This window comes from Panthera onca, chromosome B2 (assembly GCF_046562875.1).
Source record: "Panthera onca isolate mPanOnc1 chromosome B2, mPanOnc1 haplotype 2, whole genome shotgun sequence".
NCBI lineage: Eukaryota > Metazoa > Chordata > Mammalia > Carnivora > Felidae > Panthera > Panthera onca.
The window spans coordinates 149,313,843-149,573,800 of NC_138343.1; the positions used below are offsets into that span (position 1 = coordinate 149,313,843).

The window sequence follows — 259,958 nt, forward strand, 5'->3', positions numbered from 1 at the left end:
TTAAGTGTATTTATTTTGAGAGAGAGAGAGAGAGGGCTCCCGTGCGCAGGGGAGGGGCAGAGACAGACGGAGAGAGAGAGAATCCCCAGCAGGCTCCTCGCCGTCAGCACAGAGCCTGACGTGGGGCTCGAACTCACGAACCGCGAGCCCACAACCCGAGCTAAAGTCGAGAGTCGGGCGCTTCACTGACTGAGCCACCCCGGGCCTCACATTTTCCTAGTGGCACAAAATCATCGTAGAAGAAAACGCACAAAGAAAAACAAACAATTCCGGGAGCTCCTGAACGTGGAGGCAGCACGTGCTGTCACTGCAGGATTTTCAAGCCCGTTTACTGGGCGTGTGTTTTCCCCTAAAAATCCCAATTACATTGTCCACACCGTGTCAGAGCCCTTCCGTTTCACGTGGCGCATAAATGTCCCACGCGATCGGACGCTATCCTGCAGCCCCAGTTTTGACTGCGGCGTGGAGCCCTTCACGTAAAGGTAGACGGGAGGGGGCCCGGGGCGGCCGCGGGGAGTGCCCCGCAGGGGCCTCGGTGCACCAGGGAGGCGAGAGGTCCGTGTCGCGCTGAGGGAACAGGGTAGGTGGGAGGGCCACGCCACGGTGGCTCAGAGCAGGCGCCGCTTGGACGTGAGGGTGCTGGGTGTGCTGCCTGCCGGGGCCAGGGAAACAGAGGCCGGCCCGCCTCTCCGCAATCCTGCTCTGAGGCCACGTGTGCCGGTGTCACCTTCTTCAGGGAGCGTCCGGTGCAGGGACGGGCGAGGGGCAGGTGGCGGGCCACAGGCCGCAGGGAGGAGAGGAGGTCCCGCTGAGTCCCTCCTGCTGCAGAGCTGGGCCCGCCCTGACCGGCCAGCGGCTCTGTCCCGCTGACCGTGTTTCCGCACGGCCAGGCTTGCTGTCCCGCGGGGAGCCGGGCGGGCCTCTCCCTGTTCGCATTGTGTGTGCGGCCCGGCGCCCCCGCCCAGGACGGGAAGCCGCGCTGCAGACCCGTGAGTGCTCTCTGAATAGAATTCCTGAGCCAGCAGTCCGCACGGAAGGCCCGGTGGCGGCGGGGAGGGTCAGGTCGGGGCTGCGGTCAGCCGCAGGGCCCTGGGAGGACCGCCAGGCCGGCCACCGTTCCCTGTGGTCAGGAAGGACCCCTCCGGCTCCACCAAGGCCTCTCCTGACCCTCTGAGCCTCCCTGTCTCCAGACGGTGCTCTGGTCCACCCCGGGCCGTGTGTGCGTGGAGTCGGGGAGGACAGCGGTCCTGAGCCGCCCCTCTGCCCGGGGAACTCCTGGCCTGGCAGGGGCCTGATTGTACCTCTCTCCACGGCTGACCCGCCCGGGCGTTAGCTCCCCTCCCCTGCAGCTTCTTCGTCAGACTCACACTGGGCCTGGAGAATCCCAGGGAAGCCGGGGCAGGGACGAGGCACAGGCTCCGGAGCCCAGCTCCCCGGCAACCCCTGAGTTTCGCCAGGATCTCACGATCCGGTCAGCTGCATCCACCTTGGGCAGAGAGCTTCCGCCCTTGGAAGCTTCTCGCGAAAGGTCTCAGTAATATTTGCATCACTTGATTGCTGCAAAGAGGCAAAGGCATCATAACGAGCGTCTGGAACATAGTAGGTGCTCAGAAATACCGCTATTTTTCCCCTTTGCCGGGTGCGCAGTGGTTGGGCACGGAGGCCGTGGGTGTCGGGGTACGGTTTTTCCCTCGAGGCTGGCGGGATCCACAGGGTGGCATTTCCTTCTTTTCATGCCCGTGCAAGTTCTATAAGGTTGTTTGCCTAGAAGAGGTATCTTGGAGAGGGCTTTCTTGTCATTGTCATGAACAAGCTCTTGTAGAAATGCTTTCTCTTTTGCTGAGAAGTTTGGGATTCGGGTCTTTCTACAAAACACTTTAAGGAGAGCCGTGAACTAGGAATGTCTCTTAAAATGACAGGATTAGAGTTTCTGCTGAGGGCCGGGAGGACCAGACTTAAGAACAAATATCTGCTCACCCTCAAGCCCTGGCCGTCCCCCCAGCCCTGACCCCGCCGTATGAATGATCAGTGGTGCTCACTGACTGCGTGGCCTGGTCACCAGGCTTCAGGGTCCCCAGAGCCACATCAGGAGCCGCGTCCTTGCAGCCTGGTCCCTCCGTCGCGTGGCTTCATGATAGAGGAAACTTTCAGGCTCAAGGGAAATGTGTTTCCAAAGGTATGAGCAGACAGATACGGATTCAAGGAATGTGTGTGACGAGGAGAGGAAGAGGAGGAGGGTGTCCCCCAGCGGGTGGGATTGGGGGAGCCCGGGGGGCGCCTAGATCGGAGGGCCCCGGACGACAGGGGACGGCTGCGCTGCCTCGGCGAGGGTCCCATCCAGGCTTCCGGCCGTGTGTGTGAGATGATGACACGGAACGTCTGCCGGCTTCCCCAGGACATGTGTCCCGCAGAGGAGGTGCCTGGTGAACTTAGGGGTGTCACCGCCCCGGGGACCGGCCCTCCTGTGCCCTGGGGACGGCATCTCACCCCCTGCACCACCTGAAGCTCGCTCTCAGTCCCAGCTAGACCAGCGCCACCCCCCCCACCCGGGGGAACTTTCTCTTACCCACAGGTGTATGCTGGGTACTTAGCAGAGCCTGGTACACAGTAGGCACTTGCTAAAGTAGGCTCAGAAGCCAGACTTCGGGATTGTTAGCAGGCACACACAGCTGCTGCCCAGGGGAGGGGTCTGGGCCGGGTGCCGGCTCCTGGGAGGCTGTGCACCCCACCCACCCACTCACGGCCTCTCTCGGGAGGAGGGTGGGATTCTCTGCCCGGGGCCCCTGACCTTGCCCCGGGCACGTGCAGGGCTCGCTGTAGCTCAGGCCCCGGGAGGGCTGCCTTCGTCGTCCTCCAGCCACCGCTGAGCGCTGGCCCCCCGGACTGTGGCCAGGGCACGCCCTTGGCATCCACTCGGTTTACTCCCCCCGGGACCCAGTGCGGCAGGGGGGAGGGCAGCCTCACAGTCTCGGGGCTGATGGGAAGCAGTCTCTGAAAAGGCTGTAATTACGCGCAAATTGCCCAGGGGCCTGGGGAGTTCAGGGGCCGGGCACCCAGAGGTCGGGTTTGTTGTGGCTAATGGTCCTGCCCGGCCCGGAACCTCTGCCTCCAGGACGACGGCACATTCTGGCAGGAAGTGTTTGTTGCACAAGGTCCAGCCTGGGTCCAACCACGCGGTCAAGTTCAGAAAGGCGGAAAACGGTAGGCCAAGCGTCGGTCTCCCAGGAATGAATGTAGGCCATTGTTTAAAATAAACTGTTTGTTCAGAAACCCCACACTTGTCCAAACGCCGAGACAGGGGCGGGGGTCCACAGTGGGAATCAGCACGAGGCGGGTCAGAAACTCCAGGCCGGCGGGCCCCTCCAGCGAGCGGGTCAGGCAGGCTGCGCTGGCGTTCCGTATCTCTAAGATCCTATGGGTTCTCTCTTTTCTTTGGTTAGTGTATTTTCTTTATTGCCAATAAAAATGTATCGTTCTTGTTCTCAAGGTGCCAAGATAAGTTTGGGGAAACTTCTCAAACCTAAAGTGCTTGCCATGTTCTTTAAGGAGAACGGCTAACGCACATCTCCACTGGAGTGGATCATCACCGTGCTGTGGCTTACCCTCTAGTGCTGACTGCATCGTCTTCCAAAGAAAAGCAAATCGAGGCACTGCTAAGGGAAGCTGAAGATCACAGTTTCTCTTCCTTTCACCGTGAGATCTAGGGGTCGGGATATTAGCAGCCGCTCCCTTAAAATGCACTTGACTGTAAGGTCTATGAGGGTAGAAATGGTTGTATTTTCTTCACCGAGGCATCCCCCGCACCTGGGGCCAAGCTTGGCACCTGGTTTTATTCAATAAACGCTTGTTGAGCAAATGAATGAGTGTATGGGTGAATGAGTCAGTGAATAAGTGAATGAAATATTAAATGAGTGAGATGCAAATCACCCAGTCGGGACATGGGCACGTAACTGAGTACATGCGAGTCCCTTATGCATGTGCGGCTGGAAGTAGGAAGACAGCGCTCTTCGTATTGAATCCAGAAGGAGGAAAGCAGACGTCCAAAGGACGCTGGTTACTTTTTTTGGTTTTGGAATGCCCACGTATTTATTATTTTTAGTTAATCCCATCTGTTTCTTGCGTCCAAAAGAGAAGTCCCGACGTGTTTATCTTCATCAACAGCAAGAAAGAGGAAGCTGTCCCATTTGACGTCCTCGTGACCCGCTGCAAAATGGTTGCTTCCCACCCCACCGTCCTAGGGTCTACCAGTCTAGAGGTCTTAGTTCCAGAGGGCGAAATGCTCCCACCAGGAGACACAACAATGGTTTCATCGATCGGAGGTTTAAACTGCCTCCCGGCCACTTTGAGCCCCTCATGCGTTGACTGGACAGGCACAGAGGGACTTCCAGGCTGGCTTGGGCGAATGGCCCTGGCCACCAAGGGCACACTGAACCACTGCTCCACGGGGGAGGGCTGGGTCTGGAATACAGGATGTCTCTCTGTGCGACCATGTCCTGAAAATCATACGGTGGAAAAACAGCAACTCCATTCAAGGAGGACGCTCGTAGCGGCCGGGATCCTTCAGGACCGAGCCAGGGAAAGAAGCACGGGCAGCTGAGGTGTTTGCTGAGACCAAAGGGTGTACAGAACAGGTGGGCAGAGAAGGCAGCAACAAACACCAGCCACGACTTAGTGACCAGCTACAGAAAGGCCTGTGATCGTCGTGAGTAGTCATTCCTTCTTTTGTTCTGAAAACATCCCTGTATGTACTATCAAGATATTTTTGTTTCTTCCTTTCTTCTTCTGTCATCATCTGACGTAGCTGAACTGAGAGAGAGTAACTTTATGTCACGGTATAAATACAGAATATCCAGACAAGGGTAACCATCACACAAGGACTTCACCTCCACTTCTGGAGAAGGGGTTTAGTGCATTTTGGGTTGCATCGCGTTAGGCAAAAGTGTGACTTCGTTATTGTCTTTACTTGGAGATCGGCTGCCGGCTAAGGAGACCGGACGGGTCCAAGTTGGCAAAGGATGCACTCGACCAGGCAAGGCTACGGTTGTCAGTGACCCAAGCATTCACGTAAGTGTGGCGGCAAATGTAAATGTGACCGAAGTCCATAAGCTTGTGCGACGTTGTGTACGGGTGTGACCTGAAGTGAGGAAGATCGTCCCGGATAATCTGGGTGGGCCTGACCCAACCCGCTGAAAAGCCGGAAGACAAATGCTGAGGCCTCCCAGAGGAAGAAGAGACCCTCACCCCATAGACGAGGCTTCAGCTGTGCCGCGGCACCGATGGCCCGCCCTAGACTCACACTTGCCTCCGCCCCACAATGTGGCAGGCCATCTCCTCGCACCAAGTCCCATCATATGTGTTGCCTACTGATCTGTTTCTCTGGCTGAACCCTGACTGCCGCAGATTTTCTCCACCAGAAGCGTGGAGAAAAGCACGACTGGTGCAGCTTTTCTCAAATCCTCAAACGAGTCTGTCAAGCCGCTCCCGCCCCCAGAGGAAAAACAAAAAAGTTAAGAACCACTGTTGTTGTTTGTTCTGACGGGGAACATGATTCACACAGTCGCGTCCCCCAGACTTGAAGCTCTCCCGACCGGAATACGGTTACCACTTCAGAACGCCGGAGCTTTCCAGGCACGTTCGGTCGGAACGTCGTGGCCATTGTGCAATCCCGAATTCTGGGCACCCTGACTGTTGTGTTAGAGGGTAGACTTGTTCTGCAAGAAGTCCCCATTTGGGGCAAGACCGTGTTCAACATGGCACCCTTGGGAAGGTGGGGAGTCCACGAGCGCCGCGGCCACGTCATCTCGATGAATCATAATAGACGTGGCTCACGGATAAGAAAATCGAAGGCCACAGAAGTCACATCATCTACATAAGGTCACATGGCAGGCGACGGGTCTGGGATCTGAAAATGGGTCTCTCAGATCCCAGAGACTAGAGAGAGAAGAGTCCAGCCTCCTTGTTTTAGAAATGAGAAAAAGCTGAGGGCCAGAACCGCCTTGCCCAGAGAGACTCACTGATGACCACGGTGGGGCTAACATGACAACCCCCAGGCCAGTGCTTCCCGGATGAGGCCGATGCTCCCCTGCCCCCAGGCTGGTGCTTCCCCACCCAGATCAGTGCTCCTGGCACAGGCCGATGCTCCCCTGCCCCCAACATAGTGCTCCCCCACCCAGGTCAGTGCTCCCCCCACCAGGCTGGTGCTCCCTCACCCAGATCAGTGCTCCTGGCACAGGCTAATGCTCCCCTGCCCCCAACATAGTGCTTCCCCACCCAGGTCGGCGCTCCCCCGGCCAGGCTGGTGCTCCCCCACCCAGGCCACCCCCCACCCCAACCAAGCAAGGCTGAGCCCTGTGTTAAGACAGGCCACCCTGAGTGAATTCCAGGCATTCTGAGGAATTCTACTGACCCTTCTTATCAGCAGGCTCGTTGAGGTTACCTTATCTCTTTGTTAAGTATCAGTGATAGAAGCCTTCCATCAGCCCTGTCCTTATACCATTTGGACAGAATCCCATGAGCGTCTGGCGATGTCTCCAATGAGAGGGTGAAGGGACCAGAATCTCTGGGGGAGGGGTCCTGCCTCTCGCACAGGGCCAGCTGTAACGCAATGTAATACAAAGATATTTATATACATGCAAATACATAACGTATATGTACGTGAATATATATCTTTTCATATATTTAAAAATGTACATTTAAATGCCCTTCATATTTGAGTCTTAAAGGCAATGAGCCTTCAGGGCAGTGCTGTGGCTCAGCCGGGGATCGTCAGTTAGCACCCCTCCCCCCCACCAGGGAACGAGTGTCCCCACATGTAGAGAAAATTCAGGGGTGTCCTGGCCCCAGCCTCACCGCTACACGCCCGCGGGCCCCTCGGGATGGTATCTGTTAAATGACGGCTGAGCTCCCGGGGCAAGCTAGGAATCCTATCCCACAGGCCTACTGGCTCGACCATATTTTAAAATTATGATATTTCATTTTAAAGCTTAAATATCTGGCTTCTCTGAAAGAAAGAAAGAAAGAAAGAAAGGGAGAAAGAAAGGGAGGAAGGAAGGAAGGAAGGAAGGAAGGAAGGAAGGAAGGAAGAAAAACGAGCTTTGGCACACAAGTGTTCCCTTCGTGTTATGTGGCCGGTGACACCCACTCCCCTACCCCCTCCCCAGCCTCACATTCATACTCCCTGGGCTCCCACAGGCAGCACAGGCCCGGGTCCTCGCCCTGGGTCTCCACGTCCCTGGCCAGAGCGGCTATCTGGAGACCCTGATTCTGAGCCGGACTGCCACCCGCCCCACACAACGTCCCTCCTAGGCCAAAGGAAATGCTCCCTCGGCTTTGAGAGTTAAGAGTCTCTCAGACGCAGCTCAGAGGAGCAACTCCACTTTCGGAGAAAATATGTATCCTATCTTTTCCACAAGGAATTCAGTCATGACAACGTCTGGACGTGCTTAAACCATGGGAACGAAACCAGGAATTTCTCGCACGACACAAGCCAGGAGGCCGTCGAGTAGGGGCTTCGCACTCCTCCGCGCCTCTTTGCTGCGAAACGCTCGTCCCGGTGTCTCCTCGCGGGCTTGTGACGGAGGCAAGAATGTCGGGTGTGCCCCTGCTGGACCAGGCCGCTCCGGCGTCCCGGACGGAGGAGAGTCCTTCAGGGAGGGGGTTCCTGCCTTGGCCTGCTCTGTGCCAAGGCCCCCTTCGCGCGCGGGCCCGTCGGACGGGGTCAGAAAGCTGGCAGAGCGGTTTGCCCCGATGTTGGAAGTGACTCCTGGTTGTTTAGAATATTCTAATAAGTGGATTTTACAGGACATGTGCTCAGGGACTTCTTTAGTGAAGAACGATTTTAAGACGACCTTAAAAACGTCTGTATGGAAAGGAAAGAAACAGCTATGTGTCTCCATTTCATTTCCATCTGCTCACGACCCAGTTTGGCTGGTAGACTTTCTCCGATAGCAGAATTCCTGAGAGCACATGATAACAGATTCCCCCAGAAAAGATCTTAATCCCTCTTGAGATTGCTCTGCAAGCCTCAAATCCTCAGAGCGGAGTCTTTGGCGTTTAGCGGTTACCGCAAACGGGGGGACACATGGAGACCCGGGGGGCCACGGACGCTGGGGGAGGGGTGCAGGGAGGTGTTGCATGGGTTCCATCCTGCGCTGACCTGCCCTCACTTCTCCGGGCGGGTTCCGGGAGCATATTGATTGCTCCCTGAGAGTAGTGAAAGTGAGTCTGAGTTGGGTTTGGGTGCTTGGCCGAAAGCGAAATAGCGTTCTCCAGCCGCGTGCATTATTGATGGGCATGTTGTAAATTTTTAAACAAAATAAATAATGTATTTTGAACAGTGTCATTTTGTGACTGTTTACCAACGGGGTGGTTTAAAGGTACCAAAAGAAATGAGAAAACATTTTTTTTGTATGCATTAACACAGCAAAGAGCCCACAAATTTTGACTTTTAAACGCATCTTATTGTGTCGTGTGGCATTGTGTGTCTGGCTAGTGTCCACACTGTGGAAGGAGGAGAGGGGTGGGGGGCAGGGAGGAGCCGTGATCTCGGGTACTGACCTCCTGCGCTCCCACCTGGTGGCGATGTGCGTGCGTGTGCGTGCACGCGCGGGCGTGGGAGGAAGGGGATTGTGGGTGTGAAAGAGACAGCACGTGCTCATGTCCCCCAGGAAAGTACCCCTCTCCATCGGAGGAGGATAGCCCCGCACACGTGCCTGGCTCGGGAAAGACCCAGCCTCAGGGCTGTGGACCCAGCTGTGACCGTCTGCACCCAGGCACCAGAATGGCCCACAGGAGAGCTCTTCCCCCACCTGGAGAGATGGGTCACTTCTGGCTGGGGCAGCAGAGAGGAAGCACTGGGGGAGGCAGGGCTTCGGTCCCGGGGAGGGCGGCCACACGGAAGGCTGAGACAGAGCGGACACGGCCCCACGTTGAGAGAAGGTGACCGTGCGGTCTCGGACAGCTTTCAAGGGGGATTGTCAGCCCCCCGAAATTTTATGCAAAAGTATATGCTTGTGTGTTTGTGTGTGTGTCTCTGGGAAAGAGGTCTGTGGCTTTTCATATTTTCAAAGGGCTTTGCTATCCCACAGTTACAGAGTCTTACATTCTATGCAGCACAGACCATTTTAAAAACGTAGAAGACTTATACTTTTCATTCTGAAACCACTTTAGTGGGCGCTTCTCACACCTGTCGGGAGGAAGAATGAGCCCAGCAGACAGCGTCCGGGAAGCAGAGGGTTATTTTTAAAAACTCGTCCCGTCTTCTAAGACTTGGGAGGAAAGAACTCACGTTGAATTTTCTTAAACAGAAGAATCGGCAGCATTAAGGGCCAGGTGGTTTAATTTTTACCCCCTGGGGATACCAAAATCATTGAAAGTTTCTATTTAGACGCGATCCCGTCTTCTGAATCACGGCAGAGCCCCGGTTTCCAGAATCCCACATATGCTTGTAGATAACTCGTGCGTTTCACTGCATTTCAGTGAAACGGCTGTTTGGTGACCTGTAAAACCTGTCCTAGTACCATTTTTATTAGAGACGCAACGTGACCCGCGATATACGGGTCACACGAGCCTGGGCCCCCTCCCTCAGGCCCTGGATGCGTCTGCTCCTGCCCCGTGCCGTGAGCCAGACACCTGACACAGGGCGCAGGATTGCGGGGTTTTCTCGAGTCTGTTACGTTTGCAGCTGTCCCCCGAGTTTCGAGACGGTCCGAGCCGCCAGACAGCCCAACGCTTCCGTCGTGTGCAGGATGGAGTCGCAGACTCCCGTGTGTGAGTCGCCCCGGACGAAGAACCAGGCCCCCGTGGGCTCCCAGCGTCCCAGCTGGGGAGCCGCTCAGGTCCCGCCCTGCCCCGCCAGGGGGAGTGGCGTCTGGGGTGTCCCAACCGACCAGTTCTTCAGGTCACGCCTCCTTGAGCTCACCTGAAGCCGGGAAGGTCGCCTAACCTGTGTGTCCGCCTCTGGGGTGTGCCGTGGGGAGGCGGTGACGGAGCGAGTTACATAAGCCCAGGCTGGAGGGAGCTCTAGGCCTCTCTAAACCCAGATCCCTGCTGGGACCTTGGCCCCCAGCTTCAGGACGGATTTGTGAGTCTTCACGGGAAGACACGACACAGGCGGTCCTTCCAAAGTGTGTAGACACAGTGCACGCGAGCGAGGTCCTCCCCACGGGGCAGAACGCCCAGCGGTCACCTGCGCCCTCGATGGCTGCGTCCCCTCCACACCCGAGGTCTTCGCGCACCCCGGGCTGACCGCTCCTGTGGCCAGATCCCCCCTCCCCTCCCGGGCTTCTCCACCAAGAGCCCAGAACAGGTTCGCGCCTCGGTGACCTGAGTCAGCTAGATGGTGCCAGGCTCCGTGTCCGTCACGGACCCTCCGATTTCAGATCTGAACCGACCCCGCTCCGCTCCTTGGTCACTGCTCTGGTGAGAACAGCCCTTCCTCCCGGGAAGGCAGTTCGGAGAGTCAGTTAGGAATCGGAAAGACGGGACGTTCAAAATCGTGTGTTATTTTGACAGTTACTACAGAACTTCGCAAACTTTACAGTTGACGCGAAGACATAGCAAACCCAATGAACATGACCATCAAATAACCAGGTCTGGTGGCATCGGTTATTTCTGAAGTAAAAGGTAAAAAAACCAATGTGGATATAAACACCCGACAGGGCCTCCCGTGAACCCAAAGGTCTGGTGTCCCAGGGAGAATCTGACACACGCTCTTGACTGCAAGACGCGGCCCTTCCCTGCCCCCAGCCTGGGGACAGGCGCTGTGGGGTCAGATGGACCACGGGCAACTTGCCTCTGTCCGTCTCAGCCACCCCTTCCTGGAGCCAAAGGGAAGAGAGAAGAGAGAAGACATCCCTTCCTGGTGGGGTTGGTGGCTTCAGCCAGACCGGCGAACCCTCTCCCAACACTGTACCTGAAGAGGTGAAAGAATGTGGGTGAAGATCTGATTTCTTTCCCTGTGAATTGTTGGATTGAGTCTGGAGGCACCGCTGTGGGATGGTGGGATTTAGAGCTTTCCCGGGGTTAGGTAGATCCCCGGCTCTGGCCCAGAGCCGAGAGCCTTCGCGGCAGGATGCTGGGCAGGTCTGTGGGCTTGGAGAGCCGGCGGTCAGCCCAGCGCCACCAAGGGTCTCCGAGGCCTTGCCACTGGCCCCCACCTGGTCTTGGAGTCCCAAAGAGTCTGCAGGATCTTCAGGGGACCCTCCTTCCAAGGGCAGAAGCTCCCAGACCCAGGGAGACCTAGTTGCCCCTTTGGTGGCTGAGAAACTTCCGATGGGTGACGCCGGGTTCCCGTGCCTCACCAGTCAGCGTGGGACCACCCTGCCCGCGTCCTATTCTCTCCCAAACTGGTGGCCACCAGATGACCGGCCCCGCTGGACGTTATGCTGACCTAACATCCCTCCAGCAGGCCGTCAAATGCCGAGCCCCAGGTCCACCCCAGGATTCACAGCAAACACAGCCCGCCCTTGGCCGGGCCCGGGCACGTGGGGGCAGCCCTGGTCTTTATCTCCCCTTCCCCAAACGTCTTGTTGCTGAATTAATAATCGAGCTCTCTGACAGTGATTGAGGAAAAGTACGAATAAGATCCAAACCCATCTCAACAAAAGGAGAAAACCAAGTGACCACGGTCCCTTCTCCGGGTGGGGCGTCGGCCACGGTCAGGGCGGAACCACTATGCCCACAGATTAACCGCCCAGCCTGGATCGACCGGCCCCGGCATGTCAAAGGCAGCAGGAACCATAAAGCTGTAAGGCTCAGGAAGAGACCCCAGAACCAGAGACGGTATCGCAGAGCAGCCCCTCTCAGACATCCCCGGGGCCAGGACCGCCGCGGGGCAGATTCCGAGACCGCGCATTCCCAACCAGCTCCCGGTGATGCCGGCCAGAACAGGAACACCCTGGGGAACAGCGTGGCCTGAGCGTGGGCTGGCGGTTCGCACCCCAGAACGGGAAGGTGTGGGAACTCTGGGAGCTGGGAGCTGTGTCTTCAGACCAGGGGGCCCGGGGACCAGGACGGGCTGTGACGCGTGAGTTGTCACAGACGGACTCCGTCCCGGCACCAGGCACGAACCCTGCCCGCTTTCCGATTCGTGGTCAAAAATGTTGAATTTTTAAAAATGACTTTAAGGGTTTTTATTTATGATGATTTTATTTGCACAACTTGAAAGCAAACCCAGGTATGCGATCAGGAGTGGTTTTTTTCTCCCTTTGGAACACGTTAACCAAAGGCTTCAGATAAATAAAACGTTTCCTTGGGCTCAGCCCGTGAAACGGCGGAAGGGACGTGTGGTATGCGCCACTTACGTGCCGGTGGCCTTGGGCCAAGCGGTGTCCTTGCTGTGGCCCTGCGCTCGCCTGTGAGCCGCGGGTGCACCGGGGCCCTTCTCCTGGAAGAAGGAGTCCGGGAGCCGTAGCCTCTGTCACACGTTAGCAGCACAGGACACGTAGAAAGCCCTCATCGAACATCAGGCGCTAACATTCCCGTCGCTATGTCCTCCTCGTCCACTGGTGCCTGGGCGGGGAGGCATTGGGACACGGACGATACGTGTGTGAGTACAGACGCTGGGCTCTTCCCCGTCCCACAACGGTGGCAAGCTCGAGGCAGACGAGAAGAAACGGAGCTCACGTGACACATAAGTGACAAGGAAAATGCTGACCCGCTCAAGCCAGCCCCCAGGACCCAGCGTGCCTCTCGGCTCAGCAGAGGTCCGGGGGGGCCACCGCGGGCCCCAGGCACGAAGGGCACCACGCTATGACGTACAAAACCCCTTCCTGCTTCGGAAGAGCAGCGTTTCATGAACCACCGGGAGCAAAGCTGCCTTCAGCCTCACCTAGCTCCGGTTTTATGGGGCCACGCCCCACCCCGTAAGGGGCCCCGGGACAGGAAGGTGACGTGTGACCCTTTCCCTCATGCTTGGGATCTCGGGATGAAAAGCACTGTCAGAATGCTGAGTCGCACAGCGGGGGGGGGGGGGGGGTGGCACAGCACCTTCTAGAAACAGCACTCAGCACAAACCACTCCTCAAATTCCTCCATCCACTTCCCGGCAGGCCTGGGCCGCCTCCGAGGAAGGTGGAGGCCACTCAGCGACTGTTGCAGGAAGGCCTCAGTGCTCCCGAGCGCCAGACACATTCATCACGTTGAGTAAGTGCCAGTCGAGTCCGATATGCCATTAATTATTACCATTGGTTGTTTTCATTAGTGGAACATCGCATTTCTTTCATTGGTGAAGTTCTCCGACTGTTTGGCGTGGTGTAGACCCTCGGAGCGGCCCGACAAAGTGGGATGCGGGAGAGGTCTCTGCCCCCACGTTGCACGACGGAACCGCCACCCCGAGGCGGGACTCATCTGGTACTTTCCACGAGGTCGGACAGCGCGCGGCTGGGTCCACGGTCAACCCCGGGCCTGGCCCTCGCTCCCACAGACCCCAGCACCCCATTTCATCTAGGGGGAGCCTCCTCGCCCACCACGTTCCAGAGCCACCTGACGGAGGTGTGAGGCTTCCTGGGGATCCCCTGAATCACCCACTCTGTGCAAAGTGCTCTGATGACTAACACACAGCTCCTCCCCTTGAGAAATACACCACATAGGGGAGACGGGCAGGTCAACCACTGTTACGCAAGGCCGAGCAAAAGAAATGCTTTAATAAACGCGTAGACGGCGCGCTCCGGGGATGCCGGGCGCAGCACCCAGACCTGAGTGGCAGCGTCCGGGCTGAGCTGGCGTCCGAGCGGCTTCAAAGGCACCCCGGGCACAGACGAGCAAGAGCGGCTGACCCAGGTCGGGAGCCACTGGCTGAGCTTCCACTTTCTGTGTGGCTGGGTGACACTACATTGCCCAAATACCCCAGTGATGTTTAAAGATATGCGCATGATGGTGTCTGCCGTCCCTCCCCGGGACCCGACACCCCCTCCCCTCCGTCCGACGCCCCTCACCCCTTAGAACAAGGCTTTGCATCAGGTATGCACCTCACTCTCCTGTGTTCGTGTTAATGAAACAGATGCTTCACTCTTCCCCTCCCCCCTTGATAGACAGTTCAGCTTTTTTCTTAGCATCGTGTTCTTTTTTTTTTTTTTTAATTTTTAAAAAATGTTTATTTGGGGAGGGGGGTGCAGAGAGAGAGAGGGAGACACAGAATCCAAAGCAGGCTCCGAGCTGTCAGCACAGAGCCCGACGCGGGGCTCGAGCCCACAAGTAGTGAGATCGTGGCCTGAGCCGAAGTCGGACGCTTAACCGACTGAGCCACCCGGGTGCCCCTGTCACTGTCATCCTCTGAAGATCTTTCTGTCCGGGACCTGGAGATCTTCCCCACCCTTTTCTGACACCTGCGTGCTTTCCAAGCAGCCCTGGATGGATCTACATCTGGGTCATTTCCAACCTTCCGCTCTCACAGCCTGGGCCACAGTGAGCGACATCATCCGTGAGTCGGCCTGCAGGCGTGTCGACCGGGCCGACGGGGCTGGGTTCTGGCCAAGACCCCTGCATCTGCAGTCCTGGCAGACGGTACGGGTTCCTGCCCGCGGGCGCTGTGCCACTCTGTGTCCACACCAGCAGCGCGTGACGGCCCCTCTTCCACACCTCCGAGGCAAGGGTGCCCTCAGACCTCTGTGCCATCTGCCTACCTAACAGGTGACACACGGAGTCTCGGCTGCCCGCGACACTTCTCTTACTGGGAATGACGGACAGCCACGTAGATGCGCGTTCTTGGAGAGAGATCCTTAGGCCTCTCGCCCCACCTGAGTATCTGACTTCAGCAAGTCGGAGGTGAGACCGCACAGCACACGTCCCACTCTGCGACCGCAGGGCGTCTCCTCCCTGATGCAGATCAAGCGGGAGAGTATCCAAAGACCCACTGAGAGCATGAGGCCGTCTCTATGTACGTGAGATCTGGGACAGGGAGGCCCCGAGAACGTGGCAACCTGCTGCGGCCGGGGGCTCGGAATGACCGTCTCTGGGGGACGCCCAGAGACATGGCACGGGGAAGGGGTGGGAACCGGGGCTCGGGACGGCCCTCCTCTGGGGCTGAGGTCCTCACCGCCCCCAGTCGTGCCTGTGGAGGGACATCCGCCCACCCCATGTGCCGCCACGAAGCCTCAGCCCTCCGTGCTCAGACATGCTGTTACTGCCTCCAGAGGCGTGGTAGTCAGGCCTCCTCCGGGACACCTGCCTCGAGGGAAGGAGGGGCCCAAGGCTGTCTCCAAGGGCGGAAGCCGGGTGCTGGGTCGAAGTACACCGATTATTTTTAATTAGATCAAAATGGGGCAAATGGGGCCAGGCCGTGGCAGAACTCTTGACAGGCTGTGGTGGCTGCTCCGTGGCTGTCTGCTGCCTCCGACGCGGCCGAGAGAGCCCGGTGAGGACCCGAGGTCACGGCTGTGTCTCCTCGCGGGCTGCTGGCCTCCTTGGTCCGAAGACTACAGCCTGCTCGGGGACCGAGCGCCCGCTTGCCCACGGGGACACCCCAGACGGAGCGCATGACACGTTCCACAAAGACTTCAACTGATGACTTAATTACCCACCCAGTGAGTGAGCAGGGGAGGGCCCGAGGAATCCCTCCCTCCTGCTTGCCCTTCCTGCCGTCCCTCCTAGCCCGGGAAGAAATCCTCCCCAGTGTCCCTCCGAGTTGCGGCCCGCGCCCAGAACCCAGCAGCCGACGCAGGGGAGGGGGTCCCCGAGGTGAATCCCCACGGCCTCCGCGCCCACCCATGCACAGACACTGGGCTTGGGACGTGTCACCTTGAAACAGCCCGTGTCCCTGTCTGAACGACCAGAAAGCCGGACTCCCCCCGACCCTGTTCCGGCACAAGTTGCCACTTACTAGCCCCTGACCTGGGCCACAATAGGCCTTCCCAGCCTCTGGCCTCATCTGTAAAGTTGGGAGAAAGCCTATAGGATGTTGCAAAGGATTTTACATACGATCATCGCTACAGCGGCCTCGGATGGTCTGCGAAGTGAGCGGATAAGAATAATGCGTTGGATGCGTGTGTGGGAGGAGGGTGGTCCCGGCTGAGCCCAGGGGAGGCGCTGTGCCTCTGGTGCCCCTTACCTCGGGGGTCCGGGGTCCGCAGGTTTGAGGGAGGGGTTCTCAGCTGGGATCTGGAGAGCCGAGATGTCCATTGGGCATCTAAGCGGAGAGGCCCAGGAGGCAGCCGCCGGTGAGAGCCTGGGGTTCGGCCCAGGGGACCGCACAGAGCTGCCCTGGGAATCACTGGTGACAGCTGAGAGGTTAGTGCAGGGAGGGGCCCGGACTGAGCTCTGGCCCAAGACAGTAAGAGGTCAGGGAAGGAGCCCCAAGGGGAGGCCGAGAGAGAGCCCCCCCGGGAGGTGGCAGGGAAGAAGCAGGAGAGGGCTCCGGATGGAGGGCGATGAGCTGGGCCAGGGGCCGGTGGTTCGAGGACACACAGAGACAGAAGCAGGAGTGGAGGCCCCGACCGAGCACTCAGGGGCAGCGGGCCGGGGCTGAGGGGAGCCAGACGGAGGCGACTCGTCCAGCTTGCCTTGTGAAACGGGGTGGAGGGAAACGGGTCCCCGGGGGGCCAGCTGGGTAATTTGTTCGAGATGGAGACATTTGCAGTTCAGGTACACCCGTGCGTTTCGAAAAGCTCTCCAGAGACGTTGAAGAGCCACCCCCAGCCCGGCCCCGCCCTGTGCCAAGAGCCACAATAGTTGGGACACGAGGGGCTGCCAGGAGAGGCCTGGGCCTTTGGGGTCCTCGGGGGACAGTGTGCAGAAGCAGTTCTAGCACCGGAGCATGGGGCCACCGGGCACCCAGACGGTGGAGAACAGTTGTCACCATTCATTACCAATATGGCTCCGCTCGGGGCCTTCGGTGCAATTTTATAGGTCAGTTTCCATTTTAATGTTCAATTTATCTTTCCTATTCCCAAGCCCACGGGAGTATTTCGCTGTTGCCCCCATGGGCCCCTCCCCGCCTTTACTGCAGCTCCTCTGCTTGGGAGCAGAGGTCACAGTCAGCACAGCCTGAGAAACAGACCCCCAGGTCGAGAAGTCCCCCCGAAGGCCCTCCCGCTGCTCTGTACCCACACAGCAAAGGGGTCCAAACAGGCCGATCCGGTCCACTCCTGTACCCCACGCCCGCTCCGTCACCGGCCCCCACACACCAGTGAAATAGCAGGAGGACCGGGCCCCCCAGCCTCACCCCTGCTCGGTGGGGTCCCCGCAGGATGTCAGGGTTCCCTTCTGGAACTTATCTGTCCCATGTCCCTCCTTATATCCTCCTGAGGAAAGTTTGCCCGGGTCTGGGGTTAAGGTGCCCAAGTGAAGGGAAAGAAACAGACTCAGTGTGAGGAAGAGAGGAGGAGGAGGGGGAGGAGGAGGCAGTAAGACCCACGTTGTAATCCCGGCCCCCGCCCCCCACCCGGTTCTGGCGGGAGAAGCGCCCAGACTCACACCCGCCAGACCCACCTGAGCCCCTGGCAGGTGTCAGAACCACACAGCAGGAAGAACAAGGCTTTATTGGAAAGTGCTGATGCCAGGGTGGGGGGTTGGGGGGACAGGGGAAGGCGCCTGAGCCCAGAACCGCACACTTGCACACAGTAGGCACTTAACAAATCCCTGTGAAGCCTGAACGCACAAACAAGGAGGCACAGCAGCCAAGTGAGCGGGAGCAGGCCCGAGCTGATGTGCTGAGCCGCGGGCGTCCGCGGTGGGCAGGCCACTGGGGCATCTCCCGAGACCCACTCGCGCTCGGCCGGAGAGCAGGGTGCCGCGGCCTTCCCGGCAGTCTTGGAGTGCCGCGGTCAGAGGTGAGGGGTATTTTTTGAAACCGTGAAAGGTTTTGGCCCCGTCCCTGGTCTCCCGGGCCTCTGTCCGGAGGCCACGCGGTTTGTCCCCGAGCGGATCTTGCCCCGTCTGCCTCGGGCCCGGCCCTCGCGGGGAAGCCACGTGGCTGGGAAGGTCCGCCCCAGCTCGTCATGCTGAACACGAGAACCATCAGCACGAAGCAGACCCCGTTCCAAGCACTTGTCACGTATTAACTCACTGAACCCTCACGACGGCCGTGTTCTCATCCGCATCTTACAGTCGAGAAGTCAGCTTCATTTATAGATGGAAACCAGTTGGGTTTTCTGTGATAAGTTACCCGGACCAGAGTGGCAGGAGGCTTGATCGTATTGATCGGTGATACTGGGACCAACCACATCCCGTCTTCCGCGGCCTTGGCAATGCAGCCTGTGACAGGTGATGCTCGCTCCCGGCTCCCGTGTGACCAGAATGATGAACAGCGAGCCGTCTCTCACTTGTGTTGCACGAGCGTAAACTCACGTGCCAGCGCACAAGCCACTGCCAGGAGGCGGCGTGGGCACCAGCACGTGACGGGGCCGTTGTGTCTCCATCTGGAACAAAGAAAGGAAGCTGGCTTTGATCCAGAGATGAGAGGCACGGTTTCCCAATGCCGCCATTAAACACAAACCTTATGCTGGGTTCCAGAAAGCCGCACTCCCCGTTCCCTTCTTTTTATGGGACTCTGCTCTGAGCCTCCGTAGAGTCGCTACGACAGAACCTAGCTGCAGACCAAACACTAGGCTGAAAGGAACGAAGAGGCCTCTCGGTTTCCATGCGGATTTTAAAATTAAGACGCCATTTAGAGCACCCTGCCGGTTATACTGCACAGCAGATCGTCTGCACTCGTCTCGGTGAACGCTGGGTCAGCCGTGCGCCTGGCCGAAGAGCGGCAGCCAACGTTTATTACGTGCTGCGGTAGCGATCCGTGCTCCTCACCGATATCCGTGGTCTTCTCTCCTCTCCCCCCTCTAGCAGCTGCAACACTGGCCTTCCTGACCCCTCGAGGCGGCCACAGGGCAGGATGTGGGCCGTGGGTATGTGTATGGAGCATTGGATGGCCTGTGTGGGGCCCCCGTGACTCGCACCCCGCTCCGCGGGCCGCTGGGTTTGCTGGTTCTCTGGATGAGGACAACACGAACCCAGAGGACCCGCTGTTGATGCCCCGTGGGCGTGCAGACGGGGTGAGAACCGAGATGTCGGGCTGGGATTCTGCAGCACCAGGCACTCCACCCCAATAAAAGTGCCCACTATGTGCCAGGCACTGTTCAAAAACCTTTAGCTGAAGCAATTCATTTTTTTTTAACGTTTATTTGTTTATTTTGAGAGAGACAGTGCGAGCAGGGGAGGGGTGGAGGGAGGGAGACACAGAACCCAAAGCGGGCTCCGGGCTCTGAGCTGCCAGCACGGAGCCCGACGCGGGGCTCGAACTCACAAACCGCGAGATCGTGACCTGAGCTGGAGTCAAGAGTCGGGCGCCCAACCAACCGAGCCACCCCGGTGCCCCTGAAGCGACCAACTCATCGTGTACCCAGAGCCACCCTTCGCTGCTGCTCCCCGCGTGACAGACGCAGAAACGGAAGCACAAGCAGAAGGTAACGCTAAACGGAGCTGAAGTTTTGACGCCCTGCGCCACAACGCTTCTAATGAAATAAGCCGTTTTATACGAATCAGATTCCATTCGTGTGGCCTCGAATATGCTGTTTTGTATTCACAGTCGCGGTAACAACCGCTTCCTGGTAGGGAAGGATGTGGCCGAAACAGGACGCAGACCACGCCGGCTCACCAGGAGGCGTGGCATGCTTGTGTGTACCAGAGTCGTCCAAGAGGCCACTGGGGTCCACGGGTCACTAAATGCCACTGGCTTACAGCCGCGTCGGCCTCACTGGGCCACCTTCGTCAGCCGCATTTCCCCCCCGGCCACCCACAGCCGCCAGCTTGCAGCGGCAGCAGGGGCCAGGCTGGGCTTCTAGAAACCCACCGGGTGCCCCGGGGAACCGCAGAGGAAGGAAGGTGGGCGTGCTCCCAGCCCGCCCCCCAGCCCCCCAGGGCACTCCCGCTTCCTGGACTCATAGACTGGATTTCTGTTTTCTGTCTCATACGAAGAAACACGGGCGTGGCCTTAGTAAGCCTGGAACCCGCTGGCGTGAAATAGGCCTGAGCCTCGGAATCACCCAGAGCAGGGCCGTGTCCCCAGCTCGCCCTCCCGAGCTGTGTGGCCTCGGGCGCGGGGGTGATCTTCCCCGCTACCTTCAGTTCCCCAGGAGCGACGTGAGCCACAGGAGGCTAGCCACGCCTGCCCGGCACGTGGGAGGTCACCCCCTCCGCACGTGGGCTGCGGGGGCCAGATCGGACGCCCGGCCGCCGTAGGATGGGAAACGCGGCGAGTGGCCGACGTGCTGGAAGGTGGTTAGCAGAGAACCCCCGTCACCTCCCCACGTGAAAAGGAGGCAAACAAGATGATGTCTGTGTCACATCACCGAGGCGCTTGTCCTGAGAGGATCTGGCTGCGTCCCCTCTGCTCACTTCTCGCTCGGCGTCCGACGGAGGAGGGAAGAGTGGATCGCTGACAGGTATCCAACGCGACCCGCTTGCAAGCCGGCACAATCCTGGTTGGTTCTGATTTCTGACTCTGCGTTAGTTGCCTCGAAGCCAGGCGTCTTCAAAGAAAGTCCCTGGCCCGGGACCTGTGAGTTAATCACGCGCTCAGTCTCTCGGAGGAAATCCCGTGCCCCGGGCTCTCCCTCCAGGCTCCAACCCGCTGCGGACGCACCCGGGACCCAAAAACGAGATCTGAAAACATGTGTGGGCCTCAATTAAGAGGAACAGTTTGTGCAACGAAACGGAGCCAAAGGGACCGGGGGGTCTCTACTGGTCTTTTCACAGAGGCGGCAACGTCTGCATGGGGTGGGGCCCCAAGAGTCAGTGCTGCGGGGTCAGGTGCAGAGCTCCCTGGCTGCCAGAACTCCGCCCGGGTTTCCATCCCTTGAGGCGGGGCCAGTCAGAGCGGCTCCCTTTCTCACCAAAGCCGAGGGTGAGCGTCGTGCAGCGGGAATCCTAAGACCCACAGCAAGGGTTTTTCAGCGTTGCCCCCGCAGAGGTGGGCGCAGGGCCACACGGAATGGGCTTTTTTTTTTTTTAATAGAAAAATAATTTATCTAAATTCTAGGTAGTTAACATACCGTGTCATCGCCACCCCAGTCCCTCCTGCATCCACCCCGCTGACTGAAACGGCCTGAGAAGGCACTGCGTGCTTTTCCTGGTTCCTTTCCTTGCTTCCTCGGGTTAAGTTGTGACCCTATAACTAGCATTAGGGTGTGTTTGAAATGACCCTAGGGGACTCTGTTGCTCTCCTCTTCTGTAAAATAGTCACGTTATATCTTTCTGCCCTCCACCCTCTCTACGAGATGAAAAACGTTACGCCATCCAATGATATGACTGGCTCAGTCGGGTGAGCGCGTTCAGCTCTTGACTTCAGCTTAGGTCATGATCTCGAGGTTCATGAGATCGAGCCCCCTGTCGGGCCCTGTGCTGACAGCGTGGAGCCTGCTTGGGATTCTCTCTCTCTCTCTCTCTCTCTCTCTCTCTGCCCCTCCCCCACTCACTCTCTCGGTCGAAAAAATAAACTTAAAAAAATACACGTCAAGGTTTTATTTAGTTTTGTATGGGGACCAAGTTTTAGCTGAATAAACAGAATGAGTGACCAAAGGCAGACTAGACAAATACGGAATCGGGCTTATTTTTAACAGCTGGGCTGTGTGTAAGAAAGAAGTCTGCTGTGGTTCCCTGCACAGCATGATTCCCGAATATGCTTGTGACTTTTTTCCCTCCGTTTCAGCGAAACAGCCAGTCTCAAGGTTTTTCTCCCGATAACATCACCAAAGACCCACCCGGAGACGCTCCCCAGGCCTCATGAAAGCGCCTGCGTGACAGAGAAGGAGGAAGACAGACCAGGCTTGGTCGGGAACACAGGCGGGCAGGCCGGCCCCGAACGGGATTCAGGTGCGGGCAGCAGGGAGCACACAAGCAGGTGCTCACCGACATCGCCAGGCGGCCCTGCGACCAAGGAAGGAGCTGCAGGGGCCGGGGTCTCCCCCTCCTGTCCCCGCCCCCTTCCCACCCTCCAGGGAGCGCGAATAGGAAACCAGGGAACCCTCTGGAGGCCCCACCCGCGGGGCCGGTGCTCCCAGTGGGAAGTGGAGTTGTGCGAAGAGGTCTCGGGAGCCGGGGCCCTTCCGTCCCCTTAACGAGAACATGGAACTCCAGGTGCCTTTCCCGAAAGGCGGGGCTCAGCCCCCGAGCATCGCTGTGAGAGACGAGGACAGCAGCGTCAGCCCCTGGCCGCAGGTAACGGACGTGGCCTGGCATGCCGGGCACGTGCCAGCTCCGTGACGTCGCCGCTCCTCCCCCCGTGACGCCAAGTTACCTGCAGACTCCCCCGGCCCTCGTGCCTCCTTTTCTTGTCGCCCCAAACTGCCTGTGACACCAAATCCAAGCCCCCGGCTGGGTGTGCAAAGCCCTCCTTCTCTGCCAACCCAACCTCGCACAGCACATCCCGCCTTCAGACAGCGACCCTCGCCGTCCCGTGGGCCCCGTCCGCGTGCACCTTCTCCATGCTGTGCACACGCGGCCCCAGCCTCCCCAGCACCGCCCAGATGATCGCGACAAGCCTCTGCTCTCCTCCCTCGTTCCTACCAAGCTGACGCCACGCCGGCTCCCGTGTCACTTCACCTCAAGGCTGGGAGTGTCTGAGACCAAAGTCCCTCCTCCCTCCTCATACTGCTGGGGCCATTTGTGGGCTATGCTGTTAATTTGGTGGCCCTCGCTGGCATGAACTGTATACATGAGGATATGGGCATCTTCAAGAAAGAGATAGATAGATGATGAATGACAAAATAGATCCCCCCTTGCTGTCTAAACTACGTAATTATTCCACGGACATGTGTCTTTACATAACCATTTACCAAGATACATTGTTCATCCAATCATTCCAATAATTTCCAAATTATCGACAGACAGATTAAACCCCAAGTGCATTTTTACATAATCTATTAGACAAGCGGGTCACATTTCCTCCTGCAATAGCTACTTCATGTTCCATTTCACTTTTCATATCTTATGTCTTCCCTTGAATATCGTCTTCTGCTTTTCCTTCAAAGATTCGTTTGTTTAGGGGGCGCCTGGGTGGCTCGGTCGGTTGAGCGTCCGACTTCGGCTCAGGTCATGATCTCGCGGTCCGGGACTTCAAGCCCCGCATCGGGCTCTGTGCTGACAGCTCGGAGCCTGGAGCTGCTTCGGATTCTGTGTCTCCCTCTCTCTCGGCCCCTCCCCGGCTCGCACTCTATCTCTCAAAAATAAATAAACATTAAAAAAATCTTTTAAATAAAGCGTTAAAAAAAGATTCGTCTGTTTATTTTATGTATTCATTGACTCAAAACATATTTATGACCATCCACGAGGTGCGAGGTACCGCTCAGGCGCGCGGGATGCATCGATAATGCGGTCAACCACAATAGTGACAGCACCCTCTGCCCCGGAGGGACAGAGAAATAAATGCTGAACAGAGCAAGACAGAAGACGCTGTGTGTGTAAAGGAGGTAAGTGCTGCGGGAGAACTCCCAGAGCAGGGAAGGGGCCTCAGGGTCGGTCTCACCTACGGGAATATATGTGTGGAAGATCCAGATGTCTCCATCTTTGCGTTAGTAACTGAATCGAGTCTTTCCCGGAATGCTGAGGACAGTACGGACCCCTCTGTTGGAAGGTGGTGTTTATGGAAGCCAGTCTTTGAATGTCTAACCACCGTCCCCTGCACACTGTTTATGAGACACTGTACAATCTGGATCCCCACCGAGGGTCACAGATTGTTCTAGTTTTCATCACACGTAGTATTTAGTCCTCCTTGCTATTGCCTTTATGTACAAAACAAATATAAAGCTTTTGGGGAAAAGATAGAAGGTGATCAGTTTACATGTTTCATTGTATCAGCCAGATATAATCAAATGTGGTCACTTTAGACAATCTAAATTAAAACATCTGGAAATTTTTATGAAAATGGGGTAGAGGGGCGCCTGGGTGGCGCAGTCGGTTAAGCGTCCGACTTCAGCCAGGTCACGATCTCGCGGTCCGTGAGTTCGAGCCCCACGTCCGGCTCTGGGCTGATGGCTCGGAGCCTGGAGCCTGTTTCCGATTCTGTGTCTCCCTCTCTCTCTGCCCCTCCCCCGTTCATGCTCTGTCTCTCTCTGTCCCAAAAAAAAAAAATAAATAAAAAACGTTGAAAAAAAAAAAAAAAAAAAAAGAAAGAAAATGGGGTAGATACGACATATTTCCTCTCTACAATTAATTATAATTAAATTGCAATTACAGTATAATTATAATTACATGGACACTGCTTACACGTTCCCCATGTGTTTTATTTAGGAAGATTTCCCACTGAAATCCTCCAAATAATTTTGCTCAAGCCCTAGGAATAATGACCCATGTGCAGCTCCCCCTTCTGAACGCACAAAATCAACCAAACCATTCAACTATCTTCCAAGTCCTGTATTTTGCACTTCAAATACATTGCTCCGATATTCTTAAATGAAGGAGGGGAAGCCGGACCGGTAACCGTGACGGTTGAAATTTTGTTGCCTTGGGTTGTAAGTTTTCCCAAAAGCTGTTTTCACATTTCATTCGTGCCTGTTTTCAATCAGCGACCTCAACATCTAGATCACAAGGATCCGCCTCCGTCAATGTTATTTCTTTCAAGTTCTAGTAAACGTTTCACGTCTAAAATGCCTGATTCCTTTTAGCCACAGAGTAGGTGGCATTAAAGATCGTGTAGTACTTTCTAAATGTTTTTCATTTGCTTTATCAACATCTTTTCATAAAAATTTTCCTGTTTTCAATATTCTAAATGCTTACTATGTGAAACTGATTTATGATATTCTTTAAAATTTTCCTCATTAATTGTTGGAAGTGTTCTTTACGTAAACCAGGAGCTTTTCGCAGAACGTGATTGTCCTTGTGCTAAAATACGTAGATGACTAACACTTTCAATTTTCAATTTTTTTAAGTTTATTTATTTATTTTCAGAGAGAGAGAGAGAGAGAAGGAGCGCACTAGTTGGGAGGGGCAGAGAGAGGAAGTGACAGAGAGAATCCCAAGCAGGCTACATGTTGCCAGCACAGAGCCCAATGCAGGGCTTGAACTCACGACCGTGAGACCATGATCTGAGCCAAAACAAAGAGTCAAAAGCTTAACTGACGAGGCACCCAGGTGCCCCAACATTTTCAGTTTTTAACATTACAAATATTGGCACCACTTGCCTCTGCATCTATATCAATATCAATAAGCCACTCGTATTTTGTTGAAAGAATCAAATTGTTTTTAATTCAGGAATACAGCCTTTTTGATACGTTCCTACATAATATCAATTCCTGCTCCGAGGCGGTCTGGTGTTCACGCAGCATCGGAAGATGATCCAGCAGCAGGTGCTGGTTCCCCCGAAGATTTGGAACACGCACACCCATGAGATTCAAAGGGGCCACTAACGCACTTACCCAGAGTGGCGTTTGCTTATAATATTTTACGATAAATTCCGCAGCTACCGCTTACACAAGAAACATGGCGCCCCACAAACGTAAAACAAAAGGCTTCTCGGAAAACAGTAAGACGGGAAGTCCATTCACGTGTCACAGCCATGGCGGTCTGTGACAGCCAGCGTGACCCGATGAGTCTACGTTAGGGTTTCTGTCAGTGTGAAATATTATGCCATCTTGCTACTGTTTGCTATTTACCGGTGCAGATAGTTGGCCGTCTTTGCCCGCGGTGGTTCCTGACAACACGCTACGGCCAGATGTGTGGCCGCATCTGCGTGTGCAGCTGGATCTCCGCGTCCCTCGCCGCACGCAGAGCTGAACTCAACGGAAGTCAGTTGTCGTCGTCAAGGGCCGCCCCGGCGAACGTGCGGACGGCTTTCACGTCCAACTAAGAGAGCAAGGTGTTGGCTCTCCCCACGTGCTCCCGGCACCACCACCACCACCACCAAATTCCAGCGGAAGCCTTGTTCCGGAGCCAGCGGGCACTGGCCTCAACGTGCCTCCATGGGCCTGATCTCTGTTGCGCGTCTCCAGGCCGGGACCAGACTGCACATGTGGTTCTATGTAGGGATCTGCTGCCATTTCCCCGGGGGGTTCTGGGCTGGGTTAGTCACCCTAGCGTCTTAGGTCAACGTGTTTCGGTGCTGGACCAACAAAAATCCTCATTGCTTTACCCAGTTTCCTTCTTTGAATGTTCTGAGGTGGGGCGCCTGGGCGGCTCAGTCGGTTAAGCGTCCGGCTCTTGGTTTCGGCTCAGGTCATGATCTCGTGGTTGTGAGTTCGAGCCCCACGTTGGCTCTGTGCTGACAGTGTGGAGCCTGCTTGGGATTCTCTCTCCCCCCCCCCTCCTTCTCCCCCATGCTTGCTCACCGTCTCTTGCAAAATAAATAAATAAACAAACAAAATTGAACGTTTTGAGGACAAACGAGAAAATGTATACAAAGTGCCTGGTTCATCTTAAGCACTAAGCAAACGTTAGCTGTTATTATAACTGTGCTTGAACCAGAGCTCCAGATATTATCTGGGTTTTTCCCCAGACACTAGTTGTCAGTGGCGCTCGATCCGCGTGTTGTTTCCATCTGTCCAGACAGGAGAGCCCCTGCTCCTCCCCTGGCCCGTGCGTCAGGTCAGGAAGAAGCTTGGCCTTTTCCCTCCTCTGATTTTCCCTTTAGGCCCGAATTCAGTCCATTTTCTACTAACTGGGAGTCTGATCATCCAATTTAGGTATTTTTTTATGTTTTAGGTATTTTAGGTATTTTGATGTTTATTTATTTTTGACAGAGGGAGAGGAGGGTGGGGGAGGGGGAGAGAGAGAGAGGAAGACACAGAATCCGAAGCAGGTTCCAGGCTCCGAGCCGTCAGCACAGAGCCCGATGTGGGGCTTGAACCCACGCACCACGAGATCACGAGCTGAGCCAAAGCCTGACGTTTAACCAACTGAGCCACCCAGGCGCCCCCCAGTTCAGGTATTTTTTAATCAACATTTCGTTTCTCTCCTTTCTTCTGGGACTTTCACGTGGACAGTTTCCCAACATCCAAGGAGACGAATAAATAGCAAAGCTGTTGCATGTTAATTTTATAATTTGCTGACTAATCTTGCCACAGGATTGATGAACGCTGCAACTCTTACAGATCTGGAATTTCTTGCAGCCTCTCTCGACCGTCTAAATATGAAGACACATGGTATCTAAGCCATACTATGTCTTTCCCCAGCTACCTAGTTCCCGGACTGGCCCGTGAATAGAGAACGAGATAGTTTCGTAGAAGGTGGAATGGGAAAATCTCTTTTGAGAAGTACAGGGAAGACGGTTTTCCAAACTGGGAGCGATTCTTTGGAGAACCGGGAGAGTTGCTCTAACCGTCAAGGCTCATGGAAGGGTTCATCCTCCTGAGGCGTGTCTCTGCACAGACGGCTGGACCTGGCAACACCCCTGCCCCGTGCAGGTGGACGGCCCCTGGGCACACGCCCACGTGCCCACGGTCTCTGGCCCAGTGGGCCCGGGGTCTGGGGCCCCTCCGGGTCTGAATGCTGAGGACCCTGCCTAAGGAGGAGGGACGGAGGGCGGCCACCCCCCAGGCTCGGGGCAAAGGGCGGCCGGGCTCCAGTGCTGGGGGCCGAGGGCCACGGAAGGCATTTCTGGGGAAACAGAAACAGGCAAACTTTGGCTCCAGGTCGAGGATTTGCAAGTATCTACCGGGAATAAATGCAAGTGAACGCGGCCATCAGCTGTGAGGTTCGCCTCCCCCACGGCCCAGCTGTGCATCGACTCTGATCCGGAAGGAACCCGCTCCCAGTGAGCTATCACAGATGGACCGTCCCTGGCCGTCTGGGTCTCCCACAAGGTCTCTGCCGGTGGCCTTCTCTGCGGCCTGCCCCCTGGCCCCGTCGGCACCACCCCGAAGCCTCTAGCTTCCAGTCGTGTCCTCCGGGCTCGGTTTCCGTGCCGGCAACAAAACCCGGACCTGCAGACCCAAAACACGAGCCAGCGAAGCAGGACCAGCGCGTTCGTCTAGAGCAGCCTTCCTCACAATCGACAGCACCCACGAAGCTATGCTGTGCCACGAGGTGACGCCAGCCTCAGATGGAGACAGCGTGGCCACGCAGGAGTACGGGCGCTGTGTCCGACCCTGTTAAAAACAACACCAGCCAAACCCCCTGCTCCTGAACCGGAGGGGACGCTGGTCACGCCCTCAGGACCTGCTCTCTCGCACACGGCCTTTCCTCTTCGGCTCCCCGGGCGCCCGGCAAGCGAGGATTATGTTTCCAGGGCTGCCCAGCCGTCTCACCGCCCACGCGTGGCAGACAGACGGGTCCCCTACAGCATCAGCACCGCCCCGTGAGGCCGTCCTCCTCCGGCCCCCGAGGCCCCGCGCGGCGGCACAGAGGCGTCTCGCCGCTGGACACGTTCCCGTCCTCGCGATCTGCCGCCCGCCAGAGCACCCTGGCTGTCGTCGGCTGACTGCCCCCCACAGGCCTCCTTCTCCCCCGGCTCGGGCCCCGCTCTCGCTGCCCCTAGATGCGTCCAGGCCGCGTCCCGGACTGCCTCCCAGCCCGGCCGGCCACCGTCCCGCCCCAGGGCCTCCTCCTCCCCAGACTCCCCGCAAGACACCCCTGGTCAGGCCTGCAGCTCAGGAACTTAGAGCCCCCTAATCACCCACACCAGGCACCAACTGGTTCGTCTGGCCCGGGAGACAGTGCTCACAGACAAGCACACAGTGCTCGCCTGGCTCCCGTCCCCTCCTCCAGCCTCAGGCCCGGCCACTTCCTTAGCCCCGACACCCCGCCTCCCCCTTCTCCTGCTTCCTGCCCAGGCCTCTCCGGCAAAGTCTGCCGTCCTCTGTGACGGGTGCTGTGTCCGCAACGCCGTCCTGCCTTCGCCTCACCCCTGTCACACTCCCCACACCACGGGCCCGGGGAGAGCAGGAGTCCCCATTTGGCAGCTGGGGACCCACGTGGGCACAGCAGCACCTCCTCGCTGAGCAGGGCCGGAGCGGGAGGCCGGCGGGGGCGGTGGGGGGGTGGGGGCGGCCAGAGTGGGAGGCTCAGCTTCCTCCCCTCCCCCGACCCAGCACCCCTCCTTCCCGGGGCCAGATGGCCGCCGCAGGCCCCAGACGTGCAGGAAGGAACCCGGGAGCATGAGGAGGGTGCCCGGCTGAGTTGTACTGAATCAAATAAGTGGAAAGACATAAAGAGGGGTTGCAAGTACGAAGCAGGAAGAGTTAGTACGAAGCCAGTGGCAAAGGCCGTGCTGCTTGGGGAGGAGGGACACGCGTGTCTGCGGCTGGAAAGGCCTAGAACGGGACGGGAGCCGGGAGGGCGGCAGGCAGGCCTCGGCAGCTGCCCTGCACAGACAGCAGACGGACGGATGGACAGATGGACAGATGGACGGAGGGGCTGCCCCTGGAGGGCTCCTGGCCTGGCTGGGGCGTCCAGCCCCTGACTGTGTCCTCAGATTTAGCCTCAACTCCCCAGCAAGACGCGTGCTGCCTCCAGCACAGAAGCCATGTTCCCACCCCACCCCCATCCCCCACCCCCCGCTCCCCACCCGCCCCCGTGGCAGGCAGGGCTGGCCAAGGGGAGCCCCTGGGTCCCAGGATGAGCGGCACCCGGCCTGCGTTATCGACGGGGACCCTCCGGACTTCGGGTGGCTTCCAGAACCATCCATCAGATGCAACGAGCCCAATGCAGGACACAGACCCAGTCACTGCATAATGATGGAGGCCATCTGCTGCTGGGGGCCAGCACTGTCCTGTCACCGTGCTGTCTGACTGAAGCTGATGCCACCTGCTGTGTCCACCAGACTTCAATTAAAAAAAACTGGTCGCCATCTCGGTCACAAAAGGTCAGCCTCCTTCTGCCCCTACCTCCCGCCCAGGCCTCACACTGCTCCCACCCTTCTGATGGGCAGAATGGGTCTCCACACCCACCCACCTCCAGTCTGTTCCCGTTTCACCCCTCCCCGCCACCCCAGCTCCTCTCCAGAAGCCCTGCCGACGGCCAGGCCACCTGGACAGCCGGGATGCCGTCTCTCCCCAGCAGCGAACTTCTGCCGGCAGGAGGTGCGGCTCTCCAACAATCCTATGGCAGGTGCCTGGCGGGGCTGGGTGCGACCCGGGGCTCAGGGACTCTGTGGGCAAACAGTCCTCGGGGAGCCTACGGTCCCCCTGCAGCAACCCGGCCCTTTGTGCTGCGGCAGAAAGCAAGCCTTACAGAGACACACACACACAACGGGCAACCCACACAAGTGTTGGAGGCTCTGCTCAGTCCGCTAACAGCAGAGACACGAATTCACAATCCAGGTAATCGGTAAATTACAAAATGGGACGAAGAACCAGCTGAGAGATCAGATCACGGAAGGAGACAGCCTGAGGATTCTTCAAGTTTGTCCTGTCCTCACCCACCCCAACTGCTAAAACATCGCCAGGACGCTTCCGGAACCGGGCCCGCGGTGGTTTCCCGCGGTCAAGGACGGAGCGGTGCAGGTGCACACGCGTTTACGTCTTGCGTGTCCAAGGAGGAGCTGGGGGAGAGGCTGGCCATGACCCTTTCAGGCAGATCGTCTTTCCTGTTGGTTTTCAGCGACGAAACGAAAGGCGTCCGGCTGCCGGCACAGCTGAAATACTGCTCCCGAATGGCTGGGGGTGCACGCGGCCTGGCGGGGGGCTGGCCCTCTCCCAGGCTCAGGGTGCACGGCCGTCCGTGACACGGGCTCTCTGCCTCCTCGCCCCGTCCTTCCTCCTGTCTTCAGAGGAAAGCAGAGGGCCTGCGTGGCCGGTCCGGGGTCCCACACCCTCGCGGGGCGAGCTTGCGAACTCTTGAACCGCTCAAAGGGGCTCTGACTCCCTCCTGAGCACCGAGGGGGGGCGACTGGCAGACGCCTGGTGGGGAAGGCGTGAACTCGGAATGCCTGCTCGAGCACTCTGATTGGTGAGAGAATGCCTGCTCCGGCACCGTGATTGGCCGGACCCCGCACCGCTCCCAGGCTCTCAGACCCGGGATGTCCGCAGAGACTGTGCCACTGGGACAAAGGGGAGGATCAGGCAGCTGGAGATGTAGGCCGCCTCTGGAGCTCCCACCTCCTTCCACACCCCAGCGGACCCGCCCAAACACGGCATGCGGCTGTTTGGCCAAATGTATTTAGAAGGTCTGTGAATTGTTCCAGCAAATCACTCTGTACCTGCTCGTAGCGGGCGCTCTTCCAGGGCTCGGTGGGCGAACACAGGGACGGACGACTGAGTCCCGCGGGGCAGAGTCTGGGCGAGCCACAGCTCAGCGGGCCAGACAGGGTCGGTCCGACGATGGAAGGAAGAGCTTCTCACAGGGGCACCACCCCGTCTGAACCTTCCCGGATACTGGCACACCGTGTTTAACTATAATTACATAGAAAATTACCAAAATCTAGGGAGAAGGATTTTAATAGCCTTTCCAGATTGCCACGCGGGTTACGGAAGCAGCCCACCATCCACTCGGTTCTCCACAAGGCGGGTCCTCCCTCCTGTAGGCCGGGACGCCGAGCATCCACGAGGCGAACCATCAGCTGGGCTTGAAGAAGCCGTGACCCCTCAGCCTCAACTTTCGGTGACTACGCTGTGCAGCTGCCTCTCAGACCTGATGAGAAAACCAGCAGCCCACCCGTCCTGGACCACCCGCACCCCTGCCTGCCCCAGGTGGGAGGCCGACAGAGCTAATCCCCGGGCATCACGCGGGGCCTTTATGGGACAAAAATCCTCTGGGACACCCCCCACTCTTTCCCAATTCGGTGAATGATCTCAAATTTTTGGTTTTTTGCTTCAATTTTGTATTAGTCAGGGTTCCCCGGAGAAGCAGAACCAATAGGATATACATCTAGAGAGAGAGAGAGAGAGAGAGAGCAGGATTTGGGGAGCGGATTTCCTCTGAAATCCAAGGAGCAGGTTGGCAGGCGGGAGACTCAGGAAGAGGTGACACCAGCTGAGTCTGAAGGCCGTCTGGAGGCGGAATTCCTTCTACTTGGAAAACCCCAATCTTTGCTCTTAAAGCCTTCAACTGGTTGGACGAGGCCCACCACACGAATGCCCTTTCCTCAGAGTTGACTGGGCCAAGTGTGAACTACCCAACACCCCCACTGGGACATGGCCTGGTAATCACAGCCTGGCCAAGTTGGCTTATAAAATCAACCACCACCAACTTTCACGCTCTTCCTTCCCTCCACCGTGGTGTCTGTTACTCAAGCATCGTGTCTCTCCTTCTGAGGCAGGGCTTGCCCGTAGCCCCTTCTCTCCCACGCCCTCCTCAGCACGCCCCCTGCCCCACCGTACCTGCTTCCAGCTGCCACTACCACAGAAGCCCTTGACCTGTTGTGACACACGTGTTGCTGTCCTACCACATTAACGGGCCTCCCTCAAGAACCTCAAAGCCTTCCTCTTACCTAAAGCGGCAGGTCTCAAACATGTGGGGCCCAGGGCCCACTTACACTGTTAACAATTATAGAGGACCCCAGAGATGTTTTGTTTCTAATGTGGGTATTTCTGCAGTATTGACTATATATGACTATATTTGAAATTAAAACTGTGAAGTATTCAAACGATGTGTTAATTCCTTCAAAAATAAAAATGAACCCACTTCATATGAACATAAATGGCCTTGCTTTGTGAGAACATGTATTTTCCAAAACAAAACAAAACAAAACAAAACAAAACAAAACAAAACAAAAAAACGATGGTGAGAAGCATACCAGAAAAGTGTATATTTGCAAATATCTTTAATGTCTGGCTTAACAGGACAAAGCTAGACTCAGGCCTACTTTTGCATTCCGTCTATCACAGTGTGTTGCTTTTGTTGAATCCAGAAAGGGAGAAGTATTGTAATAGCCTTTTCAGATAATTATAGGTATTGTCCTTTGGTAACACACCAAAACTAGAAAACTGTTTATTTCTTAAAGATTAACTGCAGCATGGAATCCAAAAGCATATCAATGAGCTTTTCATACTCCCGAACATCGAAAGTCACAGGCTTGTCCTGCACTTTGAATGGACCTTTCACTTGTGCAAGATTTTGTAATACCAGGCAGGGGTCACGTGGAAATTTCTGATTCGCTGGGTCTTGTAGATCTTCCAGATGCTGACATGCTTCGTTCAATATGAAAAAGTCACGGACGTTACTATTACCACCACATCTCTTCAAAATAAGCCCTTCAGTGTTGGGAAATTGCCAAGCTCGTGGTGGAGAATACAAGTTTTCCAAAATGCTAGTTTTCACAGAAAACTTCAAATGGTGTCCTTGCCAAGAAATATTGTCCCTTCTTTCCCTCTGAAGAGACAGGCTCGCTTTACTCATTTTCTGGAAAATGTCTGCCAAGGACCCAGATGATTCTGTCATTGGTTCTTTTGAGTAAAAATGGGATCCCATGGAAGTGGCCGGTTCGGCTTTGCGACTCGAGGCTTCTCGCGACATCCACCTACAGGCTTCGCGTGCAGCAGGACATTTGGAAGTTATCTACGGACTCGATAGATGGTCTCCATGGAGGTAATTTTCACTGCTTTGCGTTCATAAGTGACACTGGCCACTTGTCCCCACAGTCCCTTAGTGTGAGGCACCCAGTGATCACCTGCATGGTTGGAGTTCACGGCCTGATTCCTGCGGAGCCATGGGGGTTGTACCCATCACTGCTCGTGTCAACACGGCCACAAAGACTTTTGCAGCTTTATTACAAAGATCGCTTTTCATCCAGCTTTCTATTTACATGCACTATTATTCTGAAAATTGTTTTGATCTTGAAGATCCCTGAAAGGGGTCCTCAGGGAACCCCGGGCCACACTTTGAGAACCACGGGCCTAGTGGGTGTCATGCCATGCTCCTCCTCAGAGCTCGTAACACCCTTCGCGGCCCGGACATCCTATTTGTCACTTTGTTTAAAAACGACAGAAAACAAAAAAACCTTTGAGGTCAGCCAGACCTGAATGACCACACTGGCTGTGTTGCTCACTGTGCAACCTGGTGAGAATTACCAAATCCTCATCAACGTCAGGTTTTCTCATCAGTAAAATAGGGGTGAAAATAATCACCTCACCGGACGGCTGCAAGTAGGGTAAATGTGTGTGAAGCGGCCACCGTCAGTGAACACAAGTCCCCTTGCCCCGTCCTTCTTGTGGCTGAAAAGGACCGTGATTCTCTAAAAGCTCCAACACGTCATAATTCAAGCGTTCATGAGATTCACTCGTCCTTGGAGTGAATTCCCTTGGAGTGAATTCCCACGGTTACACTGGAAACTACATCCTTTCCCAAAGATCAGCTGACTTTGATCTACCCCTTTCAACACTTAGGGCAATGTTTTCTGAAGTATTCGGTAGGTGGGCCCTGTACATAGTCTCTATTTCACAAGTGTATCCTCTGCCTACAACCGAAGTCTAAGCTTCCGGAAGACAAACTGTTTAAAAGATCCTATAGCTCCTTTGTGTTGGCGTTGTGGTGCTGCATAACAGATCATCCCACAATGCAGTGGCTTAAAAGCCACAGTGATCCTTACGATCTCGCCTGTTGCTGTGGGTCAGGAATACAGAGGGGACATGGCCAGATGCCTGTCCCATGATGTCTGGGGCTGGAATCATCTGAAGGCTCTTTCACCCCCGCGTCTGCCAGCTGGGGTCAGCTGGGGTCCAGCTGCCAGAACACATCCACGTGGCCTCTTCACGTGGCCTGGGCTTCCTCACAACATGGCGGCCAGGTTCCCAGGGTGAGGATCCTGACAGAGAGAGCGCTCCAGGCAGGAGTTTTCTCCTTTTGATGGCCTCGCCTCCAAAGTCACAGAGCCTCACTTCCACCAAAATGCACGGCTCAGCACAGTAACAAGATCCCACGAGGACTTGAAGGGAGGAAGCATTGACCCCACCTCCCGGGAGGAATGCCATTCATGATAAGCTCCAGGATGTGTACGTGACAGGGGCTAAGTAAATAGGTGTGGCTGTCTTTGCAAAGTGGCATCCACCACACCCCTCTGCAATTCTCAGCACAGGAATGCCAACACACGTGCGAACGCGTAAATGGATGGAGAGATGGCTCGTGTTGAAGAGAGGGTCTTCTCAACTGTCAAAAGGATCGTGGCATAGCCTAGACAGTCACGCTGAACTACGTCCCCTGTTGTACTCCTCTGATTCTCCCCCACCAAATGGTAAATTCCTTGGATCCTCAGAGATCACCGCACTGCCTGCTAAGCACTAGGTTCTCAACGGGCGTGAGAAGGAAGGAAGGAAGGAAGGAAGGAAGGAAGGAAGGAAGGGAGGAAGGGAGGGAGGGAGGGAGGGAGGGAGGAAGGAAGGGAGGGAGGGAGGGAGGGAGGGAGGAAGGAAGGGAGGGAGGGAGGGAGGGAGGGAGGAAGGAAGGAAGGAAGGAAGGAAGGAGTTAGGGAAGGGAGGGAGAGATGGGAGGGTCTTCAGTCTGCCTTGAACTCTAAAACCTGGTGATGTGGGAGGTGCCAGCTTCAAGATCCCCCCCCACTCTCATCTCAGGGAGAAATAAAATGTGCTCTGGGATGGAAGGGGAAGAAACATGAATGAATTCACGGCATTATTCTCTCTGCCGGGCCAGGAGCCATCTTTGTCTGAAGGGCAAAAAGAGCCAGTCTTTCAGAAATCTCCTCTTTGGACCCATTCTGTAAATTCAGAAGGATGCCCCAGAATGTTCTGTTTTAAATCAAATAAAAGCTACTCTACTAAATAGCAATTTCACCTGTTTTTTTTTTTTTTTCCTTTTCTATACCAGGGAATTTCTTGCTCCTTTAAAAGAAGTAATTCATTTAAATCTCTAAAATACATTTCCTTTGAAAGAATAATGAAGAGAGCCGCTCAGATATTCATGTATTTTTTTTAAAGTTTTTAACAATTATTTATTATTTAGAGACAGAGAGACAGAGCATGAGCAGGGGAGGGACAGGGAGAGGGGGAGACACAGAATGCGAAGCAGGCTCCAGTCTGAACTGTCAGCACAGAGCCTGACGTGGGGCTCAAATTCATGGAGCTTGAGATCATGACCTGAGCTGAAGTCGGATGCTTAATCCAGTGAGCTACCCAGGCACCCCCATATATTCATGTATTTTTTATAGCTAGTATGGGGTCAGAAAGGACAGCTCTCTGATTTTGAAAATTCAAGTTACCTTTTTAAAATAGTTGATGGAAAATAAGAGTTAAATCCAATAAGTCTGGAGGTTTACATAAGATCTGATAATGAAAATCAGCTCCATGGGGCGCCTGGGTGGCTCAGTCGGTTAAGCGGCCGACTTCGGCTCAGGTCATGATCTCGCGGTCCGTGAGTTCGAGCCCCGCGTCGGGCTCTGTGCTGACAGCTCGGAGCCTGGAGCTTGTTTCAGATTCTGTGTCTCCCTCTCTCTGACCCTCCCCCATTCATGCTCTGTCTCTCTCTGTCTCAAAAATAAATAAACGTTAAAAAAAAGAAAATCAGCTCCTGTAAACTACTCAAAGATTATGAAAACGGAGAGCACTTTCAAATCAGTCCTGCGTTGGGAATTCTACCAAATTACCCTCTTGATATTTCCATATGACATCATAATCATTTTGAAATGAATACGCTTTTCTCTCTAATACTCTGTTCTTGCTTTCCATTTTCCAGCAATGTCTGGTGTCTGGTGAAACCGGCATGTTTTTGGTTACCATCCTCCTAACGTCTAGCCCGTGGCATAGAACAGAGTCCGCGTGGACTTTGACCTCTTAGACTTTCCGCCAGCCACTGAGTTTTGAGATTTTGAAATTATGCTAATCGGTGTTTTTTAAGGTTTCACCTCCGAGTGTTTAAAAATATTAATTTCAATTTAATTTCACCGCAGGCAATGCACTCCCACCAGCTAACTTCCCAACTCCCCAACAGGTAACTACGGTTAATAATTAATAGAGGAGACCCCCCACCCCACAGTGTCCCCAGCAAAGCCCACTGGTTATCCTTGAACCCTAAGAGCAAACATGCCAAAAGTTTGGGCTTGCAAAAGAAAGAGGAAAGAAAAGAACCTTTGTCTTCTTTAGAAACAAAGGGTGATTTGGGGTCAATTTTTCAGATAATCACCTGCATGGCCCCGCACCGTGGAGCTTAGCCACAGTGGCGGCCAACGTGAGCTGACGATGTCGGGCCACACAGGGTCTTTGTAGAGACCTCGGCAAGGCCAGATCTTCTCTGGAAGATCAATCCTAAGTGCCGAGACCGTCTAATTACTTCCCACCTTGAAGAGATCCAGTCCAAGTTGCTAAAATTGAAACCTCTAAAAGAAAAATTATGTTTGCAAGATATCTGCATGCACCCAATTTCCATACGCCCGCGCTAAGCACCTTCACATGCATGGTTAATGCGAGTCCTAGACTGTATGCCTGCAAAACCCGGGTTGACTCAGTCACTACTCAAAACACATCAGTTACTCAGAGACCATTTAAGAAAGAACATCGTTTTATTAACAACTATGAATGTATTCTATAATACATCGTTTATTAACAACTATAAATGTATTCTATAATAACTACATACTACATAAGATAACCATGTTACAGATAATAACTATAATATAGAAATATCGTATTTATGTATAATAACTAAAGAAGTCAGATATAAAAAACAAATGTCAGCGGGTATTTCTCTATCTTTTGATAGAGAAAGTCTACCTTCTTAACACAAAAAAACAAAGAATCCACAAGCAAAACAGTAACAGATTGGGGCATCAGTCAGTTGGGTGTCTGACTTTGGCTCGGGTCCTGATCTCACGGTTCGTGGGTTTGAGCCCCGCATCAGGCTCTGTGCTGACAGCTCGCAGCCTGGAGCCTGCTTCGGATTCTGTGTCTCCCTCTCTGTCTGCCCCTCCCCTGCTCACGCTCTGTCTCTCTCTCTCTCTCTCTCAAAAATAAATAAAACATAAAAAAAAAACTTTAAAAAGTAAATAAATGCATATTTTTTAAAGTATATAATAAACATGTCAGATAATATTCAACTTCTCTAGAATTCAAACTGTATATCAAAAAAATGAGAAATCAATTTATCAGTGAAAAAGTTGTATTTATTTGCTTTTTAATTGTGTTTTGATGAGCATCTTCTTTGGATAGGATCTGTTACCCTGGACACTCTCCAACATCAGTAAGAGAATATGAATTTAGACAGCTTTTCCAGAAGGAGTTTTGGCAATACTTACCAGGAGGCTTAACAATTTCAAATGTTATGACCCATTTATTCTGGTTCTGTGACGCTAAGGAAAATGAAATGATCAAAGTTGTGGATATAAGGATATTTGTTGTAGCATTATTAATAACCGTGAAATAGTAGGTCCCAAATGTTCAAGAACAAGAGAGGGGAGAAATTAATCGTAGGTTTTTTTTTTTTTTTTCATCTGATGGAAAACTAGACAGCCATTTAAACATGATTTGAAGAATATTTATGGGCCTTGGAAAATGTTTATGATGATGTTAAGAGAAAACGGCAGGCTCACCACCTGTAAATGACAGTGGCTTCCCCAGCAATGTGTGTCCAATTATCTGCATCTCTACATTTATTAAAAGTTCTCTTGTGGGGGTTCTTTTTAAGCTTATTTCTTTATTTTGAGAGAGAGAGCGAGCAGAGGAGGGGCCCAGAGAGGGAGAGAGGGAGAATCCCAAGCAGGCCCTGCTCTGTCAGCACAGAGCTGCGTGTGGGCCTCAAACTCAGGAACCGGGAGATCATGACCTCAGCTGAAACAAAGAGTCTGACGCTTAACCGACTGAGCCACCCAGGTGCCCCTACTTGTGGGTTTTCATATTCGTCCTCCACCAAGAATCACCAATATGCTATATCGCACCAGTTCTACTGCATAGAGAAAAAGATTGAAACAAAATCCACAGAGGATTGTGGCTTTTCCCCCCTCAAGGGTAGAATTAATGGGCAATTTTATTTTGGCGTAAGATATTGTTTTTCCAAATTCTCCAGAATGTGTATTTATTCCATTTGTAATTTGAAAAGGGAGCTATTTTTTAATGTAAAATAAAGTCTTTAATCTGGGATGAGATACGCTGCTAATATTGGGGCTCTTAAAATTTTAGATTCCATTTCATAAATCAAATTTTCCCTAGATAATTTATCTAATACCCAAGCACAGTGTCATTTTGGTAGCACAGTGAGACCATACAATTGTTTTTATTTTTATTGATGCTTTTCCTCATTTTTCAATTAATAAAAATTTTCCAAGGGAAAATTGGAAGTTAAATTCAGTTTCTACTTTTTTTTTTCACTAATTTCACACGTTTTTGAGATAATAAACACTGACTTATTTTTTTAACTTAAGAAATATATTTTTGTTGGGGCACCTGGGCGGCCCAGTCGGTTAAAGGTCCAGCTCTTGATTTCAGTTCAGGTCATGATCTCACACTTTGTGAGATCACGCAACACGGAGCCTGCTTGGGATTCTCTCTCTCTCTTGCCCCTTACCGCTCATGCTCTCTCTCCCAAGATCTGTGCTTTTGTCGTTGTTGAAAAAACTGTTAAGCAGAAGGCTGTTAACTAATTCATCATTTCTTCTCTTCCTATTTCAAGAAGCTAAAACCCTTTGGTTGTATCATCGCCACTTCACGCTTTGAAAACCTGGACAGAGCTTGCTTCCCAGAATAGTGACGATAATCGCATACACTTGGTAAGAACATAAAGAGCATATTTGTAAAGAGTTACCAATAGCCTACAATCAATCAAGCTATAATTGCTTTTAAATTGTTTGTGTTCTTGTCTCTCTATCGCAATCCAGCGCGTCGTTTAAAGCGTGAAGATTGACGCCACCCTGGTCCGGCGGTGGTAACGTCTTTGTCCTCTGCATTCTGACCGCATACACCTGTCGTCTACATCGATTCCCGCACCACCTGTCTTGCCCTTGATCGAGCTCCCGGTTAAGCTCGCGATCTCAGGGGCAAAGCCATAGGCCCTGATGAAGCACGTCGCGTAGCTGGTGCTCAGAGATCATGCAGTTAAACCCCTGATGGTGACATGTGCTCCGTGGACGATGAGTCTTACAAAGCCCAAATGTCCTCAGCTCCCTGCAGCCCGTGTTCAGTGCCAAAGGGGCACGTGCTCGGCGGTCGCTCTGAGTCAGAACCTGCCAGATGGGGGTGTCTGCCTGGGCTGCGCAGCTCACGCTCTGTGGGCACCGGCAGTGGTGTGAGCGGGGCTGGAACATTCCGGCGCGCTGGCCAGTGATCGCCTGCCTCTGAATCTGCCCCCGGGACTATCCGCACGCTGCCTGGTGGGCTTTCCCCCTCCTCCTGCTCGTTTCAGTCACCGTGTCCCATAAGGTCCGGCCTGGCGTGCCACCCCCCACCCCCCACCCCTGCCATGAAACATTCTGTGATCCCGAGCGCAGCGGCCTTGCCCTGTCCTCCGCTGGGCCTTCAGTAGGAACGTAGTCTTCCGAGTTAAAAGAAACTCACGTCTTCAAAACAAAACCGAGCCAGAATTTGTGACCCGGTACATAATTGATCTGCCCTCTGAACTGTTAGGATGACCGTATTTCTCTACAAACGTGTTCACCTTCCACGATTATTACACCCTGCGTGTGTGCCCTGCTTCTGGACGGACACCCTGGGGCCCGAGCCTGTCCCCATCCATCCGGCGTCCCCGCCAGGGCAGCCGGTGCGCTGTGGCCCAAAAGCGGTCCTGCTCAACATTTAATGAGGCGGTCACTCACGTGGCGTTTGACATGAGTCTACTAATAATGTCTTGCTCTTGACATGGAAATGTAACTTCATCGATTCGTTTCCAAGCCTCCCAAATCGCAAATGTGCTTCGAAGAAGGAAATCAATACACAGTGAGGAGACGCCGCTCCCGCCTTAGGCGCACGTGATGTCCCGAACCTCCCGACCGCCCCACCTGGAAGGAGGCTCGAGGGCAGGTATCAAACCGAGGTCCCGTGACTGCCAGGTCACAGAGGACCCTTGCTCTCCTGCCTTTACGTGCAGCATCACAGGTGCGGCCCCTTAAATACACATAATCCAGCTTTTCTAAATCACTCCCTTACTGATGTCTCGTCACATAGAAAGGCAAGGGGTGGGCGTGCTTTGTGCGAGGCAGGCGTGGAGGCCAACGTGGCATTAGGTGGCCTCACTGTCCTGTAGGACGCCTCACCCCGAGTCACAGAGCATCCCGGCCTGAGGGCAGGCGGGGAATGGCAAGGATTCCGGCCAGGCCACCGGGGACTCAGGATGCTGGCTGCCTCCACGGTTCTGAGAGCTCCCAAGAGCCTCCCGATGGCCAAGCTTCAGCGCGTTCGATGGTGAGATACGCAGAGCCCGGCTTGGCTGTCTTCAGGCTGCGGAGTGGGGCTGACGGAGGCCGTCTGCAGGTGGAGCACAGGGGAGGAAGGCAGGGGTGAGGCAGGCCTTGTGTCAGCACACAGCTCCCCGTCCCCGGATGGCACGCTTACGACTGGGGACTGATGGCCGGGGCACGCTTATGACTGGGGACTGATGGCCGGGGCACGCTTACGACTGGGGACTGATGGCCGGGGCACACTTACGACTGGGGACTGATGGCCGGGGCACGCTTATGATTGGGGACTGATGGCCGGGGCACGCTTACGACTGGGGACTGATGGCCGGGGCACACTTATGATTGGGGACTGATGGCTCTCCCGCACGTCGCTGGCCCATTTACACGCACCCTCCAGATCCACGAAGTTAGAAGACACAGCGAGACAGTTTTCAAGACTAAAACCGGCTTGATTTGGAGACATCCGTTTTCCCCAATTATCTACTTCTACACACAAAGCAAATTATAATCAAACACCATCAATTTAGAATTTACAGGGGCAAGGCCCACGTAATTGATTACAATTCTGATTTACAAACTATTTTAAGAGACGTGCAACTTCGTTATTTGTAAATTCAATAAAGAGTGTGAAGATACAAGTGAATAAAAGTAAAATGAATTCTATAAAAGGACTTGTACGCTTCTGTGCTAGATGGAGAAATCCCAGTTGTAAAACACCTCACAACGAAACACAGCTCTGAACCGGGACGCCGAACACATTCGTGCAGCTCCTGTGTGCTGTCTCATTTCGTGAAGTATTTTTGGCATTTTAGTCTCGTCTCTCCGGCAGGATGTCTCTTAGACCCAGGGAGTGTGTTAAGGGCTCATTGAAGGCTCCCGAAAAGTTCCGAAGTGGTTGCTGTGGCCACATCGTCTGCCCCAGTCACTGGCTTGAGGCCCTAAATGCCCGTGGGACTGAACTTGGGAATGGGGTACATAAGGGGGTAACAGGTTAAAGGAGGTGGTGAGTGTGGGGCCCTCATAGGACAGGACTGGTGTCCTCGTGAGAAGAGACACCAGAGTGCTCTCTCCCTCTGCCCCTCTCCCCTCCTCCTCCCTTCCTCCCTCCCTTCCTCTCCCTCCCTCTCTCTCTTCCCTCCCTCCCTCCTCGCCCTCTTCACCTCTCTTCCCTCCCTCCCTCCTCGCCCTCTTCGCCTCTCTTCCCTCCCTCCCTCCTCCCCCTCTTCGCCTCTCTTCCCTCCCTCCCTCATTCCCTCTCCCCCTCCCTCCCTCCCTCCGCACATCCACAGAGCCCCTGGGAGGGCACAGTGAGACAGCAGCCCCCTGCAAGCCTGGAGAAGAGGCGTCAGAAGGACACCTTCCCACTGGCACCTGGCTCTGGGCACCTGGCCCCCAGACTGTGAGGACACACGTCTGTGTTTCAGCCCCTGTCTGCGGTCCTTTGTCACGGGGCCGAGCAGACCATGCCTCAGCCATTTCAAACGCTGCAGGGCTGTGTCACTGTCCTGTCCTCGTGGATGAACCACGTCACGAAGACTGGCTCCCGTCCAGCTCCAGTCTCAGGAGACACAAGGTCACCCTCTGCCCTGTGTCCCTGTGCCTAGCCAGCCTGCCTCCGTTCCCCTCTGTGCCTCGGACGGCAGCATCTGCCCGCCACCCTCCCGGCCCGGCTCCACGGCCGGTGGCACGGCTTCACCGGAACGAGTAAAGATGTTCTTTGACCGCCCCCCTTAACATGACGAGTGGCCCTTCCCTTGAGTCCTCTGTGGCCCACCCTCAGCCCCCTGCCTGGCGGGGGCCGTGGGCACAGCCCGACCTACGCAGGCCTGCCAGAGCGCGCACGGCGCCTGGTCGCTTTGGAGCTCGGAGGAACCACGAAAGGTTTCTTGAGCGATACTGGGTTTCGATTATTCTATACGCCACCCCACTGCCGTGCCATCACCTGCCAGATCATTCTGAAAATTACTCCTGGTTACTGCCGGGGTGCACTCTCACCTGCTGTGTCTACAACGCGCGTTCCCTCTGGGAGGTGCGTGCGGTGAGCAGTCAGAGCCGGGAGAGGGGAAGGGCGGGAGCCACTGGGGTTGACAGCCCGCCCAGCTGTCCCCAGGAGGGCCCCGTCGGGCCACGGCCGCCTCTGGGGCGATTCTCGCCCCTCCCGTGGCTGGCACTGAGCGCCCCCCGGAACCACGCAGGTGCCTGGAACACAGGTGAGCGGAGGGACGTGGCCTTTGTCCCCAGGGGACTTCTGGAAGGAGGGGGCCCACGTTCTAATCCCACCAGCCCTGGGAGCCAAGCGAGTGTGAGTCCCGCCTGAGGTTGACTGGGACCCGCTGAAATTAAAGTGGGGACAGCCAGGGTCCCTGGGTGGCTCAGTCGGTTGAGCAGCCGACTTCAGCTCAGGTCATGATCTCACAGTCTGTGAGTTCGAGCCCCGCATCGGTGTCTGTGCTGTCAGCTCAGAGCCCGGAGCCTGCTTCGGATTGTGTGCCTCCCTCTCTCTCTGCCCCTCCCCTGCTCATGCTCTCTCTCTCTCACTCTCAAAAATAAACATTAAAAGAAATTTTTAATAAATAAGTAAAATGGGAACAGCTGCTATCCCGCCCTCACACCCCCCCCCCCCGCCCCATCAGCTGCTCCTTGGTTTCCATGGCAACTTCAACCCGGTCCTCCTTGTCTATCCTGGGGTCTCGGGCGTTAGGGCTGAGTCATGACAGTGTGACTCCTCTGGTGTTCCCAGTGGTGACACACACTTACGTGACGACACATTGTGATTTCATCTCCACTCGTGGTCGCTGTTTAATGTTTATTTTGAGAGAGAACATGTGAATGTGCACGGTGGGGAGGGGCAGAGAGAGAGAGAGAGAGAGAGAGAGAGAGAAGGAGAGAGAATCCTAGGCAGGCTCCACCCTCAGTGCGGAGGCTGACTCGGGACTCGATCTCACAACCCCGGGATCGTGACCTGAGCCGATATCGAGAGTCTGCCCCTGTTCACCTCCACTTCTAAGCAAAGGTGAAGCGTTACCCCGTGCGCCTTTTACGGTGAACTTAAAGTATAGAGGGAAATGCAGTTCAAAGGTAACACAAAATCCACTTGCATAAGGTACAAAAACACGCAAACAAAACAACTTTCAGAAGACAGCCCCCTGGCTGGAAAGGGCCCCGGGGAGGCCACGGGGTCCCGTGTGCTCCGGTTTCGATCTGGGCTCTGATCACAAGGGGACGCTCCGTGCGAAAGTTCCCCAAGCTGATGCGCTCAGTACACTTTCCCGTGTGCACGTGACGCCCCGTAAAGAGTGAAAGCTGAAAGCAGCGTTAACGGAAGGAAGGCTGGGTCGTAAGCGGGGAGACTCTGCAGCGTCTGCCCGGGCCGTGTCTCCCGGCCTCCAGACGCTTCCGCCGAGTGCGCAGGGCAGGGGGGTGCCCGACTGTGGGTCCCTGCCGCGTCAGAAAGCCTGCATTTCACAGAACCCAGACCGCAGCGGGTGCCACCTTCTCTCAGGGGCGGGGCTCAGGGCCAGGACAGCCCAGCAAACTGTCCCTTTGAAAGCGGGCGTCTCGGGCAGGACGACCCGCGCAAGGCTCCCAGCCTGGCTGGCTGGAGAACAATGTCTGGCCTCTTGACGTCTCCCACCGCCTTTCCCATTTTCACGCGCATTGCCCTTTAACCCTGGGAAACCTGGCAACACGGCAGGGTTTTCACCAAAAAGGCATCTCGGCGACTCTGCAGGAGCCCTGGAGGGGCCGAGGGGCAGAGCAGGTGTGGCGTCCTGAGGCCGCATGGGGGCAAGGGACGACGCTGTGTGGGGCAAGTGCGTGAGGCCACGGGTGCCCGGGTGGTTTTATGGGAGGGTGCCAAAGCCAGCCGGGCAACGTGATGAACGGATCGTTATTTTCAGTCTCCCCACCTATAAAATGTTAACGCTAAATGCAGCTCGCCCGGTATCCTCTGGTAAGTGACGTTCGCCGTCGTTGGGGCTGATCCGCTACGAGGCTCGGGGGCCGGTCTGCTCGGGCTTGTCGTTCCTCCTGGAACCGGGTCAGGGCCTGTGGCCCGTCTGTGCCAGTTCCTTCGATTCATCTTCTGTCACGGTTTTCAGGGGTGTCTGGGCACAGCGGGGGCGGGAGGGGCGCTCACCGACACTGGCCCGTGGCAGAGGGCTGCCCCATGAAGATTCAGGACCCGTGAATGGAGCAGGTGGGGGGACAGCGCCCAGAGAACGAGCAGGGCCTCGCTACGGGGACGCCGTGTTTTATGGCCTTTCCTTTATGACAATTACCTAACGTCGTTCCTGATAAGAACACAAAATCCAAAGTCCGCCTCACTCTCGACGTCTTAGGATTTCTTGTCTTTTATTGAAATCCGAGTTAGTTAACATACGGTGTAATCCTGGGTCCAGGAGCAGAAGTCACGGTTCATCACCTGCATACGCACCCAGTGCTCATCCCAAAAAGTGCCTCCTCGAAGCCCGCCACCCACCTAGCCCATCCCCTGCCCTCAGCGTCTTAGCGTTTCGAAAGAGCAGCACCCTTGAGATTTGGTGCAAACCCCAAAAGACGGATTAGATGCGGGCGTCGCCGTCACGGTTCTGGGGCCTCCCCCGCACACGGGGAAGAACTCGGGACAAGACCCTCGGCTGCCCTGGCCCCTCTCCCCACATTCGCTGTCTGCCTTTGACAGCTCCCAGGTGTACCTATCCGTCCGGAATCCTCGCTCACACCCGCAGGTGGGCCTTCCCTGCCGTCTCCACCCGGCAGCCTTGCCCCACACGGCGGGACGGGCCGTTTCACATTTACCCTCGACTTTGATCTTCACCTCCCCCGTCAATAGGGATGTGCCCAGGGCAGGAACTGGGGTTTCTCCCCGTCTTTGCTACCGTCACATGCACCGCCTGACCCGGTCCCCGCTCACCAACATCTGCTGGTGAACAAACTGTTCACACAGAAGCGCGGGGAAGGCAAAACCCATCTACACCTTGTGATCGAGGACCCAGAGCCAAATCGCTCTGCTGGGCTCTCGGCCAGCGCATCCCCTGCAGATGTCTGCACCCAGAGCTCGGAAGGTCCAGCAGGTGCAGAGCCCCCTCCCTCCCTGTAACCTGAAGAACACTCTCATGCCTGTGTGGGGCCTGCCCTCATCCCCGGCCACACTGGGAGGCGGCCCGTGAGGACAGGTGTCATGGAGCAGCCCTGTGACAGGGAAGGGGCTGCGAGACACCACAGTCTCACGTGCCTGAGGTCCTGCAGGACGGGCCCCATCTAGCTCAGCAAGTGGTGTCTATGCACGTGTTTGCCCATATTTACTGCATTCACGATAATCGTAGCGGTAGACAGGCAGACTGTGGCTCACGATTGGACACAAGTTTAAGGATTCTCAGAGTTGGGCGCCTGGGTGGCTCAGTCAGTTGAGCACCCCACTCTTAATTTCAGCTCAGCTCATGACCCCAGGGTCATGGGATCAAGCCCCATGTCAAGTGCCTCATCGGGCTCCGAGCGGAGTGTGGAGCCTGCCTAAGATTGTCTCTCTCCCTGCTTCTCTGCCCCTCCCCCGCCTGTGCTATCTCTCTCTCTCTCTCAAATTAAAACAAATTTTTTTTTAAGGACTCCGAGTTAAAGTCAGAGAGACGATGGATGGATGGCACAGACAGAGTGAGACATGGAGAGGTGGGGCCCGGCTCGGAGAGAAATTTATCATCGCCCTGCAGACGAGTCAGAGACTCAGGCAGTGTTTGGTGATGGTGCGTGACTGTCCAGGTGTATGTGTGTTTCCGGGGAAAGAGAGGAAGGAGGGGGAGGGAGGAGACGAGAGAAACAGTGGGACAAAACATCGAGAGCAGCCCCTCGCACGTCCTGCTCTCAACAGGCCGTTACTGGGACAGCCGCCCCCGGACACTTCCACACGTTCCCCAGGCCCAGAGCGAGACAGGCCCAGGCCCAGGAACCCTGGGCTCCGAGACGGAAGCTACTGCAACAACCGACTGGCCCAGCTACTTGTGGCGCTCTCTCTGGTGCCCGAGGCCCTCCTCCCGGCCGGTTCCGGTCACAAGCCGCAGCCCGGGAGACCTTCCTCTGGCGCCCTGCCACAGGGCCGCCGGCCTCTCTCCGCTTTTCTAGGCCAGGGCTGCTCAGAAGCTGGGGGAGCCCCTGCACCAGCACGGTGACAGCCCACAATGAGGGGGCTCAGGGGGGGAGCAGCCGGGTCTGTCCAGTCTCCATCCTCTGGACGCACCCCGTGCGCCCAGCGCCTGTAGCCGTGACCTCAGCTGAGCCTGGGTGGCCTTCCTTGCTCCTGTTTCCCTCGCCCCGTCCCCCACTCCCGCTCCCCTGGCCGCCTCTCCAATCGCCCCCTTCTTTGAGAGGGACCCCGGCGAGCCCCCACGTAGCCCCGGACCTCGGAACCAGCAGGCGACACGTGATGACGCGATGGTACTGCTCATCGAAGGTTTGCGCTCCGATAAGTTGGAGCTGATCACGAATCGCGACGCGCTCCCTTCCTGACAGCATCACGGGCCTGTCTGAGGCCAAAAAGGAGAAATCAGGACGGCGGCGACCCAAGTCTGCCGCTGGCTCTCAGCAGCCTGCGGGAGCCGCGCCCTCAGGCAGGTGGGGACACCTCTCCGCACGCGGGGTCCCCATCCACGGAGGGGCCCACCTGGGGCTCCCCAGGGCAAGGACAGCAGCTGGGCCCCCCCAGCCCAGCTCCCGAGGGCCGCGCACCTCCTGCACACGGCACGGGGGCCGGGCAGGCAGCGTGCCCCAGTTTCTTGCAGATGCGCCCGATGCGGCGGAACGTTCAGAACGAAGCCCAGGGCCACAGCCCCATCGGGACGCCCGGCCGGCCGGTCCGTGGGCGCGCTCCCGCCCGGCAGGCCGGAGCGGGCCCACGCCCGAACCCAGCCGAGCCCTGTCCGGGCCACTGGTGGGCGGAGGTCGGCTGGCTCCCCTCCGCGCACAATGAAAGGATGCGGGCATTTCCAGGCATTGAGGGCCGCGGCGGGGGGCTCCAGCCCACACGTCTGTGCAGCCGTGGTGCAACTCCAGGCTGGGCCGGGAACCGGTCCACACGGCAGGCCGGAGACACGCTCGGCACGTCCACGGTCACCACCCAGGCCCACGTCGGCCCGTCACACCTGCCCCTGCTGAAGTCAGGCTGCCTCGGCCCCTCCATGCCGACCACCCGTGCGGCCGGGAGGTGCCTCCCAGGACCCTGTCCAGCGGCTCCCGAGTGTCAGCGGTCCCTTTTGTAAAACGGGGTGGGGGGCCAACTACACAAACGCTGGGACGGCCCCTGGTCCCTCCCGCCACCCCTCTCGGCCTCTGTCTCCTGGACCCTCCACCTGACCTCTGTCCCTGCGGTGCCTCCCGGCGCTGGGCCCCTGGGGAACGAGTGTCCGCCCCACCTGCCTCCTTTCTTATCACGGGCCTCCTTCCAAAATGCTCTTCTGAGGGATTTTTGAAGAGTAGATCGCGTACTTCTTCAGTTAAGAAAATGACGTCTCAGACCCCCCGGGCGGCTCAGTCGGTTAAACGTCCGACTCTTGACCTCAGCTCAGGTCGTGATCTCACAGTGTGTGGGTTCGAGCCCCGCACCGGGCTGTGTGCCACAGCACGGAGACCGCTTCCGATTCTCTCTCCCTCCCTCTCTCTCTGTCCCTCCCCTGCTCACGATCTCTGTCTCTCCGGCTCTCTCTCAACATCAGAAAAAAAAAAAAAAGAAAAGGCCTCCTGCTTTACCACATCGCCCACCACCTCCAAGACTTGGCGCGATGTCGGAAGGTGCGTGGGGCCAGAAGAGGGGGCAGGAAACAAAGCCTCGGCGGCCGCCAAATGCTGGCATTCTGCTTGATTCTCACACTATCATTAGCCAGCAGGGGCTGACAGCCCCACGTTACGGGGGAGGACACTGTCGGGAGGGTGCAGGACATAACCAGGCGGCCGGCCCGATTGGAGCCACAGAAGCAGTAACAGGAGGGCTGCCCGCCCCTCGGAACTTCCTCCACCGGCAATGAGGCCTTCGGAAAGTCCGCGACGTTTATACAGGACCTCAAGGCAGGGCAGGTGTGGAAGTCACTCCAGCCCGCCCCCATCAGACACGTCTCATCCGTTACGGCCAGACAGCCTATGAAGCCACTCTGCTCAGCTAACAAATATTCTTTACATCATGTTCTATTGTTTAAGCCATAACCATCATAAATATAAACAGGTACGGGGGGAAATTGGTCACAGACTGAACAGGAAGCTCAACTCTTCACCAATAAACCAAAACTCCCATCCAAGCACCCATCTTCCGGGGGTGGGGCTTGCAAGAAAACCTCCAGAAGCACACCAGAAAGTCATTTTTCTTTTTTTTTTTTAATTGTTTTTAATGTTTATTTATTTTTGAGACAGAGAGAGACAGAGCATGAACGGGGGAGGGGCAGAGAGAGAGGGAGACACAGAATCTGAAGCAGGCTCCAGGCTCCGAGCCGTCAGCCCAGAGCCCGACGCGGGGCTCGAATTCACGGAACGCGAGATGGTGACCTGAGCCGAAGTCGGACGCTTAACCGACTGAGCCACCCAGGCACCCCAAAAGTCATTTTTCAAGGAAACTAACATTAAGGAGAATTTGGTGGTTGGGGTGCTTTCCTTAAACAGAAGTTACAAGGAAATGTTCTGACAAAAAGAAGTGCTGTTTCATGTGGCTTAATATTTCGTGATCTCCCCGTGAAATTTTTACAAGAAGGTCTGGTAAGAATTTTTAAACGCCATAAACCCTGGTAGGGGTAGTGATGTTATGGTGTGTGATCAATATCCAATATTGGCAGACATCCAGGAGGTGAGGAAGAAGATATAAAAGGGATCCTGCCCTCTCTTCAAATAGAAACTGGAAACAGAAGAGAATACAACAGTATTACTGAGGCTCGGGGCAGAATTTGTTATTGAAAAATAATGCATCATCATTAATATTGTGTCAGAGTCCCATAGCAGGTCGAACCTCAGAAGCCAATTTTTATCTCCCAGTGAGAGTGATTTTTCATTTTCTTTTCATCAGCTGGTCACAGTTGAGTCTTCTATTTCCTGCAAACTACAATCAGAAAACACGGTGAGAATTGCAAGCACTGGACATTCTTTGGTAGTATCTTTTTTCTTAAAAACATTTGCAATACTGCACCAAGTGTGCTTTCGACGGCTAAAATTTTAAATACGTACGGACGCCAGTTACTGGGACCACCTACACGAAAGTGTAAGTCTTAGTCTATCATCTGGAAATGTCTAAAGAGTTGACTTGAAAAGAGAAAAATGCAAAAAAAAAATGCATTTACTTTTCATCTAGCTGCTTGTCTTGTAAATATCCGCGCCATGGGCTGTTGAGATATAATTACAAGTACCAACTGAAACCTAAAAAGAAAAGTAATGATTGGCTAACAAACATTCATAGTTTTTAGTACGTTGGTGTCAGGAAGGAAGGATACTTTTGAGGGACTAGCATTTGGCAAGGTGACCTAGCACCTCCTCCAATCCTCACGCAAAACGCTGATGGCGGTCCGTGACAAGAAGCGTGTGAGGGCTCCGCCTCCTTGCAAGTAACAGGTCAGCCTGGCGAGGTGCCAGAAGGCGCTGGCAGAAGACACGAGCTTCCTGGCTCAGAGACAAAGGGCTTTGTTGTCCCCAGCAAAGCAGGCAGCATGAGCCTCACCTCCCCCTCTGTCCCCTGCTCTCTATGTGCCATGGGGTGCTGTAGGGTTTGGGGAGATGCTGCACAGGCGGTGGGTCTGTGCCACAGCTGACCAGCTCCAAGCGTAGGAACTCTCACTCTTCTCTAACCTACTCTTTGCCCCACAGGGAGACATTATCTTTATTGCACAGGACGCTGACTAAATCTGCCCCTTGCTGATGAGGGGATGTTTAAAATTTCAATGACAGACTTATTACCATCAACCCTTTTAACCATGCCTGGCATTATCATTCTGCATTTTTCACAGGTAGAACATGAAATACAGAAAGTAAACGAGCAGTAGGGATGCCTGGGTGGCTCAGTCGGTTAAGCGTCCGACTTCAGCTCAGGTCATGATCTCACAGTCTGTGAGTTCGAGCCCCGCATCGGGCTCTGTGCTGATGGCTCGGAGCCTGGAACCCGCTTCGGATTCTGTGTCTCCCTCTCTCTCTGCCCCTCCCCTGCTCATGCTCTGTCTCTCTCTGTCTCAAAAATAAAAATTAAAAAAAAAAGAAAGAAAGTAAATGAGCAGTAGAATCGAAATTATAGCATGTGTCAGGGACATCCTTAAAGTGTTGGGTCACCGCTTTAGAACGCAAGGCCAAGCAGGAACCACTTCTGTCCCCATGATCTCTCACCTCTTCAGACCACTTGACTTTTTTTTTTTTAAATATATATTTTTTTAATGTTAATGCTTATTTATTTTTGAGAGAGAGACAGAGACAGAGAGAGACAGAGCATGAGCAGGGAAGGGGCGGAGACAGAGGGAGACACAGAACCCTAAACGGGCTCCAGGCTGGGCTCCAGTCTCCGAGGTGTCCGCACAGCCCGACGCGGGTCTCGAACTCACAGGCCGTGAGATCATGACCTGGGCCGAAGTCGGGCACTTAACCGACTGAGCCACCCAGGTGCCCCAGACCACTTGACTTTTAATGCTACAGCATGTGACGCCTGAATCAGGCACGCTGTGCGGTTTTCTTGCTTGTAAAGCCAATAATATTATATACAAAAATGTTGATAATTTGGTAATCTAACTGAAAAAATTTGATTTCTGAACAAATTTTATGTCATTGTTATATGTACGTTTCTGCAGGGTTTTGTTTTTGTTTTTTGTTTTTTTTTCTAACCAGGAAACACTTTTTTTTTAAGTTGTATTTAAACTTAGAATTGTAGCTTATTTTTAGACATGGAGAAAGATTTTACCCAAGAGAAATACATGGTTTTATTCCCAGTGTTGATGGCTCTGATTTACTTCCAAAATGTACACCATTTTTTTTTAAAGAAGCAAAATTGCCAAAATTAAATGTCTTAAAAAGGATCAGAAAGAAAAAAGTAACCAGATTTTTCCTCAGCGCAACCACCTCAAGAAGTGAAAACCACAACAGGAAACCACTCTGACCAAGCACACGACATTTGCTGTGTATATAACATGATTTGGGTTGCAGATAAGTAGAATCTTCTTCTCTTGCTTTATTGAGGTATAATTAACATACAGTGAATTACACATATCAATTTGATCCTTTTTCTCCCCTCCCAGATATATGTTTTGTAAATATTTCTCCATCCAGACTTGTGTAGAATCCTGACATCTCAATAAAACTCAAACATAAATGTTTTCAACTCAAAACTTCTTAAATTGGCTATGAAGTTTTACATTTTTAATTTGTATAGAAAAGCAAGGTATGTTCTATTTTTAACTAAAACTTTTCAATTTAATAATTATATCCTAGGGACGCCTGGGTGGCTCAGTCAATTAAGCATCCAACTTCGGCTCAGGTCATGATCTCACGGTTCATGGGTTCCAGCCCCGCCTCGGGCTCTGTGCTGACAGCTCGGAGCCTGGAGCCTGCTTTGGATTCTGTGTCTCCCTCCCTCTGCTCCTTCCCTGCTCACTCTCTCTCTCTCAAAAAAAGTGAATAAACATTAAAAAAAATTTTTTTTAATAAGCAAAAGACTTCAAGAGGCACTTCACAAAATAGGATATCCAAATGGTCCATAAATATGTGAAAAGATGGTAATTCTCATAAAAACGAGAATTAAAATAATAAGATATCATGATACAGACACCAGAATGGCTACAAACAGACAACACCAGCTGTTACCATGCTGATGGGAACGTGCAGTGATTCGGGCACTTTGGAAAACAGGCGGTATCCTCTGAATGTGTGTGCTTGTGTGCACTGTGACCTTAGCAATGACGCCCCAGGCACACACCCAGCCAACACGCCTACTCGTGGTGCGCGTAAAGGCTCCTACAAAACTATTCGGCACTATCCTTTTTTAAATTTTTTTAATTTTTAGTGTTTTAGAGAGAGAGCGAGAGCACATGAGTGGGGGAGAGAGGCAGAGGGAGAGACAGAGACAGAGACAGAGAGAATCTTAAGCAGGCTCCAGGCTCAGTGCAGGGCCTGATGCAGGACTTACTGCCACGATCCTGGGATCACGACCCGAGCTGAAATCAAGAGTCGGATGCTCCGCTGACCGAGCCCCCCAGGCGCCCCCAGAGCAGCACGACTCTCAACTGGCAGAAACTGGTAATCATCCAAATGGTCTCTAACAGTAGAAATGACTGCAGATCCTATGATGGGATTGTGCCCAGCAGTTAATATGAAAAAGCCCCACCCCCACTTTGATTCTCTTTTTATATATTTCTAAAACAAGGCAAATTAATCTGTGATACCAGGAATCAGGATAGTGTTTCACTCTGACAAGGAATGGAGGGGACTCATTGAGAAGAGATGTGAGGGGGGCTTCCGGGGTATTAGGAATACTCGGTCGTTTTGTCTTATTTTATAAACTGGTATGTTCGTGTGGGGTTAACTGAGCTGTGCGCTTATGTGCCTTCAACATAAAGGTTACAAGTACCCCTAGGGTCCTATATTGGGAGAAACATGAGTGTGACAGCAAGCATGATGTGGGAGTTCAGAGGAGAGACTCTTACCAACCACGACAGCGGCCTGGGAAGGGACGAGACGGGAAAGAAGGAGAAGGAGCCAGGATCCCGACGCTGCTGCACCTGCAGGCAGAGACGCAGGTGAGTGTGGTCCAGCCTTGGCCTCCGTGGGGTGAGATTCCTGCTCCGCGCTCCGTGCCCTTCTCCGGGACCCGCTGAGTGTCCTCATTAATTCATCATTGTGCTTTTCCCCAGGATATGCGGAACTGTCTGCTTCACTCTGAGTCAGTGCACGTGTAAGCTAAAGACAGTAATTCAGCTTCTGTCCCTACAGCTGTCCCTCGGGGACCCAGTCTGGGCTTGGTTCTTGACCCTACACCTTGCCTATCAAATTGTCCAAATACGTCAGGGGCTTTCCTGTGGCCAACTTGCTGGACCTTTCAGAAAGAGTCCCAATTACAGATGTTTCCAAATATTGAATTCTTGGTTTGCCAGTAGAAAACTTCGAGAATGTCATTTTGGACTAAAACTCTTTCTTCTGGGCCAACTATCCTTGCCCTCCCAGAAGAGCTGTGAGATCTGAGGCCTTTTTGTTTTTGACAAGTACAGTGAAGTCAAGCCTGATGAGAAGCAGATACTCCCTCTTCGTTTACTTCTGTGACTTTATCCCTATTTGTTAGCTAATACTGTACATATCTAGGCTTTAAATTAGTGTTTCGTCATGTGTCACCTCTCATTTTGATTTTTTTCAACCATTTAAAAACAGCAAGCAGGCTGGATCCCTGGCTTAAAATATTAACCTTTGTTCATATTAATGCAAGGTGTATGTGGCCTCAGAAATAAGGGTCACTTGTGAAAATGCAGACTTGTGGTGTAGAAAGTCGTACGAGACTAAAAGTATTTAGAATGTACTTTTTTTAATATGGAACTCACCTTGCTTTGCCACCCCTTAAATTGTCCTACAACAAGTAAACCACATTATTTGACTAAAAAAAAAATAATAGAAAGGGACATCTCTTCATGAATTTCTATATTTAAACAAATAGTTTTTAGCTAGAACATAATTATTTCACCCGTCATTGGGCATATGTCTGTCAGATACTTTGTTATGTACACTCTTGGCTACAGTCCCCCCCCCCAACCTTTTAAGTTTATTTACTTATTTTTGAGAGAGAGAGAGAGAGAGAGAGAGAGAGAGTGTATGGTCAAGTGGGGGAGGTGCAGGGAGAGAGGAAGAAAGAGAGAATCCCAAGCAAGCTCCACACTGCAGAGCCTGTCTCAGGGATCAAACTCATGAACCGTGAGATCATGACCTAAGCTGAGATCAAGAGTTGGACACTTAACCAACAGAGGCACCCAGGCACCCCAGCTACAGCCCCTTTTAATATTTTATTTTTTCGGGGCACCTGGGTGGCTCAGTCAGGTAAGTGTCCTACTTTGGCTCAGGTCATGATCTCAGGGTTCATAGGTTCGAGCCCCATTTTGGGCTCTGTGCTGACAGCTCGGAGCCGGGAGCCTGCTTCGGATTCTGTCTCCTTCTCTCTCTGCCCCTAACCCACTCACATTCTGTCTCTGTCTCTCTCAAAAATAAACATTTAAAAAAATAAAAAAAAAAAAGATGCTAGTGATGTCTTAAGTTTCTCAAGGAAATTGCAACCTCTATAATGAAGGTATGTTTATTCATTTCATCCTTAATACTTCGGCAAATCTGCATCAAACAAACAAAAACGCTTGAAATAAAAATCTGTCATATATTTCAAAATAGTTAGATATTCAGGTCAAAAGTAACTGGAGACATATTTGAACAACAAACATTTTTTTATTCTATTATTTTTTACTTTTCTGATAATTGTTTTTAAATAGATTTTTCAATTTAGGTAAAAATTCCACCTGAGGTTTGTTTTAGAAAGACATGAATATTAGAATGCAATAATTTAACCAAATTAATTCTACATTTTGCCTCATCAACTATCTGAAAAAGAAATATGTATCTGTGCCCTACTTTAGGAGAGATTAGGGGTGGGGCACCTGGGTGGATCCGTTGGTTGAGTGTCTGGTTTCAGCTCAGGTCACGATCTCACGGTTAGTGGGTTCGAGCCCCACGTCGGGCTCCGTGCTGACGGCTCGGAGCCTGGTGCCTGCTTTGGATTGTGTCTGCCTCTTTCTCTGCCCCTCTCTGCTCGAGTTCTCTCTCTCCCTCTCAAAATTAAATAAACATCCAAAAAATTGTAAATGAATAAATAAATCTCTTTAAAAAAATAGAAGAGATTATACTTTGGGGCACCTGGGTGGCTCAGTTGGTTAACTGTCCAACTCTTGATTTCGGCTCAGCCCACGAGCTCACAGTTCATGGGCTCAAGAACCACACTGCCAGTGTGGAGCCTGCTTGGGACTCTCTCTCTCTCTCTCTCTCTCTCTCTCTCTCTCCCTCTGCCCCTCCCCTGCTCGAGCTCTCACGCTCTCTCTCTCCCCCCAAAACTAAATAGATAAACATTAAAAAAGAGAGAGAGATTACACTTCAGCGAAAACATTGGGCAGAAAATTTGTGTAGTCTTGTAATTGTCCTACAAATAGCAGAAGACCAAATAAATCGTCTTCTCTGAAATTACATCAGGGTTTGTACATTTGCAACGCCAGGAAGAGGGAAGATCTCAACACTGACATTGAAACTGGACGTTGAGGCTGGACATTGCAAGCATGCAGCTCGCTTAACTTTCAGGGTCCTGAGCATCCTGCCAATTGCTCAGATGAGAAAACTGGGCTTCAGAGGGATGCTTGGCCACTCACGGCCAACGGCGGGCAGATGACATTCAACCTCAGGTCTGTGTGAGCCTAAGACCGTGCTCAGCACTTGTGTGGTGGCGCAAGTTGTCCCACGGTAGTAGCCACCCCCCACTTCCAGGGCTCAATACCCACCGTGGGCCCCGGTGGCCCTGCAGGGCTGCTCGTGGCTGAGACTGGGCTGCTCCGTGTCTCGGCTCCCCCGCTCCTGCACGGGCACTGCAGCCAAGGAAGACAGAGCTGGCCGGTCACTCACTGGCTCTTAAACACTTCCACCCGGAAGCAACACCCTGCTTCCGTACCGTCTCGTTACCCGGAACAAGTCATGTGGCCATGCCTGACATCACAGGGGTGGAAGGTGACATTCTGGTGCTCAGTAGAGGAAAATCAAGACCAGCCAACAGCACTGACGTCTAGGGAAATGGTTAGGATTTCACCGAGTGGGTACGAGAGGGGGTCTTCCCAGTGGAGGGAAGATTCGAGCAAAGCTGGGGAGGTGGGGGAGCAGAGGCAAGTTCGTAAGACGGAGAGGGAGCGATTTGTTTGAACTCACCTGTGAAATAGTAGGAAACTGAGCTAACAAAACGAGCTGGGCTGAGCTGACTGACTGTGAGGGTGTCATTAGGGTGAAAATCGCTATGACACGATGGCAGTGGTGCATTAGGAAGATCGGACAGGTTTGACATCGGGGGGAGGGTGCAACAAGACCCCAGGAGGGCACCGTGACAGAGGACTGCCAGCGTCAGGAAACCGGAAGGACATGCAAAGTGAAAAAGGAGGGAGTTGGGGACAACCCTGAGATCCGGGTGACAAGCCTCCGAGTTGGAAAAGGCACGTGATGGGCCGGGGGTGGGGGGGTGCGGGCTGGAGAAAGAGGGGAAGGGGAGGGGATCGGCAATGAGACACTCGTGAGTCTCGGGGACGGAAAGGACTGGAAAGGCGGTTTCATAGTCTGGGGCAGGGGAGAGGAGCACGTGTCTTCTCCCACATATAGAAAACAGTTTAAAAATTCGCAGTAACGTACCAAATTCGTCACAGACATTGCGCTGTCATGAACACAGGGATCACACTTCACAGCCAAAACAACCACCACCCAGTCAGATGCTTACGACAGCATTCTCTCGCCTACATCCGTCCCAGGACCTTGCAGGCTTGCTGCGATGTTCTGAACAAATGGAATTGCTCATGCGGTGTCTTTTAATAATTAAAAATATGCATAAAAAGTTAAAATGTTACCGTGTTTCTTTTTTTCCGCACACATAAGCACGAATACTTCCGTGCTGTTCCACTTATGTTCACGTCTATTAAAAAAAACCTCCCCGCACGTCCCTTGCTGTCACGTACATTTTTAACCCCTACGGTGCCAGCGTTCGAATCAGGATGAAAACATCTCTGTAGCCGTAGACACTGGGCGAGTACATCCACGTACTTTAATTTGGACTGTGTGGGGTCTGCGTGTGGGCGGTCAGGTAATCGCCACCCTGATGTTCATTTCTCACCAGCGGAAACCGGGTCTCAGCTATAATGATCCCCTCACACTGTCCTACGATTAGTGTTAAGGGATAGATGTCAAACTTGGGAATTTGTCTCCCCCTCCCCCATGCTACTTTCTCATCCCAACACCTAGGTAACAGGTGCAGACTGGATTCCCATCCTGGTTCAGTGACATGAGGGAGACAGCCTCACCTAGGTGTGATTGCAGATGTGTGTGTCACAGCCTCAAGGTCAAGAAGGATCTAAAATGTCATCTAAGCCAGCGGTTGTCAGACCGACTGGAATCACTCAGGGAGACGTCAAATGCACAGATTCTGGATCTTGATTCTGTGTCTAGGGCTGAGCGAATGTGTAGGTTTAATAAGTCCCCTGGGGGCGCCAGGGTGGCTCAGTTGGTTGAGTGCCTGACTCTTGATTTTGGCTAAGGTCACAATCCCAGGGACGTGAGATAGAACCCCACGTCAGGCTCTTTGCTGAGCACAGAGCCTGCTTAGGATTCTCTCTCCCTCTCTCTCTCTCTCTCCCTCTGTCCCTCTCCCCACTGTGTGCACACACTTTCTCTCCAAATAAACATTTAAAAAAAATAATAAAAAATAAAAAAATAAAAAGTCCTCTGAAATGTGAACACAGACTTAATAGTCGATGACTGAAAAGCAATTGTTTTCAAATTATGACGGTATTAGGAAAATATGTATTTTTAACAGTCCTTGTCTTCTAAAGATACATTGGAAGCACTAATGGAATGAAATAATGCCTGACTATTGTCAGGGATGAGGAAAGAGGGTAGAGGGTACGTGACGCTGGCTGGGGTGACTGTGGGGACAGTGGTGTTTGGGACGGTCTGGGAGACCGCTATACTATTATGTCCACGGATATGGCCTTGAAAACTTTCTATCATATGAAAGCTACAAAAAAAATTAAAAAGCTCCCTAGGAAACCCTGATGACCACCAACTTTTGGAATCACAGTTGTAATCCAAGCACATCGCTAGCATTACAGAGGTTCCCTATAAGCTGGGCCGTTTGTGCTCAGCTATGGCATAGCGTGGTCTTCCTGCAGAAAACTCGCCGACGTGCCCTTCCGGCCAGTGGCGTCACATCAGGAAATCGTTTTATTGAAACAGGGCACTTAGAACACAGTTGACCCTTGATCAATGCAGGGGTCAGGCACGCCAGTGTCTCAGAGTTAGAAATACATGCATGATTTTTGACTTCCCCCAACCTTCTCCACTGATAGCCTACTGTTGGCCAGAAGCCTTCTGATTACATAACAGCTAACACATACTGCATATTATACGCATGATATAATGTCGTCTCACAATAAGGTGAGAGAAACGTAAATGTGATCGAGAACATCTCAAGGAAGACAGAACACATTTGTAGTACGGGACTGTAAAAAATCCACGTGTAAGCGGACCAGTGCCATTCAAGCCCACGCTGTTAAGGGTCTGGGGGACAGTGAAGTGAGTAGGGGCAAGGGTGTCCAGAAGTACACCTGTCCGAGCCCGAGCTTCCTCTTCTACGGTTTGCCCCTCACACACGAGGGGCGTGGTTTCTAGGTTCTCTGATTCTATCCTTTTTCCCACATCTGTAGTCTGTTCTGAAGTAATTATTAACATTTCCACTTTGACCTTGGCCTGGCGGTCTCACTGCTCTATAGCAGGTGGGGGGGGGGGGTACATTCTTTCATCCTGCCTGATGTTTGAGAGCACTTTCAATGTGAAGACTCATGTGTTTCTGACACTCTGGAAAATTCCCACCTTTTATTGCTTTAATTATGTTTCTCTGCCATTCTCTTCGCTTCTCTGGAATTCTAATTAGAGTAGACTGAGCTCTCCTAGCCCATTGCTCTTGTCCCTCGTTGGACCCCTATCTTCAAAAACCTCTTCCCGTTCTGTTTTCCAGATGCGTCCCTCAGCGTGTTTCTTCTTCCTTTTGTGTTTCCGCCAATCGCTACATTTATCATCTCTAGGATTTCCAGTTGGTTCTTTTTAAAAGTATGCTTGCTTTATTTCTGCCAGTTCTTTATTTCACAATTTCTTACCCCCTTCTATGAGTATTATCTCATCATATAGTTCTTTATGTTTCCTATACATGTATTTAAAGCTCTTTTCGGAATGTTTCATTATTTGTGTTTTATCTGGAGTGAATTCATCTTTCAACTGCTGCTTTGGATGGTCCTTTAGCATTTGGTTTTTGCACACATTTTGGAATTTGGGGCTGGTCAGCTCATCCTAGGTGGTGATTCTCACAGTCTCTCTCTCCCACTCTCGCAGCGCCCATGCCTCCCTCTGGCTAACAAAGGCCTTGACCTGGTCCAAGTGGGGCCCTCACCCTGGAGCAAGACGTGCTGTCCTGGCAGGAGGCATCCAGATACACCACCGCCTGGCTTAGCTCACCTCCTGTCAGAAGGCTGGGTCAGTGTTTCCTCCTCTCCCCGTGGGCACTGTCATTCCCACCACCCTACGGGACCTCAATTCCTTCCGGGATCGGCCTGCTCGGGGCCCCGGGTCCAGCAGGATGGCCCCTCCAGCTCCTTCCCACTGTTGTGCACTTCTGTCCAGATGCGGATCCTCAACGATGTCTGCGTTGTTTCCGGTACTCTCTAATTTTACATTTTCTCTGTCTTCCTCCTCTCATTGGTGTCTATTCAGAACAGGTGCACGTGCATGGCACCGGCGTTTCCACCACAAACACAACGCCATCCTGACCGAAGCCTTAGGCCACGATTTTCACTTTTCACAAAATTTTGCAACATTAGCACTTTTTAAAAACCGTTTTAACGTTTATTTATGAGAGAGAGAGAGAGAGAGAGAGAGAGAGAGAGGGAGAGAGCAGGGGAGGGCCAGAGAGAGAGGGAGACACAGAATCCGAAACAGGCTCCAGGCTCCGAGCTGTCAGCACAGAGCCCGACACGGGGCTCGAACTCATGAACGAACAGTGAGATCATGACCTGAGCTAAAGTCAGACGCTCAACCGACTGAGCCCCCCAGGCACCCCAAGCACTTTTGAAAATGTTGATGTTGTACTGCATTTCCAAAAGCAAACACTTATAATTTGGTACTTTTGACTTCCAGAGATGCTGGTGGATAAAGGAGAGGCCGGGGCGAAGTCCGGAGATATTCCACTTCTGGGTTTTCCATGAACAAACACGTTTCTCAACATTCACTTCTCTTGGTTTCTCCAGTTTTTACTGCTGGTAAAGCATTTACGTCCATGCTTCCTTCATTTGGCCTGTGTTTTTACTTGCTTAAATAAACTTTAATGGGAGTTTGCATTTAAAAATGTTTTCTAGCAGGGTGCCTGGCTGGCTCAGTCGGTTAAGCGTCCGACTTCGGCTCAGGTCACGATCTCGCGGTCCGTGAGTTCGAGCCCCGCGTCGGGCTCTGGGCTGACGGCTCGGAGCCTGGAGCCTGCTTCCGATTCTGTGTCTCCCCCTCTCTCTGCCCCTCTCCTGCTCATGCTCTGTCTCCGTCTCAAAAATAAATAAATAAAAAAACATTTAAAAAATTTAAAAATTTTTTTCTAGCAAAATTATACATATTCTGTATATCAGCATACAATATGTACTGGACAATGATACATAATTTATACATTTATATAAGTAATTGCATGGCACCGTGTGTTTATTTATATATTTCTATATCATACCCACTTTCTAGGAGGAAACGGCATGAGCCGTGGAGAGTCATAGCTGACATATCTGTGCCATTTGCTTTCCTGAGGTCTGTCACATTCCTAATCTTTTCCCTGATACTTTATATTTCCCAGAGCCTATGCACATTGGGGCTGGAATCTGCCTTATTACATTTAGCTCACCTCAGAACCTGCCTTTCATAATGTCTCCCGCATTCTCTTCGCTTCTTTTGAATCAATGGCAGCCAGTGGACGGAGTCACGTTAAAGCCGCTCAGTAGATCAAGACCCAGGGACGAGGCAGACACACGTTCTCCTTCCGGCCCCACTGTCGAGACCCTACCTTTTCTTAGCTAGAGAACAGGCGAAAGGCTGGGTGGAAAATGTGGTTTCCGTGCTGCGGAGTCCAGCCTTGCAAAGATCACTCGCTTGACCGAGGGCTGGTGACTGTGGAGGGTGTGCCACCCCCCACAGCGGCCTCCACTCCAGTCCGCGGTTACTCAGCAAACGCTGGTTGCTGGCAAAGCACCGTGCTGCATTCAGTACTGGGAGTGGGGAACAGAAACAGACTCAGTAAGATGGGTCCTGGGCACTAAGGGGGCCTCAGGTAAACCAAAGTAACAAGAAGCGATTGTCCAACACATTAAGGGCAAGTGACCAGTGTTCACAAGGTATGATTCCCCTCTAACGTCACACACACACACACACCATCTATTTCCTTTGCATCCTGTGTAAATATCTTCTTTCTCTATTTAAGATTTGGTAGGTTTTGCAGCATTATCTTAATTTATAAAATGCTAGCAGACACACTGAACCACAGACGTTAGAGTTGGTAAGATTAAATTCCTATTTTAAGTCCTTTTTGTATCTCTGCTTTCTCTATGAAAACCCGTTTCCTGAAAATTCTGCCGGGTAACCTGAAAGTTAACTATCAACAACCTGGGAATACAACGCAGAAAGAATTTGCAGCTACGTTCCTCTGCTTATCAGTGAAGTAACAGGTACCCTACTTACTTCTGGAGACCATTCCTCTGGAATCTCTCTCTTTTCTTAAACTAACTTAACAACACTGACCTCCTAGCCATGGCTTAGGCAGAGGAAGAGTCTGGTTATCTAGCTTTCCATAGTAACTAACGTTCACCTGGCAGATAGCGTGGCAGGCAGTTCACCCAGCAAGTTTGCTTTTTGTAACTTTATCACATCCCTTCGCTTGAAGTTTTATGGGAAGACCATCCTCTGAGCTAACGGATCGAGCCAAAGTGCTCATAGATGATCTGGATGATTATGGGATTCAAATAGTTCAAAATGTGATTAATTTACTAAAATAGGAAGTTTATTAGTGGCTAGAAAATGAAATGACCTGTAGGTCATGAAACATACTTGATATGTTTGTACCCTTTGTACTTCTGAGATGGATTAAGCTCCTAATCTTTCTCTTGGCATTTTCTATTTTCCAGAGCTTGTGAAAATTGAGGCAGGAATAGGTTTATTACATTTGGTTGGTCTTGGAACCTGGTTTCTGTAATATTAAAAAAAAAATTTTTTTTAGGTTCAGAGCTTAACCAGAATTTTAAAATATCATTATTTATTTGTTCTCATACATTTAGTCCCATTACATTGTACTTTAAAGTTTTAAGCAGATTTAAGTTTTACACAGAGATATTTACTTTTTTTAAAAAATGTGTATTTATTTTTGAGAGAGAGAGAGAGACAGAGCAAGAGAGAGAGGGAGACACAGAATCCGAAGCAGGCTCCAGGCTCCGAGCTGTCAGCCCAGAGCCCGACACGGGGCTTGAACCCACGAACCGTGAGATCGTGACCTGAGCGGAAGCCGGACGCTCCACTGGCTGAGTCCCCCAGGCACCCCAAGACAGAGATATTTGGAAATATTTGTAGATCAATGCAGATTTAGGCAGGAGCTCTTACTTTTTTAATAGTGTAACTGAAAATAAAATAATAGTTTAAAAAAAGAAAACCAAAAGCTAAATACAAAGTGGAAAATATGTCTTAAAACGGACCCATAGATGAAAAAGATCTTTTAAGGACTCGCCCGATATAGCTTGGCTCACCTTCAGCCTAGTGTGTGATGTCACTTCTCTGATTCTCTGTCCATAAGGTGGGGTCAATAATAAATTGTTTCATAAATAAATACATAAAGAATAATAAATAATGAATTCATTTTTATACAACATCTCTTGACTAGCACTTAAATCCGATTTCTTAAATGTACCAGAACTCAGCAGTACACTGAAAATAGAAGATCGTGTCTACTTACTTTTAAAACGTAGCATCAAAAGTAACACAGGTCTCAGTATATTATCTTGAGGTCTTGGACAATGACCGTTAGCGGAAGAATGCCAGCCTGAACACTCTCATGGCCTAAATAGATACCGGCTCGTCACGACTTCCGAACTGTAGGTGTCTATGGATTTCAGGTTGCTTTTAAACCTTTGTCTATAAACTCATGCTGGTTGGGATCTACTATGAATTGTAGTTTGGATGTTATTGTACCGCTCATACAACATACAGAGGGGGACTTTTGATGAGATTCTTGAAAACTGTAATAATTAACACTAAGAGCCTTCGGTGTGTCCCGTGTCACCCTGCGGGCATTTTGTGTGCGCCCTACATTTTGTGCATTTTTTATGACAAGAATAACACCGCAGGGCGCCCGTGCTTATCTTCTTGCGATACTGAGCTTCCTCTAGCAACACTATAGTGCACTTACTTTGGACCCCAGCAACCTACTCGCCAGCTTGGCAAGCTACGTAATTCTTTAAGGGCGAAGTCACTCTTGGGAACAGCACCATCAGGAATAAAGCTCTTACTGTCACCTCCGCTGACATTGTGGCTAATGACCCGCAGGGCACGTGGGGAACCTAGCTAGACAGTTCTGAGCGGCCCTGGCCCCCTGATGGTCCCTACGAACACGAAACCAAACCAAAAGGAAACACAACTTGGGTCAAGAGAGCAGCGCCAGAACTTCAAGGTATGAAGGAACAGAATGCCAGAACATGAAGGTGGCATTCGTACACACAGGCTGTTCTGCAAAATCACCACGCTCTAATTTTGGGAAGGAAGACGACAGAACTGTGGAAGAATTCATTCCCCCATGGCACTGGTTCAACACCTCAGGCTTCTCTGCTGAAAAGCCTCCTTATGTCGCTCTACTGGACGAGTACAGTAGAAAAGAAAGCCGAAGACAAAACCCAGCAGGCATGATCGGATTCTCTTCTCTCCTACAAAAGAAGAAACCCGATGGGTGGAGAGAAAAACTATCTCCACACTGGAAGACGGAGTAATGACAAAAATAAAGAGGCTTTGTCAAATATAACTCACTGTTTTCATTACTTAGCTTTGGCATCTCAGAGACGAAGGCTTTTTGTTACAACACATCGCAGATCATATAAGAAACCAACTTCACCTGTATGCGTGGCACGGAGGACATAGTCTGTTGGAACGTGTTCTGCAGCCAGAAGAACATTTTTGAGGGGCGGGGGAGGGGGGGAGGGCTAGGGGGCAGTTAAAGAGGAAGCAGCTAATGAGACAAACATTCCTAAAATTTAGAAAACTTCCTACTGAAATTAATTTTAGGTGTCCACATCAAGCGGGACACTTAGAGGCTTTACCGTCGGGGGTTAAGGGGTAGCGGAAAAAGGGAAGGTCAAATGACTCTTCCCCTCTCTATCATTTTAAGTTCGCAAACTCCGTGCTCTGCGTCTGTGGAGTTTTGTAGACTCATTTTTCTCATTTGCCTGAGAAAAGATGTGTTATCTGAGTGGATACACACCAGGGGAGCTGGACACCCCAGCTTCACCCTGCCCTGCATGGAAATAGCGGACAACAGCGTGGAGGCCTCAGCAGGAGAGCAGAGGAGAGGCTGGCCTCCCAGAGCACGGCAAGGGTTTCACAAACCTCATCTCTGAAATACACGCACACACCATGATAATTCACCCTCCTCAGAAGAAAGCAGCTCCAAGACGTGCGCTCTGATTTGACCCCAACAAAAAGGGAATCGCCCCGGATGGGGTCCGTTGGTGACCGAGAGACACCCGCGGGAAACCGGGCGGGGTGACAAGGGAGCAGGACACAGGCCCTGCTGCATAGGTCAGTACCTGCCAGACTCCCGCGCCCTCCAGCCCGCCCTCGGGGAGTTTTGCCTGCGTTCTTCTGTCCCTCCACCCTTGACTGCCCACACCCATCCGTCCCGGACCAGCCCCGCCCGTGCGAACCCGGCACCACCCCTCGGAGCCCAGCCCCGCCCGTCGGAACCCAGCACCCTCCCAACCCAGCCCCGCTCGTCGGAACCCAGCACCCTGCAAACCCAAATTGTCGGAGCCCAGCCCCACCCGTTCGAACCTAGCCCCCTCCGAACCCAGCCCCGCCCGTCAGAACCCAGAACCCTGCAAACCCAGCATCCCCGCAGTCCGGCACCCTCCAGCCCAGCACCGTCGGAACCCAGACCCACGCGTTCCAACCCAGCCGCGTCGGAACCCGGCACCCGGCGAACCAGCGCCATCGGAACCCAGCAGCGTCCGAACCCCGCCCCCCCGCCCGCCCCTCGACCCCCGCCCCGGCCCCGGCCCCGGCCCCGCCCCGCCCCGGCGCGCAGGAGGTGAGGCGGCCCGGCGCGCGGCGGCCTGTCGGCGGCCGGCGCAGCAGCACCTAGCGGAGGCCGCCCGAGGTGCGGCGGCGCGGGCGCGCGGGGGCGGGCACGCGGGCGCGGGGGCGCGCACGGCGGGCGGGGCGGGGCGGGGCGCGCGGGCGGCGTGTGCGGGCGCTCGGGCGCACACCGGCCGGCGGGGCTGACGCGGGGCGGGCCGGCTGAGGCGGCCGAGGCGGCCGAGGCGGCCGAGGAGCCCGGGAGCCCGAGGAGGCTGCGGAGCCCGCGGGGCGGCCGGGCGGAGGCGGCCGAGCGCGGGGCGGCGGGGCCCGCGGACCTGTGGGCGCGCGCGGTCCCACCCGGCCCGGCCCCGACCCCCGCGGCGGCGCGGGCCGAGGAGCGCGGCCGGGAGGATGTCGGCGGGCGGCCGCGACGAGGAGCGGCGGAAGCTGGCCGACATCATCCACCACTGGAACGCCAACCGGCTGGACCTGTTCGAGATCAGCCAGCCCACCGAGGTGAGCGTCCTTCCCCTCCCGGGGCCGCCCCTCCCCCTCCGCCGAGCCCCTCAGGCCGCCCCGCTCCCCGAGCCCCGGCGGCGGCGCCCCCCCGCCCCCCCCCCCCGCCGCCGACCCCGCCCCCCCCCGCCGCCGACCCCGCCCCCGGGCCCCACTCTGCGCCCCGGGGCCCGGGTGGTGGCGGGGGGGGGGGGGGGAGATCCCCGCGCGGGGCCGGGCGCGGGTGCGGCGGCGTCACCTGTGCCGCGGGGGGCGGGGGGGGTCGCGTGCCCCGCGGGGAACCGGGGGCGCGGTCGCGGGCCCGGCCGGGGGTTGGGGGCCGGGGGGGGCGGGGCCGGGGGCGGGGTCGGCGGGCAGAACGCGGGGGGCGCGGGCCGGGCTCGGGGGGGGGGGGGGGGGTCGCGGTTGGGCGGGGGGTCGCGGGCCGGGCGCGGGGTCGCGGGCCGGGCGCGGGGGTCGCGGGCCGAGAGGCCCTGCGGCGGGAGGCGGGCGTGACTTTACCGCGTTTCCCCCTGACTGCGGCGCGGGGTCCGCGGCGCTCCGGGCTGTGGGTAGCGCGGACCTTTGTCACTCGGGCGAGCATGTGACCGGCGGTGTTTTGCTCCAGTGGGTTTGCAAACTCGGGGGTTGCCAGCCGCGAGAGTAGAGTAAATATCAGGAAAGTTCTAATCGTGCGCATTTGCTGATAACGCGGCCCGGAATTGAACTCCCTTGGAAAGAAAGGCTTTCTCGCATTCGTCGCCGGCCTCCCAGGTTGAAGCCGGAGCGCCCCTCCCCCCGCCGGGCCGGGCCCCGGGGCGGGCGTCCGCGGTGACCCGGCGGGGCGGGGGCAGGGCCGGGCAGGGTCGCTCGGCGGCTCCCGGGCCTCGCCGGGGGGCGCCCAGCCCTGGGCGTGCTCCCGGGAAGAGGAGGAAGTCACACTCGCTCCTGGCCCAGGACAATGGCAGTTGTTTATGGCCGAGCGGCTGGAAGGCTTTCCAGGGTTTTTGCGGGCTGGGTTCGAGTCCCGCTCAGCCGGGACCGGAGGGGTCGTGCGGGTTAGGGCGCAGGTGAACGCTTGCGGGCGAGTGCGGATCCCGGGCGTAGCCGTGCGGTGCACCTTGCACCGGGCGCCAGCACTCCGGGGGGACTGTTTTCCCAGCACCTAGCCTTGATTGGCTTCCAACAGCCACTTCAGGGTCGGTGTTATTTGCTCCCACACCAGCCTTCAGGCGCCCATCGAGTGGGCACAGGTGAACATTGTCGTGAGCATTCTCTCCTGTCGCCAGACGCCCGTTCGTCCGTTTGAGTAACGTTGACGTTTCCGTGTTCAACCTCTTGGTCTTGTCTGCGGTGGAGGGATTTCTTCCGCCTTGCTGGGCAGAGCCATTCATCTCAGTCCTTGCTTGAATATTAATATGCATTGTGAGCTTCGCTTGCCAGTTTCCACCCTGGTAAGTTAGTCCTGATTCACAGCCCATCCTCCCAAATGATTTTCACTTAGGTCCTGGGAGGCACACTGGTAGCACGTACTCGTGTTCGTTCGTAGACTTACCAGCACGTCTTCTGAAAGGCGACGGACGGGCAAGAATTGACTCTTCGTACGATGTTGTCTTTGAGAACAATGGGTTCATTTTTCTTCTCTCTGGTTAAAAAAATTCGGATGTAAAATATTTTCTTGGAACGTGGTTGTTTTGTTTTTCTGTATGAATGAATCTATTTATAATCGTGTTTTTTAGAGATTTCCCAAGTCTGGTTGAGAAAAGGAAGAGTTTTTCAATTTAGTAATAGATATTTCAGTTTACTGTTTGAGATTTTGAATTCAGTTGGCATGTTAAAAAACCTAAACCAGAATCAGATTGTAGTTAATTGGTTTCAAAAAATTCCATTTTTAAGCACTCACTTGAAACTTTTTCTCTATTCTCTTAGAGATATTAGTAGTTACTAAAACTGGCCTGTCATTTGGAGAGGTACTTTTTATTTTCCATGGTTACTCTGAGGGTGAAAAGTGCCTCTGTGTCTTGAAGCAAAGCAAATTTGAAGGACTATTTTGGATCGTGGTCGTGAATTTCAGTTAGTTTTTCTCCCCACTTATGCTTGATCTCTTTTTAGAAATGATCCTCCAGAATTATATGGGAGAGCTTTTCATAACAAAGAAAATTGGCTTTTAAAAATGTCTTTGTGTTATTTATATTAGTTTTTTCATTCTCTAGAACCTCATTCATGCTTAATATTAAGTTTTTTGGGGAATCTTTGCATACTATTAAATTTATTCTGGCCTTGGAAGTTGACTTTCACATTTAACATGTTGTGTTTTTCATTATGATGCAGGTAAACCTTCATGTTAGTGTTTCTCTAAACCAATGTTTCAAGGCTCACGGGTTCCCATTGCTGTATCTAAACTCATGTCTAGAAGTTTGTACCATCTGATGATGAATTGTTACTCTGTTTGGCCATCACAAATCATTTTCCTTAGTTTTCTACAAGAATGTAAGCACGATCTAGGCCTTTGTTATTTTCAATAAATGTTAGGCAAATTTACTCCAGAATTTGACTTTAACAATGCGCTTTAAGCCTCCTTATCTTTAAATATTTGGATAATCTTTCCATGTACGGATAGGAGAGTATAGTTGTGGTTTATTTTCTGTTGTTTGCTTTTCTGAGGAGGAGGGTACAGTGATCAGTATTTGTTATCAAATTGTATAACTATGTTAATCATCTGTGACTGGTGATTTCGGGCAATCCTGATAATCACTGATAATTCTGTGGCTTCTGTGTTTAGTAAATTGATAAACTTGGTGTTTGGATTACATTACTTTTTAAGAAAATCTGAGTACGTTCTAAAATCGACCTGGTTAATAAGTTTACTTTTTTCTTTCAGATTCACATTTATGTGTAGGAGAGCTTCCACGCAAAAAGCAGGTCATATCTTACCGCGTATTTTTCAACCCCTTCCTCACTTGGCTCCTAGATTCTTTTGGAATTTTAAAACGAGAGTTGATCTAAACTTAACGTTGACATTTTATCACTAGGAGATTGGTGTTAAGTTGAATTAAGGTCTTGATTCCTGTGGAAAACGATGGCTCCTAATAAAATCTTAAAGCTTTTTAGTCCTGTTCTTTTCTTAATATTGAGGCTTGCTTTCTTTTCGTGATTTCTTGCTACTTGTCCTGGTAGAACACTTCTTGCTCATCTTCACTTCTGCCTTCGCGGGAGAGGGCTTCTCTGGTTCCCCAGAGGTCTCCGTCTGGCTTGTGGCGTTCTCTTGTTTAACTCATCCCAGTCTTGTCGTTCGTTGTAGCCCTTGGTTTGTGTTTCTCTTCCTGATTTCATGAGAGCAAGAGCTTAGGAATTTACTCTTGTGGAAAAGCAGCGGTGAATACGGCGTCCTTTCCATACACACCTTTACTCCTGACCAAACGTGGGGCATATGCATCTTAAAAACTGACTGCAATGTATTTGTTAGGCTTTTAAAGATTTATCTTTTCACGTGTTTCTCTTTTGCATAAAGGTTACACCTAAATGCAAAAACTATTCTAGGCGGTGGACCCTTTTACTTCGTGAGGTGGTTCTTAAAGTCAGTTTTTTAAAAATAATTTATTGAGCTCATTGTCTTCTTTTTGCCCCGATGGGAAAAAATAATCTAGAATTTGCACAGACACCCACATGTGCTTTGTTGAAGGTGAATGTGTCATATTTTAATATTCTGGTTAATCTGGGGAAGTAATGCGGTGATTCATGTTACCCAGAGGTGTGCGTAAAAAACAACTTCTGGTTTGTCAGCAGAGGTGGAGTAGGAAGTAGTGATAAGTTGCATAATTTATAGCTCCATCTATGTTCCAGACTAGTACTTAGGTTGTACCTATGCTGCATCATACTCCTGAACTGTATTTGAGACTGTTTTGAAAACAGCAGTTGGGCTGTTGAACATCGATACTTCAGAAGATCCCTTTTGTTGGTGACTAATACATAATGATACAGGCAGTGGCCAATGATGTGTTTGTAGTATTTATAGGCATCTCTGTCTTTTTTTTTTGACTTGGAACTCAGTGGTGGTTGTAACCTTTTTTTTTTTTTTTTTTTTAACCTTTCTTTCCTGTAATAACTGGTTGAGTTTTAGGTCTGTATGGGTGTGAGCCGGTCAGTCTGAGGTGAAACCCTTGTCTCACATCGTCTCACGTCTTAAATTGAAACCGCATCGAGCCCAGCTTCAATTTGCTCTCCTCTTGCCGATGAAAACTAATTTTAATTTCTGCAGTTTATAGACTTAATGGCAGGTAACTGTTGTAACTGGTCTTTTCTAGAACTGTCAAGTTTTGGTTGCGGTTAATAGCACAGCAGTGGAAGTGGCTCTGCCGTATTCTTGAAAGAGTCAGAGTCACAGACGGTCAGGGCATGTACCAAGTTGGTGAGAAGCTGCAGAAGAGAAGGCTTGGTGTTATGTCGTTAAGGATTTAATCGAGCAGTTGTGCGCAAAACGTTATTACCAGGCATTGGTGATTCTGTTTATAAACAGTCTTACCAGACTTGAGCTTAGGCATGAAGTCAGAAAACGCTAAAAAGTAATCCTAGCAATTATCGTGATGTAAATCTGTTTTCCTTTATTGTAAATGAAATGGATACGAATACTACTCATGGTACATAAAGCTAAACTGATCTCTTGAATAACTGAAAATTATTTTCAGGTTAGGTAAATTCTGTTGATTTTTGTTCAAAAGTTTGCTGTTTCTCTTATTTTCCTGGCCGATTGTAGTTAGGATATGCTCATTCACCTTGAAGAAGCCTAGGAGAGAGCTGAAGAATTGACCTACATGTACACTTGAGTTAGATTCTAAGCAGTTCGGCCACATCTCCCAGACCCATCAGCCAGGTCGGGGTGCACCTCCCGCCTGTTAGCTGCCACTGAGGGCTGGCGGACCTAAGAATCCATCGGTGGGCTTCTAGCTAGGATCCCCGTATGTATGAGTTGATGGCAGGTGTGGGCGTGTTGTCAAAGCTGGACCGTCTTTATGCATTACTGTGAATGAGCAGAAGCTTGTCTTAACATTTCCAGTCCTGCCTCGGGGCTAAATCAAGCAGGCCGAGGGCTAGTGAGGGGTTTCGTGAGGGCTTTCCTTTGCCCGTCTCTGTCATCTGGTCGAGGTTTGGTTCTAGCAACAATACAAATGTGAAACTTCACTCGGCATTTTGGCATATGTGATTGACCAAAATTGTGTTATAATTTAACTTAGGAAGTACATGTACTTTTTAAGGTGAAATAGCCCACGTCGAAGATATTTTCCTGATAGTTGACTCCAGAACGTAAGGATAATTTGAAGTTTCATACTTGCAAGTTTACAGGTGTGTGTCATGAATGAAATTATTTAGAGGAACTGAAATTGAGTAGCTTACCGTGACTGGAAAGTAGCCAAGACTTCTGTACTTTTGTTCAAAAAAAAATTTGGTGTCAAAGAAAATTACATTGCGTGGCCTACAGAAAATGACGTGAACTTCTGTTGCACTTGTTTGCAGGGTCATGTTTTTACGTTCATTTACACACAGCACGCTTTACTGTGGCGTGTGTGTGTGTGTGTGTGTGTGTGTGTGTGTGTGAGAGAGAGAGTGAGTGAGTGAGAGTGATGAAAATGCAGTTGCCATACAACATTACTAGTTTCAGGTATACAACATAGTGACCCAGCATTCGTACCCATTTACGGACATTAGGAGGAGATTCCACAATAAATCTGCCTACCACCTGTCACCGTTCAGAGTTGTTACGTGTTATTAACTAAAGTCCCTACGTTGTGCATGATATCTCCAGGTCGTATTTATCTTGTAAATGGAAGTTTGTACCTTTCACTCTCCTTCCCTTCTTTTGTCCCTCCTCCACCCCCTCTCGCCTCTGACAATTATTTTATGTATCTTTGAGTCTATTTCTATTTTTGTTGTCATTGGTGGTGTTTGTTAATGCTTTTCAGACTTCACATAAGTGGAGTCATATGGTATTTGTCTTTCTCTGACTTACTTAGCATAATACTCTCCAGGTCTATCCATGTTGTTGTAAATGGCAAGATTTTATTTTTTTTTAATGGCCAAGTAATAATCCATGGTGTATGTATACCACATCTTTATTCAAATTCATACATTGATGACCACTGAAGTTGCTTCCATATCTGGGCTGTAGTAAATAAGACTACAGTGAACAGAGGGGTGCCTGTATCTTTTTGAATTAGTTTCTTGGTTTTCTTTGGATAAATACCCAGAAGTGGAGTTGCTGGATTGTATGGTGGGTAGTTCTATTTAAAAATTTTTGAGGAACCTCCGTACTGTTTTCCACAGTGGCTGCACCACTTTGCATTCCCACCAACAGTGCACGAGGGGTCCCTCTTCTCCGCATCCTCACCAACAGCTGTTATTTCTTGTCTCTTGGGTAACAGCCACCCTAACAGGTGTGAAGTGTAGCTTCTTGGGGTTTTGGTTTGCGTTTTCCTGATGAGGACTAATGTTGAGCATCTTTTCATGCACGTGTTGGCCTTCTGTATGTCTTCTTTTGAAAAATGTCCATTCACAATTTCTGCCCATTTTTTAAAAATGTTTATTTATTTTGAGAGAGAGAGAGAGAGTGCACGAGTGGGGAGGGGCAGAGAGGAGAGAGAAAATATCTTAATCAGGGTCGGCGCTGGCCGCTGCGCTGGCCACGCAGAGCCCGATATGGGGCTCGAACTCACAGACCCTGATCAGGATCATGACCTGAGCCGAAATCAAGAGTCGGACGCTTAACCGACTGAGCCACCCAGGTGCCCCCAGATAAAAAAAAAAATCTCTGCCTATTTTTTAATTGATTTTTTTCTTTCACTATTGCATTGTGTGAACTCTTTGTTTGGGTATATGTGATATGTGGTTTGCAAGTATTTTCTCCCATTGTGTACATTACCCCCCCCCCCTTTTTTTTTGATGGTTTCCTTTGCTCTGCCGAATCTTTTTAATTTGATGTAGTTTTATTCATTTATTTTTGCTTTTGTTGCCCTTGTCTGAAGAAACAAATCCAAACAGATATTGCTCAGACCAGGATCCAAGAATTTACTGCCTGAGTTTTCTTACAGGAGTTTTATAGTCTCCCATCTTATAGATAAGTTTTTATTTTTCCATTTTGAGTTTATTTTTGTATATGGTAAAAGAAAGTGGTCCGGTTGGTTTCATTTTTTGGTATGTAGTTGTACAGTTTTCCCAACACCATTTATTGAAGAGACTGTTTTTTCTGGGTTGTATAATTCTTTTTCCTTTGGTGAAGATTAATTGGCTGTATAAATGTGGGTTTATTTCTGAATTCTCTGTTCTGTTCCATTGATCTGTGTGTCTGTTTTTGTGCCAGTGCCATACTGTTTTGGCAGCTTCATAGGTAGAGTTTGAAACCAGGGAGCATGATACCTCCAGTCTCGTTCTTCCTTCTCAAGATTGCTTTGACTGTTTGGGGTCTTTGGTGGTTCCATAGAAATTTAAGAATTATTCTAGTTTTGTGAAAAATACCTTGAGTATTTTGATAGGGATTGCATTGAATCTATAGATTGCTTTGGGTAGTATGGACGTTTTAACCATATTCTTCCCTCAGGTTGGGAACCCTTCCATTGGAAGAATATTCTTCCAACCAGTGGGCATGATATATCTTTTCATTTGTGTTGTCTTTCGTTTCTTTCATCAGTGTCTGTAGTTATAAGTGTATAGGTCTTTCTCCTTATCAGCGTCTGTAGCTATAAGTGTATAGGTCTTTCTCCTCCTTGCCTAAATTTATACCTAGGTATTTTATTATTTTTGGTGCAATTGTGCCTGGGATTGTTTTCTTAATCTCTCTTTTGAAGTCCATTAATGGTGCATAGAAATGCAACAGATGTTTGTGTATTTGTGTCCTGCAACTTTACCGAATACATTTATTCCAATAGGATTCAAATAGTATGATGAATAAAAATGGAGAGAGTGCGCGTCCTTGTTTCGTTCCTGATCTTAGAAGAAAAACTTTTGGCTTTTCACAGTTAAGGATATTAGTTGTGGGTATGTTATATGTGGCCTTTATTATATTGAAGTACGTTTCCTCCATGTTGGGAGTTGCTTTTTAAATGTTGTCGTGGCATTATCGTTAAGAGAGAACCGTATGGAACATACGTGAGTAATAATTCTGCCAGGACAAGAGGAGTAAACTGGAATTGTCTGCGTTAACTCTAGGTGTGAACGAGATGAATTTGCTTAAACTTTTTTCAGTTTCTGACGTTTCAAACTTCCTTAAGTTTATTATTGCTGCTAGCGCCCAGTTGACCTAGGCAGAACGGACAAGACCATTTTTATAGAATATCAGATATTTTCTTTGTGTTTTCTAATTTTTTTAAATATTTATTCATTTTTGAGAGACAGAGACAGAGTGTGAGTGGGGGAGGGGCAGAGAGTGAGAGGGAGACACCTAATCCGCAACAGGCTCCAGGCTCTGAGCTGTCGGCACAGAGCCCGACGCAGGACTCGAACTCCCGGACCACGAGATCACGACCTGAGCTGCGGTCGGATGCTCCACGCCTGAGCCACCCAGGCGCCCCTTTCTTTGTGTTTTTGAAGCCATCCTCCATTTTGGGAGCCAGAAGCACACCGCCAGGGGGCAGAGCGCTGCTGAGTGTAGCTTCTCACCATCCGTGCTGACAAGGGCATGACGCGTAGAAGTCTTGTCTTGCTTTCTAAAATTTCATCTGAGAGTCTTACTGTTTACGTAGTAAAAGACGGTTTGACTCCTAAAACGAAGACCCGTGAAAAAATGCTCATTCGTTAGTCTTGTTTGGGTGTTTATTGGTTCGGAGCAGCCCAGCTAGCTTGTTATGTTCAGAATTATAGCTTATTGTTCTCCGTTGCTTGATTCCGTACATGTTTTGCTAATAGAAGATTAGATTTTTGCTTTTTCCAAATGTAAACTGTTGTTCCTTGTAAGAATGTACTTTCTCTTTACTCTTGTTTGCTATGAGTGGTACTTTCCATGGTGACCTACTTACTATTCTTTTCATTTCCTGATTTTTATGAGAGAACCAATAAAATTTGTCTTATAATTTCTTTTTGTGCCCTGTTATCAGTCACGGTTTTGGTGCTGAGACTTCAGATTGTCCATTTTTCCCGTTGCTTTGAATCTGGTTCCATATGTTGAGAAAACGAGGAGGGAGCAAAAATTCAAATACTGTCGGATACAGTCAAATATTTAAAAACCATTGTATTCTTAAACCGTGTGACTTCTGTGTACGTGTTTGGTATAAAGCCTGTGCATGGGGAAGATGTCTTTCAAACATGTTATTTTTATGTATTATCTGATGACTTTCTGAGTGCAGCCGACTTCTAGACCAGTGCTTGTAACCAGTACCGTGATTTTACGTGAGCTTTCTAATGAGTTTTTAGGCTACATTACATTTTCACTTTAATGAATTTTTGTATTGGCAAAAACTTGGGGTGACTTTTGGGGTGATTGTTTTTAAGAGACATGGGTGATAAGAGAATCAGTTATATGAAGGTTTTTGGTTTGAGCCTAAGTATTTCAGTTTCTGCTGCTCATTCTTCTTTTCAAGATCCTTTAAAAATATTTTTTATGTTCTGTTACATTAGAGTTTGTCTGTCTTGTTCTTTGAATGTATCTTTTACCCACGCATGGTTTTGTTGTCGCGCATTGACCGTTTAGGAAATACTGGTTCACTGACTTAGGTGGATTTTCTGAGTGTTGACACGTTTCTTTAAACAGTATCAAAATATCACATTTGTTAATACTACGGTGGATCAGAAAAAAGTCAACTTCCTACCAAAGCTCAGATTTTATAGTTGGCAGCCCTTGGAGGGCCAGGCCTGCTCGTCCACGTGTGAGGAAGTGCTTGCCAGACGCGCAGGCCCCTGTAGATGCGGCTCGTCGGTCACCGTTGCACGTGAAAGCGTGAGCCCGTGGAAAAATGGGCTCGGTCTGCTCACGACTTGGGCAGGTCCCAGGTGCTCTTTCTTGAGAGCTCCATGACACTTGGGGTGTGGCCCACGGAGAGTTTTTCCTGGCGTGGGGCACAGGTTATTGAACCAACGTGTGCTCGGGAGTCAGATGTTCATAAAAGTAGTCATTTTTTTCTGTTTTATCAAAGACACTCGTCAGTGAAACCGCACCCCCATTTTTGAAGTGTGAATTCATAGCCATGATAAATTCATTGACTTAGTACAGTTCGATGCTGCTGCCTTGATTTGTGCTAAGGGGCCATCAGTCTGACCCGTCATTGCTTTGAGCATTAGCGCAGGTGCCGACACAATGACGGCGGCTGATGCTAAATACGGGATTCATGTGAACACGTTTTGACTCTGTGGTTGACTGGAAGGGATCTGAGGGAAGCCCGGGGACTCCTAGACTGTGGTTTGTGAGCTCTGCCCTACAATACTTAGTCTTAGGGATTTTGGTTTGTATTTGAAGGTAGATGTTAAAGCCTTCACGGTAAACATTCATGGTATTTTCCAACTATGGCTCTAAAATTAACATACGTCTCATTTAAAATGTGAATGTCGCTCAGTATGATGGAAGGGTGGATTTCCACATGTATTTTTTTTTTGCAGTTCTTATATATCTGATTGTTTTCTATGTGAGTACCTATTTTAAGTTTTACTTGTCAGTAATAAGATGCCAGAATTTATGTTTTTGTTATTGAAAATACCATCGCATGACTGAGCTACAGGCCACTCCCACCCACAGGTCAGTTCCCGGTTCAGAGAACGGCGCGGGCTAACGTCTTCCAAGTTTTAGGGTGGGCGGATGGGTTGCTCAGTGTGGGCTTATGTCTTCTGGCACTTGTGTGTCCTTTCTTTCTCTCCTTCCCACATTCAAAGTCTGAATCATGCCAACCATTGACTCGGTAAGGATGTTTCTTTACTACTGTTTTCCCTTAGTTTTAGTGTATTTCCTGAGATACAGATAAGCGTACAAGCACAGAGAGATAGTAATCATATTCCAAAACCTGCCACGCACAATACGGAATTTTCAGACTTCAAAGTAATATGTAAGTATATGACTTTTAAAAAATGCGTGTGGTAAAAACAATATTAGAATATTGAATTTATGTTTAAGATTACCAACACTGAAGATTAATTTATTTACTCGGTGGCAACTCGTTTTGCAACAGATATATTGTGTTATTAACATACTGCTAGGTGTAAATTCACTTTGATTTTTTGGTGACCATTTCCTTTTTATAAAAAGCATGACTAAATTATTTTGATTATAATTATTTTTGACCACTTAATGAAATGTATTTATTAGTATACATATTGTTTTAACTTATCAGGGTAATAAAATACAGATAAGAAATCCTATTTGCTGAATAAGTGAATTTGTAAATAATTCCTTTGTCGATCAACTAAGCTTCTGCTTATTCAAGATGTGGAGCTTGCCAGGGGTACCATGGACAGTGTTTTTACAGTTAACGTTTAGGACCTCAACTATTTAAAAATGTGTTTTTAATTCAAGTTTGGCAAAGGTGGCCTTGTTGAGTTCTTGGTATAGTTAATGTGTTTTTGTACTAAATTTGCTGATTTCAGTTTTTAAAAATTATTTTCTTATTACCTTCAGAAAATTGTTATCTTGGGAATATCAAGGACAGTAAAATTAAGACCAGCCAATCTGGGAAAGCGTTAGAAAACATTCGTGATGTTTTTTTGTGGTTTATTTTTGAAGTATATTCTTGAAAACATAGTTTTAGAAGTAGTTTATGCATTTACTTCACTGTAGTAAGATTATGTGTTTAAAAATACTTGTTTTTTTATGAGAGTGGTATGCGTGTTTTAGAATATTTGGAAAATGCTTGAAGTGTGCGTGTATGTTTATCTGTGTTTATTAATTATTTGCATTTTTGGTACTGAATCATATTTCTTAACCAGCCATTTGGCTGTCAGGAATACAGTTTTTGAAAGCTACCTAGGTTATTCTGATAACTGTTAATACTTAACATTTTATAGGGGTGACTGGGGCGCTCGATTGGTTAAGCATCCAACTGTTGCTGTCTGCTCAGGTCATGATCTCACGGTTCGTGGGATCGAGCCCCATGTCAGACTCTGCACTGATGGCAGAGCCTGTTTGGGATTCTCTCTCTCTCTCTCTCTCTCTCTCTCTCTGTCTCTCTCTCCCTTTCCCTCTCTCTCTTTCTCTCTCTCTCAAAATGCTTAGTGGATCTACAGAGGAATTGGTTATAAATTCAATTGTTCAGCAAATAAGACTTCTTGTGTATTTTATTAAAAAAATATGTTTACTAATAAATGCTTTGTATGTATTATCTTCAGTTCTTAGAGCAATCCTGTGAGGTAGGTGCTTTTCCTGTTCTTGTTTTTGGATGAAGAGACCAAGGCACAGGGAGATGAGATCACTTGCTCAAGGGTATGCAGCTAGGGAGCCGAGGAGCAGTGCTTTGAACCCTGGTATTTTGAACCCTCTCCTAAGTACTGTGTTTGTAGAAATCAAAAATTTAACATTACTGCAATGAAAGCAGTGTTTGGGAGTTTTATAGGAAAATAATTTATCAATAGGATAATTGAGGGGCGCCTGGCTGGCTCATTCGGAAGAGCTTGTGGCTCTTGATCTTGGGGTTGTGCGTTTGAGCCCCACATTGAGTGTAGAGATTACCTAAAAATCAAATATTAAAGAAAATAATAAAAATAGGATAAATCAGAGTTTGGCTTTTCGGAAAAAAGCACAAGTGTGGTATAAGGAACCCCTTTCTCTTTTATTTGTTATGCGTTATGTGCATTTATATATGTGTTTTTATATATTGCATACTTGAGTGTATTGACTTTCTACAGCTCTGTCACTTTGTCTTCGAGACGGTAGCCAGCGTGGCGCAAGACGTGTTTGACTGGGAGACGAACCTTGGGTCTTGCCAGGCAGCCAGCAGTCTGAGTGTGAGTGAAGGGTGTGAGGGAGTTTTGATGGCTTCGCTGACGGCTCTCCTAAGCCGGAGAGAAATAAAGGCAAGGCCTCCCCAGGGTTCTGGCACTGCTGTGTTCAGACCCTTTTCTGACCGCAGGGCTGTGGTTTTGAGTTTGCTCTTCGTCCCTTTCTCTCTCGATGCGCTTTCCTCTCGGTGCCGTGTTCCTCGGGTTTGCCTTGGTGTTGCCTCAGCCCTTTCCTGGTCGGGCTTCAGGGTAAAGCCACAAAGGAACCTTGTCTGTGGTCGTCACTGTTGGGGCTCAGTGAATCTAATTTCATAAAGTTTTGTTTACGTATTAACTAGTAGTTTTCCCCCAGGTAATGTTTGAATTTCAGTGGTTTTCTAGGGATCATCCCTTGATGGTTCTAACCGTTCTAACTAACATCTACTGAGCAAGTATTTGCCATTCTCATACCAGAAGGGGGAGTTTCAGGTACAGTAGCAGGTGCAGTAGGGACGATGCAGCAGCCTTCGTACACAGACAGACTCACTTCTCTGGTCACAAGCCTGTGTTTTCTCACGTGGAGGAAGTTCGGGTGGAAAGTGAAGTATGCTTTTATGACTCAAGGATTCTGAATAACTGATTGTAAGTTATATAATTTACGCACATACATTATACATGTATGTGTAATTGACACATGTTAGCATGTAATTTTGTGACAGCAAACTAGGCGTTGTCTCTAGACAAGTGTTGTAGGAGGATTAGACGCTTGCCCCTTCGGGTTTTCCCTGTCTTGTGTTCCAGCATAAAAGTAATTTAACTGAACAAAGTTGTTAGTTTTATAATCAAGTGGCAACGAAACCACCAAATGCCACTTGTTTTGGTTTGCGCGGCTTCTGAACAGGTTTCAAGTGCTTCAGAGATGTTTTCATTTTATTTTATTTTATTTTTTGAAGTTTATTTAGTTGTTTTGAGAGGGGGAGAAAGGGCACCTGTGTGGCATGTGCAGGGGAGGGTCAGAGGGGGCGGGAGAGAGAGAATCCCAAGCAGGCTCTGTGTTGTCAGTGCAGAGCCTGACGGGGGCTTGAATCCACGAACCGTGAGATCATGACCTGCGCCAAAATCAAGAGTTGGACACTTAATTGACTGAGCCACCCAGGCGCCCCAGGAATGTTTACATTTTATTAGTGTAATGACATTGTTAGACATTTTATCTTTAGTACATAATTATAAATGCATGTAATTGCTATCACTAGCTTGATTGCTGAGAACCATTGCACATTTTACATTAAATAGTAACAAAATTGTTTGCTTCTATGAACTTCTGACTGAGCAAAAATTTTGGAAATAGTTATACAGCTATATCACTGGCCAAATGACATGAAAAATTGCTTTTGTGGTGTGTTTTTGGTTTTTGACTTTGCTTTTTTTTTTTTAAGAGGGGCAGAGGAAGGAAGGGAGGGAGGAAGGGAGAGAGAGAGAGAGAGAGGGAGGGAGGGACGGACGGACGGACGGACGGACGGAGGGAGAGAGTCCTAAGCAGAGGAGTCCGGCGCTGGGCTTGATCCCACAACCCTGGGATCATGACCTGAACCAAAATCAAGAGTCTGAGGCCTAACCAACCAGCTGAGCCACCCAGGTGCCCCTGTTTTCATTTGTCTTTTTAGTGTGGCTTAGCCTTGTGATGGACACTTAGACATTTCTTTTGGATTTATCTTAGGCTAATACGGCACTTACTCAGATCAATAGTTATGGAGGGCCTGCTGGGTTTTGGCCTGGGCAGAGACTGGACCTACAGACGTGAGATGATGAAGTGGTCTGAGGTCTAAGGAGTTGTGGTGCCATAGCAGAGCCAACAGTCTGGGCCCGAGATTGAATCCTGGCTTTTCCACTCAGTAAACGTGTTCCTCTCTGCCTCTGTTCCCAAGGTCACTCATGTAGGAGTTACCTTCTGTGGGCCAGTCACCGTAAGTGCCGAGCACGTAGAACTTCGTGGACGCACGGTTCTTTTCTCAGATAGCTCCTGTTCTTGTATGGAAGATGGCTTGAAAAAAACAATGGCAGTAACAGGGTAGGTGCTCTGTTTGGATGGTGGGACCAGGGACATCCTTATAGACCGTCGCGATGAGCCTTTAGATGATAAAGACTTTCCTGGGATTTTCCATGTGGGTAAGGGGGAGAGCATTATTCATTCAGCAAATATGTATCATCTGGTACCTATTGTAAGTGCAAGAGGCTTACTTGTCAGGAGAACCTTTTCTGCAGGGGCGAGGAGAGTGCACAACCAACAGAGAGTAGCGAGCTCTGGTCTGTAAGGCCAGAGTAACTGCTTTCCTAGATTCCTCATCAGCAGAGTTTAACTGAACCCATTTTAGGAAATGCTTATTCTGAATTCGGAAGAATTTGTAGGAACTAGACGGAGAAAAAAGGTAGCACACTTATTTTAAAATAATTCAGTCTGAAAAAACCACTCATTCTGGTTGAATTCGCACGCATGCCTTGCGCGTCTAAGCACGCCTGTGACCTGCAGATCGCCTTGTTCCTCCGCACTCACTGCTCTGTCCTGAAGGAGGCTTCCAGGTCATGCTGGTGTTCTCGGCCTCGGCTTGACCACGCGGCTGGCTTTGGCTAGCGACGCAAGCCACTCTGAGCCCACGCTTTAAGTCCCACGTCCCAGGCTGGGGCTAGTTCTTTGAACTTTGGTACCGGAATGAAGACTACTGCCACAGCCCGGCTACCCACACACTGATACGTTATGCCGGAGAAGTGAAACTTTGTTGCTGTAAGCCACCGAGATGGCGTGTTCGTTTGTTTTCCCGGCATAACGTGGTGACTGGTGACCGGACTATTGTGCGTGTTTGTGTGTGTGTCCTTGTGTGTCTGGAGGCCACTTTCTTAACATGCCTTGTTAGCCAAGTTAGGAAGGTTCCCCATGAAACAGTATGATGAAGTCTGCCGTTCGGTAAGACCTCCCTGGTAGCAGTCTGTGGAGTGTAGGGAGGGCAGGCTTGGAGGCAGGAGACCTGCAGGTTATCTGGCCCTTGTTTTTTGCGAGATAAAGCCCGAACTAAGGCTGCACAGCTCACATGGAAGGAGGGAATGAGAGTGCAGGGAGAAGTGCCGGGATTTGGAGGGTGATGAGGAGATTGAGCGAAAAGAAAGTCCAGACTAATCCCAGGTCCGAACTTGGCTACCTACACGGATGGCGGTACCCTTAACCAGAATTAAAAAAAAAAAAAAAAAAAAAATTACATGTGGTAGATTAGATCTGGGCGGGAGAGAAGAAGTTGTCTTTGAGAGCGTTTGAATTTGAGGTACTTGTGAGTTTCCAGGTAGAAGTTTCCTGCCTGGACCCCTAAAGAGCTGCGGCCGCAGGGGATGAGGGCACCGGTGGTGGTGGGTGGGATGGAGGGAGCCCCGGCAACAGATGATACTGTTGAAGATGGTCGTGTTAAATGGAGAGCGGCGGTGGCGGAGGGAGGTGGTGAAGCGCAGGGAAGAGTGTTCCCGGAAGGCTGCTACCCCAGAGAAGTGTGGCCCCCGGAGGGGGAGAAGGGCCCCAGAGAGAGCACTAGCTGCTGAGCCTTCTCCTCTGCGACCTGACGCCTCCCTCCCGGCTCAGTCCAGCCCTGCCATTCTGGGTTTGCAGCCTGAATGCCCTGCTGAACTGCTTTTCTTGAGATAGCCCTGATTTCCTAATTGCCAGAATCCGTTGGCCATTGTAGGGCCACAAAAAGGCTTCGTCTTCTTCTTTGTGATGGTGATAGTCTATTTCTGTTCTTTTCTGATCTCCCTCCGTTGACTCCGTTTTGCTCATGTCTCTTGGCAGTGTAAGTATTTTAATATTGGAGCCCGTCCTCTACTTTTAACGTTTTCAAGTCAAAAAGGCCCGTATTTAAGTATGGCACCATTTTGAGACCAAGGGGGGAAAGTGATACTGACTAGCTGCGTTTTATCGACTTCGAGCTGTGCACGCTCATTTCCGCACTAAACACTTTGGCTGGTGTTCCTGGGTCACAGGATCCTCTGCAGGAGGGAATTAATGGAGGGCTGATTTCCTGGTAGCTGCTTCCCACACGTTCTCTTCTCCTTTCCCTTTTCCAGGAGGGGATTGTACATGCTCGGTCTCCTCTCACTGTGTTGATGTGTGATGGCTGTCATCACAGGATCTGGAGTGTGGGTTTTCTAGACCAGGCAGTCAAGGGGATGGCCTGCCTGTGCCAAAGTCTAGCGTTGCTTTCGAGTTTTAGGCTGGCAGTCAGTGAAAATTCCTCCGGAAGTGCTGACTCAGGCTGGTTTTCAGTCCTCCGCTTTGGTCATCTTTGGGAATGTTTTCACACACACAAACGTTGCACATCTACCATTATCTATGAATAAGTCTAAAAAACAAAGTAAAAACTGTGTTTGATTTTGCTGGCCAATCTTAGGAACTGGGGAAATGGAATAGCTCATGAATAGCAGCACAGGAGCCGAAAGGGAAATCAACGGAATTCTGGGGAATCCGGTAGCAGTCAGCGCGCTTGGGAAGCTGGCTTGGAGCTCAGGTTTGTCCAACAGCTCCAGCGTTCTCTCAGGCACGTCTGAAAGAAAATATCAGCCCCCCCACCATAACCTTTTGATTGGTCTTTTTGCTTCCAGTCCATTCTGTGCTCAGATGTCCAAGTGGTTTTCCCCAAACCCCTGCACCTCTGGGGTTCCAGGTTGCCGAGGTGGTGTCGTAGCAGTTTCTGACCTCTCCTCCCTACTGATCTGGGAGGACGCACTGGCTGTGGGGCAATCTACATAAAGCCAAGGACGTGATGAATTTACGCTAGGAATTCGGTAATGAGTGTGAGAGAGCCATTTTACTCCCAAGGTTGAAGAATGAGTCACTAACACCAGAGAACGTGGTCAAGCACTTGGGCTCTTGGGAAACAGTGAGGGACAGATACGTACTCTGCTGTCAGCTTACATTGTCTAACTTTAAGCACGAACGTGAAATTCTAGAACATGTTCATTGTTCTTTACCCTAAGGGTCTTCCACCTAAGGTGGACTTCACCAGACCCCCTCCTGGCCGGGTCACCACTGGCCTTCACGCTGCCAAGCCGAGTCATGGTTGCATAAGCCGCTGTGACACCGACACGTCGTCCGTGAGCTCTTTCCTTCGCTCGGCCCCCAGGTCTGACCTGCTTCGCTTTGCTGAGTGATGGAGACGCCAGGGTTTGACCCAGGTGCCTCCTCTCTTCTCCACACTTAGCTTGCTCGGTGAAATTTTCCCTTCTCAGGATTTTGAGTGCTGAATGGCCCACGCTCATATCCCTAGGGTTAGGCATCGCCCTGAACTTAACCATGCCCCAAACTGAACTCGGATTCCCCGCTGGCCCACTCACATCTGCTCTTAGAGCCTTCCCCAGCTTTGTAAGCATCCAGCAAGTCCATTTATCTGTTGTTATGCCCACGACCTGGCAGTCATTCTTGATTCCTTTCTTTCTCTCAGACCTCATATTGAATCTGTCCGCAAATTCTGGCAGCTCTCCTTTCGGAACATTTTCATAATCTAACCGCTTCTTGAAGCCTCTGCTTGTCGCTGCTGGCCCAGCCAGCCCCAAGCTGTCCTCCTCTCTCTAGACTCTTCCAGTGCCCTTTTACCTACTCTGTTTTCTCCTTCTTTTCCCTATCTGCCTTTGCCCTCTTGCAGTCTGTTTTCCTATACGGAGATACACTTCTAAACCTTAAGTAACGTAACTTTTCTGCTCAGACTCTCAAGTGGCTTTTGCATTACTCGAAGTGTACCTTGACCAACAGAGCCCAGTATGATGCCGTTTCCCCCTTCTCATTCTGCCCTAGCCATTGTGGTCTTGTTATTTCTTAGACATGCCAGCTGGGCTGCTGTCTTGGAGGGTCTGTGCTTGTTCCCTCTCCCGGGAGTGCTCTTTGCCTAGGGTCGGGGCTTGATCAAGTGTCCCCTCTTCGTTACATCCCCCAGGGGCTTGGGGTCCCTGTGCCCTGTGTGGTTCTTATGTGCCGCCTTCTGGCTAATATTACCGTGTGTTCGCTCCCTCTGGATTCTGACTTCCTGACGACAGGGACTACTTTAGTTTGCTCCTCATTCTTTCCCCCTTGCCTGGAATTCAGAAGAGGAGAAGGGGATGATGATGACAACGATAACTTAACTGGAAATAAGAATGTTCTATCTCATAGGCTCAATTTCTTCTGAGTCTTCAAGTTTTCGTTTCTTTAAAAAAAATTTACTCTAAGTTGTTATTCCCACATTACTGAATGTCTACATTTATTTATTTATTAAATGGGTAGTTTTTACATTTTAGATGCAGTTCAAAAGCCTGACTATGAAATGAGCTTTATCTTTGAACCTATTCGTGTCCCAGCTTTGGAAATTCTGAACCGTGGTGTTGATTTTTGTTTTTTCCTCCCTTGTGGACAATTGTCTCCCTTCCCCTTCCTTCCATTCCTTGAGATTTATTACTGGAAAAATGTGGAGAACCTTTGACCTAAAGAACTCCGACTGGTTCCAAGTAGACCCGTGGTTCCACTACGGCTGCCTCTGGGGACAGCTCTTTTATTGTGGGAACAGCACCTTGGGAAACACGGGCTTCTCCCTGGGCAGCAAGTTTTCTGAGTGCCTCCTTGAGTTGGGGACGTATACTCGCCTCACAGTGACCTTGGTGCTACAGCCAGCCAGTCTGTTATTTCATTTAATTCCCAGATCAGCAGGGACGTTCTGTCATTTTTCTTTCGGTTGAATTGAGGCTCAGACATTTTAAGGACCTAATCGTTAGAGACACAGCCAAAGGGCTTCTCTGCCTTTCCTTCTTACTTTCTGCCTTTCCAGAGGTGACTACTAACTTGAAGCTGTGGATGATAATTCATTTATGTGAACTGTTCTGTAGTATTCCACTGTCCATATGAGCCATGGTTTACTTATCTCTACTCCTGCCTAGAGATGATCAGGTTATTTATATTTTTCTGTTGTTATAAATGTAGATTTAATAAACACCCTTGTCCATGTTTCCTTCTGCGCTAATGAACATTTTTAGCATGGATGCCTACTCATTTCTTGGTCATAGGCCGTGCAGAAATCCTAATTTACCAGGCCTGGCAAATTGATCTATGAGATGGTTATATCAATTTACATTCCAAACTTTAGAATTTCCTACATTCGCAGTATATTCAGATTTTTTTTTTTTTTTTTTTTTTACAACCTGGAATATATGAAATAATTATTGCTTATAGTAGGCTGATTTCAGTGAACGGGTGTGTTTTCTTATGTTTATGGTCATTCTGATTTTCTCTTTGAATTACCTCTTCATATATTTTATTTTTTTTTCCAGTGAGCTATTTGTCTTTTTCATGTTGACTTACAGAAATTCTTTGAAAAATTTGAATCCTAATTTTTCATAATTTATATATTTTAGAAATACGTTTATGATTTCTCATATTTTACAGTGTCTTCTGCACATAGATATACAAATTTTTGAAATGTAGTTGGGTTATCTTTTTTTAAGTTTTATACTTTTTCTTGTTTGATGCCTATATCCATCCCATGTTTTATTCTGAAAATTTTACAGTTTGGCTTTTTACGTTTAGAGATTTAGTCCGCTGGAATCTCTTTGGGGTGTGGTAGCACACCTCCTCCTTCCTGCAGGTGGCTGGTGCCCCCCACTGGGTCATTCAGGAGTTCACCCCCCCTACACCTGCTTTTCTGGCCTGCCTGCTTGGATTTTTCTTTTTTATAAACTCGGCAGTCTATTTAAGAGGAAGCGTGTCTTGCATTATTCATCGTATAATGTCACGGTTCCTGAATGTTTAGTCTCCCATATTGCTAGAACTGGGAACTGCACAGGCTAATTTTTATACAATAGGGTAAGAGGCAGTGTTGCTTCCTGGTTAAACAGGTACGGGCTCTTGTTTCAAAATTGCCTAAGTAGAAATCCCCGCCACTAGTGTTAGCTGCCATCATGGTCAGGCGACTTGGTCTAGGACTCAGGTCCTCATTTGCAAGACAGGAAGGTAATAGTACCGGCCTCATAGAATCGAGGTCGCCAGGGCGTGAAGAGCCGTTGGCCCCGTGTTTGGGCCAAGGTCTGCACTTCCATTCAGGACGAATGAAAAGTCTTAGGATGAATACCTAGAGATGTTAAATGCTCTTTACGTTCGTACTGTATTATCATCGTTACTACTTGAGTTTTGTTTTTTTCCCCTTTTTTGTTTGCTGTAGCGGAACATCCTCCTTGTTCATCTCAGGACAGAAATTTAGATCCACCTGCTAATCTTTGTATCAGTTGGTGTTATTTGTAGGAGAGAGGTTTCCGATGACGCGCTTAGGTTTGATACTGTATGTTTTAGGTTCACTCTGCGTTGCATGTCTTAAATTGCAAAAAAATTTCTTATTTGTCGCTGTTTCTCACCGTGGGTGCAGTGACATCTGGACACAGTAGCATCGTCTTCAAAAATCTTCTTAAGATTCTTCTTGAGATTTTGTGGAAAGTGTAACTTCATAGAAACACAGTCAGTGATTTTTAGGTTTTTATTTCATGGAACCTAACACCGTATTTTTTTTTTTTTTATCTTTTGTTTTTGAGTTCATGCTTATGACATTCCATTAATTACCTCAGGAATTTATTCCAGAATGTCCTTTTTATAATCCCTGTATGTATGTGTGTGTTAGCCTGGGGTGTATGTTAAACAGTGTGGCCGGACGAGTCTAGAATAAGAGGTGAAAGTGTTCTAGCAAGCGGAATATTTCAGTAATTTTTTTTTTAATTAAAAATTTTTTTTTAACGTTTTATTTATTTTTGAGACAGAGAGACAGAGCATGAGTGGGGGAGGGGCAGAGAGAGAGGGAGACACAGAATCTGAAGCAGGTTCCAGGCTCCGAGCTGTCAGCACACGAGGCTCAAACTCAAAGACCGTGAGATCGTGACCTGAGATCGTGACCTGAGCTGAAGTCGGACGCTTAACTGGCTGAGCCCCCGGGCGCCCCATCAGTAATGTTAAATGAGAATCTCTTCAGTGATTGCTTCTGTTTATGATAATTCTCTTTTGTAGTTATGTTAAGAAAACTTCTCATTGAACTGTGAACTGTTACATGTTACTTTGTCCCTACTAGAGGTTCTATGCTCCTTTTGTAAATTAGTGCTGCTAAAAATCCTCCTCAAAAACAGGAGTGCTTTTCAAAGTCCCTGGGCTGATTTATGCACCTTACCTTTTTGTTTTTCTCTTGCCTGGTACTAAGTGACATTCCAGTCTGCTGGGGTCATTTGGTAATTCAAAGAGCGAAACAGGAAGTAAAGTCAGGAGGTGCTGGTTGGCACCAGATACGCGGTTCAAGATGTTCATGATTCCAAGGGAGAGAATGCCAGGTATGTGCATCAAAGGAAGTATTTTGTTTATAAAATTCCAGCTATAGGACGGTAATAATTCATGTCCCTACTGTTGCACCGTCTGTCCAGAAGTTATTTTGTTTCTAATTTGTTCTTTTCACCTCTGTCCCATCCCCTCTGAAATGTCTTGTGTAATACGTGAAAGGTTTTAAGATACAGAGGACTCAAACTAACAGCCTGTGTTTTAAAATTGTATTGCACGTGTATTTGCTAATACAGTAAGTTGCACGGAGTTTGTTTTTTTAATCAAATAGGTTGAATAATGTGAATTCAATTTTTATTCTACCTTGCTGCTGTAGTGAAAAGATACAGATGGAAGCATTTTGATTATAGGAAGCTTCTTTGAATCAGTCACCAGAGTATTTATTTTGCTTTGGTGAGAAAATTACCATAAATACCGTAAATGATAGTCTACCAATTTGGGCATACAGTTTGCATGGTGCGTTACCCTAGTTCAAACTCAGAAATTCCTTTTTCACATTTCACCTACTTAAAAAAAAGGATCTCCGTACAGATTTAGGAAGCAGGATATTAAAACAAGTTTTCTTATTTTATATTGTTGGATTTTCTTTTTTGATAGGATAATATCCAGGCAGAGTTCAAGAACATGGTTATTTTCTTTGAATAAGAAGACGTTACAAAATTTCACGTATGTTGATTTGGTTGCAGTCAGATGGTTGGAAATGATTTGAACTTTTGGATATTGAATTTCCAAAACAATTATAAATGTTGTAAAGTGTGATTTTTTTTTTTTTGTATAAAGCTTGATATTTTGCATTTTTCCAATACTTTTTGGAAATATGTGCTCAGTTTTTTGCTTTTTTTGTTTGTTTATCTGTTTTTGTTTTCTGCTAGAGATGGGACTGTGTACCTTGCAAACTAATTCTCATTTGATAGGAGCACTTGAGAATGTGTACATGGGGAGTGAGTGACCTGTATTGCCCAGTCCTTACTTACGGCAGGTGCTTTTATATATCATCGATGTGCAGTAACCACAAAACCCTGTGGAGGAGAGGAGCCTCTCCGTTTTGCAGACAGGAAGCGAGAGAACTCCGGCATCTTGCACCGAGCCACATGAGCTTTAAGTGAAAATACTGGAGCTTTAACTAATATCTGGCCATCTCCAAGGCCCTGCCTCGCTTTGTCTCTTTCCTCTGCACACTTGCTGCTTGCTCAGTGTAAGCAACAGATGCTTGGCCTCTGATGTTCATTCATTATCTATTTATGGAATCAGCTTCCTTGAGTTTTTTCTAGAGCCTCTGTATTTTTATGAAAATAGGTTTATTTTATAGTTAATAATATGTAATTGTAATTTATTTTTATATTAAACATTTTTAGTAAGAAAGTCTAATAGATGAGACTCATTTATATTCCTCCCCCAGACTTAAGAATTTTCAACATTTGTTGTTCTCAATTCATTAGTTTTTGTTGTTGTTTTAGCTTGAACTATTTTAGAGAAAATCCAGAAAGGTGGCATGTTATTTTTCCTCTGCCTCAGTGTGCACCTCAGAAAACCTAGCCATGATGCAGTGATCCTGTCTGCGAAGTTAACCATAATTCCTTCCTGTTTTGTAATATCTAGCCCATATTCACATTTCCTGTCTCTCTGAAAAATGTGTTTTTACAGTTAATTTATCCGAATCAGCATCCAGACAAGGTCCACACGTTGTCTAGTTGCCTTATGTCTCTTAATCCAGAGCATCCTCACCCCTCTCCAACCTGCCTCTTGTGTCGTGTCACAGACCTGCTGGAAAAAAACTGGCTTAATTTCCCTTTAGAATATCTCCATTCTGGACTTGCCTTTTTGTTTCCAGGGATTGCAGTGGTATTTGATTTCTTTCCGTAGCGTGAAAGCCCTGATGGGCTTCAGGTCCCACTATTGGATAAGAATGCTTGGCAACTGGTGCTGTTTGTGGATCTGGCATCACACTGGGTGCCCAGCAGGAGGTGAAGCTGGGAAGCCTGAATTTCCTACCAGCCTGCACGTGCTGGTTTCATCATTGTAGGTCTTGGCTTAATCAAGCAGTGGTTACAGAATACTGGCTTTCTGATTCCATCATTTCTGTCACGTCGATTGGCTGAAAGTTTTCTTTAACGAAGAGGAACAAATTTTCTGTATCTGAGTTAAGGAAAGCAGGACAGTTTGTGAGTTCTTTTACTCTAGTTGCTTATTTTCAGGCTAAGAAGTTGGTACCCTAGTTACTTGCAGTGGTGAGAGTGATTTTGATTTTGTTTTTGGCTTTCTTGTTTTTCTTTACTTTCATTATGAATGTGAGGATTTTTTTCATTTTTTTTAATAAGCTTTTTATGTTGATTCCAGTATAGTTAACATACAGTGTTCTGTTAGTTTCAGGTGCACAATACAGTGATTCAGCAGTTCTATGCATCACTCAATGCTTATGTTTTTTGTTTAATTTTTTTTTTTTCGAGAGGCACAGAGCATGAGTGGGGGAGGAAGAGAGAGAGAGAGAGAGTCAGAGAGAGAGAGAGTCTGAAGCAGGCTCCAGGCTCCGAGCTGTCAGCCCAGAGACCCATGTGGGGCTCGAACTCACGGACCGCGAGATCGTGACCTTAGGTGAAGTCAGACGCTTAACCAACTGAGCCACTCAGATGCCCCCCAATGTTTATCTTAAGTATATATATATTTTTTAAAGATTTTACTTTTTTTTTCTTTAATGTAATCTCAACACCAATTTGGGGCTTAAACTCACAACCTTGAGACCCACAGTCGTGTGCTCCACCGACTGAGCCGCCCAGGTGCCGCGAGGCGCCTGGATAAGTATACTCTTTAGTCCCCATCACTTATTTTACCCATCCCTCCACCCACCTTTCCTCTGTGTTTCCGGCACTGTGTTCCCTGTAGTTAAGAGTTTGATTGTTGGTTTTTTTCTCTCTCTCTCTTTTTTCCTTTGTTCATCAGTTTTGTTTCTTCAATTCAGCATGTAAGTGGAATCATATGATATCTGTCTTTCTCTGACTTATTTCACTTAGCATCATACGCTGTGGCTGCATCCACGTTGCTGCAGATGCAAGATTTCGTTCTGTCTCGTGGCTAATGCTCCGTCGTATACGCACCACATCTTTACCCATTCGTCCGTCACTGGACATGTGGGCTCTTTCCGTCCTTTGGCTCTTGTCTGGTGCTCCTCAAACACCGGGGTGCACGTGTGAGGACTTGTGTGTGTGTTCCAGTCCGTCGACGTCATTATGCTTGCTGGTGCTCAGTTTTCCCCAGACTTGGCAGGCGTACCTTTTGGTTGGCTTGAGGGTTTTTTTGAATGAGCCAGTTCATTTTTGTTTTTTTTTTGTTTTTTTGTTTTTTTTTTTTTTTTTCCAACGTTTTTTATTTATTTTTGGGACAGAGAGAGACAGAGCATGAACAGGGGAGGGGCAGAGAGAGAGGGAGACACAGAATCGGAAACAGGCTCCAGGCTCCGAGCCATCAGCCCAGAGCCTGACGCGGGGCTCGAACTCACGGACCGCGAGATCGTGACCTGGCTGAAGTCGGACGCTTAACCGACTGCGCCACCCAGGCGCCCCGAGCCAGTTCATTTTTGAGAACTTCCTTTTTCTGGCCAAACAAGATGTCCCAAACTGTTCTTGTCAGTTTCGGACTGGTATGTAGGTTCAGCCATTCCTCCAAGGAGCCCTGACCCCTTTTAGTGGAGAGTAATATTTAGAGATCACAGTCTAAGTGCTAGAAATGCTTCCTTTTTACCACTTGTCTTTTGCTTCATGGCCTTTGTAGTGGAAAGAGCTAGGAGATACTTATTCTTTGTGAGAAAAAATATCTATGAATTTTTTCTCACATTTCCAATTCGTATTTGGCCTGATAGGGTTTTTACTTAATTTCTTTGCTTTAAAAAAATTATTTTCAAGTGTTCATTTATTTATTTGGAGGGAAAGAGAGAATCCCAAGCAGGCTCTGCACTAACGCGGGGCTCGATCTCACGTACTGTGAGATTATGACCAGAGCCGAAATCAAGGCGCCTGTGATTTAAAAACAAATTTTAATCTTCTTTCTCTTACGTTGAAAATCTTGTTTTATAACTGTATTGACATAATTACTTGTTTGCTTTAGTGTCATATAGTTAACTATATTATACATAATGCCAATATTACTGCTAATAATAAAATTAATATTTCTTTGTAAGATATTTGTCCTTAGACTCTGCTAGGAATATAAAGTCAAAACGTCACTTGAAAATGGTATTTTTATGTGTGGTGACGTAACCAACCTGATATATTGTTAGACAATTAATTTCAGTTTGGTTTAAATTTTTAGTGATTACTTTGTGTTAAAATTTAATTTGTATGATTTAAAATTATCACATGGTTCCAAAGTTGAAACTGTGGAATCAGTTGTGTTTAGAAAAGCTTTGCTTCCGTCTTTATTACATTTCGGGTTATCCGCTCAAGGAAGGTTTCCTTCTGTAGGTGTGGTCAGGTGCAGTTACGCGTTTGTGTCTCCACCTGACTGCGCCTGTCGTCGCCGTCGCCGTGTGAAGAGCTCCCTCCCTCCTTTATTGCAGAATGTGCAAGTACAGGGTTGATTCAGCCTGTGCCCTTTGCTGGAGCGTTCCCTGACTTGTGCTACAGTGAATAACTTTGCATGAAGCAGTTCACGTTTTTGCCAGCTTCTCTGTGGATAGATTCACAGAAGTGGGACTGCTCTGGCAGAAGGGACATGTCGATTCGATTTTACCAAATACTGCCAAATTCTCCTTTTCTTGCCAGCACCCAAAATAGAGTATGTTGTGAGACTTTCAGATTTTTACCAGTTAGGTTGTTGAAAAATGGCATCTTATTATTGTCTTATTTTGAAGTCATTTTATCATTGGCGAGGTAGTTCATCCTTTTTTCTATTTGAGTCATATTTACCTCTTTTCTGAGCTGTCTGGTGTCTTTTTCTCTTTTTCTTTCTTTTGGCACATTCCTCAATGAGTTCTTGGTGGTGTTCTTCTCAAATTTGAGGAGCTCCATTATGTTTTATTTTGGGCGGAGCAAGGAACGGTTTATTCTCACAGGATGAGGCCCTCAGCCTCGGTAGCAGAGGCGCTCCCCCCCCCCCACCCCCGCCCCCACCTCTTGGTGTGGCAGCTGCAGGAGGGCCAGGCCAGGGGCCCGTGTGACCGCCAGAGTGGCAGCCACAGGAGCAGCAGCGGCCGCGTAAGGACTGAGCGGCGGCGTTGGGCCGGCTGACTCCGTTCCTCCGTGGATGGTGCTCGAGGGCGGCTGGGGCAGGGGGCTGACTGTGAGGTGGGGGGCCTCTGGAGTGGTTCATTCGGCTGTGAAGCTGCTTCGGGGAATGTCACCTGGAAGCCGGTCCGTGCCAGGTGGGAGCTTCTCCCCAGTGGGTGCTGCAGCCTGGACGCGCCCGCGGGGCCCAGGGTCCCCGCTGGAGAACAGCACCCCGGGCGGGTCTTGCTTGTTGGCAGAGTGAGGAGGGCACCCCAGCCCCCGGGAACTCTTTATGTGTTAGAAAGCTGTTTTTCTGCCCTGTTAGCTGGAGAGGTTTTAACCCCGTGTGTCACTTGTCTTTAGACTTTACCTGTCGTGTGCTTTTTTTGGTCTCCAAATGGAAGTTTATGTAGTCAAATTTGTTACTGTTTCTTCAGTTGCTATATGATATATTTTTAATATATAATTTTTAAAACACGGATCTCCATAAAGATGTTTGTTTATTACACAGTACAAATTGAAAAAGGCCACGTGTGACCTGGACGTGTGGACACTGTAGAAAGGTTGAACTTAACAGCCGCTCCTAGAGATGTTCTTGGTGTTGTTCTTCTCAAAACGTGACTGTGGCCAGACTGCGAGGGAAACCGCCCGGGGGTCAGGAAGCCGTGGAATCCGCTCAAAGGACCCAGGACGGCTCAGTAGATAGGGTGATGGCATTTTGTGTGTGGGCACGTGTGTGAGAGGGGGAGTGGGGTTCCCAGGTGTGTAGGTCAAGGAACTGCATTAGCCACGATGTATCTGGACTTTATCAGAGAAGTCAGCCACGTCTTTCGTCACGTTCTTGTGTTTGCGGGCTGGGTCTAGGTGCAATTAGATGAATGAGGAAGCAGTTGTACTCAAAGGGTGTTTGACAGATTAGCACCAAGCTGGAGAAATGATATCAGGTGGTAACTGACATGCAGATGACTCAAGAATTTAAATTTGACTGGAACCTCATATGAATCAACAGTATTAGGTGGAGGCCAAAAAACTAAGGCAATCTTAGGGTGCGTCAATTACAGGTATAGTATTAGGGATAGCAGTATACTTCCAGTTGACCAGAACTACACGTGTGGAGTTCTGTGATCGGTTCTGAAAACATCGTCAGGCCGGGTGGATAGAACGCCAGTGTGTTCAAGAGCGACGTGAACAAAATGGTAAGTAGATGGGGAATTTTGTCACAGAGAGAGAAGAATTGGAGGAACTAGAATGCTCGCTCTAGGTGCATGGTTCTCCGCAGGGACAGCTTTGTTCCCTGAGGATGTATGCAGGTGTCCGGAGACATTTTGGTTTTCACAGCTCGGTGGGTGCTGCTGGCACGGGCGTGTGCGGGCAGGGACCCCGGGACGTCTCGGGCATCATCCACACACTCCGCGCACTTCGCACAACAGTTATCTAGTCCAAGACGTCATAGAGCTGAGGTCAGGAAATCCTTTCTCAGACTAACCCGGTTTGGCTGCGACCCGTAGTAAGGACAGAACTGCGTTTTACCTCGTAGCCCAGGGCACACACAAGAGGAGCCGGAGTTAAAATGTCATGAGCCAGCGCGTGCCCCATTTCCTGACCTGGAGCGCATCGTACCCCGTAGAAATGGGTTCGACTGTGTGCCATGTCGTTAACCAATGGGAAACAACGATCAGTCATAAGCCGTGGTTTGAGTATAGGCCTAAATGATACCAGAGAATGAAACTAAGCCCAACTGGTAAAGCGGTGTGTGATGCATCGCGCTTTTGTGCAAGACGGCACTTTCCTGCTCTTGAGCCGCGGAGAGAGAGAGCATACTGCGTGACTAGGGAGTTCACCACCACTGGGGTTGTTACAGGGGTTCTCGGAACGTGAGATCTGTGAATAGGTATCATGGGGTCTTAGAACCTGGATGAGAAGATAATTACATCTTCACTTTCAGTAAGTAAGTTTTTATTAAGCTCTAACTGAAATTCAGCGTTTTCTTTATTTAGGAGTTTTCTGCTCCTAATCTACTTCAAAATTAGAGTTATATGAATCAATTCTAGAACTTATTTAATATGTTAATAAATGAGCACTAATTTTTACTATATGATAGTTTTTAAAAATTATTTTAATAATTGAGTTTTAATGCAGTTGTTTCCTTTGTAATCTTTTGGATGCATTTACAGTTTTTATTCCGAGAGCAAATTGAGGGCCTTTACTAGACTTCCAAAGGATCTTTGGCAAAATTGGTCATAGCCTCTGCACTAGATAGGTGGCTTTTGGGGTTGTTTTATGTATCTGTTATTTGTCAAATGTATTTAAAGACTATAACAGAAATAGACATAATCTTTGCCAATGAATATGATAATTGCTTTTTTGTCCTATGGGTTTAATATATTCTGTAATTGACCTTCTTTCAAATCCCCAATACATGTATGTGTGGTAGCTATTCAGATAGAGATTTACAAATTTTAAGAGGACCATAGGGGAAACTTTCACTTTTTGATCCCCCTCCCTCCCAGTGCTGACTTAGAGCTGGGTAGAGATTGCTAGCAGCAGAGCCCAAGTGTAACTTGCCATGAAAGTTGCCAGTTAGGGCTCACCAACGTTTAGCCGCTTCCAGCAGATATTTGCTAAGTAGACGCTGTTGGCAGGTATAACTGAGGCATTTAAAAAAGATGTTGGCTTACTGGTTTCACAGCAGGCTGTGTGTTCTGTCAGGGAATTGTTTTATTTTTAATGTTTAAAGGTGTTTGTGCACTGGATGGATTTTTCAGAGTTTATAAAAGGGGAGATGTGTGTGTGTCGGGGGGTGGGGCGGTACAGGTGTTTGAGTCCAGAAAACTTGCTTTTCATCTAGAAGATGACTTTTCCCCCATTTCAATAAACTTGGTCTTTGTTTTTTTAAGTTTATTTATTTTGAGAGAGTGAGTGAGAGGGGAAGGGACGGGGCGGGGGGGGACATAGGATCCGAAGCAGGCTCTGCTGATAGCACAGAGCCCGACGTGGGCCTCAAACTCTCGAACTGCGAGATCGTGACTTGAGCCACCCAGGCGCCCCTGAACTTGGTCTTTGTTAACTTTGGTGAACTAGCATCAAGATGTTCGAAGTAGGAGGCTCCCAGTGAACAGGTGTACGGTGTGATTGTTGGAGACCACACCTTCATTTTCAGACAAAAAGATGTTGGATGGAATCATTATAAAAACCAAATGCGTATATGCAGGGGAAGAGGAGACTCGGCTTTCCTGGATGAGGACTGCTGGCTCCGAGAGCGGTTGCTCTCACGTGACTGCCAGTTCACGTTCCCGCCCACAAAGTGACAGTGCCCTGTGGAAGTCCCTTCTCACAGAAGAGGAAACAGACTTTGGAAACGTTGAGCCACCTCCTGGTAGAGATGCGATCTGAATTCAGCCTAAGTGAAGAGAGGAAACTCTTAATTTGTACTCTGTAGTTATCTGAAAGGTGGTTCAATATAAAACAAACCCATTTACTTCATTTTTACGGAAACCTCTTGAGGTTTGGGAGGTCAGCCACTTACAAGGTGCTATAATTAGTGCTGTTAGATTTTTTTGAAGTGGGCTCCACACCCAACATGGGGCTCGAACTCACAACTCCGGGAGTTGCAGGCTCTACGGACTGAGCCAGCCACTGAGCCAGCCGGGCGCCCCTGATCAGTGCCGTCAGCGGGAAGGGCGGGGAAAAGACCCCTTCGGAATGAACACCGTGGGAAGGAGTAAGTGTGGGCCTGGTGAGGACATTTCACAGCTGTTTCTTTAAGCTTTCCAGAGTATTGTTTGTTCTGTGAAGGTTTTAGGTAATGAAACGCGTGTGGTTTTAAAGAGTATTCCTAAAGTATATTGTTTAAGAAACCATGTTTATTTAAGATTCCAAAAACCCGTATTGAAGTATATTCTTTCATCTTTTACCTAAGCTATTAACGTGGAGTCGAAAGGCTGCCGTCCAGGTGACTGTTTCCTGTACTGGTAACGTGAGTGTGCTCTGAGGCGTGGCTGTGTTTTTTTTAATGCTTTGCACGTAGCTGGAGGCACCAGCATTGGAAAGCAAGCGGTGGGTTCTGTCTGCTGCCCTTTTTAGCGCGGGGTTGGATGGCTACCTGTCAGGGTCGGTGTGGCTTGGCTGCAGGCGAGGAGACGGACCTCACGTACGTGCTGCACACGGTGAGCAGAAAAGCGAATCTGTGTGCTCAGCCTCTTTAGAACTAACGGTTCTGGGTAGCTTGTGCAAGAGGAGATTTGGGGTTGCCCTGGTGAGTTTTCACTGGCTTGGAGAAGGCCAACTGATTATCAATTTCATTAATTGAGACTCTGGTAAAATATTTAAAAGCCAATCTCCACCTTTAATCCTTTGTTCTTTGCATTGGCTCTCTAGTAACTTAAAATGGCTGTCTCTGGTTTTGTGGGGGGTTTTTGCTGTATTGGTTTTTTTGGTCTATTGTTTCCGATAAATACTAAAATTTTGTTTCAGAGTTGTCGTTAAATCCACCCGAAGTAGTGTTTCATTTCCACGGTAATAATCCTTGTGGATGATATTTCTCAGGCAGAGGTTTATGCAAAGGTAAATGTACACCTTTAGGAAAGAACCTTGCTTTCCTGTCGGGAAGAATAAAGAAAGGAAACAGCTGATGTATCTTCTGCCTTTCACGCAGATTATTGTGGCGAGAGTGCGCAGTGCAGGGACCGTGCAGGTTAGTCACAGGAGCTGCCGTCCTGCCTGCTCCAAACAGAGGTTTCTTCCTTGAAAACATGCTGCTCGCAAGTAGGCACTTCTTTAGAGAGCGGAGGACCCACAGTAGTGTGTTTTCATTTTAAATATTGTTGTCTTGGGTAATTTGCATAAAGATTTTTTTTAAGGAAACATTGGTCTTTGTAAAATTATAACTGTATTAGTCTGCAGCATTATCAGAACATTAGTCCAGTGATCGAGACTTGATAGTTCTCACAGGTTTAAGGTTTTGTTCCAGAGTTGTTACCGGTGGAGGACAGACAAACCAAAGCTGGAAGAATCAGATCCTGTTACTGGAACTTTTGACTCAAATTTGTTTTTCATTTTACCTGTGAAGCATCGTATTAGAGACTGAGGGAGGGCCTAGAACCATGAACGAGGTCCCTCAGGAAAGCTACCATTCAAGTGGGACCTCTGACGGCTGGTTCTTTATGTAGTTGACTCCTCAAAAGAAGCGTCTTATTTTCATATTATAGTTAAGGAAATTTGAGCTCACATGTGTCAGATAAGTCACTCAGATACGGTCTTCAGCTGAGATGTGCTTGTCATAAAGGGGAAAAGTCCTGTGTTTCTCCTTCCCGGGATGGAGTGAGTGTTGAAACTGACGGGGCTGCAGAGCTTGGGTTTAACAGCTCAGGTTTTAGGGGGCAGCTCCTGTGTCGCTCTGCCCTTAGGGAGCTGTGTGGTTACACTTTACACACACTCCCTGTCTGGGGAACCTTCTTTTTTAACGCCTTGATAAGGTATCTCATTCATGTTTGAGGTGTTAAATGCTGCACTCTTAGTTTTGGCATATGGTTGCCCTTAATACACGTTACTATTATCTGTTAATTTGCTCGTTATATGCAGAAGTTTTAGGTTCAAGAACTTGGCTTTATCAGTTTTCTGGGGTCTGAAAATTCTGTGGACTTAGTCACAGAAGGGAAGCACTGTGCGAAGGGAGGGCTAGAGGGAGAGCGAGAATTAGGCTCCGTGAGGGGTGTGGACGCGGGGCTCCTGTCTCACCATCTCGTGAACTGTGAGGTTATGATTTACGTCGAAATCAAGAGTTAGATGCTTAACTGAGCCACCTAGCCGCCCCTCACAGTTAATCTTTATTAGCCCTTATCTAGTGAATTTAAAGGTAGTTCTAGTAGGCCACCTTATTTAGGCTTGGTAGAACCTGGAAATTTGTTTCTTTAAAAACATCCACAGAAATACTAGTTCTTTGCCGATGGAAGTGCTGTTACTTGCTAGATTTCTACCCTTGGGTTTACTCTTTTTTTTCCATTTACTTCAACGTTTTATGTGAGATCAGTAGCTGAAGCACGTTAATGATGGAGGCTTGTATTTACACTTTTTTCCCTATAAACAGTAGCCATCTCTCTATAAGGGATTTTCTTGAGGGTGAGGGACCTCCTCCTCCCCATGCTCGTCAGTACATTCTTGTTCCGTTTGTGCTCTTGTCTAGTTGGGTGTTCCTTCCCAAATCTTTCATTTCTGGTAGTTGGGAAAGGGGTGCTTCCTGTCTTTGGGATCCATAGGTGCATCTGTCAGTTTTAGTCTTGTCACAAATGCTGGAAACTCTCCTGTTAGCAGAGTGATAGGGCGGGAGGCGAATTTGCCTGGTTGGTCTTGCTTCGTCTATAAAGCAGGAGCCCTTGGAAGAGCTGGAGTGGTTTTGCCGGCTCCTGTTGGAGACTGTGGCTGTAGGGTGAAGAGGATCTCAGAGTGGTGGCGACTGGAGCGCCAGAACCCTGGGATAAACATGGGACTCCCATAATAACGACTTAACATCTGTACAGCCAAAGACCGTCAGTAATTCCTGTTTTCTGACGTCTGAGGAGGTGGTGGACGGGGAGCGTAGACCCAGAAGTGGAGACTGTGGCTCGAGTGGGGAGAGGCCAGGAGCTGAGGAGGACTGGGGCCGCCGAGTAACGTTAGGCAGGTGCTTGGCACCACCGGGCACTTGGCGAGGGTGGGCTGTTACGAATACTAACCGGTACAGGACCGTCTTTCACGCGCATGGTTACTTTACAAAGGTGTTGGGGATCGCCAGAGTAACACCAGAGACGGAGAAGAGCATTTAAAGAGGATGCTGCTTAACATTCTCTGCTGCTTGACCAGGCTGGACAGAGGAGCAGTTTATCACTCAGAGAGACCAGAGCGGACTGATAGAGCTCCCATTTTGCTAACTCATAAAGCTGTTTTCAGTCTCCCTTCCATAATCATGGCCTTACTTCAGCCCAAGGTCTGTGGTTCCATGGCATTCTTTTATTATTTTTTTTATTTTTCTTAATTTTTTTAACACATGCTCGCGTTCTCTGTATTTTCCCCTGGGACAGTGGGAAATGGGAAATTAACTACTGCCTAGCGTTCGGACGGGGCCTGAGCGAGTACAGTAAAGCTTCGGGGCTATAAATATGCCTTATTGTCTTGTTTTCTGTTTTAATTTTCATCCAGGTTATATAGTTAACCACATTCTAATATCCCGTAATTGTTATAATTACTAGGTCATAGTTAATTAGTGAAGAATTAAGTGAGCAGGTCGGGAGGACAGAAAAGCTTACTTGTGATGGGCTTGGAGCCCACACAAGAGCCATCGCCAGGAGTAACGCCGAGGAGTGACCCGATCTGACTTTTAACAAAATTGTGGGTGGATTCTAGATGTATTTTGAGGGTGGAATGACTCGATGTGCCGGTGTGGAAGGCGAGAAGAGGGAAGAGTTGTCAGCGGTGCTGAGGGCGGTGAGGGCAGACGAGGTGGAATGCTGCTTGGAAGTTTGTTTGGAGCTGTGCTTTTCTTGTGTTCGGGGAAACAGTGGGGTACACAGGAGCGCAGGACCTTGCCCCCTTGTATCCCCAGGTCCAGTGTCCCCCACAGAACAAAAACCAGGTTCTCTGATGTAGTGGTTCATCCTGTGGGATACGGACCGCCGAGTCTTGGGTCATAGCAGAGGGCCTGGAAGCTGACGTGAGTTTCCCTGAAATAACCTGCATTTTAATTGACCAGAAAGGGAAAAGAAATCACGGGAACGGGCATGCTGTAGTTGCACGGCTCCAGCTCTAGACCACGTTGCAGTTCCTGTGCTTGTAAGACCCACCCTATTTATCTCGAGAAGTCCGGTTTTGAGAAAAACCGTGTTCATTGATTTTGGGCAGTAGTTCATATGAAAGTTAGTTTCGATTCTGCAAAGGCTAAGAGTTTCCATCTATTCGCTTTCATGTTAGAATTGGGGCTAACGTTTGTCCTTTGTGGTTTGAGTCGTCCCTTCATTTAGGCTTTATGATTTTGAGGCTGGACAGGACCTCAGGGATTGCTAGGCATGGACTTTGGGGATCTGTGGGTCTGGGTTTTAACCGTGATTTGCCGCATAACCGGGCAAGATCCTTAAACTTCGTGTTTCAATGACCGAATCTTGAAAATAGAGTTTAGTAGTGAATCTGCTAACCCGCGTCCTTCTAAAGACACAGCCAAGTAGTGCGTGTCAGGGTGTGCCTGGCACTGGCTGGAGACTTGTTAATATTAGCTGTCGTTGACGTCAGCTGCTCCGCGGCCATTGTCGTATACGTGAGACCAGTAAGGCGCAGGTTGTAAATAACTTGTCCCAAGTCACGTGATTCAGTTTGAAGCCTAAACCCTGTCTCTCCGTTTCTGTCTCAGATGTTTGCAGTAATGAAACATTCTTTAAAGATGGTGAATGACTTTTTATTCTAGAAATTGAATCTTATTTTAGAATGTTTTTCCTTTCCGTTTTCCTTTAGGATTTGGAGTTTCATGGCGTAATGAGATTTTATTTTCAAGATAAAGCTGCTGGAAACTTCGCAACAAAATGCATTCGGGTCTCTAGTACGGCCACCACGCAAGACGTGATCGAGACGCTGGCAGAGAAATTCCGCCCCGACATGCGGATGCTGTCGTCCCCAAAGTACTCCCTCTACGAAGTTCACGTCAGCGGAGGTCAGTGTGCACACACGGGGTACTGGCGGGGTAGCCTCTGCTGTGTAGACAACTTCCGAACCACTCCTGTGTGCAGAGCGCATCTCTGTCACAGCATTGCTTTGCCGCTGGCCCTTCTCTTCCTGGGGACGTTGGGGGGCGTTTGTGCGTCTGTGAAACATTCAGACAGGATCCCAGGAATTAGATTTGGTGGAAGTTAGGATGAAAGTATTGTACACTTAGTTTCTTCAAAGATAACTAGCATGACGTTTCGTCTTTAAAACTCACCAGTGGATCTAGGCGCCCATACACATTGATGAAACCGTATGTTACTTGCTTTTGGAGAACTAGTTCATGTAACTTTTTTTTTTTTAACTTTTTTAATGTTTGTTTTCGAGAGCGAAAGTGAGCATGAGTCGGGGAGGGGCAGAGAGAGAGAGAGGAAGACACAGAATCGGAAGCAGGCTCCAGGCTCTGAGCTGTCAGCACAGAGCCCGACACGGGGCTTGAATCCATGAACGGTGAGATCATGACCTGAGCCGAAGTCGGACACTTAACTGACTGAGCCACCCAGGTGCCCCTCCTGTAACTTTTATGTATAGATTATGACACTACAATTTAATCCAGTTAAAATATTATGGGTATGAATCCTCAATCTTACAAAAATGAGTATTTTTATAATGTGAGGTTGTATATTTTCCTTATTCTTTGGAATACTTAGGGTATCTTGGGGAAACTTATGTAGTCATTTCTCCTTGTTTTAATGTTTGAAATTTTTGAAAATATCCTACATACGAGATCGCAATTTAAGTTGGACTGATTAGAAATGTAGAAATTTGGGGTGCCTGGGTGGCTCGGTTGAGCATCCGACTCGGTTTTGGCTCAGGTCATGATCTCACGGTTCATGGGTTCGAGCCCCGTGTTGGGCTCTGCGCTGAGTGTGGAGCCTTCTTGGGATTCTCCCCCCAACCCCCGCTCTCTGACTCTCATGTGTGTGCTTGCTCACTCTTCAAAAACAAACATTAGAGATGTAGAAATTTATACATTTTTTAATGAGTGCTGTGGAAATATTGAGTCCCCTGTAAAATATATTGTCTCCTCTCTCTGCCCCTCCCCTGCTCATGCTCTCTCAAAAATAGACGTAAAAAATTTTTTTAAAAATACAGATTCCAATTAATGCAACAACTAAAGGATTACATATATAGCAAAACCCAATTTAAATACCTGTTAAATTCCATCCAGAAATACTCTTTGAACATGCGTTATTGGTCTTGACTTCAAAATTGCAGCTTTCTTTGTATATTTGAAATAGAGTAAGAATTCTTGTACTGCATGGAATTCAGGAATGGCCAAACACTTTTCCCCTGGAGAGGAGATACAGGCCGTATTTTTTTGTTACTCTGTCAACATTATGAGGAGATCCCACTACATACACCACACCAAAGCTAGATTTGATGATAGAGGATAACCTTAATTAATTTTGGATGGTTTTTCTGAGGTTGAATTTTTCCTTTAGCTCAGAATCACTATAACTAGGTTGTTGAGAAGAAACTACAACTTTTTCCTTAAAATTTTCTTTAATTAAAAAGTAAACTGTGTTGCGGTAAGGAGGTGAAAACTCGGCGAAGGTGTCTGGAGGCGGTGTCCTCTGTTCCCGCGGTGAGCGGCGCGTCGGGACCGTGTGGCTCTGGCCGTCCGCACCCCTGCACTCGGAGCAGCGGGCTCCCCCTGTGCCCCTGCCGCCGGGAGGAGCCCTCTGTCTGCGCTCTGCGCTTTCACGTCCTAGAGCCCTAGGGGCGTCGGGGGCGGGGCTCGTTTCATTGAGTAGTTAGATTCAGACAAGTTATGGTCTGTTTATGCGCTAACAACTTGGTACGTGTTTGGAAAATAGTGCACAGAAAATGAAAGGAAAAGTACGGCTTTCATTCCATTTTTAATGACCGTTCTTCCCTGATGGGGTTTGTGTGCCTCTGGCCCCTGGGTGGGGAGCGGGGCCCTCGATCCCTCTCCGGGCAGGTCTGGGGCGCTGCCAGCGGGAGGGACCGTGCGGCCTGTTGTGCACGCGGGCTGCCTGTGGCGGGTGCGACTCGCTCCCCTGGAAACCGAAAAGGCTCCTCAGTGAGTGTGCAGGGAGCCTTGGTGCACGTTTGGAGACCGCCGCTCCCGAGGGCTGAGTTCTGGGCCCGACGCGCACATCCACCACCAGGGAAACTCCACCGTTACCCTTTTTGTGGGTAGGATTCCTCGGTGAACTCAGTTGGAAGATACTTTTCCAAAAATTGTGCTGTTTTAAAACCAACAAACAAAACCCACTGAGGCGGAAAGGTATCTTCAAGTTACAAAGTTGTAGTAGGGACCCTGACTGTACTTCCGTTTCCCAGTTTGCCACACGCACGTTAGAATGGCTCACCCTTGTTTTGTTTTACTTTTATGATTTAGACTTGATTGTTGTTAAAACCGGCTCTCTAAAAAAATGCACGCGAAGGATTTTGATATAGTACAAATCTTGCGACAAGAAAAACTTGGTAATTTTGGTTTGTAGCATCAGGTTCAAACTTCTTGATCCAGTCCCTCATTTATTGCTCTGCTTTTTCATCTCTCATTTTTTCAGTTCATAAAACAAATTAGCACTTATTTCTGTATTCTTATAATCTGCTTGCGTATAGTACTTAAAGTCTTTATCAGTCTATGTTTTAAGTCTGTCCTGTTGACTCCTGCTTCCTTGACCACAGTACTACTTCAGCTGGCCTCTGTCTCCTGTGTTTGCTAAAGACCTCCTTGCAGGCTGCGGTAGGTGGTCCGGGTGAGCGGGCTCTGCAGGAGCCCCTCTGTGGGCCCCGGGACTTATTAGAACTCAAGCAAGAAGGAACACGCTAAACGTAGTGGCACGCTGTCGGCACCGAGGGACGGGGCGGTGGCTTCTCTAGGTGACCTGAGGGCTGGGTGGCGAGCCTGGGAGGATCGGGAGGAGCCAGGAGGGCGAGCACCACGGTCACTCGCTCCCGGGCCTGTGAGGAGCTGTCACGGAGGTCAGCGGAACTTTGTGTCCTCTTAACGTTACTGTCTTAGCCTCCAGCTGCATAGGAGATGGTTTACAGAGGGAGGCTTCGCGGAGCCCTCTATTTTCTTCTAGTTTGTGTGCATTTCTCTTTTCCCAACTGGATTCTAAGTGTTGTAAGGAAATTATCCCTGGTCAGTGTTTGGCATTGGGTACGTGGTAGTATGTGTTCTAGTACCAACACAATAGTAGATCATTAAAACTCCCGCTTGCTATTTTGGATTACATTTCAGCCTGTTAGTACTGGTGGTAAAATGAAACGTATGTCAGAACGTTTTATTAGCTAGTGCTATTAAGTAACCATGACTTAATTTTTTTTCATTTCATTATTTGAAGAAGAAAGAAGATTGGATATAGATGAGAAACCCCTTGTTGTGCAGTTGAATTGGAATAAAGATGACCGAGAGGGCAGATTCGTTCTTAAGAACGAGAACGATGCCCTTCCTCCTAAGGTACGTTCCATCCAGGTCTCGTGCTGACAGTGTCCCGGGCCCAGGGTTGCCGAAACACACCTGTCATGTGAATGTGATAAGGGCTTCACTTTTTGCTTCTCTTCTTAAATGACCCGAATGACCCTTCGTGCAGAAAAAAATGTAAACAGAACCCTGCTTCTCTGTTTCATCCTGTTTCACCGAATACCTAATGTTGCCCTTTACTTTTCCAAAGAAGCATTATGTCAGCTTTTGTTATTAAGAGATTTAATGATGAAGTAACCACCAGTTGTTTTTTTTTTTTACCGAGTTATAAAGTCCAAATCTGTTTTAATAAAAATCAGAAGGGAAAGTAAAGTTTTAATAACCTATTTATGTGTGAATTTTCAGATACAACTTCATAAGGTACAGTGAAAACCTTTTCCGTGTTGTCTGTAGACTCTCTTGGGTTAATGTAATTGAGTGACTCTAAAACTTTCTCAGGCAGTAGGTGTCTGGAGTTCCTGTGCTGCTGGTTGTTTTCCATGGAACACTGTGGAATAGGGGTCAAGTTGGAAAATGACGATAATTTCTGTGTGAAACAAAGTGGTAGCAAATGCAGAGGTCAAGAGAAAAGTCCCCAACAGGTTGGGACACGAGTGCCATTACTCCCTTTTGGAAACGAGAGTTTCACGGTGTTGCGACGCGGGTGCTCCACGTTGAGGAGTGTTCTTGGCCTTTCTTGTTCTCTGCTCTAGTGCTTGTTGCTTTTGTAGCAGATTCTTCTAAAGTAGTAACGGGCATCTCTCTTCTTTCTTCTCTGGTCCGTGTTTTATTTCATCTCTGCACCGTGACTTCAGCTGAGTGCCCCGCTGTGGGCCAGAGAGGCTCATTCGTGGGCATCCGGGCCCTTGTTAGGGTGAGGACAGCACGGGCGTGGCTGGTGGCAAGGATGGGGGCGCCAGCGTAGATGAAGCGGAGGGCAGTTTAGTTCCCAGTACAGTAGCCTTTCTTGCTAGTCTCGAATGTTTACAGTCAACCTATTAGATTAAAAAAAAACTTTTGTCTCCGTGTCATCTGCTCACAGGCCAAGTTGTAAATTAAGAGCAAGCAAATAAGATCTGGAAAAGAAGATACAAAGTTTTGCACAAACAGTACTTAGTTTTGCATCCAAAAAGCCAGTTTCTTATGGCTACTCCTGTATTTGTTTTAAGGTTAGAGAAATCATGTATGAAGTAGATAGTGATTTAAACACTTGGCTATTTCTGTATTTTGATTAGGTTCCTTTTTTTTTTTTTAAGTAACTTAAAATTATGTCTAACTTAAATTTTATTTATTGAAAATCTGGTTTCCTGAGTCCCACTCCGGTTTTCTTTACTGGGTTTGGTTTTCCGTTTGCTTGCTTGCTTGCTTGCTTGCATATTGATTTTGAATTGAGGTAAAAGATAAACGTGGTGAAATGCGGAGATCTTGAATGTGTAAGTTTTGGTAAATACACGCCTGTAGCCATCAGCCCAGTCAAGATAAAGAACCTCTCCATTCCCCAGACCTTTCCTTGTCTCGGGAGCTGGGTTTTGGCTGTAATCAAGAGGAAGTCAGCTAGGCCAGAGAGGCTTTCTGTGATTCTGTGCCGACAGCTGCCTTAGTGATGATGTTACTTTTATCAGAAGGCTCAAAGCAACGGACCTGAAAAGCAGGAGAAAGAAGGTGTTATCCAGAACTTCAAGAGAACTCTCTCCAAGAAAGAGAAGAAGGAGAAAAAGAAGAGAGAGAAAGAGGCAGTGAGGCAGGCATCTGAGAAAGATGATCGGCCTTTCCAAGGGGATGACCTGTAAGTAATTCTGGAAACGTCTCCGTCTCTGTCCTATTTAATGAAGCAGACCTTGTTAAATTACCAGATAAACTGTGAGAAGGACAAGCGTCAGTTAAGAAATGAGCTTGGGTGCTTGGCTCTTCTGTGCTGAGGGGAGCTGAGGGGTCTCCCCTAACCAGGTTCCTGGCTGGCAGGGGCAGACCCCTCTCCCCGGGTTTGCTAATCTCAGGTAATCAACCTGCTGAACAGTATTGTTCTTAGCATACTATTGTCAGTGTTTTCTTCGTTGTGGACCTTTCATTTCTGGGTGTTTTTTGTTTTTTGTTTTTTTGTTTTTTCTTTCTCCTTTGGTCCTTAAATTAAGGTGGCAGTGGTTTCTTTTTTCTTTTTTTTTTTTAATTTTTTTTTTTTAACATTTATTTATTTTGGAGACAGAGCATGAACGGGGGAGGGGCAGAGAGAGAGGGAGACACAGAATTGGAAGCAGGCTCCAGGCTCTGAGCCATCAGCTCAGAGCCCAACGCGGGGCTCGAACTCATGGACCGTGAGATCGTGACCTGAGCTGACGTCAGATGCTTAACCGACTGAGCCACCCAGGCGCCCCGGTAGTGGTTTCTTCAATACACTGAACACGTCATCAGGGGTTGGCAGGACCAGTGAGAAGAGCAGCTGTGCCTTTTTTTTTTTTAACATTTGAGAGAGAGACCAAGTGTGAGTGGGGTCAGGGCAGAGAGAGACAGGGAGACACAGAATCTGAAGCAGGCCCCGGGGTGTCAGCACAGAGCCGGACACAGGGTTCTAAGTCACAAACTGCAAGATCGTGACCTGAGCCGAAGTGGGACGCTCAACCGACTGAGCCACCCAGGTGCCCCTAATTAAATGATTTTTAGGATTAAAAATGACCTCTTAAAGTGTATTTATCGAAATTGAGTCTTTTATCCGCCTTACCTGAATATGCAGTTTTCAAAAACTCTGCCCTCTGGACAGTTGATTGCTTGTCGGAGGAGCCGCTGGGGCAATTTTCTTAGGAAAATTTACCTTCAAGAAAGTGAATGTTAAATCTTTTAGTTCAAGAATCATGCTATTAGAGTTCAAGATTTACTATAATTTTAAAAGCCTTTTACCAAAAGTATATTCAGTTCTTTATTTCTTGTGGTTGGAATGTTTGTCACTCATTTGGTCTATTTTTAGGAAAACACTGGGGAAATTCCAGACGTGTAATTTGCACGTTTTTCTTCTAGCCTGGTTAGCGAATGCACAGCAATTGGGCTGTTACGTAAACTGGCTATAAGATCTTAATGATCCGTTTCTCCTCCGTGTACTAGCTTGCGTCGAGAGGGACCGGATTGTCCACAGTCCCGATGGGCACCAGGTACCAGTGCGTGCAGACCCTGGCCCGCTGCGGAGCGAGCCGGGGAGCACCTGCCGCCGTCACCGCTGTGTGACTGCGGCGGAGCGGTTTCCCGTGCGACCCTGAGCGGACGCCGCTGGCGCCTCTTTTTCTTGCAGCGAGAATTCCCGACTGGCTGCCGAGGTTTACAAAGACATGCCCGAGACCAGCTTCACGCGCACGATCTCCAACCCCGAGGTGGTCATGAAGCGCCGGCGGCAGCAGAAGCTGGAGAGGCGGATGCAGGAGTTCCGGAGCTCGGACGGACGGCCGGACTCAGGTGCGCGTGCGCGGGGGCGGGGCCGCCGCGCCCGCCCCGGGTCTGTGCCTGGGGCCCGGGGCCCGTCAGCGATGGGTCTGGTTAGGCCCTCCTCCCCGGTGCAGCTCTTGTTTTAAATTCTTGGGTTCTGGAAACTTCCGAGTACGTACAACACAACAGAGAGATGCGGCGAACCCCCCGTGGGCCTGTTACCCGGCCTCCGCCCCCGACCGCCCCGGCCTCCTCTCTGCTCCCACATCTGCGCCGCTTCGCAGATTTCTCGGGATTTCATCCTCTATGTCCGTGCACTTTCCCGAAGGTGAAGGTTCCTGGGAAATAGAAAGGAAGCACGGCACTGTTGTCCCTTACCGAAGCCTTGACGGCAGTTCCCCCAGGGCCTCAGACTGTCTGGTCGTCGTTGGCTTCTTCCCGACAGCCTCCGATGATCCCTCCCGGAGTGGGATCCAGATAGCACCTGCAGGTGGCACCTGGTCGGGCTGGCGTTCGTTGCGGTTCCCTTTCCTCTTGTCTGCCCTCCTGCTTCTCGTCCTTACTGGGGTGCGGTGGAGACCCGGGTTATTTGTCTTGGGGATTTTGCCGACTGCATCCAGGTGTACCCTGGTTTTCCTCCGGCTCTGCTTCCTTGGTTAGGGGAGGAGGTGGGGTAGCTTTTTGCGGGGAGAGGGAGCGGGGCGGAAATACCTCCCGTACCAGTATCCACCGGTGAGCAGTGGTTGTGAGCTTTTTAACGAATTCGTGGAGTTAAAACTTGTCAGTGTCTTTCCGTCTGTTGCAGTTACTGTCCTTCCTTACTGGTTCCTGAATTGTCACTTTGAGACAGCAAGGGTCTCTTCCACCTGGCACCTGAGGCTTTGACGTGTCCCCGGTGGTCTTGGGGAGTCTCCCTGCGTGACAGGACACCGGGGCTCACCTTGGGAATGTGCTGCCCCAGACTAGGAAGGTGGCTGTTTCTCTTACAAATGCTCGCTCTTTCTGGTTGCTCAGAGAGCTCCCTGGTGCTGCGTAGTGTTCGCTCGCCCCCCCCTTCAGTGGACAGAGCTAGCTGACTTCTAGTACGTGTTTCTTACTGCTTCGGTTTCAGGCAATCTAGCCTTTCTTAGGCTAAATTCTCTCCACCTGACACCAATAACGTCTAATTGTTTTATTCTGACATTACGATTTATTGTAGGAAAAAGCAAAGTGATACTGTTATTAGCAACAGTATGATCGTGAAAAAATTTGAAGCTTCTTGGGAAACTTGCTTGTGAGTGTATCTTGTAAGGTTATATTGTCAAATAACTAACTAGTTTGGGTAAATATCTATCTAGTGTGTGATTCCTAGATCATAGGGAAGTTCTGTCTTTAATTTTTTTTTTTATTTTTGAGAGCGAGAGACACACAGGGTGTAAGCCAGGGAAGGGCAGAGAGGGAGACAGAATCCGAAGCAGGCTCCAGGCTCCAGGCTCCGAGCTGTCAGCACAGAGTCTGACGTGGGGCTCAAACTCATGAACCACGAGATCGTGACCTGAGCCGAAGTCGGATGCTTAACCAGGCGCGCCCCTACTTTTAACTTCTTAAGGAAACCCATACAGTTTCCCAGAGTGGCTGCACCAGTTTGCATTCCCACCAACAGTGCGTGCATAAGGGTCCCTCTTTCTTCCCATCCTCGCCAACACCTGTTGTTTCTTGGGTTATTAATTTTAGTCATCCTGACAGGTGTGAGATGGTATCTCATCATGGTTTTGATCTGTGTTTCCCTGGTGATGAGTGATGTTGAGCATCTTTTCGTGTGTCAGCCATCTGGATATCTTCTTTGGAAGATAAAAAAACAACAACACAGCTATTTGAAGGGGCACATCCCCCCCAGTGTTTCTAGCAGCACTGTCAACAACAGCCAAACTAAGGAAAGAGCCCACATGTCTGCTGACCGATGAATGGATAAAGAAAATGTAGCGTGTATATATACAGGGGAATGTTATTCGGTGATGAGAGAGAATGAAATCTTGCCATTTGCAACAACATGGGTGGAACTGGAGGGTATTAGGCTAAGCGAGATAAGTCCGAGAAAGACCAATACCATATGATTTCACTCGTGGAATTTAAGAACAGAACAGATGAATGTATGGGAAGGGGAGAAGAGAAAGAGGGAGGCAAACCCTAGGAGACTCTTAAGGATAGAGAAACCGAGGGAAGTGGGTGGGGGATGGGCACTGAGGAGGGCACTTGTTGGGATGAGCACTGGGTGTTGCATGTAAGTGATGAAGCACTAAATTCTACCTCTGAAGCCAGTTTTACCAAATATGTTAACTAACTAGAATTTAATCTGAAAAGAGAAAAAATTACTGTGTTTGGAAATCACCTATTTGATTCCTCTGCATATTGACTTATATTTGTTTTATTTTGTTTCTGATTTTAGAGGTTTGCTTCTTAAAAATGTAATGTGCTTTAATAATTCCTAAGGCAGATGTACCCAGCATGGTGTGTGTGTGTGTGTGTGTATTTTATTTTTTAATTTTTTCTTTTAACATTTATTATTGAGAGAGACAGAGCACGAGCAGGGGAGGGGCAGAGAGAGAGGGAGATACAGAATCCAAAGCAGGCTCCAGGCTCCGAGCTGTCAGCACAGAGCCCGACACGGGGCTCCAACTCGTGAACCGTGAGATCATGACCTGAGCTGAAGTCGGACGCTGAACCGACTGAGCCAGCCAGGCGCCCCTCAGAGAGCTTTTTAGCTCCGCCTCGGCTTCAAATTGGAGTGGTGACTGTGGGAGCAGAGTAGAAGTTGGATCTGAGGGAGTCGCTTTGGAAGTGGGCGTCTGCTGCTCGCGGGGGACCCGTCTCTGAGCGCGGCCACCGAGAGCGAAGGGGTGCACCAGGTTCCTAAGAGGCGGAGTTAACAGACCCAGAGCAGACTGGATTCTACTTGGGAGGGGAGGCATTCTGGATAACGCCCGTTTTCCTGGGATGGGTGTTGCTGCTCTGGAACGAGAGGACATTTGTGAGCGGAAGATAGGTTTTGCTGAGGTGCCGGTGTGATCGGGGGGCTGTTTTGAGCTGGAAGGGCAGTGTGTCTAGACCAGGCACCGGGCAGCAGTGTCTGATGGAGGGAGAGAGTTGGGGAGTAATTTCTGGTTGCCAGGTAATGGCACTGGGCGTGGGTGAGATTCTTTTTGTAGAAAGTATGTAGGTAACGGGAAGACTTAAGGCCGCTGTTAAGAGGACTGGGCAGTGAAAGGAGGAAACGAAGCAAAACAGTCTCCCAAGGAATTAGGAAAACTAGCAGAACATCTAAGAAGTAGAGCTTTAGAGGGATGGGGGTAGAAGGAATAGTTTTCTCTCCAGACTTCCAAGAGACGCTGAAAACCTAAATATTGTTAGCAAAATAGCTGTGGTTAATATTAACCAGTCAAATATATTAAGTTCAGCTATTTTGTTTGTCTTTAATAAATGACTTAGAAAACTATGTTCTCAGGACACTTGGGTGGCTTATTGGCTAAGCGTCTGGCTTAGGTCATGATCTCAAGGTTTGTGGGATCAAGCCGCACATCGGGCTCAGTGCCGAATATGGAGACTGCTTGAGATTCTCTCTCCCTCTGCCCCTTTGCCTGGCTTGCACTCTGTCTTAAAAAAAATAAATTAATAAAATGAAGTAGAATTGACAAACATTGTTAGTTTCAGGTATACACTGTGATGATTCAATCCTCTTATACACTGCAAAGTGATCACATAATGTGACTAGTCGCCCTGGGTGCGGGGGGGGGGGGGGGGGCTTAGTTGGTTAAACATCTGAGTTTTGATTTCAGCTTAGGTCATGATCTCATGGTTTGTGGGGTCGAGCCCCACCTGGGGTTCTGTGCTGACAGTGTGGAACCTGCTGGGGATATTTTCTCTCTTTCTCTTCCTCTCCCCTGCTTGTGCACACTCTGTCAAAATAAACTTAAAAAAAAAAAACAAAAATGTATTCTCGTAACCTGTTACAGTTACTGGTTTAGCTGTCCTGTCGGTAGAAGCCGTGGGATGTGGTCACGTGCGGGTGAGTGTAACGAGAGTGACCGCTCAGTCTATTACTTCCGTGTCTTGTCAGCCTGACAGTTTGCCCCCTCGGTTCTGATGACTGAACTCCCTTCACGGCCCATCGGACTCGGCCCGTAGGAAGCTTCCCCCCTGGGCTTTGTAAAGCACGGTTAAGCACTCAGGCACGCTCTGTGGTGTCCTCCGAGGAGCTGGCCCGGAAGCGTCCCGTGCGTCTCAGGTAGCTGATGCGTGGCACGGGGCATGAGCACCAGTTACAGCCACGGATTTCTTACTGCGACACCGTCGGCGACCGTGTGGGAATTCTCCCGCCTCGGCGTCCTCACGACCCGTGTTGGGAGTGCCAGCTGTGACCGGGGTCCGGCACTCGGGGTCCTGGAGAGGTGCGGGCCTCCGTGTACTCGTCTCCAGTCCTGCCTTCATCAGAGACCAAAACGTACATTGATGCAAATGAGTTTTAGTCCATTTTACTGGGCTGCTCCACTCTTCCTCCTCAGCACGGAGGGTGGTGCCTGCCTCCGTGACAAACACACCGTGGTGTTAGGCTTATAAACCGGAAACTGTTTGAATTAGACCCTCTCAACACTCAGTACACTGAAACCAAGTTAGATGTAGATGGGTAAACGGATGCCAAAAGTAACCCATCCAGTAGTGAAGTTTGGCCACGTGAGCCTGAGTTTTCCAGCCGCCTCATCGTGGCGTGTCCCTTAGAAGAAATGCTGCTCGAAATTGTGTATCTGTAGGAGCCATACTGACTCTTGAAAATGGTTTTCTGGGAAGCCCCGACCTTAAGTTTTTTCAGACAAAAAGTGTTTGATTCTCTGCAGTCTGTACCTTGGGGTTGCAAAGTACTTGTCTAGACTTCGAGCAGATGCCACATTTTTCAGAAAAATTAGATGTCTGACCACTCGCATGTTTTGGTAGCCTCCTAAGGGAGGGCACAAGGCCCCCTCATCAGCTTTCAGAACAGGCGTTCTGGTTTGCTCCTTGGTTGTCTGATGGGCACAGTACGGACAGGTTGCCTGTGTCTGCAAAATGGTTCTTACTCGTTCTCTTGTACGTGTTTTCCTTATAAATTGCCCCGAATGTGCCTTTGGCAGCGGGGCACGATGAAGCCAGAAGGGAGCACCTTGGGCTAGTGGAGCACGCGCTTTAACAGCTGGCCTCCCTGCTGGGACGGCGTCCCCCTCTGCGGCTCTGCTTCAGCCGGAAACCCGGCCGCTTAGAGCACCGGTGGCATTGTGCCCGCCTCCCGACGTGGCACGGGCACACGTGCAACTGAGGCCTTCCGGTGGCTCCCACTTCAGCTAGAGTAAAACCCAGACCCTCATGATCCTCACGATCATGGTTTGCGAAGTCCCACGTGGTCTGGCCTCGGTCAGCCTGACTGCGTTTTCCCTGCCTTCCCTCGGGTGCATCTCTGGCCAGTGAGCCTTCCGGACCTGTGCCAGCTGAAGGCCTTAGCACCTGCTCGCCCCCTGCCCAGAGAGGTCCTCAGGTGGCCATGAGGCCGCCGCTGCTGGCCATCCAGGGCTCATGGCAGGTGTCCATCTTCGAGAAGGCTTAACAGTCCCACGAGCTTAGGAAGCTCTCGGTTACGGTCTTTCTTACCACCATGCTTGTGTTTTTCACAACGCGTGCCGCCATCTTAGGTTTTCTTGTCGCTCTTTCCCCCCACCCCCCACCCCCCGCACCCCACACCTAGAGTAGAAGCTGTTTGAAGGGCAGGACGCTGGACTGTTCATGGCTGCGTCCTCAGCATCGGAACACGGGCCTCTGTGTGGGTTCGCGTGTGCTAAATCGTTGACAGGCAGCACTGTCGGAACACCGTGGAGTTTCTTCCTTTTCTCATCTTTGAACCATGGTGAAAATGGGTTCATCGTTATAAGAACTACTTGGGCTTGAAGAGGGAACAGGATCCGTTCTGTCGCACAGGACTAGTCAGCATACGGTGTTACTGGATCAGCAGGTGACTGTTCACGTGTGTTGCCTAGCAGGAAAGGAGTATGGAATTAGGAACACAGATTTCATCGTTGCATTCATTACAACCGGAACTTAGATGCCCTTTTTTAAAGTGATCATAAACATTAGCTGTCTCGGTTACTGGGATAAAATAAAGGAGTGCTCAAAGATGTCTGAATGTTTTTTTTCAGGTGGAACACTGAGAATTTATGCAGATAGCTTAAAACCGAACATTCCCTACAAGACAATCCTGCTGTCCACCACGGATCCTGCTGACTTTGCTGTGGCCGAGGCTCTAGAGAAATACGGTCTGGAGAAGGAGAACCCTAAAGATTACTGCATCGCCCGGGTAAGTGACTACCCAGCCAGAACTTACCAGTGCTACACATGCCGGCACTTCTCGTTCAAGTGGCAACATAGCCTTTGAGTGAAGTTCAGCGTAGGCTGGTTTTCTTCGCACTGTATCATTTAAAATGTAATACGTGGAAACCCTGTGTTAAATCCCCCTTCTGTTACAGAAGTAATACATGTTCTTATGATAAGAAAAAGTGTAAAAAGGTGAAGACGATAAAATCACCCATAGTTCTAATACCAAAGGATAACCACTGCCCACGCTTTTGTATACACATATCTTTAGTTCTTATTTTGTGTACATAGGTGACTTCGTGTTTTTCATGATGTCGTCTTAAGGTTTTCACTGAGATACCTCGTGACAGTCCCCCTCTTAAGTGGACTCCAGTTTGCTGTTCTAACGAGCGTTTGGTCGGTGTGTTTAGTAGCCAGACTGTCTTGGAGATAAGGCCTGCGTCTCTCACCCTGGTACTCAGAGACCATGAGATGCTTTTCCTCACAGCTGAGTGGCTGACACTAAGTGAGATCAAGCAGGGTTTCTCTCCCGAGGCAGACTCCTTGGAAAGTTCTTAACCCTTAAGTCAGTCACGAGGAAATGCTGACTTCTTCATTACCGGGATTTCTCTGGCAAAATCTCCTCCTGGCAGTGGAGTTTTAGAAGAAATAAATCCCTTCCTTTCCCCATCTTAGCAGTTGATTACGAAACCGTGATGTATGACTTGCCATAGTGCCCCCGCCGCACAAGATGACCGGGGAGTAAGTAGAGGCAGTAACCGTGCGTATTTGAAGTCTGCGGTGTCCCCAGTACCGACCCCCACCCCAGGAACACCCCCCCACCTTCGAAAGTCCCTTACCCCGTCTCCATCCCAGGTAGTGCTCTCTGGCGCTCGGTTTCGTGGACTAGAACTGCACATAAATGGCGTCGTGTAGCCAGAGGTCTTTCTACCTGCTTTCCGCCGGGAGCTCGGGGTCGGCCGCGTGCTTGGCGTGTCTACACTGGCTTCCTTCCGGTTGCTGAGCAGTATTTCGCTATGTGGATGGTTTACGGTGCTTTCACCCGCTTACCTGCTGACGGGCATTTGGGTTGTTCCCGGTGTTGGGGTTTGGGCGGTTACGGTCAGGCTGCTCTGAGCATGTGTGTGCAGGTGTCCTCACAGACCTGGTTTCTTAAGTAAATGCTGGGTGGCAGGTGTATGTGTAACTTTTTAGGAAACTTTGAAACTGTTTTCCAAAGCAATTAAATCACGTTGTGGTTGCTTTACTTCCTCATTTGTGTTTGATACTGTCAATTATTTTAAGAATCGGCCATTCTGGGGCGCCCGGGGGGCTCTGTCGGTCGGGCGTCCGACTTCGGCTCAGGCTGTGATCTCGCGGTTCGTGGGTTCGAGCCCCGCGTCGGGCTCTGTGCTGATGGCTCAGAGGCTGAAGCCTAGAGCCTGCTTCGGATTCTGTGTCTCCCTCTCTCTCTGCCCCTGCCCCGCTCATGCTCTGTCTCTCAAAAGTAAATACTTTTGAGAAAAAAAAAAGAATCAGCCTTTCTGATAGGGTATAATGGGATGTCCGTGTGGCAAACGGTTTTAATTTCCCTCTTGATAGCTCTGTGTTAAGTGCTTTGTAGGATACATGTGTTGTGAATATTTTTCCCCAGTCTGTGGCTTGGTTTGCCTTTTCATTTTTTTAATGATGCCCTTTAGAGAATACATTTTTTTTTTTTTAAGCCTTCTATTATTTTTGTGTTCTCTGTAAGAATTTACCTCTTTTGAGGTTGCAAACAGTTTCCTCCTGAAGTTTTGTACTTTAGTTTTTACGTTTTGGTCTCTGTTCCATTTCAAGTTAGCGTCTATATGTTGGTGTGAGATCAGGGCAGGTGTTCATTTTTTCCGGTGCAGATAATTGGTTGACCCAGCACCATTTGTTAAAAGGACTTTCTTTTTTTCCCTGTTGAGTGCTTTAACGTCTTTGTTGAAAATCAATTGGCTGTATGTGTGTGTGGTTCTATTTCTGGAGTCTGTTAATCTGTATTTTATTTTTTTGTGAACACCACACTGTATCAATAACTAGATTGATAATAAGTCTTAAAATCAGGTAAATAAGTCCCAATTTTGTTCTTGCTTTTATTTTTTCTAATATTTATTTTTGAGAGACCGCGCACATGTGCATGGTGGGGGGAGGGGCAGAGAGAGAGAGGGAGACACAGAATCTGAAGCAAGCTCCAGGCTCCCCGCTATCAGCACGGAGCCCGACGCAGGGCTTGAACCCATGAGCTGTCAGATCATGACCTGAGCCAAAGTTGGATATTTAACAGACCGAGCCACCCAGGGGCCCCTGTTTTTGCTTTTAAAAATTGCTTCAGTTATTCTGTATTATTTATGTTTCTGAATAAATTTCAGAATCAGCTTGTCCATTTCTGCACAGAACCTGCTGGAGTTATGACTGGATTTGCATGGACTCTAGATAAGTCAGGGGACACCCTGTCCTCAGTCTCCAGTCTTCTAGGCTGTGGACAGAGTGCACCTCTGTGTGTGTGATCTCTGTGCTCCCAGTAGTATTTTGTAGTGCTCGGAGTAGAGGTCTAAGACCTCTTTTATTAGCTAGATTGAATTAAGTAAAAGAGTCTGTTGAGTTTTATGCCTTTTAATTTTGTTGAAAAGCTAAGAAGTTATATTCAGTTGGAAAAACGGTTTGGTAGATTTTGTAGTTTGATAAATATAGTTGAATTGTCAGCTGAAAATAGATGAGAGAACAGATTTTTTTTCCCATTAAAATGACAACAAAGAAATAAAAACTTGTCTAAGTGCTCAAGAACGAAGAGAATGAGAGGAGAGATGGCGGAAGATAGGGTTGTGAGTGAATTTCTGAAGAAGCACGTGACAGGTGTCCTGCTCATTGGGCCGCAGAAAGCCTACGGAGAGAACCCGCCAGGGAGGAGCTTGCTAGTGCCCATGTCACGAGCCCACGCGGACCCAGGAATGAGTTGCTTTAGCACTTCCCGAGTCCACATTGAAAGCGGAGCTAAATCATATTGGGTTGAAGGTTCCCAGAAGCAGTGGACTCCACCAGATTTCCTTCCCATTCCAACTGCCGTCTCTTGTCTCCGTGTGAAGGCTGTGGTCGACCTGATGGGGAGGAGGCCTTGTGTTTGGGGGTAACGGGCACACAGGGCACAGCAAGGGCCTTGACTGAAAGCGGGAGGGTGGAGCGGAAGCCTCTGCCCAGGATGCTGACGGCCAGAAGATTTAAGGACTTCTCCCAGAAGGCACTCTCTGGCCACGTGAGAAGGATGTGTATGCAAACTGACCTGTGGAAGCGCTGGTCCAGTAACCTCAGGCCTCCTGGCAGGAATCCTCGTGCATACATACGTACGTACGGCCCTCACCTTGAGGTCTCTCGTGACTCACTGTTGAACATGAACGGACGGCCAAGGTTCAACAGACACTGAAACACCTTTGAGACGAAAGACCAACCCAAACAGGCAAAAGAACACAGATGAGATAAGACAGAAAGCAGACGGAAGTGTTCAAAGACCGAGAGACTCGGACAGTAAGGAAGACCGTGTATCTGTGGAATAAGACCAAATAAGTCCTGTAAGAGGGGACACTCAGACCTTAGAAGTTTATAAATGTAAGTAAATAAGGGATAGGAGAAAAGTATCAATAAAAGGGGTGAAAGATAAAGGTAAGGAAACATGCCAAGTGTAGAACAAAACGAAAAGATCAGAGAGTTAGATCCGCAGTAGAATACCTAACACTTACCTAAAGGAGGGTCAGATAGAGAAAGCAAGAGGACATGGGGAGAGAGAGAAGTTACCAAAGAAATGTACTAGAATATCTCCCCGAACAGGAGGGTTTGAGTTGCTGGTTTGAAAAGGCCCACTGAATAATGGTACAGTTACTGAAAAAGATCCAAACCAGGGCATACTATTTTGAAATTGTAGAAAACTAGAGAAAAGAAAGCAAGGATTCCAAGGAGAAAGATTCGAGTCGCATATAAAGGATTGGGGGGCAAGATTGCTGCCAGTCATTTCAGTAGTGGTCACGGAGTCTGGAATACATGTAGCTTTCTAATTCAGAGTGGAATGGTTTCCAGTCCAGATTGTTAAATGGTAGGTACATGGAACGAAGACCTTTCAAAACCCGTAAGGCCAAACTTACCACCCATTCAGCCTTTCTCAAAAAGGTACCGCAGGGTATTCTCCGGCAAGATGGGCGGAGTGGGCCAAGAAAGGGAAAGATCCAGCCAGGCTCCCAGAATAGAGTCCGGCACAGGAGGTCATCCCAGCAGTGGTGGCGAAGGAGGGTCTGGAGGGCATCTGTGCAGTCATCCTACAGAGCACCCGCTTCAGAGTGGACGTAGCGTTTGAGATTGAGAATGGTGTTTATAAATAAGGTGAGAAGTGTTACGGTCTATCTAAAACAAGGGGCTAGTGAATTCCCGAGTGTGTTTCTGTGAGGGCTTGTTCTCATTCCCGTGTGTTACAGCAGGTAGTAAGAAGCAAACTCCGCACCCATCACTGAAGGGATGCCCATCTGTACCATTGAATACCTGTGGCTGTGAAACATGATGAATTAAACCCATCTTATAAAACACCCTTTATTTGGAAAAACAATTACCGTAAAATAAAATGAAGCAACGTGAACCCCTGTGTGTGCATCTGTGACCATAGAGCAAGGTGGATGCGTGGGAAGGGTACGCTCCAGGTCACTACCCGCCGACGTGAGGGGAAGGGCAGGGAATGGAAGATTTTGAAATACCACGTGCGATGCAGATGTGAGCCTCTTACGTGAGGTAGATGGGTGAAGGTCATTGCCAAAAGCGTGGTCGTAAAAATAGTTCTCTCACAGTGGGGTTCGTTTCTTCCTTGGGCTTTTCTGTATTTCACTTTTTCACAGTGATCCTGCATGATTGGGAATGGGGACGAAGCGCCTCAAAGCTCGTGTCTCCGTGGGGTGGGGAAGATAGGTGACCACGAGCGTTTGGTGTTGATGTGCTCTTTCGTTTCTTTGGTCTTACTAGGGAAGAGCAAGAACTAGGATTGGTGAGTTGCAAGGGGAAACCGTGCTTCCAGATGTGCAAAAGTATATTTTATACTGGGTTTCTGGCTATTAGCGTTCATAGATAGAGAAACTGTATCATGACCTGAAATTCCACCATACTTTGGGGGGGGGGGGTGCCTCGGGTCAGGTCGGGAGAGCAGGTAACCAAGGTAATTGTGTCTTCCCTCTGGAGGGAAAATCCTGAAGATCCGGGACGTTCTGGTGCATTTTCTCCTGGCGGTGACGTCTGAAGTAGAGGACGCCCTGCGGTAGTTGGGCCCTGGGGACCCTTGCCTTCCGTTGAGGAGCGCGTGGTGGGAACTGCTGTACCCACGGGAAGCACCTAATTGGGCCCACGGATAAGGGTGGATTTGGATACGCGCTCCTTACACTTGGGGTCAGCAGCGGCTATAAACGGTGTTCCTGGTCAGAATAAAGTCAGTAAATCGGTAGTGTACGAGTCCTGCCCCTGCTACTCTGTGGTCACCCGGGGCAGGAGCTCGGTTACCGGGGCCTGACCTTGTGCTCCGTACTTGGGATCGCTTAAGTGTCTGCCAGGGGACCGTGGACCATTAAATAATACTCAGTTCCGCGTAAAGGTGCGTTCGATATAATACATGGTAATGAACTTTATCATCTTTTCCCTTTCCTTCATTTCTGCTGTACTTTTACGGATGAACTTCAGAAGTGTAAGGGCACCTTAATCAGGGTCATGAGGTTGTAAGAGCCTGCTTCGGGCTTGTAGTGACGGGCCTCTTTGAGGTCACTTGAATCTCTTTTGAGGGTCTCCTGCTTTGGGTTTTCTGTTCTATCACATCCTTGCAAATTCTGCTTCGTAGGCAGTACGGAGGCGATTACCGTTTTAATCCTGTTTTCTTTCTTGGCTTGCCATCTTGCTAGCTTCGTGATACGTAGCTCTTCCATGCTCATCGTTGTTCTGGCTGTTCAATTATTCTACAAATATTTAAGTTCCTCTTGTTGGATACTCTGCTAGGTTACAAAAACAACAGCTGTCTTTAAAGGAACTTACAGAGAAGCCAAGAATGAGAAGAGAAACATGGAGTGCTGAAATGAGAGCAATCAGGGAAGGCCTCCTGGAAGAGCTGTAGTTGAGCTAGACATGGCCAGTGGGTCACCGGCCTTCAGGCCCAAGAAATCGGGGAAGTATGGGATTGATGGCCTGCTCTGAGAGCTCTGAGTAGTTCTACATGCCCGGATCTACCAGGGTGTGTGACAAAGATCGGGACGCAAAAGAGGAGTGAAGGTCAGGTCCTGAACTGTGTGTTCTAAGCCCAAGGTACCAAATTCAGGACAAAGCAGTACGAGGAAAGATGAATTACTTTAGCAAGAGGGTGTGTTGTAATGCATTTGTCTTTTTAAGGTAATCTGAAGCAGTGTGGAGATGTTGTAGGCTTCTGCACAAGAGTCTCATCCATCTGGTGTGTGAGTGTGAGGCCGTATCTAGGTGGTAGGGCCTGTGAACAGAACTCTGTTGCAGTACTGGACGTTGAAAATAATGTTCCGATGCCACTGGCTTGGCTTCTCATATTTTACTTTCTGTAGTCGTGTTGTGACGTGTTAGTATTTCAAATTGAATGAAGGGTGGGCCGATCCAGCAGGTGCATGAGGTCCCTGGGCCTCCGTCCCCTTCATTTTTGCTCTGGATTATTGCGGCTTTCCCAGGTTATTCAGAGAGCTGTTTGACTACCATGAAAACATAAAGTAGTAAGTATTATGGCATGATGAATTTTAAGAGCGTCGTGAATGCAGCATTTTAAACCAGACACTTAAAGACATCTGTTGCGTGAATAACCCTGTAGTATATCTAAATGATCTGATTAAATTTAATCATAAAGCTGTTATCTACAAGAAAGAGCTATTCTGTTTTGTCGTTATGTGACAGCTATCCTGAGAGATCCCGCCTTAGATGAAACTATTTTGTAAAAATGGTTACCGGAGAGTGCGCAAGTGGGTTAGGGACCAGGGGGATGGAGCTACAGTAGAGTGATCTCTCCTGAGGAAATTGCTCACAATCTGACCAGTACGTACAGTCCTTCCATAAGAGTTTGTTTAAAAAAAACAAAACAAAACAAAACAATCACTCAGCTAGTTTTTTGGGGGGCCGGAGAGGCAAGTGAGTAGACGCGGCACAGCCAGCAGGCTGAGCCGCGTTGGAAGCCGCTTCCGCGCAGTGCTCCTCCACCATTGTTGGTGGTTTGAGGACTGGGGGTTTGGTCCGTTTAATTCTGTTGTGACTTTTATTTACGGGAAGTTCTTTTTTCTGAATCCTGGTGTCGTCACAGTTAATTATTTGTTCCTTTCAGGTTATGCTGCCTCCTGGAGCCCAGCATTCGGATGAAAACGGTGCTAAAGAAACGATCCTCGACGATGACGAGTGTCCTTTGCAGATCTTCAGGGAGTGGCCAACTGACCGAGGTAAAGGGTAATTTTATTCGTTACAGAATCGCTTATATGCTACATTAAACCTCTGCCTGGGGTGTCAGCCGTGTGACACTGTCAGGGGTGCAGGAGAGCGGGCGTGGCTGTCTGTGCCCTCCTCCCCAGACCTGCTGAATGGCTCCTCTGGTCCCTTGTCCTGAGGGCCACACTCAGCCCACGTGCAGCGGGGGTGTGGGCCCGGAGCGGGCTGTCACGCTGTGGTAGGAGGAGCCGGAGTCCTGTCTGTGCTGACCAGGTGGGCGGATTGATTACAGGGGGGACTGTAACCTGCAGCCCCGAAGATTGTCAGCAATTCGGTCATTTCAGATAATAAACCAGACTTTTCACTGTTTAGTTTCTGCTGATTGTTTCAGAGCAGGAAGGTTGAAAGCTATGTTTTGATGAAATCTCATTTTGCTCTCAGTTTCACGTGATAAGCTGACTGTCGTTCAGTGGAGGACCTTTGTGTAATAAAGACATAAAGATTTATTGCCAGTTCATCCTATCAGTGCTTGAATGTACGTTGGTAGTTTAAAAAGTACACTTGTGCTTAGTGCTTTCTCTAGACTGTTTAAAAGTGAACTGTATTATAAAGTCAGATTGCTTTGAATTCTGAGTGAATTCAGTTAAAAATCAGATCAACTAAAAAACATTTTTGTGTGTATGTATTTGTGTATGTGTGGTGGTGTGTGTGTGTGTGTGTGTAAACTGATCATAGGGTTAGTTACCAATATAAGCATTCATTTATTCTTAAACTGATGCTCTGGTATTTTTCAAGCATGTAATATGCTTGGGTAGTCATTGATTTAAAATAATCTTTGCAGGGGCGCCTGGGTGGCTCAGTTGGTTAAGTGTTGACTGCAACTCAGGTCATGATCTCCTGGTTTGTGGGTTCGAGCCCCACGTCGGGCTCTGTGCGGCCAGCTCGGACCCTGGAGCCTGCTTCGGACTCTGTGTCTCCCTCTCTCTCTGCCCCTCCCCTGCTCATCGTGCTCGCTTGCTTGCCCGCTCTCTCAAAAATAACATTGAAAATTAAAAAAATAATCTTTGCACATGGCTACCAGAGTTTTTCAGAGTACGAGTGACTAATATTTCCTCCACTGAGTAAAAGTATAAATTGAGTAAACCTTCACTCGATCATTCCTTGAAAGGTGTTATTAAGTTATATTTTCCTGATAAATCTTACGGGAGTTGGCCATCAGTCACTCAGCCATCCTCGCCTGTTTGAGTCTGGTTGATGATTTACAACATTCTGTTCTAGGGGTTTTAGTCTTTCAGTTGAAGAGGAGGCCGCCAGACTACGTCCCGAAGAAAACGAAGAAACATGTCGACGGGAAGCTGGTGAAAGGGAAAGAGAGAGCCGAGGGTTCCGGCTACGGCTCAGCACTTCCGCCCGAGAAGTTGCCCTACCTGGTGGAGCTCAGCCCAGGTGAGAAGGATGATCGGTGCACGTTGTTTCAGCTTTAAATGTTCTACCTGTAAGGAATTGTGTTTAAGTACTCTTTCAGTTGGCTGAAAACCTTTTTTAGACCGTTTATTTTTTAAAAAGTTACTCTCATAAGATGACATTTAAAAAAAAAATAACAAAACAAACAACCCAGAACCTTGGGGTTATATGGGACATGTATGTTTACGCATAAAAATAAAGTTCACATGGATAAAAATGAATATTGAAAAACAAAATTTAAAACCGTGAGTATGAGGTGTTTAAGGACAAATGATACACGTCTTTAAAAAATGTTTTTCCCAAAATAACCTTATAAAATACTTAGTCTCCTAAAAATGACAAACTGGAATGTACTCTTTGGGCAAATTTAATGCAAGCAGGTACACGTGGGGTAAGTGTCCTGTTGAATGTGTGAACAGTGTGAGAAAGAGTACCTTTAAGTTGACCAGAACAGTAATCCACCTAGAAGAGGGAGGATATTTGGTTTTAGAATCCTAACAGACTGGGTTTCTTTTCATGTTAGTGCTCGGTTTCTTTTTAGAGCTCTTCTCTAAAGCTGTTCTAAAGTAGCCTTAGAGGCAAAGAACTCTATGAACGTCCTTACAGAGGTGTTTTGTACACACATGTGGATGTAGAGTGAAATGTGTGTGTACGTGATGTATATAAATACACACATGACCTCTTGGTCGTTCAGCTCAACTATATCCTTTTTTATTCATTGGCTTAAAATGGTGGAGTGTCCCCCGTATTCTGAAATGCTTTGAAGAACAGAGATTGCGCTCTCGTGCCCAGGACTGCTTTCCGATACAGCTCAATTAGTAATTACAGAAGAAGCTGCAAACGTCTGGAGTTGCTCAGACAGGAATTCTGTCCTTCTCTTCCTGGGTTCTCGAGCGTTGGTGTTTACGAGATGTGGTCCCGCAGCCGGTGGCACAGGCAGGCTCTGTGGACGCGGGAAAGTAGGGTTTGGGCCGATGCTCTGTAACTTATGATCGGTGGCGGTGTGCGGTAAGTGGTAGTTTTTATACTTGTTACGTTTGAGGAATTATCAGAATCGGTGAGCTGTTTGTGAGGAATGTGTCAGTGTTGCTTTGTCCCTCGGTTCTCTGACCGAAAAGTTCATTTAAACTTGTCGCTGTGGTTTGGAGCCCTGGCCCGGTATTGCTGTGCGACCGGAGGGCGTGTGCACACGGTGGCCATCTGAGGGCCAGCCGGTGTGTCGGAACTTAGAAGTTTCTAGGATCATTGGGTCTGCTTTTTGAAAGTTTGCATTGCGTGCTAGAAGCTAATGGTTTTCTCCAAACCTAAATTTTTGAGGATTCAGGAGTGTCTGTCTGGAGGGACCTGATAAAGAGCTGACATGGGGTAATTTTCAGAGGACGGTGGGAAGGGGGTTTGCATGGGGAGCAGAGCCGGGGCGAGCATTCATCCGTGCATCTGTCTCACAAGTATCTATTGATACTTACCACGTGTCAGGCCCTCCCTGGTCAGGGCCTCCGAGGTACAGCCACAGCAAGACCGATGAGACCTGCCGAGACCTGGACCACTGACATTCTAGTGAGAACTGCTATTTTCCCTGCTCATTTCACGTTTGTAGTCACCCTGTTAAACACAAAGGAGTTTTGTAGGCACGTGTGTGGGACGAGAACAGACCCCGCAGAGGAACCTTTCTCTGGATGTTGGCGCAGCGTGCGTGGGGTTCTCGGTCGCATGTGTCCCTCCTTGCTGGCGCCCTGCTGCCTTTACCCACCTTGACGGTGGAGCTTCTGCTCCGGGGAGGGCGAGGTACCAGAGCCGTCCCCGCCCTCAGGTGCCTCCCTGTGGTCTGACCTCCTTCCCCAGTGCCTCGGGCTGCCCGCCAGTTCGCCTCCCTCGCCCTTGTTCCACGAGAGCCTGTGATTCACATCGGCCACACGGTCGGTCCCCCGGGTAGACGAGAGCCGGGCCGAGGCCTTCCTCGCCGAAGCCATGTTGTGTTTTCTGGGCCATGCTGTTTTTGCAAGTTCATGTTTTTTGTTTTTTTTAATTTTTTTTTAACGTTCATTTATTTTTGAGAGAGAGACAGAATGCGAGTGGGTGGGGGCACAGAGAGATAGAGGGAGACACAGAATCCGAAGCAGGCTCCAGGCTCCGAGCTGCCAGCACAGAGCCCGACGCGGGGCTCGAACTCACGAGCTGTGAGATCCATGACCTGAGCTGAAGTCGGACACTCAACCTGCTGAGCCCCTGGGGGCCCTGCAAGTTCACGTTATTACTAGTTGAGCAGTCAGCATGCTGACTGAGGTGGATTTCGTTTCCATTTACGAGGAAATAATGCTGGTAAATGTGGGTTTGTCCTGAACAGATCAGTGTTGTATTTCCACCGGACGTGTTACCCACCAAGCACCTACCCACAAGGCTGGGCCCGGGCTCGGTGTTTCCGAGGTGTGGGTGTGTGCTCATACTGTCCTCACTGGCTTTTGCAGAGATGGAGGGGTGGTAAAAAGTCCTTTTATTCTTTGATTTGGATTTAAGTGTGTTCTTTTAACAGAAGGAATCCGCCACATTGGGTGCTCGTCTTCTATGTGATGAACTAACCCTTGCTCTTCTGCTCCGTGACCTGATGTCTTGGTGTTTCCTTAACAGTGTGCGTTGGTTTCTAACACACACGCTGCCTGGAGCGCTGTTGTCTTGTCCTCACAGCCCTGAAAACTGCGGGAGAAATGTGCTTTTCACCCTTTGAAAGGTGTCCTCCTACAGCTCACCCTCTCCTGTCTCTCTCCTCCTTCCCTCTTCACGTGCTCCGCGTGGCCTCTGTCCTGCCGGTGCTGCCTTCACCTGGGCCCCGTGCATGTGCGCCTAGTCCCAGGGAGAAGGAGTCACTTTGCCTACTACAGCTATCACGCTTACGAAGGTAATGCTATGCTTCCTACTACTGCTGGGACTAGAGCGCTAATGGACGTCTTGGGCAGAACAGTGTTACCTGACCAGACGTTTTCTGCATGAGTTTTTGAATTGATACGAATAACTTGATGCTAAGAAACGGACTGTACTGTCACCTTATCCGGATCAGTAAGTGCTCCGTATGCAGCATTCGCTTCATTTAATACAAGCGTTTTTTATAGGAACGTCTGGTTCCCTTATTCGGGTTAAGTCTTAAGTGAGAGATTGCGGCCAAAGAAGGGCGGGAATGGTATTCCTGTCCTTCCCCTCCTCTGCCCAGGCAGGTTAGGAAGCCGGGAGAAGCTGGGGGAGGAGGGGACAGGGGCGGGAAGAGAGCGAGGGTGGTGGGTAAGAATGAGGCCCAGACGAGCGGCAGGTGCCCTGCTGTCACGCACCCTGGCTGTGATGCCGGCGGGGAGGGCTGTCCCAGGCAGTGGTGTGTGTCTGACAACATTTGGGAGGCTGAAGGGGAAGAGAATCCACCCTCAGCTTGTGTTACGACCACGTTATAGGACGTTTCCAGGGTTAGCTCTGTTCTCCTGGTTGAAATCTGTTTCTTGTTAGCGAAGATGTACTTTCTCACTTAGAATTTCTCAAATTTGTGTGCGTCTTTGTGACGTTCCATAGTACAGGTAGTTTTGGTTTTATGGAAATATTTCTTTTTTTGTTTTTATATTTTGAGTGTTATTTTTTTACATGTTAATGTAACATTCTAATGCTCTCCCATGCCGTATAGAGTTTACCCACCTTTTAGCATCTTCTGTTTGTTGCATTTCCTCCAAACTGAGTGTGCACGTTTTCATTGGTTATTAGCCGAACTGGGAACTTCGGCATTTGTTCTTTGTAAAGAACATTTCAGCAAGTGATGTTTATCACCTGTTTTGATAATTCTACATGCATAGAGTCTAAGACCTGTTTTTACTGTGTGTTTTGTATTTTTTTATTCCTGAAAAGGATTCTTTAATGTTTTCATGTGTTTGTTAATTTCATACTGTAAAGTTATGGGGCACTAGGAAGGAGAAAACACTTCCTTTTTTTTTTTTTTTTTAACCTGCTGTGTATAAAAAAAAAAAAGCATATACTCCTCAAGTTTGACCAGAGTGTTTCTAGTTTTCCATTTTTAAGAGGAGCTAGTTTGTTTGTTTTTCTAAATAGTGAGTGAAAATACGCTCTAAGCTCTGTTTCAGTAAGCTTCAAAAATTTGATAGTTGTGGGGATGTGAACGTACGTTCAGTTTCTCACCACCCCTGGGACACAAGAAACACTCTGTGGCTCAGCCTTCTTTCAATGAACGCATCGCTCCCCCTTTTGTAAGTGGTATGGCAGACCGTGTTTCGTACCAGAAACTAACTTGCAGAAGTTCGCCCTGGGAAACGAGCAAAGGCAAAAGCAGAGCTGGAAGGGCAGCATTGTCCTAGGGTACGAACAAAAGTGCTCTTGACAAAATGGCCTTCTGTGTATAAGGGCTTGTTTTCTCTTAATGTTTAGGGTACTAGGAAAACTTGGGGTTATATCTCAAATTAAGAAAGGCAAAAGCAGAGAAACAAGGTGCAGAACAGTGCGAATGGTAATTTAGCGGTAGCAGAGTCGACAAATAGAATTCAGGACATCCAGAGACTTGAATTTTAGATAAAACCCCGGTGTTGGTGTGAATGGGGCCCAGCGATTGCCCATTTGACTAGATGGCCTGTATTTCATGTGTCAACCCTGAAGAGTGTTCTAATGTTTGTCCAGAAAAAAGAAAAAAAAATGTGTGTTGAGTTGCTTAATTGTATGTGCATAAAACAGATTTTCAGGATTTGCTTCTGGGTGGACAATTAGGCCAGGAAAAGAAGGCTGCCTTTCATTGTGTACTTTCTGTGCCTTTTGAATTTCGAACTACATGAATATTTTATATACTTTTGACTTTCTGTCAGGACAGTAAAGGAACCACCTGCTAGAAGCACTGCTGTCGGAGGGAGAGTTACTTAGACTCGTCTGTGCCTTTAAAGGCTCTGCAGGTCTGTCCTGTGTGCGCAAGAGAGGTGCTCAGGCAGGAGTGAACGGTCTGTGGAGCACTGTTGAGTGAGCAGGGGGGGAAATGCAAGGGTTTGTTGCAGGTACCACGTTTCCGTGTTCGTCAACACCCCTGAGATGGTCCCTGTCCTTTTACTAAGGACAGAGGAGTGAAATGTTCCAAAAAGAAAGATGTCCATCATTTGAAGATGACCTGCCTCCCCTGCCCGTACTCCCCAGCTCCGGCCAAACCCCACTGTATCCAGTGAGTTTGGTCGCTGCCACTTGGCTCACTCAGAATCCACCCCTGGAGGCCGTATCTGTGTTTTCCCTTACTGTGAAGTCGTAAGAACTGAGGAACCGGGGAAGAAGCTTCCCTCTGATCCGTCAGTCGGAGGTTTCCCGCACAGCGAGATGGGGGGGAGGGGCAAGAGGTCCGTACTTCCCCGTTGCTTTATACTTGCAACTCTGCTGATGTAGCAAAGCACAACCTGTCCACCTCTTAGCTCACAAGGTACCCCTCAGAAGCACTCAGAATGCAGAAGAATGTTCATGTCAAGTTTTTCTTTCATCCCTAAACTGGTATTTTTCATGTTCTTGGTATTTTTCAACTTTGTATGGAAGCCATTGTTCTTCATCGTTTATTTGCTGCTTTTGCTTACTTTGTAATGCATTGGTGTAATTTCTTTGTGACCATATTGCATTATTTTCTTCATTTTCCGTCACTGATTGTTTCCTGTTAATAAACTAAACCTTTGTTGAGTGTATACTGTGGAGCAGACGCTGTACCCAATATCAAGATACAAAGATTTAAAAAAGAGCCGCCAAGGAGCTCGGAGATGGGGCGGCAAGTAAATAAAACACTCGTGCACCAGGGAGAGCGGCAGGAGGATGAAGCGATCCGTGGTGCTGAGGAGGACGTCGCACGCCACTTCCTGACCGGGACTATGTACTGGGACTGCCTGTGCTGTTTAAAGCCGGCAAAATCCCACACATTCCTAGGGGGCTTGGACTCTGCGGGTATGGAAGGGAACTGCCCGCGTCCAGGGGAAGCCCTGGATGGTTCCAGTGCCTCATTTTGGGTCAGGACTTGGAGTTGAAATAACTGTTTAAAAAAAAAAAAAATGCTCCAGGTGGCACCGCACATGATGAGAATATTCCAGCTGTGAAGTGTGGTAGATGATGAATTCTCATTCACATGAGATGTTGTGTCTCTCAAATACAGGTTATTTTCATCCAGATTTGACAGGTTTCTGAAATACGCCAGAAGGGGGAAATGTTATTGGAATGTTACTCTGTGTGTACTGTGAAATTGACAACAGTGCTCATAGAACTTGTGTGCTCGCAGGGTCTTTTGTCTGCCGGAGCTCAGGCCGCACCACAGCTAAGAGACTTGAGCAGTCTACACCCCACGTGCGCTCCCAGTGTTTAATTTCGGAAGCGATTGCCTCCTGATCCCAGCGACTAGAGATTGTGACTCGTGGCCCCATAAGTGGGGCTGCAGGGTAGTAGCACGTCGGTGAAGTAGGTCAGGGAGGCTCCGCTCGGCCTTTTAAGGACCTGGTGTAGGTTGATGGCCACGGCCCGGAGGCGGGTCAGGACTCACTGATCCTGTGAGGCCTGTTTCCTTGTACGTTCACAACTCTGAAATCTGAAGAAATCTTTGATCCGTATCCTGCACTGAGCACAGTAGGCGAGAAGTGAGTGAACATCTGGGTACAAGTGAACAGCTGTCTTGCTCTTCTCCCTTCTCCTCCCCACGCCATCCCCGTCCCCAGCCCACCACAGAGATCCTATCCTGCACAGGGAAATTAAAGAGACCTACAGTTCACCGAGGTATAAAATGATTGGCCACCCACCCCCCCCACCCCCAAGTTCCCATGGAGCTAAGCACATTTGATGGTAGTTCTTACTGGAACTTAATGTCAGAAATGGGCATTGGAATCACCTAGGGAGATTCTTCGGAAGACGTGCGCGTGGGCCTCCTCCCCAGAGATCTTGGTCCAAAAGGTCTGGATGAGCCATGAGGTGATATGTTTAAAACCTCCACCAGTGACCCTGCTATACCCCGTCCGTGCACCTGGTGCCTGCCGTGTGCGGTCTGCATGGCAGGTTTGCTGGGAGGAGGATCTGGTCTGAAGGGAAGTCCGTGTGTGTTGGTCATCTTTACCTGCTAATAGAGTTGCTCTTCAGAATCGTTAACAAAAATCCAGGGCCGTATGGCGGAGAGATTTCTTTTCATGTGGTAAGAAGATGATGGTTATAGATGATGATGTTGGCACCTTAAGTCACACGAAACAGCTGATGTGTTTGTGTCTTAAGTGGAAGTTTCTGTACATCCACTTAGTTAAATTGCATGGCATAAATTTGGGGAGTTTTTGATAAGAAATCCTGAGAATTGAGAGCTGTCGTTCATTCTAAGACAAGCTTTTGTTTGCTTTTGTTGGCCTGTTTCAAATGACATGACAAGAACATTACCCTTTACAAATGAAGTTCTGTACTTTTTCCTTTTGCAGATGGTTCTGACTCCAGGGACAAGCCCAAGCTTTACCGCCTTCAGTTGAGCGTCACTGAGGTCGGGACAGAGAAGTTCGAGGAGAACTCCATCCAGGTGCGCGGGTGGCCACAGGTCTAGCTCCCTCCGTAGCTCACACTTGGGTGGGCGAGGGCACGTAGCGCAGGGCCTGCCGCACGGCAGCGGATGAAGGAATGGACAGAAAGGAAAGACTTTATCTTCTAACATAAAGAAATGCTCCACTGTGAACAGAGCAGACTGTGAAATTAGGTCCCCTCTCCGTCTCTAGAAACTTGACGTGGTCATCGTGTTCCTCTGAGACTGCTTTTCTCCAGAAGGTGGTGATGACTTCATGGGTCTTTGTCAGGATTAGAGGAGGTGGCCTGTGTGAGAGTCCTGTTGCTGGGACTGATGCCCGTAGCAGTGGGGGCTTCCTGAACGGTAGTTAAAATGTTAGCAGGATGTGGTTCTCAGGTACTTAATGAAAACAGCATGAAGTGTTCTTTAAAGAGGAAGTTCGGGTTCATTACCTGATAGAACTCAGCTGAACTCCGGCAGACCGCCCTTTCTCCTGTGCTGCCCTTTGCCGACTGCAAATGATGGGTCGGGTCCTTAGTGTCCTTTCCTGTGCTAACATCCCTTCCTTCAGCATAGCGGTAAGACAGATAAAGGGTGTGTGATCCTAATGATCTGTACAGATTATTAATTATCTGGTAAATGTTTCAGGTGGCCGTGTGCTTTTCAACCCTGTATGTCTTCAGTCAGGTTACTGGATGCTAAAATTAATGTGTTCAGTTTGATGCTATTTTGACAGTGTTTACGTTTGTACTGTTGGGAGGAAATCCACTAAAAAGTACCAAAACTTCTGTTTTTAAGTACTGTGTCCTTTGTGACGGAAGTTTCTTTGATTTTATCTTAGCTGTTTGGATCAGGAATTCAGCCCCATCACTGTGACCTCACAAACATGGATGGAGTTGTCACCGTGACTCCGAGAAGCATGGACGCCGAGACGTACGTGGAAGGACAGCGCATCTCCGAGACGACCATGCTGCAGAGCGGGATGAAAGTGCAGTTTGGGGCGTCACACGTGTTCAAGTTTGTGGACCCCAGCCAGGACCACGCTGTGGCCAAGAGACCCGTGGATGGAGGCCTGACGGCCAAGGGCCCCAGACAGAAGCCTGGGTAATTCTATGTCAGCTGTGAGAGTTTCAGGGTGTCTGATCGTGTGAGAAGCGATCAGAATCAGGCGTGCGTTATTACAGGTGGTTTTATTTTTAAACATTCCAAGTGGGGTTTGTTCTTGTTGATTTGGGCTGGTTTTGGAGGAGGAAGAAAGAGGTCTTGACTTTATCTGAACATTGGAAGTTGGGGCTGGTTTTTAAATTATTTTCAGGGTTTGTCTTTTTGGCCGATACTTGACTCTCTCAGGAAGAACTGGTGGTATTCTCCGTGATGGTCCCGTGGAGCTACAACTTTTGTGGCGGTGTTTTTCTGCCCGCGTTAGTGAAACACGTGCGGCATTAGAAGCGTCTCAGCTCCACCTGGTGCCTTTCTGAGGCCTTGCCACGTGGGCCTGTCACCAGAAAACAAAAGTCCTTACTGGCCATCTAGTAAGAGTTCCTGAGTGGGGAGGGAGTAGGACTTCATTAGGTCACTGATCGTTCTTTATAAAGCAGGCGCTCGCTGTCTGGCTACTCTGTTATCCGTTCCGCAGGTTGCTGGGGCACGGGTCTTGGGAAAATAGCCACGTGGCCCTTCGAGCCCAACGGCTCGTGCCGTTGATGGCCACCAGAGAGCCTGCGGTAGGAGCCCTGCTCCAGGAGCGTGCCGGGAACAGGATGTGGGGCCAGGGACAGCGCGGGGCCGCGCTCTGTGCTGCCCGGCCCATCGTTTCCTTCCGGGGCCTGCCTTTGCTCAGCCCGCTGCTCAGAGCTCGCGTTGTGGGCCAGGTGCGAACTTGTAGCTGCTTGGAATTGTCTCTTGCCAGTTTCTCGGCTTTATAAAGCCTACTGTGATGGTGCCTGGTGGGTTATCAGTTCGTCCTGGGTCCTTGTGGAGTCCTGGCCAAGGAAGCGATCAGAGGCAGCTGGTACGAGTAAAGACGTGACGTCTGTCTGCACGCTGACACTTTGGGGATCCTCACACGTGTCCGTGTGGGACGTGTCACGGGCTGGTCGCCTCTCACTTGGAGCTCCCAATTGCGACCCAGGACCCACCCCTCGATCTCCGCTCCTAAGGAAGACCAACAAGGGCTTTCCCACTCAAAGTCCGTTTCTGCCCGATGCTGTTCCAAGTTTAAGCTGAATGCGTGTCGAACCTCACCCTTCTGTTTTGCCTCTGGGAGGAGCTTTTCTCTTCTTGTTTTAAGGTCTTGTTTATTTATCAGGCACATCCTCCTTTCCTGTCTGTGTCATGACCTATACGTAGCCTCTTTTCTTTCAGCACATAGTCATGTTCAGATGGTTTTGTTTCATTTCCTTTCATTTGTCATTATTTTTAATGTTTTCCATTTTAGTCCTCAGCTCTTCTTCAGCTCTGCTGCTTTCTTTCAGCACCAGAGACCTCTCTGCCTGCCTGAGGGTTTTCTTGCCACACTCATTCCAAAGACATGATCGTACGACGCGGGTTCTTCTGGTGTGTTCCATGTTGATTTTCAGCAGTTCCTGCGGTTACCCCCAGCTGTGCTTTGTCCCTGAGTCGCGGGTCCCGTGTCTGCTGGTGGCGGTGGTAACGGTCTGCATCTGCTGCTGAGCGTGGGCGCACCACCGCCGCGACGTCTTGCCCTGGGACGTCTTGCCCTGGGATGTTTTCCGTGGAGGGAGGGATCACTCCCGGCTGTTCTGCCGTAATGGTCCCTGCTTTGGGGGCCGACAGTCGTCTCCTTGTTGTGTCTCTGGCCGGAAGCAGAGGTCGTGTCAAGGACGTGGCTTAGGTCTCCTAGACAGGAATGTGCTGTGAAATTTTATGTTAATTAGTATTACATCTTTTTCCTGTCAACCTGGTGAAACTGCTCACTGGTTGAATCTACCAGCGCTTACGTGTCCATCCATAGATGAGAAAGAAGTGTCATTTCTTAATAAACACATCATTTTGCTCTACTGTGCAACTGTTACACACATTTCTAGATCGATAACCCAATAACCCAAGTATTTAATATTTCACAGACGTGCGTATGTGTGTTTGTTAACCGAGGTGTAATCGACATATATTAGTTTCAGGTGCACAGCATTCTGATGCGGTGTAAGTGGGCACACAGTCTGGGTAGCGTCCGTCACCAGACCTGCGCACAGTTATTTTACTTGCGATGAGAACTTTTAAGATGAACTCTCTTAGCAACTTGCAGACCTGCAGTACAGTAGTAACTAACTATAGTTTCCATGCCGTACGTCACGTCCCCAGGACTTCTCTTTATTTTATAACTGGAAGTTTCTACCTTTTACCCACAGCCTCCCAGCCTCTGCCTTTGGCAACTGCCAGTCTGTTCTGTGTCTATGAGCTTTTGTTTTTGTTTTCATCTTTTTACATTCCACGTATAAGCGAGATATATGGTACTTGTTTTTCTCCGTCTGGCTTATTTTACTTAGTACAGTGCTCTTAGGGTCCATCCCTGTTGTGGCACATGGCAAGCTGCTTTCTTCTGGCTGAGTAATACTCCTGTGTGTGTGTGTGTGTGTGTGTGTACGTACGTACGTACATGTACACACACCGCGACTTTATTCATTTATCTGTCACGGGACCCTTAGGTTGCTTTTATATCTCAGCTGCTGTAAATTATGCCGCAGTGAGCCTAGGATGCAGATCTGCCTTTTCAAGTCCACGTTTCCATTTTCTTCAGATAAATACCCAGCAGTGGAATTGCTGGATCATATGGTGCTTGTGTTTTTCATTTTTGAGGAACTCCGTACTGTTTCCCGCAGTGCTGCACAAATTTACGTTCCCACCAACACTGCGCACTGGTTCCCTCTTCTCCACATTCTCGCCGACACCTGGTATTTCCCTCCTATGACTCTTGTTAATGTTTTCAGTAATAGCCATTCTAACTGGGTGAGATGACCTCTCATTGTGTTTTTTTTTTCTTGTTTTAATGTTTGTTTTTGAGAGAGAGACAGACTGTGTGTGAGCAGGGGAGGGGACAGAGAGAGGGAGACACAGAATCTGAAGCAGCTCCAGGCTCCGAGCTGTCAGCACAGAGCCCGACGCGGGTCTCAAACTCATGGACCGCGAGATCATGACCTGAGCCGAAGTCGGATGCTTAACCGACTGTGCCCCTAGGGTAGCACAATTTGATGCTGATGGCCAGCGTGGGAATTTTATTCATTCATCTATTCACTTATGTATTTATCTAGTCTGTATTCATTGAGCACCAGTGTCATGTGTCATTGTGCTCTGAGTGCTGACGTGATCAAGACCTGGTTCTTGCCCTCACAGGTCATACTGAGATAGTGTCATCAAAGTCATGAATGAAGTCACTTTGTAATCGTTTAGTGTATCCAGAATGTAATACAGCTGAGTCCATGTTAAATTTTAGTTTTGTCAGCTTTGGTGAAAAAATAATGAGCTTTGCATGGTGTTAAATGAATTTGTTGTTCTAGAATAATTACAGGTGGAGTCAAGAAAGCTGTGGCTATATTTATGTCGATAAGAGGGAGTCAGGGATGGGTAAGGTGTATATGTAGCTTTGAGAGATGACAGAGGGAGGTGAACTATCATACTTCTTTTTTGCATTACCAGAGACAGAATAGCTAAACTGAATTTCCCATTCAAACCATTAGAAACCAGGAGAACAGTTTCTATGTTTTGTAAATATCTTAGTGACACAGGATAGATGAGAAGATGTAACTTTTAGTAAACGCTTGTATTTTCTCAAGTTCCTATTTTAAAGTGATGATATTTTGTAGTTTTTTTAATGTTTATGTTTTGAGTGTGTGTGCCCACACTAGTGGGGGAAGGGCAGAGAGAGAGAAAATCCCAAGCAGGCTCCACGCTGTCAGCATAGAGCCCGACCTGGGGCTTGAACTCATGAAGGTGGAGATCATTACCTGAGCCAAAACCAAGAGTCGGATGCTCAACCGACTTGAGCCCCACAGGCACCCTTTTATTTTGCATTTCAAGATGATTTTCTTTTCTTTCTTTCTTTTTTTTTTTTTTTTTTTTAACGTTTGTTTATTTTTGAGAGAGACAGAGACAGAGCATGACTAGGTCAGGAGCAGAGAGAGAGGTAGACACAGAATCCGAAGCAGGCTCCAGGCTCTGGGCTGTCAGCACAGAGCCCGACGGGGGCTCGAACCCACGAACCGTGAGATCATGACCCGAATGGAAGTCGGGTGCTCAACCCACTGAGCCACCCAGGTGCCCCCCAGATGATTTTATTTTCTTAGTGATGAGGTAGAGGAGGAATTTGTATCAGATTTTCTAATTCGAAGAATTGTTTTGAGTTTCCTCATCTCTTTGCGGTTTCATTCTATAGATTGGGCTTAAACATGAGTTTAAAGTTACCACAGTGCTGTGAAACTAGACCCTTGTCTTTCAAATACTGTAACAAAAGAGGTTATCATTCTCTTTGACTGTCTTGTGCAGAAGTCCCGGAAATGTAGGCACTAACCCATCTTGTCGGTTTCCAGATGTTTTTAGGGCTCTTTGTTTTCCTTTTATTGGGCCTCTCTCTTGGGCTGGGATTAATGGATTGTATTTACCCTCATTATTGAGTAGGACTTAAAATTTTTTTTTTTTAAACGTGTATTTATTTTGAGAGAGAGAGCTTGAGCACATGAGGAGGGGAGGGGCAGAGAGAGAGAGGCTTCACGCTGTCGGCACGGAGCCTGCAGTGGGGCTCTCAGTACCGTGAACTGTGACCTGAGCCACAATCAAGAGTTGACCGACTGAACCACCCAGGTGCCTCCCCATTTCTGTATCGTGGCCCAAGTGGTGGTATCCGTGAGCTTTTCAGCTCTCATCAGATTGGCTTTCAGAGGAAGGCAGTTTAGTGCCTGTGCCGTCTTCTCCTGAGGTCAGTGTCGCTTTCCCTGTGTTGACAGACGGGCTCGTGGCGCCACAGACTGGGCACTTCATTTATGTGCCATTATGTGATGAAGCGGCTTGCTTGTTTCTTGGACGGTTCTTTCCAATTTATTGTTACTAAAATATAGTTTTAAAAGCATCCTGAGAGTATTCAGTATAGAGCAGTAAGAAAAGTTCATAAAGTTTTAACAGCGTTTTCATTCTGTGACTTTATATGCTGAAAATAAAGTGGCGTCTTGATCTTTGAGTTGGGATATTTAGCCGTTCCTTTTGTGTTAAGAAAAACGATGCCTTTTCATTTGAGAATTGTTAATTCAGTGTCTTTCTTTTTTTACCCTGGCAGAATTGTTCAGGAGACAACTTTCGATTTGGGGGGAGATGTTCACAGCGGGGCAGCGCTGCCAGCGAGCAAGGTGGGTACTTTACGTTGCCTGTAGCAGGGAGTTTGTGTAGCATTCTGGAACATTCTGGACCCCATGGCCAAAGCGTTGGGAGTATGCTCCTGGAGCTCTTGCGAAAGCCGACTTCACAGTGACTTCTGACCGTGGCTTGCTGTCCTGATCTGTGCTGTCTCCTGGCACCACACCAAAGGCCGCGCGGGTGGCGAGCTGGGCTGTGTCCTCCGAGCGGGGGGCCCAGGCTTATCCCCTGTGGAACCAGCCCTTCTCCGTCAGGTGACCGCTGGAGACCGTGGACTTCCCCTCTCCTCCACCTGCCAGCTTACCTTCTCGGGGACCTTGCCCCCACAGTTGTCCTGTATCTCCGCGTGATGGGGGATTTGTGTCCTCGTTCTGGTTATCTATATCGCTCAGTAACAAACCACCCCAACCTAACTGACCAAGGACGCACAGCACCCGTTTTACTTGTGCACAGCTGTGCCATGTGGTTTGGACTCACCCGGGCTGTTCGTTGGCCGGTCTTGCTAGGGGTTCCTCGAGTTGCTGCATTCGGCTGCTAGTGGGCGATGAGGTGGCCCGGCTGTGCCGGGACGCAGGTGGCCGGGCCCCCCTCTCCACGTGTTCTCCTGTTTTCTCCCTGGGACAGCTTGCTCGTCTCTCCACAGGGGTGGCCAGACGTTTGGGTGTCTCACAGGAATCGTGGAACCGACCGGCCTGCTTAGGCTTGGGCCTGGGGTGGCACACAGCACCCACTTCCTTCGCCTTCCGGAAGGGGCCGCCGAGGCTGTGGTTCGTTGAGGCCACGGCACAGCCGCCGCCATGCGGACACGCTGCTCCGTCTCCTGTTCTAACAACTGTACCGTGCGCTCCAGCCCTTGCCCAGCTTTCTGCTTCTCTTCCCAGCACGATTTCTTGAGGAAACAATCTGCGGTCCGCTCCCTGTTACTCCGTCTCCTCCCCTCGGCTCCCATTGGCTCCTGCTGTCGGAGGGACCGTGTGTGTCCCGGTCTCTGATGGTCTCCGCACGGCTGAGTCCGTGGCCTGTGTCTCCTCTGTCTAACCTGGGCCCCTACTGCATACTGGGGGCGCTGCCTGACTTCGGCCCCCAGGGCGTCGTTCTCCTGGTTTCTCCCCCATCGGTGCTCAGTCCTCCTCTGGCTCATCTGCCCATGCCTCCTCCTTCCCCGTCCCCTCCACTTGGCCTCAAAACTCGGTTTCAGACCCAAGGCCCCTTCTCTCCTGTCTGTACTTGTTCCCTAGGTGATCTTAGGCCGTTGGTAGTTAAAATACACGGATGTGTTCATTACCCTTGACTGTATCCTTGGCCCCGACCTCTCCAGACCCCAGAAGCTTGCTTGACGTGGCCATGGTGATGTCTGACACGTGTTTCGCACGCACCACAGCTAGAGCAGGGCTGGGCTCTCTTGAGCCTCCTCGCCCTTCCCCGTCAGTAAGTGGTACCCTCGTCCGTGGTATCGTTCCAGCAGAAGCCCGTCACTGCTTGTCCTCGCTTCCTTCTCAGCCTTCAGTGTCGGCGTGTTCCGTTTGCGTTGGACCGGAGTAGTCCGCAGCTACCTGCCTCTCCCCGTCGCTGCTTCTGTGGGTGACACTGGCTGCAGTCGTCACACGGCAGAAATGCTGCATGGCCTCCGAGTTGGCCTTTCTGCTGCTGCCCTGGCTCGTCACTCTTCTCCCCACGGCCAGGCTCGTGTTCTGAACATACGACTTAGAGCCCGTTACCGCCCGGCTCTCCAAGCCCCCAGTGGCTTCTCATCCCAAATGTCACACACTTCCCTCTGGCTCACACAGCTCCTTCGGCCCCGGCCACCTCTCCTCTCGACCTGGCCTGTGCACAGAACACGCGCCTCCTTCCCATCCGGGCACTGGGGCCAGTTTGTTCTTCCTCGACTGTCCTTCCTGCTGGTTTTCGTGCAGCCGGCTCCTTTCTGCTCATTCCTCCTTGAAATCTTCTTGAGCGTCCAGGCATAGTTCATGCTTGGTTCATAGTTCATAGTTACAGCGCCTTATTTTAAATTCTCTGTGCCAGCTGATGCTTGCCTTGTTTGTTGACTTGGTGGAGGTAAGGGTCCCACTCGGTATGTTCACTGCTGTTCTTCTCGTGGTGAGAAGGTGCCTGGGGCACTGGAGCTGCAGCAGAGACCCCTCTGAGAAGTACGTGAGCAGGTACTCTTGGAACCAGATGCAGCTGTCTTCATAAAAAGTTTAGTTTCTTATAAAAATGTATGCTCGAAACAGAAAACTCAGCAAAATGAGGAAAAAAATGAAAATCATTCATCTGCAGTTGATAGTTGACTGTTGATAATATTTTCGTGGATCCTCTTCTAATCTCTTTCCTGTTGTAGATGTGTTCATTTATACATTTAAAAATAATGAGGGGTGCCTGGGTGGCCCAGTCAGTTAAGTGTCCGACTTCGGCTCGGGTCATGATCTTACGGTTCGTGGGTTCGAGCCCCGTGTTGGGCTCTGCCTGACTGCCCAGAGCCTGGAGCCTGCTTCGGATTCCGTGTCTCCCTCTCTCTCTGCCCCTGCCCCGCTCGCACTCTCTTTCCCAAAAATAAACATTAAAAATAAAATGAAAAAAAATAAGTATCTGCACACATCCACACCTTTCTGTCCTGCTTCCTTTGGTTATTATTTTGTAAGCCTTTTATTTGAAAACAACCTAAAATTGTTTTATAATATGTTAGCTTATAAACGTACCATAATTTACTTACCCATTGCCTCCTTATCCATTTATAACAGTTTTTTGTAGTCTGTGCTGCCATCCTGGCCAAGGAATTTTATTTTTATAAGCGTATTTTATGAAAGTATTTATTGTGTATGAATGCATGTATTTACAAACGTGATTGCCAGGACACCCTGGACTGGTGAACATTTTAAGCAGCCTAACAAAGGATTAGTTCAGTGAACTTTGGTAAACAGACAGCTGTTACGCAGCCATTACAGTTCTGTGACATAAAAATACCATCCGATGTTTACAACACATGAAAAGGAGTATTTTTTGTGAAGGGGGTTGTATAACCTCCTTTATGGAAAATATGAAAAACTGTAAAGATACGGCCCAAAGTTACTCTCTAGTTGATAAGAATGGCTTCTGTTGTCAAGCTCAATTTCTACAATAAACAGATGTAGCGAGAAATCTCACATAACATTTTTGCTACGGTGAATTTCTTTGTATAAGTAGAATGATGCTGTTCCTGTTGTTTGCTTAATAACCCGGGTAGCTTTTCCTTCTGCCACAGGGTGGTTAGGGACGTGCCCTCCTTCGAAGGACTGAAGTGTACTGTATCGGGCCCCTGTATTGTGTTCTTTCTCTCCTGATGAAGGGCAAGAACCAAACCAGCCTCTGTCCTGAGTTCTTCATTGGGTGTTGAGCCGTCATGAGCAGATTTTTGACTCCTTTCCTTACAAGTAAAAGAAGGACCCTGACTTTTCAGAGTGGACACACGCTCAGCTCTGTTCTGATTTGAGAGAGCGTTTGGGAGGAGTCGCTCCCGTCCCTGCCCGTTTTGAAGAGCCCCGTTTACACGCACCACCTCCGCACGCCTGTGTGTTAGAGCCCGCCTTTAGCTCTTTGAACAGGAAAGCAGCTGTGTGGTTTGTTCTTTCGGTGACCGTGTTCTCGGGCGTGCGTCTGTGCACCTGACGTCCTCGGCACGGCCGTGCCCTTTCTGCTCCCCGCTCTTCTCCGGCATCTGTGTCTCGCCTCCCCCTGACGGGCAGCCTGGCATCAGCTGTTCCCCTGCAGCAGTCTGCGTGAGCGTGGCTGGCTTGCACGCTGTCTGTAAACGCTCCGTGTTTTCTCTCGGCTTAGAGCGCCACCAGGCTGGACAGCGACAGGGCACTGCCTGCCCCCGGCACGGCCGAGCGCGGGACAGTGAAGCCGATGCTGAGACTGGAGCAGCAGGACTGCCGCCGGCAAGAAAACAGGTAGCGCGCGGTTCCTGTGCAGTCGGACGGGTGGGACTCGGACGGGTTGGGGGGGGGGGGGTTGGGGACCAGTGGGACTCGGGGGGAGGGTTGGGGGATGGCCGAGCGACTGCTGAGGGTTTGGCTGATGTTTTGAGAATGTTAGCGTTGTTGTAAAGAGGATTTTCTGTTCGTGTTGCCGAACTGGAAGAAAAGGCATTGTCAGCAGCTGTGTGTGTCCCTTGCTTCTGTGCCAGGTGCCGTCTGCCCAGGTGAAGCAGGAGGCACTTTGAATTAAAAATGCTTCTATTTTAAACGTGCTAGTCTATAAAAACAAGGAGAAGGGAAGTTTTTACAGGAGTTTGATATTTGATCATTTGTATATTAAGACACCCTACAACCGGCCATTTCACCTGTTTGTAGATGAAATCCTTACATGTTCAAATACACATGTTAAAAGCCAAAAACGATTTTAAGTGGAGTTAAGAATTCTGAGTGCCACATTACCACGTCTCCCGCTCTGACATGGCACGTCTTCCTGCCGAGGTGGATAGGGATGAATATTGTCTCCTGTCCTCGTTCTTGAAGAGAGAAGTTCTGTCTGCCTTTTGTTATTTCCTTTTCTTAGGATTTTTAAGTACACGTTACCTTAATTAGAATTCTACTTTCTTGCGATTTCTAAAATTGTTTAAATGTCGAAAAGTAATGTCAGTGCCTCAGATAACCAGTGAGGAGTTCAAGCGCTGGTGAGCCGGAGCCGCAGAGCGCTTCGGCAGAGGCATCTACACGGACGCAGCGGCTGGAAGACCACTCCTGTGTCCTCGTACCATGCGGGCTGGTGTCAGCAGGGGGACCGAGGCGCCCACCAAAAATCCGTTCAAAGTTTTCATGAAGCCGCTCTAACTCTTCTCTTTCAGATCCGATACCTGAGGCCCATGTCTGGCCCAAGGTCACTTACCAATTTGGTGACAGGCAGCTGATTTGGTTCTTTAATCTTCTGCCTTCCAGTAGAGGGCGCTGTGTGTTATAAGACTTTAATACCACTCATCACAGTAATGCGATTTCTAGGTTCCTGTGGAAATCTCAGGTTTTTACCTTGTTTTTATTGTGGGCTTTTCGTTACGAGAATTTTGTTGATTGTGAATGTTTTTAGATGTAGTAATAAGTCTACTTTCTGTGTGCTTGTTTCTGGTGGCGTATTCTAGAATAAGATGTTTAGCACTGTAAACTATATTAATACGGCGTCAGAGGAGTCAGATGATGGCCAGTTGCGTGTTAGAATTTATCTTATCCTGCCAGCAAAGATTTCACTAAAGGTTTTATTTGACCTATAAATACGTATTATTTGGTTGGTGCTACAGCGTGATGGAAACATGATTCTTCTGCTTCCAGTCTTTGTATTTCCATCTCCAGTGTGGGCATAAGCAACACTTCATTGGTCTGTTCATAAAAACCGAAGTTACTTTAATAAATATGTTTAAAAACACTAGTTTTAGTCAAGGAAAAAATCTTTTTGAATAATGGAGTTCTTTAAATTACCACTGACACGTTTACTTTTTCAGTGAGATTTTATATTCCTTATTTTTACCAGATTTCTCAAATGGATGAAACAGACAAGTGAGGTTCACCCAGTTTATTGTTTGACTAATGAACTGAAAGATCTCTGCAGTTTTAGCTGTCTGTATGTGTGGCAGTTAACAGACTTGTTAACATAGTTGAGCATACAAATTCTGTCTGAAGAGCTTTTTTATACCTGCATTGTCGAGTTAAATCCAAATCCCAGATCACAGACTAGATGAGAAGTTTTGAAGCACGTAATTTGTTGAAAAGAATCTTGTTTTTCCTTCTAGTGATTCTGATAGTCCGGGGTAATGGCGTTGGATTTTCTCCCGGTCGAGGCCTCAGTGCGCAGGGGCGGGAGGGGAGCACGGGCCTGCGGGAAGGAGCCACTTGCGTCTGTGGTCGTGGAGACCTGCAGCCACCACACATTCTTTCCCTCTTCTCTTCATTTTTGAAGAAGTTGTTACGTCCAGGGTAAATGCGTGAGCGGTTGCTGCTGAAAATGTCCTTTCAGTCCCTCACAGGTTCTTAAATATCAACGGTGATGTTGATGCTCCGCTTCAGCAAATGTGACGCTTCATGTGAATATTGACCTCCCTGTTGTTTGATCCGTATTTACTTCAATAGTTGTCTCCCTCCCGGTCTAAGTCCTCATAGCCTCACTCTTTACCCTTCAGTCAAGTTTGTGGAAAGACGCAACACGGTTCATCGCTTTTACTGTCAGTTTCCTTCATCTAGTCGAGGACAGATTTTCGGAAGATTTACCCTGATCATCTCTGTTAAAGCTGAGCTAAAATGATAAAGGTTTAAACTCTTAAGGAACCCGATCACTTGCCAGCTTGTTAGGGCAGCGGGACTTACCTGTGTTCTACACAAAATGTAGTTAGTAGCAGACTAACTTAGAGTAATAATTAAATTGCTTGAGATTCGAATCCCGTGTCTGCGCGAAAGAACAACTAAACTGAACGCCGTGGAGAACAGTGTAACTGCAGCAGTGAGGAGATCTCAATCGGATTGGTAACTATTCGTCTTACACATTGTAGAAATTCTGTGCTTATTAATGGCTTTCAGACGTTGTTTGACCAATATGCGACACAGAATCAAATTTTACATCGTGTGCTGGTGGACACATAACCTCCATATGCATATATTCATACTGAAAGGAGACTTTCACAGGACCGTGAACCTTTGATCCTACCCGTGGGGACAGAGTGACCCACTATTTGAAGAACTCTTAGAGAAACAGAAATGTACCTAACCTTTGAATCACTTTGATCAGGATGCCTGGAAACACATAAACATTAGTGCTAATTCTTACAAGGGTTACAAATTCTAGTTGCTCTTGGTTTCTATATCTTGGCAATTCCTTGTGTTTGTAGTGTCAGGCTAGATGATGAAAAGTGGAATTTATGTGACTTTAAAAAAAAATGTGAGTAGGAGGCCTTTTTTTTTTTTTTTTTTTTAAAGGTGTGCTTCACTGTGAGCTTGAGAAATGCTAATACTGAGCGACCGAAGGGGTCTGTAGGAATCGTCTTGGGTAACCTTTATCAGAAGAGAAGGGCAGCGTCTGGCCCTTAGCAACTTGTTCTCCTTTGTAAGAGCTCAGTTTCAAGCTCACTGTGGTTTAGTTTTCCTTTGTGTCTCCCAGCAGCGTCTTTGCATTGTTACTCAAGCCGTTGCCGTGGCAGGTGCGCGGCAGCCTGGTCGCCCCGCTGTGCGCAGTCTTCATGCATAATAGAGAATCGTGGTCGGGTCTGTTCTCTCGGTGGAAGCAGATACTGCAAGGAACCGACCTCTGTGAGGTGTAGGGATAGGATCACTCCCAGTACGCTCATCTGCATGTTTGAATGGTTTCCATGTGAAAACAAGTCATCGGGCTCTTTATTATGTGTACGAACTGTGTAGAGATTTTGAAAATAGTTGCAGAAACACGCATAGGTTGACTGTCAGTAGCCATGTGATCTGATGTTAAGAGGCGGCCTCTTTCTTTTTTCAGAACTCAGGATGCTCTTGGGCCTGAACTCATACTGCCTGCAAGCATTGAATTCAGGGAAAGTTGTGAGTAATTTCAGATTCCATTGTTAGTGAATTATTTCTTGTTCCATTTTTCTCCATCTGATTTTCATGGGTTTTTTTTTTGTTCTTTTTTTTCTTTTTCTTCTTTTTTGAAATCTTTTCACAGCTGAAGATTCATTTTTATCTGCCATTATAAATTATACTAATAGCTCTACAGTCCATTTTAAGTTGTCACCTACATATGTATTATATATGGCATGTCGGTATGTATTGTCGAGCCAGTACAGACCCGATGTCAGTCCTACAGAGCGTACTCACAAAGTGATTGCCATAGTCAACAAGATGGTGAGCATGATGGAGGGGGTGATTCAGGTAAGCGCCAGCACGCCGGGCCCCGCTGCTTCAGTGCGCGTGCTTCTTGTTCGCATGTGTCGGCGAAGCCAGTTCTGCCATGTCTCCGTGTGCTTACGTGTTCGACTTTGAGAGGCTTTTCTGAAACGAAAGCTATTAGAAGTAGCACCGAAAGTTGTAGAGCTTGAAAAGTTGAAAAGGAATGTAAACGTCTATTTTTTTCTACAAGTGTTAGAATAAGGGAAAGTAAACTACGTGGTAACGTGACGAGCATATGGTAACAATCCTTAAAAGTGCAATAGTTGTGAGAAAGTACTGACGCTTGTGGGTTTTCTTAGACTTAAAAAATACTTCGTTGAGATGAATTTCACGTGAAGGTAAAACTACCCATTTTAAAGCGACTAATTCAGTAGAATTTAGGTCGTTCAGTGTTGTGCGGCCGCCCCTTCTGATTCCAGAACTTCTCTGTCAACCACCCCGATTCCTGTCCGCCCATTCAGCTGCTTCCCTCATAACCTCCCCCGCCCACAATCGTGTAAGGGCTCTACAGAGGCATTTGCCCTTTTTATAAGGAGCGTATGACGCTGGTGGGAACTCTCTGGGTTTTTCGATAGCACTTGGGTAGGTGTGATGGACATGACATTTCTCAGTTATGATGAAAGTCCTGTTCAGATTCCTTCATAAGACTGTTTTGGAAGTTTGAAGAAGTAAGGGTGTTTTCTCTGTAGAATGGTTTGTTTCTTTTTAAGTCGTCCTCACCTGTGGTGGATCAAATTGGCATAGCAGTTTGCCAGATCACAATTTGAAGATTTAAAGTCCTTAGAAGTAAATTTACAGATTTTTTAAAAAGTTTTCCCAGACCCCTGATCAGTGCTATTATTCAGCTATAAAACATAAAACTCTAATTATGTATCATTAAGCAATGTGATTAGACAGTTGGGTTGTTTTTCTCCTGTGAGGATAGCTTGAGCTAACTAATCTGTTAATTCCTTGAGAATTGTTGTCAAAGGCCACAACTTTTCAAGAAATGTTTCTATTAGGTTTGAGTGGTTAGCATATGAATGTAATGGGCTTATGATTCTTTTACCAAGTGAGGAAGTAGATAAAAAGTGTTGTCATTTTATTTGGATACCATTTTGTGTTTCTCTCTTAGTAATTTATAAACAAACATGGATTTCCTTTTGGTTCAAAGCCATTGTCTTCCGTCATGTTTGCATTTCTGAAGCCTATTTCAAATTGGGGAAACTCCTGTCATCAGACTACTTTTGATAGACTTCGTCTTGTTGAATTTGAACTAGTCAGTGAGATCATCATTATCAAAACAGGTCTTTTAAACTTCAGATTTAGGGTTAATCTGTGATTAGAGAACTCCTAAAATTTTGGGAAAGAACTATAGTAAATGCTTTAATTCGTAAAAACCTACTTTCAGAAACGACTTTGTTCCATTTTCGTATGGTTATGTTTTTTATACATTTTTTAATTCTTAGTTTTTTTGTTTGTTTTGTTTTTTACTGTTGGTCTTTTCTGTCTCTTTCATCCTGTTAATCCAGGGGATAGACCCTCTTCTCGTGTACCTTTAGCTAGTCAGACACACGATATCGTTAAAAGACGTTAAGTCCTTTGTGTTCTAAATCTTTTAAGGAGATCAGTGTGTTCGTGTGTATATCGTAACACCTTCCCTGTATAAACTGGAGGTCGCTCACTTGCTGCACCACTCTAAGAACATAAAACTAATCCTTTATGTCACGTACTTCCAGAGATGCTTCCGAACCGTGAATGAATGTGTAATTTGGGAATAACATAACTAAATGTCGTACCTTCATGTCGTGCCTTCATATTAGTGTTTTGATTTTTTTAAACTATCATGATTGTTTACAAGTTTCTTTCTCTCGTTCTGCTTGATTTCCCCTCGTCTGTTTCTCTCCAGGAAGTAGACCAGGTTGATCAGGTAGGATGCGCTGCTGGGAACTGGTCCTGGCTGTGTCGGCTTAGCTGAGTTTCTCGCGCTGCTTCCATGTCAAAACACAACACTCCAGCAAGCGGACTGGGCGGTTCATAACACTCATTCAGCAACTGAAACATGCAGTACTAAATCCTTTTCTGACTGTGCAACCTTTATCAGCATTTCATAATTTCTGCTTAATGCACTCAGTGTGGATATGAAATGACAAAAGTTCTGTTTCTCCTCTCTCTCGTTTATCCTTGGTTCCTCTTCTTTGGATCTCATCTGAAGTTGCCTGGCCTGCACATGTGGTCGGGAGATGATGTGATAGATCAGTACTTGATACTGAGTTGCTCGGCATCTCAGCCAGCGACTGCGAGTATCAGGGTGGCTGTGGGTAACCATGGATAGATGCGTGTGTACTTCACAGATTACCAGATAAAGCACGATCTCCAATTGGGTGTTGTATGATTTGGTATCTCTGTTTTTGCACTGATTCTGTAAATTGTCGCTAATCGGATCCATGTATCCCAAGAAGAGGTTGCAATTCCATTGCTATATATGTATCCAAATTCTTTTGCAAATATCTGGTATCTGTGGTAAATACCTTGGTGAAAACGGGAAGGTACTGGTCTATCTTCAGCAGCTTTTCAAGAGCATTCCTTTTTATTTTCATTCTTTTTTTTTTTTTTTTTTTTTTTTGTCTTGGGGTTGCTTATAGGAATGTGTTCTATCTACAGAAACAGAAGAATATCGCAGGGGCGCTTGCTTTCTGGATGGCCAACGCATCTGAGCTTCTCAACTTCATTAAGCAGGACCGAGATCTTAGTCGAATCACATTGGACGCCCAAGATGTTTTAGCACACTTGGTTCAAATGGCGTTTAAGTAAGGAACACGTTCTTGGAGATTACACTATTCCGTAGAGAGTTTTTAAAGGTTTTTATTTACCCTAACTGGAGATGAATATCAAGAAGCATAAATACATGCCAGATGTGTTGATTTAGTAAAATGAAGTTATTGAGCTATGTTTCAAGAATCCTGAGAGTAAAACTATATTTTAAATGGAAAATGTTACGGAACGTGTAAACTGTTTCGTCTGTGATGCCCTGTCTGACAATGGCAGTGCATCCTGCTGAGGTTATTAAAATTGTTCACATATTTTCAGATATCTGGTTCATTGTCTTCAGTCAGAACTGAATAACTACATGCCGGCTTTTCTGGATGACCCTGAAGAGAACAGTCTACAAAGACCAAAAATAGGTTAGAATATTGTTTTCTCCCTTCTTCCTCTATCCCTCCTTCTCCCTGCCTCTGCTTCCTTCTTCTCTCCTTCTTGTTTAACTTTATTTTAATACTTAATATACACAAGAGGAAGGTATCTTAATATACACAAGAGGAAGGTATCTTAAAAATAAATGAGATGACCTATTTGATTTGGCATTCTTTAAGAAGTTGTAACTACCATCTGTTTGACTTAAGACTAGCTCTCACTGTGCATCTGGTAGAGGCCGTAGGACCTCTTCCCATAGGTCCCAGTGGACCCCGGAGAGCAGCCATGTTTGCTGGTATTGAGACCTAAAGAGGCCAGAGTGTGGCAACACCTGACACCAGCTGTGTGTTGTGATTTGCTATAATCTCAGAGCTGCTGCTGCTCAGTGATTGCGTGGACATTTTCGGGGGCAAGCCGTTACCCTGCCATTGCTCAGCAAGACCCTCCCCCAGAGAGTTGACATGGGTCCAAGCCACAGGGGTCTCTGAAGTATGGAGTTTTGCTTTTTCTTTCTTTCTTTTTTTTTTTTTTCAATACATGAAATTTATTGTCAAATTGGTTTCCATACAACACCCAGTGCTCATCCCAAAAGGTGCCCTCCTCACTACCCATCACCCACCCTCCCCTCCCTCCCCCCCTCCCCCGCATCAACCCTCAGTTTGTTCTCAGTTTGAGAGTCTCTTATGCTTTGGCTGTCTCCCACTCTAACCTTTTTTTTTTTTTTTTCCTTCCCCTCCCCATGGGTTTCTGTTAAGTTTCTCAGGATCCACATAAGAGTGAAAACATATGGTATCTGTCTGTCTCTGTATGGCTTATTTCACTTAGCATAACACTCTTCAGTTCCGTCCACGTTGCTACAAAGGACCATATTTCATTCTTTCTCATTGCCGCGTAGTACTCCATTGTGTGTATAAACCACAATTTCTTTATCCATTCATCAGTTGATGGACATTTAGGCTCTTTCCATAATTTGGCTATTGTTGAGAGTGCTGCTATAAACATTGGGGTACAAGTGCCCCTATGCATCAGCACTCCTGTATCCCTTGGGTAAATTCCTAGCAGTGCTACTGCTGGGTCATAGGATAGGTCTATTTTTAATTTTTTGAGGAACCTCCACACTGTTTTCCAGAGTGGCTGCACCAGTTTGCATTCCCACCAACAGTGCAAGAGGGTTCCCGTTTCTCCACATCCTCTGCAACATCTATAGTCTCCTGATTTGTTCATTTTGGCCACTCTGACTGGCGTGAAGTGATGCCTGAGTGTGGTTTTGATTTGTATTCCCTGATGAGGAGCAACGTTGAGCATCTTTTCATGTGCCTGTTGGCCATCTGGATGTCTTCTTTAGAGAAGTGTCTATTCATGTTTTCTGCCCATTTCTTCACTTGGTTATTTGTTTTTCGGGTGTGGAGTTTGGTGAGCTCTTTGTAGATTTTGGTGAAGTATGGAGTTTTGAAACACAATCCCATCTGAGATGAAACTCTGGAGGGAGGTGCTGCCTGATGAAACTTTGGAAGGGACGGCTTGGACACTGACAGGGTAGAGGCAGGAAGTGGACAGAGGCCTGACCTGAGACAAAGGAGGCGTACTTGATTGCAGGTTGGTGAGAGTGCGAGATTCCTGCACCAGAGACTAGGAGCTGGGTGAAGCCATTTCCACCTCTCCTGATCCACCCCAGAAGCTAAGCTAAGCAGTGGCGTCTAGTGGAGAATGGAGCCATCACACGTACCAACCAAGCACATCCCCCAGAAGACCAGCACAAGTCCCTCCATCTGCTTAGTGTACAGATCATAGAGGGCTTCACAGTTTCAGTTCTAGGGGAAACTGGATGTAACTTCACTTGGTTTTCATTGTTTGCTGGCTCACTTATTTGTTTTCTTTGCTTCTGTTTTTGTTTAAATCTTTTTTTTTCCCTCATTCTTTTTGTCCTCTTAGGTACAGAAAGAGCAAATTCTTTTTTATTTTTAAAATTTTTTCAATCTATTTTTATTTTCTTTTACGATTTTAAAATTTCTTTTAATTTCCTGACTTTTTTAAACTTTTTTTTTTTCTTTCCTGTCTCTTTTTTCTCTCTTCCATAAAGCTTCTTTCAATAAGCAGACTGAAACACACTTAGGATATAGCTTGCTTTATTTGATTTTTTGTTTTGTTTTGAATTTTTATTTTATAGTTAATTTTTTTCTTCTTGCAAAATGACAAAGATGGAAGAATTCACCCCAAATGAAAGAACAGGAAGAAATGACAGCCGGGGACTTAATCAACATAGATATAAGATGTCTGAACTAGAATTTAAAACCACGATTATAAGAATACTAACTGCGGTTGAAAAACAACATAGAAGACACCAGAGAATCCCTTTCTCAGATAAAAAAAACTAAAATCTCGTCAGGCTGAAATTAAAAATGCTGTAACCAAGATGCAATCTTGAATGGATGCCACAATGGCAAGGATAGACGAAGCAGAGCAGCGAATCAGTGAGGTAGAAGATGAAATTGTGGAAAATAACAAAAATTATGGAAAATGATGAAAAAAAGGGAAATGTAAAAGATGACGATACAAGACTTAGAGAACTTAACAGCTTATTCAAAAGGAATAACATTCGAATAATCCTAGAGGTCTCAGAAGATGAAGAGACAGAAAAAAGGTCAGAAGGTCTATGTGAGCAAATTATAGCTGTAACAACTTCCCTAACCTGGGGAAGGATACAGACATCAAGATCCAGTAAACACAGAGAACTCCCATTAGGTTCACCACAAACAAACCGTCACCAAGGTAGATCATAGTCAAATTCACAATATACACAGACAAGGAAAGAATTATGAAAGCAGCAAGGGGAAAAAAAAGGTCCTTAACCTACAGGGGAAGACAAATCAAGTTCACAGCAGATCTGTCCACAGATACTTGGCAAGCCAGAAAGGAGTGGCAGGATATATTCAACGTGCTGAATCTGAAAAATACGCAGCCAAGAGTTTTATATCCATCAAGGCTGTCATTCAGAATAGGAGAAAGAGTTTTCTAGACAAAAACTAAAGGAGTTTGTGACCACTGTCCAGCCCTGCAGGAAATATTAAGGGGGACTATTTGGAGAAAAGACAAAAGACCAAAAGCAACAAAGACTAGAAAGGACCAGAGAACATCACCAGAAACACCTAGCTCTACAGGCGGCACTACATGGCACTAAATTCACGGCACTAAATACATGGCACTAAATTCATATCTTTCAATCACTCTAAATGTAAATGGACTAAATACTCCAAAAGACCTAGGATATCAGAAAGGATAAGAAAAGGCCTATCTGTATGCTGCCTACAAGACTTATTTTAGACCTTACGGCACTTGCAGATTTGAAAGTAAGTTTTATATCAGACAAACTAGATTTTACAACAAAGATTGTAACGAGATGAACAAGGGCATTACAACTAAAGAGTGTATCTACCAAGAAGATCTAACAATTGTAAATATGCGCCCAACTTGGAAGCACCCAAATATATATATCAATGAATCATGAACATAAATTCATTGACAATAATACCATAATAATAGGGGACTTCAGCACCCCACTTACAGCAATGGACAGATTAAGCAGAAAATCAGCAAGGAAATGATGGCTTTGAATGACTTGACCAGATGGACTTAACAGATCTATTCAGAACACATCATCCTAAAGCAGCATTTCATTCTACACATTCTTGAGTACACATGGAACATTCTCCAGAATAGATCACATACTGGTCACAAATCAGCCCTCAATAAGTACCAAAAGATTGAGATCATACCTTGAATGTTTTCACACCACAACACTATGAAACTAGAAATCAACCACAAGAAAAAAATTGGAAAGACCACAAATACTTGGGAGATTAAAGAATCTCCTACTAAAGAATGAATGGGTTAACCAAGAAATTAAAGTGGAAATTAAAAAGTGATGGAAGCCAATGAAAATGAAAACTCAACAGCGAAGGCTGTCATAAGAGGGAAATATATAGCAATCCAGGCCTTCCTAAAGAAGGAAGAAATGTCTCAAATACACAACCTAACCTTACACTTAAAAGAGCTGGAAAAAGAATGGCAAAGCCTAAAACCAGCCGAAGAAGCAAAATAAAGATTAGAGCAAAAATCAGCTATCTTGAAATCAGAACAGTAGAACAGATCAATGAAACTAGGAGCTGATTCTTTGAAAGAAGTAACAAAATTGATAAACTGTATCCAGATTTATCAGAAAAGTAAAGGATGCAAATAAATAAAATCACGAATGAAAGAGGAGAGATCACAACCTACACCACAAAAACACAATGATAAGAGAACATTGTGAGCAATTGTATGCCAACAAATTGGGCAATCTGGAAGAAATGGACAAGTTCCTAGAAACATATACACTACCAAAACTGAAACAGGAAGAAATAGAAAGTTTGAGCAGATCCATGACCATTAAAGAAATAGAATCAGTAATCAAAACTCCCAACAAACAACAGTCCAGGGCCAGGTGGTTTTCCAGGGTAATTCTAACATTTAAAGAAGACTTAACACCTATTCTTTTGAAACTATTCCAAAAAACAGAAACAGAAGGAAAACCTCCAAACTCATTCTATGAGTCCAGCATTGCCTTGATTCCAAGAGCAGACAGAGACCCCACTAAAAAGAACTACAGACCAATTTCCCTCATGAACACAGATGCAAAAATTCTCATACAAGATACTAGCAAACCAAATCCAACAACACATAAAAAGAATTATTCACCATGAGCAAGTGGGATTTATTCCTGGGCTGCAAGGCTGGTTTAATATCCACAAATCAATCAATGTGATACATCACATTAATAAAGGAGAAGAACCACAGGATCCTCTTAATAGATACAGAGAAAGCATTTGACAAAATACAGCATTCTTTCTTGATAAAAAAAACTATCAAAGGGATAGAAGGAACACACCTCAAGATCATAAAGGTCTCATATGGAAGACCCACAGCTAATATCCTCATGGGGCAAAAACAGAGTTTTCCCCCTAAGGTCAGGAGCACAACAACAATGTCCACTCCCACCACTATTATTCAGCACAGTGTTGGAAGTCCTTGCCTCAGCAATCAGACAACAAAAAGAAAAGGGGTTCAAATTGGCAAGGAAGAAATAAAACTCTTTGCAGAAGACCTGATACTCTGTGAAAAACCCAAAGACTCCACCAAAAAACTGCTGGAACTGATACATGAATTCAGCAAAGTTGCAGTGTGTAATATCAGCTTACAGAAACCTGTTGCATTTCTATACAGCAATGAGGAAGCAGCAGAAAGAGAATCAAGGAATTGATCCCATTTACAATTGTATCAAAACCCATAAAATACCTAAGAATAAACTTAACCAAAGAGGTAAAAGATCTATGCACTGAAAACTACAGAGAGCTTATAAAAGAAATCAAGGACACAAATGGAAAAACACTCCATGCTCATGGATTGGAAGAACAAACGTTGTTAAAATGTTGATACTACCCAAAGCAATCTATATGTTCAGTGCAATCCCTATCAAAATAACAACAGCATTCTTCACAGAGCTAGAACAAACAATTATAAAATTTGTATGAAACCAGAAAAGACCCCGAATAGTCAAAACCAAAGCTATAGGCATCACGGTTCCGGACTTCAACCTGTATTACAAAGCTTTAATCATCAAGACAATATGGTACTGGCACAAAAACAGACACACAGTTCAATGGAACAGAATAGAGAATCTAGAAATGGACCCACAAACATATGGCCAGATAATCTTAAAGCAATAAAGAATATTCAGTGGAAAAAAAGACTTTCTTCAGCAAATGGTATTGGGAAAACTGGACAGCAACCTGCGCAAGAATGAACCGGGACCACTGTCTTGCACCATACACAAAAGCTCAAAATGGGTGAAAGACCTAAAATTAAGCCCAGAAACCATCAGAATCCTAGAGGAGAAAACAGGCAACAACCTCTTTGATCTCGCCTGCAGGCAACTTACTTGACATGTCTCCAGAGACATGGGAAACAAAAGCAAAAGTGAACTATAGGGACGTCATCAAGAGAAAAAGCTTCTGCACCACAAAGGAAACAATCAACAAAACTAAAAGGTAGCCTACAGAATAGGAGAACATATTTGTAAATGACATATTGGATAAAAGGTTATTATCAAAAATCTGTGAAGAACTTAACACCGCGCCCCCCCCCCCCAAAACTAATCAGTAAAGAAATGGGCAAAAGACATGAACAGACACTTTTCCAAAGAAGACCTCCAGGTGGCTAACAGACATATGAAAACATGTTCAACCTCACTCATCATCAGGGAAATACAAACCAAAACCACAGTGAGATACCACCTCACGCCTGTCAGAATGGCTAATATTAACAACTCAGGCAACAACAGATGCTGGCAAGGATGTGGAGAAAGGGGAACCCTTTTGCACTGTTGGTGGGAATGCACACTGGTGTGGCACTCTGGAAAACAGTGTGGAGCTTCCTCGAAAAATTAAAAATAGAACTACCCTATAACCCAGCAATTGTACTACTAGGTATTTATCCAAAGGACACAAAAACGCTGATTCGAAGGGGCCCATGCATCCCAATGTTTATAGCAGTGCTATCAACTATAACCAAAGTATGGAAAGAGCCTAAATTTCCATCAACTGAGGAATGGGTAAAGATGATGTGGTATCTCGGGGCACCTGGGTGGCTCAGTCGGTTAAGCGGCCGACTTTGGCTCAGGTCATGATCTCACGGTCCGTGAGTTCGAGCCCCGCATCAGGCTCTGCTGACAGCTCAAAGCCTGGAGCCTGTTTCAGATTCTGTGTCTCCCTCTCTCTGACCACCCCCCCCCCCCCCAGTTCATGCTCTGTCTCTCTGTCTCAAAAATAAATAAACGTTAAAAAAAATAATAAAAAAAATGATGTATCTGTATACAATGGAATATTACTCAGTGATGAGAAAGAATGATGTCTTGCTACTTGCAACAACGTGGATGGAACTAGAGTGTATTATGCTACTCAGAATAAGTCAGTGAAAGACAAATATGATTTCCCTAGTGGAATTTAAGAAACACAACAGATGAACATAGGGGAAGGGAAGGCAAAATAAGATACAACCAGAGAAGGAGACAAATTAGACTCTTAAACACAGAGAACAGACTGAGGGTTGCTGGAGTGGAGGTGGGTGGGCGGGATGGGCTAGATGGGTGATGGGCATCGAGGAGGGCACTTGTTGGCATGAGCACAGGGTGTTATATGTGACTGTTTTTCAAAAAGTCTCTTAGGGTGAACTTAAGTGTAGTTAACACCTGTGTGGGTGTGACTCCTTCCTGTTTGAATAGATTGGTATCTTCAACATGACTAAATTGGTATTATTACCGTAATCGCTGTCTTCTCAAGTGCACCGTTGATTCACAGACTCGTCTTTTCATCCCGTATCTCTGCACAGATGACGTCTTGCACACGCTCACGGGAGCGATGGCGCTGCTGAGGCGCTGCAGGGTCAATGCTGCTCTGACCATCCAGCTTTTCTCTCAGCTCTTCCACTTCATCAACATGTGGCTCTTCAACAGATTGGTGACCGACCCCGAGTCGGGACTGTGCTCTCACTATTGGGGGGCGATCATCCGCCAGCAGCTGGGGCACGTGGAAGCCTGGGCAGAGAAGCAGGGATTAGAGCTGGCGGCCGACTGTCACCTGAGCCGGATAGTGCAGGTGGGCTGAACCGAGTCTCCTCGCGCAGGTTCATGGACGTCGTTACGAGTGTGTCTCATTCGGTGCGGGGTGAGAACTTGGGTTCGGCACGGCCTCCGTAGCCCCCGTTGGGGTTTTTCACGTGCTGTGCTGGTGTGTCTGGGTCGCTGTAACAGGATACCCCAAGCTCGGTGCTTAGACCACAGACACGGTCTCACGGTTGTTGAGGCCAGAAGTCCAAGACCAAGGTGTCGGCAAGGTGGTTCTCTGCCTTCATCTTCAGGGTGTTTTCCCTCTGTGCGTGTGTGTCTCAGATGTGCACTGTTTGTAAGGACACCAGTCGCGTTAGACCTGCCGCCCTCACTTCCTTCCACCATGACCCCATCTCCAAGTAAGGCCCCATTCTGACGTAACGGGGTGAGGACTGCAGCGTATGAACTTTAGGGGCCACAGTTCAGCCCATAACAGGTTGTAACCAGTAGCATAGATGTCGTTCAGAGGTTCTTTTTACTGAGACCAGTAGGTGTATTTCATAAAAGTCCTTCCTGAAAGGTGGATTCCAGCCAAAGACTGGGTAATAATTTGCTCTTCATCACGTGGAGCCGGGAGAGCACAAAGCAAAAACCCATAGTAGACGTACGAAAGGTAAAGAGAAGGGTCTGAGCGTAGCACTTGGCAGTCCCCACCTCCCAAAGGACAGGAGCACGAGGAGGAGGACCAAGGCGCACATGACAGTGCGGGCCCGACTCGTTCTCCAGGAGCCCTTGCACGGCCAACGACCGGAAACCACAGCTCCACAATCGAGGGAACGAGGATCCACAACCTCAAACCCAAGACTTTTATCATCACAGAGTATAACTCTGTATTTTTTCTCAATTTCTGAATCTCTTTTAAAGTAATTTAGTACCAAAGGAGGCTGCTACCCTCCTCGCGTGGCGGGAGCTGCTTGTGGGAAAGGTCATTACAGGGAAACTTCATTCAGACCCCAGTAATTGGTCATCGGACTAGTTACGTAAACTTTTAAGCTTCTCAGAATTTTTTAAAAGTTTTGTGAACATAAAGAATTGAACGTCATTTACGCTTCTGTATTTTAGTAAAATATAAATGTATATATGTTTCAGTAAAATTATGAGGCTATCTAAACCCTTACTAGACCATGTTTTTCAGCTCAGTTCAATGTCAATAGAAGTGTGTTTACTTAAAAAGATTCTGCGTTTCAAAATGAAATTAGCAAGTTCTTACCGTTTTAAGCATTACATACAGGGGAACGGTTGTGAACTATTCCTGAATCGTATCTCCTGTTACTCTTCCAACCAGGCGACCACTTTGCTCACCATGGATAAATATGCTCCTGAGGACACCCCAAATATCAACAGCACCTGCTTTAAGTTAAATTCACTGCAGCTGCAGGCCTTGCTACAGAATTACCACTGTGCGCCCGATGAGCCCTTTATCCCCACGGTGAGTGAGGCGCCGTTAGCCACACGGCACGACACACGTTTGCGTAGGGAAATTCCAGTTAGGGGGCTTTTAATAGTTATCTTTTTTCTTTAACAAATAAGCTAATATGCTTAATCATCTCATAAGATCATTTTTGTTGGTGTAGCTGTTAGGGTTTAGTACAAGAAGTAGAAACTAGGGGCTCCTGGCTGGCTCAGCCGGTTAAGTGTTCCTCTGGATTTCGGCTCAGGTCGTGATCTCACGGTTGGTGGGTTCCAGCCCTGTGTTGGGCTCTGCACTGAGAGTGTGGAGCCTGCTTGGGATTCTCTCTCTCCCTCTCCCTCTCTGCCCCTGCCCCACTCGCTCTTGCTTTCAAAATAAATAAAATAAATGTTAAAAAAAAAAACAAAATAGAAACTCCACAAGCATTTAGAGTAGGGAGGGATTTAATTCAGGGAATTAGGTTCTTGGAAAGACGTTGAAAGGACAGAGGGAGGAAGACGGCAGGTGCTGTGGTCACAGCCGAACCCCGTCTGCTCGCCGCAGGCCTCCTGAGAGGGGCAGTTCTTGGGGGGGACGTGCCCACCTGTGGGACTGGGTTGATGCCAAGGAAGGACTCGAACAGAGTAGCCCAGGGTGGGAAACCCACAGGTGCCGGCCAACACACGGCACGTGGGAGCGCGGTGCAGCCACCCCGTTCACAGGGGACATAGTGGCTCCGGATACAGTGCGCCACCACCTGTCCGGGTTCCAGAGAAGACAGGCACGTCTGTGGCGGCACGGGCCCGGGAGGCTGATCCTGCGCGCAGGGGTGGGGGGGGGGGGGTTGGGGTTGAGGCGGGGGCTTCTACGGGGAGGCCTCTGCTCCATGAGCCGGTGCACTTGTCCACGGAGCTGCCTAGTGAGGGGCTGGGACCTTCCCTCTGTCGGCTGCGAGTGCGTGGTTTTATCCTGTTCACACTCACCCTTGTGTGAGCCTTTCCTGTCATTAAACGTTCTGAAAAAATTGGGCTGTTAGCAAGTGGATATGAAAAAATTGCAAGGAGAAAATGATTACCCTTGAAAAGGGGAACAAACATTTCCTGTTCACATGTTAAAGTGTGTGCCCCGTCGACGTTCCATTGCTCTGCGAACCGGTGGTGTGCAAATCGATACGTTCACCCTCCCTCCGCGGCCCTGCCGGAGCGTGTAGCCACGCGAGCGACAGAACTTCTTTGAACGGTTAGCCCGCCGCACCCGTGGCGTGTCTTCTTAACTCGTGCCTCCCTTTCCCCCCCAGGACCTGATAGAGAGCGTCGTGGCCGTGGCCGAAAACACGGCCGACGAGCTGGCGCGCAGCGATGGGCGGGAGGTGCAGCTGCAAGAGGACCCTGATCTGCAGCTGCCTTTTCTTCTGCCGGAAGACGGCTATTCTTGTGACGTCGTCAGGAACGTTCCAAACGGTTTACAAGAATTTCTGGACCCTCTGTGCCAGAGAGGTGAGTCGCCTTTGCTGCGCCTGCGGTCTGCGCCGCGGCCCGGGTCCAAGCGAGAACTGGCCGTGCCACGTCCTCGTGTGCGGTCCCCTGCATCGTGCACCCAGCCCGTGCTTTCCGAGAAGGCCGCGTTCTGGGGCTCGGGAGGGAGCGCTCCACGGCGACAAGGGGTCGGAAACGTGCAGCTGCCAAGGGCACTTACTGTGCACGCTCGGTGTCACGGCCACACGTCTGCTGGGCTGGTGGGAAGGGCCTTTGGTTGCTCCTCCCTTGGTTTCTCGTGGGCCTGGAACGGAATCGTCCCCGGGGGGTGACGCGGCAGACGTGTCGGGGCGGCACCGGGTCTGGAATCGGACGGTCTGAGGCGTGACCTCAGCCTCGTCACCTGTGACTTCCCCTCTGTGAAACGGACACACGGATGGCGTGCCCCTCGTGGGATTGTCGTGAGGACCGAGCAGGCGCTCAGTGGCAGAGTGAGCCTCCGGCGTGGCCGCTGCCGTCACCGTGCCCGGTGCCCGCGGGGGCCTGCCACGTGCTTGTTGGCCGGGCTCCAGCCTGTCTCGTCTCCGGGCAGCGGGCGTCCCTGGTTTGATCCTGGGCCTTTTTACGTATTGTTGGTGCGTGTGGATAAAAATGCCACACTTAGACCTGAAGCGTGAACTTTTAAATTAGGCCAAGTTGCAGTCCCAGTCTGCTGCCTTATTTTGTACCGCGGGGCTCAGATGAGTAGAAAGATAGATTCGAAATTCAGGAGTTCATTTAAACAAAAACACTAATAGCAAAGTTAAGGTTTTGTGTCCGTCAGTATATCAATGTAGCGTGATTTGTAATTTCACCGAATATTCCACTTGCTGCAATCCATAGATTCTCCTTTTTTTAAAGATCTTGATGGTTTAAAATTTTTTCACTTCACAAAGGCTGCTGCTTGTAACGGAAGGGTTACGTGCTTCTACATCCCCCAGCAAATGTGGCTGGAGCCTCTCCTCCCCCCCAGGGATGGTGACCGGGGGCTCGGGGAGGCGGAGGCGAGGCGGCCCGTGCCGCTTGAAGGAACCTCGTGGGAAGGATGAAGGGGCAGGCACGGAGCCTGTGTGAGCGGGGCAGGAGGGGGTCCGGGCCGCAGCATGCGTCTAAGAAAGCTGCGGTCGAGATTGGGACTCTCGGGGCCACGGCTCCTGTCAGGGGGACCCCACGTCCCGGCAGACTGGGGCTGAGCTGGTCTCTGGCACCACACCCATCAGCCGTGTTTCCTCAGCACCTCACACACCCGGGGAGGTGATGACGGGCGCCTTCCCAGACCTCCTCCTCCCCGCGGCCCTCCGCGGCCGGCCGGCCCGTCAGCGCTGGGCTTGCTGGCTCTCCTGCCCCCGGCTCGGCCCCGCCACCTCCAGGATCAAGCAAGCGCGATAAGCCACCTCCACGTGGTCTTAGTTCTCGACCTCGTTGTCAGCATTGAACCGCGCGTCGTACGGCCCCGCGGACGCCCCTGTGCCTTGCTCCCTGTTGCTGCTGCTCGTTACTTTAAATCCGCATCAGGCAACCCTTTGTCAAGAAAACTCAGCCTCCTCCTTGCACTGAAGCCACTTTTCCACAAGGGCTTCTGTGTTCTCTTGGTTAGGGTTCTTGTGAGAGCACTTGAAGCGCGTGAATACGTCTGTCCGGGGTCAGGCTCCCGTACCCCTCAGCACCTGGCGGCGGGCTGCTGGGCGCCCAGGGCTCAACAAGCCCCACTTCTCATTAATTCCTTGAGAACGAGCACGAGGGAAGACTAATTTACTAGCATTCTTCGGATGCGTACGTGTAATTTGTGGTGTGTGCACAGCTGTCAGTGTTGGGGTACGTGCCCTAGAGAGGTTTGCCAAGCTGGGAAGACTCCGGTCTTGCCTTGATGGTGAAGTGCACCTCGTGCCTTCCCCTGAGGCTCCCTTGCATGATTGATTTCAGGACATAGGTGATATTTCATCATGGCCTTGGCATCCCCACATCATTTCGTATGTGTTAGATGGTAACACAGCCTATTACACAGATGCCTTTAAAAGACTTACAAAGAACTGGGTGTTTTCTTTTATGACATCAATGTTTTTGATTCTTCAAGCTTAATTCTTTGTAAGCCAAATAAAGAACTACTGTGCCCTCTCCGTGTATATTCCTTTTGTTTTGTCGTATCCTGCAGTTCTGTGAGAGAAGGCTGTAAAACCAGCTCGGACTCACACCTGACCTGAGATGCGTTCCTTAAGCTGAGGCAGCAGAAACTGTCTGCTTGACGTATGACCCAGCCTTGTTGTGGAACCCTGATGTTTGAAAAAATAAGAAAATGATGAAAACTGTGAATTTCAAAAGTGTGCTAATCGATTGCATGAGTATTACAATTCCCTAAAGCAGGAGAGAGAGAAGTTGCAGGTTTTATTTGAATGAAACTGGATTGAAACAGTGATTTAACAACAAAAAAAGACTATACGTTTATATCTTTATCTTAACCAAGTAATTGTGACGTCTCCTTTTCCCTTTACCGCAAAAAGATGTCCTAAGTGCCCCAGATAGCCATACTTTCCTTACTGGTGGAATCCTAGTGTGGGAGAGGGCCCGCCAGCACCTACTGGGACTCTGCCCAGTCCTGGGTCCTCAGGGCACCCTGGGGCCGGGAGGGCCGCTGAAGAGCACACGTTTTGGGGGGGGGGGGGTGCTCTTCAGAGCTGCTAACTGCTAATAATAATGAGACTGCCGTGGAGAGAATTTAAGAACTGTGCAAGGCCTGCGTGATACGACTTTGTCAAGAAATTTCTGGGAAACACAGAATAAGATCTCAATGAAGAATGACATAAATTGAAAGGCTTACTTTTGTAAAGATATCGTTTGTTCATAATGGGAATACCAAAGATGCTCCTTAAAACATTACAAAATGATTCTAAGATTTATTTGTAAGAGCTTTAGGTAACTAGTAAGGAAATTGGGACAAAGGGTAATGAATGAGTAGGGGCCCATCCTCCTGCAGAACCACCACACAGGTCACATGACACCCTGGCCATCACCATACCGCCTGACTACGGGCAAACACCTGCATTAGCATTGTCCCTGGTCCCGCTGTGCAGGGCATCGCCCACACACAGGTCAGCAAGGAAGGAGGGACAGCATAATTCAGTCATTTCTCCAAGAAGTGAGGGGAAAAGTTCTTTGGAAATAAATGGGGGGGGGGGCGGGAGGGGAGACCAGTTTCACTTTTCGTCTTGATGTTGATCCGTTAGACCAAAAAATAATGATTTTAACTATCTGATAAGACCGTTTTGAGAGGGAATAAAGGTGTAGAGTAAGAAAAGTAAACGCTGTTACTAGATACTAAGTATTTGATGCTTAATGTTGCTTCCCTTCTTGAAGATTGTTTTTGTTTTTTCTTTAATTTTTTTTTAATGTTTATTTTTGAGAGAGAGCAGGGGAGGGGCAGAGAGAGAGGGAGGAGACACAGAATCTGAAGCAGGTTCCAGGCTCTGAGCTGTGAGCACAGAGCCCAACGCGGGGCTCGAACTTACAGATCGCGAGATCATGACCTGAGCTGAAGTCGGACTTAACCAACTGAGCCACGCAGGTGCCCCTCAAAGATTGTTTTGACATGCTTTACTTTTCAGTTTTATAATTTGCTTGTTTTCTCCTTAGGGTTTTGCAGGTTAATTCCTCATGCACGTTCACCAGGTACTTGGACGATCTATTTTGAAGGTGCAGATTATGAGAGCCATCTTCTGCGTGAAAACACAGAGCTGGCAAGTATCGTGAAGGGTGATGGGCGGGATAGAGACCGACCTGTATTCCTTATGATTCGAAAATGGAATGCAAACCCGTTCCTTGATTGTAGAGAGTGTTGTTGTGATTAAAAAAAAAAAAATTTTTTTTTAATCATTTTTTTTTTAAGATTTTATTTTTAAGTACTCTCTACACTCAATGTGGAGCTTGAACTCACAACCCCAAGATCAAGAGTTACACGTTCCACCGACTGAGCCAGTCAGGGGGCCCTAAAAAACACCTTTAAGTACCAATTTTATTTAAAAATCTGAAACTATGATTTGTGTATATTTTTCCCATGCCATGTTTATACACTTTTCTCCATAAACAAATGATACTTTTAAAATTAAAAAATATTTCTGCTCACAGCTATACCAGTCTTACTGTTAATACGTGTTTTTAGACACATATTAATACAATAGCCTTAATGAATTTTATTAGGGAATATTTTTCTTTGGTAAAAATATTTTCTCCTTATAGTTGGTTCTACCCTGCATTAAGTTTGTATCCCATCACTTAACATTTTGTATCTTTTGAAAGAGTAGTCAATCCCCGTATTTGTTAGCTTCATACATTTTATGGAAGATTCTCCTTTGCTCCCTACAAGGAGTTTTAGACAACAAAGAATGTTTTTCCGTGCCTGAGAACATGACATGTACTGATATGTCTTTCATTAACATACGAGTGCAGAAATAATAGAAGCAAATGAAATCTTTCCTCCTTGAACTTTTGTTGAGTTGCTCAGTTTAAATATTTTGCTATAATTGCCATTTTCATCTTTTAAACCACTTCAGGGTTCAAAGGAACAACAAACGTAACCATACTTTGTCAAGATTCCTGTGGGTAGGGCGTGAGTGCATTACCTGTGATGAGATGTGGCCATTTATTCACTGCCCGCCTGTCCCCAGAAGGCATGGAGTAGGCCCCGTGTGCCCGAGCGAAGGTTTAGAGGTTCTGCGTGTGAAAACAGCCACGGGACTTCGTTATACTATCCCAGTTATTAATCAGTAGTCAGTCCAAACGTTTTGCCCATTTTATATATAATTTCCAAGAAAGCGTAGATTTTCGTAAGGTGGTATACTTAACGTAAGATAGTGTTTTGTGTATTTTGTGTATTGAATTCAAAGGGACTTTTATCATGGCATAGTAGCCTACTTCAGATTTGAGTGCGTGTTTCCAGCGCCTGACTTCGTTGATAGTCGCCCGGTTAGGCCAAATAGCTGGGCCCTAACTGCTGCCACCACGCACGTGCTTCTCATACTCGCGTCCACCTGCTAGCTGGTGGCCAAGTCCCACACAACAGCAGTTACAGCTCCCAAATTTTACAGGGAAGAAGTACCTTGGTAGATGAGACCAGGGATTCCTCATCTTTCTGGTTTGTTCCAAGACCCCTCGGGAGATTCCAGGTCTTAATCTAAAAAAAAAATTGTAACATCAGCCATTGTTTATTTTCCTTGAACTATTCTCTCACTGACCTTGGTCCTAAATTGGCAAGCCATATGTAATTACCACTTGTTGGCAGTGTGCCTTTGTACTTAGTGTATTTAATTGACTAAATTCTCCCTTAGTGCGTATGCACTGGTGATTTTCTTCTTCAGCTCCGTTTATCCTCCGTGTGAGGTGCGACTTGTGTGTGACGTAACTGCGGTGGGTAATTCCTCGTTCTCCTTCGGTTACGGATCATTTCAAGAACTGGCGTGTCTCATCGAGCCGCGACTTAGCTCCTTCGGGTCTGTTACCCAACGTGGTGACCCAGCACTGTGGGCACTGCCGCGGCATTGTGTGGGTGTTGTGTGTTTGCTAAGATAAAATGACAGCCGTATCTTCCCGAGAGACGGGGACGCTTGGTGACAGCGGTTGTTGGCTGACCTCCCCATAGATGGTGTAAAAGGAGTCTAAATTGCTTCTTTAAAAAACACCTAGTAGTTTACTTTGCAAGGTAATAAAGTGAAAACTTGGTATTGTGTCTATGGTTGGGTTTTTCTAATCTGGTAGTGATGGAAGCTTAGTTTTGTTGGAGAAATTAGGCTCTCGAAACACGTTTAAGTAGCATGTGTGACTAGATTCATCTTCAAGGTATTGACACGAGTACGGGCACTTACTGTACTGGCTTCACGCATGAGGAGTATCTGTAGTCCTTGACTGGTCTTCTTCCCGCTCCCTGCCCCCTGCCTCTGTCCCGTGCGCCCCGGTGCGCAGGATCGCTGCGTAGGTCAGGAGGTGGCGAGCCTAGAAACGCTTCGTTTCAGCCGTAAGACACACCTTTGTTTTTATTCTTCAGGCTCAGCCTCTGCGGAAAGAACCTGAAATAATCACTGTGACTCTCAAAAAGCAAAACGGAATGGGCCTCAGCATTGTCGCGGCAAAGGTAGGACGGAGTTGGCACCGTGCAAGTTGGCACACCACATTCCTGAGACCTTGAATCAGCTGTTGGCCACGGCGGGACGCGGGGGCGTCGTTCCCCGCCCGTGGGCCGGGTGCGTGTGCGGTCCTGTTTCTGGGCTGTTTCTGCGGCCGGGACCGCCGTGCTCAGGCTCCTTTAACCGAGGGCTGGCCTGCTCTCAGTTTAAGCCGGGGCTGGAGGGCGTGCGACCTCGACGTGGGGCGGCCGGTGCTCCCGAGGAGCAGACTGAGTCAAAACGGGACGCGCCGCGACAGGCAAGAGAGCCCCGGTGTGGGAAGAGGGGGATTCCTGGGTTTGAAATGGGAGATGGGTCTCGCACATGGTCAGAGTGGGGCGAGAGGCACGGGCTGCGCGTCGTTCCGGCAGGTGCGGCTGCCTGCGTGGGGCATCAGGAGGGAAGCCTTCCCGCCGCATAGTGAGTACCGGGAAGGGAGGTAGGGGACGCGCCGGGAACAGGCAGGGATGGAGCAAACCGGGCCTGGGGGCTGGGGACCTGCCCCCGCACTGCCAGGGAGAGCCCCGTGCTTTGGGAGTTGGGGAGTCGAGATTCTTGATTGACGAGCGAGGTCTCCGCACTGTGTCTTGTCCCCAAAGAAGGATGAAAGGGACGTGGCGGAGCTGGCGTCTCAGGATGCCGTGTCGCGCAGGGCTGTGGTGTAAGGACCGATAGGGGAACGGGGGGCCACGGGGGGATTCCAGCTGGCAGTCAGCTGGCCGAGGCGAGCGCCCGCCCGCCGGGCGTGCGTGGAAGGTGCTGTGCGGGGCACAGCGGTCTGGTTCCGAAGCACCGGCTTACACGGGGTCACCCTTAGAGGTGGACTGTTTTGTCTTTGCCGCCCAACCGAATCAGATGCCCATTTTGAGGGAAAAAAAGCGTTAGGATAAAAAATTACCTTGCAGCAATCAGATATACCAGAAAACTTTAACCTTTATATTTTCTGGGGTGTGTATAAATCCTCTTTCAAATATTCCTCTTGGGATTTGAAACAGTCATCTGTGGGGTGATAGGAGCTACCATCTATCAGCGACTCCATCTTTTCCGGCTTAAAAAATTATCTTTCAGTGCAGAACTACCTGTTTGCTGAAGATTTAAGTCTGTCTTACATGTAAGCGGCTTTGATCCTCTCTCTCTGGCACCCTGCCACGTGGACAGGACGGGCATCATCTACGCAGGGAGGCCCGCCTCGGGCGCCCCCGGCCCTCTCCCTGGCTGGCCCCCAGCCCCCGTTCTTGCGTGGTTAGGACAGGGAGACACATCGAAGCCCCAGTCGCGCCTCTCGTCGCTTACCTGCACCTGCGGGTGAGGGGACGGGGAGAGGGTGCCGGCGCCCTGGTTCTCCCCCAAGGAGCGGTTCCTGCTCAGGGTCAGACGGCAGGCAGTGAGGACAGTCTTCTCAACGTCAGGAGGAGCCCTTTAATAGACCGGGGCGGCGAAAGGACTGAACCGCAGTGAGGCAGTGGGGGCACGGGTGAGGCCCCGTGAGGAGGTCTCTGCGCGGAGCTGCCGAGCCGGGACCAGTGCTGACGGCTGCTTGCACCCGGCCCGCGCCCACCGTCGTGGCTGCTGGCCACACAGCTGCACTCGTGTCTTCTTGGCGGCCCCCTGCACTTGGCCGCCTCTGCCGAGCGCCTGTGTGTTCTGTGTGTGTTCGCGTTCACGCGAGGAAGCACGGCAAAACGCTGTTCCCTCCGCGTAGTCAGTACAGAGTGCTTTTGCCGTAAAAATAGAAACGACTCTGGAATCCTTGACGTTACAAAAGCATTTGTGGTAAGAAACCGGCGCAGCACAGTGACTGAGTCCCATTAGCCTCACGTAGTTTGGAATATGCAGGACTTAGCTTCGGGGTAGGTAAGTAGTAACCTTAAGATGAGGTCTTTTGTTGTTTTCGCCAATATTGGAAGAAGCTTCGTAGGAAAGCGGTAGTTAGTTGTTAGGGTAACATTTATTCCAAGAGAGAATGTCGAGTGCCTCTTGTGTGAAAACAGAGTGTAATTTTCACGTTTTCATCTTTAGAACTCTAGGTTTTTGTTGTTGGTGTTTTCTGTACTAAGACGTTTAAAAAAGAGAGATTTGTAGATGGAAAATACCAGTGTTAGTATCTCTAATTGGGACATAGGATTCTAGAATTGGGGCTTCTTGGGGAATAGGAAGAACACAAGCTAGGTAGAAATCAAAGATCAACCTTTTTACCACCCACAGCCGGCAAGGAGAGCGTGGCGGGGGCCACATCTGTAGCAGACCGGCTGATACCCGGTTTCTGAAATAAACCTACTCTCTTCCCCTTCCTCTCCCCCTGCCGCAGCCACAGGCGTCCCCTCCTCTGGGAGCAGGGCCAGAAAGCAGAGCGCCTCATTCAGCAGGTGGTGGGGGTGGGGGGTCCTTTCCAAAACTGGGAAGGTGGCATTCTCTCCAGCATTCCCAGCATTTCAACAGTCTTCTTGTTTCTGGTCTTTTTAAATACTTTCCACAGCGAAAGTATAAATTCAGAACTAGAAGAAAAGTAATAGTTTCTCGAAAGGATTCCAGATTTAATGCTAAGGTGGTTTATGCATCAGATGATAAAATAGATTTAATAAAGAGGAGCGTGCTCCTGGCTCTATTTTCTTCTCCCACCGAGCCTGTATCAGCGATCCCTCGATCACTTGAGGGATGAGGCAAAACAATACAAATGAGCGGATGGCATCAGAGGCCGGTGTTGATCCAAGAGTGCTTACGGACTGTCTAAACACCAGTGCAGAGTAGAGGTCGAGGACGGCCTCCCCGAGGAAACGCCTACTGAGCTGCAGCCTCCAGGGTGAGCAGGTGCTGGTCAGGTGGGAGGCGGCGAGCGGAGGCGCAGCCCTGTGGCCGGGGCACAGTGGGGGGGCACGCCTTCCGAGGTGGACCCGGGGCAGGGGAGGTGAGGCCGCTTCTTGCAGAGCAGAGTCGTCCCCCCGCGGGGTGCTACGCCGTGTGGGCCGCGTGGCCTGTGCCGCAGCCGTGGAGGTCCCGTCAGGGCGGGAGAGCTGGCGTGGGGTGGTGGTCGGTGGGGGAGTGGGGCTGTGTCCCACTGACACTTACAAAGCCCCCGAGGTCTTGATGGAGTGGTGTGACTTGTCACAGGGAAAAGAAGTCGCCACGGAAGGGGTTCGGAGAAAGGCGGAACGTGAACGGGGTACAGCTCTCTACAGAGCACGGGTTCCAGGGGCCCAGAGGTGCAGCCGAAACAGCTAGGAGTAAGGAGTCTGTTACTGGTTTTCCAGAGGGGAGGTGGCAGTGGGGACGGCGGCCGGCCAGCCCAGGGCACGTGTTGGTGGGGAGCAGTGGGACGTTCACTAGACGGGGTCAGGCACTTGGTCTCGGTCAGTGTTACAGGGATGGTGTCTCTAGTGCGTCACAGGTGCTAGGACCTGTTAAATGACAGCTGTCCCCGCGATTGATGCATCGGCTCTAGCGGGTGAAAGGGAGACGCCCTGGCTGCCCCGTGGCTCGCCCTCAGCCATTGAGCTGGGGGTGGGGGTGTGGGCAGAGAGCCAGGTGTTCGGCCCCGAAGGTGGTAGGTTAGAGGTCGGGGGTGCCCGTGAGGCTGGGCGAGCGAGCATACCGTGTAGCAGCTGGTCGCATGTGGGCGTAGGGGACGCCCCCGGAGCCAGAGAGCGATGTGGGCGTCGGCTCGCAGACGCTCTGGAGGACGGAGCTCTGGGAGCCTGGTCTGTTGACTGGCCAGCGTGCCGCCGTAGGAGGCGGGAATGTGGCCTTGACGCCTGTTTGTCCCAGGAGACGGGAGCCCCGAGGATCCCAGGCACGCCCGATTGCCTGCTCCAGCTTCTTTGTAATGTCTTCGCTTGGAAAGGAAGGCTCGGCACCAGAAATCACGAGTCATTGAGTTTACAGGCTTTGCTGAAGTGCCACGGTGCCGCTGACACATGGCACAGGTCTGCGTAAATTACAGCGGTCCAGCAGATTTGTTTTCGAGATTTCAGGAATGTATCTTAAGTGCAAGGCAGGCCAGCATCGAGCGAGAGGAGCCACGGAAGAGATCTGACCCAGTGCTGTCGTCTGTCATTTTGTTCTCTCGTTGCGGCTCTGTGTTCTGCACACGAGGGCCTGTGGGCCCCCCCTGGTTAGCTTTACCCCAGTAATTCTTACTTGTGTCTGTGTATTTTGTTTTCTCTGTAAGCTGTTGTGGTCTTTGTATCTGGCCCAGTCTTTTTTTGATTTTTTCCCTAATTAGCGTGTGGCTAGCTGCTGTGAGCCTGGACGATGTTTTGATGTTCAGCTCCCTGACGCCCCTTCCACATTGTGGTTCAGTTTTATGAAATCCAGATGATTGGGACAGTATGTGTGTGCAGTTTACTTTTTTCAAACGTTGCTTTTGGGGAAGTTTAGTGTTCTCCTTCTTACTCATCTGGGGGACAGCACGATGCTTCCTGTTTAATTTGGATTTTGTAAAATACAAACAATCCCCTCTTTATTTTTCTAGCTCTTTTTAAAGTTTAATAAAGTACAAAGTGAACGAAAATGAGAGCTGACTGGTTACGTAAGAGTCTGAATGTGGCACTGGCTCCAGTCCGTGTTGATAAATGCCATACGGTGTCCTAACGTCCAGCTCAGAACTGTGCTGATCCGGGTCTCGAAAGACCAGCTGTGTTGGTTGCTGTTGAAAGCGGAGTGGAACAGACGGTTGTGTCTTTTTTCTGTTGGAGAAATTGCTGTAGTCCTGAGATCAGAATGTGGTTCTCTGTTGTCGGAAGAACAGGATCGGTGGTGAGTTTCTCCAGGGTGCAGTTGTGGAATTGGATGTTCTTGTGCAAGGTCTTACCTGTGATGCTTCCAAGAATGCGTTTTCTTCCATTGTAACTTGTTTAAACCTGCCAATAATTAACTCGCTCATGAGGCAACCGGTGAACGTAGCTTGTAATTACACACCCAGAGGTTTGTTGCTCTGTATTTTAATGTTGCAAATTCTTAAGGTTCATAGAAATACAAGGTTTCTGTGTGCTTTTTGTACCAGAAAAAAACCCATATAAATTTAATTCTGCTGATTGTAATATGGTGAAAATTGCTTGAAATAATGGCAAGCTGCTGCTGTGTAATTTGCTGAGGACGTTACAAGAGGATCCACCGTGTAACTTCTTGTGGCCACAGTAGGTGGTTTTTACCGTAGGCTTTTTCTGAAACCCACGTTTGCTAAAAGTGAACATAAAAATGACAGTTTTAAAGGTACATAGGATATTTTATTTTATTTAAAAATGATTAATCGAATAGTGTTTTAAAGGTGTTGTATGCTTTTAGACGATATACATACACACACGGATTTTAAGTTTTAAAATCTTACTTAATTAGCTTAAAACACAAAATTACTATGCCTTAAAGAAGAAGGTGAAAACAATGTTTATTAATATACCACCTCACTGTTAGAAGAATGAATTCTGCCATGAACTACAATTTAGTCCTTTGAAGAATTTGAGACCTTCATTCCTATGTTCTTTAATGTCCTTAGTGTGACCACGTGGGAAAGACTTAATCAAAGAAATGAAGTCAGGCATTTCTTGGTTCCTTGTTAAAATCAGTCTCAAAGTATGCAGTGTGACTGCGGAGTTTCTTCCATGGAAATGCCAGGAATAATTTTCTGTTAAGTTACGTGAAATGACCAGTGCCCTGCATGGCTGCTGTTCATGAATTTGGAAGTAATATTTTGTATTTTTGTTCTAAAAGCGAAAGAGTAAATCATGTACAAGAAGACCTTTTTTACCTATTTTATAATAACAGTCTAAGTGCTCCTATCTTGGATTGACAGAATTCATGGATTCTATTACAGCATTAACATGGTAGGAACACGAAACGTTAATACTCTAAAGCAGAACCGTTTCACGTGGCAGGACACCGGGTGCGCAGGGGTGTGTGTGTGTGGCCCACAGGATGCAGAGCCGGGTGGGAGGAAGGTTCACACTGCCCCAGCCTCGGCCACGTGCTCTCAGCCAAGGCTTGGGAGTCCGGACGCCCCCCTGCACGAGCGGTATACAGACGCAAGGAGCTCGTCTACTGGGCTCACCGCTTCCGTCCCCAGGCCACCTGGAGGGCCTCGGGGGGAGCCCTGCGCCTTTGCCCTGGTGCACCCACGTATACACCACACTTTGCGTCCAGTTTTTGGGGATCCGAGGACCTCCTGCAGCCCATTGGGAGGGCCCACCTAGGAATCTCCTATTTAGTTCATTTCTTCATTTGGTAAAGAGGGAGGGAGTAGATGTGATATGCTCCTTGGGTCTTCTGTGCAGAGAGAGGGTAAGCGGCAAGCACGCTGGGTCTGGAGCCCGGCGTAACAGACCAAGTGTAGACGCGTCTTTGCTGCCAAACCAGGTGGGGAGCACCGAGCACCCAGCCACGTACTTGAGGCTGTATCGGGCACAAGTTTTAAAACTGATCATTTCGGAATTAAGGTAATTCCCACCAAGAAGAGAGAACTTGGCAGTGTTTTTGAAACCCTGGTCTGAATTTTAATAGTTTATGAATCAGAACTCCTTGTCTGATGAGAAAAAAGCAGCTTCAGCCACCGAGAAAGGAGTGTGTGGGCAGAGCGTCCTACGGAACGTCCTAATGAGTTTTCAGTCCTGCCGGGCTCTTGGGGTCCTCTCGGCCCACTATTGTTCTAGAACCTTCAGCAAAGAGCCCAGACTGCGTCTCCATTTCTGGGAACAATAGGCTTGAGTCCACACCGGCATGCCTTCCTTCCTCTGCTGCAGCCTGGTTTTGTTCTGTTTTGTTTTGTTTTTGGATTGTGACGTGATGATGTTTTTATGCTGTTACTCATATCATACCCCCCACACGCTCGGGGTGCCACTGAGCGTTTGAGGCGTGGGCTCCTCCGACCGAGTTTCTGTGCCTGAGGTGAGAGGGCCTCACCCTGGGCCTTCCCGAAGGTGCGCCGGCCGGACCCACATCAGCCTCTTCCCTGCGGCCTCTTCTCCTCCGACACGTAAGCTGCTGACCCGTGGGCGCCCGTCCTGTCCGGTTCTGGGGGGTCGTCGTTCCTGCCTCCATCGTTCTCTTTGGGAGCCTTTTTGTTAGCTCCCTGCCGTTCCTCTTCTGCCCTTTTCCACGAGTGAGTCCCAGGACACTCCTGTGTCGCCTCTCCTCCCTCCACCCTGCCCTCCTCTTCCTCGGGAGTCCCCCCTCCCTCTCCAGCCCCTTCCTTCCATTCTACAAGAAAAAGAGGGGAGACTCGGGGTGCACCCGAAGAGCGTAGGTGCTCAGATCACACGGGAGTGAGGTCATCTCCGCTGCTTCTCCGAGGACGGGGCCTCTAGCTCTTTGCTGCTCTTGGGCATGACTCCACTGGTGCCCATTCAGTTACCTGTCTGCAGCCCCAGGTGGGGCTGCAGGGCGGAGGCCAGCCGGAGCACCCAGGCGCTGTGCCGCCTCCCTCCCTCCCGTGTCTTTGGAAGGGGAGATGTGCTTCTGATAGCAACAGATTACTTCTCAGTACTTCCATTCATTCCAAAATTGGATCTCGTGGAATTCATAATTCCTGACGCCTTTGGAATAGATAACTGCTTTCCAGAAGACCCTTTTAAAAAAATTCTTTTTTAATGTTTATTTTTTAGAGAGACAGTGTGAGTTGGGGAGGGGCAGAGAGAGAGGGAGACACAGAATCCGAAGCAGCTCTAAGTGTCAGCACGGGGCCCGATGCTGGGCTTGAACTCACGGACCGTGAGATCACGACCTGAGTCGAAGTCGGATGCTTAACTGACTGAACCACCCAGATGCCCCTGGCCTTTACATTTTAATGTTTGTGGTTACTCTTCCCATGGTTGGAAATCAGGATGTATAATGTTACCAATAATAGATTTTATATTGTAAAAATCTTATTTTTAGCCAGTTGTCTGCATAACTACAAACTTATTGCTAGTGCTTGTGGTTACTAATAATATATATGCCATAAAAAAATAGTTTTAGAATAGTGTTGTCCAATAGGACGTGTGAGCCACATAGGTAATTTTAATTTTTTTTTAATTTTTTTTAACATGAAATTTATTGTCAATTTGGTTTCCATACAATACCCAGTGCTCATCCCGTCAGGTGCGCTCCTCAGTGGCCATCACCCTAATTTTAAATGTTCTATTAGCTACGCTAAAAAAAAAAAGCAACTGTGAAATTAATTTTAATGTGTTTTGTTTTACATAATATATCCAAAATCTTATGATTCCAACACGTAGTGAATAGAAGTCATTAATGAGATATCTTAAATTCTTTTTTCCGTACAAAACTCTCATGTCTGGGTATATTTTATATGTAATACACATTTCAGTTCGGACTAGCCACGTGTGGCCTGTGGCGGCCATATCAGCACGCTGTATAGTGTCTAATTCCATTTCCCCAGCACTGGCAAAACTGTTTCTTTGTATTTTGTAATTGGCTTTGGTTAATGTTTGCGCGTTACATTCCGTTAGTGACACATGTGTCACACCGGTTCGTAGCAGCAAACACCTTCTGGGCCCCGTTTTCCTTTCTTAATTGGAAAAGGCAGGAGGCGGTGGGGGGACTTGCCTGAGAGCTCAGTCTTCTTGGGCTAGGTTAGCGTGCATATGATTGTTCAGCAATAAGACCGAAGTCAAGCGGCTTAATGCTTCTGCAATAAATTTTGTTTCATACAACTTTTATCATCATCTGTAACGTTCTTACTCCCCCCCCCCCCCCCCCCCCCCCCCCGCATGAAGCAGGCAGGTAGTGAGAGCTCCATAAAGTTGTGGAATTGCTACAGCCAGATAGATGGCGAGCCTGCCTTGGGGCCTCCCGAGAGCTGACTTGTTCCCAGTACGAGTGGCGTTAGCAGGGCGAAGCCGCACCCGCTTGCCGCCCCCACCCCCGTCCACCTGGCAAGGCGGACATTCCGGGCCAGGGCTGTTGTGGCCACATGGGGAGACACTGGGCCACCTCAGAGTGGGTCACAGACTGTTTTGGGTCGAAAGTAACTACCCATCTTGATTTTATATAAACATACACACATGTATGTATGTATGTGTAGTTAGAAATTCCTTAGAGTTCTTTCACTTCTGGGTACTCGTCTGTCATTTTGTTTTCTAGAAGAGTCGCCAGTGGAACTGGTCATTTCTCCCTACAGCGGTATGCGACTCTCAATTTTTTATGGCCAGTTTGTAACTGGGCTGTATGTGAAGCATAGATAGGGTTCAAATAAGCAGAGGTGGGAGGAGCCAGAGTAGAAGCAGGGAAGGGAGCGGGTCTGCGGAAGAGAATGTGTAGAACACAGCCGTGGGAAAAATGTAGGCGGTGTGGCCTTCGGTAAAGAACTCTTCTAGGTAAGTAGCACAAGGTTGAGACCACGTTAGTAAGAAGATTCAAATGCCAACCCAAGTGTGGATACCTCTTTAGAATATTCCAGATCCAGATTCCTGTGTAGCACCCTCCCCCAAGAGTATGTTTTTTTAATACTGACTTAAAGTCCATTTTTATGACCAGCCTTAAATGGACCTTCTGAATTGAGGTCTCTTAGAATCATGGTCTCATGATTCCTCAGATGAGCACCTTTTCTGACTAGCAGACATACTGATACGTTGAACTTGGAATTAAAAGATGTGATTATAGCTTAGAATGTAGGCAAATTCCCATCGTGTAAGAAAATGCCACTTCTCGGGGCGCCTGGGTGGCACAGTCGGTTAAGCGTCCAACTTCAGCCAGGTCACGATCTCGCGGTCCGGTCCGTGAGTTCGAGCCCCGCGTCAGGCTCTGGGCTGATGGCTCGGAGCCTGGAGCCTGTTTCCGATTCTGTGTCTCCCTCTCTCTCTGCCCCTCCCCCGTTCATGCTCTGTCTCTCTCTGTCCCAAAAATAAATAAAAAACGTTGAAAAAAAAATTAAAAAAAAAAAAAAAAAGAAAATGCCACTTCTCAAATACTGTGCCTTTCTCATCACCCATTACCTGACAGTAACGGATGTGCGTGCTTCTTCCCGAAACGGCACGTTTGGCGCCGTGGTCAGAAATGCTGAGGGTTTCTAACTTTATAAACTAGTAATTTTACAGCGTTACCAGTGTTCTGTTACCAGCTCAGTGTATGACGGCCACACGAGCTGCTTCCTAACCTACCAGCGGATCCCGTCAGTAAGATTCTGGGCTTCGTCCCAGTAAGGAGTGAGCACACTCTGGGCGCATCGGGCAGCGGCCGGGGACGGGGCCAGGGGGAGAGCCGTCCGCACTGTCGTGTCGCCGGAGCAGCGTCAGGGAGGGACGGACTGTGTCTGGCCTGTCGTGGGGAAGGTGGGCGGGCCGGCGTGTGGGGGCAGGTGAGCCGGGGGTCGAATGACGACGGTGCTTTGGCAGACACGATGCGTCAGACTGGCGTGTGGCAAGTACGAACAAAGGCAGGAACGCGGAAACGGGATGGAACAGGGGTGGGGGGCGGGGGGATGAGGCACGGTGTGCTGCAGGGCCGAGGACTCGAACCCGGGTTCTGGGGGTGTGGCGCTTGTCAGCTGGCCTCTGGTCAGGAGCCCAGACGGGGGTGCTTCCAGAAGGGGCTCCCGCGCCAGGCAGGCCGGTCACGGGGCGGGGGCTTGCCGGGACTGTTGAGAGAGTGAGGCCACGATGCTGCCCAGTGTCTCCCTGGGATATTTACACCGCGACCGCGTGAGTGTCCTTGCACGTGGGCGGTAAATGCCTGGAGGCGCTGCAGGTTTCGGCCTTCTTAAACGTTACTTGCAGTTCGCGCGAAGTCCGCCAGATTCAAGCGTGTGTGAGTTGTTTAGGACGCACGGTGGCCGTGGGACGGCCTCGTGGCTCCCCGCGGTGTGAAGTGAGGGGCGGAGGGCGAGAGCACGGAGCGATCCCGCAGGGAAGCCGCGGTTCACGGTGACCGAGCGGGAGGGACTCCCCAGACCGAGAACGGCCCCAGGTGTGTGAGCGGGCTCTGGGCTGAGGCGAGCGGACAGGAGTCCCCGTTTTCTCTTATTCTGTGTTGTGACTGTGGATGGAGTCCTCGCACCGTGTCCAAGCGAGTGAGGCTGTTTTCACCATTAACAGGAACCTTAGAAAGTGTGCCGGAAACGGGGCAGGAGGGTCTTCATTTATTGTCTTAAAACGTATATATTTGGTACTCTGTTTCTATCCCTGTTCCTAAAAACACTATATTATCAGTGTTACTGCTCAGCAGGTTTCTTTTCAGAGATGGCAGTAATTGAATATTTGCACTTGATCTTAGCCAAAGGCTGAGAATCGGCAGAGTAACGATCCTTATCGTCTGCGTTACGAGGACAGTATTACATGGCCGACAGATCGTGCTTGTGAAGATGGCCGTGCCCACGCGCACTGAAACCGGCGCCCCGAAATGCCGTAGGCCCTGCGTCTCTGTCAGAGCGCGGAGGGAAAAAGTAGCTCTGCCCTCAGAGCCTATTTTCACAGAAATTCCGGCCTCGGGTACTGTCTGTAAGGAAGTAGCGTGCCCCATTTGTGGGAGGGGCGGAGGGAGCTTTTCGGTTCCCCCGAGTTCTTGCCAGGCAGCTGCAGAGTCTAGTGTAGGACACAGGCCTCGTGAGGGCAGGGGGTGCGTTCCGTTCGGTGACGCACGTCCAGAGCCTGAGAGAGCATAAGCGTTCGGTGAGCGAGGGTCGAGTGGATGAGATAGATCCTCACTTAAAAGAGCTGAGTTGCAGAATTAAGCACTCAGTCGCAGAGTACGTAAAAGTGTCGAATGTATTGAAAACGTCAGATCACACGCAAGGGAACACCCCGTATAACGGATGGGGGTAGGGAGCAGGCTGTCCTGGAAGGAATTTCCCACAGTGTGAGCCAGCTGCCCAAGTTCAAGGAAACCCAGTACTGGCCTGAGTGAAGCTCTTTTGCTAAGTGACTCACTAAAATTCAGAACGTTGCCCTTTATCGAGTGCCTGCCATATATTTTCTTCATTGTGAAATTTCAGATTTACCAAAAAGCACAAAGCTTTGCAAACTACCTCAGTGTTGGCGGAGGGGGGGCAAAAGGTCACAGGCTGCACCTGGTTGCCCCGTTGTATTGAAAGTGGGTGATTCCTGGGGGGCAGGTGGCCTGGGGGACACCTAGGCCAGAGGGTGGGGGGCTGCCAGAGAGGGCACCGGGCTTATACCTTGTGCGTGACTTTTATCAGCCCAGGTCCCAGATAATGGAGCCAGGGGAAATCTGGAGCTTTCCCAAAATGGAGTTGTTTTGTTAAATTGAGACATTTTATGCCATTTTTAAAATGAGCCACGCAGCGGATGGCTTTAGGCTCACAGAACCGGGGCGTGATACGTGCTGGAGTTTCCCCGAGGGGACCGCAGGGGGGAGAGGCCTTGGGCCCCGGCAGTCACACCGTCCTCCTCCAGCCTGCCTGTAACTGGAGGGAGACACGGAGGGCTTTCAGGGGGAAATTACATAGTTCCAGAGTATCCGACCTTTGTTTCAGTTAAGTCGTGTATTGAAGTCGCAGTCTTTACAGCTTCGTGTGATCCCTTTCATAGTTTGGCTTTTATGACACGACACTTCATAACTGCTGTGGTTACTGTGACCTAAGAAACACGTACTCGGTTGTAGAACGTCGGCAGGAATATCCAAGTGAGAGTTCAAGCACGATTGCTTCCTTTGTTCGTTCCAATATCTTGTCCCTGTTTGATTTTTATGTCCATATAAATGTCCGTGTAGAATGTTGGCGATTCTACTAGGCCAACATTGGAAGTCCCCCCCCCCCACCGAGTCCCCCGTGGTGGAACATGAAGCGAGGCTGGTGCGCCCTCTGTGTGGACTGCGGCTGCAGGGTTCACCTGGAGTCACGATACGTGACCCTTCAGTTGAGTCGTACAGAAGATTTTCTACATGGTCTTCTCACTGCCTAAAGCCCCCTCCTACTTGCCGCGAGGTTTTTCTTGTTTTAATTTTCAGCTCCAGGTTTCGAAGAAACAATGGGCTGTAGGAACGTGAAAGTACTGTAATAAATGGCTTTTGTATCAAAGCGGCTAACGGCACGTGTCCCCGGGTAGCACCAGCTCCCCCCTTTAGGGCTGCTCAGAGCTCAGCCGGACGGAATCCGCATTCGGATCGCGTGTCTTCGTGTCCTCCTCAGCTGGGTCAGTGATACCTGCTTTGCAGGAGTACTCTTCCTGAATTTAGGAACATGAAATAGGTACATTTCCTGTCAGTTCCTGTATGTTCACCACGTGGAGTGAGTGTTAATTTTATTAGTGCCAACTTTCGCGTAGAAGCAAGAACCGGGGCTTGTGTTACCACTCTGTACCTGCTTTATTTTGTGTTTGTTTTATTTTTATTTCACTGCGTACTTTCAACGCCGTGTTTCTTACCCTGTTTTTGCCTAGGGTGCTGGTCAAGATAAACTTGGAATCTATGTCAAGTCTGTCGTAAAAGGAGGTGCTGCAGATGTGGTTAGTATGATTTCTCCCGTTGTAAGTTCACCGCGTGTCACATTTAGCAAACGACCTGAGGTACTTCAGTGATACTTTGTGTTATAAGATGCTAAGTGTGGTGTTTGCTGAAAAGGCCAACGTGAGCATACTTACCGCTGACTTTCCTCTTCCTCCTCTTGCCCTTTGCTGTCCCTCCCGCCCAACACACGTACGTTTTGGGTGCGCGCAGGACGGACGCCTGGCCGCAGGTGACCAGCTGCTCAGTGTGGATGGACGAAGTCTGGTAGGACTCTCTCAAGAAAGGTATCGTTTATGTCTTTGTTGAAGCTTGGCATTTTCAGGATGTTTCACAGTAAATTTAGATTTAGAAGACAAAAAAGTAATGCTAGGAAGATCTGCCCTTAATCTTCACTTTTTTTTTTTAATTTTTTTTTTTTTAATGTTTATTTTTGAGACAGAGACAGAGCATGAACGGGAGAGGGTCAGGGAGAGGGAGACACAGAATCTGAAACAGGCTCCAGGCTCTGAGCTGTCAGCACAGAGCCCGACACGGGGCTTGAACTCACTAACCGCGAGATCGTGACCTGAGCCGAAGTCGGCCGCTTAACCGACTGAGCCACCCAGGCGGCCCCGATCTTCACAGTTTTAAATATAAACTTCGTGTATGTGACCCCTCTCTTGTTAGCATGTTAGAGTGTGTATTTTGGTCTGGAGCAGTTTCTTTGAAGCTTAAAAAAGCCTATTCTTAGCACATCCTGAGGATTGCTGAAAGTCCTTTTACTGTTCTTGATAGAATAGTTCTTGGTTTCTGAGGAAGGGAGCCGGCAGCCGGGAGCCTGCGCAAAGGTTCAAAGCTGCTGCTCGGAATAGCGGGTGAGGCCGCACGACGTGCGGTTACTGTGGTCACAGGCGGCCATAGTGAGGAGCGGGCACTGCTCTCCTTTGCCTTACTAGTGCTGTTCTCTCTTCCTAGGGCAGCAGAACTCATGACAAGGACCAGTTCCGTGGTGACACTGGAAGTAGCCAAGCAAGGAGCGATCTACCACGGCCTGGCCACCCTGCTCAATCAGCCGTCCCCGATGATGCAGAGAGGTGAGCGCTCCCGGCGCAGCCTCGCACGCCGCGCCGCGTCTGCCCGTGACCACTGTCGCGGTCGCCACCTGGTGTTGATCGCTTACCGCGCGCCGGGCATTTTACAATCACGGCCTCTCTCGACAGTCACAAAACTCTATGGAGTAGGTGCTGTCCCAATTTTAAAGACAAGCTCGGGATGCGATCCCTTGCAAGATAGCCAAGATAAGTCGTTCACGACAGTGTCCAGTGTAGGCCCGCTGGCCTTCTGGCCGTGTGGGGGTTCGCTAAGGTCCTGCCCCCCGGCCCCTCCCGTGGGGCCGGCTGGAGAGTCTCCACCGGCCCGGCACTTGGCCGTAGTAAAGCAGGTGGTGAGGGACGTAAAGTCTTCAAAAACAGGTAGAATTCTCCACTGGAAGAATGTACGTGTGCGTGTATGTGAACAGTTACTTCAGTCCTTTGTGTGCTGAGACGGGACGTGATTATCCCGTCCTACGTAGTTCACTTCAGATTTAAAAGCTCAGTTCGCATAAGATGATTTGTTGGTGGGAACCATGATTTTATAGCTACATCAAAAATCCCGGAATAAAACCAGTATAAATTTAGGGCTTTTTTAAAGGATCAGTTCAGAAATCACAGGAGAAAACCCATCAGGACTCACATCGTCTCTTAAATCATCATATACTTTGCATTTACCGTGCTCACTGTGTGCAGCTGCCAGGTCTGGCCTCGATGGAGCTCTCTTCTCCACTGGCCAGTGATCTGGGAGCCTCCCAGGCCGGCACCTGCCTGAGGTCGACCTAATGGTCACACACACACAAGAAAGCTTCTGAGAGCCCGGACCCACCGTTCGCTGCAATGAACAAACCGCGTCTTGACAAACCCGTGTGCTGTAGCAGAGGCCTTCGTTACTTTTTCCTGACATGATGCCAGGCTGGTGCCTGATGTCCTAGCTTACAGCCGCTTCCAAGAGGCAAACCCAACCGTGAGTTACAGGTCAGAGGGAAGCTGTTCGAGCAGAGAACACGCCCGGGGCGACCATGCAGGGAGACGAGGCCAGAAGTAGAGCTCACCCCGGGGTTGACAGAGTTCGTGTGTGTTTTAGAAAGTGAGGGGAGTGTGTTTGGTGGACTTTGAGAAAATCGTCTTTGAAAGAGCACCTTTCCCATCAATACCAGTTAAATGTCGCTTTTAAGATTCTCTAGAAAGATTTGATTCCTAGACTAAAAGCTACCTTATTCCTTCACCTAAGAAGAAGGTCTTTTGAAATTTTAAATATTTGTAGGTTCATCTTTCTTGAAGACTAGGGTATTTAAAATAAGATCTTGAACAATTGAAGAGACCCTGAGTGCACTGTGACTTCAGTTTCAGACCGTCGTGGCTCAGGTAAACCCCGACCAAAGAGTGAAGGTTTCGAGCTCTATAACAATTCAGCTCAAAACGGGTCACCCGAGAGCCCTCAGCTGCCTTGGGCAGAATACAGCGAACCGAAGAAGCTCCCTGGCGATGACAGGCTGATGAAGAACCGGGCTGACCACCGCTCCAGCCCCAACGTGGCAAGTAAGAGGGACCGCTGTGGCCATTCCTTCCCTGGCCTTTGAGCTAGCTCTTGTCCAGATACACGCACGGTCACGGCCAGAAAAGGCCGGGGGGGTGGGCACCCTGTGCTTTCTTAGTTATCAGAACGACATTGCCTGCGTATGCTGGCTGAGATGTGTTTTTCATGAGAGATACCCCAAGCACTGTCCTTCCGACAGGTGATAAGAACGAAGTTCGAAAACGTTTGATTGCCCTGATGCTCTAGGGCAGTACGTTGACCACGTCCGCGGCAGGGGATGGTGAACGTTTTATGCTTTTAAGGGGTTGTTAACAAGAAGGAGGATCAGTGGAAGGGTAATGCAACACTCACGAGGTTTGCAAAGCCTGAAATACTGACCGACTGTCCCGTTGCCGGGAGGGTTTGCCGGCCCCCAGTCTGTAGGTAATACTTTCTGGCCCTGGGCTCTGAGTATTCGAGAGAGGGGAGTGGGTATGAGGAGCCCTGATGTCTCACGTACCCCAGTTTTCGTCTCTGTGCTGACTCCTCACCGGCCGTTGGAAGATGCCCGGCACGTGCTCACCACCCATAAAGGACGTTAGGTGACGTTGTGTCGAGTTGTCCTCCCAGGAGTCACCTTTCTTTTCCCTGCCTCTTTCCAACGCAGATCAGCCCCCCAGTCCCGGAGGGAAAAGCGCGTACGCCCCTGGAGCAGCCGCGAAGATCACGTCCGTCTCCACCGGAAACCTCTGCACTGAGGTCTGAGAGAGGAGGGAACCGTTCTCGCTGTGATGAACACCTAGGTTATCTCGTGACACTCACACTGTGTAGATTAGCATTGTTTGTAATCCCTGAGTACCGCTTTTTTTGTTTTTAGAAGAATAGGTAAGTTAGCTTTAAATTGATAAGTCAGGGCAAAATAAAATGTTTTTCATTATTCCTAGTAGAGGACCACTTTTAATTCTTAACACAGGTTTAAAAATACACAGAAACCACATTTTAAAACAGAATATTGGAAATTAAACGAGTCCGTGTACAAATTGCCAAAAGCCCGCTTTCTTCTTCACGTTTTACAGGAGCAGACCCCTCCACCTCGACCTGAGGCCTACCCCATCCCCACCCAGACGTACACCAGGGAGTACTTCACCTTCCCGGCCTCCAGGTCCCAGGACCGCGTGGCTCCCCCTCAGAACCAGTGGCCCAATTACGAGGAGAAGCCGCACGTGCACGCAGATGGTCATCAGTCCGGCCCCGCGATGCAGGTCAGAGAGGAGGCCACGGACATCCGCGCCCTCAAAGAGAATTGGTTTGGCAGGGTGGAGTCTGAATGATTTCTGAGCTACGGCCGACGTGCTCTGTAGGACAGCGCTGTCCTACGTGGTCTCCCGGGTAACTGAGGAAGAGGGGACGGGAGGGAATACTAAATGTGGAAAGGAATTCTTTGTTCTCTGGAAGTTCGATTCACAAAGTGTTAGTAATAGTGCACCCTGATGACAGTTTGTGAGGTGGGATCACGGGCTCCAGGGCTGAGAAACGAGCGGTGTGTGTTTTTTCTTACTTACGCCAGAAGCCGTCCCAAGCGCTGGGACGCAGGCGTAACCGGGGTCCCTGCCCGTGACCCTAACGATGCGACGGGGAAGCGAGGCAGAGGAAGTAAACACGGGGTAGTAGGTACTGCTAGGGACGTGGGTCCCCGCCGAGCGACTGGCGCCTGGGCTCCCGCGGTCCGTTACCGCTCTCTGAGGGAAGAGCGTTTCGGACAGGGGAGGAGGCCCGGGTGGGCTGCTGAGCGGGAGCCGGGGGGTGGGGCGCGTCACAGGCCTTTGCAGCCTGGAACCACGCAGAAAGGCTCGAAGTGACGGGAAGATGAAGCGTTCAGGTTCTATCCAAGCTAGTAGAGAAGGGGCCGTCAGGGCAGTGGAGCTGGGGAACGTCATCAGATGTGTCTTGTGTTTAGAAAGAGAACTTTGCACCGTGGGAGCCTGGGAGAAGTCAGGTATATGCTTAAAAATGGGTACGGTCTGGGATGTGTGACGACACCGGGCCCGGGTAGCGCGTTCCGGCTGTGCTGCTCTAGAGACTGGGGGCGGGACTGAGCTGAGCCGAGGGTGGGAGAGCAGAAGAGGGGTCACAGTCACAGTCACAGGAGGCAGCACGGACAGCGAGGAAGAGCCTCGTGTCCTGAGGTCCACGGCTCCGTCCTGTCCCGTTACCCGAGAAGCCCAGTCTCCTCGAGAGTATCGGACACCCCCCGCCGGCTCGACCAGCGGGCTGGAGCAGGCTGCGAGAGAGGATTTCTCCAGATTTCTCTTCCACAGTGAATGGTCATGTGCCTTGCTCCCTCCCCAGGGAAGACCCGCTTCCCACGTGTCGAGAGAATCCACACGTGTCTCCTGTCTTAGGGGAATAGCATTAGTAAGCCTCCACATTCACGTTCGTGGTGCACGTCCGCTTCTGCCCCACACGTGGGTAACGGGCACCTAGAAGAGGAGGCCAGGAAACCGGGACGTCCGGGTGTGGGAGGGTCGCTTACTTGGATCGTGAAATGACCGAGCGTAAGAGTAGGACTTGCCAGGGGTGCACGGAGAGGTGGAGCAGGTGTGCACCGGGAGCTAGAACGATGTCCTCGAGGAGAGCGGAGGCCTGAGCCGGGAGGGCCGGGGGTCGGGTCCCGCAGTGCCGCGGAGGAGGCGTGAACTCCACGAGTTCATGCTTTCAGAGGATCTGTTCTACACGTAGGGCATTTCATGCTACGGTGGACTCTTAAATGACGTGGGTCTGGGCTGTTCATGTCCACTTTTACGCACATTTTCTCAGTATGGTGCTCTGTCTTTTCTCGTCCTCGTGGTTTTTGTCTTTTCTGTGGTTTATTGTAAGAATACAGTAAGTACATAAGGAAACGGACTGTGTGCTGATCGACTGTTTATGTCACGGGAAAGGCTTCCGGTCGGCGGTAGGCTGTTAGTAGTTCAGTTTCTGGCGGAGTCAAAAGTTGTCTGTGGATTTTGACTACCCAGGGTTCAGTGCCCCTGTCCCCTGCCTTGTTCGAGGGTCAGCTACCTTTTTGTGCCCTGTAGACTGTCCAGCGATCAAGAAGCTTTCTGTGTCCGTAGTAAAGCTATCGCAGAATATTGGCAGTAAATGTTGCATTTCTCTATCAGGCTACTGTGTTTTCAAGTGATACTTCATTTTTTTCTTGGCTTATTTTTTAAGGAAAGGGGAACAGTTTACCTTCCAGATTTACGTCTTCAATTTCTACACATTAACAACAGGAAAAAATGTTTGACATCCTAGTGAGTCCTTTCTGTCACTTTAAACTACTGTTAGACATGCCATTTTTCAGACATGAGCCTCTTAGCCCCTTGAAACGTGTATTCGTTTCATCTCTGACACACACGCACACGTTCACGTTCAGCGACCGATGGCACTGTGTTCTGTACTTTGCTTTCTAAGACTGGAGCAGACAGGCTCGGATGCATGGCTTGTCCTGGCCTGTGCACAGCTCTGTCAGCCCGTCAGCCCTGGGACCATGGCTCAGATAGTAAAGATTTGAGAGCTACTACTCTTACTTCGAACTTTACGACGGAGAAGTAAATTTTGCTGCTCTTCGCGTAGTTAGACTGAACACATTCCTCCTCGCGAAGTCCGTCGCGTGGGAAACCACAGCGGAGACGTGTGCACGCGGCCGTACGAGAGGGGGGAAGGGCGCCGTCCGTAAAGCACCTGCGTTTCTGTGCGCTGCGCCGCCCGCTTTTCACAGCGATGCAGAGAAGGAAGTACGGCCCTTCCCTTTTTGTAACTGGAGAAGCACTGACCCCCCACATCGTGCACCCCGCACCGCCAGAGACCTGGGTGGGCGGTCTCCGCCTCTGTGTGCCACTCGCTTAACAGTTGCCCTAAAATGTTTTCTCCCTCGAGGTACCGTATTTATGAGTTTTTAATAATTTTTTCCAAGTGGCCGAAAGATGACGGTTTTCCGTGTTCTTTCTCTAGCGCGTCACCCGCTCCCAGGAGGAACTTCGGGAGGATAAAGCTTACCAACTCGAGCGGCATCGGCTGGAGGCGGTGCTGGATCGCAAGTCCGACAGCGACGTGTGGATCCAGCCGAGCTCCTCGGTGGGCTCCAGCACGTCCAGCCAGGAGCACCTGGACCCCTGCTCCAAGTCGGGCACCCCCGCCTCCACGCTGACCAAGAGCGGCCCCGGGCGCTGGAAGACGCCGGCCTCCGCGCAGCCCCTGCCGGCGGCCCCCCCGCCCGCGCAGACAGACCTGCCCCCGCCACCCCCGCCGCCTCCCGCGCACTACGCCGGAGACTTCGACGGGGTCCCCGTGGACCTGCCCCTCCCACCCCCTCCCAGCGGCCAGGCGGCGGCGGAGCGGAGGAAACGGGAGGAGCAGCAGCGCTGGTACGAGAAGGAGAAGGCCCGCCTGGAGGAGGAGCGGGACAGGAAGCGCCGGGAGCAGGAGCGGAAGCTGGGCCAGATGCGCTCCCAGGCCCTGAACCCGGCCGCGTTCTCCCCGGTGACCGTCGCGCACGCGAAGCCGGAGAAACCTTCCACGCTCCAGAGGCCCCAGGACACGGTCATCCGGGAGCTGCAGCCCCAGCAGCAGCCACGCACCATCGAGCGCCGAGACTTGCAGTACATCACGGTCAGCAGAGAGGAGCTGTCCTCGGGGGACAGCCTGTCCCCCGACCCCTGGAAGCGGGACGCCAGGGAGAAGCTGGAGAAGCAGCAGCAGATGCACATCGTGGACATGCTGAGCAGGGAGATCCGGGAGCTCCAGAGCAAGCCCGAGCGCAGCGCCGAGGACAGCGACCGCCTGCGCAAGCTCATGCTGGAGTGGCAGTTCCAGAAGAGACTGCAGGAGTCCCAGCAGAAGGACGAGGACGACGAGGAGGAGGAGGACGACGACGTGGACACCATGCTGATCATGCAGCGCCTCGAGGCTGAGCGGAGAGCAAGGGTAAAGGGGAAGAGTGCTGTGGGCGCGCGTTTCTGTGCTACCTGCCCCGAGCGCGTGGCGCTCCCGGCCCGGGGCCCTGGAGGGTTGAGGGGGGCCCCTGGCCTGTAGCCTGTCGCTCCGTCTCCCGCTCGCTGGCGGTCCCGCCCGACGAGCCGGGCTGGGAGGCGTGTTCTCTGCAAAGGGCTCACTGCCATCCGAGTGGAACTTGGCTGTTCAAGTCGGCAAACTCCCCTTTGTCCTTCTCGCTAGCGCTTCAGTTGAGAAAACAAGCCCGTAACCACTCCTTTGTTCGGAGCCAGTGAAAGGCCTCCCCAGGGGTCGGCAGGATTTTTTCTTAAACGGCCAGATAGTCCGATATCTTAGGCCTTGTGGGCCGTACACGGTCTTCACGGCACCGCTGTGCTGTTGCACGACGGAAGCCGCCTTGGCCGCGGCGCGAACGGTGAGAGCCGCGGGCCAGGGCACCCTTCGCGAACGGGGGGCAGGACACCTGCCCAGCCCAGGTCGTGATGGGCGGCGCTGGACGGTGGGTGACGGAGGGGACTGTTGAGAGTCCCAGAGTCGCGGTTCTCGTAGCCTTTCCAGCAGGACGCTCCGCGCACCGGCTGTACGCGGTGAAGCAGGCACTTAGGAAACTAAACCATTCTGTTTCAGCGGGGGTATAGACTCCGAGAACGTAGGGCTTTAATTTAACTTCTCCGTATGACGAAAGTAATTTGTGCTTTTCGCATCAAACAAAGGAAGGAAAGGTCATGCTAGTTTCGTGCGCTAGATTGTTAAAATGCCAGATTGAAGACTCCATCACCCTGTCAGAACGGAGAGGCGTTTGCCGGTATTAACCTGCAGACGGTGCTGTGGACCACATCACGGTAGGAGGTTTCCCACAGGGCAGCTTTCTGGGAGGAGACGGCCGAGACCGCGTCCTCTGGATTTTACTATTTACAATTTCCAATTGCCACTTTTACTTAACGCTGTCTGCCAGACATCTAAACAAGTAACTGTTACGTCAGATGTTTTAACGTTTCCACAGCGGGACACAGAGTAACCTTAGATAGGGACCAGTCCATACAGCTGACTCTGACCCCTTTTCAGGTTTGCCTCGTGAGTTTTGTCCTGAAACGTTTCACCCGCACACTTCTTATTGCACACTTCTTGTCAGCAAAAGGGATGTAGGACTTTACCCAACATCCAGCTGAACGAACACCCAGATGTTAAGTCACCAGTAATGAACTCCTGAAAAACAACTGTGTTTACCCCCAGTGCTACTTCATTTCAAAGCGCATCCGGCTAACGACGCATTACTTGTAGCGTAAGAATTCTCAGCACAGCGCTGACCCCGGGGTCAGGACTCTGGTGTCCGCCGTGTCAACGGTTGGCTGGGTGCTCAGTGCAGGGTCCCCTCCCTGTCCTCGGCCAGTGCCACTAGAGGCAGGGCGTGTGCCCCTGGCCCAACTCTCCCGTCCCTAGGACACAAGGAAACAGCGATGTTGACCGCAGTTCATACTGAACCAAAAGCCGACGTCTATGGTAAATAGGTAGACATTGTTAACATTTATTGTTATAACTGTATCTCCCCCCGCCCCATAGTGAAAAGTTAGCAACTGCGTTGTAGTATTTCTGTAATTATTCTTAGCTGTGAATTTTTATTAAAGGTCTGTCAGGTTTTCCAAATAGTTCACGGTGACCATTTCAGAGCCTCATAGCGTGAACTATGACATTTGGAAAGTTTCTTACAATTTTAGTGAAAAGTGTCTCCGTGTTCATCATTAATCAAATTTAAGGGGAATATCTTAGTCCCCGGGTAACAGCTCAGAGGAATTTTAAAGTCCCTTCCGTGTATCATAATAACGAAACTCAAGTGTTTAATACTGTGTGGACATTTTCCTGTTCGTGGGTGCCAGAAGTCCACGCATAGTTTTCGCTGTGCTCCCCGGGCCGTCCTCCAACGCAGGTGACGCGCGGGAGCAGCGAGCACGCGGGGTGGAATACGGTCTAAACTTGACTTTTTTTCACACTTCATCTTTCTTTTTGTTTCCTTCTCTGTTACTGCAGCAGACTGGTCTGCCAGCAATCTCTGTTCTAGATTTGGTATGTTCTCATTTCTTTCCCTTTGGTACTTTTTTCCTGTCTTGATTTTCTTTTTTTCTGTTAGTGGTGGTGGTTTGTGTTCCTAGTGGACGCGGCTCCTTGGGGCGTCCTAGCGCAGGCGTGTAGTTGCGGGATCGAGAAGCATGCCTTTCCGTGTGTTTAGATTTAGTTACTCTTTGCTTTCCTCCGTTAATTTTAAGTGTTACTGTTTGTTTATGGCCTTGACCTTTTCTCAGTTTTAGTCACAAAATTGATTCTGTGTATTTTTACGTGGTCACGAATACGCGAGCAAACGAAAGAGAACCTGCAACGAATAACCTGTTTCGTTTTTGTTACCCTGGTAATAGATTTTGAATAACCGACTACTAGAAACTCAACCGAATTGGTATTCGCGTTGTTTTGCCAATTAAGATGTAACTGGCATCTGTCTGTTGGCAGAAAAAGAGAGCTTTTTGGTAAATGTTACTCTGTCTTCTTTAATAATTTCACATGGACTTCAGTTTGCTTCACCAGCCGTATCGTCTGCCGAAACATACCTGACATCCCGTTCTGCTGTCAGTTCAGGGTTTTTGTTGGTTCAATGTTTTATTTTTGAGGGAGAGTGCAAGCTGCGGGGGTGGGGGGAGGCGGACAGAGGATCGGAAGCAGGCTCCACAGTCAGCGCACAGCCCAGCCCGGGGCTCGAACTCCCGAACCGTGAGATTGTGACCTGAGCCGAAGTCGGGCACTCAGCCAGCTGTGCCCCTCGATTCAGTGTGTCCACGTTCGGGAGATTCAGCCGACCGTTTAGTGTCCGTGGTGCTCCAGGGCTATTATCAGTGTCACCGGCCACGAGTTCTGCACCGGCTGAAACGTTCCTAATAACCTGAGGTCATTTTTTGTTAGTCACTTTTTAAACGAACAAGGGCGGGATCCGACAGTACTTTTAAAACGTCCTGAATCTCCGTTTGACTTCACCGGCCTCCTCATCAAATGACAGCCCCTCCCCCGTTTTTAGCTCAACAGTGTGGTGGCACGGCCGCTGTGCGGAGAAGCCCCTCCCGGAAGCATTTCCCGCCTTGATAACCGAAGAGCATATTTGTTTTAGCGTTACCTGCCCCCCCCCCCCCACCATGAGACAAAGACAAAATATGGATGTTTTCTCCGTACTTGTTTGTATGGCAACGTGCACCTGTGGTGGGCGGTCGAAAGATACCGGTTAGAGCAGATTCTTCGTTTGAGGTGCTCATGTTACATCCTCTCTGGGCATCCATTGCCCACCAGCTACTGACCTGAGGCCCTGGCTGGTAGAGATTTTCCAGCTCTGTAGGCCTAGTGAGACTCTTCTGTGCAGATTATGACAGATAGACGATACTTAGGGATGAAGGAGGACACGAGAATTTGTGTTTTGAAGACACAGTTCAGAGTTCTTTCTTTAAAAGGTGGTTTTTTTTACTCCTATTGACCTCAACCCCCACATCTCTGAACATTTCTTAGCCTCATTTCCCGGTAAACATGACCGTTCTTACAGCGGTGTCCTTACGTAGAGGCCTCCGGTCAGAATTGGCAGCTTGTCTACAGGGAGGTGCCTCTGCCAGGCACCCGTCCTCTTGCCGGGACAGGGGGTGGCCCAAGTGCCAGCAGAGTGTAGGGACAGCGCCCCGTGTGGCTGTGACGGTGTCTCCTGGGTACGACCCTGGGATGAACGGGGCAGGTGCTCTGTCGGGAGCAGCCCACAGTCTCCATGAGCTTGGGGGGGCCACCTCACTGGCTCTGCTCTCCCTCTGGATTTGTAGTGGTCGGCACCCCAACCAGCCCGGGACCCCACGCCCCCGCCTCCGCCTCCAGACCCCGGGAGCTGTAGAAGCCAGTGACACCCGCGTTTGCATTTCTAGCCCAGGCCTTGCCCTGGCCCACACTTCCGCCTGCAGTCAGACAAGACTTTTCAAAGCTCAGCATGTTCGGAAACCGCACCCCCCCCCAACATGCTCCTTGTCTGCCTTCAGCCTTCCGCATTTCAGCTGATTCTTCTAATTGCTCAGTCTAAAAGCCTTAGTTACCATAACCCTCTTTTTCTCTCCATCCAGAAGTTGTTTTTACTTCTCAGAATCTGACCACCTCGACACCCACATTGGCCTGAACCACTGCTGTCCCCACCTGGCTCAGTGCAGGGGACTCCTTGCTTCTGCGTTTGTTCCCTGTGTCACAGTCTGTTCTCAACACAGCAGCTAGGGTGATCCTGTTAAAAAAACAAAAGTCACATCTCAGGAGTCTTCAGAACCCTGTCATTTAGAGAAACATCCTGGGTCTTCCCGTGGCCACGAAGTGCTGGTGTTCCGTCCATGCCTCCGCGCACCTTCTGTGTGGAGTTGGGCAGATGTCAGCCTCCGCCGTAGCCGCACCCGGCTCCACTCAAGTTTGCAGGGAGGGACGGGCCGTGTGACCGGGCCTCCGTTGCCGCAGGTTGCCAGACAATCACACGCACTTCCCCCGGGGGAACCTGGGACGGAGGCAGAGCAGACGAGGCGGCACGCCCAGTAGTGACAACGGTCACGCGGTGTCGCAAAGAGTGAGAGTCAAGGTTCTTACCGGAATTTACGTTTATACCGGAGTTTATATTCATTTCGTATCGTGCTGCACGACAATGCCTCCTGCTCACGAAACCCCTGCCAGGAGCTGTCTTCCAACTAGAAATTGACGTGACCTGACAGTCTCTCAGTTGCCTGGTCTCAGGCTTTGTCCTGTTACCGTCTTAGTGGTTCGTCTCCTGGCTCTGAGGACCCGACAGCTCAAGGGGAAGACTCCCTCCCCTTGGGGTGGTACCAGCCGAGTGACGCCGTCCCCGATTTCAGCATCTCTACTGCTGACCTCCTGGGAAGGCCCAGGCCAGGTCCGCCCTCGTAGGCCGCTTTCCTGTCTGGTCTTCATGTGGGACTGCAGGAATTGGCATACGAGGGGCTGAACCGAAAGCAAGATCATAAAAACCTCAAGCAAGAGTCAGTAGGAAACCCAGCTGAGAGCTGCACCTGCAGAGAGACCCTGCCTGCTTCCCCGGGGTCCCCCGCCTTGCGAGCGGGGTCTGGCTCCGAGGGTGGTGTCCAAGCCTGCCTTCAGGGAGGGTCAGTTTGACTCCAGGAAGCAGGAGGAGAATATGCTCGTATGAAAGCCAGCTTGTTGGCATGTTGGAGTAGAACACAGACTCGTGTGGTTGCGAGATGAGATAGTTGCTGCGAGAGAGCTTCCGATGTACGTGGTAGGCCGCGTGCAGCCACGCAGCCCGACGCAGGCTCACCTGTCCCTGCAAAGCCAGAGTGTTTCAGCAGCCAAGCCGGCACGCTAAGTTACAGCGGCTGATAACATTGTCACTGTCCTTAACATTGAACGGGCGGGGGCATGGGCTGTGCCCAGGGAAGAGACTTGCACACCAAGTGCCCGGGGTCAGGGGGATGGCTTTCCCCATGAAGAAACACAAAGTGGACTTCCCCTCCCGCATGGGGCTCGTGGGCTGAACCCGAGTCGGGTGCCTGAGCCCGGTAGCAGTAAACGGCCTGCACGTGGGGGTCCTTCACTGCGGGGCATTAACATTTTTTAGTGTATTGTTAATGGGTGGGAACATAGGCAGATGACGCTTGCCTGTTGCCTTAAGGGTGACCTTGACCGGCTTCCGGTCGTGTTCCCAGCGAGGATCCCAAAAGCGAAAGGACACCTTGGCCCTGATTTGTATTCAGGTATCGCAACAAGATCGTCTCCCTTAATGGAGTTTTGACTGTACGTTAGTTAAAGACACGAGTTAGTGTCTTCTGTGGCGTAAAGTTATAAACACACCGATCACAATGTAACTGTTTTCTTTTTTTAATCTGAAGATGAGGGGAGGACCGCCAGCGTAGCGAGACCAGCCAGGCTGGTGACAGTGGCTTCTGAGACCCCGCCTTAGTTCCCGGCTGAGAGTGGCTGTGGTTCGGGCTGACGGCTGCTGTAAGAACCGCGGCTGCTTCTATCTAGGCCTGTTCCCCCGAACGTGGCTTCCTGCAGGTGGCTTCCATAGCAGCCCCCCCTTCATTCTCTGCGTGTAAAACACTGAGCCCGTGTCCTCATCTCACCCCAGGTTAACACAGTCTGTCCTTGCAGCGCAGCCCGTGTTAAACGTGTGGCTTAGGTTGAAACGCCCTTTACCTGGTACTGAACGCAAGGAGACCACACAGCACAGCATACCATTTTGAGCTAATTTGGAGTAAGTTTAGAGGCTAGGTTATCATTCCTGTCATTAACACTTTTGGGGGAGGAGGGTCGGGCAAAACAGCATCTGTATGAAGAATGAAAAGCATTGTTTTGGAAGTGAAAAGACGTGAAGCAGCTTGCCAGGCAGTGGGCAGAAACTGCCTTTGTCGCGACAGCACAGATGGGTTCGTCCGTAACAGTAAAAAGAGGAGCTGGGGACCTTAACACCGGAGAAGGTTCCTCGCCGACCCCATCCAGATGTAGAAGAACGAAGGTTTTTAAGAGAAAGTGCCTGCTATAGATTTGCTAGGTAGCATTCTGTACCTGTGGTTATGAGAATTGCTTTTGTGCCCGTTTCTGAAGATGGTGCTTCTCCTCAGTGGGGAGGACCCAGCGGGCCATTTTAGCGTGCTCTGTTGTCCTTGCTCAGACCTGTTTTTAATTGCGTCTGGCAGGTAAAACACGACGAGGGAGTCTGTGCGGAACGCTAACGTGCTTTTACGCCCTTCCGTGTAGCGTATTTAATACCAGCTGCTAGCTTATCTGCTTATTTTTATTTGGGTGCCGTTTCTCACACTTCGGACCGATGAGTGTAAATTGGTTGATGCACTGGTGCTGCAGGCCATGGACCCTGCCGTGGTGGGGGGGTGGGGGGGTGGGGGGGTGGGGGGGTGGGGGGGTGGGGGCTCCCCGGTGGAGGCCAGCCCTGCGCAACCCCGGGGGGCCGGGAACCCTCACAGTTCTGCCTTGTTTCTTGGGCTCGGAATCCGTAGCCTGTGCTCCTGCTCTGAGCCCCTCACAGCCAACCTCCCAACATCTCCCCTGGGCTTATGCCTAGATTTGAACTAAACGGGAAATTAAGTAAATTTGTCTTCTTGAGGAGCAGATTTTAATTTTTTTTCTAAGATGTTTTAATATTGTTTGCTGACCTGGAAAAGCCTAACGACGCCAAGTTAATTTGTTACTTCCCCATCGGCTGCAGTGTTTATTCCACAGAAATAAGGCAGGAGTGAAGCTGTTAAGGTTTTTGTTTTTAAAAAAAAAAAATACAAATACAACTCAAATCCCGTTTCTGTTTTTGCTGTGAACGGTTTCTACAGTAAGCAGTAATTCCGTAAATACTGAAACACACCATGAGCAATTTTACTTAAGGGGAGTCCTTCAGGGGCTTTAACAATGAAACTAGATGGCGTTGGGTTACGTTCTAATTTTTAAAATTTTGAATCAATTCCTCTTGACGTCTGGAGGCACATTTCTTGGGTGCTACCGCAGACCAGCTCTGGAACAGAGGAAAGGAAATACTTGGAGAAGCAAGCTTTCGAAGTTGCCGTTATCTGGGGCCGTAACAAAAGGGCGTTTTCCTCTGTTCTGGTCAAATGTACGTTTAATCCAAGGATCCTTTTAGAAAAGATATCCTCAACCTGTGGCACATAGAGGAATTTGACTCTATGCTGTTTCGGGGAGCAGGCGGTAGGTTTCCAGACACGAGAATTATTCAGAGACCCGCCAATTGACTTGGCTGAGAGGTTGTAGCAGAAGAGAGGTGAAGTGAGGTCCCTTGCGAATACAGGCTCAGATTCTTTGGCTCAAGACTTTGGGGTCTCCCTGGGCCGAGAAGGAATTCTTGGAGTCCAGGATGGGGTCTGGAGAAAGCCGATGGCCAAGGGTCAGTGGGCCAGGGGCTTGGCCCACGGTCTCGGTATCCCTCTGGGGTTGTGTGCTGGCACGTGGGCCCCGCCCCAGGGACCTGAGGTCTGTGTGCCCCAGCCCACAAGCATGCAGACCGGAGGGAAGGAGGATGGGGGGGAGACGATGGCCGAGTGCACCCCGTAGTTGCGTAACTGGAGGGTCCGTGTGTCACGGGAGTGTGGTTTACGTGAGCTGGCTACAGTCCGGCTTGTTCACGGTGTGGATGTATGAGACAGATTCCTTCTTGGAGCAGTTCGTGGAACTGTGGGGACAGTGCTGTTAGGCAGCTTGATTTTGAAACGTAGAGCTGTGAAATGTGTACGTTTTGCCATCTTCCCACGGTGATCGAACCGGGTATTTTGTATCTGACGTCGTGTGTGTGTGTGTGTGTGTATCTGCTTGTGCCAGTGTGTGCTCTCTGCGCCTCGTGCTGCTGGAGCGTGCAGGGCGGAGGTTAAAGTTCCTGCGTTGTTAGTTACAGGACGAGGAGCGGCGGCGGCAGCGGCAGCTGGACGACATGCGCAGGCGGGAAGCGGAGGACCGCGCCAGGCAGGAGGAGGAGAGGACGAAGCGAGACGCCGAAGACAAGGTCATGGTCCTGTAGGGGCGGCTAGAGGCTTCCCGGCTTAGCCTGAACCCGATGGATGGGCTGGGGCAGAGGGGCAGACGCTGCACGCATCCTAATGCGTGCGAGACACAACGGGGCCTGGACCCCTCCTTTGTTGTCGGACCGGAGACTGGAGCCCGGCCCGGCCCGCCCGCCTCTGCTCCGGACGGTGTCCACGTCCTCCCACCTGAGTCCTCTCTCTCTCTCCCGCTTCTGAACTCGTGGGCCCGTCGGGGTGGCCGAGCCTCCTCCCGGCCGGTCCGCTCCCTCGGGCCCTGCCCTTTCCCGGACGCGGCCCCGCCTGGTGGGGTGAGGGTGGTGCTTGTGCGGCTGTGCGGTCGGAGCTCGGGCGGTGAAGCACCAGGGACGTAGACGGTGTGTTCACAGCGCGCATTTCAAGTAGGTTCCTTACGGAAATCGCTCCGTTCTGGTTGGCGGTCAGCAGGTCAGATAGCTTACAAAAAGCGTGATACGAGGAAAATTCACCTAGAATGTGATCTGATATCCTGAGTTGCTATTTTGGTTCCACATGTGGATTCTTTTTATGAAAGTAATCTTTTACGTGAATTTCAAAATGACGACCGATTGGGTCCATCCTGAGAACCGGGACCGCAGCGTGTGCGCAGCCGGCCCTGAGCGGGGCACCCGTGGCGGGGGGGGCGGGGGGAGCCTGTCCGCTCTGACGCTTCCCTTCTGTGAAGGCGGGGGCCGTGGGCGCCACAGCTGCCGGTGGGGAGTTTCCGTTCCTGATTCCTCCTTTGACAGTCTGGTGAGCCGTATTAATGAAGCCCCCTCCTCCCCCGAGAGAGAGAGCTTTTAGGAAACCTTGTGTAGCGATACGATCCGTCTGGATGTGTCACTAGTGAAGAGCTCGATTGGCAGAAACGATGTGACTCATCTAGACGAACGTAGAATAATAAGGCTAGGACACGGACCTGTGTGAAAAGTGGCGGTCTCTGCATCTTCTAGAGCCTCACGGTTCCTTGGCATCGTCCTGTGACCTTCAGCGGCTGTGTCCACGTAGCTTCTGCAGTCTGGGAAGCGGCCTCTGCTAGTGGGGCCGGGTGCCCCGGTGTCTTTCACTTGTGTCGGGAGGAGTCCCGGTCAGAATCAGTTCCCCGCAACGTGAGCCCCTAGGCTTGTCAGTGCAGGGGTGTGTTGTGGCCCGCACCCCCCTCGGGGCCCGTGTGCGGGAGGCCTGCCCGCGCCCTGTGCTCGGGCCCTCAGCTCCCGGCCTCTTCCAGCGTGAGCCCTCACAGCTCACCACCATGTCACGTAACGCTTGGGTCTCGCTCCGTAACTGCTCCTAGAGTTGAGCGGTCACTAAAAAGCTGAATGAGCTGTTTTTTATCCGCAGCGTCCACAATTGAGGGGCTGGCTTTGTTACAGAAGAACGTGCCATTCGTTAGTCGGATGGGCCACCTGTCCGGTCACGTCACTGTATCTGCTCTTAGTGTAACTAAAGGGATACTTTGGCCTCCTCCTAAAACGTCGCCAGGCGGCCGTTGTTCATGTCACACTAAAGGCCACAGGGCTCATTCTGGATTTGATTCCCCAGCCTAATAAGCAGACCCTTATTTTACGTTAGAAAACAAGGTAAAAGATGTCTCAACACAGAGTGAGAAGATAAAGTGAGAAACTGGGTCCAGTGCCAAGACGAGGCTGGCTGGCACCTGACCACGAAAGGGGAAGCGTGAGTGCTGTGGTCACGGTGTGCAGGGCTGGGAGGGCTGGGGGGCAGGGAGCAGACCGCAGACATAAGCACACACCTCCCGGCGGGGACCAGAAGCCTGTACCCGAATGCCAGCAAGGTCCCTGAGATTAGCTCTGTGTTTGGGGTCGAGTGGACTTGAGACCCGTTCGCTGCGCTCTGCGGCCTGCACGGCATCTAGGCGGACGCACAGCTTCCAGTCTGGCCGCACATCCCTCTCTTCCATCCACTTTTCCATGTGTTCTGGAACCTGTCAATCTTTAACACAACTGTGCTGTTACCTTTTTTAATGTTAAAATAATTTTAACGCTGTCAACTGTAGTTTGTGCAGATGTATGTCAGAAAAAAATGTACAGTATGTGTCAAAATATATTTGAATATCGTGTTGCTGTTGCTCTTAATGCCTGGCTCTCTCATTTTCTGTCTGCCAGGGAGTTTCAGGTTTGAACTGTAAATTAAGAACTGCGGAAAGCACACCTCTATCTGTTAGATTGTCGCCCTGGGAAAATGAGTAATGTTTTATGGTTTCTGTTAACTTCTCTGAATAACTGGAAATAAACCAGGTGACTTCATCTTCCTTCTGGTAGAGGAAGGGCTGCTCTCTGGACCCCGGGGCTCGGTGAGAGAGCGCGCGCGCAAGGCGGCTGTTCTTGAGGGCGCCGGCTGTAGAAAGCCAGCTAGAGCCTGTTTTGGGTTTGGTTTTGTCTTTAAACCCAGCAGTGAAGAGGTAAGTTAACACCCTACAAGAACAGAAGGAGACAGACAGGAGCAGCCGAGAATTAGAGAGAGGCCTGCAGGGATAACTGAATGGGGACAGTGGTGTAGGATTGGAAGCTGGAGCTTGAAGGTGCCTGAGCGTCCGTCCGTCCGTGCTTTGGAGCGGTTTCACGTCAGATGATTCCACAGTAGCCTGAGTGTGTCCGTGCTTCCGGATGGATCTGCCTGTCCCGTCCTAGAACGTTCTGTCGAAACTCTCCTATCCCCTGGATTCGCAAGGGTGTGCAGAGGGGGTCAGAGGGTGACGCGTCCTTTTGCACCCCGGGAAGGCCCCCTCCTGACTCTGACCTTTGTGCTTTTGTGTGTTCCGCCCGCAGAGGCGACAGGAAGAAGGTTATTACAGCCGCCTGGAAGCCGAGAGGCGCAGACAGCACGCGGAGGCCGAGCGCAGGCTGCTGGAGCCGGAGGAGCCGGGCCTGGGCAGACCGCCGCTGCCGCGGGGCTACGAGCTCCCGGCCCCGTCCTCCCCGGCGGCTGCTCCTCCTCCCCCGCCTCAGCGGACCGCCTCCTCCCTGCAGGCCCCGGCCCTGTCCCCAGACTCCCTGTACACCGCCAGGCTCGTTGCGTACCACGAGGAGGAGGAGGAGGAGGACTGCAGTCTGGCAGGTCAGGACAAGCTCTCCCACGCCGGCGAGTCCCGGGGCCGCCTTCCTCCCGCCGCCCCTGCGCCACGGCCACCCCCCCGCCGGCCGCGCCCGGCCTCCGACGGCCTCTTTCTCTCCGGCTCCCTGCAGCCCCCCTCGGCCGCTGCCCACGGTGCTGCTCCCGGAGCAGGCCGGCCCCCTCCTCCCCCTCCAAAGCCACCGGGCTCCCACCACCCCCGCCGCTCGAAAGGTAGAGGTAAAGCGTGGGGTCATGGGGTCACCAATCAAGCCCCCTGTGTCTTCCTTCGTGATTGGAGTGGGGACTGCGCGGCCCCTGTGGTGGGGGCCGCCCCAATCAGCACTCGCTCCGGCCTCTTGATCTCGCTTGCTCACTAGTCCCTGCCTCCGGGTGTGTCTGCCCTGCACGGCTGTGGCCTGTAGGGTCCCAGTCCTTCTCCCCGGTCACCAAGTACTGTTTCAGCCTTCATTCTCTGCCTCTTCCGATAACTCTTACACTTACTTGAACAAGTACTTCCTTCCACACTTTTTGGTGTCTAAAGATAAGATCTTCTCAGCCGTAGTGTCACGGTCACACGCACACTAAGTTTCGTTCTTTAACGTGAGTAACACTTCTCTGTTCTGAGTTACCTGCCCCAGTAGTTCCCCTGCCGAGCTGGGTCATAACGATGGCCCCTGCTTTCCGTGGTAGTCTGGTGGCCTAGTCAGTGCCACGCTGCGCGGATGGCCCTGCTGTCACGCGAGCTGCCTCGCGCCAGGGGCAGGGAACCCAGTCCTTGTGAAATCACTCCTCCCTCTAACTGGTTTCTCCTTCTCGCTCTGTGACATTCTCTGCCATCGCAGCACTAGCCAGACCTCAACAGGCACACGGCCATCTGCAGTGACCAGTGTCCAAGACAGCACTGCAGGGATATTTAAGATATAACCGAAAATCGTAAGGATTCAGACCCGACTTTCGTCTTACTTTCTAAACTTGCTCAGATGTAGTGCTTTTCATGAGCACGAGGGCTTCCAGACCCTCATGGTGTGATACGCGGGACTCACGATTCCAAAAGAAGTTGAAAAGTCAGAAACATGCGTAATGGTGGCTCTTCCGGAACAAGTGGGCTTGGCCAGGGTCTTGCCTCCTGTCTGCGCCAGTGCTGTGGTGCCCCTGGAAGGCTCGGCATGATATTCAGGCGGGGCCACCCAGAAGCCAAAGTTAGATCTTTATAAAATTTCTGTTTTCGGCATCTAGAAAATAGGAGCTCAAAGACGTTTGTGGGATAATAGTCACTTTTGAAGGGAGATGCCATCAGTCTCCTTGCACATTACACACTGAACTTTAGATATTTTGTGTCCCAACACGAACGGATGAGGTTCGGTGACGCAGCGTTGTGGCGAGGCGGTCACTCGAGACCCCTTTGGCTTTCACCCACGAGCTAACACTTAATTTATTTCGCATCTGAAACGCCACATAGGAGGTTCTGTCCCACACCTGCCCGCTCGTGCCTCTTTGAAGACTTCCTTCGTAAAGTACAAAGCTGTCTGCACCACATGTAGGGTGCTTGTGACCTCCCTGCCTCTCCCTCACGTGGCCGTGCCCTGGGCTCAGCTCACTTTTCTGTCGCGAGCACTCTGGGAAGGACACAGACTTGGTTTCTTCCACTGGGCCCTGTGGGGAACAGAATCGGGCTATGCGTTGGAATAAGTAACATCCCGTTCCAGCATGGCAATATATTGAAAAATGTGGCTTAACTGGAGCTTTTCGAGAACTATTTGAAGTGTGCGGGATTCATATGTATAGTCTCCTGAAAGTAACGTTCTGATTAACTTGGAAAATTTTGAAGAATTTTTACCAGTGGAAGAAGCAAGTGTCATTCTTAAAACAAAGCTCAAAAGATATGTCTTCTAAAACAAAACTTAGAGTTAAAATTGAAAAAATTCTATTCTGCAGATAATTAATGTGAAGACCCACTCTGGGTTATCTGAGGTTACGGATACAGTCTGTCTCATCTTTTGAGTCTTTGTGGAGGATGACTTTGCATACGGTGACCGCAGGGGACCTTGCTGAGGGACAGGAGAGGTGCTGTGCTGAGACGTGACTGCACACGTCCGCACAGCGTGTCCTGTCCTACAGAAAAGAAGCAAAAATTGATTTTTGTGCAGCCTGTCTAAAAAGGATGATTTTAATGTTGAAATACTGTAATAACTTCGCCGTTTATTTAATCCGACACGCAATGCTGTCCGCGTTGGCTGAATATTTTGAGCATTGTGCTCCGGCTTGTATCCCCATAAGCAAAAGGTTCTTCAAACGTGACATTTCTTTTTGCTGGTGTGATAATAGAGTACTGCTGTAATGCATTGTGATTTTAACACACCTTTTAATATGATACTGGGATGCATTTAAAAGTTCTCTCTGCATCATCTCTTGACCTTCAACATCCCCGTGGAGTGGATAAGGTGGCGGTGCTATTCCCGGACTGATGTTGTCGGTCACCTCAGTGGCTGGGCCGGTCTCAGAGCCAGGGACCCAGGCCGAGTGTCCCGCGGGCTTGCTCACTCAGTACACGGTGCTGCCCTCGGGGAGTATTTTTTTATTTTTATTTTTATTTTTATTTTATTTTATTTTTTTGCCTCGGGGAGTATTTTGAGTGAGTTTGTATCTGCAGCATTTATATCAGACACGAGGGGTTTTGGTGGCTCATTTGTTTTCACAGTGTCAATAATTACAGCCATTTATGTAGGAAAAAAGCCATTAGCTGTCCTGAAAAGAGACCCTTCAGTCACATGGTTACTGGCTAGGTTACATTCGCTCTCCTTTGTTTTGTAAGGAAGCTCCTCCCATCAGGACTGTCTGACCACCCCCCCACCCCCCCACACCCCTACACCCCCCCCCCCCCCCCCCGCCTCCGTCAGGACTGTCCTGTGTGACTCCCTCCCCCCTGAAGCGCATCTTCTGAGCTCATGGCGACTGCATCTTGCCTGGTTTGAACTTTCTGGCACTGCCACCTAAGACCTGTGCCGTCACAGCGCCTGTCGGGGCGGTGATGGATTTCGCAGGCCACTGAGCGAAGCCGGCTGCAGACCAAGGCATCTTTCGTCTCATTTGAAGAACCTTGTGCTTTCACTCAGTAAAGACCTCCTCTTCTTCTGTGGGCCCCGCATCTCGATGATGATAAGGTTTTGGGAAGTATGCGGGTACTTTAACTTTGACTTTTTCTTTTATGGAAAAGGACCAAACTCTTCCGTGGGATCTTCCGGGGCAGTGATCGGTGCCCGAGACGGCTCCCGGGACCCGAGAGAGAGGCTGGCGAAAAGGTATTGACAGCTGGCAACAGCTTCACGGAAGGATCGCTGCCTTCCTCACACCGTTCTTGTATGAGGCTGGATCGCAAGTTGAGAGACTCGATCACCTCAGGCGTCCCTCATTGTACACGAGTGTGTGAGCCTGCTGGCTGCTTCGTTTTACGTTGCTCACAGAACTCTGTTTCAGACACTGGTGTACGTACCCGACTTCCTAGTCTAGAACTTCCTAGACCTTCAGAAGCAGCGGATGTGCTGCTCTTTGCTTCCACCCGCGAAGCCAGAAGGCACGAATAGGCTTAGTGTCTCCACCGAGCGCTCTCACCCGGGTGGTAGAAACAAATTGGCCCAGACACTTCTTAAAGCTCTGAAATGGAACTGATGGAGAAAATCTTCAGTGTCTTCCTGTAACTTGGTGTTAAGTTAGGTATCCTGATGCCTCTCGGGTACATGCGGGGCTCGTTAAAATTATGTGCTTTTAAACTTCCCTCTTTAGATCAACTCGGTTATTAAGAACCCCCTGTCTGCTAAAACTGAAGTTACCAGTGTTTTGAGAGTTGGGTGTGTCGGGAGAAAGTTAGTATTTTAGGCAGGAAGGCATTCTGCCCCTTTTTTTACACAGGTCTGAATACAACCCCAGTGACTGTATTTATAGGAAGGGTCTTGGCTGGTTTAACAAAGAATGAGTCTCCCTCAGGAAAGATTGAACTGAGTTGCCCGCTATGTAAAGTTACCTAATTGTTGACAAGTTATTTCCGTCTTGACCAGTGATGTCTTACGTTTCCCTCTGACGCAGCCATGATGCAGATTTACCTGGAAATTCCGGAGCCCCTGAGAACTTGACATTCAAAGAGCGCCAGCGGCTGTTCTCACAAGGTCAAGATGTGTCCAATAAAGTGAAAGCCTCTCGTAAATTAACAGAACTGGAAAACGAACTGAACACAAAGTGAGACCAGGAAATGGCACCCGTGCTCAGCCCAGAGTCCTCCCGGTGCGGCTTTGGAGGATGGTCGGGGGAGAGAAGGAGGCGGCGGCATTTCCGAGTCACAGAAGGGCTGTTTGGAAGATGGGTGGGATTTAGAGGTGGTCCCAGTCCAAGAAGCCCTTTTGTTTTACCAGGAGATTATCATTTATACGATGTAAACACTGTCTAATTTCTGAATTATCTGACTCACCCGAAGATACGTTTTTTGTTGCTTTTTCTAGAGTCCAAGCTGGAAAGGGGGAGCGTGCAGCGCAGGCGAGGGCAGTGGGGTGTCTCCCCCGCTGTCCCCAGGGGGTGCCGAGAGGCCACGTCCGTCCCGTGTCACAGACTGGACTGTAGGGATGGGACGGGGAGTAGCCTCAACCCCCAGACCTTGTTTGCACTATTCCGTAGTAACTGCAGATGTCCCGGAGGAGGGTGCGCACGGAGGACACGCCCGGCGCGTTGAGTCCGGCGCTCGCGTGGGCCGGGCTCGCTAGTCTTGTCCGTGCAGTCAGGATGCGGCTCGGACCCACACCTCCTGGGAGGGAGGTGATGCCCATTGGAGACCCTGCCCCTCTCCTTCCATACGGGGACAGCCCTCCCAGTACATTCTAAATAGTTGATTTTAAAAAACTCCAAGAAGAAAATTTTGAGCTTAGGATATTTTATTTTTATAAACGTCAGATTATTGTTAGGCTAATAAATCATTGGTGATTTTGAAGATGGCAATGACGTTAGGAAGTTAATATTTCAAATATTCAGGGGAATCTGTAAAAGAGCATCTGTTTAGCTGGGCAGTGTCGATGTGGGTAGAAACACAGATATTGGAGAGGGATGGGGGGGGGGGCAGGGGTCAGTAGTGACCTTTGAGTACAACTATTGCTCAGAAATTTTAAATGCAGAGAAGAAAGAGTGACATCCATGTCCTGTCTGGGAAAGAAGGGCCAATGACATGGCATCTGCGATTTAAATACTGTAAGAGTGACTTGTGAGGCAGTTGAAAGTATTTTTTTTTTCACATCTGATAGTTACTGAACTTTCATTTGATGAGTTACTGTGACCAGTGTCCTTTCTTTAGCTGTGAACGTGTGGCCGATACAGACACGGATCTCACTCTGGTTTCTACTGTGTGATGTGAAAATGGTAAATTACGTGGGGATTATGAGCGAAGCTTCTATTTGACAAGGCCCTGCTGTGGGATCCTGAGGATTTTTCTGCACCAGATTGTTCTTACAAGATGCGTATGTTAGAAAAACGTGCACACTTTCAAACAGAAGAGGGAGGAGAGCCTTTTTAGCCTTAGAAATCACTTTAATAGGCGCTGTATGATAAATCATTGAAACGCGAGTGTAAATATTTTTCACGTCTATCAGGGTTCTTATGTGGAAGTGTGCTGTCACCACTGCCCTCGTTTAAGAGAGTAACCTGGTCTACGTGTTTATGAAGGATGCGCTTGCTTTAGAGCTCTAGGAGAAGCGGGCCCCTCCCGGAGAGCTCGACAACACTGGCCGCCTCACGGGGACGAAATCCACACTTGCTGTCATGAAGCAGACGCAGAAGAGTCACTGTTCCGTTAATCTGTAGAAAGAACAAACACGCCTAAGTACACGCACATACATGTAAATACTTACATGCGGGGGCGTGTGTGTGTGTGTGTGTGTGCGCGCGCGTATGTGTGTGTGTGGCTGTAAACCTGGAAACGGGTGGGTTTGGCCGCCCGTGGGTGACGAGGTCATGACTGTGCGTCACTGTGGAAACACCAGAACTGCTGTACTCCCCATTTCTACTGTAGCTCATTTGCAATCTATTTTTAATAAACTTTGTATGTATTTGAGCGGATCTGTTGTTGTAATCGTGCTGGCAAAGATTACATTTGTCATCTCAGCCTCTGCCTCCTACCTGTGTGTCCTACTCATTAAACAGTCAGCAAGCATCATCTCTGTGTCAGATGGGGAGTCCGGCATGTGGGGGACGCTCTTTTCCTGAGCGCACAGACTCTAACGGAGACTGCAGGCCGCCCCGAGATCGGTTCCCCCCGCCTGTGGCTTTCACCCGGCTCATGGGCAGACCCAGACCCAGACCAGCGGTCACAGGGACTCTGCACACCAGGTGCTTAGGGAATTGTGTGGACCGGTGGCGAGGACCCGCCTGGGGTGGCTCCGGGAGGGTGCACGGTCGCCAAAGCACCCAGGCCCGGCTCTGCTGCACCACCCCTCTCCCCCTGTGGCCCCAGAGCCCCTGCCTCTGTGTCCCGGGGGCAGGTGGGCTGAGGGGGCGTGCCAGGACTTCAGGAAGGGCTGTCGGCAGAAACGGTGTGGATCTTTTTAGGACCGTCTGCCTACCTACGTACTGGAGTGCTAGTGTCTGCTTGTGGTGTATTTTCGTGCCCAAAACGGTGCTCTGAGGTTTGAGAGGACGGAAAGTCCGTTGGTCTCCAGGACCTGAGTGCTGCTCGCGAAAGGAACGCTTCTAACCTGCAGACTGTCTGCACCGCACGGGGTTCTAGGGGGCCGTTGGAACGGGATTCCTCTGCTCCGTTGCTTGGGAAACGGATTTGAAAGACTTTTACTTGGACCTCTAGGGAAACGCGGAGCCACAGCAAAGTCTCAGGGCCCCACTTCCGCTGCAGAAGGGGCCCTCACGGGAAACAGGTGCCAAGTGACGGGTCTCAGTACAGTATTCGTGCAGTTTATTCTAAGTCACGGCGCCCCAGCAGATGTACGTTCAACTCCAAAGCGGGATTTAAAAACCAATGTCTTACACAGTTTATTGAACAAATACAATCCGTGAGTGCCCGCCCTGTGTCAGTCACTGTGACACTGGTTCCAAGTATCCCAAAGCAGCTGCAGGAAGACAGACATGGTTCACAAATTGTCCACAGAAGGTGAACAGGGCGCTTAGAGGCCTTGACGGAAGGACCCGGTCTAGCTTGTTGGTGGAGGACCCTTGGAGAAAAGGACTTGCCCTCTTGAGACAAAGGACTGGTCCCCGCGGGAGGATCCCCGGGGCAGAGAGGTTGCTGCAGGCAGATAGCAGGTGCGAGATGGGGCACTGGGGCCGGGGGGGGTGGTGGCAGGAGGTAGGTCTGAAACATGGAAAGATGTGCAGTCTTCGTGCCCCTTTCCTGCAGGCCTCCAAGGGTGGCTTGGTCGCATGTGGAGAAAGCACAGGAAGGAAGGTCCTGTGTGCACTGAGGGGCACACGGCCCTTGGCCGACAGCGGGGCCCGGCTGCGGGGCACAGGCACGGCATGGGGGTGCGGGGTAGATCACAGAGGTGCCCAAAGGCGAGGCAGGAAGCCAGTGCCAACGGCTTCGACCAACCTGGAACGGTGACTTTCAGATCATGCTTTCACATGTTTGCTGGATTGAGCCTTGGTCTTCCTGCTCTTCTAAGCCTCGTGTTGTGTTCTTTTGCGGAGATGGCAGATGGCCAGGTCTGAACCGGGGACAGCGGGTCCAACTTCACCTTGGAATTGTTAAGAATAACACAAAACGTTAGCACGAACAACAGCAAACAGGAGACCTGGAAGACAGTGGGTTAGCTGCACAGCTCTATAGTCCTGCCTCCCCAGGTTCCGCCCTGGGGACAGGCCCCCGGATGGAAGGCCGGCTTGTCTGAGGAGAACACAGACGCGTCCTAACAGCATTTCCCGGCAGGAGGGAAAGAGGAGTGCAGGGTCTGGGCTCCCTGACGGCCGCCCGGGTTCCAAGTTTGCTTGCAGGGTTCCTGAGATCCTTCCGGCAGCTGTGGACACCGGTCCAGACACGGACTCCGGATGCAGTGCGTGACGCCTTTAACTGCACCTGCCTCTCCTCTCGGTCATCTGGGATGTGTTGGTTCGTTGTTTCACGATCTTTAATGTACTGAAAGTCATGGCTGAAGGAAGGCCGCACTGTGCCGCCTGCTTCCGCCACAAGTTCAGGCAGGATGCTCTCTTGGAAAGAGTTCATCTCCGCTGGTGACAGAAGCATCGTGGGTTGCAGGCAGCAGCAGAGGAGTCAAGGGCGAGGAGACTGCCGGTGGCAGAAACGCACAGGGGGCTCCTCAGCGCGGGGCTCCGGCCACTGAGGGGCACCGGCTCGTCGCGTGCCGCTGACCTAGGTAGCCCCGGCGGTGTCCTCTGCCCAGGGGTGCGCCGTCCACGGGCCTCTGGTGGCCTCAGGCGGAGCACACGGTGGCCCTCGGCCGGGCTGCCAGGGAAGCGGATGGGAGACCATCAGTGGCCCCATCGGGCTGCTGGTAAGAGAGCCTGACCTGGACGGCGCTCAAACACTCTCCTCGGGCACCACTGGGATTTGGGGAGGAGGCCCCCATGTGGCCCGGGGGTGCACCGTCCCTGGAGTCACCCGCATGGGGACCAGATTCTGGCTGCGGGGAGGCTCCCCCGCCTCGGCAAGGGCTGCAGGGAGCCCAGTGGAAGGGTGTCCCGAGTGGTATCGGTCAGCAAGGCCGGGACACATTCGCCAAGTTCTGTGTTCCCTGTCACACCACATCACTTCTGTCATTGCGTCCCTGCTGCCCGGGTCTCTCCTGAATCGTGGGCCCTGGGACCCGAGGCGGAGTCGTCTCCCTGTCACTGCGGCTTCTACTCAGAGTAGGATCGCTGTATCACGTGTGCATGGCACATACACGCATCATACGTGGTGCACGTGTGCACATTACATGCGTGCCGACAGGTGGCCCCGGTGGCCTCACCAGCCCCCAGGAGCGAAGAGAGTCCTCGTATCCGACCAGGATGTTTGCTGCTGTGAACCCCAACTCAGTGGTCTGTCTGTCTCTGATTTCTCAGGTCTAGGCAGCCTGTTCTGACCAACGTGCTGTGGAAGGAGGATGCGGCTTATTCACAACGTCCTCGTCATCGCCTGTTCTTTCTGATTCATTGACTCAGGCAACAGATAATTGGCCTGAGTTCCTAAATGTGCCAAACGTTGTAGCTGCTGTAGGCCCAGCGGCTGCTGTCTTTGGAGCTCTGGATCTCCTCCGGTGACAGTGACGCCAGATAACTGTTCCATGTGAGCAATCCCAAGAGCCGGGTGCCAGGGGAAGGACGTGGGTCCCGTCCATATGGGATGGTTTTGATCGAGCCCTGAACGAGCATCCAGAGGGCCAGAGAGGCGGAGGCAGTGATGTGGAAGTGTGCTTGGCCCCCCCCAGGAACAGCAAGGAGGTCACTGATCCTCCAGCCAAGTGGGCAGGGAGGGGGAGGGAGGGGGCAGAGGAGGAGCAGGGGTGCGTAGGCCGTCCTGAGCGCCTGGTTTTTACCTAATGGAGAAGCGGAGGGGAGGGAACGTCCGACTGACGTGTCACCCACCGTGTAGGTGACCGGCCAAGGGGCTGGTGCCATCACTACGGTGAGCCCAGAAGGACTTGTCCGTGGTGGCATGTGGGGTGACGGGAGGAGTGGATGGCAAGGTGTGGGTCCCGGTGGGCGAGGAGTGCAGGTGCACCAGAAGTCGGGCAGAGCCGGGAGGGGTTGGGGATTGTGGGGACGCCCCCGGGTGGCGCCTGCAGGCAGTGTGACCTACGTACAGGTCGGGAACTCGAGGGAGGGGGGCAAGCCGGACACAGGATCGGGGCATCATCAGGGTACAGATGGCATTCAATGCTGTGAGAGGAGACTGGCAGAGAAGACGGGAAGAAGTGCCCTCGGACGGAGGACAAGAGGCCAGTGCCCGAGAACCAAGTTAGTTTTTCAAGAAGCAGGGACAGACCAACTGTGCCTGGGACCACTGGACCTGCCATGCAGCCGTCCTCTGCCACCCTCCCAGGGCGCGGGGCGGGGCGGGAGCAGTGCAGAGGAGGGGAGGAGGGGAGGAGGGGAGGAGGGTGGGCCCGGGGCAGGGCGGGAGCAGTGCACCTGCCCAGCAGTGCCAGGGAGGGCGGGAAGGGCTGGAGCAGGGCACGCGGGGAGCAGGGCAGGGGAGGGCGGGAGGACGGGCCGCGGCAGGGCTGCGGAGGAGAAGGGGAGGGCTCGGCCTGGAGCCTCCCTGTCCAAGCACAGGTGGTGCGCCCGCCCCTGCGCCGCGGCTTCACCCCGGGGTGCTCCCCCTGCTCCGGTGCTGCCGCCCCTCTCCCCGCCTCCCTGCAGCGGTTCGGGGCCCCGAGCGGCGCCCGCTGGCCTCTTCCTGTGCCTGTCCCCTGGCTCCTGTCCCCAGTGGGCTCCACAGGCCCTCCTCTCCCCGCAGACATTCCTGTGGGGAAGGGAGCCACACTCGTTGGGCGGACGCAAAATTACAGGACCAGCGGGAAGGGCTGTGTACCCGCGGGAGGCTGTAATTTACATGGGGTCTGGAACACCCACCGTATCCAGTAAATAGTCTTGCAGTGTAGCCGCTCCCCTCCCTGGCCCCTCCCCCGGTCCCGTGACCCCGTCGCCATGGAAACCACGGGGTGGGGGGGGGGCGCAAACGCCCGCGCACGCGCAGCAGGTGGGCTGAGGCCTGGGCCCGGCGATGCCGGCGGCGATGGGCGGACGCTGGGGGCGCTTCTGGGAGCAGCGGGCCCGGCAGCTGCAGCGGCAGGTGCAGGTGAGCAGGTGCCGGGAGCGCAGCTGCGGCCCCGCCTGCAGCCCCACCCCCTCCCGCCCCTGAGCCTTGGGGGCGGGGGCCAGCGAGGGACAGTTGGGGTGGCGGCGCCCCAAGACTGCCCGGGACGGAGGCTCCCGCCATCTTCCACCTTCTGCTGTGTAGGGTGCGAGGTCCTTCCTCGTCTGCCCTCCCGGCTCGGTACCCCAGCCCGGCCCCCGACCCCCGCGCGCCCCACCCTCCTCTGAGGCCCCTCTCCGTGACTTGTCGAGGGGCTACTATGTACCGTGCTGAATTCGGGGGTACAGTGCTTAAGCGACCACACACCTGACCTTTCTGTTCCCTGCTCTCGGAGTATAGGTGGAATAAAGGAGGAAATAGTCACAAAATAAACGTAAACCACCAAAGTGGGCCCATGATGACGCTAAGGAGGGGACACACCCAGTCCTACAGGGGCTTGTAATGCAACCCTGGCCGGATGTGGGGGTCCAGGACCGTCTCCCCGTGAGCAGAGGTGGAGCGGGGTTCTCCTGAGATGGGAGGCCGCCATCTGGCAGTGCGTTGAGGGTCGAGGACAGAACTGTCCCCAAAGAGGAACAGCCTCGCAGTGGCGTGTGGCCGCGGGGCTGGCGTTGGGCAGAGCCTGGGGGAGGCTGCTGGCTGGGGCTGAGGCGGGAGGGGGGCACCCGTGCAGCATGAAGCAGGACTAGAGATGTTCTTTATCTTGAGGGCCCCGAAGGGCTATCGAAGATATTTTGAGGGAGGGAGGAAGCAGTTAGATCCATATTTTGAAAATGTCACTCAAAACATCCCTTGTAGCGAGTGGCCCCGCAAGGGCGAGCGTGCAGTTGTGAGGGCCGAGTTCGAAGTCGCAGGCAGGACTTCTGGGTGGCAGGATGAGGGCCTCTGTGAACCCACTCCCGAAAAACAAGCCAACAGGTGAGGGTCGCGGCAAAATGGTGTAGTGCCCCCCGAAGTTGCCCAAACAGCATCTGCCAAAGGAAGCAACGATTATTCGAGAAACCTGCTAAAAACCTCTGGAAGCACAGAAAAAGTCTGAGGCCCCTTGCCTCACACCGCCCAAGCTCAGCCCGGCAGAAGGTCCACTCTGGGCGAGTGTGGCAGGAAGACGGGGCTTCCCCTCTCCTCGGCCTCCGACGACGGGTCGCCATATCTCACCAGTCTGGACGGGCCACCGGACAGTCGAGGAAGCTAAGTTCCTGGCTGACTGTGGCGGAGGCTGGGGGCCTCCCTCCTCCCACGGAGCTTCCGCTCCTATCATGGAGGCCTTGCTCCAGAACAGAGGCCGGGGCACTGGGGCTCCAGTCCCTCTTCCCCAGCTCCAGAAGCACAAAGGTTTCATGGCGAGAGAGCAAGCCAGGAGCCCAGAGGCCACAGGCCTCCCGGTGCGCAGAGGGCTGATGTTCATCTCTGGAGATTTCGCTCAGGGCGAGAGGCAGCCCATGAGACAGAGCTCTGAAGCTCTTCCCACAGGAACTGACTTCATCTGAACCGCTCTGGTGAGGTTCAGAAGCAAGAATCTTCTTAATTACGAGCACTTACCAGTTGGCTTGGGCGCCATAACCAAGTACCACACACCAGGTGGTTCAAACCACAGCAGTCGACTCCCCCCGGTTCTGGAGGCCGGGAGTCCAAGAGCAAGGTGTTGGTGCTGGTTTCTCCTAAGGCCTCTCCCCTCGGCTTGTGTGTGGCTGCCTTCTGTGGTGTGATCTCATGGTCTTTCCTCTGTGCATGGGTACCCCTGCAGTCCCTCTCTGGGCCCTCTCTGGGCGCCCAGTCACACTGGATTAGAGCCCACGCCAACGGCCTCATTTCAACTCAATCGCCTCTTCCCGGGCTCTGTCTCCAGATACAGCCACACTCTGAGGCCCTGGGCTTGGGAGTCCGACACGTGAATTCGAGGGGAATACAGCCCATAACAAGCAGCAAGCTGACAGGCCACCTAGCTCACACCAGTCTAAGAAGAGTCTGAGGTTGTGCCAGATCTCACAAATGGGCTTCCCAAAGTATCCCTGCCCCAGTTTAATTGGAGCAGACAGTGGAGAAAGTCACGCCCCAGGCCATTGTTGAAGACAAGCAATCGAGAGATCAGGGAGAGGTTAACACGGAGCCCTGCTTCAAAACTGCTGTCTCCGGTGCAGGTGCCGCGTGGCCGTGTACGTGTCCAAAGCTGTGTCCTTCTAGGAGCTACACCAAGGCTTCCTGCTGAGGGGGAAACAGACTTCCCTAGAGAAACCGAGCTGAGTCACTCAACAAAGCACACAAACAGCAACAAAAACAACCTTCAGGTGGGGGAAAGGCGTCACTATCTAAAGTTTCTGCCATATATTTCCTAAAATGTCTGGTTTTCAACAAAAAGAAATTATAAGACATGAAAGAAACAGGGAAGTGAGACTCATCCGCGGGGGGAGGGGGGACAGACAACAAGAACCGCCATTGGGAAGCCCGGTGTTGGCATTAATAAGACGACAAGGCAGTCATTGTGTGAACATACAAATATGCTCAAGGGACTAAACGAAACCGCATTATAGAGGTGAGGGAAAATATGATGATTTCTCATCAGATAAAAAATGTCAATAAAAGGATAGAAAAGACTTATTAAAAAAAAAATTGTAATCCTGGAGTTGAAAGTAGCTGAAATGAGGACATTCCCCAGAGGACTCAAGAGTAGATTTGAATGGACAAAAAAGAAAAAAAAAAAAAAAAAAAGAATCAGCAAACTTTTAGCTTGGTAGAAATTATGCAATCCTAAGAACAGAGGGAAAAACAGAAGGAAGGAAAGTGGAATCTGTTGGTGCAAAGCGTGTAGGCACACCAACATACACACGTCACAGGGGCACCAGGAGGGGAGAGCGAGAAAGCACAAGAAATATTCAAAGAAATAATTGCTCGAACTCCCCAAATGTGTTGAAATTTGGCATACGTAGAAGAAGCTTCATGGACTTCAATTAGGATAACCACGAAGAGATCCACACCCACATGCATCGTAGTGAAAACACCGAAAGAGAAGACCAGGGAGGGAAGAATGACTCATCAAGTCAATCCACAAGCAGACTCTCAGCAGCAGCAGGGGCCGTGGGGTGATGCACTCAAAGTGCTGAAAGACAAATTCTGTCAACTAAAAATATTATATCCAGCAAAACTGTCTTTCAGAAATGAAGGCAAAATAAAAGTTTTCCCAGATAAACAAAGTCAGACAAAATTCGTTGCTAGAAGCCTTGCCTGATTAAGAGACATTGAAGGAGGTTCCTCAGGCTGAAAGCAAGTCCCTGTCCCTGCCCCAGAAACACAGATCCACAAAGAATGCCAGCAAAGACAGTCACGTAGTTATAAAAGGATAAAGGTGTATTTTTCTTGTTTTCTTCACTGATTTAAAATAAGTAATTGTATAAAACTACAGACGTGTAATTGTGTCATTGAAACTATAACTTGTAGAAACGTAATATGTTTGACAGAAGTGGCACAAAGGAGGTGGATGGGGACAAAGTTTTGCGAGAATAGGGCAATGACACCAGATGGTAGTTTGAATCCACAGGACCAGGTGAACCTGGTGGTTCATCACAGTGAAGAAGGCCAGCACAACAAACCCTGCAAGTCTACTGTCCCTTCTCTTCTCAGATTCTTTAATGAGCATGAGATTATGTAAAGCAGCAATGATAGCACTGGACTGTCACATATATGAATGTGATGTGTGATGGTACCAACCCAACAGATGGAACAGGGGAGTTCAGCTATAGCAGGAGCGTCTCTGTACCTCACCAGGCCCTGACTGTCCCTGTGAGGTACACTCTCCCACCTGGCCAGACCCTGACTGTCCCTGTGGGGCGGACTCTTCCAGTTTCAAAGTGTAGGGTGAGCTTTTGAGAAACCACGAAGAAAACTGTTCAAAAACTAATGGAAAATGTCATTGAAGAAATTAACATTTTATGCTAGAAAATATCCAGTTACGGCAAAAGAAGTCAGCAAAAGAGGAACAATCAAAACGTGAGGCACATAGAAAATGAACAAGTGAAATGTTGGTACAAACCTACATCAGCAGCCTTCAATGTGAGTGGACAAGACATCAATCAAAAGGCAGGCACTGTCCGGCTGGATAAGAAGCGAGTTCAAACTACATGCTGTCTGTCTACAGGGACATGCTTTACATTCAAAGATACAAATAGCTTGTAAGCAAAAGGATGGAAAAAGGTACATTATGCCACCATTAGCTACAAGAAGACTGAGTGACTGTACTAATATTAGACAAAATAGACTTTAAGATGACATAAATGTCACTACAAATAAAGAGGAACATTTGATAATGACAGAAGTGTAACTCCATCAGAAAGATAGGAAACGTATATGTGCACCTAACAACATGGCCCTAAAATGGACAGAATTGAGGACACAAAGTAGCAATTGAAAAATAATGGCTGCAGACGTCAACCCTCCCCTTTCAGTAATGGACAAACCGGACAGGGGACTGGCCAGGAGACAGACAACTTGAACAACACTACTGAACCAACTCAATCAGGCGGACGTCCACAGAACACCCTGCCCACACAGCAGGAGGACACATGACCTCAAGTGCACGTGGCACAGGCCCTCTGGGTTAGACAATGTACTGGGCCACAGAGGAAGCCTGCATACACATAAAAGGATAAAGATCATAGACGGTATGTTTTCCGGTTACAATAGAGGGAAGTTAGAAATTAATAACAAAAAAAAATTTAGGAAATTCACAAATATGGGAAAATTGAATAAGATACTTTTAAATTATAGTAGATCAAAGAAGAAATCACAAATGAGGTCAGGGAACATTTTGAGAGGAATGAAGATGAGGGTACCACCCAGCAAAGTTTGTGGGATGCAGCCAAGGCAGCACTTTGAGGAACAGTCGTGGACGCAAACACCTACACTAAAAAAGAAGCTAGCTCGCCAATCAATTACCTAAACACCCACCTCAGGACACGGGATAAAGCAGAGGAAGCAACACCGAGCACCAGCAGAAGAAAGCCACAATAAAGACCAGAGCAGAAACAACTGAAATAGAGCATGGCAAACTATAGGGAAAGTCAACAGAACCAGAAGCTGGCTGTTTGCAAAGATGAACAAAATTAACAAACCCTTAGTTTGACTGAAAAGAAGACTCAAATTAACGAAACCAAGAATTAAGGACAAGGCATTGCTACCAACTTCACAAAAATAAAAAGGAAGTCAGGAACATGCTGTGGACAGCACTGCTGATGATTTCACCAGGGTGAGTTGGTCAAATTCCCAGAGTCACAGATCACCGAAACCGATTCAGGAACTAGAGGATGTGAGCACAACTGTAATGCATGCTGAGGTTAAGTTAGGAATCCGAAATCTCACAAAGTAAACCCCGGGCCCAGATGGTTTCCCTGGTGAGTTGTACCAAACGTGTGAAGAGAAATGAACACCAGTCCTCCATGAACTCTTTGGAAAAATAGAAAGGAGGGAACATTTCCATGCGCCAACACTTACCTGATGTCAAAACCCATGCAGACGTCACAAGAAAACTGCAGAGCAATGTCTCTTAAGGATGCAGATGTAAACCTCTTCAAAAAATACCGGCAAACTGAATCCGGTGGTATACGAAAAGGACATACACCCTGACCAAGTGGGAATCATGCCAGGAATGGCCTAGCATTCCAAGGTCGGTTAACGTCACAGACCGAATCAACAGAATGAAGGACAAACCCCACGATCATTTCGATAGGTCCAAAAACACGCTTTTGACAAAATATTACTTCACTTCGTGATAAAAACACTCAGCCGGCTCCTCAACCTGATAAAGGATGTCCCCGAAACCCCCCTGCTGACACACATAACATGAGAGGAGCAAGACAAACGTGTCCTTTCACATCTGTTCACCGTCTCCCCGGAGGTGCTAGTCAGGGTATTCAGGCAAGAGAACGAAAGGAAAAGGGGTCTGTACCAGAAAGGAGGAAATAAGACTGTTTCTGTCTGCAGATGATCTCGTATATAGAAAATCCTAAGGAATCCACCAAAAAAACAACGCTCCTGGCACTAGTGAGTGATTTCAGCAAGATTGGAGGATATGAGATCCATATGCAAAAAAGTCTGTTGTGTTTCTATTTCATAGCAATGAAAAGACAAAAATGAAATTAAGAAAACCGTTCCACTTACAAGATAGTCAAAGATGATAAAATGCTTTGGAAGAAATTTAACCCAAGAATAGCAAGCCTTGAACCCTGAAAACGATAGTCAACATCATTGGCGATCAGGGCAATACAGATCAAGTGGCAATGATACGCCCCGGTGGCTGTAATCAAAGAGACAGATGGAAGTATCTCGAGGGTGTGGAAAATGGAATTCTCATACACGGCTGGTGGGACCGTGCAGGGAAGACAGTCTGGAAGTTCCTCAACATGCTAACCGGTTCCGGTCCTAGGCATGTGCTCAAGTGAAGGGGAACCGTGAAGGGGAACCGCGTGTCCGCACAAAACACTCGTTTAGGAATGTCACAGCAGCACTATTTCTAACAGCCAGAAAGTGGAAACAACCCAAATGTCCTTCAAGTGATGAATGGGTAAATAAATGTGGTCTAGCTTCACGATCTAATATTGTCAGGCAATAAAAAAAATGAAATTCTGATGCCGCAACATGGTTCAGCCTTGAGAGCGTGATGACCAGGGAAAGAAGCCGGTCACGAGGGACTGCATATCATATGATTCCGTTGATGCAAAATGTCCAGAGTTGGCAAATCTGTAGACTGAAAGTAGATTCATGCTTTCCTAGAGCTGGATCGGGGTACGTGGGGGGGGGATGGGGTTTCTTTTGGGGTAGCAGATATACTGTGACGTAATTTTGGCGACGTGGCACAATGTGAGTGCACTCAACGCCGAGGACTTGTGCATGTCAGGCGGGTTGCTCGCGTTTAAGGGAATTACATCTCCATAAAGCTAGTCGGGGTGGCATCTTAGAATCGAGTGGACTTTCGTGGAAACACTCCATAGGTTTTCTTCAAGAGGTAAAATCAACTGAGCGTGGTAGCAGAAGGTCTAGACGACACCCAGGTTTCCGGTTTCATAACCCGTCACAAAGAGATTGACCTAAACTGGTCACAGTTCTCTGTGGGCTGTGAGTCACGGGGCATGGGGAGGGACCCCCCACAGAAGGGACCGCGGCACGTGAGCTGCCTTCCCGGACCCCTTGCTTTCCTGACCACCAAGGCCTCCAGCTGCTGGCTTTCCCAGCATTCAGTGTAAAAAGCTAGTATTTAAACTTCTCTGCCTGAAACCCTGCAGGCAAAACCCAGCCTCTTCCCTGCCATCCCTCCTCCCAGACCACACCCTCCCTGCCCCCCTCATCCTCCCCTCCCCGTCCCTCTGCCCCTTAACTTACCAAACTCATTCCCACCTGAGGGCCTTTGCTCAGACTTTCCCCTTGGCCCTGGGTTTCCTCGCTGGCCCTCCTCCCCCTCTCTGAACCCCCGTCGCTGTTTTAGCTGTGACGGGGCTGCTGCACCCCCCCCCCAGCCACACACTGGCCCTTACACACTAGGATGGGAGCCCCACGCCCGATGGGTTCACTGCTGTATCCATGGCACCCCGACATGTGCCTGGCATGTGACAGACTTCTAACAGATATCTTTTAAATAAATGAATTAGTAAAAGGAAAGAGGGGTGCCTGGCTGGCTCAGCGGGTAGAACGTGTGACTCTTGATCTCAGGGTCGTGAGTTCAAGTTCAAGCCCCACGTTGGGCATGGAGCCTACTGGGGAAAAAAAAAAAATTGAAAGAGAAGCCGATTTTGGTGAGCAGAAGCCTTACAGAGGTGCCTTCCAGATCTGTGCATATAGGTCACCTGAGCTCTTGTTAAATGTAGATTCTGATGGATTTAGGGGGGGCTTTTCAGCAGTTTGAGGTATGATGTATGTGCCCTGATGCAGGATTCGGTGCCCCCAGCAAGCCCCTGGCTTCTGGGGACCACACTTGGAATGGGGGTCGCAGACATGGGGTGCGGGGCCCCCACTCCAGCCGACCTCCCCCCACAGTGCTTCACTGAGGCAGGCGCTGGCTTCCTTCCCCAGTGTTCTCAGGATGGAAGTGTGTACTGATGAGTGTCATTTAAACTGATAATGTCCTGTTTTGGTCCTCGGTTTTAGGCCAAAGAAGAGTGGATAGTTGATCTGGAAACAGAAAATGCAGTTCTCCACCTGAGGCTGGCACAGGTAACACACGCCCGCGTCCGCAGCGCCAGGGGCTCAGGGCCGCCGTCCGGGCCTTCCCTCCCGTTGGCTGAGCCGGTGGGACTGTCTCCCCCATGACTACACGAGGTTCCACTCCCGTCTCTCCCCACGCTCTCGAGCATGTAGTGAGGAGCAAGTTCATGGTGCGTGTGATTTTCCAAACAGCTTCGCTGAGGTGCGACTTGCAGGCGGTAACTTCACCCACACAGTTGTGTTCAGTAAAGAGCGGTTGCCCAGCACCGTGACGCCATGCGCCCCAAAGCCCGCGGTGCCGCTTGACCCCATATCCCATCCTGCCACCTCCTGGACCGGCCCTGCCATCCTGGGATAGACGCCCGCGTGACTCAGCCCAGACTGCGTACCTCACCGAAAGGAAGAACCGTCCCTCAAAGATGCCTCTGCCCGCTTTTCCTGCTGGTTTGCTCCTAGAAGGGAAGGAGAACAATGGCGAGCGTTTGGGGGTCTCTGTCCACACTGTTCTCGCCCAGTGCACCGCTGCAGCCTTTGGGAGACCCTGGTGGGCCCCGTGTGCCATCCCCGTCCTTGTAGGAGGAGAAGACCCGTGAGGAGAAGCAGGGACGTTTGCAGACGCTGACCGTGAGGACTGGGGTGACACAGCCAGGCCCCCCGGGTGGCCGCAGGAGAGGTGGGAGGACCACGCCCCAGAGCCTCTGCCGGAATGTGGCCGTGCTCCCCGGGATTCTGGCCTCTGGGACCGAGAGAGGACGCATTTCTGTTGTCTTCAGTCTCCCTGTTGGCGGCGATCTGTCACAGAGGCAAGTTTAGAAAACTAACGCACTTGCGAGGTCCTCATCTGTGAATTCCGACCCCTTCAGAATTCTCCCCGGAGGCTCAGGCAGAATCAGGTCTCCGGGCTCTTGACACTCCTTGAACAACCCTGTCAAGTTTCCCTGGACAAAAATGAGTCGCACTAAATTGTGCCTTCATTTACGGCTGCTCCTGCTGCCTCTTGAATGAAGGACTGATTTATTTGTTCACGCACCAGCCACGCCTGTGCGCGTGAACGGTCACGGCAGCGAGCAGCCTGTCTGAGCCTGCGCCCCGAGGAGCCACGTCTCCCCTGCGTCCCACCATGGCCCCCCGGGTCCAGGGACCTGCCCGCACAAGGCGGGTGAGGCCAGTATCCGCGGGCAACGCCCTTGCCCTCTTCTGCTGCAGGAGCCCCCTGTAGCCGCAGCAGCTGGAGCTCTAGAGAAACTTCCAGCCCCGAGTGGAGGCCGCGAAGCCGGAGCACGGAGCAGGTGGGGTCGCGGAGGTTCACCAGCTTTTGTTGGCGAGGGTCGCCGCAAAGCACTAAAGGATTCTCCAAGCACCGTTTGGGTGAAATTAACTTTTTTTTTTTTTTTTTTTTTTTTTACATTTACGATTGTTGGGCACAGAATGTCAGTTACATAAACCTGACGACTTTTTTTGGCATTTGTGTGCTTAAGTCCCTCTTCGTCATTTTTGATGATGATGAAACAGAAAATCTTCATTTCTGCGGCCCCCACGTCCCGCTGGCTCACCTGCAGGTGGCGGGGTGACTGGGATGACAGAGGGCAGCGTGGGTCCGCGTGGTGAGTCAGGTGCACACGGGACCCTGCCGGGAACCGTCTTCTGTTGGATTGCCAAGTCCCTGTGCAGACAGTGGCTGCTCACGGCTCCTGTTTTCGGCGTCTCCCTCGCCCCACGTGAGTTGGATCCCATCCCTCGTGTGGGGTGCTTGGGCTTCTCCCACGTTACCCCCCAATCTCCCGGAGGCTCGCGGCTTCCACCTGTTTCTCCAAAACCAGACCAGCCCCGGAAGCCGGTCAGCCCGCCTCCCAGTACCAAGTGCTCAGTGACTCTACGTCGTGCTCCTCTGGATCACCGTGGTGCTCACCGTCAGTGCCAGGGAGGGACTTTAGAACACAGGCTTCGGTATTGACTGTGCCTCACTTTTCTTCCAGAGGATCTGAGCCTTCTGCGTCTCGGGCCTTTACTTTGCTTCGGTTTCAAGGGATGGAAGCAGGTAGCCCCCAGAGCCCCTGCTCTCCCAGCTGTCTGCAGTCTCTGCCCACATGCGCCCGGCACCCGTCGCATGTAATGCAGCATCCGCCGCGGGCACCTGTTCTCCGACGTCTTCATAATCCCGCTGACGCTGACGGACGGGCTCCCTGAGCTTCCCTGCTTTGCAGATTCTCTGCCTCACTTGTTCACACTTCTGAATGTTTCCCGTCCACAAGTAACGGACTCTCCAGCCTAAGCAGTGGCCCTTCCCAGCCGCCACCTCTGTGGCCGCTCCCCGTCGCACACACCGCTAGGGCGTCCGCGCTGCTCCTGGGGAAGGAGACGGACGTGCTTGGTGCAGGGTCACGAGCGTCCCAGCCTGAAGCTTGGGCGGAAAGAACACACTCATGCTCGCAGTTTGGAGTCGAGGGAAGACGCCGGCTTCAACAACACACAGTGCAGGCCCAGAGTGGCGCTGTGACGGCACGGACCCACGACGACGCGCAGAGGTCCCTCCCCAGAGGTACACACAGACCGCATCTCCGGCATTCACGAAAGGACGGGATGGAATGACCTTGAAAGTTGACAGAACTCTCGTTCCCCTCCGCTTCCGCATGGATATTTTTGACAGAACGTTTCCTTGCTTCGCAGGTAGTGGGTGGAACCCGATCTGCGGCTCCCTGAGGCCCCACTGAGCAAACGGGCCAAATTAAAACCACCATCTGGTTTATTCTACTTCCTTTCTGTCACCAGAGGCGGAATCAGTGCCTCAATAACTATTTGCTGAGAGCAGTGCCTTGAACGTGCACGTCGTGTTTCTCTGGAGCTCATCTCTGTGAGGGAAGGACACCGAGGCAAAGTTTGACGGGCACGGCGTTCAGAACCGGGGATCTGCAGGGCGGGCTCCCCGCCGGGGCCCAGAGACTGCCAGCCTCTGCCCAGCTGACGGCAAGGTTGCCTGTATGATGTGCTGTAGAAGCATCGTTAGAACAGTCACACCCCAGCAGAGGTGTGTTTGGCAACAGAGAAAGATCTTATAGAAGTTCAAGCGAAGAGAGTCGTTGGAAGATCAATCAGCCAGAACCAGGAGGACCCAACACCGCTGTTCATTGTGCGTTTCGCTCAGGGATTGCGTTTTGCTGGATACGGCAGGAAGAGAGGACGGGGGGGGGGAGGGCTGTCCAGGGCCAGGTGCTGGTGGCATCCACAAGTATGCCTGTGGTCCCGCTTTCCTCCTCTGCCAGCACCCACCGTCCATGTCCTGGACAAAGGGGGCTGTGTGCTGCTGAGAGCAGCCGGTGTCTCCTGCTTCCGCGGTGGCTGCTGGGGCTCCAGCTGTCCCAGCCAAGGCCAGACGCTGGGAAGGAGGAGTCAGGCAGACGAGGGAACACACCCAACACGTCCGCCACGTCTGTCCGTCCGTCTGTCTTTAAGTCGTTGCTCAGAAATCCTACCCAGTGACTTGTGCTGGGTCACATGGACATCCTACCTGCCAGAGACCCAGGGAAACGTTGCTTTTGGTGGGACGTTGGTGAATGGGGGTGTAATCGTACAGGAGGGGGCACTGAATGGCAGCAGGCCACCGGCGGCCTCCGCCGGGCTAGCAGCCGACGTTCGCACGGAAAGCTGAGCAACACTGGAATCTGTTTCTCCTTCGGGGATAGTTCGGTGCCCGGACCCGTCCCCGCAGAAGTTCGGGCAGAGCTGGTTTCAGGGCCGTCCCCGGCAGCTTCTCGTGTTGGGGTCCTGCTAATTGTGGCCGTGACAACGGACTCCTGTTTCTCTCCTGGGTCTGGTTCTCCCTTAGAAACCGTAGACATTCTGCGAGCCTGAGTCTGTGTGGTGACGGACCCACACGAGGCGTGTTTTGTCCCTGCGTGTATGCACACACCGAGTCACCAGGCTGTGCACTGAGGCCGGTGCACGGTGATCCAGCAGCTGTAGCTTGGGGACGGCCGATTCCCTCCCGGGGAGCCCTCCCTGAAGCTCAGCCTGGAGCGGACGCCCCCCGGGAGCGACCCGTCCCAGGGGGTGGCTGCATCTCCGCTGGGTCCCCTGCTCCTCTCGGTGGCCCCGGCCAGGTCCCATCTGAACCCGCAGGCCCAGGCGCCTCTGGCCCGCAGCCGGCTGGCTCTCCGTCCCCGCCCCGCCCCCGGGCCTGGGCTCCTGGCTGTCCTGCCGGCAGCAATCTTAGGACCTCTCCTCACTCGCCACCCACATTTGCAGACCTTGCTCTGGGATTCCAGCCCCCCTCTTGCGCGCACCCGGGTCTCTGGCTCCGGGGGCCTGTCGAGTCCGCCACCTTTGGGGCGCCACGCTCCGTGCATCGCACCGTGGGCCTTCCCGTGGGCACTGTGCTGCCGGAGGCTGGTGTGCAAACAGGAATGTAGGTTACCACCCAGTGCGGTCTCTGCCGGGGTCTCCGTGCTGCCCTGCAATCTGAACCCCCAGTCAGCGGAAAAGCTGTCCCCACGTGCCCGCTGTCCCAGCACTCGCAGAGGATCTCCTGGTGCCCGGCAGGTGCACCCGCCCCCTGCCCCCTGCCCCCTGCCCCCTGCACACAGCGGCTTCCCCTGCTCTGCCCGCAGGGGCGCCTGGCTCAGCACACCCTCCGCGCAGGGTGGGGCCCCACCCTCCTGACCCCTGGGACCCCTGACCCTGGATGCTCGATGATGCTCGGCGGTGCAGGTCCTCGGGGGCGCCATCGCATGCCTGGCCAGTCGTGGCACAGGCCTCCTCGAAGCAGCTGGTGCTCCCGCTAGTTCCTCCTCTGGCGGACAGTGTCCCGCCCGCTCTCTGCGCCGTCCCCAGTCTAGGACAGATGCCCCCGAGCCCCGCATCCACCCCAGAGGCCCCCTGGGCCTCCTCCTCGCTGCGGGGACCTGCGTCGGTGACCCGCGTGTCCTGCTTCCTCCCCTGTGCTCCCCCCAAACAGAGCAGCGAGCTCCTGGAATGAAGGGACCCTTATCCCTGCGTCCCGCGGCTTCCGAGCTGTGCATCTTCGGGTTTGCACACGGGACAAATGTACCCGTTATGTAGGTGATGCAGTTCTGCGCATTCTCGCCGGCCTGGCCGTCCATTTTCTGTGTCTGGGAGGCCTGGCTGAGGCCCTGGGGGGCAGGCCGCCCACAGTGTCTCCTGGCTGCAGGGACTCGGTGGGACGCAGAAGCACTCCAGCAGGTGCCGTGGGAGACGCAGCAAACGCCCGATCGTGTCGCCTCCGGCTCAGGCCCCAGTGCCGCTCCTCCCCAGCCACCCTGCCCCGGCCACAACCACGGGGCACGCCCTGTCTTGTCCCCCCCTACCCCCTGCATCATCTCCCAGCCGAGCCAGGCTGTCCCCGACTGTGTCCCCGGCTGTGTCCCCGAGTGGGTCCTGACTCATCCTCTCCGTCCCCCGTGATGGTCCCCTCACTCTCTCCTGCTCCACGGAGCTCCCAGCTCCTTCTACACAAGTATCTGTTGGGAAAATCTGAAGAACCCGCCCAGACGGTGACCCTGTCCCTGACCCGTCCCCCTCGCCGTTCTCTCCGTCGCTGCGTCGCCGGACCGCCTGGGCCTGCGCCTGCCGCACGCTCACGCCCTCAGCTCGGCCGCCCTGTGCCCGGTCCCCACGCGGTCCACCTGCGCGGCCGCTCGGGGTGGGTTCCCTCTGCGGCAAGGGCGGTGCCCCTGCTAGCGCGTGGGGCGCGGCCGGCAAGCCGTGAGCATCCTCCCCTCGGAGAAAACGCATCCAGTCCAGCGTGCTGAGACGCCGAATCCCTTTTTGTGTTTTCCACACACCAGTACCAAGGAGCGGCTGGACAGAGTGGAAGTGCGTCTGCAGGGCTGTGCTCCCCGTGCGGCCCGCGGGCCCGGCTGCCGAGAAGCCCCCACGCGGCCCTGCTCCGGCTCCGCCCGGTGATTCAGGTAGGAGCCCCCGCCCCGCGGCCGCGTTCGCTTGTGTTCTGGTGAAACTGTGGATGTTATGCCGGTCCAAATAGGTCCACTTTTCTCCTTTTGTTCCTGTTCATTTATTGGGGGGAGGGGCACAGGGAGGGGAGAGAATCTTAAGCAGGCTCTACCCTCAGTGCGGAGCCCGAGGCCGGGCCCGATCCCACTGATGACGGAACCAAAGGCAAGAGAAATGTGGCTGAAATGCAATCTCCTTACGGCTCGCAGCCCGCTGACACGTGAAGCACGCAGAGCGTGACCGTCCTCAAGGAACTCACGCTGCCTTGGTGCTCACGTCTCGTTAAAGGCGAACAGTAACCTTATCTGCACAGCAGCCAGCCCCTCACAGTTCTGGAAGCCACCTTCAACCCCTATGTCCCCTTCCCCCTCGCACCACAAACTAGGAAGTATGTCATCAGTCACTCCTCATGACCCCAGTGCCAGTCTGCCTGCCCACGGGTCCCGTCCCCGTGCTATAATAAAATCGCCTTTTTGCACCAAAAACGTCTCACGCCTTTCTTAGCCATTCGCTCATGAAACCCACTTCAGATCTCATCATCATGACCCTGGGGACCGAGACCTGAGCCAAAATCAAGAGTCATGCACTCGGCCAACTGAGCCACCCAGGTGCCCCGAAAATAGATCTGCTCAAGAAGCCGTCTTTTCACGAAGCAAAGCTTCTCAGTTAGGAGATGCAGGTTTTCCGTTACAGCCTGCTGATCTGGCCTTCGCGAGGTTGCAGAAGCATCACTGCGTTCATAACCTGCTGTGAGGGTCTTCGGCTGGGGGTCCCGCCCTCCACCCCGCTACCTGCTGGGTAGAGCGAGGACTTCCGCACCCAAGGGCGCCCGGACTGGGCTCCTGAGCAGAGACAGGAGGGAAGAACACCGTGTGGCCGTGAGACGGGCCGTGAGAACCGCTGTCGGCCGCTCTGTATGCCAGAGTCAGAGTCGTCCTCCTGTTTATTTTAACGTCAAAGGGTAGAGAAGTGCTTTGTCCAGGTCAGGCTAAACAGGGCGAGTGTCGCTGCCATCCCGTGGACGCAGCCCCTGTGGAACGGCCGGGGCGTCTGGGAAGAGAAGTGCACGCTGGCACCTGCCCAGGGTGAGAGTGCGGGGGTGTATTTTTATACCATCGTCCGGTTGGGAGTATTGTTCACCTTTTGTTATAAACAGTGTGACCTGGGTGAAAGAAGGAAAAAAAAAAAAAGATCATTATTGCAACAACAAGAATGCCATCTGCAAACACAATTAGTCTGCCCTTAGAGGTTTCTTTTTCCGGCCCATGCACGGCGTCAGTGCCTGCAGAACAGATTTATATAAATTAATTCTTTGCGCTCTCATCGCTGAGTGAAACGGACCCATCTTTGACTATCGTGCGTAACTCTACCTGCGTTCCATGTAATAAAATACCGTAATTCAATTTAGTGTTGACATTTTAGCAGAACGTTTCCCAAACGTATGGGAACACTCTCCACGTTACAGAAAAGGAAGGTTTAACGGAACAAACGACTCTATCTCGGGTCAGCTACGATCTCGCGATTCCTTCCGTAGGAGATGTTAAGCTGCAGGACGTCTGCACCTTCCTTCTCTGGGCCAAACAGCCTTCCCGTCGCATCAGAAGGGAAGAGCCCCTGACGTGGGGGATGCTGTTTATCAGTTGCATTGTCCTCAGACTTCTCTGAAGGCTCTCGCACCTGCACCCGGACGGACGTGTGTCCCCTAAGCACGGGGTCACCACGGCGCTCAACATGGGCCCAGGACAATGTGGCTCCAAGCAGGCGGTCTGGATAATACATCAGAGCCCTGCAGCTGTGTGTGAAGGGCGACGTGGCACCGGGGCCCGGCCATCCTCACAAGCAAGTACCCAGCGGACAAAACCTGTCCTTCATCTAGCTTTTGAGAACTTGAGCTTTAAGTAGATTTAGTTCATAATAAATCGGCACGTGACTGTCTTCGCCAGGCAGCTGTGTTCTTATTTTATAGCCACTTGGGAAATTATTATATATAACGCTATGTGATTAATAATATTCACTACCTCAGTGCTGTATATTTTTGCTCTATAGGCACTGAAGCAAGACGTAAAGGCACTGCATGCCTCTTTTCTGGAAGTTTTCAGGAATTTCTGGGACCACCTGCAGACAGGTCTTTCTGAAGTGGCCGAGGGGGTCCAGAGGGCACAGCTCCAACACCAGGCTCTGCTGTGTAAGCCATGGCCCCACCTGCCGGGGGTTCAAGTTTCCCTCTCCTTTGACTACGCGCCTGCCTGGGCACAGGGGCAAGAGTCAACACCCAGGCGGTCGTTGGCGTGCGTGGGGGCTGCGGTCCTTGGCCGCGCTCCCTCCTCAGGGAGTCCCCGTTTCCTCTGGTGACCCGAAGAGGCTTTCTGGACCTCGATGCCGTGCCTGAGCTGGCACCTTGTCCCTGCTGCACGTCCTGTGCCGGAGGCTCCTAGAGTGTGTGTGAGGCTCCGTTCGATCCGCTCAGCCCTTTCCTCACATCTGGGAAGCCCACAGCGCTCGGCCGCTATCGGGTCAGGACGGGATGTGCTCAAACTACCCAACAGGCAGCTCATGGAGGGAGGTGCTTTGGCCCCGTGGCACTGTGTGAATTAAGGCGTACTAGGTTTCTGTTAGGCTGACAGATATTTTAGTTTATTAGAGAGAGAGGGAGAGAGAGAGCGAGTGAGCAAGCAAGGGAGGGGCAGAGAGAGTGAGACACAGAATCCCAAGCAGGCTCTAAGCTCCAACCCGTCAGCACAGAGGCCGACTCCGGGGCTCGAACTCACAAACTGCGAGATCATGATCTGAGCCAAAACCAAGAACGGGTGCCCAACTGACTTAGCCCCCCAAGGTGCCCCCAGATATTTTAGTTCAAATCACTGAGTACCTAAGGGTCTCGTGCCTCTTCGGTGCATTCGGTTCAGGGCCTCTCCTGAAGGGTCTCAGGTGAGGTGACTCAGCCCACACAGGTGGTCCTACATGTCACGCGCTCCAGCAAAGGGGACAGTGCTGTTATTTTATGGAAAATAGTGTCTCTCGGCTTTGAAAACGTGAGGTGTTTTATGGAAAACCGGAAGGGAGAAGAGGGAGACAGGATGTAGCGCAGGCCGCCCTCCCGGAAACCTGCGGACACGCGGGTAAACCACTGTTGCAGCTTGGCGGTCCAAGGCGGGACATCTGGAGCGATGCCTGCAGGAAGCGGACTCGAGGTACCAGCTAGAGAAGCAGAGGAGGAAGGTGCTTCACAACCGTTTGGTGGTGAGTGCGGTCCGGGTTCCCAGAAGGGTGGCGGCACAGGGGACCTGGGCAGGGACCCCAGTGAAAGGCCGGGGGTGGGAGGGGCACCGGGGCATGTTGGGGGTGGGCGCAGAGGTCCGCACGGGGGACTCCAGGCACACAGGGGGGACACTGGGACACATGGGGGGGCGGAGGTCCACACAGGGGGGACACTGGGACACATGGGGGGGTGGAGGGCAACACGGGGGGGCACCGGGGCACATGGGGGGGCGGAGGTCCACACGGGGGGGGCACCGGGGCATGTGGGGGGTGGAGGTCAACACGGGGGAACACCGGGGCACATGGGGGGGTGGAAGTCAACACGGGGGGGGCACCGGGGCACATGGGGGGGTGGAGGGCCGCACGGGGGGGGCACCGGGGCACGTGGGGGGGTGGAAGTCAACACAGGGGGGGCACCGGGGCACATGGGGGGGTGGAGGGCCACACGGGGGGGGCACCGGGGCACGTGGGGGGGGTGGAGGGCCACGCAGGGGGCACCGGACCTAGGATTCTCAGAGCGCTGCCTTCCTCGCGAGCCCCGGCCCCAGCTCTTCCTCCCCCATCCTCAGGGCGCAAAGCATGGCCCCCTCACGTTCGTCCACGGGCTGAGCTCTGCGGCCCACAGAGTGTGCACACTCAGGTGTTCGTTTCTGCACGCCGTGAGGCCAGAGCTGACGGTTTGGTGGGTGAACTTCCGTGAGGTTCGGTGGTGTGGTTGAACCCCGGCCCGGCTCACAGTCCCGTGGACCAGCAGCCCCAGGACCCGGTGGTTCCTGGGAAGATTCTCTCCCGTCCCCGGGCTCCCTCCACGGCCAGACCCGCCTGGGAGTAATTCTCCCTGTGCCTGAGCCACTCCTTGGGCCGAGCTCTACACTGTGACACCGGGGTGCATGCACGCTTCCTGCCGACCCGCACTTTCTAAGCATCTTGGTGCCTTTTGGTCCCCGGTCTGGACAGCAGTGTCGCCCTGCTGCAGAGAAAAAGGGAGAGGTGCGCGAGGGCCCTGGGAGTGAGTGGAGAAGGATAGCTTCTGGAGGACACGGTGGCGGACTTCGAGTTTCTGACGCTGTCGTGTGGAGGAAGGATAGACATCTTCGTTATGGTCCCGTCGCTGTGAAAGGACCAGCGGGCAAAGGACGCGCGCACAGTGCCAGAGAGCGGGGTGCAGCGTGGAGCCAGGGGCACCCGGACGTGGTAGACCCGCGCCGTCGGGGGGGTCTGGGCACAGCCTGGCCGAGGCGAGCCGGGCCGTGCGGACGTGCTCCCTTCTTCCACGCGGGGGCACGTGGAGCGGTTGTCCCACATCGTTGCCCTTTGTCTCTGAAGTACCACATCGTGCCACGATTTGGGTGAACACTTGGCGGGGTCTGGAAAAGTACCAGATCTCAGAAACTTCTCCCAAAATGCCTCAGAAATTTGGCGCGGGTCCCCATCGAGAGGTGGTTTCTGGACACTCGTCACCACACGATGATGGTTTGCCAAGTGAACACGCTTCAGTGTGGATGTTTAAAAAGCCTAAAATAACACTGACTGCTCAGTGCCACTCCGTGGGGACTTGATCAGAAGCCAAGGTGTGGGTGGGGAACGCGACGCTCACGTCCCGGGGAAGCGGTCGTCAGGCCGTGTTCTCTGAGGAAATAGACCGTCCGCTCAGCCTTGCCCCTGAGCTCACAGGGACAAACTCTATTGTCGTAGGAGCTGAAAGGGAATATCAGGGTTCACTGCCGGATCCGCCCTTTGTTGCCTTTTGATGAGGAACCCGAGGATCCAGCTTCACAGAACAGGTAATTTGCTTTCGCATCGTGTGTGTGTGTGTGTGTGTGTGTGTGTGTGTGTGTGTGTGTGTTTTAAGGAACACAATAGAAAATGCAGCGATCGCCCACGCCTCCCATCTTCCTACCCTTGGCCCCAAAGCAGGATGTGTCTGTCCCTGGGGTGGGGGGTGGGTGGGGAGCTGCCTTGCTCATCATGATGCAGCGGGACCACCGACGCGGCCAGCCTTCTTTCGGTGCCCGGCAGGGCCAGGCTCTCGCTAGTCCTCTCTCTGTATGGGGAGCACCCTCCCGTATTTACCCTAGAGGCCCCTCAGGGGCGCAGAAACATAACTAGTACTGACTCAGCTTGTGTTTGTGACCTACGCTTTTTTTTTCTTTTTTTTTTAATTTTTTAAATGTTTGTTTATTTTTGAGAGAGAGAGAGACAGAGTGTGAGTGGGGAAGGGGCAGAGAGAGAGGGAGACACAGAATCCGAAGCAGGCTCCGGGCTCTGAGCCATCAGCACAGAGCCCAAGGCGGGGCTTGAACCTATGAACTCTGAGACCGTGACCTGAGACAAAGTCGGACGCTCAACCGACTGAACCACCCAGGCGCCCCTTGTGACCTAGAGTTTTGACGGTATTAATGAATAACGGAATTATCTGGAATCATTTTGGTTGGCCGTTTGCTTGAAAACCCTACTAAGTATGACTTTCCCTTCTTCCCACGAGGAAACAACCCTGGTGGGAATTTCTCCCCCTTGTAGCCAGACGGATTCCACATTCTAGGCCCTCCATCGGGCCTCACACTGTCCCCTGCTTGCATTAGGTCAGTCCCATCAGCAGGTCCGCAGCGAACAGGCACTGCCTTCTGCCCTGTGAGGTGGCTCGTGTCAGGGTCCTGCCCTCGTCTGCCCAAGCCTTGCTCTGCTGTAAGGGCCTCACTCGGGCCACACTGATGTTTGCATCATACGGTCTAGCACTTGGCTTGGGAAGGTCGTTAGAAGGCCCTTGGTCAGTCCTGCAGCATGAAATACAATTTGTACCTTTTTCACAGTGGTTGCATATTTTTTTTCTTTTTGTGGGCATAACACGTATGTGCCGTGCTGACTGGTTGCCGCGTGCCGTTTGTCAGAGGTCCAAGGACCTGGAAACACAGCAGCCAGCAGCTCCAGACTGTGGTGTTTTTACGTACGTGTAGCTTTCCCGTTGCTGATGTCGGGCCGCTGCTTAGACACAGAAACGTGTCTGCTGTTGCGGGGAGTTCTGCCGGACGCTGTTGCTCCTGGCTGTCTAGCTTCTCAGAGCTTCCCGAGCGGCTTCCTGACCTTGTGCCTGTGTTCCTACATCATTTACGTTCATTTAGCTTCCGTTTCTGCGACACGTTGCCTTTTGCCAGATTCATGATTGCCTTCAAACGGCCAGGGTCCTCAAGGCGGAGACCTTGGTGTGACGTTGTGTGCACATCAGTCAGCCCCACAGCTGCACTTGCGGGAGGCATCGGGTCGTAGATCTGTCCGTCTCCCCCGCACGACACAAGAAGGGAACGTAGAATGAAAAGCAGAGGCAGAAGAGAAAACGTTGGCGGAGAACGTGGGAAGGACGGAGGAGAGACGAGAATGAGGAGCAGGGAGAAAATCTGAGACGCTGATACAAGAGCAGGGGTGAGGGGCAGAAGTAGGGGTGACGAGACAAACCCAAAGGCAAGGAGAGGACGGGGGCGGGGGGGGGTGGGAAGGACAGGAAGCGACCACAAAAGGAGGGCCCGGCAGAAATGACAGTGGCAGAGAAGAGTTTGGGGATTAGGGAAAGAGAAGGACCCCCCACAGTGATGTGCGTGGTCATTATTGTCATTGTTTTACCCCCAGCTCTGTGCCTGCGGAAGTGGTCCACGCCGTCGATGACGTGAGTCACATCTCCAGCACGCCGCACTTGGAGGAGCTCTCTGTGTGGTGGTTCCCGTGGGCCCCAGAAACGTCCACCCCTGGGCATAAACCAGAGACGGGTGAACACAGGAGAGTTTCCCCCTTTATTCCGTGCCTCCTCAGATAGCAAAGATGGGTTCTGTGTCCGGATTTCCACTGGAGCAAGAAATTAACGCAGGCCGGGTGCGCGTCCCTTGTGCGAAGCCGCGGGCCTCCTCACTGTGGGTGTGTGTGTGTGTCAGGAAAGCCGCTCTGCTCTCGTTGGTTTTCCAGCCCCCAAGTCAGCCAGCGCACGAAAGGACGGAACCTGTGGTCTGAGCATAAGGCAAGAAACGCAAGCGTGGAAACGACGTGGCTCCTCATGAACCGTGTCGTTTTAAAATTATGAAACGGACGTGTCTGCTACCAGCCCACAATTTTGTTTTCTCTTTAGAACCTGCGTGTTTCTTAGCTTTATCGACCCAAAAGGCCTGGAAGCAACAGTGGGAAGCCCAGCACCCAGACCGTGGTTTCCACCTGCTGGGAGTACAGGACGTGCCCGGGACACAGGCTGTGCCGGGCAGTAAAGCGAGTAGGGAAGACGGTGGGGTTGTGTCCACAAATGCAGAAGGGATGCCCACTGATGTAGGGTGAAATAATGGAGCTCAAGACGTGACTGGAGCCAGGTTGAAAAAGTACAGAATTCTACGCAAACCTTCAGTTCACAAGTACTACGAGAGAAAGTTTTTCTTTTCAGAAGATTCTAGCTAGTCAATTCAGAGTAAGTGATAAGAATAGAAGTCACCACTCGAAAGCCCTAATAGGTCTGGGTGACAGTCTTCAGTGGGTGTAGACGGTTAGGGGACAGCAGGATCTTTACCACGGAAGGTTCCAGAACCCAGAGCACTCGAAGTTTCACAGACAGAGAGATGCTCAGACGTGAGGAGGTGGCCATGGGCCATGAGGTCACAGACAGAGAGACGCTGAGATGTGACGAGGTGGCCACAGGCCATGAGGTGCTACAGTCCCACCAGTGAAGAGACTGGGCTGCAAAGTTGAGCCCACATCTAATGGAGTCTGGGGGTCTGCCATTTTGAACAAGAGGAAAGAAATCAGCCAAGTCAGAACGTGAGACACTTCACAGGACAAGTGACCCGATTCCTCTGAGAAATCAGTAATGCCAAGAAGGGCAGAGGAGGCAGAATGGGAGGCGCCCCAGGCTCATAATCACAGTCTCTGAACAAGTCAGCTGTAAACCACATTTTGGGGACAACCAGAGAAATTAGACTACGTGTGGGTTTGTACTAACTGCCTGAAGTGAGATGGTGATGGCATGGGGGCTGTGCTGAAAAACTGAGTCCTCATAAGTGGAATCAGATGCTGTGTTGTCTGGTATTTAAATTAAAATATGCCAGGGGAATGGGAGGTGGGTTGAGCATCTGTATAAAACAAGATGGGCCAAATGCCAAGAGTGCTGGGTGACAGCTCTCAGTATCCTGTTTCCTCCAGTTTTGTGCATGGTTGAGCGTCTCCGTAAATAAACGGGAAGATACGTTGGGCTTACACTTCACTGCCGCTTGTTACGACCATTGCTGCATGAGTCTAGAAAGCGTGTGGAAGGTGAACTCTCAGCTGTATTGATGCCCAGACCCTGGTCCTCTAGACGGCGGTGCCGGGTGGAAGCCGCGAGGGGCTGCTCCCCCCCGCCCCCCGACAAGGTCCGTCGTTGGATTCCGTCTTATGGTGGTCACATGTCATAATCTGCGGTGACTCTTCCTAAAGCCACTTCGGTTCACGGATCGACGGCTTTCTTTTTACACAGCAGCCCAGGAAACCGTTAGAGCGGTATCGAAAACTCTTTCAACAGTCTCTGCAAATAAGCACTTTAAAAAGTCCTTGTTTTGAAGGATTTTTTTTTGTCTGTCACTTGATGCGTTGTCTGTCGCCTTAAACACCAGTACGACTGAGTCAAGCAAAAGGAGACAAATTAAATTCTCATTGTTAGGAATTTGAGTGAAAAGGAGCCCTGATGCATCCTGTTAAATCTCCTTCTACAGGCGGAGACGCGGAGTATCCGTGGTCAAGCACTGGTCCTTTCTGCACCGTGCGTGATCTGCGGGTGTACTGGTTGACCTTCAGTTTTTAGTGGGAGAATGTATTCCGAGCCCAAGACCTGGCCCTCACGTGCTTTATAAAGACCTGTTGTCGTCCCTGCTTTCTATTATAGATGTTCTTTGTCGTGTGTTCACCTCGTGACTGTCCTCTCCGGTTCCTGTCAAATTCCCACTGAATTTTCAAATTCAGAAGTTTGAGGGTTTTGTGTTTCCTTATATTTTATGCATCAAGATAACATTTCTTTTGATTGGGTCATTTTGGATTTTCTTTAAAGGACTGAGTGGAACCCAAGTTGTGTTTTAACTTAATCGAGCTGCTGGTTCCGGAGCTTTGTGTCACTAAATGTGCGGAGAAGGCGAGCGGTCAGTGTAGTGACCTCCGGGCTCTGGGCTCCCACGGGTGCTCCCGAGTCTGAAGAGCGTGAGAGTCTGTGTCACACGTGTGGCACAGTGTTGCGTTGCAGTTTGCGACCTAATCCAACATTGAATCGTTGGCGATTCACACTGTAAATAAAATCAGTCTCGCGGGGAGGAGTCTGGCCACTGTCCCTAGTTCTCGGTGGCTGTCTTCAGGGTTAGTTAGGTGCATTTCCCACTTAACATGCATCTGCTTGTTTGACAATCAGATATGGAAGAAGAGATTTGCAGCTTTATCTGCTTGTCTGTGGCTCCCCCTTATTTTTCACTCTTATCAAGCCATTCAGTTTGACAGTCACAGGTTTGACTTTCCGAATACAGCTAAGGAAGCCTAGGGGTCAAATGATTCTCCTGCAAATATCTGCAGCTGAGGTCAAAAACATTTTCTGAGAGGCGCGTGACAAAGACTGATGGGTTTGACATCCCTAAGACAAAATTGTTAATGATCAATGTTTCATAGGGTCCTTAACTTGTCCCCTAACCGAGACTCACCTGGTCCTCGCCGTAACCGTGATGGTGGCGACATCTGCCAGCAGCTTCGGCTCACGCAGAAGGCAGAGACGTGTGGTCATGCCCCGGATACTCCGGTGTCTGGTCGGATGAGGCACGAAAGTACGCTGAGGGAGACCTCTGCGTCTCGAGCCGGTATTTGGGGATGCTTGCATGAGCTCAAACATAGAACATCCCAACCTGAGCTCTGTATTTTCCCTGCGGACACACCCTTTCTCCCGTCTCCCCATCTTCGCAAGGGAGAGTCATCCATCCGGTGTCTGGTGCCAGAAATGTGGGAGTCCCTGTGGACTCTTGCCTCATGAGTGCCCCTCAGATCCTGTCGGTTCTGCAGGAGGAATCTCCCCTGGGTCTGATTTAGTTCATTCCCATCGCTCTCACACTTGGGGCCACACTCCTGTCCCTGGGCCTTGCCGACCTCACCCTCCCAAATCTCCGACCTGCTCTGTGGCTGGGGAGAGCAGTCCTTGAAGATGCAGTTTGGTCAGATACGTGGGCCTCCTGGCTTGAAGAAGAAACTGGAAAGTCTCAATTCTGACCTCTGTTTGTGCAGAGGAACATACGCGTTGTTCCCAGCTACACTGGCCTTGAACGTGACAAGCCCTTCGCTGCCTGCAGGACTCATGCGCTTTCCTCCTTCCAGAATGCCCTTCCGCTCAGCCTGCCCGGGCATCCCAGTCTGAATGAGACCATCTGTGTCCCCCCCCACCCCCGCATCTATTTACTTCTCTGGGGTTCTTGGTGGAATCGCACATAATTTTCTGCCGCCGATTTGTGAAGTTCATCCGCACCCCCGTGTGTAGGCCTCACCCTCTGTTCACCATGACACTAGATCTGGCATGGCCGTGTCTCCGTGCGCACGAGCGAATGGTACACACGCTTCTAGTTCATTCCACAGCCTGGGGCTTTCTTATCCGTTCTGCCACCAACGAAACAGGATAGGAATCGGAAGACCGGAGTCACAGGCTAACCGTGCACCTCGGCTCTGTCACTCGGCTTCTTGAGGCCTGTGAAATCCGCTCTTTCCTGCGGTGAAATTGTGGGTGTAAGAGGGGCTTTCTAGAACCCAGATTTAGTGTCTCAAATATGAACCAGTTGTGAAGAATTGAAAATCGTTACAACAGCTAGTGTGACTTATACAGACTTTGATCAGAAAAAGATGTTTGCATTTTTAAGGAGTTACAAGGATTTAAGGAAGAAATTCTCTTTCTTTTCCCATCAGCTTACTTCAAGCTCAAGCTCTATATTTTACATTTTCTTCTACTGGTCAGTTATTTCATGGCTTTAAATCGGATTCACAAAGAATTTCTCCCTCATCCCGTCTCCAGCGTGCGCACCATCCCAGGAAAGGACACACCCCTCTGCCGGAAGACCCATTGCCACGGCCGAGTGCCCTCCACTGGACTGTCCTTATTTCACTCGGTGTCTGAAAATGACCCTCTTCTGCGTAACGTCTCTGGAGTAGGTACTACAGAGTTCCTAATATTTTCTCCTTTCGTAGGTAACTAATTTATCCAAATTTTAGAACCGTGGACTTAGCGAATTCTGTGAGGCGCACCAGGGCCGACCCCGTTGCCGGCACATTTTATAGATGGCAGGAAATGGGGCTTCGAGAAGATAAATGAGCACCCAGGGTCACACAACAAGTTGTACCAGAGTCTGAATTAGCAAATAGGGTCTATACTAGGTGTGAAGAAGTCTGTGGCTGCTTCTTACCCAAAGACCTTCAAGAAGTGCGGAGCCGGTGACTGTCTGTGGTCCTGGCGGCCCCTGCGGTGCCGGGTGATGGGCAAGGTGGGGCTGGATGCCACGGCCAGGCGTTGAAGCAGCCAGCAGGCTGGGGCCCACGTCTTGTCCCCTCTCCGCCGAGTGGCCACGGACCAGCACACCAGTACGTGCACTCGCACACACGTGTGCCCTGCGAGTGGACACCCTCCCAGGCTGGGTCCCTGATCTCTGAGGGGATGCCGTGGGAAGACGTCTGGGAGCGTAGGAACACTCGGCCCAGCCTGTGGGTCACTTCTGCGAATCTGTCGCCCAGCCTGGAAACTGGAGCGTGGCAATGATTTACGTGACCCCCTCCTCCCCTCCCCGTCTGAGGTCATCACCAGTTCAAATTTTATCTCGATAGTGTCTTGCATTGAATATTGATGTAGATGCCAATAAAACCTATAAATTATACAATGTTTATAAGTACCTAGAATACTGGTATAACGTCAGGAAGACGACGACCGACTGCGCCGGGCGCCTGCCACATGCCCCCCCGTGGAGCCTTGCAATTCCATGAGGCAGGTGTGCCCATCACAGCGGTGCCCGCAGGTCTGCGTTGACCATCTCGGAGTACCCGGCCGCTCCCCTCCCGGGAGGAAGGATGCCAGAGGGCAAGAGCCTGAAATTTTGGATGAAGGGAAATTATCTTAAAAGGCCACGGGAAATGAATCTTATTTGTGAGGAGAAGGGCGTTGAGTGCTATGAACGAGGAGGCATTTGTTCGGAAAGGAAGGGAAGAACATTTAAGCTGTGTTTGGGAAAATGAGACTTTGCTCTTGGAATCATTTCAGATGTTGCTTAAAATCTAGTGATCACACTGTAGGATGACATTCTAAATAGCCAGGGAAGCTTCTGGACTCATGCTTGTTTTTATGGCTTCTTATGTTCCTTATAGGGTGTCCCTTGAGCTTTTGGGTGAGACGTTGTAAACCTTAGCATTTTCCATTTGTTTTTCTTTATGGTTAAAACGCAGACATTTGAAGACGTCAGTAAAACACTTTGGGGTGTGTGTTTCTGCGCCGTTCATCCTGAGGGGCTAGGGTTACGTCTTGGCACAAAATTAAAGGAATACCACCACGAAAGTATGCCTCAAGTGGGGAGTGAGGGGCCGAGGCTGGTGGTCAGATCCTGGGTCCGGGTGCCAGGTGTGGCTTCTGCTCTGAAGACGGTGTCAGTGCCTTACTGCTCGGTCCTGCGTCTTCCTGCGGAGTTTGGGAGTTAAAAAGATTGAGGAGGGGCGCCTTGGGGGCTCATCCGGTTGAGCGTCTGACTAGCTCAGGTCATGATCTCGCGGTTCATGGGCTCGAGCCCCTCGTCGGGCTCTGTGCTGACAGCTCAGAGCCTGGAGCCGGCTTCAGATTCTGTGTCTCCCTCTCTCTCTGTCCCTCTCTCTCTCTCTCTGTCTGTCTCAAAATAAACATTAAAAAAAATTTTTTTAAGATTTAGGAGCTGCTTCCTTCATGGGGGTATTACTGTTATTATATACTAATATTACTGATATCATAAGGGGACAGACAGCCCCTGCGGCAGCTTCTGGCACACTGTTGGAGCTCAATAAATCCTCAGCGGAGAACTGAACTCTCCGTTAGCGACTCCCCTGAGGATAAGACCTCTTCCTTGAAAGCCGTGTTCAGACATAGCCACCCCCAAACCTTCGGATAGTAACTAGATAAGGTGCCCGGGCAGCGGCGGCCATGTGACGGGACGGGGGGCCCCAGTCACGGACCGCTGCTCCGTCCTGGCCGAAGTCCCCGTGGATGGGTTTCCGGCCCTTCCTGCTCTGACGTATTTTTCCTAATGGTAGCAAACGGCTTCCCACTCTGCCAACCCCCAGCTGGCAGCTTGAGATAAGGCCTTGAATGGTGCGCCCACAGCTTGATGTCCTGTCACTAGCTCCTCACACTTGTCGGTTGAGGTGACTTATCCCCTTCTGGTCTGATGTACATGTTGGAAAGATTTCCAAGGCAGTGACGTAAAGCGTGGACTGGAAGGAAGGCCGCTGGGCTGGAGACGGAGAGACCAGCGCAGGGGGGAAGCCAGGGACCATCTCGTCAGCCCGCGCCCCCCACCCCCCGCCCCAGCAGCAGCAGCAATGGGTGTCGGGAAGGGAAGGCGCATGTGAGATGCTTCCGGTGAAATCCAAGGCCTAACTATCGAGTGTGTTGGCAAGGCCACCGCTGAGTAACTTTTTCAAAGCCCGTCTCACCCACACGCACACCTGTGTGCCTGTAGCATTTCACGTTTGATCACGGGGACGGCGCAGCCTCACCTCGCCGGCCAGGTCAGCACCCGAACCGGCGGCCCTCGCAGATCCAAACGCAACCGCACGCGGCTCCCACAGCCCGGCCCGCGCCGCTGGCGGGAAGTAACAACCACGTGTAGAACAAATGGCATCGAATTCCACAGCTTATGCCCTCAGCGCCTACCCAGGCCGCCTTCTGGACGCGCATTTATTTTTGCAGATACGCGTATATGTGAAGGGACCCGCAGGGAGCCGGGAAGGCACACCCTCCAGTGGCTGTCACGGAAAAATCAAATGTTGGTTGGTTTTCACTTCTTGCTACAGGCCTGGTCATGAATTTGCATTTTGCCTTAGAATTGGAACCCATTCGGAATGTGTATGTTTGTTTCTGCGCTTCAGGAGAAGTCACCGAATGCTGCGTTTCTTGTTGAAGACAGCCTTTGCTCGTGTCCGCGCAAGATGGCATTGAAGGAGACAGCGGGACAAGACCCAAAGTCCACGCGTTTTAAAAGCAAAACTTTTAGCGCCACCAGTTATAATGAAATTATAACATGTCCGAGATGGGACTTCGTCGGTCCTGGGAGAGTCTCACGCCTCACTCGAGAGGTCAAGTGCCCGCAGAGGCCCCCTGGGCCGCTGCACCCCCCCCCCGCCCCCCCACCCCCGTCTGTAGCAGAGAACGAGCTCCTCTGGGCGTTCCTCACGGAGGCGACTTTCCTCTCGTACCAGCGCCCGGCCGGCGTGTCCCCTAGAGGGGAAGGAAATGTTACAGTCTCTGGGGACCATCTGGTCGATGTCTTAGTTACTCAATTGTGCGGTTCAGTAAAATGCATCCGTAGACAATCCGTAAACCGGGCGTGGCTGCGTTCCACCAAAACTTTGTTTACAAAAACTGGCGACAGGCTGGATTGGCCCGCGGGCTGCGGTCTGTCAACCCCTGCTCAGTGTTACCAGTGCAGCACTGGCTGTGTCTTAACTGCCTTGTTTACGCTTTTTTATTAGGAAACAGTCCTGGTGAAATGTGATCGGGCTGCTCACCTGCCGATTAATAACACTTACAGTTTTGAGAGGTAAGTGCTTTGACACAGAAAACAAAGTCACACAAATATAAATCTTGCGTTAGCATTTGGTTAATGAAAGTCACAATTTATCCCATCATTTGCACTAATTGCTAATGAGCAAAGGCAATTGAGTGGAGAAAGCATGTGTTGTCTTTTTTGTTTAAGTGTATTTATTATTTTGAGACAGAGATGGTGAGTGGGGGAGGGGCAGAGAGGGGCGAGAGAGAATCTCAAGGAGGCTCCACGCCGACAGCGGCAAACGGGACGTGGGGCTCAAATTCACGAACCGTGAGATCATGACCTGAGCCGAAGTCAGATGCCTGACTGAGCCCCCCAGGCGCCCCAAGCTTGCCTTTGCGACAAGTAGTGGCGAAGCAGTGGGTGAGCCTGCAAACAGGAAACGAGCCTTGATCTGTGCACCACACTTTTCAGTGTTTGTGTATTTATTTTGAGAGAGAAAGCGTGAGCGCGTGCGAACGGGGGAGGGGCCGAGAGAGAGGGAGGCGCAGAATCGGAAGCAGGTTCCAGGCTCTGAGCTGTCAGCACAGAGCCCGACGCGGGGCTCCAACCCACGAACCGCGAGATCATGACCTGAGTTGACATCGGATGCCCAAACGACTGAGCCACCCACGTGCCCCTGTGGGTCACACCTTTTGCAAAAAAGTAACTGACATGGAATCTAGACCTAAATATAACGCATAAAACCACAAAACTTTCAGAAGATGACTCAGGAGAAAAGTCTTTGTGACCTCGAGTTAAGCAAAGAGTTCCCAGAAATGCCACAAAAAGCGCGATTTATACAAGAAAACGATGTATCGGGCTTTGCCACAGACACCGTCCGCTCTGTGTGTGTGACGTCACCAGGAGAAAGGGCAGGTGAGCCCCAGGCCAGAGCGAACCTTTGGAAATCACAAAGCTTACCAAGCACTTGTACCCAGAAAGGAAGAGAACAGACCACGCCGTAAGCAGGTGGGCAAAGTGTCAGTACAGACGTTGCAGCCGAGAGACGCCGACATCCTCAGTTATGTGGGAGGGCCGGCTGGAAGCCACCGGTCCACGTGGCCCAATGCCGAAACCACGGGCTGGTGGCTGGAGGTGTCAGCGTGGTTGATGCGGACGAAGGTGGCACCGCCCCTTTGGACACGGTGTTCTGTGACACGAAACGTGCTTTCTATGTGACCCGGACCTTCTGGAAGAGACGAAGGCCTGAGGGTGGAGAACAAGCCAGACTCTGCCAGGAGCTGGGAGGCGGGAGGTGTTGCCCACCGAGAGGCCACAAGAGAGGCCACAGGGGAGGCCACGGGGGAGACTCGTGCTGAGAGCTGCTCTCCGTCTCAGTGGTGGCCTTGTGTGCACTCGTCTGTGCCCACGGAGCTGCTGCCTCCGTGGCTGAAGCGCGGAATCCATTTTAAAAATACAGTCAATGTTTCAAGGAGACCTTAGGAGGCAAGTGGGCTAATTCTGACGTGTGGGTCCTGATTCAATCCGTAAACTCTGATGCTTTTTTTAACAAGAAAGCTGAAGTGGCCGTGTGGGCTTCAGACACGACACCACCAGGGAAAGGGGGCCTTCCTCATATAAAGGGGCTGGCTGTCAGCTCCAGCTTCTTGTCCGCAGCCCGGCTGCCTCTCCTCATGCACCTGGAACGTTCCCTCCGATGGGCCTTCAGGGCCACCTGTGTCTCGCCGGGCGTTTCGGGTCCTGTGTTGTCCACGCTCTGAGCAAGAGGAGGGCGAGGAGGGCCACACCACCCCAGCCCGCTGCCACGGGGCGGGTCTTCAATCCCCCTCGTGTTCCTGTGGCTTCTCACATGTTCCAAGCACGTCTGTGCAGGTCCCGGGGCTTGGCCTTGTCAGGAGCCCCTGGACGGGCACCGCGGGGGGAGAAGCCAGGGCCGGCCGCTCACACGCCTTTCCAGGGTCAAGTCTGGGCCGTCGTGTGCCTGCCGCGGCCGTGGGACCCGGGAAGGGGGGCAGGGCGCTGGGGGCGGGGACGCATCTGTCGGTGTCACGGGGACCCTGTTTTGGGGAGCCGGTGGGGGGGGGGGCAGCACGCCATACACATTGGGGTCAGACTGAAGGAGAAGGTCTCGATTGTGGTGTTTGGGCTGAACAAAAAAAAGAAAGGAAGGAATTTGCGCCAGTCGCTGTCCATCCAAGCAAGAAGCAATAATTCACATTTAAATCTCCGTAAGAATTTATTTTGGGGAAGAATTTATTCAGGATTGTCCCACTTCAAAATCAGCAGAACATATGGGTCTTATGAAATCAGAGCACTGTTTATTTTATAAGAGCTTTTGACGGAACTAATAAATGTCAAAATATTTTATTTCAGGGTTGAAAGAAACTCTCAACAGTTTCAGTACTTAGCTCCTTTTTAAAAATAAATATGTGTGAAGGGGAAAATACGTTCCTTCCTAAAAAATTCAGGAAAAGTATGAACGGGCCCAGAGTCAGAAGACCACTGCTATCTTCTAAGTGGGATAAAAATACATTATTATTTTTTAAAATGGCAAATTAAAAGTGGCAGCCATTGACCCAAAATGCCATAAGAAACATAAGAAGTAATTTCATTATTTTGAGCATAACGGACGTATCAGGTAGTTGAAGGACTCTTGGCTGTGTCCCCCCGTTACACGCATTCATGCTGTGACGTCCCCACGTTTGCGTCGATTCCTGGGGTCGTGAGTTCGAGCCCTCCCTGAGCTCATGTTACGGGCTGGCGGGGCTGGAGGTGAGCTGACGGTGTCTGCACCGGTCCTGACGTTCTGTTAACCAGGAGTTAACCAGGCAGAGAAGAGAGGACATTCCGGTAGGGAGACAAAAGGGTCAAAGGCACAGAGGAGACAGGAGCAGAGGGTCAGAGACCCCACAGGGTCAGGACCGCAGTATGGCCGGGCGCACCCTGGAGACGGTGGGGGTGCTGGCCGTGTGGAGAGGACCCCCAGGACGGCTTCGCCTTCCCCCTGGCAAGTGAAGATCGGGTTAGCCCTGCCGGTCAGCTGGCCCGCCACCCCCCCGGCCCCCGTGCCCACAGCTTCCCGCCAGGACGTGCCTGGACCTGGGGCCTCCCAGCTTCTGGCCTCCACCCAGCTTCTCTGGTGGGAGGCCGGACACCCTGTCGGGCAGCTAACAGCCTCCTGCAGCTTTTTCTCCAGTGAGCTTGCGTCTCTAGATGTGTTTCTACAAGATACAGAGAGGACTTCTGATATAAGAAGAAATATAGGGAACATGTTCCTGCGTAAGGAACACGTAAGAAATGGAAGGAGATGTTACAACACAATCAGCATTGGCCTTTTTCTTTGTTTTCCGGAGCACTTTGTATGTTAGGGATATTGATCTCTTGTCTGTGATTTAAGTTGCAACCGTTTTTCCAAGTTTGTTATTTTGCCTTGTTTTTGCTTCTGAAAGCTCTTACCTGTGCCAAAGCTGTCCCCCTGTTAACTTAATTATAGTGACAAAGGCCACCAGGTTAGAGAAGAATAAACCCACGTGTTCTGATATTTGTGTGGTTTGACTTCTCACATTAAACTTACGACCCGTCTGGAACATCCTAGAATATTGTCTTGGGATGGATCCCATTTTATGTTTTTCCACGTGCCTCCCCAGTTAGTGACACCACTTAGGGAAACACATCTTTTCCCCGCTGATCTGAGATGCTTCCTTTATCACACAGCTGCCACACGCGGGTCCAGTTCTAGACTTGTCTCGGGTGCCCTGGACGCCCCCTCCCCCGGCTCAGGTGCACGGCCACAGCCTCGGGTGCAGGCTTCACAGCACACGGAGGGTCCCCAGGGACAGCCCCACCCCCGCTCCTTCTCTCTCCGGGGTTTTCCTTTCTGTTCTGACCTCTTGTTTTGCCAACGCAATTGTATAATCACATTACCTGGCTCCAGAGAAAAACGTGATGGCATCTGTGGTATTTGGGGGTGTTTTGGGGGGGAGTAAGGCAAGTTTATAAACTAACTTTGGAAAAGACTGACTTCCTCACAGAGTTGAGTCTTGCTGTCCAAGTACGTGGTCTGTCTTTTTATTTGCTTGAGTTGGGTTATGTCTTTCAGGAGAGTTTTATAGTTTTCTCCGTAAAGGATGTGGACATTTCTCATGAGGGTTATGGCTGGGTTTTCAGTTCGCTTTCCTCCTGCCATCGATGGGAACTTCCTCCCACGGTGTCTTCTGACTCAGCTGTTCGTGTGCACGAGTGTGACTGATGTTTGCACGGATCCACGAGGCCCGCCACCTCTCTCACTGCCCCTGCGCAAAGTCGCGTCCTTTGACTCTGGAGTGGCCGGTGCACGACCACAGGTCACGTCCGGTGGAGTCAGTGTCCCGCCCGGGTCTTATGTCATCGCTTCCCTGTGTCCACCTGGGCTCCTGAGTAATGACTCGATACAGTGTTACCAAGTGCAGGTGGTACAGGACCCTTAGCCTTGGCTTCACGTTGGTGGCAAAGACCTGAGTGTTTAAGTAAGACGTTCACAGAGCCTCAACTAGTTACTATTTAGGAAAAGTTTGCTGACCCCTACTATAGATGAGAGATTTAGAAGATGTTTGGCCAGTGGCCATGGGAATGCCTTGTTTGAATCGTGATTTTTAAAAGCCGACAGGAAAAATAAGCCCGCCGGCGAGCTGGAGAAACGTCAGAGAACGCTGGACGGCTTTGGGGGTGACACTAAGGAATTACTGCTAGTCTTCCAAAATGTGGTGACGGTGACATTGTGATGTTTTTGGAACAGTCACGTCCTTTTCAGACACACATTGAAACATTTGCAGACAAAGCAGATGGACACGAGGCCAGCTTCAACCGGCTGCGGGCGGAAGGCGGGTTTGTGCAAAGTAGACGGGCCCTGGGGAGTTGGGGGACAAGTTAAAACAGAGATTCAAGAGCTCAGCATCGCACCCCTTGCTCTAAATGACCCCCTGATCATGCACGATGACCCACATTTTATAAGGGATTCCTCCGAAGTTTAAAATTAATCCCGCTTTGGGGCGCCTGGGTGGTTCAGTCACTTAAGCGCCAACTTCGGCTCAGGTCACGATCTCACGGTCGGTGGGTTCGAGCCCCGCGTCGGGCTCTGTGCTGACATCTTGGAGCCTGGAGCCTGCTTCAGATTCTGTGTCTCCCTCACTCTCTAGCCCTCCCCGACTCTCTCTCTCTCTGTCTCTCTCTCTCTCTCAAAAATCCGGGCACCTGAGTGGCTCAGTCAGTTTTGAGTCCCGACTTCCACTTGGATTATGATCTCACGGTTCATGGGTTCGAGCCCCGTGTCGGGCTCTGTGCTGGCGGCTCGGAGCCTGGAGCCTGTTTCGGATTCCGTGTCTCCCTCTCTCTCCGCCCCTCCCCTGTCCATGCTCTTTCTCTCCCTCAAAAATAAATAAACATTAAAAAGTAAAATAAAATTAATCCTGCTTCTAGAGATAACGGATCAATTGGACATTATGAAACATTTTAAAAATGAAAGAAGAGAAAAGTTTGGTTCCAGCCGAATACGAACCTGTATTTCAGGAGCCTAAGCTTGGATGCAGGGGGCACTCGATTCGGTACATCTGCCCCCCGCGTGCTTTGCGCGCTCGGTAGTCTGGCACAAAGCCCGCTCTGCGGCTGCATTCCGGTCTTGTTTCAAATTGTGCAGTGAACTGCATTTTTTGGAAGTCCTTCCTGCTTGGCTGTATTTGTGGGAGCTTCTAAACACAGAGCCACACTGATGCCCTCACACAGCAGACACCCCGTCCTGGTGCCCAGCTAACCTGGGGCCTAGGAAAACAATACTGTTTGTTAAGAGCTCCAGCATAAAAATCAAATACTGTGTATCAAATGTTGCCTGGACTATGATTTTTACACTATTATTGTTGGACCCACTTAAGTGGAGCTAATTTCGTTCCGGGATAATTACATGGTATCCTTTCTTTCTGTCTTTCTTTCTTTCTTTCTTTCTTTCTTTCTTTCTTTCTTTCTTTCGCTTGCTTTTTCTTTCTGCTTTGCAGGCATTCATAATTTTGCTTATTGTGTTTTTATAACAGAGGAGACAATTCTTCCGGCTTCCTTAACCTCTGTTAGCTTGAAAGGCCATGGAATTAACCTTTTCTTGTTGAAGGAAAAAAAGGGATCTTGACGATGTTGGGGCTCCTATGGGAAGTGGACGAAGATAGCGTTCTCGGCAGGTTTTCCTGCTTGGTTACTGAGGTAAATCTCTTTTTCTTCCAACTGTGCATCATCTTCCCTGTGCCTCTCAGAGTTTATGGCCCCGCGGAATCCCAGCAAGCGGTATTTGGGGATGTGCGCCCCCTGCTTACGTCACTCTTGGACGGGTGAGTTAAAACATCTCCAAGGTCAGTGATCACAGTTAGAGGCAGATGTCATTCCTGCTACAGGATGAGTGTATCACGTTAGAGCCCGAGCATTTCATACAACGCAGAGCAACCCGTAGCCCCGTTGTTGATTAGTGGCCATGGGGGGTGGGGGGGGCTGGGTGTGCCAGGAGAAGGACCAAGTGGGACTCGAGGGAGGGCGTCCGTGAGCACACCTGCCTCGGGTCCTAAAGATGTTCTAGTCACGTGTGTGCGGGCTGACGGCCGTGAGCACCTGCTCCGGTTCTCTCTGGGATCCTTTGTGCATTTTAGAATTTTCAGGAGGTCTGTGAAGCATGTTAACTCTAGATTGAGGAACTCACCAGCCCTTCGAGAAGGAGCCTCTGGCCCCGGGTCCCACCTTCGGAGTTGCTGTGTCTTTAGCAACGAGTGGAGCCAGGTTTGTGTAGCTGACACCGAACGCCAGGACTTCCTACCTCAGGGTGCCTGGAGGAACCCCAGTTTGGAGGCGGAGGCTGCGTGCAGTGTCCTGAAGAAGGCGTGTTTGTGTTTGCCCGGCAGAGGCTGCCACACGGCCAACGTCGGCAGCACGGAAGCTGTAACGACAGGGCTGTCTCCGCCCGCGGCGTTCTAGCATCCAAATGCACGGCGGGGGCCCGAGAGGGGGCCAGGTCCTCACGGGAGAGCCACGTGGCTCTCCTGGCACACGCCCGCGGGGCCCACCCTGCACTATGACAGCTTCTGCTACAGCTCTTCTCCCGGAAGAGCTGAATGTGGGGGTTTTATATCCTCCCCCAAAAGTTCTTCCACTGGGAGCCACGGGAGAGCTCTGTTTTCTTTTAAGCAGGCCTCTCTTTAGTAAGCAGGTTCCAGAAATAGAAAAGGCGTGGTGGTTGCACGATCGTCCCCAGAGCTGCCTTTCCACTTTAAATGCGAAACAGATGGCCTTGTTAAGTCCTGAGAGGCTTTCTTCAAGAGGCTTCCTTCCTCTCCACGTCCCTAAAGGGTTCGCGAGGTCCCCGTCAGGGCTCGCTTATCTGCTGTGGTCCAAGGTGTGCACACGCCTGTCCTCGGGGCAGGGGCAGGTGCGGGGAGGCTTTTGTTACCAAAAACGCCGGGTGGTAGGCCCCCTGGGTCCCTGCTAAAGGCAGCAGCCAGTCAGAACACTCTGCAAGGTGCTGTGATCGAAGCAACAGCCTCTGTGAGTTTGGCTTGCTGGGGATACTTCAGGCTGTCATCGATTAAAGGTCGATCAGTTAACTCAGCGTCTCTGAGATGGGCCCTGAGCCACCTCTGAGGTGCACGGTCTCACCTCCCCCGTGACGTGACGGGGGTCAGGGCTTAGCCTTCCGCCCCTGGAGGTCTGGGACACCTGTACCCACACAGCCCCGCCTATAAGTCCACATCATTTATCTATTTATATCATATCCTATAAATTTACATCTATTTCAAATACTGTTTCCATGTTCCCATCTTTCCGTTGTTTCGGGCTGAAGAAACAGCTGGAAGGAAATGTAGAGGGCCAGCCACCGTCCGTGTCCCGGGGGACGTGACCCGTCTGTGGGGTGTGGGGGGCCGCTCGCCTGTCAGAAACGCTGTGGCACACACCGGCTGACCGTGGGTGTGGAAACACCCAGCCCCTTGAACTAACAAAGCACAAGAATATGCCACGATCGTTAAGCACGATGCTGTCAGCAATGCCCCGGGTCATGTGCGTGATGGGGAGGTATCGTAGGACGGCCCAGGACAGCGTGCAGACCTCTGCGTCACTCCATGTGCATCAGAAGCCCCAGCTGACCGGGCTGCACGGAAGGTGGACGGGGACGACGAGGGGTCTCGCTCAGGCCGGAATCCCCGCGTGCACCTTGAGCGCAGGGCGCCAGCAGCGGGCGCCTGGAGGAAACACGGAGTCACGGAGGAGAAGCGGGTGCCGATGAGATACGTGCTGTGTGTGTGGACGTGACTGTGGTTGAATCCCATGCTGTGAACCACATGGCTGCAGGGATTGCGCACAGAAGAGCTGCAGTTCTAAGAAAGCCTGACTCGTAAGGGCGGGAGAAACGGACTACAGAGCAAAATGTGTGGCATTGTCCATCCAAGTAAACGCTTTTCTTAGAATCCAGTCAGGGCAGGAGACGCGCCGTGCACTTTCCGGCACTCAAATCCGTGTTGGGTTTTAGGTACAACGTTTGCATCATGGCTTACGGACAGACAGGATGTGGCAAGAGTTACACCATGCTGGGTCCACAGTCCACGGGGGAGCCCGTCCCGCCGTGGGAACCGCACAGCGACCTGGGAGTCCTGCCCAGGGCTGCCGGAGAGCTCTTCAGGTACCTGGGGGGCAGCGAGCAGGGGACCAGAGCAGCGGGGGTGGGGGGACGGGAGGGTGCGGAGACCACACCTGGTGCTCCTCCCAGGACCCACGACAAACCACGCAGTGTTCAAACACTCCACGCCTCGGTACCACAGACGCTAGAAATTCTTAAGGCACATTTATGTCGAAACGCTTCGTTAAGACAAAACCGCTGGAAGGAGATCCCTAGCGAGACAGCTTCCCTGGCCGGGAGAGGGCCGCGCACGGAATTTTTTCTGTTCTAGAATGGGAAGGGGACCGAGGGAAACCTCCGTTGTTCTTTCCTCGCCTCCTGGCCCTGGAAAGAGTAGACACATCTGGTTTACTTCTTTGGAGTTACAGGGAGCTGGGCACATTGGGGACGCTCCTGTCCCGTGAACACATCCCCACAAGGGACCCGCTGCATATTATGGTTTTACCAACACAATTACTCTTGGAAACAGATAGCAGCAGGCCGTCCTCCGCAACCCAAGTTACCAAGGAATTCTGGAACAGAGCTGTGGTCCCACACTCCACCCCCTTGGCCCAGACACCAGCCCTCCCTGCCTTCAGGGAGCCGCCCTGCAAGATACACTTTCTTGGGGTGTCTAGGTGGCTCGTTCAGTAAGCATCCGACTTCAGGTCAGGATCTCGCGGTCTGTGAGTTCGAGCCCCGAGCCGGGCTCTGTGCCGGCAGCTCGGAGCCTGGAGCCTGCTTCCGGATTCTGTCTGTCCTTCTCTCTCTGCCCTTCCCCTGCTCATGGTCTCTCTCTCTCTCTCTCTCAAAAATAAATAAACATTGGGGTGCCTGGGTAGCTCAGTTGGTTGAGCGACCGACTTCGGCTCAGCTCATGATCTCAGGGTCTGCGAGTCGGAGCCCCGCGTCGGGCTCTGTGCCGGCAGCTCGGAGCCTGGAGCCTGCTTCGGATTCTGTCTCCCTCTGTCTCTGCCCCTCCCCTGTTCACACTCTGTTTCTCTCTGTCTCCCTCTCAAAAATGAATAAACACAAAAAAGAATTTTAAAAAAAGACACACCTTCTCACATTTGCACACCGCTGACTGCAGCCGTGTGCACTGTGTTCCCATGAAGACGTGGCTCCTTGCCCTGAGATTCGGTTTTTGTCCCTGTGTCTCCTTGCCCGGCCCTTCTGTGTCTTAAAATCAGAGCCAAAGACATAAGAACTCCCACACAGCCTAATATTTTGGTGCCTCTTCAAACCGATATTCTTTAAATATTTGTGCACACAGACACGTTCATTTATTAAGTTTACTGACAAGCTGTCAGCACAGGTGAGGTTGTGCTGTGTAACAACCATTGTAGAAACCTCAGTGGCCGCGAGGCCAGTGAGGGGGCCTGCCCCTCCTGAGGGTGTGCGTTGTCAGAGATGGGGGAGGAGGGCCCGGGGCAGCCCTGGCCTCCCTCCCCCCCGCCCCGGGGAGGAGCACATCAGTCCCCAGGGTGGGTGGGGGGCTTGTGGACAGCGGCTCAGCCTGCCCACCGTAGGTCACAGAGACCTCCATGTGGGGACACTGAATTTCAAGGGGCTAGAACCCCAGCGGGTGTCATGGGCATCCTCAGCAGAGCCAAGCCGGGGCTGGCCCGAGAGCCGACGGCTTCTCCCCCAGGGAAGCCTCCCCGGGCAGTGGCCCGTGGCTCTCCCAGCTGTCACGTGGAAGGAGGGACACGGCAGGGACCCGGGAGTCAGGGAGAGGACCCGCGGCAGATGCCCCAGGGAAGGGGCCCCGGGGCAGCGGCCGGTCCAGCCTCTGTGCCCCTCACTGGAGCCTTCGGACCCCGGGCGTTGATCTTGGAGGATGTTTTCGTGAACCTTTCACCCTAAAGAATCTTGGTCTCGGACGGCCGAGGTTACCAAGGGTGGCCCTGCCATTGTGAACACGATGACGGCCACCCGGGGACCCTCTCGGGCCCTCCTGAGCCCAGAGCTCCCACTGTGTCCTTCCCGGGTGATCTCAGCCGATCGGCAGACGTCGGGAGGGTTTTCTGGCCGCCGGGCCAAGGGCACGAGGGATTCACAGGGTGAGCGTGGTGACTTTCCGCCCTCACAAAGTCCAGAGTGAAAGCAGCCGGGCGGTGACGATCCAGCAGCACGTGCAGAGGGGGAGGGGAGGGGAGGGGACGCCCGCCCTGCCTCAGTGCCCCCCTTTGGAACCTCGCGGGGCCTCGCACACCTGTGTGTAAGACGCATCACACTGTGCTGTAACTGGAACACGTGTACTTGCCGGCCACACACCGGCTTCTTCGAGGCAAAGACCGAACCGCCTTTCAGCACTGTTGGCAGAAGCCAGCGAGCTGAGGGACAAACGAATCAATCGAGGACCTAATTTCCCGGAAGACGATCTTCACAGGAGCTCTCCCTGTATTATGTGGATGAGAGACTTCTAATCCGGGTTTTGTGACAGCCAGAGACACGGCCCGTCACCCGGGGCAGGGAACCACGCCGAGGTCACATTTGTGATTTTCTGGCGTGAGGAGGGGACGCGCGGCCCCCACCCAGCGGTGTCTCCGGCTGGAGGGTCACTCTGCTCGAGTCCCCCGGGGAGACCCCAGCACCGAGAGTAATCCCAATCCGAGGTCTGTGCCAGGAATTCTCTTCCTGGGAGGATTTAATTTATTTTTCTCTCATTTTACCTTTTTTCATTTTCGTGACCGTGTCACCAGGAGACAATAATTGCCCATTTTATTCTTGGCTCCCTCGTGGCTCCTAAGGAAACCCCCGAGCCGGCAGCGCCTGGATTAGACACACCCAGACTGTGTTTTCCCGAAGTGCCAGGCCGCCCACACGGGTTCCAGCCCGGGGCCAGGACTCCCTTACGGACAGGAAGGCATCCTAGCCAGAGTGAAATGGGCCTTAACTGTGTGCGTGTCGGGGAAGCTGTGACCCCCACAAGACACGGGGAGGCCTCAGTGATGAGGGGCTGTGCGGGTGGCCACTCTCCCCCTGGGTGGGGTTGTGGGTCTGTCTCCAGGCGTGTGGACGAGGCAAGCCCCAGTTCCGGAACAGTGCTGGAAATCCTCTGGGCTCCTGTGCGGGGATGAAACTCGGGAGCAGGGGGGCTTTCCGAGTCGAGGCCACGAGTTCTCTGTACCTCTTCTCCTCGTGGGCTTGGGATCCTAAGGGTACCGAGGGCCAGAATCGTTGATTTAGATACAACTCAGATAAAATCGCTGTTCCCAAGGCCGTTACTTACCCTACAATGTAAAGAGAACATTCCAGTCTTCCTGCGTGCTTGTGCTGTTAGTAAGATGCTGCCCTAATGCCGAGTGTTGTCACCTCCTTCTGAAAGCCATTCTTCCACAGCTTTCTCCAAGGGGTTACCCAAGTCCCTTGTGTCCCCCCATCCCCAGGCTTATCTCAGAAAACCCGTCAAGGAGCCTGAAGGTTGACGTGTCGATAGTGGAAGTTTATAATAACGACATTTTTGACCTTCTGGCCAAAGACGGTCGCACAGCAGCGTCTGGGCCCAAGCGTGAGGCGCTGACCGCCCAGGAGGCAAAGCCGGAGGTCTGTCTGCTGACCCGAGAGTGAGTATTCCGCGTGGCCCTTCAGCCACTCACAGGACCCCAAGCAGAGCTGGCCACGCCTCCCTGATGGGCCCTTCCTCCCGGGGACCACACGGCGCTTTTGTGCTTAGGATGTGTTCCACATTTTTCAATTCGCCTTAGAAATTATCTTTTTTAAATGACAATTAAAACAGACAAGTCCGTTAACCTTTTAAAATATCTTGATGAAAATTTGATAGAACATGTTCTATTCCCGAAGAGGGAACGAGCCCGGAGAAATGGTCTTGCCCGCCGTCCCTCGGTCACGTACAGACGCCCTCATTCCACTGGCAGGCACCAATAATTAACCACCTTGTAAGAAAGGACGTCCCCTTGTGTTGATTAAATATGCTCCTAAAGCTCCTAAATATGCTCCTGAATCCACGTCTGGGGGGTGGGGGGAGGCTGGGTCCCCTTGGTGACGAGGGTTAGGGCGGCGAGCCTGGCGTCCCAGAGTTAGTAAGTGAAGGGTCTGCAGCTGTTTCCAGTGTCTGGAAAAACCTACAGGAAATGATGCCTTTGGCCACAAGTTTGCACAAAGTAAGCAGAACTTTCAGCTTTTGTCTGATAGGCTGAACAAAATCGCTCCTGCTGATGGAAACCTCTGCTTAGGTGTTAGTCACTAACTAGAACAGGGAAACAGACTCTTCCTGGAGTCCGTGGGAGCGTAATAAATAAAGGAATGCTTGATGTTCAAAAGGTTGAGAACCTCCACTTGGCCCCCCCAGACGGTTGAATATTTCAGAGTAAAGCAATTCACAATAAGTAAGCCGGGCGTCAGAAAAGGTGAACGTCTGATTTGCTACGCCTTATTTTGTCTAAGCTGTGCTCCAGACCGCTCTCACAGTGGGCACACTTGGTTTACGTGGGCCGAGGGTGGAGGGCGTCCCTCGCGTTGCCGGGGGCCAGCTCCCCATCACCCCCCCGCCCCCCCCCTCCCCCCCCCCCCCGCTCTGCCAGGCCCGTCCACAGTGCCGCGGAGTTCATGGCGCTCGCTGCTGGGAGCCTGCAGCTCAGGGCGGAGCTGGCCACCTCAGTGCACGCCAATTCTTCCAGATCCCACCTGATAATAACGGCGACTCTGACCACAGCCCCCGCCCGTGGCAGCCTCGGTAAGTGGCCCCGCGCGCCTGGTCAGGGCACGGAATGAAATCCACGTAAAAGGAAAGGAGCCCGCGCACCTGCAGGCTCTGAGGCATCATCGCACGGGCCCCGGCTGGGAGTGGCGAACACATCTGCAGGCTCTGGAACCAGGCTGGGGGGAAAGGGGATGGGGGGTGGGGGGGGGGTTCTTCGTTAACCAGGAGCGGGCGTGTTTGCATCTGGGCACACGGTGCACACGTCACCTGTGAGATTGCAGATGCGATGTGGGCTTAGAAGGTCGCAAACCCGAGTTGCCAGGGTCTGTCTCGGTGAGGACGAGGACCAGGGCCGCGTACACGGGCCGCCCACCCGACTCTCCAGCACCGGGGCGCTGCCCGGCCATCAGGCCCCGAGGCTGGGAAGGACGGAGCCCGAGGAGCCCGACTTCTGCCAGCTCACGGAGCCAGAGCTCACCCGCGGAGGAAGGCTGGGGCAGGGCCCAACTTCACACGGCGGTGACACAGACGCCGGGTGCCAGCGGGTCAACGCTCACTCTGCCTGCAGGCCGGTGTGGGCGGCCCGCTCCCGCCCATGACCGCCCTGCGCCCCAGAGCTCGGCCTGACTGGTCCCAGGAGGGGCTCGCCCGCAGGGAGGGGACATCTGTCCGGGAGCCCACGGTCGGTCTCCACACGTGGAAACGCAGCAGAGACCAGGGTGGCTTTTATGTTCGTTTTTGTCCCATTCTGTGTATTTTTAATGTTTTCCACGGTGAGCATACACTACTTAGGTTTTTAAAAACTCTCTTGAAGAAGCCATCTTGGGAATAGCACGCGATGAGACGGACACACACCCCAGAGGGAGGCATGGGTCTGTCGGGATTTCTCAGGAGGATTCGGAGACAAACGGTGGGGCTCACAGGCTTTTCGGACTGGGTTTTAATCAACTGTCATGACCGAACATTTCCAAGAATGTCACTCTGTTCGTGGGACGAGGTGGGCGCAAGCCCCAGCTTCCGCAGCGGTGGCCTCCCTCTGGAAGCCCCTCCCGCCGCAGCCCTGCCCGCCTGCAGGGGGAGTGTGTTCCTCTCCGGAGGGTGGCGCTCCGGGCAGAAGTCCCGCTCCACAGCGCCACTGAGGGAGGCCTCGTGGACCCCCCTCCTAGGTGCGCGTCACCCCCGTGCAGCTGAGCAGCAGGCCAACGGGCCGTGGCCGGAGGGGAGCAGGCGGAGCGCGTCGGGGGGCAGAGCCTGGCCTGGGGCCCTGGGGGCCCAGCGACCCGCGGAGCAGGTGCACGCCAAGCTTCAGCTCGTGGACCTGGCCGGCAGCGAGTGTGTGGGTGAGCGCAGGGCAGGCACCTCTCTGGGGCCAGCGGGCCGCGCGGGCCGTGGGTGCCGGGCACTGTTCCCTTCTGCTGTCTTCTCTCCCGTCCCGCCGTGGGCGCGGTCTCACCACCGCCCCCAGGCGTGAGAACCCCCAAGCCGTGCTGTTCTCCGCGGCTCTTGCCCACCTGTTCCTGGTGAGGCGCACTGGGGGGTCTCCCCGGCCGGTGTGCCCCCCACGCAGCGCACACGCCCTGAGACGTCCCGGTTTTGCTCTTCCTGGCTCGTTCCTTGACATCGTTAAAGACTTTGTTGCACATCCTAACTGTGTGGCCGGGTCTTTGCACTTGCCCAGGTGTGTCTGGAGTGACAGGATCGGCCCTGAGGGAGACTTCGTTCATCAACCGGAGCCTGGCGGCCCTCGCGGATGTCCTGGGGGCCCTGGCGGAGCGTCGAGGCCACGTCCCATACCGGAACAGCAAGCTTACCCACTTTCTTCAGGACGTTCTCGGTAAGGGACCTCCCCCGGGACGCGACCCGGGGCGGTGACCTACCGCCCTGTCCCCTGCCTCGGGCACACCCGCTCCCCCTGGACATGTCCCCCCGGGGGACTTCCTGGCTCCCCGGGTCACCATCGTCCTTCCCACAGCATTTCTCCGTCTTTCCTCGGCTCCCCGTTCCCCCTGGTCTTTGCTGTTCCTTCAGTGCTGCTCAGCCTTCCCCGTCGTCCGAAAAGCGAGGCAGCTTCTGCGGGGACCTGGGTGCGGGGGCTCGGGGAGGGTGCCCCGCCCTGCAAGGCCGGACCCCGCGGCCCGCGCCCCCAGCAGGAGGGGCTCGGCCCTGCCACCGCTGGGGGCCAGGCCCGCGTCCCTGCCGGCGGTGCCCCAACCCCACGCGGCCTCAAGTCGTGTAGAGGCGCCGTCTTTCCTCGGGGTCCTTTCCACCTGCTGCTCCGTCCTGTCATAAAGGTGGCGACGCGAAGCTGCTGGTGATCCTGTGCGTGTCCCCCTGCCGGAAGCACGTGGCCGAGACGCTGCGGTGCCTGGGGTTTGGGGCCCGGGCGAGGCAAGTCCAGCGCGGCCAAGCCAGAGGGGGCAGTCCCGCCCCCCGAAAACCCAGGTGACGGAGAAGCGGAGGCTGGGTTGCACGTGGCAATGGGCTAACCCCCCCCCCCCCCCGAAACGAGTTTCCTGTTGTCACTTGACGACGTCCGCGCCCGAAAATGAGCTCATTTGTTCCGGACTTCCTTGCGCCTGTTTTCAAGGAAACGGCCACACACGCCGACCCTTCAAGGCGGCAGAGGCTCCCAGGCGGATGCGGGCGTGTCCGAGGCGCCCCTCTGGGTTGGGGGACTTGGGGGCGCTCTCGGGGACAAGCACGGGGAGCCACGCTGCGTGCGGCCGGAGGGGGGTGCGCAGACCCGGCAAGGCCCCGGGATCGGAGCGCCGGGGCCGGGACCGCGGCCGCGTGGCCGGGACGGATTCCTCCGCCCCCAAAGCCCCTGCCGTCACCTGCGAGACGCCGCACAGCAACCCCCGGGGCGCGGCCGTCTCGCTCCTCCTCCTGACGGCCCGCCCGCAGGCCGACGTCCCAGAGCCGGGCGTGACGCGTGACGCGTGACGCGGCTCCGGGCGGTGCGGCCGCGGGCCGCCTGACGCACAAGCGCGCATGTCACCGCGTCGGCACGGCGGCGGCTGGAAACCGTGCCGAGACGCAGCGCAGGCGCGGCCAGGCCGACGCACCAACCGCGCTTGGGTCTGCGTTCGCGCCCGTGCGGCTCAGACGCAGCCTCCGGAGTCACGGTGGCGCCTGGGCCCGGAGCGCAAACGGCCTCGCTGTGAGGAGACTGCGCTCAGGCCTCGGCCCGAGTCACGGGGGCGGAGGGAGCGCGCGGTCCCCGGCGACGGGGCGCGGACCGACGGTCCCGCGCCCTGCGTGTGTCCGCCCGGACGGGCGCGGCCTCCCCGCAGCCCCGCGTCCCGCCGCCCCCGGACGCCCCTGGGGACCCGGGGGCTCCGGCCTCTCGAGGCTGCCGCGGTGGAGGCCCGGCTGTGGGGGCGTCACGGCACCGGGGCCCGACCGCGCAGTGGCAGGTGCGTCCGCAGGAGAGCGAGCGAGCGCACGGCCCGGACGCGCCCTCAGGGGCCCTGTCGGCACTTGGCCGTGGCCGCCCGAGCCCCCAGGTTCTCGGCCGTCGCCGTTCCGTGTCGGCGGTGATGACGCCCCAAACCTCCGGTCTCTGACGCGGCGAGCTGGGCCAAGTCAGAAAACGCTTCATCTGAGGTTCCCTCCCAGGAACCGAGCCCTGGCCTCAGGGCGGGCGTCACTGTGCGGGCGCCAGAGAACGACCCGGGGCTCAGGGCCTCTCCCCGACCTGCCCCTGCCCCCCGTGCGGCTCTGGGGGCTGCACACATAACGGCCTGGCTCTGTCTCCTCACCCCACGGGCCCGAGTGTCTCCCAAGCTGGGGGCCCAGGGGCGTAGGAGGGGTGCGTGGGGGGGGGGGGGGCTTGCGGCCAGCCCATGGCTTCCTCGGCAGCACCACATGCCCTGACACTCGTGGAGCACTGTCCCCATTGGGCCCTGGGGCCTTCACACACCCCCCCCCCCCACGGCCACACGCTGGAAGCCCACCCACGGGGACACTACAGTCAACCCAACAAACCCCCCTGAAGACTCCAGAAGCAGGATGGGAATCAGTCCTGCCCTAGCCTGCCCCTCCCCCGGGACCCCTGACATGATCACGACATCTGTGGGCACGGGGGGGGGGGGGGGGGGGGGCTCACGAGAACGAGGGGTGTGTGGACTAGAACCCACTCCCCAGACGGGGGCCCAGGCGCTGCTGTCCCCAGACAGGACAGGTCTGACATGAGGGCCGAGGGAGGCAGCCCGCCCGTCCGCAGTGCAGACACCTGCTTCAGGCCCCCCGTTCCCCTCTGGGGACTCTGCCTCCCAGGCTTGCCCTCCATCGACAGGCCAACTGCCGGCCCTGTGCTGCCCCCCACCCCGCCCCGTTCCCTTCCTCAGGCACAGTTCCCACCAGTGGGCGCCTGCCTGCGTCCACGTGCACAGGCCCCCCCGCTCCCCCCCGGGGCTGGTCTCCCGCATTCTTAGAACCTGCCCACAAGGATGCTCTCTCTCCCTTCCTCGGCACCCCCCACCCCCAGCCGTGTTTTGGGTGCTGAACGAGTGTGATGTCAGAAGGAAGTCACATCCCCCTCAACACTGACTTTCAGTTGGTGCTGTGGCCCGAACGCGTGGCCTTGAGCCCTTGTGTCTACAGTGAAGCCATGGAAGGGGCCACGTGGGGCGCAGCCGTCTCCGGGGTGGGCTCGGCACCGAGGTGGCCACAGGGACCGAGTGGCGTGGGGGTGGGTGACCAGGGGCAGCCAGCAGGCGGGGGCGGGGCGGGGAGGCCGGGGCTCGAGGCCACAACGGGGACCGCTGGGGGCGTCCTGCTCCTGCGGGAAACAGGGTAAGATCCCTGCTGGTGACGTAAGTGTGCGGCGAGCGCTGGGACCCAAGTTAAGAATGTCCGGTCGGAACGTCGCAGAAGCTGGCGAAGAGCGCGGACCATCCGAGGTTCCCAGCACCTCCCGTCTTCTGTCCGCCTTCGGGGCGAGGCCGGCACCCCCTTCTGGAGCATCACCGCCGGCCATCTGGCTCCTGGTGCTGGTGCCTTCGGGGCGTGCTCACTGGAAGCTCGAAGGTCGCAGTGGGCAGCATGAGAGGGCCATCAGGGCTGCTGTCCCCGCCCGGCCGTTCCCCCTTCCAGTCCCCGCGTGCGTCCCACCAGGCCGGCCCTGCCTCCTGAAGACCAGTGCTGCCCCGCCCGGGGCGGTCACCCGAGGACCCCACAGACAACCCTACCCGCCTGCAAGTCTGCTTCCCTTGGCTGGACCTCACACACCGGTGCCCACAGGCTCGGGCTCCGTCCAGGCCCTTCGGCGAGAGGCCAGCGAACCAGCCCTCGTCGGGCAGTTATCGGGTCTTAACCGCTTGTGGCGAAAAAGTCTCCATTTTGCCAATTTTAGAAAACCACGTAGCTGTGTGCTGCTGGGGCCCAAAGCCGAACACTGGTGGGCGTCGTGGCCCCCCTGCTCCCGCACGGAAGAAACAGGCCAGTCTCCTCGGAGCGGCCAGGCCGCTGTGCCGGGGGCCGTCTCTAAGAGCCCCGGTCTCCCGGACGGACGCCCTCGTCCTTGGCCGGCCCGCTCTTCCCCTCTGCCCTCTGCCGAGTCTCAAAGCCCACACAGCGGTTCTGAGGCCGCTGGCCGTGGAGTGAGTTGGCTTCCTGCAGAAAGGACGTCTTGTACCCTGGATTCTGTCCCCCAGGGAGCTTGGGCCAGGTGACCAGGGGCCACGGGGCACAGAGTTCACAAAACCAAGGGGAAGGTTAGACACGCCCTCTGGACTCCTGGGTCCAGGTCGTCCGTGCACTGTGGGTCCCCCACGACGGCAAGTCCCCTGCACTGGGCAGCCAGGCCCAACAAAACCACCACCGGTGCATGTCTGCACCCACACCCCCACAGGGTGGCGGCCAGGGCGGCTCCAGGGGGCACCAGAATCCCCCCACCGCATCGCAGGGCAGGGGGGTCAGGGCAAACCTGGGCAGTCGGCCCAGGGATCTGCATCGAACAAGCCCTTGGGGTTTTGTGACCCTACACCTGCTAACTTGACCTCCGGCCTCCACTTTCCCGAGCCGCCTGCCCGTCCCTCAGCTCCAGGGCAGGCTGGGTGGGCTTCCCTTCCAGCCCCCCTGACAGTGGTGCGGAAGACGCGTGGGGGCCTTGCCCTGTGCCCCTGCCCAGCACACCCCTGGGGGCCACACGACCCTCCTCACCGAGTGGACACCCGTGGTCTCGGCATGCGGCTGAATCGGCCCACTTAGCAGCGCCAAGCGGCCCCGACCTGCCTTTTCTCACAAAGCAGCCATCCCTGCTAGTTAAGACCCATCTTCCAGGAAAATGTCAGTTTTGCCTGAAAGACAAAGTCCCGACCTACACAAAAGGAGAAGCTGGTGTTCTGACTTTCCTGTCCGGCTGCTCTGGCCTCAGCTGTGTGTCTGGCTTTCACTTCTTCCGGGTGGGCGGGCGGGGAGGGAGGGAGGCCACTACCAAGGCCCCTCTTGGCCTCTAATTGTGCCGCCCGCTTACCCCAACAGCCAGACCTCACCCGGTGGTTAACAGACACTTGGCATAATTTTCTCGTCTGCCCTCGGGGCCTGAGGAGGGACGGAAATAGAAGCCCTTGCAGGGTTCCAGTTCTCAGGGTCAGCCAGCGGTCCCCACAGCCCCACGGCCAAGGACACGGGGCCCTGGGCCCTGGCCGTCCTCAGGGTGATGGGAGAGGGGCCTGGATGTGAGGCCCTGCCCGCCCGCCCCCAGCACCCAGGCCTGTGTCCCACGTGTGCCAGCCCACTGTGTCGCGTCCCCCCCCCCCCCCCCCCCACGGCAGGGCCCGCCCCTCCTCGGACGCCCAGGCAGCACAGCGTGCCTCCAGCGCCCTCTTGTGGCAGCCGGGGATAGACGCGGCGTCCCCCAGGGCCGTCCACCTCACCGAGTCCACCCGCCGCGGCAGCCAACCCTCCTGGTGCCACCGGGGTACCTCCGCCCCACCCTGACGCTCACCTCACCTGACACCTTCTTTGTGCAACAGCAGATCAGTCTGCCGGGCTGAGCCCCGGTCCCCAAAAGTTTCCTTACCGCAAAGGAAAATAATGCCCATAGATCTTAGATCAGGGTGGACCCAAGCCCATTTGTTGCTACAGGGACCGGTCTAGCAGGGTTTGGAAAATCACGGGGAGAAGCAACCCCGGGTCGCCCAGAGGCCTTCCGCCCGCTGGGCCCCGCTGGGCTTCCTCACGCTTCTGCCCCTGGTGGTCTTGGGCCTGGGTACTTCCCGCACGGGGGCCAGACGGGCAGCCTGGGACACCTGTCGCCCCGACCCTGGCCGTCACCGTGTTCTGAATGTGCATGTGCCTGTCATCCCCACCTGCACCTGCCCAGGGCTGGCCCATCACCTACCTTGGTGATGTGTGTCTGATGAGGGAGATCAGGTGACCACAGTGACCCTGGCCATCCCTCTTGGC

At 51.2% G+C, this 259,958-nt stretch overlaps 2 protein-coding genes and 1 long non-coding RNA gene across 13 annotated transcripts; all 3 read left to right on the plus strand.

The window, feature by feature from the left end:
* The first annotated feature begins 43,802 nt into the window (after positions 1 to 43,802).
* LOC132667854 (uncharacterized) lies at positions 43,803 to 48,337 on the plus strand. The gene is made up of 3 exons (XR_009605410.3): positions 43,803 to 44,936; positions 46,726 to 46,862; positions 46,988 to 48,337. It is a non-coding gene; the product is annotated as an uncharacterized LOC132667854 (long non-coding RNA).
* An 18,038-nt stretch (positions 48,338 to 66,375) lies between these two features.
* AFDN (afadin, adherens junction formation factor) lies at positions 66,376 to 205,374 on the plus strand. Of its 9 annotated transcripts, XM_078447567.2 has the most exons (34): positions 66,376 to 66,741; positions 102,634 to 102,829; positions 106,206 to 106,318; positions 107,944 to 108,107; positions 109,599 to 109,759; positions 115,924 to 116,081; positions 123,441 to 123,552; positions 124,817 to 124,984; positions 127,845 to 127,895; positions 132,436 to 132,530; positions 133,354 to 133,616; positions 138,796 to 138,865; positions 142,686 to 142,801; positions 146,337 to 146,398; positions 146,523 to 146,728; positions 148,635 to 148,655; positions 149,390 to 149,535; positions 149,816 to 149,910; positions 157,343 to 157,608; positions 158,905 to 159,048; positions 160,307 to 160,505; positions 164,151 to 164,254; positions 166,555 to 166,641; positions 179,992 to 180,057; positions 180,269 to 180,342; positions 181,013 to 181,131; positions 182,476 to 182,670; positions 183,315 to 183,406; positions 183,724 to 183,909; positions 186,641 to 187,612; positions 196,062 to 196,175; positions 198,999 to 199,287; positions 202,499 to 202,583; positions 203,365 to 205,374. In XM_078447567.2, the coding sequence occupies exons 1-34, from the start codon at positions 66,637 to 66,639 to the stop codon at positions 203,516 to 203,518; spliced, it is 5,448 nt and encodes a 1,815-aa protein (XP_078303693.1). In that variant the 5' UTR covers positions 66,376 to 66,636; the 3' UTR covers positions 203,519 to 205,374. The 9 variants fall into 9 exon arrangements, with proteins under 9 accessions (XP_078303693.1, XP_078303692.1, XP_078303694.1 ...); XM_078447566.2 differs by lacking the exon at positions 127,845 to 127,895 and having other exon boundaries at positions 106,203 to 106,318; XM_078447568.2 differs by lacking the exon at positions 127,845 to 127,895.
* Positions 205,375 to 209,949: 4,575 nt separating this feature from the next.
* On the plus strand, positions 209,950 to 255,110 carry KIF25 (kinesin family member 25). 3 transcript variants are annotated; one of them, XM_081795794.1, is made up of 15 exons: positions 209,951 to 210,064; positions 218,213 to 218,278; positions 224,071 to 224,193; positions 226,283 to 226,421; positions 227,373 to 227,476; positions 229,190 to 229,278; positions 231,116 to 231,152; positions 239,207 to 239,274; positions 245,499 to 245,573; positions 247,754 to 247,903; positions 251,272 to 251,448; positions 252,427 to 252,578; positions 253,712 to 253,885; positions 254,224 to 254,379; positions 254,837 to 255,110. In XM_081795794.1, the coding sequence occupies exons 1-15, from the start codon at positions 209,990 to 209,992 to the stop codon at positions 254,989 to 254,991; spliced, it is 1,740 nt and encodes a 579-aa protein (XP_081651920.1). In that variant the 5' UTR covers positions 209,951 to 209,989; the 3' UTR covers positions 254,992 to 255,110. The 3 variants fall into 3 exon arrangements, with proteins under 3 accessions (XP_081651922.1, XP_081651920.1, XP_081651921.1); XM_081795795.1 differs by lacking the exon at positions 245,499 to 245,573; XM_081795796.1 differs by lacking the exons at positions 229,190 to 229,278; positions 231,116 to 231,152 and having other exon boundaries at positions 209,950 to 210,064.
* The last annotated feature ends 4,848 nt before the right edge of the window (positions 255,111 to 259,958 follow it).

Excerpts from the sequence above, each read along its gene's own strand:
- AFDN (XM_078447567.2), top strand. The coding sequence starts at position 66,637 with ATGTCGGCGGGCGGCCGCGACGAGGAGCGGCGGAAGCTGGCCGACATC. Across the intron at positions 102,830-106,205 it reads CGAAGTTCACGTCAGCGGAG|AAAGAAGATTGGATATAGAT; the intron begins GTCAGTGTGCAC and ends TATTTGAAGAAG. Across the intron at positions 109,760-115,923 it reads GGACGGACGGCCGGACTCAG|GTGGAACACTGAGAATTTAT; the intron begins GTGCGCGTGCGC and ends GTTTTTTTTCAG.
- KIF25 (XM_081795794.1), top strand. The coding sequence starts at position 209,990 with ATGCCGGCGGCGATGGGCGGACGCTGGGGGCGCTTCTGGGAGCAGCGG. Across the intron at positions 231,153-239,206 it reads TGGTCCACGCCGTCGATGAC|GAAACAGTCCTGGTGAAATG; the intron begins GTGAGTCACATC and ends CTTTTTTATTAG. Across the intron at positions 245,574-247,753 it reads CTTACGTCACTCTTGGACGG|GTACAACGTTTGCATCATGG; the intron begins GTGAGTTAAAAC and ends GTTGGGTTTTAG.